General features: G+C 43.5%; 3 protein-coding genes across 5 annotated transcripts; 2 read left to right on the top strand and 1 right to left on the bottom strand.

The window, feature by feature from the left end:
• The first annotated feature begins 4,003 nt into the window (after nt 1-4,003).
• Nucleotides 4,004-64,200, top strand: LOC117361040 (alpha-1,4-N-acetylglucosaminyltransferase-like). Its single transcript, XM_033945873.1, has 3 exons — nt 4,004-4,118; nt 51,229-51,679; nt 63,238-64,200. The coding sequence occupies exons 2-3, from the start codon at nt 51,260-51,262 to the stop codon at nt 63,820-63,822; spliced, it is 1,005 nt and encodes a 334-aa protein (XP_033801764.1). The 5' UTR covers nt 4,004-4,118; nt 51,229-51,259; the 3' UTR covers nt 63,823-64,200.
• A 65,180-nt stretch (nt 64,201-129,380) lies between these two features.
• On the top strand, nt 129,381-281,467 carry LOC117346482 (alpha-1,4-N-acetylglucosaminyltransferase-like). Of its 3 annotated transcripts, none has more exons than XM_033916143.1 (3): nt 129,381-129,496; nt 236,412-236,841; nt 280,625-281,467. In XM_033916143.1, exons 2-3 carry the CDS (start codon nt 236,443-236,445, stop codon nt 281,207-281,209), a joined length of 984 nt encoding a protein of 327 aa, XP_033772034.1. In that variant the 5' UTR covers nt 129,381-129,496; nt 236,412-236,442; the 3' UTR covers nt 281,210-281,467. The 3 variants fall into 3 exon arrangements, with proteins under 3 accessions (XP_033772034.1, XP_033772043.1, XP_033772025.1); XM_033916152.1 differs by lacking the exon at nt 129,381-129,496 and adding an exon at nt 174,154-174,561; XM_033916134.1 differs by lacking the exon at nt 129,381-129,496 and adding an exon at nt 197,413-197,515.
• Nucleotides 134,500-137,162, bottom strand: LOC117367824. The gene has a single exon (XM_033960798.1). The coding sequence runs from the start codon at nt 137,160-137,162 to the stop codon at nt 134,598-134,600; it is 2,565 nt and encodes an 854-aa protein (XP_033816689.1). The 3' UTR covers nt 134,500-134,597.
• Nucleotides 281,468-282,761: the final 1,294 nt, after the last annotated feature.

The following is a 282,761-nucleotide window of genomic DNA, read 5'->3' as shown; positions in this document are numbered from 1 at the left end:
CTTAGACGTTGTGTCATTATATACACAGATCCCTCAAGATGAAGCTTTGGGTGTGATCAGAGAGTCCCTCCAAACACGTGAACCCCACCGGATCCCAACCGAATTCCTGATGCAGTTAGCCACTTGGGTCATCAAGAACAACTACTTTAAACATCAACAGGCGTTTTACCAACAGATACAGGGGGTGGCTATGGGCGCAACCCTCGCCCCTTCTGTGGCAGCCCTATACATGGCTAGATTTGAGGAGACTTGGGTCTATACATCACCATGGATGACATATATAGAGTCTTGGGGTAGATTTCTAGACGACATCTTTTTCATTTGGCGAAGTACCGCACACGACCTACATTTATTTGTAGAATTTTTGAACTCAGTAGACCCCAACATAAAATTTACGATGACTTACCATAGAACTAAAATTGATTTTCTAGACATCACAGTACGAATACAGGGGGATAAAATCCATACGTCTCTATATCGTAAACCAGTCACACGAAACACGATTCTACATTTTAGCAGCTTCCACCCATTTAAATTGCGTTTCAACCTACCCGTGGGGCAGTTCTTGCGGTTACGTAGGGTTTCCTCTACTATAGAAGAATACCATCAACAAGCCAAAGATCTGAAAACACGCCTCTTAAACAGGGGCTATCCTTTACGCTCTATAAAGCAGGCCTTTTACAGGGGCAAGTATGCCCAAAGAGAACTTTTACTGCAAGAACCCACCACCATTCAAGAGGAAGTTGATAGGCTTACCTGCGTTTTACCTTTCTCCAGAGTGGTAAAAGCGGTAATAAAAATATTCAAGAAATATTGGTTTATAGTTCAACCTCACATAGAGCTGAGTTCTTTTCCAAGAATTGCTTACACCCGTGGGAGCACGCTAGGACAACAATGTAATTTTCAGAAATATGGTACACGTTTTGAAGAAGAAGACAGGATAGGTCACCACGGCACATGTGGAAGATGCCAGTGGTGCCCTTCTGCCATCCAGGGCACATCCTGGCAAGTTCCGGGGCGCCCTGTCACTTTAAAAGCTTCTAGCATTACTAACTGTGACTCCCAAGGGGTGATATATGTTATAACATGCCCGTGCGACCTTATATATGTGGGGCGCACAAGTAGGAAAATTAAGATTAGGTTAACAGAGCATAAATCAAGAATTTTAAACAAGATCGCACAAGCACCGCTGGTTGAACATTGGGGAAGATTTAATCACACTGTGACAGATTTACGATGGCGGGTCATCAGGAAAGTAGGAGGGCGGGAGGGGGAGGGGGAGGTTGATCGGTTGAAACTAAATGAGATAGAGCAGAGATTCATTTTTTCTTTAGACACGGTACAGCCTCAAGGATTGAATGCAGAGATTGAATGGGGCACGATGTAAACTCAGTAATGACCAATAGGAAGCAGGGGGCGGAGTTTTTGAAATCAATGACAGGGGATTTAAATTCCACTCCGAGGACGCCGCCGCCATCTTTCCTCATGAATAGAGTGGAGTCGGATGACAGCGGCGCCCTTGGTGAGCATATTACAAAAATGAATGTGAAGCTTGAAACGTATTAGATATGGGAGGGAGAGGTTATATACCCATAACTGATTATTTTCTCTTTCTCTATACTCGACAGGGAGACCCTTGATAAAACACATTCGTGTGAAACATGTCGGGTCTGACTCCCTGGGTGGACACGGAGATGAGTATATAAAGAACTCTTAAAGTTCACACTATGAGCTTAAAGATGAGTATATAAATAACTCTTAAAGTTCACACTATGAGCTTAAACTGAAGGTTTAAAACACTGATTCTTTATAAACGTATAGTAAAATAAACGAACAGCAAAAAACAAAAATAGCAAGTAAAACTGTAGCAAACCAGACAGCCGATGATGAAGCTCCCACATTAAAACTTCCCGCTTTTTTGAATTAAACAACGCGGAGGAGTGGTGGGGCTGAGGCGTCAGGTTTTTAGGAAACTTAACATTCAAACACATCTGGACATATTCTGGCGACATTATATATTATCGGTCCGGGTTATACCATACATTTATCTTCAGCCACTTGATTTAGAAACGACAATAGAGGTAAGCCATGAGGATGTCATCAAACAGATAGATAGTTTGAAAAGCGACAAATCACCAGGCCCGGACAGAATCCACCCAAAGGTATTAAAAGAATTAAGAAACGAAATAGCGGAAATACTCCAACGAGTTTTCAACCTATCCTTGAAAACTGGGGAGATCCCGGAGGACTGGAAAATAGCAAATGTTACACCTATCTTTAAAAAGGGATCGAGAGGTGATCCTGAGAACTACAGGCCGGTAAGCTTGACTTCAGTTCCAGGCAAGATGGTAGAAGCACTGATAAAAGACAGCATCTGTGAGCACATAGAAAAAAATGGACTAATGAAAGCGAGCCAACATGGCTTTTGCAAAGGAAGATTGTGCCAAACGAACTTACTGCACTTCTTTGAAGGGATAAACAACCAGATGGACAAAGGGGAACCCATAGACATCATTTATCTCGACTTCCAAAAAGCCTTCGACAAGGTACACCATGAGCAGCTACTTAGAAAGCTGTGAAACCACGGGGTGGGAGGGGACGTATACAGATGGGTTAAACACTGGTTGGCAGGCAGAAAGCAAAGGGTTGGAATGAAGGGCTACTATTCGGACTGAAGGAGAGTCACGAGCGGTGTTCTGCAGGGGTCGATACTCGGACTGCTGCTGTTCAATGTATTTATTAATGACCTAGAAACAGGGACAAAGTGTGAAGTTATAAAATTTACGGATTACACTAAACTCTGTAGCACGGTTAGGACGGCGGAGGAGTGTGAAGACCTAAAAGGGACCTGACCAAACTGGAGGAGTGGGCAAATAAATGGCAGATGAACTTCAATATAGAGAAATGCAAAGTCATGCAAATAGGGAAAAAGAACCCGATGTTCAGATACCAAATGGGGGGATTAGTACTAGGGGAAAGTAACATTGAAAAAGACTTGGGTGTGCTGGTGGATATAACAATGAAGTGAACGGCACAATGTGCAGCAGCCTCAAAGAAAGCAAACAGAATGCTGGGCATTATTAAGAAGGGTATTACAACCAGAACAAAGGAAGTCATCATGCGATGGTGCGCCCGAATCTGGAATACTGTGTCCAATATTGGTCGCCATACCTTAAGAAGGACATGGCGATACTTGAGAGGGTTCAGAGAAGAGCGACGAAAATGATAATAGGTATAGAAAACCTTTCATATGCAGACAGGTTAGAAAGGCTGGGGCTCTTCTCCCTGGAAAAGCGGAGACGCAGAGGAGACATGATAGAGACTTACAAGATCATAAAGGGCATAGAGAAGGTGGAGGGGGCAGATTCTTCAACCTATCGGGAACCACAAGAACAAGGGGGCACTAGGAGAAATTGAAAGGGGACAGGTTTAGAACCAATGCTAGGAAATTCTTTTTCACTCAGAGGATGGTGGACACCTGGAATGCGCTTCCGGGGGCTGTGATAGGACAGAGTACATTACGGGGTTTCAAAGAAGGATTGGATAAATTCCTGATGGATGCGGGGATTGATGGATACAGATAGAGGTATAGATAGGATTATGTAAGGGTATAGACAGAGGGATAAAGGGGATTGGAGGGTTTTAGGCAAAGGATCACCTTACAGGTCATGGACCTGATGGGCCGCCGCGGGAGCAGACTGCTGGGCATGATGGACCTATGGTCTGACCCAGCAGAGGAAACTTCTTATGTTCTTAAATGTGGTTAACAAGACATCAGCACATAATAAAATTACCAATCTTCTTGAATATTTAACCATACAAATCTAATAAAAACAGAATCTTCCAGAGTCTAATTGAAAGCCTTAACAAACAAGTGAGTTTTCAATAATGTTTTAAAAGATTTCAAATATTGACATAACCTTAATGAACCTGTTAGGCATAACTTTTTTTTTTTTTTTTTTAAAGGAACGCCTCTCTTTTGTGATAGGAGTTAGACAAATAGGTAGGGCAGGTAGAAAACATGCCAACGTTGAATCACATTTTAGTATTTGAGTGGAAGTGCCCAGATGAAGAGAGGACTTTGGATGAAACTGCACAAAAGACTTTGAACCCAACAGGTAAGACAATTTTTATAATGTATGCAAAGATTTTCAAATTTACACAAAACCTCAGATCAAATACACATAATGGGTTATTTTAGAAGCCTCGTGGTGCTTTTCCATGTGTAAGTGTTGACCATTCCTTTTCTCAATCTACACTTGCTCACTTGGAACGCTGATCTCTTCTCATGGCTTCCAGTATCACCTCTATGCTGACAACTCCCAGATCTACCTCTCTGCACCAAATATCTGTACTGAAACCCAGATCACAGTCTTAGCCTGCCTGTCCGAGATTGCCGCCTGGATGTCTCACCACCATCTAAAATTAAATATGGCTAAAACAGAGCTGCTCATCTTCCCACCTACACCCACCTCTCCGCTCCCCTCATTCTCCGTCTCTGTGGACAACACTGTCATCCTTCCTGTTTTGTCTGCTCACAATCATGGCGTCCCATCCATTTCCGAATACAATTCAAACTCCTCTTACTGATCTACAAATGCACTCACTCAACTGCCCCTCACTATCTCTCTTCGCTTATCTCCCTCTGTGCCAGTGGCATACCTAGCATATGTGACACCTGGGGCTCATCATTTTTTTTTAATCCCCCCTTTCTGTATGAAAAACATGATATTTAGAAACAATCCACACATTGCACAAGAGTGTACCTAGGGAAAGGCAATATCTTACATACTGCAGTGAGCAGTAGAACATCAATACACTCATTGTAAAACTAAACAAGCCAGGCTAGTACAGATCAATCCTCCACAGTCAATCCTAATAGAAAACCATGTCTTTTGAACACACAGAACACAGAAAACACCTTTGCCTAGTATGGAACATGTAATCACAAATTAAATCCTCCTCCTTTTACAAAACTGTAGTGCGGTTTTTAGCCATGGTGGTAACAACTCAGATGCTTTTAGAATTCTGAGCATCAGAGCTGTTACCATCACGGCCAGTGCTAAAAAATGCTCTACAGTTTTGTAAAGGGGGAATAAAATAGAAATATGTAGACAAAGGTTAAACTGAACCACCAAGAAGCTGGATTCTGCATACACTGCAACACCACAGAAACAGTGACGCACGTCCCCTAAAACAAAATTTTTTAAAAAAGTTTTTTTCCACCTTTGTCTTCTCTGGTTTCTGCTTTCCTCGTCTTCTTCTTACTCTCTTCCTTTCGTCCCCTAGGGCGTGCACCCGGGGCAGTCCACCCACCCCCACCCTGCCCTTGGTACACCACTGCCCTGTGCCCCCCCATGAGCTCCACTTAGCTGATAAGTCTCTTCTAGTTGTGCTTTTCTTTTCAACTGCTATCTCTAGACTCTGATCCTTCTGCCTTGCTGCACTGTATGCTTGGAAAAAGCTGCCTGAATCCCTACGGCGGGCTCAGTCTCTGGCAGTGTTTAAGACCCAGTTAAGTGCCTGACTCCTAACTCCTCTCACCTTGGGTTCTGCATCCCCAACCTATATGTCATGTCTATCAGTCCAAGTTAGACTGTAAGCTCTTCCAATCTGGGACCATAAATGTCAAAATGTACAGTGCTGTGCGCTAAGTGATACTTCATAGTGGTAGTTCTTGATACTATGCTTTTTTGTGTGTTTCTTATTGAAATGGCTGTTCTCAGTGGATGTGTCCTCCCACACATCCTTATGTGTATTTTAAAAAATACTGTACCCAGAAAACTGTGAGTATTGCAAGTAGGCAAAATGGGGCTTCACAGCAGATATTTTCCCTTCTTTTATTTTTCAAATTTAGCAATCCTAATGGATTTAGTATGCAGTAACAATGACCATGTGCTAAATGCTCTGAAGCCCATTTTATACCTATGGGTTTCATAGCATTAAGGGCTCTTTATACAAAGGTGCGCCAGCATTTTTAGCACATGCACCGGATTAGCGCGGGCTATAGCGTGCGCTAGCTGAAAAACTACCACCTGCTCAAGAGGAGGTGGGAGCGGCTAGCACGTGCGGCATTTTAGCGCGTGCTATTCCACGCATTAAGGCCCTAACGCGCTTTCTTAAAAGGAGCCCTAAGTGCATGCTAATTATTGGTGCACCTTAATAAAAAGATGCCTTAATACATTGAATGAGTGCATATAACACATAGAGAGATAGATATTATCCATGCTATACACATACTAAATATGTATATAAAAAAAATTCTAGTCTTTAAGTCGAGAAACTAATATTTTCCGAAGAGGTAGACATTTGCTTTTATCCAGAAGAGAGCAGATCCCAACTAGATGTGTGATCAGAATTCTTTATTTAAAACTTCAAAACTTTTAAGGACCATAGGTATTTTTAAGGACAGTTCAGACATTTTAAATAATGAATTCTGATCACACATCTAGTTGGGATTTGCTCTCTTATTTTATATTTGCTTTGTTGCAAATCTGCATAGCCTGTTTATGGACTTCTGATATTTGCTTTAATATATTAAATTAAAAGCACTGTAGATCAAATTTTTAAAATAACTGATGGCAGCCATTCAGGGAGCGGCACCAGATCAGGCAGGAACGTAAACAGCTCGCACCTGCCTTCTGTGCCACTCTGCCTGAACAGAAGAACAGCTGTCCAGCGAGGAAGACAGGCATGAGCACAAAAAGCTCCAACAGGCTTTAAAAAAGGTACCGGAAAGGAGCTGCCTGTGCTGCCTACAGGGGGAGGGGGGATGGGGGGGTGCCTATACTGCCTATGGGTTTTTTGCTCTATAAGACCCTGTCACAGATTACCACTAGACCACCAGAGGGGGTACAGAGCAGGGTGGTGGGAATTTTTTTTTCTTGGGTTTTCCTCTACAGATGGGTGCGTATTATGGTCGGTGCATCTTATAGAGTAAAAAATATGTTAACTAGTGCTTACTACTTATATAATACAATAACAAATATAATATTTACTATTTATTTATATCTCTATTACACAACTTTCCTGTAGATAGAACTCATCAACTATACAACAGAAGTAAATAATATAGTTCCCATCCCCTAATGACTTTTCTTCAGAATGCAGTTGTCCATGCTGTCTGCAGAAGCAGCTATCAGTGTTGTCTTCAGGTGATTTCTGAAAACAGAGACTGATAAACGCATATTACCCATACGGTTTCAACTGAATGATGCGTTTCCAGCACTGCTGGTTGTCTGGCACAGTGGCGTACCTAGGGTATGTGGCACCCGGGGCCCATCATTTTTTGACACCCCCCCCCCCCCCCCATGGAAAAATTTTTTTTTTTTTTTTTTTTTTTTGCAATAACCATGAAATGGAATAAATGGTCAGAATAGAAACAGGCAGTGAAAATTTTCTTTTATTGAACCTCATATATGTAACCATTATTCCAAACATAACAAAGCATAAATTATGTCTAAATTGTCATGACATTAGAAGTACATATGGAGTAGTTACAGGCAGTGGCGTACTTAGGGTATGTGGCACCCAGGGCCCATCATTTTTTGACACCCCCCCCATCTATATGAAAAATATGATTTTTAGTACCAATCTACATATCGCACCACAAGAGTGTACCTAGGAAAAGGCTGCATCTTAAACACTGCAGTGAGCACTAGAACACCAACACATACATTGTAAAACTAAACAAGCCAGATCCCGCACAGTCAATTGGTCCTGTAGTCAATGCCAACTGAAAACTATGTCTTTTTCATACACACAGAACAGAGATACACCCTCGCCCAAAATGGAATAATCACAAACTAAAAATAGAAATATGTAGACAAAAGTTAAACTGATCCGCCAAGAAACCAGACCCTGGATACAATGCAACACCACAAAAAACAGTAACACATGTCCTCTAATACAGTGCAAAATATAAAGACAGTAGATGTAAATTTGAAAAAACTGATACATAACAATCACCACTTTATAAATTAACAAATAAAAATAAAACAAATAATGAGATATAAAAAAATACAATTTTATTGGACTAATCCCCGTAAGCTCGGTCCCCATCCCCGCAAACCACCTGATTCCATCCACACAAGCCTTGAATTGTTTATATTAAAGTATAAAAAGAAACAATATTCTGTACAATTGTCAATTTATAAATCAGCGTCTTCTCCCCACTCTCTTCCCCATTTCCCTTCAGCATCCTCAGCCCACTCTCTCTCCACTTTCCTTCAGCGCACGCACATAAAAACAAGCAAGTAATTTTATATCATTTTCATTCTATTCATTCATAGAAATTAAAGTCTAGATAATGCCAGTCACATAACAAAACATGATTTTACAAAAATAATTCCCTGCAGTCAAGCCTGCAAGGATTATTAGATGTCTTTCAGCAGTTCCCCTCCCTCCCTCCCCCTTACCTTTGTGGCCAAGTCAAAATGATTTACCAACAATAAAATTTTAAAAACACAAAGCACGCTGTACGCAGAGAAAATGTTAATTATCATTTATATTCCGCGGGTTTTCAAAGAGGTCAAGGCAGATGACTTTATGCAATGTCACCTCAGTAACAACTATACAAAAATAGACAAATATTCCCCCCTCCCTTTTTACTAAACTGCGATAGCGGTTTTTAGCGTAGGGAGCTGCGCTGAATGCCCCACGCTGCTCTCGACGCTCATAGGCTCCCTGCGCTAAAAAACTCTATTGCGGTTTAGTAAAAGGGGGCCATAGTGCAAAATATAGACAGCAGATATAAATTTTCAAAACGGACACATTTTGATCACTAAGTTGAAAATAAAATCATTTTTCCTACTTTTTTGTCTGGTGATTTCATGAGTCTCTGGTCCTTCTTCTGATCCTTCTTCTTTCTCTCTCCCCCTGGCTCCCCTCTTTATTTCTGCCTTTCTTTCTCTCTCCTCCTGGCCCCCCTCTTTCTTTCTGCCTTTCTTTCTCTCCCCCTTGACCCCCCTCTTTATTTCTACCTTTCTTTCTCTCCCCTTGGTCCCCCTCTTTCTTTCTGCCTTTCTTTCTCTCTCCCCCTGGCCCTCCTCTTTCTTTCTGCCTTTCTTTCTCTCCCCCTTGACCCCCTCTTTATTTCTGCCTTTCTTTCTCTCCCCTTGGTCCCCCTCTTTATTTCTGCCTTTCTTTCTGTCCCCTTGGTCCCCCTCTTTCTTTCTGCCTTTCTTTCTCTCTCCCCCTGGCCCCCCCTCTTTATTTTATCCTTTCTTTCTCTCTCCCCCTAGCCTGCACAAAGCCATCGTGCCGATTTCTCCACTTCCACGATTCTTTCCCTACCCTCACCCCCAAGCCAGCAGCCGATTTCTCCCTGCTCCTTCCCCGATGTCCTGAACTTCATCGGGCAGCAGCAGCATTCACAATTCACTGATGTTGCCCGCTTCAGGCCTTCCTCTCTGTCGGGTCCTGTCTTCATGAAAACTGGAAGTAGGCAGGACCCGGCAGAGAACAAGGCCTGAAGCCGGCAACAGCAGCGAATTGTAAACGCTGCTGCTGCCCGAAGAAGGTAATGGAGCACCGAGGCAGTCCGCTTCTCCCCCCTCCCAGCCGAACCCCCGCTGCCCCTCCTATCTCCCCCCCCCCCCCGTGAACCTTTCCGACCTTCCCAGCGAGAGCAGCAAACCTCTTTCGCGGCTTTCTCCTCCCTCTGCCGCGTTACTGATGACGTCATCAGTGATGCGGCAGAGGGAGGATAAAGCCGACGCTACTGGAGGGAGGTTTGCTGCTTTCGCTGGGAGGGTCAGAAAGGTTCACTTGGGGGGGGAGAGAGATAGGATGGTCAGCGGGGTTTCGGCTGGGAGGGGGGAGAGAAGCGGTCTGCCTTGGTGCTCCAAGGCCTGGCGCCATTACCTTTTTCGATAATGGCGCCGATGCTGCTTTCGCTGGGAGGGTAGGAGCGCGATAGGGACCGGGCCAGCTGTGCACCCCCCCCTAAGGCGGCACCCGGGATGGACCTCCCCCTCGCCTCCCTTGGTACGCTACTGCCCTGGGGAAACAGCCTGCAACAAGATCGCGCGATGCCAGAGATTTTTGCCTGCTTCGGCTGTTTCCTCCGCCGCGGTCCCGCCCCTCCTCTGACATCAGAGGAGGGGCAGGACCGTGGCGGAGGAAACAGTCGAAGCAGGCAAAGATCTCTGGCATCGCGATCTTGCTGCAGGCTGTTTCCAGACGCGACACCCGGCGCAGGGGGGGGTAACTGGACCGGACCGGGAGCACCCCCTCAGGGCTTGGTACCCGGGGCGGACCGTCCCCCCCGCCCCCCCCCCCCCCCCCCCTTGGTACGCCACTGGTCTGGCATTAGGATTTGGTAAAGGCTTGAGCCTAGAACATTAGTTACTAAGTACGGTCCATCCCACTTTGCTGTTCCAAAGGGGACATTTGGTCTGGGGTTCAACAGCATGATTTTATGCCTAACTTTGAGGCGCATGGGAGGGACCTTAAACAACTTAGGCCAATAAGAGCCTCAGGCTCCTCCCTGGTGCATCCCAAGATACACCGGGGATGGGAAGACCCATTTTGGATGATGCAGGCCAGCTGGGAGGAGGGAATCCACATCCCTCAGGTCATCTACTAAAGGTAAGGGTGAAGGGGCATCAGAGGTGGGGGGAAGGTGTTGTACGGAGGGAGGGTCACTTGGCAGTGGGAGAGAGTAGGCATTTCTCTCACTGCGAGGGGTGCGCATGGCCGGGTGGTATCAGGCGTTTCTTGGCAGTGGGAGAGAATCAGAATCACTCCTGCTGCAGGTGGGGGTGTTGCCACTGATAAAGGTGGGGGTGTTCACCAACGCCGAAGGGGAGGGGTGTTGTGATGCAAGGGGAGAAAATGAGCATCTCGGCTTTCTAGTAGTCTCTGACACTTTTATGCCTGTACCAGCACCCCTGGATCAGTTGTTTATTTTTGTTGCCAAAAGCCAACGCTGCTTTTCGAAAATAATAATAATAATAACAGTTTATATACCGCAGGACCGTGAAGTTCTATATGGTTTACAATTATTAAAAGATGCTACAGATTGAGTAAAATTAACAGAGTTAAGAGCTAGTGGTAAAGAGCTCTAGAGATCAGTTATTGTGTTCTAAGATTTTACAGGTCAGTAACCTAAATTCCCCATAAGTAGTAGGCATAAGCAGTTGTTCCAGGTCTTTACCCTATAATGCTGCCTGATGTGCAAGAAGATGTTGATGATGTCTTTTAAATTTACATCCTCTAACCGATGGAGAAACAAAATTCAAGTATGAACTTCTCTTATGTCTACTGGTTGTGAAAGAGAAAAGGTCAGTCATATATTTAGGGGCTAATCCGAATAGTACCTTAAAGCAAAAACATCCAAACTTGAACTTCATATGGGCTTGGCATTTTTTAAGAATCCACCAGAGGGCTCATGTCATTGTTGGAGACTGCTAGAAAGCTCACTATTGACAGATAATCTGTTTTGATAATCCGCCGCTAAAATGCATACAGGCTAAACCATCGGTAAACAGTTTAGAGACGATGTTAAAGTTTTGAGAATCTGGGCTTAAGTATCAAAAGGGGTTGCTTTAGGGTCCTAAGCAAAAAAACAGGAAGTATTTAGTAATCTCAAGGGATAATAATTCTAATAGAAATTACTTATGCTGTCTCTGACCATAATCTTCTGTACTGGTTCAATGCTCATGTTCTTTAAATACTACATCTAGTACCCACACTCTCTATGCAAATTGCTCTAGGATGTCATTTGGCAAAAGAGAAAGAATTCTAAGTACTTGCAAGGGGGTGCAGCAAAATAGTTGTTCAATACCTCTCTTTACAAACTGGTATGGGTGAGTGAGAGAGCCAAATTTATAATAGTGTGGTCCCAAGACCCAAGGCATAAGCTTATCAAAATCTGAATTTTGTCTCTTATACTTCCCTAGATGCCAGTGAATCAGAATATCAGTAGCCCATTTGCACCATTCATTTATGTTAAAAGGCATTGGGCCAACTTTGTCCACTATCCTTTCAATGTCACTATCTTTCATTGAGTCCTGCAGCTCAGCTTTTACTGATGTTCTAAATTCATTTGCAGGGGCTACAGTAACTTCACTGTCACGCTGGATATTGCTCTGACATGGCTGTCAAATTTCCTCCTCTGTGTTAGTCTGATTCTCCTCCTCTGATTCTGTGGCCTGTATACCTTTTTCCTGCCCAGTTACAAATGCTTCTGTGTGGTTTTGTTCCTTTATTAATTGACTGCATGGCTTATATCAGCGGTCTCAAACATGCGGGCCGCGGGCCACATGTGGCTCTCCAGGTGTTATTTGCGGCCCGCGGTCTGGACGCAATCAACAGCATTTCTCTTCCCCTTTCCCTTCCTTTTGGAGCAGCAGCGTGTCTGGCTGGCTCGTTCCGTTCAAAGCCGTGGGTTGGCGGCTCCTCGCGCTATCCACTCCTGCATCGGAAGCCTCTCTGATGTCACAACATCAGAGAGGCTTCAGACGCAGGCGCGGATCTCGCAAGGAGATGCCACCCGCGGCTTTGAACAGAACGAGCGGGCCAGATACGCTGCTGCTCCACAAGGAAGAGAATGGAAGGGGAGGGGAAAGAGAAATGCTTCTGCTACATAGGAAAGGGGGACCCTAGGGAAATGCTGCTGCTGTTGTACAGGGAAAGGGAGAGGGAGGTAAAGGGGAAGAGAAATGCCTCTCCTGCACAGATTTTTTGCTTGGTGTTCCACCCGTCACCTGCAGCCACTGTCTTCCTCTTTGGCTTCTGTTTTGGAATATTTGCTTCATTTGTCACACTCTGGACTTCAATCTACATCTGTTCTAGTCCATCTCAGTGCTATTGCTGCCTTTCATCAACCTCTTGATGGGAAACCTCTCTCTGCACATCCTATGGTCTCCCGCTTTATGAAAGGACTTTTTAATGTTCATTCACCACTTAGACCGCCTCCAGTGGTCTGGGATCTCAATGTTTTGGCTCAACTGATGAAACCTCCATTTGAACCAATTGATCAAGCTCATCTCAAGTATCTCACTTGGAAAACAGTGTTCCTGATTGCTCTCACATCTGCTCATAGGGTCAGTGAGTTACAAGCTTTGGTTGCAGACACACCTTTCACAGTTTTTCATTATGACAAGGTGGTTCTCCATACTCATCCTAAATTCTTACCTAAAGTGGTTTAAGAATTTCACATCAATCAATCTATTGTTCTGCCAGTGTTTTTTCCAAAACCTCATTCTCATCCTGGAGAAGTGGCACTTCATACTTTGGACTGCAAACTGCCTTGGCTTTCTACCTTCAGCGCACACAAGCGGCTTGACACAAAAGTTAGGTACATTTAATGATACAGAGCCCCATGCCTTGATAAAGATCGGCGAAACGCGTTGGCAGAGGGGAGCGTTCTATTTTGAACGCTGGAGAAAGCATATCCAAAACAACATGACCTAAATAACTAATTGAAAAAAGCTAAGTTACCTTTTACTATATAACTTATTTTGAATAGTTGAAAAGTGCATTTAAGTATAAAAGTATATATAAAAAAATGAACGCAAAAAAAGTATAAAAAATATTACTATGATAAAGATATAGGGGACGAATGAAGATTTGACAGACCTTTGAGGTGGTTTTCACTTCAAGTGGTCAATCTGACATCCCATATTCAGCATATTCCATATCACTGGAATTTTGTTATTTTGTTGATTTTGTCCTTGTTTACATCTAAGATCTGTGAGAATGTCCTGGGATAAAGCACAGTTACTTAGCGTAACAGTTGTTATCCAGGGACAGCAGGCAGATATTCTCACAACCCTCCCACCTCCCCTGGTTGGCTTCTTAGCTAGGTATCTGAACTGAGGATCCTCACAGGAGACGTGCTCCCTAGTTTGGGCGGGAAGGCACGCGCGCATGCGCGGTGCAGCACTCGAAGGCTCAAAGATTTTCAAGCAAGTTTGCTTTCGAGGCTGTCCACTGCGGGGCTCCGTCGGTGACGTCACCCATGTGTGAGAATATCTGCCTGCTGTCCCTGGATAACAACTGTTATGGTAAGTAACTGTCCTTTCTGGCTGTTGAGATTTTGTTTTTGAAGAATTAAGCCAGTTGGTTTGCTGTGGGGGGAGGGGCGGTTTTGGTGGCTAGGTAGGGTTTGGTGTCTGTGAGTTCCTTTAGTAGTTTGAAAAGTTTTTTTGGTGTCTTGTATTTTTGTACATATTTGACGGATGTAGTATGATTTTCTTTTTTCTTTTAGCTTTTGTTTATATTATTTGTTCAGTATTCTCCAGGTTGTTTTTGTGTGTTCTTGGTTGTCTTTTCTCCATTCTCTTTCAAGACGTCTACAGTGTCATTTGAATTGCAGTAGTTTGTTTTCAAACCATTTGTCTGAACTTCTGTTTTTTATTTGTGGTTGTGTCATGTGGTTTAGGTTGTGTCAGTGGTTTAGGAAATCCTAGGGGTTTTCCATCTTGGATCATGGTGTCTACTTTGTTCCAGAATTTAAGTGGGTCGATCTTTTTGTGTGTTTCATATGTTAATCTTTGGTTATTTTGTTTAGTTTTGCCCTGTGTCCAATTGATTTTGAAGGTGTATCTGTAGTGGTCTGACCAGAGGGTGCGAGACCATGCTCCGTTTGTGGTGTATATTTCTTGTGTAGTAGGTATTTGGGACATGAAATAAGCTCTGTTGAGTTGGTGGCTCTTTTCGCGTGTGGTTTGTGGGTCCAGGATTCTGTAGGCGAGGAGGTTTTCTGTATGATTAGAAGATTTCATCTTCTAGGTGCAGGTTAAGATCGCCCAGGATTAGGTTGTATGTTGATGTGAGGGAGTTTCTGAGTATAAATTCTTCGAATTCTGATTTTGCTATGTTCCATTTTCCTAGTGTTATGTAGCAAAGTAGGCATGTTAAGGTTCCTTTGAGTGTGGGGCTCGATAGTTGGCAAGGGAGTAGATGTAAATGCACAATGTACATATAAAAATTTAAATACATGCAAAATGTGAAGCATATGAAATACATAAAAGTAAACCAATTAAAAATATAGCAATTAAAAATGTGTATAAATATATCAAGCAGAAAAATTAACTTAAAACATATGCAACATCATAATAAACATATAAACATGGGCATGTTGAAAATATATGTGAAAACACTAGAGCAGGGGTGCCCAACAGGTCGATCGTGATCGACCAGTAAATTGCAAAGGCAACATGAGTTGATCACGGATCCTATCCCAGGCTCCATGATAGACTCATGTTGCCTTTGCGTTTTGTTCTCCCTGCTTCTCTGACGCTAGGCCAGGTGCGTACAAGCGCCAGGCCCAAAGCCTCCCCCCGACATCAATTCTGACATCGGAGAGGAAGTTCCGGGCTGATGTCAGAATTGACGTCGTTGGGGGGGGAGGCTTGTGGGCCCAGCGCTTGTATGCACCTTGCCTAGCAGCAGGGCAGTAGGGAGAAATTGGTGGTGGTAGATTTGGGGGGGGAGAGAAAGAAAGACAGACAGACAGAAAGAAAGAAAGAAAGGGGGCATGGAGAGAAAAAGAAAGGGGGCAGAGAGAGAGAGAGAGAAAGAAAGAGAGAAAGAGGAGGGGCAGGAAGAGAGGAAGAAAAAGTTGGACTCATGGAGATGTTGGTTGGGGAATGGAATGAGGTCTGGATGAGAGGAAGCAAGCAGGAGGCAAAAAGAAAGAAATACTGTATTGGATTTACAGTCAGAAGAAGGAAGTACAATCAGAGATTCAGGAAATCACCAGACAGCAAAGGTAGGAAAAATGATTTTATTTTAAATTTAGTGATCAAAATGTGTCAAATTTAGTGATCAAAATTTGAGAATTTATATCTGCTATCTATATTTTGCATTATGACCCCCTTTTACTAAACCGCAATAGTGGTTTTTAGTGCAGGGAACCTAAGAGCATCGGGAGCAGTGCGGGCCATTCAGCGCAGTTCCCTGTGCTATAAACCGCTATCGTGGAGGGGAGGGGGTATATTTGTCTGTTTTTGTATAGTTGTTACTGAATTGACTGAGGTGACATTGCATATTTTAAAGTCATTTTGACTTGGTCATTTTAAAAGTAACTCGCAAGCCAAAAATGTGTGGGCACCCCTGCACTAGAGCAATGAACAACTGAAAATGAACCAAGTAAAGATATATGTATAAAGTGGTCTGGCAGAAGAAATAAAATAAACATATGTAACATCATAAAATACATATGGATATGAGTATATTAAAAGTATGAAAACACTGAAACAATGAACAACTAAAATCATATGCTGCAATCTCTAAAAGACAAAGACCTTGCAGAAGACAATATAAAAGCACCATGTTAAATAAACAAATGTAAGGTACATCTGTGAATCCGTGGCAAGCCAATATTAAAGAGCAGGTGCGTAAACAAGCAGATGGAGCAAAACAAACAAATGTAATAGACCAACATGTAGCAAGCTGAAGAAAGCCGGATTAGATGGCAATCAAGCAGATATAACAAAGTGAAAGACACCGAATAACACAAGAAAGGAGGGCGGAGGAGTACCCTATGACAGCCTATACTAAAGGGAGGATGATAGGTCAGTTGTTGAAAAAATCATGGGTTTCCATCCAAAAGAAGGACGTTCACACAAAATGTTCACACTGTCAATGGTTTGAAAACACCATTGAAGGGGGATCTTGGCAAGACCCTCAAACTGGGCGAACCATCCAGGCCCGAAAAGACACAAATTGTAAGACGGACTGGGTAATCTACATTATAATTTGCCCCTGCCCCCTTGTATATGTAGGCCGTACTAAACGTTCTGTTCAGTTAAGACTGAACGAACACAAATCTCGGATCTCCACAGAAACGTTGTCAGCCCCACTTGTACAACAACATTGGATTTCCAAAAAACATACAGTGGATCAGATCAAGTGGCGGATTATTGACAGCTTGACAATACAGGGGGCAGAGGGGAACATGGAAGCTAGATTAAATTATCTGGAGCAGAGGTGGATTTACTGCCTCAATACAATTATTCCTTTCGGCCTCAATCTGGAACTAGAGTAGTTGTCTCTCCTATGAGGTCTCCCTGGGGTGAGCGTTCCCGTTTCTTTTTGAATTAACAAAGTTTGGAGTGATTAATCATTCTTTATTACTTGGAGTTTAATAGATATACCCCCGGCTGGTGGTCAGTGCCGGTCTTGTGACGTAACCTGTGGATGACGTTGCTTGCAGTGGCAAGCTGCACCTGCGGCTAGAGAATGACACGGGGAAAAAATTTGTCCCCGTCACCGCCCCGTCCCCGGCTGACTATCCTCTGCACCGCCCCGTCACCGCCATTCCCTTCACCGCCCCGTCACCGTCACCGCCATCCCTTTCACCGCCCCGTCACCGCCACTGCCATCCCATTCACCGCCCCGTCACCGTCACCGCAGCATGCATAAAAGCCTCAAACAGGTATGATTTTATATACTTATCTTTATTAACGTATAAAATAAACATTCTTTACAACTTTACAACTTAGTTAACTATACAAAAACAAAACACAACCTGTACTTTTAATTGTCCTTATTTTTTAACCCGTGGATGAACAACAAATCATCTACAATCTTTGGATTCAGTCTAGTTCTCCTTTCTTCCACAGTCCTTCCTGCAATAGAGAATGCCCTCTCTGAAGATGTGCTGGTAGCTGGAATTCACACACCTGACCCCCATCCCCTTCATAATAGTAAATAGTACTAATTGTAATGCAATTTCTTCCATTCATTTTTCATGTACACTACTGTATATAATATTAATTCATTATGGTAACCACAAAATTAAAAGAAACACAAAGCACACTGTATGCAGAGAAAATATTAATTAATATTTGTTTCATTTTTCAAAGAGGTCAAGACAGATGATTTTATGCAATGTCACCCCAGGAACAACTATACAAAAATAGACAAATATACCCCCTCCCCTTTTACTAAATCGCAATAGCGGTTTTTAGCACAGGGAGATGCGCTGAATGCCCTGCACTGCTTTCGATGCTCATAGGCTCCCTGTGCTAAAAACCGCTATTGCGATTTAGTAAAAGGGGGCCATCGTGCAAAATATAGACAGCAGATATAAATTCTCAAAACAGACACATTTTGATCACTAATCTGAAAATAAAATCATTTCTCCCACAAGTGGACATGCTTAGTTACGTCAGCTCTATGGCTGCTTTAACTGTAAGGTGCCTGAATCTAAGGCTATATCCTACCATTCTGTAATGGAACCTGGGAGCCCATTCACTGCTATAGAATAGATGTTCCCTGTACAGTCTCAGGGTGCCTACGAGGAAGAACCCACTTGGAGAATTGCCCCTTATTTTTTTTAAGGATTATAAAAACAGAAGCAATAATGTGAAAAACAAAATCCAGCCTTAAAACAGGCTGAATTAATTTGTGAACCATTATTTAAAGGATACTCAGAAAAAATATTGTTTTCCCTTAACTTAAATGAAATAAACATATTTCTATCCATCATTTGACTATAGCTAAGGGCAAAAGAACCTCATAGAGCTGCAGTGAAATAGAAAAGTGATTTTGTTTTACTGTAATCTCTGCATTAAGTAGATTTGCACACCCCAAGCTCCTTAAATCTTGATGCACTTCTAGCTTTTCCTGTGTCAGACTTTGCAAGATTAATAAATGGAGCATTCTTCTGCCTGCCAGTTAAAGGATGAAAAAAAAAAGCCTATAAAATTCAAATCACAGCTTGACTAAACTCGAACTTTTTTGATTTCATTCTTCCTGGCTGACCACAATAAGCACCAAGGTTGGGGAAGGGGTAAAACGCGGACCTCACGGACCTGACGGACCTCGCGGATCTAAACCTGTACCGCCTTAAAAATCTGAGGTCCATGTCGGTCCGTGTCCGTGGCGAGAGCAAGCAGAATCAGGTCCGACATCCGTGCGTTTTTTTTTTTCTCAAATGGTATACCACTACACTTGCTGCTTTTACTTGCTTCGGGCCTTCCTCGTTGCCGGGACCTGCCTACTTTCTGTTTCCGCGAAGGCAGGACCCGGCAGCGAGGAAGGCCCGAAGCAAGTAAAAGCAGCAAGTTGTAAGCTTCCCTCCGGGGCTCTATTGTGTGCGTGCTGGCTTTCCTTCTCTTCCCTCCGAAACCAGAAGTAGCGTCCCGGGGGGGGGGGGGGAAGAGAAGGGAAGCCAGCACGCACACGATAGAGCCCCGGCCCGGAGGGAAGCTTACAACTTGCTGCTTTTACTTGCTTCGGACCTTCCTCGCTGCCGGGTCCTGCCTTCGCGGAAACAGAAAGTAGGCAGGTCCCGGCAACGAGGAAGGCCCGAAGCAAGTAAAAGCATGCTGGCAAAAAAAAAATAGGCAGGCGTCAAACAAAATTTTCGGCGCGAGTCAGCCCGGGAAGGAGCAGGATTAGCTGGGCGGTCATCTAAATCAGCTGGGGAGAACACTTACTTGTACCTGACGAAGTTTTCAGGCTTTCAGCTCCTCCCAGTGAAATGAGTGAAAAGTGAATCCAATCCAGCAAAAAGAACTGACCAATGAAGAGCCTGTATATTAGGGGGCAGAGTCAATGCGGCAACGTGCAAGTCGGGTAGAGAGAGAGTTGGAGGAGACAGACCACATGGCGGAGACAAACATGGCTGCCGGAAAAAATCTGACACCCGGTCCCGAACCAAAGACACACGGTGAAGACAAGGTAAATAGCGGTACATAGAAGGGGGTACATTTGCCTGCGGGGACAAATCTTTTCACCGTTTTTGCGGGCGGTGAAAACTTTTGTCCCCGTGTCTGTGGCGATTTGGCTATGGAGTCTCCATAACCCGCAGCCACGCCGCGGCTCCCTGCGGGGATCGCTCCCCGTGTCATTCTCTACCTGCGGCGTCACTGGCAGCCGAGCCGGGTAGTATTTAATGAGATTAGTAGCACGCCACGGCCATCTTGATAATAGTTATTGGATGGTCACATCGCGTGGAAAAATCTCTAGTTAAGGTAAGAATTAAAATAAGTAGGATTGGTTGGACTTTCAATAGGAGCATGTTTTACTATTATTAAGATCGGTTTCTTTGTTGTAGGGATTGTAGCCCTGAGGAAGCCCCCTAAGGGTGAAACATGTCGGCATACTTATCCCTTACCATTTACCACCTAAATTAAGTATTACTATAGCTGGTATATTATACAAATTTGTAAGCAGAAAGTTTAAACGCATTCTATTTAATCTAAGTTAAGAAAATTATGGTTAAAAGTGACCCGGTGAAGACTCAATGCATAAAGCCAGGTGTTATGAAATGTTGTTGAACATCTGGGGCATTTCTGAGGGCCTGAAGATTAACATTCAATAGAAGGTAATCAAGAGGTGACTGAAGGGAGATCATCTCTTAACATTGGTTCGATATATACCTTCTATCATATTATATATTTTGAAACGCAAAATATTAATTTATTATTGTAAGATGTTTTTTAAGCATAAAGTTGTTTCATTTTTGACCAATATAATAAGAATGTATCCTGATGTATCTCATTCAGCCCAGAGAAGAAGAAAGCAGTTTTTTATATTGAGACCTCAGGCTGTACAGTTAGGGCCAACCTTTGTCCTAAGATATCCTTGTAAGTGTGTTATGATATTTAGAGGTAATAGTTATGTGTTCTATGAACCACAGCAGTTATCTAAGTTTATTTCTGATAGAGAGTCTGCATGAGCTTCTCTGCTCTCAAGTTAGCTCTGAAAAGAAATGTTCATGAGCAGTCAGATCGCTTCTTTAGTTTGCCTGATACTTATTTTCTTGGATGCATTATATCAGTTTTTTCTTCGTTACCTCTCCGAATATTGTAGACTAACTATACATTGTATAAGCTGAAATCCTTTAAGCAATTTGGAATGTTAATTTTATTTTCAGTTTACATTGTATTTTTCCTTTATTGACTGGCAATTATTCTCAATTGTTAAAATTTATAAATAAAGAATTAAGCAGAAATCATTGGAGTTATTATTTAGGGAGAAAACCATTCCTGTTGATTTTTGTGGATTAAGAAATAGCATGTTATTGAGGAGCCACTGATTAATTGTCTCAAGTTTTAGGTTGATGCCATGTATTTCTTGCTTGTTGGTTAAGTTAATTGGATAGAATAATTGGAAATCATCTGCATAGGAATATACGGTGAATCCAAGAGATTGAGCTATTGTAAGGAGGGGAGAGGTAAAGATGTTGAAGAGAAGAGGGGAAAGTATAGATCCTTGTGGAATACCAAATTTTTGTTTCTGGTTGTCAGATGAAGATTGTCCTATTATAATTTTAGAGGTTCTGTTAGAAAAGAAAGAAGCAAACCAATTATAAGCGTTGGCGATTCCTATAGAGTTGAGTCTATTAAGCAAAAGGGTGTGATCAACCGTATCAAAATCCGTCAAGAGGTTGAGAGATATGAGAAGAACAATTTTCCTTTGATTTGAGGATGGAAGTAGTAAGGCCTATCTGTTGAGTGATTTTTCCTGAACCCAGTTTGATTTGGATGGAGAATGTTTGGGCCTCTTCTACTAAACCGCGCTAGTGGTTTTATCATGGGGAGCCACACTGAATGGCTCGCGCTGCTCCCGATGCTCATAGAGTTCTTATGTGCGTCAGGAGCAGCACGGGCCATTCAGTGCAGCTCTCTGCGCTAAAACCGCTAGCACAGTTTAGTAGAAGAGGGGGGGTTAGATTTGAGATTGGGAAGTAATTTGAACAGTTTGCAACAGAGGCTTTGTAATCTTTGATTTTTGGGAAGATTATTGCTGATTTCCATGAATCAGGGAGGGTTCCACTCTCCAAGTTGTTTTTTATCATACTATGGATAAATTGTCCAAAGGTGGCAAAGTAACGTTTTAAAAGTGTTGGGGGAATGCTTTCATATATTGTTCCTTTTAGATTTATGTTATGCATTTGATGGTTTGAATGCTGAATGGGGCATTGTGGGGGGATTGTTTAGTATGTTCTCTATTGCCTGATGTTATGTTGATTGTGTGCTGTGATTTCTATACTAAATAAAGAATTTTATTTTATTTTATTTTTTAAAAGAAGGGATGGTATAGTAAAAGTAGTAAGTTTGCTTGCTGGTAAGTGTTGAAAATCTTCAGTGGGCTCAGAAGATATGTTGGAGATATTGATGGAAAGTTCTGTGCAAAGTTTATCTATTTTCTCATTGAAGTATTGAGCTAATTCTGTGGCTTGAAGAGTGTCTTTATTGTTTGTCTATTGAGGTTCAGGAGCAAAGAATAGCATATAATGTAGATGTGTTTTGGGCCTTGTTAATCTTTTTAGAATACTATTTCCTTTTAGCATCGATGATTAGTGATTTGTAGTGGTTCTTATTATATTTTCCTTTCTTCAAAACTCTTGTAAACCGTGCCAAGCTCTATCCTTATAGAGAAGATGTGATATATAAGCTTAAGGTTTAGTTTAGTTTTGCATTTTTGTAATGTAGGTAAGGATTTGTCATGCTTCCATTTTCTTTCTTCTGTTCTAAGTTGTTTTTTGAGGAGTTTTAGTTCGGATGTTTACCATGGGGTTCCTTTAGCGTTGTTATATGTAGTGATTTGTTTCAATGGGGCAATTTCTTCCAAAAGTGATCAGACTGATCTAAATTTAATTTAAATGAATTTTGTATTTAGTTTTCTTTAATGTCATTAAAATCCCGATAGTTAAAGGTTTTTTGTTTTATTGGTCTTTGGGGGGTAGGCATGATTGCTTGAATGTAAATGTTGCCAGTGTATGGTCAGTCCAAGGTAGTAAAGTATTATTATTGAGATTAAATAAATCAGAGGATGAATTAGGAATAAGAATCATGTCTACAGTATGGTCGGTGGAGTGAGTTGGCTCTTGTATAAGGGTAATTAAAAGTAAGTCTTCAATCCATGTTATTATGTCAGATGTAAGAAAGTGATTTTGTCATCAATATGTATATTAAATCTCCAAGTATAACAGGATTAGTGCTTGAAGTGCTGTACAGAAAAGTAAGTGTCTTTGGTAACTGGGGGCGGTAAGTAAATAAGTAAGAAATTTAAGAGAGGATACAGCTTTAAGTCAAATTGTATCATTTCAAAAGATTGACTAATCGAAGAGGGTCCTTTTTGAAGGGTAAGTAAGTTATGGTAAATTATAGCCAGTCCCCGCCTTTTTTTCCATTACAGTTGATATGAAAGAAGGAGAATCCAGATGGACAGGCTTGAATTAGATAAGCTTCTTCACCGTCTGTGATCCAAGTCTCTGTCAAACAAACAAGGGAGAGTTTATTTTCTATAATGATGTCTCTGATAAGGTGATGTTTGTTTCTAAGAGATCTGGTATTAATAAGTCTAAAGAAGAGAGTTTTAGGGGTTGCAGCTCAAGAATGATCTACAGAGGTTGATGTGGAAAGAATTTGTAGATTAGAGAGATCTCGGGTTTTAAATGGGTGATTTTGAGGAAAGGCAGATGGTTGGAATGTAAGTGTATGGAGCAGAAATGGTATTCCTCCTGATATTGCTTCTGTGTTAGATGATATGAGTTTTGATCAACAAAAAAGGAAGGAGGGGTCCAACCTTATCTGCAGAAAAAACCAACCAGGAACAAATAAAAACCAACTGCAGATGTGTACAAGATGCAGGCAGAATTTATTGTGACAAATATAAATTTATAAAAACCTTTTTCCCAAACAAGGGACCCGACACGGTCCGTGTTTCGGACAAACCTTCGTCAGGGGTCCAATATGCAAAAAGGTTTAAAAAATATGCCACAAAAAATATGGAATAAAAAATCATAAACCAAAAGGTCCAATGTGCCGAGGTTTTTATAAATTTATATTTGTCACAATAAATTCTGCCTGCATCTTGTACACATCTGCAGTTGGTTTTTGTTTGTTCATGAGTTTTGATCAACCTTTGTCTTCCCAACATAAAGCATATGACATGGACATAAAATAATGTAAATCACAAAGCTGGTGTTGCAGTTGGAGGAATGACATAGATTGTAGATTCGTTTTGTAACAGGAAGGATGAATTTGCCAATTTCAACACACTATTACAGATAGAACAGAGAACTATACATTGCTTTCATATGTACACAGCTGTATTACACAACATGCCTTAGTATGCCTTTTTTAGCATTTTATTTTCGTCAGACCCCTATATTTCCCCAGCACTTTGGTCTATCACATTTGTTTGTCTTCCTCCATCTGCTTGTTTACTCACCTGCTCTTTAATATTGGCTTGCCACAGATTCACAGATGTGCCTTACATTTGTTTACTTAACATGGTGCTTTTATATTTTCTTCTGCAAGGTCTTTGTCTATACATATGGTTTTAGAGATTGCAGCATATGATTTTAGTCGTTAATTGTTTCAGTGTTTTCATACTTTTAATATACTCGTATCCATATGTATTTTATGATGTTACATATGTTTATTTTATTTCTTCTGCCAGACCACTTTATATATATAAGAACATAAGAATTGCCACTGCTGGCTCAGACCAGTGGTCCATCGTGCCCAGCAGTCCACTCCCGATGTGGCCCTTAGGTCAAATACCAGTGCCCTAACTGAGACTAGCCTTGCCTGCATACGTTCTGGTTCAGCAGGAACTTGTCTAACTTTGTCTTGAATCCCTGGAGGGTATTTTCCCCTATAACTCCCTATAGAGTGTTCCAGTTTTCTACCACATTCTGGGTGAAGAAGAACTTCCTTACGTTTGTACAGAAACCTTTTAACTTTAGAGAATGCCCTCTCATTCTCTACCTTGGAGAGGGTGAACAACCTATCTTTATCTACTAAGTTTATTCCCTTTATTATCTTGAATATTTCTATCATGTCCCCTCTCAGTCTCCTCTTTTCAAGGGAGAAGAGGCCCAGTTTCTCTAATCTCTCACTGTACAGCAACTCCTCCAGCCCCTTTACCATTTTAATCAATCTTCTCTGAACCCTTTTGATAAGTACTGTGTCCTTCTTCATGTACGGCGACTAGTGCTGGTGGGGGGCGTACCATGGCCCGGTACAGTGGCGTGATAACCTTCTCTGATCTGTTTGTGATCCTCTTCTTAATCATTCCTAGCATTCTTTTTGCCCTTTTCACTACTGCTGCGCATTCCGTGGACTGTTTTATTGACTTATTGACCAGTACTCCCAAGTCTCTTTCCTGGGGGGTCTCTCCAAGTACTGCAACAGACATCCTGTATTCATGTATAAAATTTTCGTTACCGACATGCATCACCCTACACTTATCCATGTTAAACCTCATTTGCCATGTCGTGGTCCATTTCTTGAGCGTGTTTATTCCACATTGCAGGTCTTCGCAATCCTTCTGTGTCTTCACTACTCTGAATAACTTCATATCATCTGCAAATTTAGTCACCTTGCTCATCATACCAATTTCCAGGTCATTTATAAATATGTTGAAGAGAACGGGTCCAAGCACTGAACCCTGCGGCCCTCCACTCGTGACGCTTTTCCAGTCTGAGTATTGTCCATTTACCCCCAATCTCTGTTTCCTATCCGCCAGCCAGTTTTTAATCACATGAGTATTTCACCCTCGATTCCATGACTTTCAATTTTTCAAAGTAGTCGTTCATGCAGGACCTTGTCGAACACCTTCTGATAATCCAGATATACAATGTCGGGTCACCGGTCATGTCCAGCCAGGCATGTGAGCTCCTCCCCCTATATCCCGTTTAAGAGATCAATCTACCTGCTTTAAATATCAGCAGCAGTAGAAAAACAACTGCTTTTACATACAAGCAGCAGCGAGACCTACCGCAACCACTAAGAGCCCACAGACCCGATCCTGCCAGGAGTATGAACTCCTCCCCCTGCAGTCCATTGGAGAGATCAATCTGCCTGCTTTTAAATATCAGCAGCAGTGGAGATCAACTGCTTTTACACCTAAGCAGCAACGAGACCAACCACAACCACCGAGAGCACACAGACCCGATACTACCAAGAGTGTGAACTCTTCCCCCCCTGCAATCCGCTAAGAAGATCGACTGTCGGCTCCGGGCGGCTTTCCCGCAGAGGAGAGAATCCTGCATTCACCGTGGGCCTCATCTGGGGCAGCCTCCTTGGAGCGGCTGGGGCACGGGCAGTGTGTCTGGGAGGGAATGCATGGATGGAAGAACATCTCAGGGGAGGAGACATAGGCATCCTGGGACTGTCGGCCAAGTCTCTTCCCTGAAGAAGCCCTTTCTGGAAACGTCAATCGCTCCTCCTACACTTACTTGCTCCACTTCATCACTTCATCATGCTTCTATTCCTTTCTCTCCTCTCTTCTACCTTCCAAAGTATTTAGATCAATGCTGTCTTGTTAAAATGTTTATTTTATTTTTATTTTTCCTCTAACTCTACTTTTCACTTCTCTATTACCCTCCAGGTACTTTAGTTAGATTGTGAGCCTTCGGGACAGTAAGGGAATTTTTCAAGTACCTTTCTTATTTCTAATCTTAATGTATATTTTCTGTAAACCGCTTAGAACCTAACGGATGTAGCGGTATATAAGAAATAAATAACATAACATAACATAACATAACCCTTGTCTATCTGCCTGTTTACTCTCTCAAAGAAGTGCAGCCTCATCAGATTGTGTCCGTCAAGGTTATCAATGATGCGGTCCTTTATCAGTGCCTCTACCATCTTTACTTGGTTCATTTTCTGTTGTTCATTGCTCTAGTGTTTTCATATACAGTGGTACCTCGGTTTACGAGTGCACCGGTTTGCGAGTGTTTTGCAAGACGAGCAAAACATTTGCAAACTTGGTGCCTCGTAAACCGAGTGCGCCTCGATTTGCGAGGGCCCCCCCCCCCCGGTGCCCGAAGATCTGCCTCCTGTGCTGGGCCTTGAGTAAGTGCGCATGCTCAAGGCCTGAGAGTTCACGTCGAACGTGAACTCTCACGTTCGACGTGCCGGTGCCAGTGCCAGTGCAGAGGCTACATCAAAGTAAGAAGAGGGTTCGGGTGGATTGGGGGGACCTCAGGCGGCGGATGGGGGTGGATTGGGGGATTGGGGGGACCTCAGGCGGGTGGATTGGGGGGTTCCCGATGGCGGCGGGGGGTGCCCGATGGCGGCAGGGGGGTGCCGGTTCACGGGGGGGAGGGTGCCGGTTCACGGGGGGCCTTCAGGGGGAGTAATGCTGGTTCTCGGGGGGGGGGGAAGAAGCGCTGCTGGCCTCAGGGGGGGGTGGAGAGTGGGAATCTATCAAAGCGAGTTTCCATTATTTCCTATGGGGAAACTCACTTTGATAAACGAGCATTTGGGATTACGAGCATGCTCCTGGAACGGATTATGCTCGTAATCCAAGATACTACTGTATATTTTTAACATGCTCATGTTTATATGTTTATTATGATGTTGCATATGTTTTAAGTTATTTTTTTCTGCTTGATATATTTATATACATATTTTTAATTGTTATATTTTTAATTGGTTTACTTTTATGTGTTTCATAAGCTTCACATTTTGCATGTATTTAATTTTTTGTATGTATATTGTGTATTTTATTTTATGCCTGTATTCCGAATTTTTCATGTATTTACATGCTCTGTCTATTTTGCTATGTTTTATTACCTACATGCTCATCCATATTAATTTTTTTATTCTTCTAAATTTGTTATTTGTTTTAATTTATTTAGTGTCCTTCATCCCCCTGATGAAGGCATCTACAGATTGTGACCAGGCACGGCCAAGCTGGACTCAGCAAGTGGCCTTACCCAGTGCACATAAACCTCAGCCGAACGGTTATGCAAGATTCTAATGGTAGCTTGGTATTGGAATAAAGGAAAAGCAACCAGTTCAGATTCAGAGGTGCAATTTCTCAAGAATACTTTATTGAACACAAATCAAAACAAAACCTTCAATAGGCTCCTTCAGGTTTGTAACACCTGGTATCCTGGCAGCATTTAGAACACAAACAATAGTCAGTTCTCAGTTTACTATCTCCAAAAGAGAAAAAAAACAAAACTGGTTCTTAATGTAAAGCTTTCTTCAAACACAAAAACTTTCCAGCCTTGTCTTAAGGTAGTACACATTCCATGTTTTCCTCCCAGCTTCCTTAACAAGAAAAAGATCAGCTTGTTTCAATGGGCTACTCTGTTTCCTCTATCTCCATATCATGTGCAAAGTCTTCATCAGCTAATTCAATGTCCTGCCCAAACACAGTTTCACTACTCTGTGACTTCTATATCACCCCTTCTGCCTGGACTGGTAGCCAGGAGGTAGACTGTAGCTTCTTAATTCCTTGGGCTGGCAATCTGTGACTTGCAACTGGTTGACTGGCTCTGGCTTGCTGGGTTGAGAGCCGGTGTGTACTCTGAGGCTGATGCTCCCACTGATTCTGGAGCTGGCTCCCCTGCTTTAAGAAATTTACTCCCTTTTCTCTCACTACAGGAAGCTGATTAATCCTCCCTGCAGGTGTGTTGGAGTAGCCTGCTCTCACAGAGCTCCTCACCTGGCTTAAACCAATTTGGAACTGTTTGGAAGTGGATATAAGGGAGGAGGAGATAAGGGGAGCGGAGAAGGCAGCTAGCCTCTCTTCGTACTCTCTTTTGGCTTTTCGAACCACACGGTGACATTCTTTTTGATTTTTCCTGTGCTCTTTCCAATTCTCCTCGGAAAAAGGACAAAACTGAGGAGAATTGGAAAGAGCACAGGAAAAATCAAAAAGAATGTCACCGTGTGGTTCGAAAAGCCAAAAGAGAGTACGAAGAGAGGCTAGCTAAGGAAGCACGAAACTTCAAACCATTCTTTAAATATGTTAAAGGGAAGGAGCCGGCTAGGGAGGAGGTAGGACCGCTGGATGACGAAGACAGGAAGGGAGCTGTGAAAGAGGAGAAAGAAGTGGCAGAAAGGCTAAACATGTTTTTTTTCGTCTGTATTTACAAATGAGGACACTTCAAACATACCGGAACCTGAGCAATTCTTTCATGGAAGTCAAACAGAAAAATTAACATCCATAGAAGTGAGCCTTGAAGACGTACGCAGGCAGATAGGAAAACTAAAACCTGACAAATCCCCGGGTCCGGACGGAATACATCCAAGGGTTCTGAAAGAATTAAAGGAGGAGATAGCGGAACTACTACAGCAAATTTGCAACCTGTCCCTAAAAACAGGCGTGATCCCGGAGGATTGGAAGATAGCCAACGTTACGCCCATCTTTAAAAAGGGATCAAGAGGAGACCCTGGAAATTACAGACCAGTGAGTCTGACCTCGGTTCCGGGAAAAATGGCAGAAGCTCTGATAAAAGAAAACATCGATGAACATTTCGAAAGGAACGAACTACTGATAACCAGTCAACATGGTTTCTGCAAGGGTAGATCGTGCCTAACGAACTTACTGCACTTCTTCGAGGGAGTTAACAAACAAATGGACAGAGGAGACCCCATAGACATCATATATCTAGATTTCCAAAAAGCCTTTGACAAGGTGCCCCATGAACGTCTACTCCAGAAGCTGAAGAACCATGGGGTGGAAGGAGATGTACATAGATGGATCAGAAACTGGTTGGAAGGTAGAAAGCAAAGGGTAGGAGTGAAAGGCCACTACTCTGACTGGAGGAGGGTCACGAGTGGTGTACCGCAGGGCTCGGTGCTCGGGCCACTGCTATTTAATATATTCATAAATGATCTAGAAACAGGGACAAAGTGTGAGATAATAAAATTTGCAGACGACACCAAACTTTTTAGTGGTGCTCGGACTATAGAAGACTGCGAAGAATTGCAAAGGGACTTGAACAAGCTAGGGGAATGGGCGACGAGGTGGCAGATGAAGTTCAACGTTGAGAAATGTAAGGTATTACATATGGGAAGCAGAAACTTGAGGTACAACTATACGATGGGAGGGATATTATTGAAGGAGAGTATACAGGAAAGGGACTTGGGGGTAATGGTGGACACAACAATGAAGCCGATGGCACAGTGTGCAGCGGCCGCTAAGAAAGCGAATAGAATGCTTGGTATAATCAAGAAGGGTATTGCGACCAGAACGAAAGAAGTTATTCTGCCGTTGTATCGGGCGATGGTGCGCCCGCATCTGGAGTACTGCGTCCAATTTTGGTCACCATACCTTAAGAAGGATATGGCGTTACTCGAGAGGGTCCAGAGGAGAGCGACACGTCTGATAAAAGGTATGGAAAACCTTTCATACACTGAGAGATTGGAGAAATTGGGTCTCTTTTCTCTGGAGAAGAGGAGACTTAGGGGGGATTTGATAGAAACTTACAAGATCATAAAGGGCATAGAGAAAGTAGAGAGAGACAGATTCTTCAAACTTTCAAAAAATAAAAGAACAAGAGGGCACTCGGAAAAGATAGAAGGGGACAGATTCAAAACGAATGCTAGGAAGTTCTTCTTTACCCAATGTGTGGTGGACACCTGGAATGCGCTTCCAGAGGACGTGATAGGGCAGAGTACAGTAATGGGGTTTAAGAAAGGATTAGACAATTACCTACTGGAAAAGGGGATAGAGGGGTATAGATAGAGGATTACTGCACAGGTACTGGACCTGTTGGGCCGCCGCGAGAGCGGACTGCTGGGCACGATGGACCTCTGGTCTGACCCAGCAGAGGCACTGCTTATGTTCTTTATGTTCTTATGTTCAGAAGAGGCGAGCAGAGGGGGCGGAGAAAGCCATCGGAGGAGGGGATTGAAAGAGGCAGTCGGGTCAGAGAGAAGAGAAAAGACGGGTGGTAGCTCCGCCCACTGCCGACGTCACACCCGATCTCGATCTCTCTCCCCCCATAAAAGGGGACGTGCCAACGGAGGATAGTCAGCACTGGGCCAGCCTAAAGGGGAGCAAGCACGTGGTGGAGCAGATCGGAGGATCCGCAAGCAGGAGATTGTGCTGATTTCTTTTTCAGGTTAGGTGCAGCAGACTGACACAAGCTGTGAGGGCGGGTGGAATAGCAGCAGGAGCGGAGGAAAACCGGAGGAGGAGATAAGGGGAGCGGAGAAAGCAGGAGAGGCGAGCAGAGGGGGCGGAGAAAGCCATCGGAGGAGGGGATTGAAAGAGGCAGTCGGGTCAGAGAGAAGAGAAAAGGCGGGTGGTAGCTCCGCCCACTGCCGACGTCACACCCGATCTCGATCTCTCTCCTCCCATAAAAGGGGACGTGCCAACGGAGGATAGTCAGCACTGGGCCAGCCTAAAGGGGAGCAAGTACGTGGTGGAGCAGATCGGAGGATCCGCAAGCAGGAGATTGTGCTGATTTCTTTTTCAGGTTAGGTGCAGCAGACTGACACAAGCTGTGAGGGCGGGTGGAATAGCAGCAGGAGCGGAGGAAAACCGGAGGAGGAGATAAGGGGAGTGGAGAAGGCAGGAGAGGCGAGCAGAGGGGGCGGAGAAAGCCATCGGAGGAGGGGATTGAAAGAGGCAGTCGGGTCAGAGAGAAGAGAAAAGGCGGGTGGTAGCTCCGCCCACTGCCGACGTCACACCCGATCTCGATCTCTCTCCCCCCATAAAAGGGGACGTGCCAACGGCGCGCGGCCGTTTGGCGCGCGGCGAAGGCGAGCGGCAAAGGCGCTCGCCTTAGCGAGATCGCCTTCGCGAAGAGCCTTAAGAAGAGCCAGAGGGCAGACTACAGGACACCTTAGGGCAGAAAGAGGTCCCCTCTTACCCACTAACAAGCAGGCTAAACACACTAACAAGCAGGCCAAACACACTCACAAGCAGGCTAAACACACTAACAAGCAGGCCAAACACACTCACAAGCAGGCCAAACACACTCACAAGCAGGCTCATTCTCAAGCAGGCAAAAACACTAACTAGCAGGCCAAACACTCTAACAAGCAGGCTCACTCTCAAGCAGGCTATAAAAAACTAACAAACAGGATCATTTAGAAGCAGGCAACACACACTCACAAGCAGGTTCACTTACAAGTAGGCAAAAATACTCCGGCAAACAGGCAGACCTCTCTAACTATATAGAAGGCAGCCCGACATAGTCACTCTCACACTGACCTTAGGCAGACTTTTCTAATTTCTCTTTTTATTTATCCAACTTGGATATGGCAGGGAGAACAAGAAGCGTTAAGACTACCATCAAGAACAGCATTCCTGTCACCGAGGGGTTGAAGGGGGTGGTCACGGCCTGCGCTCAGACAGAGGAGGACCCGAGACGGTGGACAGAGGTCGCTGTGCAGACCGAGGCCTTCCCCCAGCAGTATACCACAGTCTCTACGCAGACAGAGGAGGTGGAACAGCTGGACGGTGACATCTTGCAGGAACTATGGAACCTGAGGGAGGAGGTGAAACGCTTGCGGAGCATCCGAGAGGATGAGGCATTCATCGATGAGGTCGTCCAGGAGCTGTCCCACATCACCGTGCCGGCGCACGACGACTCCATCCTCGAGACGCCCAAACCTTCAGCTTTGAGACCAATGATTGGGGTGCAGGAGGTGGCCGGAGACGCCGAGTCCTGGCAGCTAGTAACCTCCTCCACAGGCAAGCGCAGAAGACCCCCACCTTATTTAGCTTCATCTTCTTGTCTTTCTCGTACATAGGGTAGCTTCACATCAACCCCACAACTCACCCTGAGGAACAGATTCCAGATCTTACAGGAAGGAACGGCCGACGAGAATCAGGAAGACGCCCAACACACGACTCCAGTTCCGGGGACATCTGATCGACATCCCCAAAGGAAGCGCAGAGTAATAGTCATCGGGGACTCCATGTTGAGGGGCACCGAGGGACCAATATGCAGACCAGATATGCAGTCGAGGGAGGTCTGCTGTCTGCCTGGAGCCAGAATACGAGATGTGACAGCCTGTCTTGATAGGCTTCTCAGGCCCAAGGACCACTTCCTAATGCTGCTCATCCACGTCGGAACGAATGACACTGCCAAGAACACTCTGGAGGGCATAGCTAGAGACTTCGGAGCTCTGGGGGAGAGGCTGAAGCAGACAGGAGCACAGGTAGTATTCTCTTCAATTCTTCCTGTTAGGGGCAAGGGAAGAGACAGGGACGAACGTATTCTGAAGACAAATGAGTGGCTACAACGATGGTGCTGGGAAATGAACTTCGGATTCCTGAATCACGGGGAGGCACTACAGGGACTTCAGGGATCAGACGGACTCCACCTGACCAACAGAGGTAAGAACGTCTTCGGACACCGAGTAGCCCGCCTGCTTCGAAGGGCTTTAAACTAGGTAAGTTGGGGGAGGGTACCCATTTATATACCGGAGCAGTAAGTAACAATCCTAATAAGGTGAACCAAAACTCCACTTCTAAGTCAGAGGTAAGTACCCTTGCTGCAAAAGATTCGCTAGGAGACACTCTAATTCAGATGGGTAACTCTCTAAAGGAGTTTAGACACAAAGAGTGGAGAGCTATGTATGTAAATGCACACAGCCTAGGGAATAAATTTCTAGAACTAGAAACAGAAATAGTAAATGCAGACCTAGACGTGGTAGCAATATCCGAAACATGGTTCACTGACTCTCATGGGTGGGATATAACTATACCAGGATATAACCTGCTTCGCCAAGATAGAGAGGGTAAGTTGGGAGGTGGGGTAGCACTTTACATCAAAGAGAACATCAAGACAACTAGGATCACAGATGTCAAGTACACTGGGGAATCCATCTGGGTAAACCTGGCCAGAGGTGGAGAGAAATGCCTATACCTCGGTGTGGTATACAAACCTCCAAGACAATCGGAGGACAAAGACAATGAATTAATTGAAGACATTGAGAATATCACCTTACGGGGGGACGTTGTCCTGTTAGGGGACTTCAACATGCCTGATGTAGACTGGAACACATTCTCAGCAACAACTTGTAGTAGCAAGAGGATATTAACATCCATGAAGGGAGTACAGCTCAAACAAATGGTACTAGAGCCCACTAGGGCCCAGGCCATCCTGGACCTGATACTTACGAACGGGGAAAGCGTCACTGAAGTCTTGGTGGGAGAAACGCTGGCAACCAGTGACCATAACATGGTATGGTTCAACCTTACAAAGGGCTTCCCTAGATCACAAACAAAAACGAAGGTACTCAATTTCCGGGGCACTGACTTCGCAAGCATGGGTGATTTCGTCCATCAGACGCTACAGGCTCAAGAAACAACGGATGATGTGGAAGCTATGCGGTCAACACTGAAAAGGACACTACACGAAGCAACTATCCGCTACATAAAATCGGTAAATAAACAACAAAGAAAGAAGAAACCCCGTTGGTTCACTGATGAGATCTCACACCTAGTCAAGGACAAGAAAAGAGCATTTCTTTCATACAAACACACCGGGGAGAAAGAAGCTAAAATTGAATACAAGACAAGGTCTGCAGCGGTCAAAACAGCAGTCAGGGAGGCCAAACTTCGAGTGGAAGAAACTCTAGCAAAGAACATTAAGAAAGGGGACAAATCCTTCTTCAGGTATATTAGTGACAGGCAGAAGAATACAAATGGGATAGTACGTCTTAGAACAGCAGATGGGATTTATGTGGAAACAGATTCCGAAAAAGCCAAACTACTGAACGATTACTTCTGCTCAGTCTTTACCTGCGAGGCACCTGGACACGGGCCACAGCTGGAAGCAAAGCCAAGCAAGGAAGACCCATTTCAGAATCTTGGGTTCTCACCAGCTGATGTTTACAGCGAACTGTCAAGACTCAAGGTAAGCAAAGCCATGGGACCAGACAAATTGCACCCACGAGTTCTCAGGGAGCTGTGCGATGTCCTGGCGGAACCATTAACCATGCTCTTCAATCTCTCCCTAAGTACAGGGAGAGTCCCCCTGGACTGGAAAACAGCTAACGTCGTTCCTCTGCACAAAAAGGGTTGCAGAGCGGAGGCTGCAAATTACAGACCAGTGAGTCTCACATCAATAGTGTGTAAACTCATGGAAACACTACTTAAATGTAAATTAGACACGATTTTGGATGAGGGGAATCTAAGGGATCCTAGTCAACATGGATTCACTAAGGGTAGGTCATGCCAATCCAATCTTATCAGCTTCTTTGATTGGGTAACAGGAAAGCTGGACTCGGGAGAGTCTCTGGACATAGTGTACTTAGACTTCAGTAAAGCTTTCGACAGCGTCCCACACCGTAGACTATTAAACAAGATGAAATCAATGGGGTTAGGCGAGACACTAATTGCATGGGTCAAAGATTGGCTGAGTGGAAGACGTCAGAGGGTGATGGTCAACGGCACCCTCTCTGAGACATCGGAGGTGACCAGCGGAGTGCCACAGGGCTCGGTCCTGGGTCCACTCCTTTTTAACATATTCATAAGAGACTTGACCCAAGGGCTTCAGGGTAAAGTAACTCTATTCGCTGATGACGCCAAACTATGTAATATAGTAAGTGAAAGCAATCTGCAGGATAGTATGACGCAGGATCTGCTTACGTTGGAAAACTGGTCCTCGACATGGCAGCTGGGCTTCAACGCTAAGAAATGTAAGGTTATGCATCTCGGTAGCAGAAATCCATGCAAACCTTACACCTTAAATGGAGAAACACTAGCTAGGACTTCAGAAGAAAGAGACTTGGGAATAATCATCAGTGCAGACATGAAGGCCGCCAAACAAGTAGAGAAGGCTTCATCCAAAGCAAGGCAACTTATGGGATGTATCAATAGAAGCTTCGTTTGCCGCAAATCTGAAGTCATAATGCCACTGTACAGAACCATGGTGAGACCTCATCTGGAATACTGTGTGCAATTCTGGAGGCCACATTACCGTAAAGACGTGCTTAGAGTTGAGTCGGTTCAGCGGATGGCCACTAGGATGATCTCGGGGCTCAAGGGTCTCTCGTACGAAGAAAGACTAAACAAATTGCAGCTCTACACTCTAGAGGAGCGCAGGGAGAGGGGGGACATGATTGAGACATTTAAATACATCACGGGACGTGTCGAGGTGGAAGAAGACATCTTCTTTCTCAGGGGACCCTCGGTCACAAGGGGACATCCATTCAAACTCAGAGGAGGGAAATTCGATAGTGACATAAGGAAGTATTTCTTCACAGAAAGGGTTGTAGATCACTGGAACAAGCTTCCAGAGCAGGTGATCAAGGCCACCAGCGTTATTGACTTTAAGAATAAATGGGATGCCCTAGTAGGATCCTTACGAGGGTCGAGTTAAGGAACTAGGTCATTAGTACTCAGACTTAATGGGGTGGGTCAGTAGAGTGGGCAGACTTGATGGGCTATAGCCCTTTTCTGCCGTCATCTTTCTATGTTTCTATGTTTCTATGTTTCCTGCCCCTGGCTCTAAGCCTGCTGGGAAATGTAGTCTTTCCACTTCTTTCTTTATACTTGGCTTAGGAAAAGCTAAAGACCTTAGAGTAATATCTTTATATAAAGTTTCATAGACCTAAGTGGTGTGACTGTGTGAAAATCAAGTTGATTTTCACACAGTTACACCACTTTGGTCTATGAAGCTTTATATAAAGATGTTACTCTAAGGTCTTCTTCTTTGAATAAATGTGAATGCTGTGTTGACCTTAGCAAAGAACATATTAGCCTAATTACTGCTGTTAGGAAAAGCTAAACCAGATCTGCCTGCTTTAGGCAGGGCTTTAGGAGGTTTCAGTATTGGAAGACTTGGCTTATAAGTATTCCTAGAGGCTGCTTTGGGATTCTCCCTAACCAGTTTAGGAATACTATTTCCTTTCTCTGGCAAGGCTTCATCACTAGGAATGACCTACAGAGACCCCCTGCTTCGTGTCCTTCCTCAGGGGCCGGACGTCCGGCCAACTTGTGGTCACAGAAATCTAGAGATAGCGGTTCTCTGATGGTAGCGGGTTGAACTTCTGAGCTTGCCCCTGAGGAAGGACACGAAACAGGGGTCTCTGTAGGGCATTCAGCAAAGGCACCCGGAATGGATTGAACGGCTGCTACTGTAGGGGTGTTTCCTTATTCACACCTGAAGGTTAGGCCTCTCTGACGTCATAAAGCCTGAACCATGCAAGAAGAGAAAGAAGAAAACATCTTTGCTGTTTATGATGCCTGATGCATTCTGGGTATGTACCAGAACTGTATTCTAGTCAAGGACATCCAGCTATGCCTACATGCTCAGCCTGTGTGAATATTGGGGGAGGCATTGCTCCTGTGCTGTTCTTATCTAACGAAGGCACCTCTGTTTCACGGCCTGTGCGAGACTCTTTACAAAAAGGCTATTCATCTAAGTTATGTTTCTGGATTGGTCCGAAGAGGTCATCTGACGAGAACCAAGTGGAAGAAATCTAATTATTAATTAGTCTGTGCTAGGATGTGAGTGAACTTGCATCTTATCATAGGTTTCTCTATGCATCTTCTATAATAATGAAGACCTGATAAGTTACCTCTTGTGACTCTCTGCCTGAGAGAGAGAAACTGGACTTTATACAAATCTGGATTCCATCACATAAAGGAAACCTTTGCTGCCAACCTAATTTACAGCTTTTCTAGTGGCTGATAGACTGTTCCTAATCAGAAGAATTTCCATATCTGCTAAGCGGAGGAAAGACACTGATTCCTTCTCCCCGATTTTGCTGAGGCCTGATCTATGTGGTGAGAATAAGGAAATCTATTGTCTTTTCAGCTGGGTTAGAGAGAGAGAATTCAATTGTCTTTGGGACAAGGAAGTAAAGTTACCCTTGGTGATAAACTGTAATAAATTGCTGCTAATCAGGAATTATTATTATAAGGAATTATTTGGAGTTAGTTTTACTCATTTGTCTAGCAAGTGTGGTGTGATAATTATGTACTGAGTTTCATATATGTATTCGGATATTTTGTGAACAATAATTAGTTATTGCTGCTGGCTTATGAACTATATTTTTCTATTTTCATAATAAAAGTATTTCATAATGCCTGGGTCTCTATTCTTAGTATAAACTGGCAAAATAACGATTATGGTTTCTCCTAGAAAACTAAGACAGGCATGTAACTTGTTTATGTAACTGATTAGTCATCCATAAATCTTACTATACTACCTTCTCCAAGATAAGTTAAAACAACATTTTTTTGATTGGCGTTGTGACTTGATTTATATTTTTAAAGAATCACAGTGACACTGATATTAAATGTTTTGAAAGTTTTATTGCACAGTACACTTAAGCACTAATGGGTTACAGGATCCGAGGAAACATGGCTTTACAAAAGGTAAATCGTGCCAAACAAACCTGATTGAATTTTTTGATTGGGTGACCAGAGAGCTGGATCGAGGACATATGCTAGATGTAATTTACTTGGATTTCAGCAAAGCCTTTGATACAGTTCCTCATAGGAGGCTGTTGAACAAACTTGAAGGGCTGAAGTTAGGACTCAAAGTGGTGAACTGGGTCAGAAACTGGCTGTCGGACAGATGCCAGAGGGTGGTGGTTAATGGAAGTCGCTTGAAGGAAGGAAAGGTGAGTAGTGGAGTCCCTCAGGGATCAGTGCTGGGGCCAATCCTGTTCAATATGTTTGTGAGTGACATTGCTGAAGGGTTAGAAGGAAAAGTGTACCTTTTTGCAGATGATACCAAGATTTGTAACAGAGTAGACACCGAAGAGGGAGTGGAAAATATGAAATAGGATCTGCAAAAGTTAGAGGAATGGTCTAATGCCTGGCAACTAAAATTCAATGCAAAGAAATGCAGAGTAATGCATTTGGGGATTAATAATAGGAAGGAACCGTATATGCTGGGAGGAGAGAAGCTGATATGCACAGACGGGGAGAGGGACCTTGGGGTGATAGTGTCCGAAGATCTAAAGGTGAAAAAACAGTGTGACAAGGCAGTGGCTGCTGCCAGAAGGATGCTGGGCTGCATAAAGAGAGGTGTAGTCAGTAGAAGGAAGAAGGTGTTGATGCCCCTGTACAGGTCATTGGTAAGGCCCCACTTGGAGTATTGTGTTCAATTTTGGAGACCGTATCTGGCGAAGGACGTAAGAAGACTTGAGGCGGTCCAGAGAAGGGTGACGAAAATGATAGGAGGCTTGCGCCAGAAGACATATGAGGAGAGACTGGAAGCTCTGAATATGTATACCCTAGAGGAAAGGAGAAACAGGGGAGATATGATTCAGACGTTCAAATACTTGAAGGGTATTAACATAGAACAAAATCTTTTTCAGAGAAAGGAAAATGGTAAAACCAGAGGACATAATTTGAGGTTGAGGGGTGGTAGTTTCAAAGGCAATGTTAGGAAATTCTACTTTACGGAGAGGGTGGTGGATGCCTGGAATGCGCTCCTGAGAGAGGTGGTGGAGAGTAAAACTGTGACTGAGTTCAAAGAAGCGTGGGAGGAACACAAAGGATCTAGAATCAGAAAATAAGATTAAATATTGAACTAAGGCCAGTACAGGGCAGACTTGCACGGTCTGTGTCTGCATATGGCCGTTTGGTGGAGGATGGGCTGGGGAGGGCTTCAATGGCTGGGAGGATGTAGATGGGCTGGAGTAAGTCTTAACAGAGATTTCGGCAGTTGGAACCCAAGCACAGTACTGGGTAAAGCTAAGAAGAAAAAATTTAAAAATTTAAATTGAATCAGATTGGGCAGACTGGATGGATCATTCGGGTCTTTATCTGCCGTCATCTACTATGTTACTATGTTATTAAAATATGTGGTGATTTAAATGATGTTTTTGGGTAGGACCCACAGTGCGTCTTACGATGCACGTTGCCTGTAGTATATACCCAGGTGAAAGTTTTTTCAGCATTATCATTTTGGACCATTTTCTTCCGAATATGATGTCTCATTTCTTTCAGAGTTTCTTAACTCTGGGTCGTTTCAACAAAGGTACTGCACAACAGTATCATTTTGACTGTCTGCTTCATTTCTAGGTTTTCTTAGTTATAATCACTGCTCTTTTTACTCTTTAATACTTGTTTCGTTAGTATTTTGGTTCTATTTTTGGGCTTTGCCACTTTTAACCTGGCTTTTCCGGTCATTATACCCTTTCTTTCCAAATTGCATACCATCTTGCACTATATATTTTAGTCTGACATCAATTGAATTCATTATGCTTTATGATTTATTTGAGTTTCACATTTGGTATTTGCGTTTGTTGCATGTTTGATTGTTTTTACATGCATTTGCTTTTTATGCTCTTTGGGGCTCATAATCGAAAGAGAAAAACATCCAAAAAACGGCCTAAGTCAGCACTTGGATGATCATAAACAAAAGACATCCTAGTGCTGATAATCAAACTGGGTTTCGGACATATTTCTAAATGACCTAGGCCTTCATATGAAGGAATGCAATTCTGATACAAGGCAAGCTCAGCACACTGACCTTTAGCCCTTGTGAAAGAATTATGAATCATTCCTCATTCCCTCTCCCCTCTTGCCACGTAGCCATTCTAAAGCAAGGGAAAATGTTAGCACCTTGTGACAGAATGCTGAGGAATTCCCCCCTCCCCTCTTGTCACAAGACCCCTGTCACACATTTACCCTTATCTTATTCCTTATCTTGTTTAAGTATTCCTTATATGGGCAGCAAACAGACAGTGCCTACGTGCCAAATGCAAGCCTCTGTCACGCGCTAAGCTTAAGAAGCATGCATTATAACCTTTGGAATGTCACATGCTATAGTAAGCCTTTAGACATATTAGATGTGTACACAAGGGAATCACTTTATTGTAACCGTTATAATGTATTCAGATGTCACGTGAGATAGTAGCTTTGAGAATCACATTAGATATGTATACAAGGGAGTTACCTTGGTATAATCCGCACTGTACATGCATGATGAAACTGTAACCTTGCAAAGCATTAGCTAAGTAATTAAGGGAGTTAAGATACTCAATAAAAGGGTTAGAAGGCTCCCCTTTAGGGTCACCTCAACCCAATCTGAGTCCTATGTGAAGCCTCATTCCTACATTCAAAGTGCCGCTGAATGACCATAGCTAAACGGGGCATTTCAGAAGGAGTGTCAAGGGCAGGATTTGGGTGGGACATGGGCAGGCTTAGACTTAGTCGTACTGCATGTATAACCGGAAGTTATACAGCACAGGATCGACGGAACTTGGACGTTGTGACTTAGACCAAATGGTATAAGTCATAAAAACCCACCTAAAGTCACCAGATAAGCACTGCAGACATATAATACAGACCACCACACACTACCCCAGTGATCACCTACCCCCCTCCAACCCCATAAAAATCATAATCACATCTTTAAAATTCAGCCTCCAGACCATCATCACCTGGCAGCCTGGCATAGGAAAGCCTAGTTGTCCTGCACAGAGACATCTTAAGCCGTCTTGCTGGTAGGTTAGGGACCCATGGAGAGGAGGCCCCATGCCCATAAGCCCCTGTAATCCCTGCAAACATGTGCACTCCCCTATATACCCCCAAAACCCTTTTGTACTGGCATATAAGTGGCTCCTGCAGCCATAAGGGCTATTAGGGTGCTAGATAAGTGTGGGTCTAGGGGATTCTGGAGATGGTTTGGGGGATTCACCGTGACCAATATGGGAGCTGTAGTGAGATGATGACATGGCACCCTTTTTGTGAAGTTCACAGCAGTGCCCTGTAAGGTACCCCACTATTTAGATGCCATGTCTGGGTGTTCAATCCATCACTTTGCAGATCCCTCCCACGTCTAACAGGGCTTGTTCTAGGAGTTTTTGATTTGGACGAAAAGTTAGACGAAAATGTGGTATAAAGATGGACGATTTAGCGACTTGGATGATCAGATCGGCAGATATACTTAGACAATTTTTGAAAGGGAAAAATATGTTTCCTAAGTTGTTTTTTACTTTGGACGACTTGTGACTTAAATGAAAACGGACTTAGACGTTCCTTTCGATTATGCCCCTCCACATATATATTTGGTTATATATGTTTTACTGGGTTGTTTTTTTTATTTTTTTTTTACTTCATTTGAATACATGCATTGTTTTATGATTTTAAATGCTTTTTTATATGTTGCAATTCTTTTTATAATGTACCCTGATATTTTTATTTTATTTAGATTCATGCAATGTTTTATGATTTTAAATGCTTTTTCATATGTTACAACTCTTTTTATAGTGTCCCTTGAAGACGGCTTCTTTTACTCGCCGAATCTGGGATCCTTGTTGGGACCTACTGTTTCTGATAAAGACTTTATTTTTAGTTGTAAAGACATCCCCCTTGCCTTTTCTTGTTGTTCTGTTTATATCTCAAGGCGAGGGGCTCTTCTGTCTGCTTGCTTATAGAAGAGACAAGCTCAGATCTTTAATAGCAAAGCCATACAACGTGTTTTCCAGCCTGGGGACAGAGTACAAGTTCTCCTACCTTCCGTGGCCAGCAAGTTGTTATACAAATGGAAAGACCCCTATGAAATCATTACAAAAACTGGCCCTGTAAATTACATGGTAGAACAGCCCGGGGAAAAAAAACATTCCAAGATATTTCCTATCAACTTGCTGAAAAAATGGGTACCTGAGACTGCAGCGCTGGTTCAAAAGGATGGCTTTGGACCAGAAAGTAGTCTGGATGTGGGACCCATCCATGTGTCCATAGCGGAGCACCTCACACTGATGCAAAAGCAGACTGTCCTACTTCTGGACTTTGCTACTGAAAAAAATCATTTCCCAAGAAAACAGACTGTGTACCATCTTGGTTAAGGTATGCAAACCCAATTAATTCTACAACTAGCCAGAAAATCTGCTTCCTTAGAGAGGGGCAATGAATCAACATTTTTAGATGGAGCAGGCCAACCAGTTAGCCCTAACCTCTCTAATTGCAGATGTTTGTTGGACAAAATATTGTTAATAAGACTCTGGTCCCACTGCATCATTCCATTATGTTTGTCCTTATGGCCTTACAATACAAAGAACACAAATTATGATATTCCTTGATTAAAATCCTGAGCTAGATTGGAAAAGACAATAATTCAAAGATGTGAAAAATCTCCAGCATTCTTAGGAGTCATTTTACAAAGGCGCGGTAGCGGTTTAACGCACGGAATACCGTGCGTTAAACCGCTTGCTGCACTAGTACCTAACGCCTCCATTGATGAGGCGTTAAGATTTTAGGCTGCTGCGGAGGTTAGCATGTGATGAAATGTCTGACGCGCTAACACCCGTAGCGCGCCTTGCTAAAAGGAGTCCTTAGTGCGCATCACTAGTGATGACTTACTCGGCAAAGTTAAAGTTCATTTAGAAGGGGAGAGTGTGGCACAGTGGTTAGAGCTACAGCCTCAGCACCCTGAGATTGTGGGTTCAAATTCTATGCTGTTCCTTGTGACCCTGGCAAGTCACTTAATCCTCCATTGCCACATCTACATTAGATAGAGTGTGAGCCCATCAGAACAGAGAGGGGGGGGGGGGTCACATGATGCCGGGCACTTGAACGGACGTGCTCCTCCACGGCTCCGGGCCATGCCACTGTAAATCTGCACAATACCTTCCGTATTTTTGTGCTATCTAGCTATCTTAGGGATTTTTGCACATCTCCTGCTTTGCTGATCAAATAGAGTATTCCTCTGGTGTGCTTGCCACGCGTGATGACTTCTAAAACGCAACGCGGCACTCGGGACAAAGCGAAGCAACAGGAACCTAAAATGGCAGACAACCACGAGGTCCCCATGTTTACCTTACAAGAGGCAGCGGTGCAAGAACTGACTCGATCTTTGACGTTAGTGATGGAAGACAAGCTCGCTAAAATACATACCTTTATGGAAAATATCAAGGAGAGTTTGGACTCACATGCGGGTCGTTTGCAGCGAGCGGAAGATCGAGTGGCACGCCAGGAAGATCAGGCCGCTGACTTCGAGGAACGGCTGCGGGCTCTGGAGACCTCCAATAAAACCCTGCAGGAGCGCGTAGATGACCATGAAAATCGAGGGAGGAGAAAGAACCTGAGATTTATAGGGTTCCCTACGGCCGTCCGAGATGTTGACCTTCGAAAGTGCCTGGAGAGTTGGTTATCACAAATCCTGACCAATCCGGATCCGGGCCTACCTATCCAAATCGAGCGGGCGCACCGCGTGGGTCAAAAGAAGGACGAGGAGACTCGACCGCGCCCAGTGCTCGCCCGATTCCTCAACTTCGCGGTCAAGGAACGGATTCTGGCTCATTACTGCAAAGGGGAAGATTTCCTTTATGAAGGTCGTAAAATCCTAATTTTTCAAGATTTCTCCCCCATTATTTCATCTCGACGCAAAGCGATGGCTCCACATTGCAACACCCTGTATCACCGTAACATTCGGGTGTCTCTCCTCTATCCAGCTCGGGCTCGAGTTTTTTACAACAACAAGGTTCATTACTTTGAAACACCGAGAGAGCTGGAACAGTTCGTATCACAGCTGCCAGCACCGGTACACCCTGTGCCTGTCCCCAACTGACTCTCTGCAATGGGGACCGAGATCTCTATTTGGCGGCTTGACCGCATATGTGTCCTCTTGACCCGCCGTTCCTGCCTGCACGATGGCGGGCATCGGACGGTTCTACTCCTGCACATCCTTCAATTGAGCTAAAGCTTGCCATACTGGATGCCTTTGGAACATTTGATCTGCTCACTGGCAGGCTTATTGGGGTTTGATTCCCCATGTTTTGATTTGTTGTGACTATTACAATTTAATTTTAGCTGAATACCTGGCGTTATGCTATTCTCTTGCCCTGGGCATTTTTTCACTATATGATGGCGTGATACTATTTTATGTTACCCTACTAGTGCGCTTTGTTTAGTTTGCTTTTTGCACTTCCTGTGGGGCATGGCCTGGGGCTGTTCATCGTTATCTGTTCTGAGTTTTCTGTTCTCTACTCTTCGATACCTCCTGCTGGGGATATGGGAAGAGTATATGGTTCTGGGGGGAGGGGGGTTTGGTATGCTTGTGGGAAGGGGAGTGAATGGGGGTTTTGTATGAGAATGTTTGTGTGGGTGCTACTCGTGGTGTGGGATTATGGATGTCGGGCTCTTGTGGTCTGCTGCTGCTGTCAGACATGTGTGGAGGGGGGATGTGGCTGGGACATCCCCCGCTCCATGTTACTATATACCATTGCACGTTTCGAACATGCTATTATATATGTATTGCAATGACTTCTTTGAATGTATTATCTCTCAATGTGGATGGGATCCACTCTCCCATTAAACGAGCCAAGCTTCTCACTTACCTCCGCAGGGAACGAGCGGACGTTGCGTTTCTTCAAGAAACACACTTCACAGATGACGAACACCGCAAGTTGAGACGGGATTGGGTGGGACAGATTGGTTTCGCCTCTTACAGCTCTCGACAGCGAGGGGTGGCCATCCTCATACACAAACGGATACCATTTACTGTTCAGCAGAATATCTCTGATCCTGAAGGGAGGTATGTTTTGCTGGTGGGGGACCTATGGGGACAACCAACTGTTTTTTGTAATATCTATGCCCCCAATGTCTATTCTCACGCTTATTTTTCTCGCTTGGTCACCCTCTTGACCCCATACACTTCCAGTTTACTTGTGTTGGGGGGTGATTTTAATGTAACTGCTAATCCTGCTCTGGATTGCCACCCAGCAAAGAATGCCCCTAGAGAACATTTCAGTAAAGGAGTGAATTACCTTATGAGGGAATTGGGATTGCTAGATGTGTGGCGGACTCTTCACCCTGAAGAGCGGGATTTTTCCTTCTATTCTCACCCCCATATGTCCTATTCCCGTCTCGACTATTTTCTCATATCCGAATCTTGGTTTCCCAAGTTTGCCTCGGCCACCATGCTTGCCCCAACTCTATCCGACCATTCCTTACTTCATATCACTCTTCAGTTTTTGCGGTCCTCGGGTGAACGCATCTGGCGTATGTCCCCACAACTGTACACCGATAAACACTTTCACGAATTTTTTTCAAAAAAATGGGAAGACTTCCTCCTCACAAACTCTGTCTTAGATGCCGGACCTGTTGTTTACTGGGAGGCCGCAAAGTCTGTCATGCGGGGCCATATTTTAGCTTATTCCTCTGCTCTGAAGAAGCGACGCGAAGGTGAACTTCTCGCTCTCACGCGAGAGCTGCAGGAACTTCGGCGGGTTCACATTTCTCAGCTTACTCCTTCAATCAGGACCTCATTGAAACAATTGAAAGATAAGATTAATAATCTTCTCGATGCAAGGGCCCAACGCAGCATATACTATTACAAATATAAACTGCACGTCTGGGGTAATAAAACGGGACGCATGTTGGCAAATCTAGTCCGGCCACCCAAAGCTAAACATGTCATCACCGGTATTAAAGATAAAACGGGTCGCCTACACACTAACCCCAAAGACATTTCGGATCAATTCATCAGATTCTATAGGGATCTCTACAGGGCATCATCGGCCGATTCGCTCGCTCGGGAGGAATTTTTCAAGGATCTCCCGCTACCATCTTTATCGGAAGAGCAACAGCGCACTCTGAGTTCCCCTATTTCTGGACAGGAGCTCCAAGCGGCTATTGGCAAACTCACTCTTGCAAAAACTCCGGGCCCTGATGGAATGGGACCAGAGTTTTATAAATTGTTACCCCCCACGGTTTTGCCGGCTTTGCAATCCTACTACACTGGTCTTTTGACTGACCTCCCGCCTGGAGATACACACAACCGAGCACATGTTATTCTTCTCCCTAAGCCGGGCCGTCCTCAGGACCAATTGGGATCATATCGACCAATATCTCTTCTCAACCAGGATGTTAAAATCTTGGGTAGCATACTGGCAGCCCGGCTAAATTCTTATTTGCCAGAGCTGATTCACGAAGACCAGGTTGGCTTTGTCCCTGGTCGCCACGCCTCGTTAAACCTTTTGAAGGTTTTATCAGTTTTGCAGGCCTCCCACGCAACAGAGGCCAGGGCTCTCATCGCCAGCCTTGACGTTGAGAAGGCATTCGATATGGTCTCCTGGGAACACCTTTTTTGGGTCATGGGACGGTTTGGCATCACCGGGGATTTTGTTAGGTGGATAGCAGCTCTTTACTCTCGACCTTCCTCGCAGCTTTTGGTAAACGGGGACCTCTCTGCTTCCTTCCCTTTGGGACGCGGCACTCGGCAGGGATGCCCCTTATCCCCTCTCCTTTTCCTGCTGTCGTTGGAGCCCTTAGCACAACGGATTCGGCAAGATACGCACCTCGAGGGTCTTCGAGTGGGGCATCACGAATTCCGTATTAGTTTGTTTGCGGACGACATGCTTCTTTACATCAATCACGCGGACACTAATTTGCCACGTCTTATGACACTAATACAACTATATGGGCGCTTCTCCGGTCTCAAGATTAATTTTGACAAAACGGAGGTCCTGTTGCTCGGGACGTCCGGTACGCCACGATGGACGACCACCTTGGGCGTGAGAGTGGCCTCTGGGAAACTTAAATATCTGGGCATCATGTTGTACTGTGACCCAAAGCGCTTATACGCAGCTAACATCTCTGCTGCAATTGGTAAGATTAAAAACTTGTGCCACCGCTGGCGAGCTCTGCCGTTGTCTCTTATGGGCAGAGTGGCATTGGTTAAAATGGTACTCTTCCCCAAACTTTTATACCCTCTTCAGACCATTCCTGTATGGGTGTCTTCCTCCGACGAGCGTTCCTACCTCGCAACTGTTCGATCTTTTATTTGGAGCGAGAGGACGCCCAGAATTCGCCTTTCTAAACTTCTCCGAGCCAAACAGCATGGCGGCCTAAACATCCCTGACCTACGCGCATATAACGTGGCAGCTTTATTTCGTTGGATACACGCACATCTGGCACCTGACTTCCAATCCTCCTTTTCGTCTACGAGTCTTCTGGAAACCTGCTGTCTCCCCATATCTTTTTCCTCCTTTCTCCATGGCTGTTCCGGGGGGTGCTCTGGTACCATCTCCTCTCCTTTTTCTGCGTCTTTTCTCCCCTTACTTCACCCCTTCCGGAAGGCATGGGCATGGTGGCGAGGGAAGCAAAACCGGCTGGCCGGTTTCTCCCCCTTTCTTTCACTACTTCGCAATCCTGATTTCCCTCCTGGTATGACACGTTTATGGGGTCTGGCTGACAGGGGAGAGCGAGATATCACCGTGGGAGCGATTTTAGACATTGGGGGGGGGACCTTTCCTTCCTTTTCTCAGGTCCAGGATTGCTGGGGTCTAACCTCCCAACACATACACACGTATTTACAACTTCAACACTATATTTCCCCTCAGATAGTTCGCTCTGCTGGCAAATGGGAGAGTGGATCCCTTGATAATATTTTTATGGAGACTCCATCCTCCATGAACACTATTTCCCGCTGGTACTCTGCATGTCAAGACCATCACCCAGAGTTGGCTTTGGTGGCACTAGCCGAGGAATGGTCCTCTGATATGGAAGGAACTGTCACTGTACAGGACTTGCATAAGTTTTTCCAGAACAATGACCTTATGGTAAAGGCAGTATCCCTTCGGGAGATACAGTTCAAGATTCTCCATAGAGTGTACATAACCAGAACACGTGGAGTACGTATGCATTTGTGGGCTGACGCTAAGTGCGTCCGGTGTGCTAAGGATCCAGGTACACTTCTTCATACCTTCTTAGATTGTCCAACTCTTACATTTTGGGGCCAGGCCCATCACTACCTTGAACGGGTACTTCAATGTACTTTTGAGTGGAATAGTGCAGCGCTTTTACTAGGGGACGTTCAGAACTTCATACAATAGGGATTGGACTTCCCAACTCAGAAGTTTCTTCTGCATGCTGTCCTGTTGGGCAAATCTCTTGTGCTGCAGCAGTGGTCCACCGCAGAAGCGCCTGGCTTCAATCTATGGCTAGTTAAAATGCGGCTGCAGGCCAGATTTGAGCTTGACTCTTATGCCCACAGACCTCAAGTCATGTGGATTACTTATTGTACCCTGTGGGAGCGCCTTTTAACTATGTCTTCCTCCGCTGCTGCACCGTCCTGATTTCTGTCTTTTGCTTTGGTGGGCGGGGTTCCTATATGATGTTTGCTGATTGTATACTGTACATGTGTCATCCTGCATTTAGTCCTCTCTTGGGGTGCTATGTTTCTGTTTTTGTACTTACAGCAGTGGCGATATCAACAAACGTGATTCCTGTAGACTACCTGCCCGAGTGGATGTGCGTATGTGACGGTTTGATTGAGAGTGTGTTTGTTGGTTTGAATGACTGATGGAAGAATCGTTTGGGGATTCTTGTTTTCTTTATAATTCATCCTACTTATATAGAAAATGGGCACGTGTGTACCATGTTCTTATTCCGTTATTGTCATTGTTTGTATACACAGAACTGCATGTTCTTCTGATGCTTTAGTTCTTTTATTGTATGCAACTCTGTAATATCAGCTTGTTGTACATGGTTTTTGTGGCCTAATAAACATGATATTACAAAAAAAAAAAAAAGAACAGAGAGGGGAAAAATGCTTGAGTACCTGAATGTAAACCACTTAGACTATAATTGGTATATACAGTAAATACTACAAATAAATAAAGGGTGAAAGCATAATTTTCTCCTCAGCAAAAGACTCCATCAGTATTTGAGGCTTCATGTCCAGATCACCTTCTCTTCACTGTACAGCCATGAAAGACAGGAAATCATAATCAAGATATGTAACAGGACAACCTGAATTTATATATATAAAAAAAATAAAAAGCAATAGCATCATTTCCTCCATTATTCAGCTAATGACAATTAGTGTTTTTTAACCACTAAGGCCCAGAATCTATAAATGGCGTCCCAATTGTAGGCAGCAGTAGGTGTCCTACCACTGTCTAACCAGCCCCAAAAAAGCGCCTAAGCTCGCCTAAGGCTAGGCGCGGGCATAGTTTGGCCTGGAAGTAGCCTTAGGCGGACCTAGACGGAATCTTAGGTTGGTGGAATCTTAGGTTGGCCCATGTGCCTAAGGACCCTCCTATGGGCGGGGCCTTAGGGGCCTGTGTTAATCAGGCCCTTAGGTCCCTCCCCAGTGCATCCTACAATATACCGGGAAGGGGCAGGTCCGCCTCATTCAGACAGAGGCAGGCCTGCTGTATGAACGGAGGGAAGACACATCCAGCCGGCCTTCCTACAAGGTTAGAGGGGGGGTCTGGAGGTGTTTGTTTGGTGTGGGTGGTCCGGGTGGGGAAGGGGGTGGCACGATCTACAGGAGAGTGGGTGGGGGGGTTCCAGCAGGAGGGATTGGGCATCCCTCCTGCCACTTTTGTTTGGAGGGGTGTTCCAGGCAGGAGGGACTGGGCATCCCTCCTGCCGCTTCATTTAGGGCGGGTTACTGGCAGGAGGAACTGGGCATCCCTCCTGCCGCTTTTGTTTGGGGGGTTCCGGGCAAGAGGGACTAGGCATCCCTCCTGCCACTTTCATACGGGGAGGGTGTTCCGGGCAGGAGGGACTGGTTATGCCTCCTGCCACATTCATTCAAGATGGGAATGGGCAGCTGCAAGCCCAGCCACTAAACTTACTGTAGCAGGAAAATCCCTCTCCACGATAAGCTCAGCGGCCACATCTACTTACAACCCAATTCTCTAACCAGCGTCTGTAACATGGACGTTGGTTAGAGAATCGGGTTCACTTTAGGTGTGATTCTGTTTAGGACACGCATCAGCTTCTGAAACTGGGTGTCCTATACACAATTCAGGCCTAACTATTGCTGGAAGATCTAACCCCCGATATTTAGTGCCGGTCTATGTACAGGCACCGGCAATGAATATTGGGGGCTATGTCTGGGGCCTACATAAATACTATTCTTTTAAAAAATAATCTAACATGACCCCCCCCCAAGAGGTCAAAGCAGCCATTTTGAAAGGCCACCACCAGGGGGAAGGAACAAGATTTGATTTGCTTTTTTGGCTTCTGCCACTCACTGAACAGCAGTTATTTATGCTCCTAACTTTGGGGCCCTTTTACTATGTCTTAGTGTGTGCTAATGGAATTGGGCCCAGATTCTATAAAGTCCACCTAAAGTTAAGCACTGACAGTGCCTTAATCGAAAGTTAGGTGCCTAACTCGAAAAACTCAATTCGATAAAAGGTAGGTGCCTAGCCCAAACACTTACATTAAAAGTATGCATGGTTAGGGTCAGATCATGGGCATGTTTTCAAGTTAGGTAATTCTATGAATTAGGCAAAGAAAACCCTGGCATAACTATAGTGTACCTAAATTTTATAATGCTTAGTGCTGTCTAAAGCATACTTAGCCGGTGCTAAGTGTGATTCTATAATGGGTGCCTAACTTTTATAGAATCACGCTTAGTACCACACTAATCCATGGTGATATCGGTGCCTAACTTTAGCTAAGAAGCCTATAGGTATAAAAGGGGCTTCTTAGCAATTAGTGTGTGCTAGGTTTCAGTAAAAGGGCCCCGTTGAGAGCTACTGCAGGCTCAAAAATTGGCCTCTGTAAATTTACTAGGGCTGAGTGTGTTACTGTTTACTAATAATTTGACTAAACTCCTTTTAATGGATATTTTTAATGTTTGGTCATTTTCTTTATCTCTTATTACTTAAACAGGTGCCACTGTGGTCACTCCAAAGAATCGGTCATGAAATCAAGCATAATATGTTCACTTTCCCTTGTCTTCGTGCTTATTTGTTCTACACTCTACTGGATTAATATAGAGCCTTTATGGACATTGCACAAATTCATGAATAAGCAGTTCATGACTAAGCAGTTTATAGCTGAAGGTATTATTAAACCTGATCATGGAATCTTTTTTGTTGAGACTACAGAGAAACTGGAACCCTCCTCTTTAGCAGTATGTGCTGTAGAATCAGCATCTCAAACGTACCCCAACAGAACTATTTATTTCTTCATGAAAGGACTGGCCAAAGGTGAGAAGATCAAAAAGAGTTCCTTCTTCAAGGCCATTCCACTGCTGTTATCTATTAAAAATATCCACATCCTTCCATTAGACTTTGAAGAAGTTTTTAACAACACTCCTCTATATTCTTGGTACCAAAAGGTAACATTTTTTCATTATATTTAACTTGAAATAGAATATCCATGAAAATCTGAAGCATATTTTTATTCATAATAGCATTGTTCCATTTAGTTTAACTTTTCTTAGCTTCAGTTTCTTTTCTTTCCAATTTTTTAATTTTTTTCTCTTTGTAATTTGCTCTATAATAGTCCTGTAATGTTAGTGTAGCAGGTCACCATCATCTGCTTCAGAGGTGTTGAGGTAATGGATGAGGAGCCAGCTTATCCATCAAAGCCTCAGGATGTATCCTCCATTCCTCTGGGAGGGAAATAAACATGCAGCACAAAGCCCTGTCTCTACAGGCCAGGATGCCATGGAGCCAGGTAAGACAAGCCACACACACTCAGCAAGTTACAGAGAAAGCAAATAATATATATTAAAATATATATTGTAAGGGCTTCTGTACACTTCACAGGAAGGAAGGAATCAAAACTCAAAACTAATTCTGTAAACTTAGCAGTGTCCTTGGGCGGCCTGCTCTTGCAGGGCCATAGCAGACATGAATGTCTCTCAACTCAGCATCAACTCTTACTGGTCTCTGGCCTGGTCCCTAGATCCAGAGTTACCAGCACAGTCTCTAGTGAGAACATGAAGCTGGCCCTCAATGGACCAGGCCAAAACACAGACTCTTCATGGTTCCAAGTTCAACTTGGTCTACCTGAACATAATGGTTATAGTTTCTCAGGTTCAGGTGGAGGGATCAGCAGTGGGCATCGCTGATTTCCTCTGGGCCTCTTTAATGTAGCTATGGTTTGACCTTCCTTGAGGGGAAGTGTCAGAGCCAACATAAAACTCCATAATCCTGCCCAAGGGGGAAGTGATACAGAAGGAGTGGAACCAGGAGGGCATGGTCCAGGAGTATGTGAAAGGAGAGATGTTGAGGAAATCTAGGGGAATCAGAAGGCAGCCAAGGAAGAAGGTTTCCCCTCCCCCCATACCAGCTAGGGAGAGGTATTGCCCCATACGCCAGCTAGGTTAACATTAAAGGTGTTTTTCTAAGAGTGAGAAGACTGGGGGGAGGGAGGTCTAGACTAGAAAAGAAGCCAAGAAGAATGTCCAGGAGAAGCTAAGGTAGAAATAACTCGCTTAGGAGCATTCCAGGATCCAACTGTCATGGTAACTGTTCATCCTCAGTAAGGTGGGTAGGATGGAAGAGGCTCATCTCATTTCCACCACTTAAAGACCTACTGGTGACATGCAAATATGGCCATTCTGGTACATACCCAACCCTCAGACGGAAGAATTTTTGAAATTGTTGTTTGCAAGGAATTTCTGACTTTTAATATTTTGATAGAAGAGTGCTTTTGTGCAGAAGAAAGTTAATCACATAATTTTGGAGAGCCACCAGGTGCTTTACTTATCTTTTCAGCTTTTGTTGCTTATATGTGCTTTACTTCAGCAAAAGCCTTAGGCAATTGCCTCCTCCATACCACTTAGACTGTTATGAGTCAATATTCAAATGCTGCCAAAATATGGCCCGGTGTTTCCAGGGGTCCATCATAAAGGAGCCAGAGGTAAGGTATGTGGTGTACATAGCCCCCCCCCCCTCTTACTCATCAAAGGTCTCTCTAATTTCCCTGTACCTCCAACAAAGAGCCCCAACCCTCCTAAAGACACCCTCAGCATAAGCCCCGATGTCTAACGATAGGGAACAGGAACAGTCCTAAGTTGCTTCTCTCTTGTAGGCTACCAGTACCAAAAAGCCACTGCTCACTCATAGCAGTAGTCTCATGTACTATCCTTAGGGGTCAAGTTGGAGAAAAAACAACCAACAGATGATATTATAGAAATTTATGACACCATGATTGGGAGGGGAGCTTGGCTGGGATCATGACTGGACATATGGAGTGAATGTTCCTATTGCAAAAAATTTATTTTAGATAAGTGAGCCATCCCAAGTCATTAAATCTTCACTCCCAGCCTCTATTAATAATCATGGCAATGTCCGGTGTCAAAGAAAGCAAGATTGATAGCAATTTTACCATTACATCAGGCCTAAAGCACCACAAAATAGATCCACAGGAACTGAAGGCACTGTAGGCAATAATGTTGGAGCTTACCCTTGTAAGTGGTATTGTGAAGTACACACAAATTAAGTATGTATTCTTTCTTCCAGATCAGTTCAAATCCTTTTAGGTAGCAAACTTTGAGTTATAGTGTTATAGCCTTACTTTTTTTTAACTTATATACATTGTGAATGAGAATTTTACTTCTCCTATATACAGGCCGTACTCCCCTTATTATCATGGTCTAAGGAAGGATATACAATTATTCTGTCTTTTTATTTGTTAATGCCTTATATTAACTTTATCCTACTGTATTTCTTTAACAAGAAGTTGTTTTTCTTGTAAATTTAGTTGAAAATATAAATAAAGGAATAATGCTAGAGCAAGTATAAACTACCCAGAGTATCTGCCAAGAATTGGAATCCCTTAATGCCCATTTTATTGCTTCTAAGCTTCATTTAGACATCTTGGAAAAGCATACCCATAAACTGGAGACCTGGCTGAAATACATACCTGAGCTGATAAAGCAATTTTACAATTACAAAAGAGACTTAGAAGACATGGCAAATCAGAGTTGATGGAGTAACATTAGCAGTTTTAGTCTGTTGGAAGGCTCCAAGGAGACCAATATGCTGAGTTACCTCACTGATCTACTTCTGAAGTTACTTAGATGCTATTGGAAGCAAAAGTAATTGCATCACACTGGTTTTGAATGTGAAAATTGTGAGTTGCTATTGACCAACTGTTCATATATGAATATAAGTATGATACTGTGAGTACTGCAGTTGGTTCTGATCCTTCCAGTCACTCTGGTTCTTCCAGTCACTCTGGCGATGCTCTGGCCAATTGGGTTACTCTGGCCAATTAGCTTAGGCTTACTGGGAGTAAGGCGTATGCCAGCATTCCTCCCCCTGAGAGTCGCCTGAGAGCTCAAAATAGCTCAGCTCCCTAATGGAAAAGTCCTGAAGTCTTCTTTGTTCTCATCCTGGATCATCAGGATAAGACCCCAGCCCAGTCATTGAAAGTGCTAGTTCTCTTATCTTTGGGCTGTCTTTCTAAATATTTGGATGGAAATCATTGTCCATTTCCTCCCTTGTCCTCATATCAAAAAGTCCTCATTTTTTCAGACAATTAACTTCCCTGTAGCATATCCATATGCAAATTAGGTCAACCGAATAGGATCCTGGTTACTTCCTGGTTTTCTCATAAGATGTCTTAGCTGGTCTTCAAGTGGTGGGTCAGAGGACATACACCCCCTCAGCTCAACCCCCTTGGGCTGAGCTTCTTGTTTCTTCGGATTTTCTATTTGTAATTTAAAAAAAATCAGCATGTAAGTGTGCTTTTCCTGCTCTATGAACAACCCTGTTCTATGAACAACCCTGTGGAGGGGCATAATCGAAAGGGACGTCTAAATCCGTTTTCGTCTAAGTCGCAAGTCGTCCAAAGTAAAAAAAAAACAGCCTAGGACACATTTTCGAAAAATATGTCCAAAATTTTTCGTTTCGAAAATTGTCTAACTATACGTCCTGCGGATCTGATCGGCCAAGTCGCTACATCGTCCATCTTTATACCACATTTTCATCCAACTTTTTGTCCAAGCCAAAAATGTTTAGAACAAGCCCTGTTGGATGTGGGAGGGATCTGCAAAGTGATGGACTGAACATTCAGACATGCCACCTAAATAGTGGGGTACCTTACAGGGCACTGCTGTGAACTTCACAAAAAGGGTGCCATGTCTTCTCCTCACTACAGCTCCCTTATAGGTCATGGTGAGCCCCCCAAGCCACCTCCAGAATCCCCTAGGCCCACTTATCTACCACCCTAATAGCCATTATGGCTGCAGGAGCTACTTATATGCCAGTAAAAAAGGGTTTGGGGGGTGTATAGGGGAGTGCATATGTTTAAGTATCAATGCAGTGATTACTGGGGCTTATGGGCATGGGTCCTCCTCTCCATGAGTCCCTAACTCACCCCCAAAATGGCTTAACCCGCCTCTGTGCTGGACGACTAAGCTTTCCTATGCCAGGCTGCCAGGTGATGATGGTCTGGAGGCTAAATTTTAAAGGTGTGATTAATATTTTTATGGGGGTGGGGGGGTCGGTGATCACTGGGGTACTGCGTGGGAGTCTGTGTTATGTGTTTGCAGTGCTTATCTTGTGACTTTAAATGGATTTTTTGTAACTTAGACCATGGTCTAAGTCACAACGTCCAAATTGGCTGTACAACTTTCAGTTATATATGCTGTACGACTAAGTCTAAGCCAGCCCATGTCCCGCCCAACTCCCGCCCTCGACACTCCTCCTGAAACACCCCGTTTAGCTTTGGTCGTTCAGCGGCACTAAGAAGGCCTAGGTTGTTTAGAAATACGTCCTAAACCTGTTTTTCTTATTGGCACTTGGATGTATTTGGGCAATGTTCGTCCAAGTGCCGACTTAGGCCAGTTTTGGGAGGTTTTTCTCTTTCGATTATGAGCCCCGTAGGCTTGCAACATTAAAAACCATTGTATAAACCGGACATTAGTATTTTTTCATAAGATGAAGCCATTTTAGAGGCGCGAGATCCATAACAAGGGTAAATTGTCTGCCTAGGGGAGAATACTGCAGTTTCCACAGCCCATTGTACTGCAAGGCACTCCTTTTCAGTAGTAGAATATTGTTGTTTTGCCCCAGTCAGATTTTGGCTAAGAAACATCATGGGGTGTTCCTCCTCTCCCATCCCCTGACTCAGGACCACTCCGAATCCAAACCCCAAGGCATCGATCTGCAATATAAACTCCTGACTAAAGTCAATATTTTTTCAAAACTGGATCTTTTCAGAGAACATTTCAAGTGCTGTAAAGCCTGATTGGTTTCTCTACTCCATGGTATCTTAATAGGGCAATTATTATATAATAAATCAGTGAGGCTAAATTGGGAATAAACTGTCAGTAATAACCAATCATCCCTAGGAACTGACACAACTATCTTTGGTTTTCATAAGAACATATGCCCATATGCCCTTGCTGGGTCAGACCAGTGGTCTATCGTGCCCAGCAGTCTGCTCCCGCAGCTGCCCCCAGGTCAAAGACCAGTGCCCTACCTGCGTATTTTCTGGTTCAGCAGGAACTTGTTTAACTTTGTCTTCAATCCTTGGAGGGTGTTTTCTCCTATAACAGCCTCCGGAACTGCATTCCAGTTCTCCACCACCCTCTGGATGAAGAAGAACTTCCCTACGTTTGTACGGAATCTATCCTCTTTTAACTTTAGAGAGTGTCCTCTCATTCTCCCTACCTTGGATAGGGTGAACAACCTATCTTTATTTACTAAGTCTATTCTCTTCAGTATCTTGGGAATGTTTCTATCATGTCCCCGCCCAGTTTCATCTTTTCAAGGGAGAAGAGGCCCAGATTCTCTAATCTCTCGCTGTACGGCAACTCCCTTTACCATTTTAGTCACTCTTCTTTGGACACTTTTGAGTAGTGCCGTGTCTTTCTTCATGTATGGCGACCAGTGCTGGATGCAGTATTCCAGGTGAGGGCGTACCATGGCCTGGTACAGCGGCATGATAACCTTCTCCGATCTGTTCATGATCCCAGCCAGTTTTTAATCCATGTGAGTATTTCACCCTCGATTCCATGGCTCGCAATTTTTTGAAGTAGAAGTTCATGCGGAACCTTGTTAAACGCCTTCTGAAAATCCAAATATACACTGTTGACCAAGTCATCCTTGTCTATCTACCTGTTTACTCCCTCGAAGAAGTGTAGCAAGTTCGTCAAGCAAGAAGCCGTGCTAGCTGGTCCTCATCAGATCGTGTCCGTCAAGGTGATCAATGATGCGGTCTTTTATCAGTGCCTCTACCATCTTTCCGGGTACCAACATCAGACTCACCAGTCTGTAGTTTCCCTTGAACCTTTCTTGAAGATCGGCATAACATTCGCCACTTTCTAGTCTTCCAGAATCCTTCCCGATTTGATCAACAGATTGGTTATTAGTTGAAGCAGTTCAGCTATAGCCCCTTTCAGTTCCTTGATTACCCTCAGATGGATGCCATCCGGTCCTGGGGATTTATCATTTTTAAGCCTATCAATCTGCCTGCATACCTCTTCTAGACTGACCATCAGCCCAGTCAGTTTCCCATCTTCGTTTCCCGCATATAGCCTGTCGGCTTCCGGTATGTTGTGTATATCCTCTTCGGTAAATATAGACGCAAAAAATGTGTTCAGTTTATTGGCGATAGCTTTGTCTTCCTTTAGCACTCCCTTTATTCCATGGTCATCCAACGACCCCACCGTTTCCTTCGCGGGTCATATCCCCTTGATATATCGAAAGAACAGCTTGAAGTTTTTCGCCTCCTTGGCTATTTTTTCCTCGTAGTCTCTTTTGGCCCCTCTTACCGAGTTATGGCACCTGCTTTGATGCTGTTTATGCTTTGATGCCTGCATACCTCTTCTAGACTGACCATCAGCCCAGTCAGTTTCCCATCTTCGTTTCCCGCATATAGCCTGTCGGCTTCCGGTATGTTGTGTATATCCTCTTCGGTAAATATAGACGCAAAAAATGTGTTCAGTTTATTGGCGATAGCTTTGTCTTCCTTTAGCACTCCCTTTATTCCATGGTCATCCAACGACCCCACCGTTTCCTTCGCGGGTCATATCCCCTTGATATATCGAAAGAACAGCTTGAAGTTTTTCGCCTCCTTGGCTATTTTTTCCTCGTAGTCTCTTTTGGCCCCTCTTACCGCGTTATGGCACCTGCTTTGATGCTGTTTATGCTTTTTCCAGTTTTTGTCCATTTTTAACCTTTTCTATTTCTTAAATGAAGTCTTCTTGTCTCTGATCGCTTCCTTCACCGCTACAGTGAGCCACACCGGTTCCTTGTTCTTTTTCCTCTTGGATCCCTTGTTGATACACGGTATATATAGATTTTGCGCCTCGGTGACTGTGTCCTTAAAAAGGGGCCATGCTTGCTCTAGGGTTTTTACAGTGCTTATCCTCTTCTTAATCTTTTTTCCCACCATGAGTCTCATCCCTTCATAATTCCCTTTTTGGAAGTTCAGTGCCGTGGCCGTTGTTCTGGATTGATGTTTTGCCCCTGTGTCCAGATTGAAGAGGATCATATTGTGATCACTGCTTCCCAGCATCCCTTCTACTTCTTCTCCTTGTGCTGGTCCTTGTAGTCCATTTAGAATTAAGTCCAGAATCGCATTTCCTCTCGTATTTTTCTTGACAAGTTGTTCCAGGAAGAAATTGCCTACAGCATCCAGAAACATGAAACCGGAGGTGCCTAGGTTCCAGTCTTTCCCTGGATAATTGAAGTCACCCACAATAATGTCTCCCTTGTAGTTGCATTTAATTTCATTCGTCATTTCTCCATCAATTTATTTGGACTGCCCTGGGGGTTGGTAGTAGATGCTGATCTTCGTTTCTGTTCCATTTGTTCCCAGAACTTCGACCCATATAGACTCTAACTTATTTTTAATTTCCAGTGTGTTCTCTCCGATAGAATTAATTCCCTCTTTAACATATAGGGCAATATTCCCACCTTTTTGACCCACTCTGTCTCTGCAGTATAGCTTGAATCCCGGTAGCACAGTGTCCCAGACGTTTTCCTTGTTTCACCATGTTTCCGTGATGCCGATGATGTCAAGGTTACCTTTTTGTGCTATATCTTCCAATTCCCCCATCTTATTCCTCAGGCTTCTTGGATTCGTGTACATACACTTGAGTTTGTGGCCTGTTACTTTCTTGCATTTCCTTCCCTCTTGTGTCCTTGTCAATCTGTTAGGATATCTATCCTGCCTATGATCCCGTGAGTCTTCCCCGCTATTTTCCTGCATGATTTCCCCTGGGAATACTGATTTCCGAACCATCGACTCTCAGTTGACTGTCGGCTTTCCCCTTCTTCCTAGTTTAAAAACTTATCAATTTATCTCTTGTTGCTTGCAAGTAGCCTTGTTCCATCTCCGCTGAGGTGGAGTCCATCCTTCCTGAATAACTTGCTCTTCCCCCAGAACATCGTCCAGTTGCACATGAAGTGGAATCTTCTTCCTCACACCAGCGCCTCATCCACGCATTGACTGCTTACAGCTCCATCTGCCTCTTCTCGTCGGCCCTGGGTACCGGTAGGATCTCCGAGAACTCTACCCTCGGCATTCTGATCTTCAGTTTCCTTCATAGCATCCGGAACTAGTCCTTTAGTACTTTACTGCTGTAGTTCCTGTTGCTCACATTGTTTGTTCCCACATGAATCACCACCGCCGTATCTTCCTCTTCCACGCTGTCGATGATCCTGTCGATGTGGCTCACTATGTCTTCTATTTTGGCTCCTGGTAGGCAGGTCACCAGATGATCCTGTCTTCCTCCCACTATGTGGCTTTCGACTTGTCTGATGATGGAGTCCCCCACGATGATCACTGTCCTCTCTGTCTTCTCTAGTCTCTCCAGCCGCAGGTCCGTGTCCCTGGTGTATGTCCATCTCTCCAGCCATAGGTCCGTATCCTCTGTGTACTTCCATCTTCCCTCAACCTGGTGGTGGCTTGCACCAGACTCATCTTCCTTTGGGTTCCTTTTGCTGTTTCCAGGTGTCACTGCTGTGTCACCCATTTCTTCCTTGTGGTTGTCCTCCAGGTAGTCCTCACTCACTGTGAGTGTGTCTCGATAGTTCCATTGTTGCTGGTGATTTTCCACGGCCTCTCTGTATGCCTCTTCGATGAACTTCTCTAACTCCCGGACTTCTTCCTCGATGGTTTCCTCCATCTTGAAGTTGTCTGCCTCTCTGTCCTCCTCCTCCATTGCTCGAAGTGCCTCTAGTTCAAGTATTCTGCCTTCCAGGAGTCTAACTTGTTTCTTCAGGCGCTCCCACTATATGGTGTTTCAAGAGAGAGATGAGGATAAAGGGTTTCAGAAACCTACTTGGATAGGGACATTTTGCCCAATATCAAGACTAAACGGTTCATAGTTTCAATCACTGACACTAGTGACCTCCTCCTCCTATTAGTGCTTAACTTATTTCTTACTGCACCTTATATATTTTTTTACTTTTATAACAACAGCAAGAAGTCCTACTTATCTTAAGTGGGCAGAGTTTCTGACCAGCCCGATGGGGACCCATTTCGCCACAAGAGTGGCTTTCTCAAGGTTTCTCAGGATGCTCTGCAAATATCTAAAAGATACACACAACTGATCAGAGGTTAGCATGCTCTCTAAATACACCCTAAAACTGTGCTTAAACTCCTGTTCTTAAATTAGTGTATAAACTATCATTTAAAATGTAGTTGGGGCCTTGTCCTGATGCACCCATTTATACAACATGGAAATGTATCCTCTGCGCACTGGTGAGCCCAACAACTCCTCAAAGTCAGAACAGCTATAAACTGCGGCATCAGCCTGTTTAGCCATTTGCAAATAACTTTTCACTTGAAGATATGGGAAAAGGTCCTTAGAATCTAACTTATAAAGGGCCTGGAGCTCAGGAAAAGCACGGATGGTCTCCCCCTCCAGAAATTGGCCAAAGTACTGCAACCCTTTCCTTGCCCACCTCACAAAGATCCCCCATCTCTACCTGGCATGAAATCAGATGTCTGTTCAGGGTACAGCATTATGCTGGAGGGGCTGTGGGCAGCGGGGAACCTTTTTCATATGTGGTAGAGCTGCCCTTCAATTCAAGACTTTTGGAGACAAGTGTTTAAGTATGTGGGGGCTCTCCTTCAGGTGCCCCTCCAAGTCAGAGCGGAGGTGGTCTTATTGGGATTTCCTATGGGAGGGGCAGATGATACCCAAGATAGACTGGTACGGTTGGCTTTCACAGCGGCTAGGCTGACTGTGGCTCGCCATTGGCGAAGCACTACTATACCTACGCTGACTCTAATAAGAGAAAAATTGAGGTAGGTATGTGAAAGATACAGGCTTTCGGCCCTGTTGACTAGGCAATGGCAGCAATATTACGATATTTGGGGGGAGATACCTGGTAGTGGAGAGATTGGATGTGGGGAGTTCTGCTGTCAGTTGAATTGATGGAACTGGAATGGTCTGGGGCATTGGGGGTTTGTCTTATTCTGGTTATGTGCTTCTATTTTTTCAATTCTGCTCTTTCTTCTCCTTCATGGGGGGTGAAGGTTGTTATATGCTGTTACCGGGGGTGGGGATGGGGATGACATCAGTGGGTCTTGCTGTTCTGTGGATTGACTGAATGTACTGTTTTTTTATTGTACTGATGTGTCGCTGTGAGGTTATTTGTTATAAATAAACAATTACAAAAAAAAAAATGTAGTTGGGGTGAATCGCATAACAAGTGCTTCAAAATATGTGTTGTTAGCATCACATAATTAAACATTGAAACATTCACCCCCTAATCAAAGGCTACCAGATCATATTCAGCGGCACATAACTGATTAGTGTCATTGAAAATGTCTTCTCAGTGCTCAATGTGAAACCAACTATTTTGGGGACGTTCCAAAGGTGGAGACAGCGCTTGGCTGGTTAAGTGCCAAGATTCAGCATAAATAGGGCGACATAAAAGTTAGTCCTATATGTATACAATTAACATTTTAGAGGCACAAAAAGAATCCAATGTAGTCTGCAGTGAAGCAAGCTTGTCCACATTCATTTCTCATAGGCGTTCGTTTGATATCTTTTGTGCAATTTGCTTCATACCTTAACCACCATGGACCCCTGAGGAAGGCGTGTTGTCTGAAACACGGACCGTGTCGGGTTCCTTGGTTGGTAATAAGGTTGTATATTTTGCTGCATTTTTATTGATTTAATAAACAAAGCCTGCATCTTGTACATCATCTGCAGTTTGTTTGTTGTCTTTTGCTTACAATTCACATTTTATCTGCTATGTTTTTGCCAGCTACTTATACCTAGAAATTAAATAACAGAGCCTGGATAAGGCCCAGCATTGGATTTTCGAGGATAACACCAACAACAATCAGCAAAAGATGATTTCTACTGGCTGAATATTGGGCCCCCCCCTTGAGTGTTTTCATATCACAAGTGCATTGCTATATTCCTTGTTCTGTGGAATCAAATATATACATTTGTGCAGTTGAGAAGTAGTCAGTATGGAAAGGCATAGAAACAATACAGTAAATGTAATGCAAGCAAGCAGAGGGGTGAGAGTACTAGGGAAAGTTGGATTTTTCCACAGTTTATCCAATAAACACTTGTTTTACTTTTTTTTATGAATCTAGGTGTTTTCCCAGTATTTAATTGGTCAAAATCTAAAATCTTAAGCTCTAATTATAACTAAGATGCATTATATTAAGATTCTACTGACAATCTTAAGCTACAGACAAAAGAGTTCACAATGCACCAATAGACATATTAAAAAGAAAAACCCTAATATATGTTTCCTGTTGATATTAGCAATATAGTGAAGTAATCACTTTTACGTACATGTTAATCTATCCTTGATTTTATACTCAATATAACAACTGGGTCAAATTCAAACAGAAAAAGTTCCCAAAAGACTATGAACTAACAATTGTTACTTGATTTTATACTGACAATGAAACAAAAGAAGTGAAAGGAAAAATAACCCTCTGTATACTTTACAGGTAAACCCAGCCTGGGAGACATTCTGGACTCATGTCAGCGCTGATGGCTTCAGATTAGCAATGATTTGGAAATATGGTGGGATTTACATGGATACAGATATTATATCCCTGAAGCCTGTCCCAGAAGTAGATTTCCTGGCATTTGAAAATTTTGAGACAATCAACAATGCAGCATTTGGTTTCCAAAGGCACGATGAATTTCTCTGGGACTGCATGGAGGACTTTGTGAAGAACTACAGAGGAAACCTATGGGGTCAACAAGGTCCTAGACTACTTACTAGAGTGATAAAAAGTCAATGTGAGATATCGGGTTTCAAGGATATAGGAGACATAACGTGTAGAAATATTTCCATTATGAATACAAAACGATTCTATCCACTTCTCTATTCTGCATGGGAACGGTATTTTCAGGTCTGGAATCCCCATGACACTTTTAATAACTCATATGGCTTGCATTTGTGGAATTACATGAACAAGAGTTTCAAGAAGGTGATTGCTGGAAGCAATTCATTGGCTGAGAATCTCTTTATGAAGCATTGTCCACTTACTTATAAATTCATTGTAAAACATACATCAAGGAAATAAATACAGGAGGACAATGTTAGCTTCTTAATATTTTCCATAATCATAGAGATAGTCAATGAGGACTGCATAAAAGTGTTCAGACCTTCATCTTTCCTCCTTGTTTATTTGCTTTAATTTTAATTGTTTTCCTTGATTTATTTTTAATGTAAAGTTTCCTTGATTTATATTTAATGTAAAGTTTAAAAATGTAAAACAAACATTTTAATTGATAAACAATATTAATATCACATAGACAAAACTCCATAAATGCATCAGGGTCCAGAGGAGAGCGACACGAATGATTAAGGGCATGGAAAACCTTTCATACACTGAAAGATTGGAGAGACTGGGGCTCTTCTCCCTGGAAAAGCGGAGACTCAGAGGAGACATGATAGAGACCTACAAGATCATGAAGGGCATAGAGAGAGTAGAGAAGGACAGATTCTTCAAACTTTCAAAACATAAAAGAACAAGAGGGCATTCGGAAAAGTTGGAAGGGGACAGATTCAAAACGAATGCTAGGAAGTTCTTCTTTACCCAGCGTGTGGTGGACACCTGGAATGCGCTTCCAGAGGGCGTAATAGGACAGAGTACGGTACTGGAGTTCAAGAAAGGATTGGACAATTTCCTGCTGGAAAAAGGGATAGAGGGGTATAGATAGAGGGCTACTGCACAGGTCCTGGACCTGTTGGGCTGCTGCGTGAGCGGACTGCTGGGCACGATGGACCTCGGGTCTGACCCAGTGGAGGCATTGCTTATGTTCTTAATTCCTTGATTTAGCTCTTCAGAGTTAATCATTCAGGTTTATTGTGCCTTTAATGCTGAATGCCATAAGACAGTAAATTTCAGTCATTTTATGAAAATTAGCTGTCTTAAAACCACCCTTATTCAACTTCTAAAGAGATGTGTTTGAGGTTAAGAGAGGAAATGTACATACCACATATATTCTACAATAAGTCAAGAAATTTTGGCCCCAAAAGGCACTGGCAAAACCAGGGTTGTCTTATAAATGTGACTCTATCTGGGCCAGCACCTCTCTCTCTCCCTCCCTTTCACCTCTGCTGGAAAGCTGATCCCTATCTCCCTCCTCCCCTGCCCCCTTCCTTCCTCACCAGCCTAGGAATCACCACCTGTGTAGAGTAGCTGCTAAAAATATCTTCAGTGTCATAGCAGGGATCCTCAGATACTGCTTGTAGCCCGCCCTGAAGCACTTTCTGATTCTCTCCCAACAAACAGAGGTCAGGTATCAATAGGGTTACCAGATGTCTTGGAAAATCTGGACATATCCAATTTTTGAGGACTGTCTCAGTGCCCAAATGGACCTTCAGTCTATCCCTGTATGGCAATTCTTATGTTCTTATCATAGATCAATTAAGCATCTACTGCCCAATATCCTTACTGAACCAGGATATGAAAGTATTAGTTAATATCCTGACAACCAGACTCAACAGGTTCCTGCCAACCCTTATCCATGATGATCAAGTGGGATTTGTTCTAGGATGATGTGCATCCACAAACCTTTTGAAAGTCTTTTTTTTATATATCTTTATTCATTTTAAAGCCAAAAATAAGTGCAACAAAAGCTACAGCCATTTTACACTTTAACAGCATTTAAATTCTATCAAATTATATTTATGACAAATACATATATCATCCCCCCCTTTATACATATACAGCAATTGCACTTTAATTAAAAGTATCTCCCCCACCCACCCTGGATGTGTATGATCAAAGGGCAAAATCAACAATCACTTCTTACAGAATTCTGTCAATGGATCCCAAACATCCATAAATTTCTTATAATATCCCTGTTGTATGGCCATCATATGCTCCATTTTAAAAATGTGGCATAGAGATTTCCATCAGAAAGTATAATTTAACCGATCCCAGTTTTTCTAATTCCTCAAAATAAGTTGTATGGCAACCCCTGTCATAATACAGAGAAGTTTATTATTATGGGAAGATATTTGGCATTTGGCCCTCATTAACGTGCCAAATAGCATGGTATCGTACATCAATGCCACTGGATTTTCCAATAATTTATTCACTTGATCCCAAATGAATCTCCAAAATTTAAGTTTCAATGGACAACAGAACAGTAAATGATCCAATGTCCCTACATCAAGATGACAGTGCCACCATCTATTAGACTTAGAACTATCCAACTTCTGTAAACGAACAGGGGTCCAAAAAGCTCTATGTAACAAGAAAAAACATGTTTGTCTCATAGATGCAGACGCCATACATCTCATCCTCCAAGTCCAAATTCATGGCCATTGAGGCACAGAAATCTGCTGCTTTATCTCAATGCTCCAAATGTCACGAAGATCAGTCTTTGGTTTCTTATTCAAAAATTCAGATATTAATTTATACCACTGAACAGCCTGATGTGGAAATCTGTCTGGAAGCATAGGACCTGCAGCTATAATGATTTTTAAAATTACGCCAATCAAGGAACCCTTTCTGAATGGCTTGCTTCAACTGAAACCACTTATAAATTTGAGACTTTGAAATACCAAGATTGTTGCAGTCTTAAAAAAAATCAAGCATTTTCCTATTTGAAATAACATAATTTAGTGTATATATGCCCGCCTTCATCCAATGCTTCCAGATGACCTTAAACCCGTCAATTTGAATCTTGGAGTTTAGCCAAAGGGAGTGACACGTGGATTTATGAATCGGAATAAGTGTTAAATTATTAATAAATTTTAATGTCTGCCATGTGTCTAATAAAATTCTATTGTCCTTATACAGCATAAGTAACTTGATTCTCAAGATGTGACCCAATCTCAATGGAGGCAGGCCAGCCGGGTCCAGAATGGGGCCGAGTTGGCCCAGGCGGAAGAAACCATGCCCACAGGTGGGGCCTGAGGCGCCTGGGCCAATCAGAATAGGCCCGGGAGCCTTAGGCCCTTCCTGTGGGCGGAGCCTTAGGCACATGGGCTGGGTCGGGCCAACGTACAGGTACGGGGAAGGGGTGGGGGTGGGGGAGGAGGGGTCTTGGAGTCGGCCGGGGGGGTCGCGGGTCGGCGGGGGGGTCCAATCAGGGGTTCTGGTGGGGCAGTCATTAGGGGGAGGGGGTTGTGTCGAGGGCAGGAGGGCCTGAGATCCATCCTGCCCGTATTGTAGTGGGGGGTGGAGGGTAGAGGGTTGCCGGGGCCAGGAGGGCTTGGGATCTCTCCTGGCCTGTTACTTTCGGAGTGGGGTCGCCGGGGCCAGTAGAGCTTGGGCTCTCTCCTGGCCCATTACTTTTGGAGGAGGGGTCACCGGGGCCAGGAGGGCTTGGGCTCCCTCCTGGCCAGATCGAGTCAGGGTTTGCCACGGCTGCCGCGGGGCAAGACGGCTTGGATACCCTCCTGCCTGGATCGTTGTGGGGGGAGGTTCTATAACCGGTGTTGTTTTTGACAGACACTGGTTACAGAATCTAGCTTTTAGGAGAAGGACTGGCTCCTCCTTCGCCTAAAAGCCCTTCTGTTGGACGTTTGGGGCTTAGGCGTTTTTTTGGTTCATTATTGCCAAAAAGTGTAGACGTCGTGGGGGTGTATTTTTAGACGTAGTGGTGATCTGGGCGTTTAGTAGAGGCAGGCCATAATCAAAACAAGGACGTTTGTTTTGGTTATGGACACTTTCCCTGCTTCTGCTTTGAACGTTTAAGGACTTAGGCCAAAAGGGGACTTACATTTTTTTTTGATTATGCCCCTCTGTACATTTAGTTGAAGAACCTCTGATTTACTCCAATTTATTTTATAGCCAGAAAATTTGCTAAACCGGAAATGATGGGTGACTGCTTCCTAGAACAAATGGTAGGAGAACCAACAAGAGGAAACGCCACCTTGGACTTGGTCCTAAATGGCATAACTGGGCAAACAAAAGAAGTAGAAGTCACGGTCCCGCTGGGGATGAGCGATCACAGTATGATCTACTTTAAACTTGACATTGGGAAGGGGAAGGGAACCAAGACCCTAACCACGACCTTTAACTTTAAAAAAGGAAGATACGATAACATGAGAGCCATGGTAAGAAAACGGATCAAAAAATGGATAGCCGAAATTGAAACGGTAGAGCAAGCATGGTCCCTAATAAAAAATACTATCACCGAAGCACAGAATCTATACATTCCGCAGATAATAATAATAATAATTTTATTCTTGTATACTGCCATACCTAATAAGTTCTAAGCGGTTCACATCCGTTAATTAAGATCCGCGATGACACACGGATTTACAAAATTTTAACGAAGTTATAGGCAACGAAGAGGGGAGCGTGGGAACGCTTTAACAGAGATTAAACAGAGGTACAAGCAATAAAGAAGGTAGGGTTGGAAGGTATGAGATAACGAGAGAGACCAAGTGGGGGGAGGGGGTAAGAGGGGGAGAAGAAGGAGCGGGGTGAGAGTGGGAAAGGGGAGAAGCAGGGGGAAGGGGGGTTCAAGGACCTATTTGCGGAAAAGTGCGTTTTGAGAAGTTTTCTGAAGCTAAGGTAAGTGGGGGCCTCGAGTATCATTTGGGCCTCGAGTATCATTTGGGCAAGCCAAGGGTTCAGCTTAGCCGCCGGGTAAGTAAAGGTTTTGTCAAAGAATCTTTTGAGATGACATAATTTTAGTGATGGGAAGACGAACAGCTGGATTCTGCGGGATTTCTTGTTGGTGAGATTCAGAGTGAAATGGTGGTTGAGGTATCTAGGTAATAGGCCAAAAACTGTTTTGTAGCAGAAGCAGGCGAATTTGAATAAGACTCTGGATTCGAAAGGCAGCCAATGCAGTTGGTGGTAGAAAGGCGTGATGTGGTCCCATTTGTTCAGGCCGAATATGAGGCGGACGGCAGTGTTCTGGATCAATTTTAGTCTCCTAGTGGTTTTCTTCGTGGAGCTCAAATAAATGACATTGCAATAGTCTAGTACGCTGAGAACGGAGGACTGTACCAGAAGGCGGAAAGAGGAATCGTTAAAGTATTTTTTTATGGTGCGCAGTTTCCAGAGCACCGAGAAGCATTTTTTGACAGTAAGATCGGTGTGATTTTCTAGAGATAGGTGTTTGTCTAGAGTGACTCCCAATATTTTTAATGTTTGTTCGAGGGGGAAAACCAATCCTTTCACTTGGATTGTGGAGTCTTTGATTTTGTCATTGGGGGTGGCTAGGAAGAATTTTGTTTTGTCCGGAAGGAAAACTAAAGCCAAAAGAGAACCAGCTTGGCTAACCAAAGAGGTAAAGGATGCAGTTAGGGAAAAGAAGGACTCATTTAAAAAATGGCAACTCGAGAAAACAACCGAGGCTTGGAACAGTCACAAAGACGACCAGAAGAAGTGCCACAAGGCGGTGAGAGAAGCCAAAAGGGCCTATGAGGAAAAGATAGCCCAAGAGGCCAAAAACTTCAAACCTTTTTTTAGATACGTTAAAGGGAAGAAACCTGTAAAGGAAACAGTGGGCCCTCTCGACAACCAAGGAAGTAAAGGATACATCAAAGAGGACAAACAGATTGCAGACAGATTAAATTCCTTCTTTGCATCTGTCTTTACCAAGGAAGACGCCACATCAATACCCGAAATAGTGAAAGTTTTCAAGGGGGAAATAGAAGAGAGCCGCACCACAGTGAAGGTGAATCTGGACCAGATATACTATCAGATTGACAAACTAAAAAGTGACAAATCCCCTGGCCCAGATGGAATTCACCCGAGAGTATTAAAGGAATTAAAGGTGGAAATTGGAGAACTACTGCAATCCCTCGCTAAAATGTCAATTAGAACCGGACAGATATCAGAAGACTGGAAGATAGCGAACGTCATCCCAATCTTCAAAAAAGTATCAAGGGGAGAACCGGGAAACTATAAACCTATGAGTCTCACATCGGTCCCTGGGAAAATGGTTGAGGCTTTGATTAAAGACAACATAGTACAGCATCTGGATAACCATGACCTGCTGAGAAGTAGTCAGCATGGCTTCAGGAAAGGGAAGTCGTGCTTGACAAACTTACTTCAGTTTTTCGAGGGGGTGAACAAACATGTCGATAGTGGAGAACCGGTGGACATAATATACTTGGACTTCTAGAAAGCGTTCGACAAAGTATTTCATGAGAGACTTCTCAAAAAACTACAAAGTCATGGAATAGAAGGGGATATACTAAGATGGATAGGAAAATGGCTAGAAAACAGAAGACAGAGAGTGGGCATAAATGGGAAGTACTCAGACTGGAAAAAAGTAACTAGCGGTGTACCTCAGGGCTCGGTTCTTGGGCCTATCTTATTCAATATCTTCGTAAATGGCCTGGAAGAAGAAACGACCAGTGTTATCATCAAGTTTGCAGATGACACAAAGCTATGCCGGGCAATCAGGTCACAAAAAGACAGCGAGGAACTCCAGAGAGATTTGAAACAACTTGAGAGATGAGCAGAAAATTGGCAGATGAATTTTAATGTAGAAAAATGCAAAGTGATGCACCTGGGCAGCAAAAACAAGGAGCATGAGTATAAATTGTTAGGTATAACATTGGGGAAGAGCGAACAAGAAAAAGACCTGGGGGTACTGATAGACAGGACCCTGAAGCCATCGGCTCAATGCGCAGCGCCGCCAAAGAAAGCTAACAGGATGTTAGGCATGATAAAGAAGGGAATCACGAGTAGATCAAGGGAGGTCATAATGCCGCTTTATAGAGCAATGGTCAGACCACACTTGGAATACTGTGTCCAACACTGGTCTCCATACCTGAAGAAGGATATAACACTGCTGGAGAGGGTGCAGTGGTGAGTGACGAAGCTGGTAAAAGGTATAGAGAACTTGAACTACAAAGATCGCCTCAGAAAACTGTGATTATTCACCCTGGAGAAGAGAAGACTGAGAGGGGATCTGATAGAGACTTTTAAAATACTAAAAGGAATCGATAAAATGGAGCAAACTCACTCACCAGCAGGGGGAAAGGATGGTGAGCAAGTAACAATGTTATTCACATTGGCAAATGTGACTCGGACAAGAGGTCATGGCCTGAAGCTGAGAGGGGACACGGCCAGGACAAATGTCAGAAAGTTCTGCTTCACACAGCGAGTGGTGAATGCCTGGAACTCTCTCCAGGAAGAGATGGTGGAGGAAACCACCATTCTAGGATTTAAGAGAAAATTGGACGCACATCTTCTTGCAGAACATATTGAGGGATACGAGTGAATAAGGTATTCGCCAGGGTACACCTGGCTGAGCCTCCGCGTGTGCGGATCACCGGACTGGATGGACCCCCAGGTCTGATCTGGTGCAGGCATTTCTTATGTTCTTATGTTCTTATCAAATCCAGTAAAAGCGGGATAGAAGTTTCAGGATTCCTCAAATAAAGCAAAATATCATCGGCATATGCAGAGACTTTATATTCCTGACCTGCATAAGGAATATCCTGTATCTCCTTTGCCTGTTGAATAGCCAATAGCAAAGGTTCCAGTACAATGTCAAAAAGCAAAAGAGATAACGGACACCCTTGTCTAACTCCTCTCTCCAGACGAAAACATTCTGAAAAAGTGTTATTAATATATAATCTGGCAGAAGGGGAACTATACAAGGTTTGAATCATTTGTACAAATCCAGAACCAATACCAAACCAATCCATTGCTTGATACATGAAGGTCCACTTTACACGATCAAAGGCCTTCTCTGCATCCAAGGATACAGAGAAAGCCAGATCATCCATGGCTTTTGTTAAATTTAACATGTGAAAAGCCAATCTTGTGTTGTTTGAAGAATGTCTTTGAGCAACGAACCCCGTTTGGTGCATACCAATAATATAAGGGAGAGCCTTGCCCAGGCATAAAGCCAATAACTTAGCCAGAAGTTTTCCATCTACATTAATCAAAGAAATAGGCTTGTAATTTGAAACCAACATAGGATCTTTATTTGGCTTTGGCAAAACTATAGTTAAAGATTCTGCCATAGTACCTGTAATGCAACCTTTAGTCAGTTGAGCCTGATATAAATTTAATAGCTGAGGCAATAGGGTAATTTGAAAAGATTTGTAAAACTCTACAGTGAACCCATCACCACCTGGAGCGGATCTAACTCTAAGGGACTTCAGCGCTGCTTGTAGTTCTTTCAATGATATAGGTGCATCAAGAGTTCCTTTTATATGCCCGGGAATTTTAGGCCCCTTAATTAACGTTAAGAACTCTAAACCATCAAGTTCTTTATTTGAACAAAGCTCAGGAGAATATAAAGCTTTATAATATTTCAAAAATTGTTTTAAGATATTTCCAATTTGAGAATGAGTTTCTCCATTCTCATCTGTGATAGCTACAATTTTTACTTTCCTTTTTTTAGCTTTAAGTTAATTAGCTAATACTCTTCCCGCTTTATTCGAGTTTCCATAATACAGAGCCTGTTGAGAAAACAACTCTTTCCTAGCCATTTGAGAGGAAATCTCATTGTATTTGTATTTAGCTTTTAAGAGGGCCTGCAAAATATTTTGTTCCCATTTCAAGGCCAATTGTGACTCTGAGTCCTTAATATTTTGTTCCAAATTAGAGAATTCCAATTTAAGTTGTTTCTTAACATGTGCCAAATATGAGATAATTTTCCCTCTCATGATAGCTTTGAAAGCATCCCATAGTGTTTCTAAAGAGATTTCCTCTGAGGCATTAATTTGAAAATGAATGCCTCTGAGGCATTAATTTGAAATATTCATTCATTTTTAATTGAAATTCTTCAATAAAGTTTGAATCTGCAAGCAATGTATCATTGAACCTCCACACAGGTCTATTACAATCTTGTTCCTCAAATTTTAATTCAGTCCAAACTCCAGCATGATCTGATAAAACAATTGGGTCTATGCCAGCTTTGGTTACCTGTTAAACTAATTGATCTGATACAAATACATAATCTATTCTTGAAAATGATTTATGAACATGGGAGCAAAAAGAAAACTCCCAAGCATTATAATGGAGAATCTGCCAGATATCTTTTAATCCACAGGATTGAACTAAATTACCCAATCCCATTGATTTCAAAAGCTTACTGGGTTGTTTATCCAGCAATGGATCCATAACAGCATTGAAGTCCCCAGCTAAATTAGAGGCAGCCAGCTGCAGAAGTACCTGTTGAAGAGTTTTAAAAAAATTCTGCTTGATTTGAATTAGGGGCATAGATATTAAACAGCATCAGAGCATGTTTCTCCAAGATCATATTCACCTGAACCCACCCTCCTGAAGGATCTGCAGAAATAAAATTAAATACTGTTGAACATTTCATATGCAATAAAATAGCTACCCCTGCTTTCTTTCCCATAGCCGGCGCAAAGAAACACTGCTTGACCTACCCCTCTTCCAACTTCATCAATTCCCCAGCAGACAAATGAGTTTCCTGTATCATATATATATCCGCATCTTGCTGCTTTAGAAAATTGAGTGTTTATGCTCCAGCTATAGGTATGAGAAAATGAAAGTTGACATGTTGGGGCATAACAATTTATTTAAGCTGGTTTGGAGCCCATTGACATCTTTTGTTTCTTCATTATAGTTGTCCTCCGCTCAGCCATCATCCTTTCTTACTTATACGCGGTACACACAGTTACCCACCAAAAAGTAAAATTAATCCTATCATGGTTTTTCCAGTTATGAGTAATCAGTTGAACCCCTATTCCTGACAAGATCAAGAAAAGGCGACTTTTATACTTATCTAAAGTAGGTTTAACGTAAAGTAGCATATCACATATTATCACCTCATATGACAAGGGGATAGATGATTCAAGAATGAGATTAATTTGTCCCCAAATTGACTTCCAGTAACCAAGAATCAATGGACAAAATTATAACAGATGATCTAAAGTCTCTATATTAATATGACAATGCCAGAATCTATTAGATTTAGAATTGTCTATTTTTTATAATCGAACTGGGGTCCAAAAAATCCTATGTAATAAAAATAACCAAGTTTGTCTCATGGATGCTGACGCTGTACATTTCAACCTCCAAGTCCAAATTCGTGGCCAACAAGATACAGAAATATACTGTTTTATCTTGATGCTCCAAATATCTCTGACTATTTTTTGGTTTTTTATTTAAAAATTCAGAAATCAATTTGTACCACTGGGCAGCCTGATGTCCTACTAGATCTGTCTGGTAGCAAAGGATTTGCAAGCTGTAATAAGTTTTTAAGTTTTTCTATTCAGGGAACCCACTCTGAATAGCCTACTTCAACTGCAACCAGCTATTGTTGAGACTTTAAAATGCCAAATAATTGTTGCAGCTGTGAAAAATCAAGCAGTTTTCCATTAGACATAACATCATCTAATGTCTGAATACCTGCCTGCATCCAATTCTTCTAGGCGATCCCAGCACCGCCTATTTGAATCTTGGAGTTTAACCATAAGGACTGCAAAGTAGATTTCATTATAGGAACATCTGTAAGTTTATCAATAAATATAATTGTTTTCCATGTATCCAATAAAATTATATTGTCCTTAGCATACCTAGGTAATCTGATACTTAGTACATGAGAAAATCGCCTAGGGGACATAATTTTCCATTCAAGATATAGCCAATCCGGCTGATGTTCCATGAGCTCAGGGAGGAACCAATACATACCTTGATGCAATATATAGGCTTGATGATACCTATAAAAATTTGGAAAATTTACCCCACCCTCCACAATTGGTTTTTGCAAAGATACTAAAGCAATTCTTGCATTTTTCCCAAGCCAAATAAATTTTGTCAGAATACTATTTAGCTTTTTGTAAAAGGACCCTTGAAAATAAACTGGCAACATGCCCAGTTGGTAGCAAACTACAGGCAAAATCATCATTTTGACCGTTTGAACTCTCCCCCACCAAGACAAATGTAGAGGGTTCCATTGCTCACACATTTCTGTGACCTTTAACAGTAAGGATTTTTCATTTACTTTCATCATTTCTTCCAATGTACTTTTTATCCAAATCCCTAAATATTTTATATCATCCTCCTTCCAGATAAAAGGAAACGCATCAAATAATCCTGGAATGATTGGCTGGGTAACATCATCCCGCACTCCTCATCCTACTTCAAGTTCAGAAAATCAGTAAAAATGAATTTGTTTAATCGATTCGTAACCTAAGAATTTTATAGTTTTTCTCTTCTTCCATTTTGTAAGCTTGTATTCGATGACTTTGTATGGTGACCTGCAGAGACAATGATTTGAAACCCAAGAATTCTACAGTCTTTCTCTTCTTCCATCCTGTAAGCTTGTATTCGATGACTTTGTATGGTGACCACTTCACTGTTTGTCCAGCACCTCTTGTTGTAAACCACCTCGAACTATCATGGTTTTGGCGGTATATAAGAATAAAATTATTATTATTATTATTTTACACAATGTACATTTAATGGAAGAACCTCTGATTTACTCCAATTTATTTTATAACCAGAGAATTTTCCAAATCTATCTATTAAATCCAATAAATGTGGAATAGTCGACTAAGGATTCCTCAAGTGAATCAAAATATCATCTGCATACACAGAGACTTTATATTCCCAACCTGCATAAGGAATACCTCGTATCTCCTCCGCTTGTTGAATAGCCAAAAGTAAAGGTTACAGAACAATAGCAAATAGCAAAGGAGATAACGGACACCCTTGTCTTACTCCCCTCTCCAGAGAAAACCGCTCTGAAAAAGTATTATTTATATACAATCTGGTGGAAGGGGAACTATACAAGGTTTGAATCATTTGTATGAATCCAGAACCAATACCAAACCAATCCATTGCCTGATACATAAAGGTCCATTCTACTCAATCAAAGGCCTTCTCTGCATCCAAGGATACAGAGAAAGCCGGATCATCCATTTCTTTTGTCAAGTTTAACATATGAAAGACCAATCTGGTATTATTTGAAGAATGTCTTTGAGCAACGAATCCTGTTTGGTGCATACCAATAATATAAGGGAGAGCCTTAGCTAGACATAAAGCCAATAACTTAGCTAACAATTTTCCATCCACATTAATCAAAGAAATAGGCCTATAGTTTGAAACAACGCAGGATCTTTATTTGGCTTTGGCAAAACTATTAAAGATTCTGCCATAGTACCTGTAATACATCCTTTATTCAGTTGAGCCTGATATAAATTGAATAGATGAGGTAACAAGGTCATTTGAAAGGCTTTGTAAAACTCTACCGTATATTCATCACCACCTGGAGTGGATCCAACTCTAAGGGACTTCAAGGCTATCTGAATTTCTTTTTGTGAAATTGGAGCTTCGAGATTATCTTTCATATGATCAGGAATTTTAGGCCCCTTAATCAATTGCAGAAACTCTAAACCCTCTTTCTCTTTAGTTGAATAATGCTCAGAAGAATACAAGCTTTTGTAAAATTTCAAAAATTGTTTTAAAATACAGTGGTACCTCGATTTACGAGTGTACCGGTTTGCGAGTGTTTCGCAAGACAAGCAAAACATTCGCAAAATCGGCACCTCGGAAACCGAGCGTGGCTCGATTTATGAGCACCCCCCCTGTGATCCGGCACCCTCCCGCCGTGATCCGGCACCCTCCCCCCATGATCCGGCACCCCCCAATGCGATCAGACACCCCCCAACACGATTGGGCACCCCCCACCAAGATTGGGCACCCCCCGATGCGATTGGGCACCCCCCCTGCCGCTTCTTACTGTCATCTGGGCACCGGCACCAGCATGTCCTATGCGTTAGTCCCGGTGCCCAAAGATCGGCCTCTTCTGCTGGGCCTTGAGCATTTACGCATGCTCAAGGCCTATGAGTTCACGTTCTATCTTGGAGAGAACGTGAACTCGCAGGCCTTGAGCATGCGGAGATCCTCAAGGCCCAGCAGAAGAGGAGGCCGATCTTCGGGCACCGGCATCAACGCACAGGACATGCCGGTGCCGGTGCCCAGATGATGGTAAGAAGCGGCAGGGGGGTGCCCAATCACGGGGGGTGCCGGATTGTGGCGGGGTGCCGAATCGCGGAGAGGGTGCCAAATCGCGGGGGGGTGCCAGATCACAGGGGGAGGGTGCCGGATCGCAAGGGGAGCCTTCAGGAGGAGCCAGTTCTCGTGGGGGAGGGGAATATATCAAAACGAGTTTCCATTATTTCCTATGGGGAAACTCGCTTTGATAAATGAGCATTTTGGATTACGAGCATGCTCCTGGAAAGGATTATGCTCGTAATCCAAGGTACCACTCCAATCTCATCTGTAATAGCCACTATGTTAACTTTCCTTTTTTTTTTTTAAAGATAATTAGCCAGTAATCTTCCCGCTTTATTCGAGTTTCCATAATACAAAGCTTTATAAGAAACGAACTCTTTCCTGATCAACTGGGAAGAAATCTCATTATATCTATATTTTGCTTTTAGAAGAGCCTGAAAAGTATTTTGTTCCCAATTTAATTTCAACTTTAACTCCAGATCTTTAATATTTTGTTCCAAGACAAGAAAATCTTTATTTAGTTGTTTTCTAATATATGCTGAATACGAGATTATATGTCCTCTCATGGTAGCCTTGAAGGCATCCCATATAACGTTTCTATAGAGATTTCTTCCGAGGCATTGATCTGAAAAAATTCATTCATTTTTAACTGGAATTCCTCTATAAAGTTGGAATCTGCCAGCATTGCATTATCAAATCTCCAAACAGGCCTATTAATTTCATGTCCATCTATATCACATTCAATCCAAACACCCCCATGATCCGATAAGATGATTGGATCTATGGTTGCCTTTTTTACCTGTTGAACTAAATCATCTGATATAAACACATAATCAATTCTTGACTTATGAACATGGGAGCAAAATGAAAATTCCCGATCATTGAAATGAAGAATCTTCCAAATGTCTTTTAAACCACAAGATTTTATCAAATTGTCCAGACCTAAAGATTTTAATATTTTACTAGGTCTTTTATCCAGTAATGGATCTATTACAGCATTAAAGTCCCCCGCCAATATTAAATTGGAGGCAGATGAAGGTAAAACAAATGTTTTAGATTCTTAAAGAACTCCACCTGATTCGAATTAGGTGCATATATATTGAACAACGATAAGGTATCTTTCCCTGAGCTCATTTTCACATGAATCCATCTTCGCAAGGGATCCATATAAATCATCTCAAATGTGGCCAAACACTTTTTATGTACCAAGATAGCAACTCCAGCTTTTTTCCCTACAACAGGGGCATAAAAACACTGTTTGACCCAATCCCCTTCTAATTTCCTTGATTCTATTGCAGATAAATGAGTTTCTTGAATAAAATAAATATCCGCCCCTGTCTTTTTAGAAAAGATAATGTTTTCTTTTTCTTAATAGGGTGATTGAGACCATTGACATTTAATGAATATATTTTCAAAGACATTGTATTATTGTAACTATATAGTACCATCTTAACAGTCTTAAAATAAAATTCATCCAAATTAATCCATCCATTCTATTACATATCCATTCCCTCCTCCATTATATACCCCACCCTTCCCCCCATAGATCACACATATATGTCCAATATCCCACACAAAGAAAATCCCTCCCCCTCTCCCATCCTCCCCTTTACACAAAATGCCTGCTTGGAAGCACTCATGCAGATTTACAATACAACTCCCCCTCAGATGTTCATATTAAATAAATTCCCTTTTATAACTTATTTTATCATAAGGATCATACATAGTATACTTTCTAAAAATTATGATAATAAACCTATATATATTCAACTATATTTTTAGGAGAGTCCTATTATCAAGTGTTATCTTTAAAAGGACAAAATTATATACTGTAATAAAATCATTTATATAATTAATATACGAAAGAAATATCATTCCTTAAAAGATCAACTTTACCTTAAAATATAATTCCCTCTATCAACCAACCCTTCCTCTCACTCTTATATCCCACTTATTCATCTTTTATTAAATAAATAGATAGATAATTATATAACCCTCTTTGACTATGGCAATAAAACCACAAGTGATGTGGTACCAGAATCATCAAATTATTATTATTTTAAAATAAAACTTAGCACACTCATATTATAAGACCCAATATAACAGACTAAACATCTATTTATTATCCATTAAGTGTCAAATCTCTAGGATTGAAAATACGTCCCATAAAAAAAAAACCCAAAACAAACAAACAATTCTAATATTCTATGATTTAGAACCATCCAATAACTATGTATTAATAAGATTATGCAATTAATAAAATTCATTCTTCCGAGGTGAAATTCATGTAATCATGTAAACAAAACATTTTCCCTTTATAACCTCAAAGAATTGTAAAATTGAAGAGAATCCTGTATATAATTCTATGAACTTTCTTCAAGTACACCATGGCACTATTTCCCCTTTCATTTTCTGTCTTCTTACTTCTTTCTTCTTTCTTTACTTCTTATTCCAATCGAGTCAATAAATACTTATTCTTTGCAATTTTGTTTAAATAAATTTTTCAAGATCTATATAGGCATAGGTTCTTTCTGTTGATCCAAGAACTCTACCAGCCTTGCTGGGTCTTCAAACTGTGTTGTTTTATTATCAAGTGTAACCCACATCACAGCTGGGTACAAGAGGCCATAGCCCCCAATTCCCTAAGCTTTGGTCAAAATTGTAGAAATTGTTTGTGCTTGTAAGCTGTATTTTTTTTATTTTGCAAAATCTGGGACAATATGTAATTTTGACTCTTTATAGGATAACTCTCTGGAAACTTTAGCAAGGTTCAAGATTTCAAATGCCTGTTGGAAACACAAAACTCTAAATATCAAAGGATGTGGATATCCTTTTCCAGTTGATTTTGCAGGAATTCTGTAGGCCCATTCGATTTCTAGAGGAAATTTGGGGTTTAAAGGTATTAGTTTTGGCACCAATCCTTCAAGAGAAGCCACTGCATTTTTCCCCTTCATCCCCTCTGGTAGCCCCAGAATTCTCAGATTATTCTGTCTGGATCTTTTCTCCAGATCTTCAATCTGGCTCACCAGACCTTGTACTATATTATGGTCCTTTTGACATTGTTGAAGTGTTACTTCTACTTTATCCACCCTTTGTTCAAGCTGAACAGCTCTAGCATTTGCCACTTCCATTTGTTTGGCCAAATTAGCCATTTCCTCTCTCACTTTCAACATGATGTCTCTCAACTCTACAATTATATCTGTATCTTCCAATAAATCATCTCTTGGAAGTGGAACGCTGGAAGGAGTATGAGGATCAGCCTTCTTCCTCTTTGCATGGCCACTAGTACTTGCTGTTTCTATTTTAGCTTGACGAGATGTAGATGCTTTCATACTTTTACCATTAACTACCATTTTTCTTTCTTTTTTCCTTCTCTTCTTTCTTTCCTTCTCCTTTACTTTTAAGAGAAAACATTTTCCTCTTTTCTTTCTCTTTCTTTTTCTCTTTCTTCCTTTTCTTTCTAGATGTAGAAGTATATGTAGATTCTCTGTTTTTGTTTGACTCTTAAAGCTGATAACTGATTCTGTCTTTTTGATTAATATCTGTGTGACAGATTAATAATAACAATAATAATAACAGTTTATATTCTGCAGGACCGTGAAGTTCAATGTGGTTTACAATGATTAGAAATGTTACAGATAGTGAATAAACAAAGTATAGACTTAGTGATTGATAGTTCTTGCGATCGTTTGTTGAGGACTAGGATTGAATAGGTTGGTTTCCTAAGTATTTCCTAGTATTACTGTACTATTATTTTTCCCTTTCCTTTTCTTTATTGTATCAATTATTTCCATTATGTTTCTCCATATAATAAGCACAGTAGAAACTATTACAGCAAAATATATTAAAACTTCAGTGCTAAGAAGGATTGATAACAGGAATTACTTTCCAACTGTCACAATCTTCAATTCATTCCGCTGTATACCAAGAAACCAAACATAAACCTATCAGAAGTGACAAACAAAAAGTTTTATGAACTATTATTATACTTCAGGTAAATTCTTTTTATTGGCAATTGACTGTAAACTGACTTCAAGCTGTTTAACTCATGTGATTGTAACGCCTCTCCTCTAAAGAGTTTCTAAGCCCATCATATATTTAAACTGATGAGGAGATCAGACTTGCAAAGTAATATTTTAGCAACAGAAAGGTGAGGCTAAATTTAAACAATAACAGGAAAAAATAGTGAATGTGGGAGTAGAAGTGGCTAACTTTGATACTTTACAGCAGTGCAGGATCTTGTTCAAGCTTTAAACTGCCATAACCGTCACTTGCATTCACTCCTACTGCTGCACTTCCTAACTGTATTACAAGCCACTTCACCCAATCCGTATCCTCTTGCCTCGATAAAACCACCTCCTCTCAAGCTCCAAACCCAATCAAGAGCAAGTTGTGTAGGAAACAGGAACCAAGAATCTTGGTTCCTGTTTTCCTTTGACACCGCAGCACCCGCTACAGATGCCAGGTAATTTCCTTGTTCTTAGGATATAGCATCTTTTCTATATTATTTCTTCTACTTTCTTTTGTACTTCTTTAGTACTTTAGTACTTCTTCCGATCAGGATATGTGGGAAATAAACCAATCAATCTTTACCTCAGTCATTCACCGAGTTCTCCACATCTTGTTTCCCTCCCTACTGTTCATCTAGCTTAATGAAACACAAACAAGGAATTAAAAAAGGTTTTCCATCTTCTTTTTACTTCGTTCTCTATCCATATCAGTTTCCAACAGAAAAAAGGAAATCGCTACACTTTTATCTGAAAAAGACACCTGAAGTAGATGCTGCTAATTGGCCTTAACTAATTGGCAGTTGGCACTAATTAGCAGTTACCCTTGTAACTGCCCTTAGTTGGCAATCTGTAAGTTGCACATTCAAATTCCAGAGTGTGCAACATCAAGGGGGTGTGGACCTGGGTAGGACATTGGAGGGGGGAGGGGTCATGTACGTGTCGGGTAGTTATGCATGCTAGTTATAGAATACTAGAATTTCTGAATATAATTTGTGCAAATGCTTGTCCTTGTGTGCACTTATGTAGTCTTCTTTAATGGCAGTTGTACACACAACTGTTATTAGAACATAAGAACACCCATACTGGGTCAGACCAATGGTCCATCAAGCCCAGTAGCCCATTCTCATGGTGGCCAATCCAGGTCACTAGTACCAGGCCAAAACCCTAGGTGTAACAATATTCCATGCTACCAATACAGGGCAAGCAGTGGCTTCCCCCATGTCTTTCTCAATAACAGACTATGGACTTTTCCTCCAGGAACTTGTCCAAACCTTTCTTAAAACCAGCTACGCTATCCGCTCTTACCACATCCTCTGGCAACGCGTTCCAGAGCTTAACTATTCTCTGAGTGAAAAAAAAAAAAATTTCCTCCTATTGGTTTTAAAAGTATTTCCCTGTAACTTCATCGAGTGTCTTTGTAATTTGTGATGGAGCAAAAATCAATCCACTTGTACCCGTTCTACTTCACTCAGGATTTTGTAGATTTCAATCATATCTCTCCTCAGCTGTCTATTTTCCAAGCTGAAGAGCCCTAACCGTTTTAGTCTTTCCTCATACGAGAGAAGTTTCATCCCATTTACCATCTTGGTCGCTCTTCTTTTCTAGCACCACTATATCTTTCTTGAGATAAGGAGACCAGAATTGAACGCAATACTCCAAATGAGGTTGCACCATAGAGCAATACAGGGGCTTTATGACATTCTTAGTCTGGTTAACCATCCCTTTTTTAATAATTCCCAGCATCCTGTTTGCTTTTATGGCCGCCGCCACCGCACATTGGACGGAAGATTTAATCGTATTGTCTACAATGATACCCAGATCCTTTTCTTGGGCGCTAACCTCCCCAAGGTGGACCCTAGCATCCAGTAACTGTGATTCATGCATGCATTATCCTAGCACATAACTTTAGGCATTCTATAGAGAATTACCCTTCCCCCTCTCCCCTCCCCCCAGTGCATACTTCAGGTTGCGTTACAGCTCTAAAATCTGTGTTTGTGTGTTTGTGTGGGGGGGTGGGGTACAGTTCTGGGAGCATTGAGTTTCATAGTGTGGCTCGATGCTTCTGGACCATATCTAACACAGTGATCACACCAAGACCTCATGCCCATATGCTCCCCATCATACCTGCACCCCTAAATGATTTTTCGGCCCATATCCAGGTGTCCACTACACGTTGGGTGGGGAGGAACTTCCTAGCATTCGTTTAGAAAAGTTGAAAGGGGACAGATTCAAAACGAATGCTACGGGGTTTTTCTTTGCCCAACGTGTGGTGGACACCTGGAATGCGCTTCCATAGAGCGTAATAGGGCAGAGTACCGTACTGGGGTTCAAGAAAGGATTGGACAATTTCCTGCTGGAAAAGGGGATAGAGGGGTATAGATAGAGGATTACTGCACAGGTCCTGGATCTGTTGGGGCCGCCGCGTGAGTGGACTGCTGGGCACGATGGACCTCAGGTCTGACCCAGCAGAGGCATTGCTTATGAGAGAAATGACTATTTGTCCGACATGTTGAGCTGCCAAGCCACACCCCTTTTTATGTTTTTATTGATTTTTATTGATTAATCATTGGGTGGGTGGGTGGGAAAAATGGTTGTTCATGTATATTTGTACGATGAATGTGTTTTTATTGACATATTATAAGTATACATATTTATGGTTTGCACTTTTGATGTTTGAAAAATCAATAAAGAATTTAAAAAAAGAAAATTGAGCGTTTTTTCCTCTTAACCAGATGATTCAGGCCATTGACATTTAAAGAAAACATTTTAAAATTCATTGCCAATTTTCAAAGAAGAAAACCCACACAAATATACCAAAAATCCTTTTTCCCCCCAAAACACCCTTTGCTCAATACATGTCCTAAACCCCTTAATGAAAATCCCCTGTTCTCCACCTAATTCCCTATCCCCCTCATCATATGATTGCTTGAAGACAAACATTTAGGGCTCCTTTTACAAAGGCGCGCTAGCGGGGTTAACGTGTGCGACTTTTCATCACACGCTAACCCCCGCGCTGGTCAAAAACTACTGCTTGCTTAAAAGGAGGTGGTAGCGGCTAGCGCATCCGATGGTTTAGCGTGCAGTATTACATGTGTTAAACCGCTAGCGCGCCTTTGTAAAAGGAGCCTCCCCCAGGCAATATAATTAATTATTTCCCCTTATAATTTAAAATTAATCAACCCCTATAGACTAAAACATTCTCATAATACCTGAATAAATAATTAAATACTCCTAAAAGTGAACAGATAAATAATAAGATATAATAATAAAATAAGGTACCTTCCTTATATATGTGGAAATTCACTAAATTAATGAGATTATTTAAACAAATATAACAAGGTGACAGCCTCCTCCCCCAATAATAAGAAAATAAGAGTGATCATTGCCACATCAGCACTTGCTTTTTCTGAGAGCTTTCTTAAAGTGAAAGAAATGTGTGGCTCAGGACATCAACGAAATCCAACATGCCTCTCATGCAGCTGCATTTCCCATTGAGTGCCGTGCCTTCCTCCAAAGGATTAAAATGTCTAAAGCCCATGGTTCCTGTCATATCAGAAGCTAAAGAATTCCAATAACCTATCTATTTTGACATGCCAGATTATTTCACAAAGCAATGTATGATACTGTGAAATGTTATAGATTGCTAACCTCAAAGGCTAAAAATAAATAATATGATAGATATTTTTGTATGATAGGGAGACTGTTTGCTATTCTCTTGTGCTGTGCAATTCTCCTGGGCTTTAATTCCTCCAGCATAAATGTGCTTAATATTGTACAATGCTTCCCCCCCCTCCTCATGCACCAAGATTGCCCTATTGTACTCATTTGCAGCTTGCTTCATCTTATGAGACCTTCTCTTTTACTTTAAGCTTGTTTTCTAGTGAGTTTAGTTCTTATGAAAAATTCCGGGTTAACAACCTTAGACCCAAAAGAAGACCTCCATTTATTCATAGAACAGTCATAGCATAAACAGTAGCAGTTCCAACCTGTTCCACATCGTGCCCTTGAGTATGCTCTGGGAGATTGCCTCTAATGCAAGCAGCAATTAGGTTTCTTGACTGGAGCAATGTTTGCCTTCTCTGCTGTTCCTGCCAACTATGGCAACATCACTTCCACCCAGCAGCACAGATACAGCCTATCAATCAATGGTGGCCTCGACCGCTGCTGCCACTTCTGAAGCCCGGGCTGAGCCACGCCCACTCCACCTCACGTCTCCCCTCACGAGACCATATCAAAGGGCACAGGATGAAAAGCAGTGGCAGAGGGCCTGTACATGAGGCTGCAAAAGTGGACACCAAGACTCGCAGCACTTACAACGGACTGGCAGAAGGAAGCACTTCAAATCCTAAGTCCGATACTCAGAATCACAGGCAATTGTGAAATTGGAAGCTAAAATGGAAGCATCACCATTTTCTGGCTGTCCAGGGCACATACTACAGCATGGAGTAAGTCATATCCTTTGTTTTCTTTTTCTCGGGACGAAGGTGGGTGAAGGGGTGGCAGCCACATGCGCAGACTGGGCGAAGAGTAACCCTGATCCTTACTGCTCCTTAAACACATAGTTCTGATCCTAATAGCACTGAGAGGATTCACTGCTTACCGTAGGTCGCGCTGCCAGCTCCTCCCACTTCCCCCACTGTCATTAACTCTCCTCTGATTTCCAGTACGCATCAGCTTCCTGATTGATCTATTGGGCTAGAATTTCCTGTTCTCTCCTATCAGAAGGCTTATTTGAAAAACAAAAACCAAAACTGTCCTCGTGGTTCTGTGAGTTAAAAATCCGGAGACAGTTGAAATATCCAATTCCATATATTAAAATAAATAGTTCAAAAAGGTTAAACATTAAAATTCATCTTTAACTCTCCAAAATCCCGAGAAAATCAATAAATAAAGACTCAATTACAGATGACAGGATTTTCCATTCAGTTCATCTGTGTCTCTTGTTGAGACAAAAACTCCTTCAGCTTTTCAGGGGCTTCAAACTGATAAAATTTTTCTTTATAAGTAGCCCTCATTAGGGCAGGATAGTAAAGCCCACATTTTGCCCCAAGCTCCTTTAAATGTTGCGTCAATTGTAAAAATTGCTTGCAAAGACTCACTATTGCACTCGCAAAATCCGGGACAAACATAATCTTTGAGTCTTTATAAGTCAGATTTTTTTTGTCTCCTTTGACACTCTTAGAATTTCCATAACATGCTGGAAACATAACAGGTGAAATATTATTGGGCTAGGTCTCGACTTCCTGGGATCCTATGTGCCCTTTCAATTTCCAATGGCACATTTAAGGTAAGGGAGAGTAATTTTGGTATGACTTCTTCTAGAAAAGATATAATATTCTTTCGCTCCACCCTTTCCTCTAATCCCAGTATTCTCACATTGTTTCTTCTTGCCTGATTTTCTTTTTTCTTTAAATCTTTATTAAATTTTCAGATCTTACAAAAAGTGCATCATAACATGCATGTTATAAACATAACAATTAAGCATTTATAAACATTCAGAATCAGTTTATCAATACCCAAAAATACAAATACCCCCTCCCTTCCCAACCATTAAAGAAAAGAGCAAGGAATCATATAAAGATATACCCACCCTCCCACCCCTGGATGTGTAAATACTATATCAGCAAAAATAAAACTACAACAATTCTACAAAATCTGTCATCCATTTTTCCATTTCTTGAAGAGCCTTGTGATCTTTTTTTTACTTTGCAGCTGCTCATTTTCCACTTTCTCCATTCTGGTTTCTAGCTGATCTATTCTGGTATGGACAATTTCCATTTTTTCCTTGCCCCGACACCAACTACCACCAGATCTGCCCACAGACATAAACTATCCTTCCCCTCTCTACACGGCATCCTCCACGCAGGTAAACTGGGTAGATCCCTCCTCTCCAAAATCACCGGCCTCTGGAACGACCTCATTGTCCCGCTGCGGAACCTGGACTCCCTCCAACTATTCCGAAAACAACTGAAAACCTGGCTTTTCTCTAGCATATAATAATCTCTTCTCCTGATTACATCCCCTCTTTTTATGCTTTGTAAACTCTTTCTCTTCTCTCTTCCCATATTTTTTAAACTCTGTAAACCGTGTCGAGCTCCACTTCAGTGGAGAAGATGCGGTATATAAACCTAAGGCTTAGTTTAGTTTAGTATTACTGCTTTACAATTTTTTATTAGTTGGGTAAATTTAAGTACTCAAATTTTAGGTGATATAGCACCACAGAAGAAAATGTTTAGGAGAGAAAGAGAACATAATATTTGGTTTGATGCAGAGTTACTAGAACAAAAAAGGGCACTTAGAAGGATACAGAAGGTTTGGATAAAATCAGGTAAAGCAGGAGATAGAATTAATTGGAGAATGAAGCTTAAGGAGTATAAAATTATGATTTCAGAGAAACATAGAGCTTATTATAAGGAAAAGATTGGAAATGTAAAGACTAATAGTAAAGAACTTTTTAATTGGGTCATGGATTATTTGAGATCGATTTAAAAAAAAAAAAATGATCAAATAAGGAAACTATTCCACCTGCTGATAAATTGGTGGAATTTTTAAAAAATAAAATTAGTGGCTTGCAAACTGCTTTTAATGATCAAGATAACGATTTTACAGATTTGGACACAGTTTTTAATGATTAAGCTAACGTTTTAATAGATTTTTTTAATTATTATTTATTTATTAATTTTCAAATATAATAATCAAGTATAAACTTGTACAGAAAGCATGATTAAAGAAAGATAAGAAATACATTCAAACATATATGCAAAAAATCAAGAAATAAATTCTAGCTTAAATCTCGCTCAAGTCCTCATATAAGATCCAAGATTAAATTTAAACGGAATTTAAGCTTTCAATTAATGAAGAAAATATAGGTAAAACTGTGTTGGGCCATCATCTATCCATCATGAGCTTTCTCCAGCCTTGACAGTGATAGGAATGTTGTCAGTTGTGAAGGTTGAGAGAAAATAAATTTATGCGACTTATAATGGACTATACATTTGCAAGGATACCTAAGAAAAAAGGTAGCACCCAGGTCTTAATAACAAAAATTCTTTTCTCCGCCTCTGTGTGTCCCTTGCCAAATCAGGAAACATTTGAACTTTCAGTCCCAAAAATTCTTTATGTTTATTTTTAAAGTGTAATTTCAATAACCATGTTTTATCCATTGTGAGAGCAACTGAAAGAAGCAAAGTTGCCAGAGTGGCTACTTCCCTATCTGAGGATTCTAATAAGGCAGTCACATCCAAAGGTTCTTGAGGTTCTTGAGTTACTTCTTGTAAATTCTTTTGATCTTTAGTTTCTTTGAAAGGAAGATAATAAACCCGAGTAAAAGGTGAAATAGATGATTCAGGAATTTCCAATATTTCTTTTAAATAACGATTAACCATTTCTCTAGGAGTTATTGTTGTAATCTTAGGAAAATTAATTAATCTAAGATTGTTACTTCTTGAAAAATTTTCAAGTGATTCAAGTTTTCTTCTTAGATTTGTGTTATCTTTAATTAATGCCTCCTGTACTACTTTAGAAGAGTTTATATTCTGTTGTTGGTTTTCCATCTGTAATTTTATATCAGTGGTAATTTTTTGTAATCCTGAAATATCCTTATCATACTCTTTAAAATGTTCTTCAACTTGGTTAAATTGAGAAGTTATGGTCTTGGGAATAGTAGCAACCAAGTCCCACAGGGCATCCAACGTTACTTCCTGGGGTTTATTTAACTGAGGAAATTGTAAATGTATAGTCTTATGCTCACCCACTGGCAAGTCTTCCACAAACTGTTCAGGCTGGGCCAATCCATCTTCCGCAGCTGTTGAAGCCTCCAACTCCATATTCAGGCTCCCCGAAGAAAACTGGGAACCCAAATCTCCTTCCCCCAAACTGATCTCTACTGCCTCCAGGAGGGGAAGCACTCCAACTCCCAGAAGCTCCCCCTCCCTCGGGGAACTGGCCGTTCAAGGAGTTTTAATAGATTTTACAGGACAATTAGAGGATGTTAGGACAGATATGATCTGGGAACAATTTGCTATCCCAGATTGGGATTTTTTTTCTGTAACTTATATTCAAAGTATGCAAAAAAAATATTGCCGTTTAGATATCTGCTCAAGAAATGTATTGAGGAATGCATTGTTTACTTTTAGAACCCATCTTTATAAAAGGATTATTCTTCAGTTGCAGATGGGACAATTTGAGCAAAGTTTAGGAAGAATCATAATTACACCTATTGTAAAAAATCCTAAGGAATCACTTAAGAGTGAAAATAATTACAGACTAGTAGCTAGCATTCCACTCTTTGAAAAAATAATGGAGGGATTGGTAAATGCCGAGTTGGTAAATTATCTGGAGAAATTTAATATTTTACATGATAATCAATCTGGGTTTCGCTCTGAATACAGAAACAGTAAAAGCATTATTACTGAATCAGCTTACTATTTTGTTTAGCACTGGTACTAGAGCCCTGATCCTGCAGTTGGACATGAGCAGCGCTTTTGATCTTGTGGATCATGATCTACTGTTAAGCTGTTAAGCTGCAAATCGCCGGGCCCGGACGGGATCCACCCAAGGGTTCTAAAGGAACTAAGACAAGAAATAGCGGGCACAATCCAGCATGTTTGCAACCTATCCTTGAAAACTGGAGAGGTACCAGAGGACTGGAAATTGGCGAATGTCACCCCTATCTTCAAGAAGGGATCGAGGGGTGACCCCGGGAACTACAGGCCGGTGAGCCTGACTTCAATTATAGGGAAGATGGTGGAAGCTATGATCAAGGACAATATTTGCGAGCACATCGAGAGAAATGGCCTACTGAGAACAAGCCAGCATGGATTCTGTAAGGGAAGGTCATGCTTAACGAACCTTCTGTACTTCTTCGAGGGAATAAGCAGTCGGGTGGACAATGGGGAACCTATAGACATCATTTACCTCGATTTTCAAAAGGCTTTCGACAAGGTGCCACATGAAAGGCTGCTTAGGAAGCTGTGGAACCACGGGGTGGGAGGGGATGTACACAGATGGATCGAGCACTGGTTGTCGGGTAGACTGCAGAGGGTCGGAGTGAAGGGCCAATATTCTGACTGGCGGGGAGTCACGAGCGGTGTGCCACAGGGATCGGTGCTGGGGCCGTTACTCTTCAACATATTTATCAATGACCTGGAAAAGGAGGCAAAGTGCGAGGTTATAAAATTTGCAGATGATACCAAACTGTGCGGCAGAGTTAGGTCCAGGGAGGAGTGTGAGGACCTACAAAGGGACCTGGACAAACTGGAAGACTGGGCAAACAAATGGCAAATGCGCTTTAACGTGGAAAAATGCAAGGTCATGCATATAGGGAAAAAGAACCCGTTGTTCAACTACAAATTGGGGGGGGCATTGTTGGGAGACAGCAGTCTTGAGAGAGACTTGGGTGTGCTGGTGGATGCATCACTGAAGCCATCTGCACAGTGCGCAGCAGCCTCGAAAAAAGCCAACAGGATGCTGGGCATCATAAAGAGGGGCATAACAACCAGGACGCGGGAAGTCATCATGCCATTGTATCGAGCGATGGTGCGTCCACATCTGGAATACTGCGTTCAATATTGGTCGCCGTACCTCAAGAAGGACATGGCAGTACTTGAGAGAGTCCAAAGGAGAGCAACGAAACTGGTAAGAGGGCTGGAACACTGCCCATACGCCGAGAGGTTGGATAGGCTGGGGCTCTTCTCTCTGGAAAAAAGGAGGCTCAGGGGAGATATGATAGAGACCTTCAAGATCATGAGGGGCATAGAGAGGGTGGATAGGGACAGATTCTTCAGACTGAAGGGGACAACAAGTACGAGGGGGCCGAAGGCAAAGGCGCGCGCCGACAACTGAGCGCAAGATGGAAGCATGCGCCGAAGAAAAAGAGTGTTTTTAGGGGCTCTGACAGGGGGTTTTGTTGGGGAACCCCCCCAGTTCACTTAATACAGATCGCGGTGGCGTTGTGAGGGGTTTGGGGGGTTGTAACCTCCCTCATTATACTGGAAACTTAACTGTTTCCTTGTTTTTTAGGGGAAAAGTGAAGTTTTCAGTAAAATGTGGGGTGTTACAACCCCCCAAACCCCCCCCAACGCCCCCACAACGCGGCGCGATCTGTATAAAGTAAAGTGGGGGGTTCCCCCCCACACCCCCTGTCGGAGCCCTTTAAAACAGTCATTTTCTTTGGCGCGCACCTCCTCACTGTGTTCAGTTGTCTGCACGCGGCCTTTGTCCCCGCGCGCTTTTGACCTGACACCGTTAAAACAGAGCTGATAGGAATGGGACAGGGACAAGGACAGCAACATAACTCACAGGGACAGGATGGGGAAATTTAGTTCCTGTGTCATTGTGTCATTCTCTATTTGGAAAAAGAGTTTAATAAATCAAAGTAACAGGGTGGCCAGGTTACCCAGTTCCAGGCTGCAGATTTTGGGATAGTTCTCAATTTTTGACCCAGGTGTTTTTGTCCCGTTACCAGACATATTCATTAGGGACTGTGAGACCTGTAATAGTGGAAGGTAAATGGGCATAGTGGGTGTTTGCAATGGGGTCATAATGAAATGCCCATAGTCTGATGCCTGCAGTGTCTATTCATCTGATCCATCTGTCAAATGCTAAGTTTCATTATTTGTGTTTGTCTTGCATGATATGTTTGTTGTATGAATTGTCAAATTTTGTAAAGCTGAATTCGCTTAATGATCTTTACATGACAGAATATATGTTTTAACTGTTTATGAAGATCATTATCTCGTTTTCTTTGTTTGTTTAAATCGTTATTCATGTTCAAACTTACAAGTGTCTTTACGCTCTGTCGTCTTCACGCTCAGTTGTCTTCAGGCCCAACAGATTCCAAAGATTAAAGACAAGCTTCACTGCACCCACACCCTCCACCCCCTCCCCCCCCGAATAAAAACCAAACAAAACTGTTCACAATTTGTTTGCTGCCTTCTAGTTATTGATTTTATGAAGTGTCTTAATATGTTAAAAGATAATAATAACCAATTTGTTAAATGGCAATCTTAGTCATTATAAGTCACTAGCTGATGCCCCGGCGTTGCACGGGTATTTAATTATAGCAATAACACTGTAAATGGATTCAAATAAAGATACTTTATAGTGGTGAATGAAATTATTTTTTTACAGCTTTATAAAAAGTACAATATTCAAATTATAATGTGAAATATTTGACAAAATGAATACAATACAACTAACACAAAACTTGATTATAAACAACATTTTTAGTTTCACCTCCAGGAGCAAGAACATATACATTCTTGGGTGAACCCACCCTTGAGCAAGCAACATAGAGTTGTCCATGGGAAAAACAGGGGGATCTTAAATCCACTCCACAGTATGTAATAGTCTGTCCTTGTGATTTGTTGATTGTGATAGAGAATGCAAGTCTCACTGGAATTTGCAATCTCTTAAACTGAAAAGGAAGATCTGTTGGAATAAGTGGTATCTGCGGGATAAAAACGGTTTCACCTTGTCCCTTTCCGGTTAAGATAGTCGCTTCAATTACATTGGACAGTAACCTCTTTACACAAAGCCTTGTGCCATTGCAAAGTTTTGATGGGTCAAGGTTGCTAAGTAAAATAACTGGAGATCCCACAGCTTTTTCCATTTTTTCCATTGACATGAATGGGTGAAATATGATTTTCTGTTTGTAGCTCCGTCCACGTGTGCAGGTGAGCCGCGAGACCCCCAGAACATATCACCCCAGGTAGTGAGGGATCTGCATACCAAGTTTCGTTCAAATCGGTCCCACAGCTTTTTACATTTTTTCCATTGACTTGAATGGGTGAAATCTGATTTTCTGTTTGTAGCTCCGCCCATGTGTGCAGGTGGGCCGCGAGACCCCCAGAACATATCACCCCAGGTAGTGAGGGATCTGCATACCAAGTTTCGTTCAAATCGGTCCCACAGCTTTTTACATTTTTTCCATTGACTTGAATGGGTGAAATCTGATTTTCTGTTTGTAGCTCCGCCCACGTGTGCAGGTGGGCCGCAAGACCCCCAGAACATATCACCCCAGGTAGTGAGGGATTTGCATACCAAGTTTCGTTCAAATCGGTCCCACAGCTTTTTACATTTTTTCCATTGACTTGAATGGGTGAAATCTGATTTTCTGTTTGTAGCTCCGCCCACGTGTGCAGGTGGGCTGCGAGACCCCCAGAACATATCACCCCAGGTAGTGAGGGATCTGCATACCAAGTTTCGTTCAAATCGGTCAAGCCGTTTTTGCGTGATCGCGGCACATACACACACACATACATACACACATACCTACGATTTTATATATATAGAAGATAGATTATAAATTCATAATCTCATTGGAGTTTGTGAGGCTAAAATAAATTCTGGACTCAATAGTTGTATTATAATGTTTTTATTTCTGTGTTATTGAAGAAAGCATAATACAGTGAACATATAGAATGGATAACATAGGTCCCCCAGGGCAAAGTTAAATGCAAAGTAAGTATTATTGAACACAAGTAAACATGATGTGAACAGCAAATAAAAACATTGAATGATAAAAACCATTATAAGGAGTTTGAAATTGAAAAGACAATTACATGGTCAAAAAAATAGGATGATGATGAGGGCAAAATCCTAAATTCACAGAAAGAGAAATATTCTGTATGCTTGAGCTTCAGTGTTTGAACTGGAGGATGTAAAAGATTATATACATAAGTATAGTACATATACACATATAGAGTGCTTCTCTGTCAATGAGAAAGTATTCTTCCTCATCAAGGGCAGGAATATTGGAGAATTGAACATTAAAAGCAGTTGTAAATTGAAAAGACAATTATTGTTCCCCATCCTCACTCTCATCTGAAGAAATAAATGCATGTTGTGTCAGAAGTATATGAAGAACTGTTAATGCTTAAAAAAGTTATTAGTCAACAGAGATATTATGACTGCAAGGGTAAGCACAGGACCATTGTAGAAATTGACAGGGAGTGGATGAAACTCCAGTGTGAAAGCCTAAATTCACAGAAAGAGAAGTATTCTGTATGCTTGAGCTTCAGTGTTTGAACTGGAGGATGTAAAAGATTATATACATAAGTATAGTACATATACACATATAGAGTGCTTCTCTGTCAATGAGAAAGTATTCTTCCTCATCAAGGGCAGGAATATTGGAGAATTGAACATTAAAAGCAGTTGTAAATTGAAAAGACAATTATTGTTCCCCATCCTCACTCTCATCTGAAGAAATAAATGCATGTTGTGTCAGAAGTATATGAAGAACTGTTAATGCTTAAAAAAGTTATTAGTCAACAGAGATATTATGACTGCAAGGGTAAGCACAGGACCATTGTAGAAATTGACAGGGAGTGGATGAAACTCCAGTGTGAAAGCCTAAATTCACAGAAAGAGAAGTATTCTGTATGCTTGAGCTTCAGTGTTTGAACTGGAGGATGTAAAAGATTATATACATAAGTATAGTACATATACACATATAGAGTGCTTCTCTGTCAATGAGAAAGTATTCTTCCTCATCAAGGGCAGGAATATTGGAGAATTGAACATTAAAAGCAGTTGTAAATTGAAAAGACAATTATTGTTCCCCATCCTCACTCTCATCTGAAGAAATAAATGCATGTTGTGTCAGAAGTATATGAAGAACTGTTAATGCTTAAAAAAGTTATTAGTCAACAGAGATATTATGACTGCAAGGGTAAGCACAGGACCATTGTAGAAATTGACAGGGAGTGGATGAAACTCCAGTGTGAAAGCCTAAATTCACAGAAAGAGAAGTATTCTGTATGCTTGAGCTTCAGTGTTTGAACTGGAGGATGTAAAAGATTATATACATAAGTATAGTACATATACACATATAGAGTGCTTCTCTGTCAATGAGAAAGTATTCTTCCTCATCAAGGGCAGGAATATTGGAGAATTGAACATTAAAAGCAGTTGTAAATTGAAAAGACAATTATTGTTCCCCATCCTCACTCTCATCTGAAGAAATAAATGCATGTTGTGTCAGAAGTATATGAAGAACTGTTAATGCTTAAAAAAGTTATTAGTCAACAGAGATATTATGACTGCAAGGGTAAGCACAGGACCATTGTAGAAATTGACAGGGAGTGGATGAAACTCCAGTGTGAAAGCCTAAATTCACAGAAAGAGAAGTATTCTGTATGCTTGAGCTTCAGTGTTTGAACTGGAGGATGTAAAAGATTATATACATAAGTATAGTACATATACACATATAGAGTGCTTCTCTGTCAATGAGAAAGTATTCTTCCTCATCAAGGGCAGGAATATTGGAGAATTGAACATTAAAAGCAGTTGTAAATTGAAAAGACAATTATTGTTCCCCATCCTCACTCTCATCTGAAGAAATAAATGCATGTTGTGTCAGAAGTATATGAAGAACTGTTAATGCTTAAAAAAGTTATTAGTCAACAGAGATATTATGACTGCAAGGGTAAGCACAGGACCATTGTAGAAATTGACAGGGAGTGGATGAAACTCCAGTGTGAAAGCCTAAATTCACAGAAAGAGAAGTATTCTGTATGCTTGAGCTTCAGTGTTTGAACTGGAGGATGTAAAAGATTATATACATAAGTATAGTACATATACACATATAGAGTGCTTCTCTGTCAATGAGAAAGTATTCTTCCTCATCAAGGGCAGGAATATTGGAGAATTGAACATTAAAAGCAGTTGTAAATTGAAAAGACAATTATTGTTCCCCATCCTCACTCTCATCTGAAGAAATAAATGCATGTTGTGTCAGAAGTATATGAAGAACTGTTAATGCTTAAAAAAGTTATTAGTCAACAGAGATATTATGACTGCAAGGGTAAGCACAGGACCATTGTAGAAATTGACAGGGAGTGGATGAAACTCCAGTGTGAAAGCCTAAATTCACAGAAAGAGAAGTATTCTGTATGCTTGAGCTTCAGTGTTTGAACTGGAGGATGTAAAAGATTATATACATAAGTATAGTACATATACACATATAGAGTGCTTCTCTGTCAATGAGAAAGTATTCTTCCTCATCAAGGGCAGGAATATTGGAGAATTGAACATTAAAAGCAGTTGTAAATTGAAAAGACAATTATTGTTCCCCATCCTCACTCTCATCTGAAGAAATAAATGCATGTTGTGTCAGAAGTATATGAAGAACTGTTAATGCTTAAAAAAGTTATTAGTCAACAGAGATATTATGACTGCAAGGGTAAGCACAGGACCATTGTAGAAATTGACAGGGAGTGGATGAAACTCCAGTGTGAAAGCCTAAATTCACAGAAAGAGAAGTATTCTGTATGCTTGAGCTTCAGTGTTTGAACTGGAGGATGTAAAAGATTATATACATAAGTATAGTACATATACACATATAGAGTGCTTCTCTGTCAATGAGAAAGTATTCTTCCTCATCAAGGGCAGGAATATTGGAGAATTGAACATTAAAAGCAGTTGTAAATTGAAAAGACAATTATTGTTCCCCATCCTCACTCTCATCTGAAGAAATAAATGCATGTTGTGTCAGAAGTATATGAAGAACTGTTAATGCTTAAAAAAGTTATTAGTCAACAGAGATATTATGACTGCAAGGGTAAGCACAGGACCATTGTAGAAATTGACAGGGAGTGGATGAAACTCCAGTGTGAAAGCCTAAATTCACAGAAAGAGAAGTATTCTGTATGCTTTAGGTATAAAATAGTTAAGCCTTGAGCTTCAGTGTTTGAACTGGAGGATGTAAAAGACTATGAACCGTAAAAGATACATACATAAATCTAGTCCATATATACATATTGAATACTTCTTGTTCAATGCTAAAGTATTGTTCCCCATCAAGCACAGGAACATTGGAGAAATGGACAGAGTGTGGAGAAAACTGACTCTTTGGCTCTCATTCAGTCAGAGTGCGTGTGCAGCGGGAGCCACAGCGTGAGCCACAATAGTGGTCGCTGAAACAGGGGTGGTTGGTGGTGAGGTACTTAGATTAACTGAGTACTTTGCAAAAAGTCATAGATTCACAGAGAAGATGACTTCCTATCATGGATGTTGTGTGCACAAGCCCAAATTCTCCGAATTAACTGAGTACTTGTCACTCAATGCAAAGCTGCTGTTCCCCATCAAGGGGAAACGTAGAAATATCGGACAAATGGACAGGGCATGGAGCAAACTCGTGTACCTGTTCAATGCTAGTGCCTTGACGCTGCGCTCAGGAAGTACGTATTAAATACATGCGCGGTTTATATATATATGTTTGTTGCACGGAAGTATTTTGTTTAACAGAGTACTTCTTATTCAATGAGAAAGTATTGTTCCCAAACCTCACTGTCATCTGAAGAAAGAAAAAGATAAAGGCATGTAGTGTCTGAAATATATGTATTGAATGAAGAACTGTTAATGCTAAAAAAAAGTTATTAGTCAACAGAGATATTATGACTGCAAGGGCAAGCACAGGAATATTGTAGAAATGGACAGGGAAATGGAAATGTTCACCGCCAGTGTTTTGACCCCTTGCTCAGTAAGTACCGATTACATTTACATAGTAAAAAATATAGAAGTGGGAACACATACCACGCTCCACTGTGGGGTCTTTGAATCTCTTCATTATTGGTGATCTTGTAGTGCATTTGAGGAGTGGGATTTTATACCTCCTGAAGAAGATTATTCTCATGCTATTACTTCAGGAAACCAGTGTCCATGTTTTATTAATGGTAAGTAGTTCTGGAATTTAAAGCAAACTAGATGCACATCTCCTTACAAGAGGCATACAGGGATATGGGTGACTAAAATTACGCCAAGTGTACACCTTATACAGCAATCACATTGTGTGTGCACGAAAGGAAAGATGTTAACATATCACCTCTATACATTTCATCTAATTTATACTTAAATGATTAAGAACGATAAGTGTTCTACTCTATCAAAAAGATTTTTAAATAAGATAAGCTATCAATCTTGTAGCTTTACAAATTCTACCTAGTTGACCCAGCCATGTAAATTAATACTTATGTTTGATAAGGTTTTGCATTTATCCTGTACGCAGTTGTGTCTTATGTTCAATAAACTGTATATTAAAATGTCTTTTTAAAAGTATCATAGATATGATGTCACATTTTTCTGCACATCAAAGGAGAGCTGGCAAGCCAAGTCCAGACGTGGGAGCTGATGCAGGTGGGATGCAGGCGAGTCCTCATGCTGGAGACTTGATTGTTCATGGAACTAGTTGGTAGCGGCATCAATGCTGCAGCAACACAGGAGGCTGGAGGGCAAAGAAAACACTGTTGTCAGGGATAGGAAGCAACAGTCTGGGAGAGAGAGGGAGAGAGAGAGAGAGCCACTCACAGGAGGATAGCAGATCCCACGAGACAGTAGGAGGCAGGCGAGTCATGATGCTGGAGACTTGAATTGTGAAGTTGTAGTCACAGCTGCTGCAACACAGGAGGCTGGAGGGCAAAGAAAACACTGTTGTCAGGGATAGGAAGCAACAGTCTGGGAGAGAGAGAGAGCCACTCACAGGAGGATAGCAGATCCCACGAGACAGTAGGAGGCAGGTGAGTCATGATGCTGGAGACTTGAATTGTGAAGTTGTAGTCACAGCTGCTGCAACACAGGAGGCTGGAGGGCAAAGAAAACACTGTTGTCAGGGATAGGAAGCAACAGTCTGGGAGAGAGAGGGAGAGAGAGAGAAAGAGAGCCACTCACAGGAGGATAGCAGATCCCACAAGACGGTAGGAGGCAGGCGAGTCATGATGCTGGAGACTTGAATTGTGAAGTTGTAGTCACAGCTGCTGCAACACAGGAGGCTGGAGGGCAAAGAAAACACTGTTGTCAGGGATAGGAAGCAACAGTCTGGGAGAGAGAAAGCGCCACTCACAGGAGGATAGCAGATCCCATGAGACGGTAGGAGGCAGGCGAGTCATGATGCTGGAGACTTGAATTGTGAAGTTGTAGTCACAGCTGCTGCAACACAGGAGGCTGGAGGGCAAAGAAAACACTGTTGTCAGGGATAGGAAGCAACAGTCTGGGAGAGAGAGAGAGCCACTCACAGGAGGATAGCAGATCCCACGAGACAGTAGGAGGCAGGTGAGTCATGATGCTGGAGACTTGAATTGTGAAGTTGTAGTCACAGCTGCTGCAACACAGGAGGCTGGAGGGCAAAGAAAACACTGTTGTCAGGGATAGGAAGCAACAGTCTGGGAGAGAGAGGGAGAGAGAGAGAAAGAGAGCCACTCACAGGAGGATAGCAGATCCCACAAGACGGTAGGAGGCAGGCGAGTCATGATGCTGGAGACTTGAATTGTGAAGTTGTAGTCACAGCTGCTGCAACACAGGAGGCTGGAGGGCAAAGAAAACACTGTTGTCAGGGATAGGAAGCAACAGTCTGGGAGAGAGAAAGCACCACTCACAGGAGGATAGCAGATCCCATGAGACGGTAGGAGGCAGGCGAGTCATGATGCTGGAGACTTGAATTGTGAAGTTGTAGTCACAGCTGCTGCAACACAGGAGGCTGGAGGGCAAAGAAAACACTGTTGTCAGGGATAGGAAGCAACAGTCTGGGAGAGAGAAAGCGCCACTCACAGGAGGATAGCAGATCCCACGAGACGGTAGGAGGCAGGCGAGTCATGATGCTGGAGACTTGAATTGTGAAGTTGTAGTCACAGCTGCTGCAACACAGGAGGCTGGAGGGCAAAGAAAACAGGGATAGGGATAGGGATAGGGATAGGAACAGTTGTCAGGGATAGGAAGCAACAGTCTGGGAGAGAGAGGGTGAGGGTGAGGGAGAGAGAGAGCCACTCACAGGAGGATAGCAGATCCCACGAGACGGTAGGAGGCAGGTGAGTCATGATGCTGGAGACTGTAGGTGGAGTGGGGTGGGAAAGTGGGGAATGGATGTGGAGGGGGTGGGAGTGTGGAGGGGTAGTTGAATAGGGGAGGAAGAAGGGGTGGGAAGTCTTTTTTACTTTTTTTGTGTTTTTTTTCAAGGAGGGCTAAGGGCAGGAGGGAGAGGGAGTGAGGCAGGGGGAGGAAGAAGGGATGGGAAGTTTTTTTTAACTTTTTTGATTTTTTCAAGGAGGGCTAAGGGCAGGAGGGGGAGGGAGTGAGGCAGGGGGAGGAAGTAGGGGTGGGAAGTTTTTTTTACTTTTTTTGTTTTTTCAAGGAGGGCTAAGGGCAGGAGGGGGAGGGAGTGAGGCAGGGGGAGGAAGAAGGGGTGAGAGGAGTGGTGACAAGAGGGTGCAGTTGCCTCGGTAACAGCGGGAGCCATTCATGGTGTGGGTGGGGTGGGAGGGGCACCACCAAGTACTGCTAGCAAGCTCTGTAGTGCCCCTGTCACATCACGGATGGTTCTGATGGACTCCTCTGCAAAGTCTTGCATGTGCTGCACCCCTGCTAAGATGGTTGCCACCACCACCGTATGAATGTCCTCCGCTGTTACTGTACTGGGCGGAGGATCTGTGTTGGTGGCAGCATGAGCCACAATAGTGGTCACTGCAACAGGGGTGGATGGCGGTGCGGGGTTGGTCCCACAATCTCGGGTGAGCAGCGGAGGGGGGTACAACAGGTGGGACAACGGGTGGGGCTTTGAATGGGGAGGGGGGATTTTGACATAGGCGGGGAGGAGGCGGGGATGTCAATATATCTGCAATGAAAAAGAGCATTAAAAGCAGTTGGACATTGAAAAGACAATTACATAGTCAGCATCTCAATGGCCAAGAATTTGGTCTTGGCAGATAAAGTGTACAGTGGCAGCATCTATGAGACAAACTTTGTTCTTTTTGTTACATAGGAAGGGAATAAACCTATGCATTTGATATTATATTAAGAAAATTCAAGTGATGTATTTAATCTTAAATGTGTTTATTAATTGTACACTTGATGTAAGTTTAAAAATGAATAAAATATTTTAAAATAAAAAATTACAGAATCAAAATATCGTAACACTTACCGGACTGGACAGAGAGGTCGCTGAATCTGTCCAGGATGGGGGTTGAGGGAGGACTTATGGAGGTACGTGGGAGGGCTGGGGGAGAGGTGATGACAGAGGGATGATGTTGGGGGAAAAGTTGAACACAGAACTTGGGTTTAGGGTGTGGGAAGGAGGGGGAAATGGGCATTGGGAATGAAGGGGCAGGGCTGGGTTTGGGGCATTTTCGGAGGGGGATCTTGGAAAAGGGTGGTTGAGGGCGTCGGTGGGGGAAGTGGGATGGGACAGGGCGGAGGTGGAAGGGGGTTGGGAAGTGGGGCGTTGGTGTGGGATAAGGAAGGGACGGTCAGGGATAGGGGCATCTTCCTCTTCCTTCTCTTCCTCCTCCTCTTCCTGATCCTCCTCCTCCTCTTCCTCCTCACTCACATCTGAAGACATAAATACATGTAGTGTCAGAAGTATATGAAAAACTGTTAATGTTTAAAAAACATTATTAGTCAACAAAGATATTATGAATGCACACCTTATACCCAACCGATATTTTACTGTAACATACCTGGGGTGTTATCCAGATTACGCCTCACTGTGCGCACCCATGCAGGATGGTGTAGGCGAATCTCCCTGGCTTTTTTCTTCAAATCCTCCACCTATTATATAATGGAAAGACATGAGTGAGGCATGATATATATATATGGCATATGTTAAAGCAAGGGTAAGCATCTTCAGTCCTCGAGCCCCGTATTCCAGTCCAGGTTTCAGGATTTCACCAATGAATATGCATTGAAAGCAGTGAATGGAAATAGATTCCAAGCATATTCATTGTGGAAATTCAGAAAACACGACTGGAATACAGCTATTTAACTCAAACAAGTAAATGAGGGACACCATTATCAACTGCGCAATTTTGCAGCGGATGCATGATGATGCAGTGCGCGATTTCATGAGATGCGTACGAAATACGCATCCATTATTGGCTTCCGCACAAAAAACAAACAGGCATATTTTACATGTATTTAATAAGTACTTACGGAGCGCGGTATTATAGCGCTGGCATTGAAGAGGTGCGCCAGTTTCCCCCACGCCCTATCCATCTCACAGATGTTGCGCTTTTTCCCCTTGATGGGGAATAGCAGCTTGGCGTTGAACGAGAAGTACTCAGTTAATCTCAAAGAAGTTTGGCTTGCGGCCACGAAATCCTTGGTAGGATGCCATCTTCTCTGTGAATCTATGATGTTTTTGTAAAGCTTATATACCAGTCACATGACCGATGGAGTGTGAATATCGTGAGATTTCCCCTTTCTGCGCTGCTATTGGTTATCTAAAACACGTGTTAAATGGTTAATTGTCAAACACAGATTTTATTACATTGTACTGATGAAATGCGCATATTTATTGAGTATGTGTGAATTGTATAGTATATAGTTTTGTAGTACTTTATTGAAACACAATTAGCGTTAGCATGGCGCGCATATGTGTTGAAACGCATGATGATATCAGCATGTCTCCATTAGTGCATAATGATGACGTGTGACATCATGTTAAAGTTATAGTACTTTTGCGCGCAATTGATGGGTTCGTTTCCCTGAGCGCAATTGATGGGTTTTAGTCCAATGAGCGCAAGTCAAATCCGTGTGGACGAACAGAGTTACTGGGAATTTGGACTAAATGGTGACAGGTGTAAATGCAGGTGGGGGGTCTAATTGCGCACGCGCACATGTTGTTCAATGTATGTATATGCTGACCTATTGATCCTAAAGATTCAGATGTGAGTCGCGCCGATATGAAGGTGCAGCGTACATGTGCAAAGGGTTTATCAAATACTGGCAATAATCTTTTATTTATTGTATACGCTAAATAAAAGGGAGCAGAATGGGTTCAAATCAAATGTGTGAGAGATTGACGCATCTGCACATGCGCAGCTATAACAGTGTTTGCATATGGGAAACACATAAGAACATTAAAAGTATATGAATTTTAAAAAGATCTGGGAGTCATGAGCAAATTATTTTAATAATTACACATCATTTTCCACTCATAATATATTAATACATTCATACATCAAATATTTTAGGGAAGGGGGATGCGGAGGGAATAAATTAATGCTCAATGCAGTAAGTAAGATGCTGCCTTTTCTATTTACAGTTTTGCTGATTACTAAACATCATGTTTTCCATAATGATGGGTGTTGTCAATAAATGGATAGAGGTTTAATGGGATGTGCACAGTGTTATGGGATGCATTTATTTAACTGGTCTTTTTATAAATAATTGAATTAAAGTATCTGGACAAAAACCAATTACAGAGGATGGGGTATATTTTACAAACTTATATAGGTATCATCAAGCCTATATTTTACACTAAGGTATGTATTGGGTCGTTCTTTAATTCTCAGCTTTGTCCTGAAGTTAGCTGACCTGATGTTAACTGAAAATTGAATCTAAGTCACTCTGCACTGATAATAAGCCACCAGGTAAATTGTACTGGAGATGATTTAACATGCATAAAGCAGGGAAATAAAAATTCTTTTTTTTCTATTGGAATTGTGAACTTATTTTCTCTGCTAATGTCTTTGAAGTTTCAAGCATCAAATAGCATATTCCTTTTCTGCCGTCTGATGCATTCCATTGTACTTTAAACTTGAGTTTGTTCTGGCCTAATGGTTAGAGCTACACTGCTCCTTTAGACCCTGGGCAAGTCACTCAATCCTCCATTGACCCAGATAGATTGTGAGCCTACCGGAACAGATAGGGAAAATTCATGAGTATCCATTTGTAAACCACTTAGATAACTTTGAAAGGCGGTATATAAATACCTAATACATTTTGTTTTTAAAGAATACTTTATTGTTGCTCCTAAGCTTGTGGATCCTTACAGAGTGCTGGCTTTTCTCAAAGAAGACCCAAATGCACACCTCAAGGGTAATGCCATTAGTACATATAATCTACATCTCTTAGGGTTCAGGGAGCAGACTGACTGTGTGTTAATCTGTAAAAAAGTAGCCTAAAACTGGTCTTAGGGATACTTGGAGCATTGAGTTTCAGCATCTCAATGGCCACGAATTTGTTCTTGGATGAAGAGATGATCAATGTCTGCAACTATGAGACAAACTTGGGTTTTTATTTAGCATAGAAAATTTTGGACACCAGTTATATATTATTATTCATTGTAGGATAAAATAGCAGTTGGAATGATTGGAAGGGAAGGGAGGTAATTCTATGTATCATAAAATAAAATGGAAAGATTGCCCAATGATGTATTTAATGATGTAAGAATAAATATGATTAGAAGAATTGTTATTCATTTTATAATCTTACATCAAGTGTTCCAATAATAAAATATTTTAAATTAAATGCATCACTTGCAATTCTTTCTAATAGTTCATTGTTTCAATTGTGTACCTTACTTGTTAGTTATGTAGGGGTGTTTCTGTATTTGCACCTACAGGTTAGGCCTCTCTGAGAAGCAAAGCCTGAACCATTGTCTGCAAGAAATCTTTCTTAACCATTGTCTGCAAGAAACTTTCCAGCATGAATTTTGCAAGAAGAAAGAAGTACACAGCTTTGCTGTTTCTTCCTGATGCATTATGGGTATGTACCAGAATGTTATTCTACTCAAGGACATCCATCTGTGCCTTCATAATGGGACTGTGTGATTCTTGGAGAAGTTATCCTGTTCTTATCTGTCTAACGGCCCTGGGCCTACCAGCCTATATGATACTTTACACAGAAAGGCTATTCATCTAAGTTCTGTTCCTGGATTGGTCCGAGGAAGTCATCTGATGAGATCCAAGTGAGAAGGTGCTAATTAATAATTAGTCTGTGTTGGGATGGGAGGAAGCTCACATCTTACCACAGGTGTTCTGCACGCGATCTTTTTCTTTTAATAATTAGACCTGTGAAGTTACCTCGGGTGACTCTCTGCCTCAGAGAGAGAAATTCAGACTTTAAACAGCTCTGAATTCAGCACTAAAAGGAAACTTGTCTGCTGATGAATTATAGCCTTACCCAGGACTGACGAACACGTGTACCTTTAACAAAAGAATTTCTGACATCTCCTGAAGCTAACAAGAAAGTTTCCCTTCCACCTAATTTCACCAGAGAGGCTGATCAAAAGGTGAGAATACGGAATTTACACTCTTATCAGCTGGGTTAGATAAGGATCCGATTGTGATAGGACAAGGTTTGTGAAGTACCTGTGTGATACTGTGATCATTTGCTAATCAGGGATTATTATTATTATAAGGAATTGTGTAGTGTGTGTAACAAGTAGTTTTACTTAGTTGCTAACAAGTGTAGTGTGATAATTATGTACTGAGTTTCATTTGTGTAATCAGATATTTTGTGAACAATATTTAGATATTTCAGCTGGCTTGTGAATTATATTTTTCTATTTTCATAATAAAAATATTTCTCATTGGCCTGGGTTTTGTGTCGTATAAATAGACCAAGAAATTTGGACCTGGATCAGAGTTTATGGTTTTCTCTAGACAACATTATCAGAGACGTAATTTGTTATGTAACTGATTAGTATCTACCATAAATCTTCCTACAGTTAGTGGGATAGTACAATAAAAACTAACATTTAATGGCATGGTTATTGATGTCATACTAACATAAAGAAAACAACAAAACATTTTAAACATTGGTAAATGTTTATTAACATATAGCATATGTGATAAACATGTAACATAGTAACATAGTAACATAGTAGATGACGGCAGATAAAGATCCGAATGGTCCATCCAGTCTGCTTTGTCCATCTTCAGTTTTTCAAGTTGCTCATAAACACCCTCCTCCATGAACGGCGCAGAATTTACTCCATTTTCTCGTGTAACTTTGCCAGACAATCTCGGTCCTTCTCCAGGATTCTCTTCTGTGAACACATTTGCTTTCTCCTCATCACTCTCCACATATTGGTTCTCAGCATCTTTTAGCCTAGCAATTCCATTTTTTATCATCCTCCTTTCACTAATATATCTGAAAAAATTTTTATCTCCCTTTTTTACATTTTTAGCCATTTGTTCTTCCGCCTGTGCCTTCGCCAAACATATCTCTCTCTTGGCTTCTTTCAGTTTCACCCTGTAGTCCTTTCTGTTCAAATGTAGTGTCAAGACCACAAAATATTTCAGCTCACCATTCATGATCTATTATGTACAACATGCTGAATTGTAAAACAATGTATTATTCTAAATCTTATGTTTTCTGAGACTGACTGACATTCCTACTTAGGGACTCTGCTTGTGTGTTCTAGAAAGACCAACTGCAACCATCACGTTTGCACCTTTGTTAACTTAGATGTGTTATAGCAGAAAAACACACATGGTGGTGTTGAACCTATAAATAGTATAGCATTGCTTAAAATCATGTATGGTTGAACAACAACAGAGTGTGTGAGAGCTGGGGTTGTTACAACAGTTAACCAACATCAGTGAGAGTGAGTGAGAAAGATGTTGGCAGAGCAGTTAACCAACATCTGTGGGTCTGAGAGCAACTGTTGGCAGAGCAGTTAACCAACATCAGTGGGAGTGAGTGAGAAAGATATTGGCAGAGCAAGTAGCCAACATCTGTGGGTCTGAGAGCAACTGTTGGCAGAGCAAGTAACCAACATCAGTGGGAGTGAGTGAGAAAGATATTGGCAGAGCAAGTAACCAACATCTGTGGGTCTGAGAGCAACTGTTGGCAGAGCAAGTAACCAACATCAGTGGGTCTGAGAGCAACTGTTGGCAGAGCAAGTAACCAACATCAGTGGGAGTGAGTGAGAAAGATATTGGCAGAGCTAGTAACCAACATCTGTGGGTCTGAGAGCAACTGTTGGCAGAGCAAGTAACCAACATCTATGGGTCTGAGAGCAACTGTTGGCAGAGCAAGTAACCAACATCAGTGGGAGTGAGTGAGAAAGATATTGGCAAAGCAAGTAACCAACATCTGTGGGTCTGAGAGCAACTGTTGGCAGAGCAAGTAACCAACATCAGTGGGAGTGAGTGAGAAAGATATTGGCAGAGCTAGTAACCAACATCTGTGGGTCTGAGAGCAACTGTTGGCAGAGCAAGTAACCAACATCTATGGGTCTGAGAGCAACTGTTGGCAGAGCAAGTAACCAACATCAGTGGGAGTGAGTGAGAAAGATATTGGCAAAGCAAGTAACCAACATCTGTGGGTCTGAGAGCAACTGTTGGCAGAGCAAGTAACCAACATCAGTGGGAGAGAGTAAGTGAGGAGGATGTTGTTACAGCAGTTAAACAACATCAGGAGCAAATTAACAGAGAGTTTAAGTGAAGCAGTTGAAACAACAGTTAGCAGGCCTCTGGCTTTCTGGGCCACCAAAAGGAGTGGGGGACATAGACAATTTAAAGTGTCTCATCTGTTCATGCAGCATGTGTGGAAAACAAACATTTTGCTATCAGACCTTTCAAAAAGAAAGACAACACACCCTTCAAATTAAATCAGCAACATTTAAAGGGTAGAAAGAGGGAAGGAGCTTAACACTGGCTATCCCTGAAGCCGCTCCATCCAAGACACCATCTGACCTGCCCTACGTGAAGGAAAAAGCCTTTGAACACCACCCACAACACCTTGAATATGTCAAAGCAAGTACAGTATGCTTGAGTGGGTTACCTTGGTCGGCATAAAAAACTTTCACGCTTGGCACATGTCAGAGCAGTGGATACTGGGATAGGTAGGGGCCAGAGGAGGGCTTCAGGGAAACTCCTGGGGGAGAGATCCTGAGCGCAACAGTTAGCAAGCCTCTGGCAGTCTGGCCCACCAAAAGGAGAGGGGGACATAGACATTTCCAAGTGTCTCATCTGTTCCTGCACCATGTGTGCTTGGGAAGACATTCCTGCTTGAGGGACTCTGCTTCTGGGTTCTAGAAAGGTCAACACCTAACTGCCACCATCACGTTTGCACCCTTGTCAACCCATTCTGGGTCCTGCAAAGGCCAACACATGACTGCCAACATCAGGTTTGCACCCTTGCTAACCCATACTAGGTCCTGCAAAGGCAAACACATGACTGCCACCATCCGGTTTGCACCTCTATTATGTACAACATGCTGAATTCTAAAGCCATGTCTAATTCTACATCTCATGCTTTCTGAGACTGCACCTGACTGACATTCCTGCTTGTGTACTTTCTGGGCCACCAAAAACAAGGGAGGAAATGGACATTTTCAAGTGTCTCCAATTTTCCTTAACACTGGCTATCCCTGAAGCCGCTCCATCCAAGACACCATCTGACCTACCCTAAGTGAAGGAAAAAGCCTTTGAACACCACCCACAACACCTTGAAAATGTCAAAGCGAGTACAGTATGCTTGAGTGGGTTACCTTGGTCAGCATAAAAAACCTTCACGCTTGGCACATGTCAGAGCAGTGGATACTAGGATAGGTAAGGGCCAGAGGAGGGCTTCAGGGAAACTCCTGTGGGAGAGATCCTGAGCGCAAGTTAGCAGGCCTCTGGCTTTCTGGGCCACCAAAAGGAGAGGGGGGACAAAGACAATTTAAAGTGTCTCATCTGTGCATTTGTGCTTGGGAAGACCGTATGGACATGTCAAAGCAAAGTTCATGTCACTGAGTGAACACAATTGTAGCACAGCAACAGGAAAACCTGAACTTCAATAACAAACTCTAAAGTTCCAGATTATGTGCTATACCACAGAGATATTGAAAGAGAGGTCTTTGTCCATATGTTGGCAGCAGCGTGGTTAGTCTTTGAGTCACTCTCACATACGTGCTCTTACTGCTGGGTGCTGCGCGGTTACCAGCCTGGAATCGAGCTCACGCTGTATATGCTCAAGGAGTTTAAATATGGTTGGATGATGGCATGAAATAGAGGATTGAAATAAATGGTGCCAACCTTCCACTGAATTAGTGGTCCGAGGTAGTCCATCTTCCATACGGGAGCGCATATTCCACAGAGGAATAGAAAAAGGTGGGTCACGTCTCCCATTATGCCGCATTCTACCGATGTAATTGTCTTCCCAATAGTCATACACCGGGGTCAGTTCATCTGGTTGACTCTCCTCCAAGGTCTCGAAACACTCAGCAACATCTTCCACAGGAACAAAACTTAATGCTAACAGCATTTTGGTGAACAATCTTACTCTCTCCTCATCTCTATAGTTGGCGGTCAATCCTTCATGTTGAATTCTGCGCCATAATGATTGACCCAGATGGAACAGGCAGCCAGAAACTGTAGCATTCAGAAATACTGTGTGGGCAGCTTGCAGACTTGCTCTCTCAAAGTCCATCAAGATAGTCAATGGTGCCAACGTGTTTCTGGTTTCTACCAGTTTCCTTAACACATGTTCATAGTCCTCCTCCCTTTTACTGTTCAACACGTACACCATGGGAAGTGCATGATTGTCTACAAATGCATGGATGGTAAACACTTGTACAAACAAATGGGGGGCAACTTTGAATGTCCCATCCATGAACCAATGTCCATGTTGCTCCAACACCTCAAGATTTGATTGTGTTGTAAAAATGAAAATGCGTCTTTCATCATTTTCACCAGAATCCCACAACAGTAATTGTTCACCACGTGTGCTTCTTTGGAGCTGCTCAGGAATTTGTATCTCTCTTATCGACCTGTGATTACCCATTGCTAGATGGCCTGCATTTCTCTTTCTATTAATTGTTCTCTGCATGGAGGTGTATGCAGGCAATAATGTAGCTGCTTCTAAACTTGAACCCACTGTTGTCCCATGAATGATCTGTCGTGGCTTTTCAACCGTGGCCACAGCTCTTTCGCGTATCTCTCCTATCATTCGTTCAGCTTCAATTCTGGCGTTGTTGGGTGCATGCACATGCGCTGTTATCTCCTCAGAAGATCCATCGACGTGCCTCTTTCTTCTTCCGACACAGTCACGGCGCACACACCTCCAGGACGTGGAACCGTCTGCCATGACTCGGTCACAACGATAACGATAGCCCTCACGAACCCAGTGCTCTTTCCCACGCTGTGAAGTTATTACTTCCATGTCTATGGTAAATCACTCCTGAAACCATACAATTAATAACATTATCCTATTTTGACTTCCAATTGATATACAATTCCCTATATCATGAGTGCACTACTCAAAAGAACATCATACCTGTAAGACTGGAAGTATATCAATGAAACCCTCAGGAACTGTAGTCAACCTTCGACCCTGAACCAGTACCTGCAAGAGTTATAACATGCATGTAAACTTCATGTTCGCCCCCACCAACCTCCAGCACACAAAAAACCTGCAAAGGTAAATAGGTGAGGTTAGGCCATACATATGTAGAGTTCAGCGCTATGGCACAACATATACCTGCAAGGGTGCGATCCCTGGCAGAAAAAGACTGAAGATGTCTGTCGTCTGTTGATTGTAGTCTGTTGATTGTAGTCACCTTAAATAGTAGAATATATGAAGTTATTACATACATATGACATACAAATCCCTATATGTAGAGATCAGCACTATGGCATAACACATTATACCTGCAAGGGTGCGATCCCTGACAGGAAAAGACTGAAGATGTCTGTCGTCTGTTGATTGTAGTCTGTTGATTGTAGTCTGTTGATTGTAGTCAGCTTCAATAGTAGACTATATGAAGTTATTACATTCATATGAAATACAAATCCCTATACCTCTGTACTTACCTTGCATATTATACCTCCAAGATTGAACTTCTTGACAACACTGGGGTTTCAGCAAATTCATATCCTTCAGCACATCACTGCAAGACTAGAATTTATAACGTTAGCACACAGATATAACAAACAGGACCCACTATGTCTGTACTTACCTTTGCAATCATACCTCTAATAGTGGAAATCTGGCTTGACAACCATCATGGATTAAGAATGTCATTATACCTAAGCACTGACAGAAGGAAGGCAGAGAGGCCCAAAAAGAGGACCCACTACAATGGTATACAATCACCCTCACTACACAACCAAGGCAAAAAATTTACACCAATAAGCCCCACCATCAGACTACTGATCCTATCCTATTGTTCTGATTTAGCAAAACCAAAAAATGAAGCTATACATATACCTGTAGATGTGAATATCCTCTTATGTAAATAACTGCAAAAGAAAATGGTACCCAATGCCTTTATAAAACTATAAACCATGAGCACACTCTTATTTTTTTTTTTAATCTTTATTCATTTTCAATGACACATCAAGTGTACAAGAATCAAAACATTAAAATGAAATACATCATGTTCATCTGTCTATATTATCACATAATAGATATAAGTACCTCCCTTCCCACCCCACTTCACCGCTCTTACTTTTCCCAATATGAATGATAATAGTATAATAAAGACCCCACTCCCAACTATAAGACGGTATATCTTTCAATAGAAAATAGTGTCTATTCATTACAGTAAGATGTTAATGGCTCCCAAATTTAATTAAAATTATTACAACTTCCCTTTTTTATTATTACTGTTCTTTCTATTTTGTAAATGTGACATAATGACTTGCACCCGAAACTATATACTCGAGTCTACTATGATCTTTCAAATTATTACTTATATGTTGAATGGCGACTCCAGTGCTGATATTTGACTTTTTTTTTTCTCTTGGACTTACCAAATAATATTGTATCATTAGATAATGCAACACTCAAATTAAACATATTCAGATACTAGTCTTGCTGGCATAAGAGTTTTTACCTCATGCCAACATGTTTCTTTACATCTTTATTACTTTTCAATTCTATAACTGCATTCAATTATACATCCAATTAATATCATAACTCAGCCTTCTCACTCTTTTACCATGCGGGAAAACTAAGTGCAAGACGGGTGCAAGAATGACTATTGATGCGCGCATGCGCGCTGAGCGTTCCATGATATATCAACATACCCATATAAATATCAATATACCCAATATAAACAGTTCATAGTCAATTGCGCTGAGTTTTATGATTATACCCTCGCTTTTCTTGCGATTGTGTAGCACGCATCTTGTATCGCTTGCAAAGGGAGCGACATTAACAAACACGGTCCGCATGCGTGTGCGAACTGGAAATATAAATATCAACATACCCAATATAAACAGTTCATAGTCAATTGCGCTGAGTTTTATGATTATACCCTTGCTTTTCTTGCAATTGTGTAGCACGCATCTTGTATTGCTTGCAAAGGGAGCAACATTAACAAACACGGTCTGCGTGCGCATGCGAACCGAAAATATAAACATACCTGTAAATGAAGAAATGTGGAAGTACGTTCGCTCTCACCAGAGGCGAGAAAAATCCGCGCAAGACAAATATTCGTTATAGATCAAGTACTAGCAAAACCAGATCTTTACCTATAACGGACATGGTCAGGCAGCGAAAGGAAGGCAGGCTGTTCGGAGGACATATACGAGGCAACGTAACCATAATAACGAAAATGCATTCACGTGACTTATATTGAAACGCTGTTCGGAGGACATATATAATGAGGAAACGTAACCATAGTAACGAAAATGCATTCACGTGACTTATATTGAAAACGCAGAGTCAAGGGAATCATACTGAAAACGCGTTGATGTTATCACATGTTAACGTGCTCTACGTGTGCGTGTCCTTCGTTCGCCAAGCAGCATCTAGGGGCGCGCTGATTTGTCATTGCACTCAGTTATCTTGCGCTAAATTGTCTTGCGCTCAGTTATCGCTGGGCTCAATTGTCTTGCGCAGAGATATAGTTGCACGCAATTGTCTTTAGCGTAATTGTCTGTGAGCGCCATTGTCATTGTGCTGAGTTGTCTGCGCGTTTTTGTCCGCGCGCAATTGTCTTGCGCACTTTTGACCTGTCACCATGGTTTGCTAACAAATGGATATGATGCCATTTTATTTTCCAGGGTCCTTTAAAAGAAATTGAATAGACAAATTTATTTGACTGGGTAAAACTGCAAGAATTGCTTTAGTATCTACAAAAACCAATTGCAGTGGGTGGAGTAAATTTCCCAAACTTTTATAGGTGCCTTCAGGCCTATATACTGCGACAGGGTATGTATGGATCCTTCCTGAAGTCTTGGATCATCTTCCAGACTGGATTTACTTGGAATGGCAACTCCTGTTCCCATTGCGTCATATTTTAAGTATCAAATTACCCAGAATTCATAAGGACAACAGTATCTTATTTACCACATGGAGCTCCTTACAATTTATTAACAACTTAACAGAGATTCCTTTTTTTTTTTCCTCTTGAAAATTTATTGAAAATTTTATCAAAATACAAAAAAAGGAGAGAAACAAACAATCAATATCAATACCATAATCGTGGAACAATAAATGAGTAAAAACAATTATTCAAGCACAACAAAAATCGTTAGATACATACAATCAAAGGTAAAAATATTCTATGGTGTTGTGATAAGTAGCGGGAAGATATTCAAGGAAAGAAAAAAAAGAAAAAAAGTCAGAAGAGAAGAGGGAAAAGAAAGAAAAAGAAGGGTGATGACGGAGGGCGAAAGGTAAGTAAGAAAGCAACAAGGGGTGAGAAAGAGAAGAGAGAGTCCCCCAGAGGCCAGAAAAAGAGAGAGAGGAAGAAGTTGGAAAGAGAGATATAAGATATAAAAGACGTTAGGCATTAACTTATGAGCGGTAAGGCATTAGAGAGAATTCAGATATTCGGTGAACTTAGCCCATTTAATATGGACTTTAGCGTTCAGGGGGATAGCAGCAGAGATCAGCATTTCACGCTTGTGTTGCAGTAGGACAGACTGGTACCAAAAGTGCACGTTTAAGGAATCAAACGATTTCCAGTTAGATAATATGAGTCGCAGAGCGACAATGAGAAGCGTGTTAAATAAGGCATAATGTGGTGCAGTTAAGTCGAGCAAAGGAATCTCAGATTTCAATATGACCACTATAGGAGAAAAATTGAAAGTAAAATTAAAAATTTTTTGAATAATTGACCAGACATCCGTCCAGAAGTTTTGTAAGCAGGGGCATTCCACAAGCATATGCAGTAAAGTACCTGGATGCAATTTACAGTTCCAGCATTTGTTAGCAGACAGCAGACCTGAGACGTGTAGTTTTTGAGGCGTCCAAGTGGCTTTGTGATGTAGAAAGAACATGGATTGCATAGAGTTGGCAGATGGAATAGTTCGGATAGTTTTAGACCAAAAAACTTCCCATTGTTTATCTTGTAGATGGCAATTTAAATCTAATTCCCAGGAGTTTTGTACGGGGATATGAACATCAGTTCGGGAGTTCAGAAGTATTTTATAGAGATGTGAAGCAACATGGCCTATTACTAGGAGTTTGGGAAACAGCGTAAGTATAGTAGGAGTTCTTAAGGTTTTCAGCTGTAAGACTTTAGATTTTTTTATCATGGAAGTGAGTTGAAGCCATTGATAGAACGATGAGGCCGGAAGGGCGAATTTGGCTTGCAACTCCGAGAAGGTCAAAAGTTGTAGAGAGGGGGTACAGATGTCTGTCAAGTATTGTATCCCAAGTCTGGACCATTGAGGCCAGATTATTGGTTTTTTATTTATTAGAAAAGACGAGTTATACCAAATGGAGATATATGCTGAAGTTCTAACGGGTATTTCTAACAGCTCATCGAATTCAAGGAGACAGGTAGCAGATTGGAATATGATGGGGTTTACAGATGAAAGTAAAGCATCAGAAGTTAATAGCGGGGCCAACGTCAGATATGCCGGGTAGAGAGCACGTTCAAGTTGGAGCCATAAGGGGACGTAAGCATTTGAGGTGGAAAACCAGTGGGTGGTCTGTTATACTATAAATGCCTTATGATAAGTTAGAAAATCTGGAAGAAAAACCCCTGCTTTGGTCTTTGGAGCTTTAAGTTTTTTAAGAGCTATTTTAGGCGGTTTGTTATTCCATATAAAGGTATTTATGTGTTTATCAATCAGTTTGTAAAAGTGAGGCGAGAATATGTGGGGGATCATGCTGAGTACGAAGTTAACTTTAGGTACATAAGTACATAAGTACATAAGTAGTCGCCTCCGCCGGGGCAGACCAGAGGTCCATCCAGCCCAGCGGTCCGCTCACGCGGCGGCCCATCAGGCATATTGCCTGGTCAGCGGTCCCTGACTAATTTTATTGCCTACCTCTACAGTTATCTCTAAACCTTCCACTGCTCTTATCTGTACCCCTCAATCCCTTTGTCTTCCAGGAACCTATCCAGGTCATCCTTGAAACCCTGTACTGTGCTATTTCTTATCACGGCCTCCGGAAGGGTGTTCCATGTGTCCACCACCCTCTGTGTGAAAAAGTACTTCCTTGCGTTTGTTTTAAACCTGTCCCCCTTCAATTTCATCGAGTGACCCCTTGTTCTTGTGGTTTCTTTCAAATTGAAAAATCTGTCTTTGTCAACCTTTTCGATGCCCCTCAGGATCTTGAAGGTCTCTATCATATCTCCTCTGAGTCTCCGCTTTTCCAGGGAGAACAGCCCCAGCTTCTTCAGTCTGTCAGTGTATGTAAGGTTTTCCATACCCTTAATCAGTTTAGTTGCTCTTCTCTGGACTCCCTCAAGCATTGCCATGTCCTTTTTGAGGTACGGTGACCAGTACTGTACACAGTATTCCAGATGCGGGCGCACCATAGCCCGGTACAGTGGCAGGATGACTTCCTTCGTTCTGGTCGAGATACCCTTCTTAATGATACCTAACATTTGGTTTGCTTTCCTCGAGGCTGTGGCGCATTGTGCCGACGCCTTCAATGTCGTGTCTACCATCACTCCCAAGTCTCTTTCCAGATTACTGACCCCTAGCATTGATCCCCCCATTTTGTAAGTGAACATCGGGTTCCTTCTCCCTATATGCATGACCTTGCATTTCCCTACATTGAAGCTCATTTGCCACTTTTTCGCCCATTCTTCCAATGTCGTAAGATCCCTTTGGAGATTCTCGCAGTCAACCGTGGTTTCAACCTTGCTGAATAGTTTGGTGTCATCTGCAAATTTGATGACCTCGCATTTTGTTCCCGCCTCCAGGTCGTCAATGAATATGTTAAACAGGAGCGGTCCCAGCACCGATCCTTGAGGAACCCCGCTCGTGACCCCTTGCCAGTCCGAGTAATGGCCCTTTACACCAACCCTCTGCTTCCTGTCTGCCAGCCAGTTTTTGATCCATCGGTGGACCTCCCCGTGCACCCCATGGTTCCATAGCTTCCTGAGCAACCGCTCATGTGGTACCTTATCGAAGGCTTTCTGGAAGTCTAGGTAAATTATGTCTATGGGTTCTCCTTTGTCCACCTGGTTGTTTACCCCCTCAAAGAAGTACAACAAGTTTGTGAGGCACGACCTACCCTTGCAGAACCCATGCTGGCTCGACCTTAGCTGTCCATTTTTTTCGATATGGTCACAGATGCTGTCCTTAATCAGTGCCTCCATCATCTTTCCCGGGACCGATGTGAGGCTTACCGGCCTATAGTTTCCCGGGTCGCCCCTCGAACCCTTCTTGAAGATGGGCGTGACATTAGCTATTTTCCAGTCCTCCGGGATCTCTCCAGTTTTTAGGGATAGGTTGCATATTTGCTGAAGTGTCTCTGCTATTTCATTCCTTAATTCCTTGAGCACCCTTGGGTGAATGCTATCCGGACCTGGCGACTTGTCGCTCTTTAGCTTGTCTATCTACCTGAGGACATCCTCCTGGCTCACCTCTAATTTGACCAGCTTGTTATCTTGATCTCCATTTTCTATTTCCTCTGGTTCCGGAATGCTGGATGTGTCCTCCCTCGTGAAGACCGACGTAAAGAAGTCATTTAACTTGTCAGCTATTTCTTTTTCCTCCCTCACTACTCCCTTTCTATCCCCATCATCCAAGGGCCCCACTTCCTCCCTCGCTGGTTGCTTCCCCTTTACGTACCTGAAGAATGATTTGAAATTTTTTGCCTCTCCCGCTAGTCTCTCTTCATATTCCCTCTTTGCTCTCCTAACCACTCGGTGGCACTCCTTCTGGCTTTCCTTGTGTTCCTTTTGGTTGGCCTGCGTTTGATCCTGTTTCCATTTTTTGAACGATGCTTTCTTGTTACTGATCGCCTTTTTTACAACTGCCGTTATCCATGCTGGGTTCTTTATTCGATTTTTCTTGCACTCTTTTCTGAACCTGGGGACGTACAGGTTCTGTGCTTCGTGCACCGTACGCTTGAGCAGGGTCCAGGCGCTTTCTACGGACTCTACCTTCCTTGTGCTGCCGTTGAGTTTCTTCCCCACCATTTTCCTCATTGCATCATAATTCCCTTTTCTGAAGTTGAGCGCTGTTGTTGTGGTTCTTTTCACCCTGGATGATCCCAGTTCTAGTCTGCACTGGATCATGTTGTGATCGCTGTTTCCCAGTGGGTCTAATACCGCTACTTCCTTTGCAGGTCCCCCCAGTCCACTGAAGATTAGATCAAGAGTAGCTTCTCCTCGTGTAGGTTCCATGACCAGCTGTTCCAGGAAGCAGTCCCTCGTGGCTTCCAGGAATTTGGTCTCTCTCTCGCAACTTGAGTGCCCGATACTCCAGTCTATCCCAGGGTAGTTGAAGTCTCCCATCACCACCACACTTCCATTCTTGCATACCTGCCGCAGTTCCGTCTCCAGGTCCCGGTCGATTTCTTCCGATTGGCCAGGCGGACGATAGTATAGACCCAATTTGATGTCTGCTCCAGATCTTCCTGGTAGCTTAACCCATATTGATTCCAAGCCTTCCGACCTTACTGCTGTTTCCATTTTGGTTGAGGGTATGGAGTCTTTTATGTATAGCGCTATTCCTCCACCCTTCTTGTGTGTCCTGTCTCTCCTGTAAAGTTTGTACCCTGGTATGACCACATCCCATTTATTATCATCAGCCCACCACGTTTCTGTGATTCCAATTATGTCCAGGGCTTTTTGACTGGCTATAATTTCCAGCTCTCCCATTTTGGCCCTGAGGCTCCTCGCATTTGTGTAGAGGCAATATAGGTCCTGATTTGTCGCCCGCCCTGCTGTTTTCTTTCCATGGCTCGGCGCTCCCACCTGGCTTGCCTTTACTCGGTCATCCACCTCCCGTGGCGTGTCCGTTTTGCCCCCATCCAGTATCTCCTTTTTTGGATGGTCCTCTTGCTCCCATTGTTCTCTTTCAACCATGCCTGTTAGGCTCGTTTGTGCACTGGGCCATCTTGATTGTCTCTATGCTACCCCACCAGGAAAGGTGAAGGGGATGCCAAGATTGTATTAATGATTTAAGAATAGCTATGAGATTATCACTATTATGTTTAATAGTACAGGAAGGGATGTATAGAGGTTAATTCCCAAATATTTTATATGTGACGGAGACCAAAGAAGGTCAAATGATTGGATCAATTCAGGACGTGAATACTTGTTAAGAGGTAGTACTTCCATCTTCTGCTTATTGATTTTGTAACCAGAAAATGAAGAGAAGACCTGAATTAGATTAAAGAGAGTAGGTAGGGATTTGTCTGGTTGGGTGAGATATAGTAAGACATCATCAGCATATGCTGAAAGTTTATATTCTGTTTTATTAAGCAGGATACCAGAGATATCTTTATGAGAGTTAATGGCTAAAAGAAGGGGTTCGAGGGCCAAATTGAAAAGATATGGAGAGAGGGGACATCCTTGATGAGTACCTCGCTGTAGGGTAAAAAAAGGCGACAGTATGTTATTTGTAATAACAGAGGTTCTAGGATTAGAATAAAGGATTTTAACATATTCTAAGAATTTAGGAGGAAAACCAAACCATTGCATTGTTTGAAATAAGTGAGACCACTCTACTCTATCAAATGCTTTTTCAGCATCTAAAGAAAGAGCTATACAAGGTTCATGAGAAGAGTTAGCGATGGAATTTAAATGAAAAAACAGATGAGAATTATCAGTAATGAGTCTGCCTGGCATAAAACAAACCTGATGTGGGGAAATAATTTTACTAATATAATGTTGCAGCCTAGAAGAGAGGATTGTAGCAAAGATTTTGTAGTCAACATTTAAAAGCGATATAGGTCTATAATTGGGGATTTGCTGGGGGTCTTTGTTGGGTTTAGGGAGAACTGTGATAACAGCATCTAAAAAGTGACTGTTAGAGATCCTCTGGGGATTAAGAGAATTAAATAGAGACGTGAGTATAGGGGATAGTTTTTGTTGGAAGGTTTTGTAGAACTCTACCGTAAGCCCATCTAAGCCAGGTGATTTCCCAGAAGACAGATGTTTTATAGATAGCACTATTTCAGAAACATCAAATGATCTTTGTAGAGATTCACAATCCGATACGGTAAGTTTAGTAGAGTTCAAAGAAGTCAAAAATTGATTAATAATATCCGATTGATCAGGGGTATCTGAGGAATAGAGTTGAGAGTAGAAAGAATGAAAAGCCACCGAAATAGAAGAATGAGAAGAAAGAAGTTGTCCAGTAGAGGTTTTTATCGTCGGGATCTGTACTTTAACTCTTTTTCTCTTATGGTAATTAGCCAGCATTTTACTGCTTTTATTCATTTCTACGTAATATTTGGTAGAAGTAAGAAAGATATCTTGCTGTGCAGCAAGGCTAACTAACTTATTGTATGCATATTTCAACTTGTATATTTCAGGTAGAAGAGTTTTATCATTAGAAGCAAAGAAGAGTCGTTCTTGAATTATAATTTGAGATTCAATGTTAAGAAGTTCCTGCTTTTGTTGTTTTGTTTCATATGCTTGAATAGAAATTAACTCACCTCTAAGAGAGACTTTAAAAGCCTCCCATATAGTTAGTGGGTCCATTGATTCAGTCATGTTGAATAAAAAGAATTCCTCTATAAATTTAGTTAATCTTTGTTTAGTAGCGTCATCCATTAGCAGGGAATTAGACAACTTCCAAATAGGAGATTTGGTCGTATTAATGGAAGACCATTGCAGTGTGATAGATATTGGGGCATGATCTGAGACAACTCTAGTATTAATCTTAGAGGCAGTTAGACATGGGATCAGCGAGGAAGAGATAAGAAAGTAATCAATTCTCGAATAACTACAATGAGGCGCGGAGAAGTATGTATAGTCTCTGTCGTCTGGGTGTTGTAATCTCCATGGTTCAGTAAGATTATAATGTTTAATAAGGGAATGTAGAGCAGAGGAAGCTTTAGTTGGGGTGATAGAGGAAGGAGAGTGTCTATCTAACCATATATCCAGAGGTAGGTTAAAGTCACCAGCAATAATAATAGGAAGAGGGTCGAAGTCTGAAACAGACTGAAAAAGTTGTGTAAAGAACTCAGGAGAGTCAATGTTTGGAGCGTATACGTTAACAAGAAGTACTTCTTGCGAATAAATTTGTGCTTTAACTATTAACCATCTACCCTCTAAATCATGTTTAGATTCTAGGAGTTGGAGAGAGACATTTTTATGAGGTAAGATTACAACACCATGTTTTCTGCCAGTTGCTGGAGATTCAGCAATGTAGTTTAGTCCATCTTTGGGGTTCAAAAAGTGGGAAGTATTGGAAATATGGGTCTCTTGTAAAAAAACAATTGAAGGTTTCAATTTTTTAAGATGAGTGAAAATTTTTTTCCGTTTAATTGGGTGTCGCAAACTGTTTACATTCCAGGATACATAATTGAGCATGGCTAAGGCATTAGAGGTAGACATAATGCAAATAGGATATGTTTGAGCCTATACAATCATGACAATTAGAAGGAGGAGAGAAAGAGAGAGAAGAAAAGGTAGGCCTCCAGGGGACTATATCAGAAGTAGGCATAGTGAGCAAGAAGAACTCAGCCAGGCGAGAATAATTGAGATATCAGGGGGAAGCAACAGAACAAGAGACGCTCAAAAACAGAAACATCCTCCAATAGGTATAACTAAGTATTCAAGAAAGCCAGACAGAGGAGAAAAGGGAAGACATAGAAAGAAGATTGGGAGTGGTGGGAACTAGTGATAAGATAGTTCCAGTAGAAAATTAGTGTTGAGAAGTCGTAAGTTAGAAATGATTGTGAAAGCAATCTATTATGATAAGTATTGAAGAAGTGCGAGGTGGACAGAGCGTGATAATGAAAATAATCAGACAAGAAGATGTTAAGGAAGAAGCGTGGATTAATAATATCATCAAGTAAATAAAGTACCAGGAGATCAACAAAGAAAAGTATGAGCTAGTATGTAAGGACAGGAATGTTTAAGAGTTGCAGAGAACCTACAGCATGAGAAGTTAAGAGATAAATTCAAAGAAATGTGCAATGTAAAAGAGTCACATATAATTAAGTAGCGAAATGTTCAAACAATAATGAAAAGGTATATAATCATATTTTGTAGCAAGGAATATCATATATTAAGATTCACATATTATAGACCAATAAACAACAGAAAGGAATGGAGAGAAAAAACAGAACATAGCAATCCCCCTTTTTTTTTTTTTTGTTGAAATCTGAAACCGATTTTTAAATCTATGAGTCAGTATATTATGAAGAAGGAAAAATAATATATAGGAAGTATTAGCAATTCATTTCGTAGGATGAGTTCAATAAAAGACAATTACAGAAAGTATATAATTGAGTAAGTAATCAACAAATGCAGGTTATATTCAGTAGTGTGGTGACAGGAAGCCAGTAAAGGGGCTTAAAAGAAAAACTGCACAGATTAATAACATAAGCAATTACAGTGTGATTTCTGAGAGTAGGAGAACAGAAGTGTAATTAATACAGAAAGACAGTAGTTGATAAGTTATACAAAAATATAAGCCATAGGGGACTAAGGAGGAAAATTCATTGAGATGCAAATAAATAAAGATCACAGAGAGTTAAGCAACAAGATGATTAGACATCAAATAAAAGGTATGAATTCATTTAACCAATTTGTGATTACACAAAATTATAGTACAATTAACATTGCAAACTGAGAGGGAAATCTATTCAGTATATAGTATCAAGCAATAGAGGGAGGTAGGAAAAAACGTATTTCAGTTGAGGAACAGTACATTACAGTTTAAAAGTATGAAAGATGCTACAAAATTCATAAATTAGCATATTATGAAGGAGAAAATGATAAATAAGAAGCATTAATAATGTATTGTATAAGCTGCATACAGCAAGTATAGGACAATGGGAAAACAAGCATGAGAGATAACTGACAATAAAGAGGACATATGGGAGATTCAAAGGACAAATTGAATACTATTAAACACATTAGAGAGAGAGCACGATATACAGAATTCATGCAATTTTGGACCGTAGTTAATGAGACGTAACAAATTCTTTAGGAACATGGGGATGCTAGGGAATTATCCAAAGGTATTGAGGATATATATGTGCACATGTAGTAACAAGATAGGGAAAATAAAGAATGCAGTACATTAATTCACAGTTGTATTCGTAAACCATAGAATACAAAAGGAGACTTAAAAACCAATATTAAAGAGTGAGATTATAAATGGGGATGAACAACTTATAAATTAAAACAATCAAGGGAAATGCAGTAACCTGAAATATAGAGAAATTAAAGGAAAAAGTTGGGTTTACTTATAGCACCATCGTAATCTCACAGTAGACTGGGGGGGAGAATCTACCAGTCAGGATAGAACAGCAATACGAACATTAGCAACTAGGAAATCAAAAAGTACGAGGTTAGTCAATGCAGTAATTCAATACAGGGTTAATAGCCCTTAAGTTGGAGATAAAGAAAGGCAGGAGTATTGTGCATTATAAGTGGAAGCAGTAAGGGCGCTAGCGAGCCGGTGAAGAGATGGCAGCATAACTTTAGAGCTCCAGCTGCACCATTACAGAATCGATAATTAACTGATTTTCTGGTAAAAATTTTTGGTGAATTCTTCCAGCACTGCTCTTTACTAAAGCTATGGCAACTTCTAAAGTTGGAAAACGGCACAAGCCTGACCCACCGTCTCCCAAAAAGTCGGCAGAAGATACTAAAGACGAAGAAGGCTCCCAGAACATCATGGCGGAGCTTAAAGCACTGAGATCCATGCTGGCTGACGTGGGAATAGATGTTACAGAGATCAAATCTGAACTAGCAGACATGCGAGAGGATGTTACTCAATTCCAACAACGTTTGCAGGCTGTTGAGGATAAACAATCAGCTCAGCAAACTACTATCAAAGAAATTCAGGTTCATGTAAAGAAAATTGCCAATCTGGAGCGCGAGCTTGAAGACGCGAATCTCCGCTCCCGGCGAAACAACTTAAGAATTATGGGAGTACCGGAGGGGACAGAATCAACAGATATGGTGAAGTACCTTGAAAGCTTTATTCCAAAAATACTAGATCTTACTTTTGATAGGCCACTAGAAATTGATAGAGCGCACCGGGTTCCCTTGCATAAGTTAACCAACGCTTGCTATCCTCGCCCGATTGTGTTCCGTCTGCTCCGCTATAGTCAAATTCCGGAAATAATGGCACAAGCGAGGGTGAAATCGCCTCTGAAACTTGACGGGTATACTATATTATTTGTCCCGGATTTAAGCAAAAAAACTGCACAGGTCCAGGAAGCAGATGTTAGCCTACAGACCTAAATTGAAGGAGATGAACGCAAGATACGGGATGATGTACCCAGCGAGGATGAGGGTAACCCTTAATAACAACACTAAGGATTTTACGGAGCCGTCTGCACTAGCAGATTTCATAGAAGAAATGAGCCCATCCTCTATAGATGCAGTGTGATTGGAATAATGGAAGTTGCTCTCTACTTACAAGTTAACTGTTAGTCACGGAGCGAGTGTCACTTAAAGACAACGGTGGAGCATGATATATAACACACTGTTTCCAATAATAAGGAGATTAACTGGCTGAAAGACTGAGCATATTTTAGGTATTTGGGGATCTAAATACCGTTTTCTACTGCTACAATCAGATTTTCTCCGAATTGCTATCAATATTCATTTCAAACAATATGGCATTACCTCCTTCTTCTTGTAGATGAACCACGTGTCAACAAGCGCGAAAATTTCACGCCTTACAGGGGTGGCGTCATTACGACACCACACGAGTTTGCAGTAAAGAGCCGCATGTTTCAGTGATTAAGCCTTCGATCGCAAGTTCTGAATATATCAATTGACATATTGTTATGGGATATGCTGTGTGATTGTCGACTCTGCTAACGTTTCATAATAACTACATTTACTCATGTCTTTGGTTTCAGCACTCGATAAGACTACATTACTATGTTTGGGTTTTCGTATTCTCTATTCCCTAAATATTATAATGGCTAGTAGTGGCCTGGCATAGTTCTAGATATTTTTCTTTTAAGTATAATTTACATTTTATTGGCGATCAGAACTTTTCAGAATCTACTAGAGGATTACTTGCAATGTTTCCACGTTGCTGAGCTCTCATTTTCTGGGCAGTCACTATTAGTTTCCTCTAATACATTCTTGATGTTTTTATATATCAGCTTATTATGTAATCCCATTGATGATACTATTGTTTTATGTTATATTTCGTACTTTACTTTCCTGCACATTATTTATCACTGTCTCATATGTTTGCTATTTATTTAAAGTGTTATATATCATTACCACATCATTCCATTACATAGAACCTACTATTTTACATTTAATGTTAAGTATTATTTTATGGCTCAAAGCTATGCTATGCTTACAACCATATACACATGCACTGAGCTGATGTTATAGGTTTATTCAGCTCAGGTAATGCTGTTTTGTCAATTACCATTTCTGTTTCATACCTCTACCGTTACACCTCTTTCTCTGATTTCCTGCACTACCTAATGCATTACCAAGACCAATTGCAGTAACCCGCGGGTATTAGGCAAGTCTTTTGTGCTGGACTGTCCTGTGACATGTCAGTACATTCCAATACAACCATTAGCATACAGCACTTAAATCAATATCACATACAATACTATATATATTTGCCTGGTTAGGATGTTATGGAATTATTATGTTTATGTGCAGGTGATATGAGTTGTTTTGGGACATTTTGTTACATACAAGGTTATATATACTCTATTGCATTTGCTGCAATGATAAACCCATTGCCATACTCACTCGCATTATACAACTGTTTCGGTAAATTCTGCTAGGACTACTATACAACCTAACATATCCATACCTTGATTCAATCAATGATTGGCACCTTCCACATGCAATCCCATGACCTGATGTTATAGGTTTATTTAGGTCATGGCATACTGTTCTGGATTGCTGCAGCTCATACTTGCATGCACAGAGTTATACATCACTCCCTGATTAATGCACTGCTATACTCATTACCAAGTACAATTTTGCTGAACAGAAATTATGGTTTACGTTGTTTATGCTGTAGTGATAGGAATGTTGTAGAAATTCTTATTACATAACATATCAGAGACAACTCCTTTGTTCCAATCATAGTTACTCACTCTCTCATATACACTTACATAGAATGAATACTATAGCTTAATTTGTTCAGGTTATACTCTTCTAGTATATTACAGTCCACATCAATATATACACGGGTATACTTCACTCTTAGGAAGTCGTATTGATACACACACTCTTACATACTTATACACGAGCAGTTATTATTGGTTTATTCTGTTCGTGCCGTTTTGTGAGGGAATGTTACGGTTCATATCATTATATATTATATTGCACATGACTCTCCTTTTCAATTTTTCGATATACATACATTGCCATGTGCACATGTTTCAAACAGATGTTATTAGTTTATTCTGTTCTTGCCATGTGGCCCTGGATTGTCACAGCCTTTCTCATTACATATAATAGCATATATCACTCTCATGTTTAAATTTTTACATCTTGGATATATACACTATTATACACAATTGCATAGGACTGTTATTATAGGTTTAATTTGTTCATGCATTATGGTTTTGTAATAATACCGCTCATATTAGTATATATGAGGGTATATATTACTTTTGTGCTTCCTGCATGGTCATATACACTTCCACAAACATTACAGTGTACAGTTATTATTGATTTATTTTGTTTATGTTTAAGGAGTTGGAATGTTATAGTGCACATAATTGTGCATAATACTATACATTACTCCCTTATTTAAATCATTACAATTCATGATACCATATACAAAGGCATTGAACTGATGTTATAGGTTTCTTTGGTTCATGCTATGCTGATCTGGACTATTGCAGTGCATATCAGTAGGCCTATTGATATATATCCATGTATCGTTCCCAATATTGTCACATTTACTTTCACAATCTACTACTGTGTATTGCTGTTATTAGTTTATATTGTTCAAGATTTATGGGCCTGGAATCTTACAACCCAGCTTACTACACATAATGGTATACATCACTACTTTGGTTAAGTCACTATTATTATATACTCCACCATATATTTTACTTTGTTCAGATATTGTTGTGCCTTCCACTCATACTATATGGCACTTGATTGTCACTGATCATTTCAACAAATGTATGGCAATACTTTACACATTCATTTGCAATATTGACATATACCCTACTGCAATACTAATACTGCATAGATGTTATTGGTTTATTCTGTGCATAGTGTAATGCCCTGGTATAATACAAGACATTAACTACATATGCTATTACCAGATGCAACGGCATGATGATAAGATCTCACTGTTTTTCTAATTCACGTCAATATTAATTTCCTAATAATTTCCATACTATATTACTTACACAATCACTGCACATAGTATTAGTAGAGCATCCGGTTATAGGTTGTGGAGATGCTCTAGTCACTCTGGTCAATAGATATAGGATTAAACTCTAGATGAACAACAAATAAACTATTGCTTTTGTTATCTGATAACATGTAGTGCCCCAAATGTATTTTGGCAATCTGAAAGGTGACATATTAGAGTATAGAATGGCATATCCTTATTCGTTTACTTTTCTGGCTTTGGTTCATACTATTGACACTAATTTACATGAGTGCTCTTAAAAGATATAGTTATTTAAAGGGTAAATGCAGTGGTTCGTTCTCCACCTTATGTCTTCACCTTCTTCTTATAGTATTGACATCGCTCTCATTTTATTATTGGTTAATTTTAAGGTTAATGATAGACTCTTATATTTCAATTAGCAGCTGGTGCGAGTTGTGCTGCTTCTCACTTGTTCGTTTCCCATAGATATATATACCATATTTTCATCTGATCCTTGATTTATATGGAGACGCAAATATGGTATTTCGGTACAGACGTGAAATGGTCATGTGATTCACATTACCTGGAATTGGGGTTTGGTCAGGTTCACAGGGGCTACAGCAGATTGACTCATCATGTACTATTAACCATATGTCTTTGAAGTTACTCTCCTTAAATGTAAAGGGGTTTAATAATCCAATTAAGAGAAAGAAAATACTTACCTATGCTTCTCGTAAATCTCCTGATGTCCTTTTATTCCAAGAAACACATTTAACAGATATTGAAAGTCAAAAATTAAAAGTTACTTGGGCCAAGGATGTTTATTATTCACCAGCGATAAACAAGAAGAATGGTACTGCAATGTTAATTAGGACTTGTCAGAATCTAAAAGTTATTACACATAAAAATGATTTGGAGGGCAGATGGAATATGGTAAAGATACAGGTGGTAAATTATGTTATTGCTATATTCAATATTTATGCACCTAATATTGATGATCCGTTATTCTTCGATAACCTTGCATCAATAGCTCTGGCAGAGAATGCACAAGCATACATTATAGCTGGAGACTTCAATCTGGCCTTAGAACCCTCTCTTGATAGAAAATCTATGGTATCATACAGAATTACAAAAGCATGGCATAGTTTGCATAATATGCTATCCCATTTAAATTTAATAGATTCTTGGAGATTCTTACATCCTATGGACTTACAATACTCCTTCTATTCATCCCCCCATAACTCCTACTCTCGAATAGATTATTTCTTCATAAGTAAATCCTTAGTACCTTGTTTATTGCATGCATTGATTAATGAGATATCGATATCGGACCATGCTGCCATAGAAATACATTTGGAGAATCTTTTACCCAGAAGTACTACTTGTTCATGGAGATTTAATAATACACTACTGGATGATCCAAAATTCATCTCATACATAAGAACTGCCCTAATAGAATATTTCGAGTTGAACACTAGTGATCAAGTAAATAGAGCTACATTATGGGATGCATGCAAAGCATATATTAGAGGACGTATAATTGCTTATCAAGCAAAAATTAAAAAAGATACTCAACAATCTCTAACTGATCTAATATCAGATATTAGAAATTTAGAGATATCACATCAATCGAATCCAACAAATATGCAGCTTTTGCAACAACTTAGAGAACGAAGAATGAAATATAATTTAATATTAAGTACTCAAGCGGGAAACACGTTATTTATGCAGGCTGTATCTTATCATAGCTCGAATAATAGAAGTGGACATCTATTAGCTCAATATTTGAAGATGCGGGAAGAGAAATCCTATATATATGCTATAACGGATGACTCTGGCAACACACATATTGAATCCAAAGGAATTATTCAGCAGTTTAAAGTGTTCTATGACTCGTTATATTCTACTGAATTATCACATGTAGATTCGAACGAATTTTTGAAGCCCCTAGTCCAAAGACCACAATTGAATTCGGAAGATAACACACCTCTAGAAGAAGAGATTACGGCCCATGACATTATAACGTCTCTATCATTAATGGCTAAGAAAAAATCCCCGGGACCGGATGGATATACGGTCGAATACTACTCTACATTTCAAGATATTTTAGCTCCTCAATTATGCCACCTGTATAATTATTACTCCACCGCTGAGGACATTAGAGGAACGTTTACTGAAGCGTCCATAATTGTCCTACCTAAGCCGGGTAAGGATCCGTTGAAAATACAGAATTATAGACCACTTTCCCTAATTAATGTTGACGCAAAGATCTATGCCAAGATATTGGCTAACAGAATTCAAAAAGTACTACCTATACTGATAGGTAAGGAACAGAATGGCTTTATGCAAGGTAGGCTTGCATGCGATAATACTAGACTGTTCACCTCAATCATCCAAATTGCCCAGCATTCATCTCATCCTTACCTGACTTTAGCGCTAGAAGCTGAAAAAGCTTTCGATCGAGTTGAGTGGGACTTTCTATTTCAGACAATGTCATGGTTTGGGTTTTCTGACAGATTCATATCTATGGTCCGGCTGTTGTACACTAGGCCTTCTACTACTGTCAGAATCAATGGATTACACTCTAAAATGTTTTATCCCACCCGTGGTACCCGACAGGGTTGCCCATTATCTCCGCTATTATTTAACTTGGCGCTAGAGCCTCTTCTCCTCTACATATGTCAATCTCCTGGAATAGCAGGTATTCGCTACGGTTCAGTTGAACTTAAACTTTCTGCGTATGCGGATGATGTGTTAATTTATACTGATCCTGCCTCATTGTCAACTCTTTTACAATTGATTAAGTCTTATTCCCAATATTCTGGATACAAGCTCAATACCGATAAAACAGAATTACTTCCTCTTAATAAATACGTATTGCAACATACCATTGCGGACTATAATTTTCAGTGGACTCAAACGAAACTTAAATACTTAGGTATTCATTTTGGAGCCACAATAGAAGATACAATAAAGTTTACCATTGAAGACATCATAAACATGATAAAATACACTAACGGTTAGATGGAGTCCCTTAAATTTAACATGGTGGGGAAGGATGGAAACTATTAAGATGATGATAGCTCCAAAAGCTTTTTAGTAATTAACAGTACTTGCGCAGGAAGTCCTCAGGCAGGGCAGGAGCCATTTTGTGTAATGAAAACACGAGGACAGGGAGTAAAGCAAAATAAAGGGAAAGAGTTCTCAGCACGTTAAACAGATCTCGCAGTAGTTCAATATGTGGAAACCGAAACCAAATGTCTGCTTCAAACAGAGTTAACCATTAATCAGAAGAACAGTAAACAGTTTCAAATCGGAGTCAGGAGACATCGAGGTGTCTGCAGTGGCAAGAAACACTGACACTTGCAGAAAACAGGGATCCAGTGAGAGAGGAGAAAGCAGGCACTTTCAGGAGTTTTTTGACTGAGTCTGATCCAGGTAGGCTTGCAGGAGTTTGGGTGAATCAAAGACTTTAGTGGAATTATTTAAGGTAACAACCATCCGTGCCGGATACTGGAGACCATAACGTGCGTTGAGGGATTTCAGTTGTGGTCTTAATGCAAGGAAAGATTTTCTTTTTCTAGCAGTGGTTTTTGCAAGATCAGGCACAATTAGTATCTTCCGTCCGTCGATGTTCAGTCCAGGGTGATTCTTGGCCGCATTGAGGATTTGTAGAGCCCGTGGAAAGCGAAGGAATTTGGCTACCACCGGGCGTGGGGAAGACTGATTGAGGCGCATATGAGAGGGAACACGGTGAGAGCGCTCGATGTCCAGCTCGCAGTCAGGGTCCATGTTTAATACCTTAGGTAGCCATTTCTTAAGGAATTCAGTCATATCAGACCCTTCAATATGTTCCTTTAAGCCAATGATTCTTAAATTATTACGTCTGCTTCGGTTAGTAATATCCTCGAGGTCTTGTTCAAGCTTTTTTATACGCTTGTCAGTGAGATCTTGAAATTGAGCTGACTCCAAGGCAGCAGAGTCTGCACGGGATTCAAGCTTTTCAATTCTCAGTTGAAATTGTGTCAGAGAGGAGTTGATCTCAGCAAGATCATCCTTTAACTCTTTTGTAGTTTCAAAATGTTTTGTGGTCAATTCCCTAAGGGCTCTGATTTCTTCCAGCATAACATCATTTGAGGTGGCAGACTTTTCCTCAGGAGCCATTTTCTCCAGTGTCAGAGGATCCTGTTTGGTCCTTTTCAAACTAGCAGTGGAGCTAGGAGAGGTATCCATTTTACATGGTTTAGAAGCTGACATGTTTATCTTTTGAAAAAAGTAGATGAGAAGTCCCAAAAAAAAGAGAAAAGACGTCAGGCAGTCAATAATCTAAGTAGAGAGGGAGGAGAGAGAGATTCAAGCATCCATCTTGTCTATGGCTCAGACACCCCCCCCCCTTAACAGAGATTCCAGTAGGAAAGTCCACGTGTCAATCCTTATGGGTGAACTCCAAGATTCAAATTGGCGGGTCTAAGATCCTCTGGAAGCATTGGATGCAGGCAGGCATATGTATGTTAGATGATGTGATATCTAATTGGAAAATGCTTGATTTTTCACAACTGCAACAATCATTCGGTATTTCAAAGTCTCAAATTTATAAGTAGTTGCAATTGAAGCAAGCCATTCAGAAGGGGGTTCCCTGATTGGTGAAATCTAAAAAGTCAGTATAGCTTGCCAGTCCTATGCTTCCAGACAGATTTCCTAGGGCATCACTCCACCCAGTGGTATAAATTAATATCTAGTTATATGAATAAGAAATAATAATAATAATAATTTTATTTCTTGTATACTGTGAGGTTCAAAGCGGTTTACAGTATAGATACCATAAATATGCAATAAAAATTGAAATAAATGAAAAAAGGTACTTAGAAATTCCCTAACTGTCCCGAAGGCTCACAATCTAGCTAAAGTACCCAAGAAAAATAATTATTAGATAAAGCAGATAGAATAGATAAAGACATAGATACAATATATCAGAGATTGTTTCTGGTTATGTTACATAGGAAATTATTTCTGATTACATTTCATAAGAAAAAACGTTACATAGGAATGTCATAACATATTAAATTACATTTCGTGGGAAAATTAATTCTGGTTACATTGCATAAAAGCTTATCTGATTTTCATAAAATGTTAAGAAGAAGGTTATAGTGGAAGATAATATGGATTAAGTTGATTATTTGAAAAACCTGTTGCTTATTAGGATATAGAGAGGATGATACCAGGGTATCAGGACTATACATGGTAAAGTTATAAAGAGAGTAGGCGAAGGAGGAGATTAAGTAGGTTGAATATACTTTAAGAATAGGAAAGTTTTGATTTCTTTACGGAAAACTTTAATGTCAGATGTTGTAGATAACAATTTGGAGATAGAGGATTCTAGTTTTGCTGCATATGTAGCTAGGAGGTTATCATATTGCTTTTTGCACTGAGTGCCTTTTAGTGATGGATAGGACAATATGTTCTGTGATCTTATTCTTGTTGGAAGAAGACGATTTAGGCGATTGTAGAGATAGGTGGGTGCCGTACCATAAATTACTTTGAAGAATATACAGTATAGTTTGAATTGAATTCTGTCTCTAATCGGTAGCCAATGTGAGTCTAAGTAGGCATTGGTGATGTGGTCAAATTTTCTGAGTGAGTAAATTAACCTGAGAGCTGTATTCTGAACTGTCTGTAACTGTTTGATCAAATTAATGGGGCATGGTAGATAGAGAATATTGCAATAATCTAGAAGACCTAATACAAGAGATTGAACTATAATACTATATTGATCCTTATCAGATAATTTTTTAATTTTTCTTAGGTTGCGCATTGAAACCAAAAACAAGTTTGAGAGATATTTGGAGCATTGAGATTAAGCAGCAGATTTCTGCGACTCAATGGCCACGGATTTGGTTTTGGAGGATGAGATGTACAGTGTCAGCATCTATGAGACATATGGGTTTTTTTTTTTTTGCATAGAAGTTTTTGGACCCCTGTTAGATTACAAAAATTAGATAGTTCTAAGTCAAATAGATGCTGGCACTGTCATATTGATATAGGGACACTGGATCATCTGCTCTTCTTATGTTCCTTGATACTTAACTTTTGGCAATTCATTTGGGGTCAAATAAATAGAATTCTGGAAGTTCCATTGACATATGAAGTAGTGCTGTTTGGTATGTTATTGATGGCCAAGAGTCCAATAACTCCATATAACAATAGACTACTTTTCATCATGACGGGAGTTGCTATATAGCTTATTTTGAAAAATTGGGACAGGTTAAACTATAGTTTTTGGTGGGAATCCATGTGCCAAACTTATAAATTTGAATGTATGAGTGCAATACAATTGGGACATTATAAGAAATTCAAGGAGGTTTGGGACCCATTGACAAAATTTTGTAAAGATTGATTATTAGTTTTGCCCGTTGATATACACATCCAGGAAGGGTGGGGGGGGGGGGGAAATGTACTTAATTTATTATTCAATTGTAAATTGCTTATCTTGGTCATTTGTATTACTCTTGATTGTCTTTATATTGTATGAAAGGATGGGTAGGGGAAAGGGATATGTACTTATTAAATCAATTGATGGAATTAAGTGCTGCTTTATTTTGTAAATTGTTTGATAATATGTTGCACTTGATGTTGGTTTTTAAAATAAATAAAGATTTGGGAATGTTTAGCTTTTCTTAGTTCTGCTTGGCTATTCGGCAGACTGGTTCATAGAGGGAATGTTGTGCCTATGGCCAGGGTATAGCGTACGTAACAACCTGCATGAATCTTCATGTCTGCTTCAACTCTGTTTTTAACTCTGCTTCAACTTTGTTACTGAGAGCATACTGCAGGCACATCCTGTGCTGTTTCATGCCTGTTTTCAACTTTGTTGCAACTTCATTATCAAGAGCATATCCTGCTATAGTTGAAACTAAGGGCACAGAACCTGAAAACCATCTGTGTGTGAGACATACTTGCAAAACAACTTATAACTGTGAATTCAGCATTTTCTGTGCTATATAAGACTGAGAGTCACATCCTAGAATCCAGAATCCATCGTTGCAACCAAGGGGAGACCATGGACTGTAACGACCCATCAATCAAAAGGATTCCCGATTGTGAGGGACGGACATGGCAGACATGGTGATGTTTATATTGTGACAGGGCCGGTACCTGTATTCTCCAGAACCCGGTCCCTGCTCACCCGAGCGCAACTCCGGCGTGCTTCCGATGAAGGAAGGAAGTCCTGTTGGTATATCTTTACTGGTCAGGAATCAAATATCAAAAATAAAACAAATCAGCTTTACTTGTTCAAAGTCACTTTATTCAGTGAAACGATGATGGGAGCAACGTCTCCCTTAAGCATTCAAAGAAAAAATCAAAGTCCAAGTAGAATGCTTTATCCAAATATCAAAATAAAGTATGGAGTGGACCCACCGGAATGGGTTTACCACTGCTACCTTCAATCAGGCAATTCAGTTAAGTAACAGTTCAGTATTGAAATCACTAACAGAACTCTAGAGGGGTTGTCTTTACCTTAAGAAGGCAAAGGAACCTTTTTCCCTCACACAAGTTCTGGGCCTCCAAGCTCAGCAAGTCTTAAAGCTTGGCTGTAACCAACAGAGAAGTTGTTGGTGGGGGAGGGGAGTAAAGGAATTCACTTATCACTTTTCTGATACCTCAGAATGCCAATAATGGCCCCACTATCCCAACCTGGATCTTAAGTGAATTCTCCCCAAAATCACACCATTTACTTCCCTCACATTCACATACATGAGTCCCCAATTCAGGCCAATTGAATTAACTAAAAAAAAAAACGTGTTTTTTTTCTTAGCACAAGTCTATGCAGTTTCCCACACGCAGCACTACTGCACAACGATACTCTATCAAACAGAGAAAAGCTCCTGCCTGCACAAACCTCCAGACCTGCCACTTATCCTCACTCCAGGAGCATGTCTTCAGGCAGTCCAAGGTTTTCTCCCCAATCCATGGGTTCAGGCAGAGCTGGCTGGTTGGCAATAGGGTCAGTGTCAGCTTCCTGCATTATCACATCCTCACAGTCAGGAACATAATCAGGAGAGACCCTTCCCTGAGCTGGCTCAGGGCCAACTAACTTTCCTCTCCTCAGAGCAGCCTCTATATTGTTCAACCGAACACACCCTGCTCTCTGAGGGGGAGGAGTTACCTGCACTGTTTGCTTAGCTTGTCTTGGGTTTTTCATTATGAGTCTCAGCTGAGAGTGAACAGGAGGAGGGAGGTTCCTCTGGAGCTCTTCTGAGCTGTTCTGCTCCCCTTCCTCTACTCCCTGCAGTTCAGCCTGCTTTAAGTTAAAGGGAAATACACATTTTCCCTTGGGACTAGTCACAATCCTATCCCCGTGGTTAGCTCGCTGTATGACTGGATAGGGTTTAGTCACCGGCAGCTCTGGGATGAGCGGAGCCACAGGGGACATACCCTCCCCCTTAAGGATTGATTGTCCCTATTTTCCAGGGGCAACTCACTATCCTCTTGCATTCGAGACAGAGTGTCAACATTCACACTTAACTTGCCAGGGCGATGCTCAATATCGTTTCCGGGGTCTATTTGCCCTTTTCCCTTGACTTAGGGGTGGTGGATCAGAGTCCTCAAAATCCTCCGGCCATCTCAACAGGGGTGTCTCATAAGGTCCTGCTAAGGCCCCTTTATCCTGTTCCTGAGGACTTTCCAACCCTTCTACTCTCTGTGCAAGGGCAGCTACCACCTGAGTTATATCCCCTAAGTCTTCCTTTTTTACTTGGGCAATCTGAACCCTCACTTCCTCCAGGTCCTGTTCCATTCCCCTAAAGGTATCCAGTACCTTTTCAAAATGCTGGGCATGTTGTTCCAGTTGTTCTTCCTGTGCCCGTTGTTTAGCTACCCAACTCTCTGCTTTCCCAGTTTGGTTTGTTAGTTCCCCGCAAGTGTTCTTTATTTCCATAACGCTACGTTGAATCGCTTGCTGTTGGACTTCATTTTCCCTTATTTGTCCCTGTACTACCTTCAGTTGCGCAGTAATTTGCGCCATAAGATCGGTCAGCTTCCCTGACTCCCGTTGACACTGGGCAGACATTTCCTCCCTGGACCGTTGATTATCTCGGTCTAGGGGATCCTTCCAAGCTTGGAATTTGGCTTCGGTTTGGGTTCTTAAGTTAGCTTCCCAATCCCTTCGTGCTAGTGTCAATTCTTCTCTCAGTTTCAGTATCTCGGCATCTAGTGCGGCTATTTTAGCGGCCTCTATATTTCCCCTCAGCTCAGATCCTAATTCAGGGCGAGACCTCCTTTCTATAGTTCCTACCCCTGTGGACCCGAACCCTTGCTCTCCTCTGCTGGTGTCCGGGAGACGGGACCACTGTACCAGGTTGGGGTGCCAAATTCTCTCACAAATGAGCTGAGCTATACGATCCCCGATTTGCACCTTGTACTCGCTATCACCCTGATTGACCAGGAGTACTGCGACATTACCCCTAAAATCTGGGTCAATGACCCCAGCGGCCACATCAATTGACTGCTTTAACGCCAATCCTGACCTTGGAGCTATCCGCAGATAGGCACCTGGCGGGGGAGATACCTGTATATCAGTGTTTATCAGGGACCTTCCCTTAGCAGGGATAGTTTGTTCACAGGCGGCATATAGGTCATAGCCTGCAGCCTTAGAGTAAACCCGTGTGGGTGCTTTGGCTCTATCGGACAGCGGAGCCCACCGAATTGTAGGCTTCCCATACTTAGGTTTTAACCCCTTAGCCCGTCGTCTTCCCTCCAGTGAGGCAACTAAGCTCTCTTCTACCCGACTACCCAACACACATTTACTCGGACTCCCCTTTCCCTCAGGCACTCCTATCCGTGCCCGATTCAGCCAATCTCTTCCCAGGATTAATGGGTAAGGTGTTGTCTTTAAAACTGCCACTGATATGCGGGTTTTTTTACCCCTATGTTGTATGGTCAGGGCTCTGAGAGGGTATTCCTGTGTCTTTCCGTGAATGCAGGTGATGGGTACTTGCTTCGCCCCCATCTCCTGATCTCGGCCCAATTCTCCCCATAGTTGCTCCGATACGACCGACTGCTCAGCCCCAGTATCGACGAGAGCCGAGACCTCCCTGTCGGCCACTGAGACTATTACCTGATATTCTTCGGGAATCTGGGCCCCAGGCCTCTGAGTTATTATTAAATCCCTCGTCGCCCTACAGTACCTCTGGGTATGCCCTATTTTCCCACAACGATAACACCTCGGGGGTTTCTCAGGGACAGGCTCCTTCGCCCTAGGATACCCTGTAGTTTTCCTAGGCGAGTCCTGACCTAGGCTGCCCTTAGCTTTTCCCAGGCCTAGTAGGGTGGTTGTCTTTTCCTCCTCATAGGCGCCTTGAGCGTCCAAATAGGCTTCTGCCACCTCTAAGGTCTGGGCTAGGGTTTTGCAGCCCTGTTTCTGCACCCAGCCCCTCAAATTCTTTGGAGCGGATTGCAGAAACTGCTCCCTGATCAACTCCAATACAATAGCCCGGGCATCCCCAATCCATGGACTAAGCCACCGCTCAGCCAGTTTAGACAGTTTTTGAGCAAGTGCCTTAGGCCTTTCCTTATCCTGCATAAGGGTTGCTCTAAACCGCTGGCGGTAATGTTCCTGGGTGTAGCCTAAGTACTCTAGGATATGTGTTTTCACCATTTGGTAATTGTTAGCTACCTCAGGGGCTAGTGTCTGATAAGCAGACAGGGTTTCTCCTGCAAGGCATGGGAGTAGCCTTACCGCCCACTGACCCCGAGGCCAACCAGCAGCAGTAGCTACCCTCTCGAATGCGGATAGGAACTCATCCGGAGCATCCGCTGGTGTGATCTTGCACAGATTCAGCGTGGCTAGAGGGTTAGCTGCTCCTGAGGGTTGTGGTAAACTACTATGTCCAGGCTCACTGCCTGCAGATGTCGATGGGTTCTGCAAAATTCTAGACAGTACTTGCGTTTGCTCCCCCATCGCCAGCACCATCTCGTCGTGTTGCCGCCGAGATAGCTCCTGGGACCGATACCATAACTCTTGGTTGGTTTTTAACACTGCTTGTAAGTCCTCGCTTTGCTTCTGTCGCTCCGCCGTCAGGAACGCTATCAGCTGTTGCTGGTCCATCGTGCCGGATAACCTACAAGAAACAAAGAGAGAGACCAACCCAAGTGCGGTACCACTATATAAGGGTAGTCAACCTCCCTCACCCCCCTGGTTAAGCCTCTTACCAGAGCGTAAGGTGAGTCTTTGCCTTTTGTTTGTAGGCCTCCTTGGCCCCCAGTCGTATAGCTGCGTTTCTGTCCTCTTATCTTAGCTTCCAGCTCCCCTTGGTCCTCTTCCGACACCGGTTCACCGTGAGCTAAACAGGATCCCTCTGGTCACCAGCTTCTTCGGCACTTCCGGCAGAAGACTCAGGAAGCAGGCACTCAAGGACAGGAACACACACAACAAACTAAAACAATAAGCTAAAACAACAAATTAGCTCCAAAGTCCAAAACTTTTTTTTTTTTCCAACTATAAACAAACAAAAAAAATTTTTTATTTTTTTTTTCCAAAAGTTCCACTAGTGTCCAACAGGAGGCGCTCTATCCCACTCCTGGTACCATATGTGACAGGGCCGGTACCTGTATTCTCCAGAACCCGGTCCCTGCTCACCCGAGTGCAACTCCGGCGTGCTTCCGATGAAGGAAGGAAGTCCTGTTGGTATATCTTTACTGGTCAGGAATCAAATATCAAAAATAAAACAAATCAGCTTTACTTGTTCAAAGTCACTTTATTCAGTGAAACGATGATGGGAGCAACGTCTCCCTTAAGCATTCAAAGAAAAAATCAAAGTCCAAGTAGAATGCTTTATCCAAATATCAAAATAAAGTATGGAGTGGACCCACCGGAATGGGTTTACCACTGCTACCTTCAATCAGGCAATTCAGTTAAGTAACAGTTCAGTATTGAAATCACTAACAGAACTCTAGAGGGGTTGTCTTTACCTTAAGAAGGCAAAGGAACCTTTTTCCCTCACACAAGTTCTGGGCCTCCAAGCTCAGCAAGTCTTAAAGCTTGGCTGTAACCAACAGAGAAGCTGTTGGTGGGGGAGGGGAGTAAAGGAATTCACTTATCACTTTTCTGATACCTCAGAATGCCAATAATGGCCCCACTATCCCAACCTGGATCTTAAGTGAATTCTCCCCAAAATCACACCATTTACCTCCCTCACATTCACATACATCAGTCCCCAATTCAGGCCAATTGAATTAACTAAAAAAAAACGTTTTTTTTTTCTTAGCACAAGTCTATGCAGTTTCCCACACGCAGCACTACTGCACAACGATACTCTATCAAACAGAGAAAAGCTCCTGCCTGCACAAACCTCCAGACCTGCCACTTATCCTCACTCCAGGAGCATGTCTTCAGGCAGTCCAAGGTTTTCTCCCCAATCCATGGGTTCAGGCAGAGCTGGCTGGTTGGCAATAGGGTCAGTGTCAGCTTCCTGCATTATCACATCCTCACAGTCAGGAACATAATCAGGAGAGACCCTTCCCTGAGCTGGCTCAGGGCCAACTAACTTTCCTCTCCTCAGAGCAGCCTCTATATTGTTCAACCGAACACACCCTGCTCTCTGAGGGGGAGGAGTTACCTGCACTGTTTGCTTAGCTTGTCTTGGGTTTTTCATTATGAGTCTCAGCTGAGAGTGAACAGGAGGAGGGAGGTTCCTCTGGAGCTCTTCTGAGCTGTTCTGCTCCCCTTCCTCTACTCCCTGCAGTTCAGCCTGCTTTAAGTTAAAGGGAAATACACATTTTCCCTTGGGACTAGTCACAATCCTATCCCCGTGGTTAGCTCGCTGTATGACTGGATAGGGTTTAGTCACCGGCAGCTCTGGGATGAGCGGAGCCACAGGGGACGGATTGTGACAATATATATATATATATATATATATATATATATGTATATATATATATATATATATATATATATATATATATATTGTGGCGGAGCCGGTACCTGTGGTTGCAGTAGGTGCGGCCCACGCTCACGTTCGCGCTGCTCTGACGTGCTTCCCTAGGTAGAGGGAAGTCCTGCTGGATAACATTCACTGCTTTGTCAGGAAATCAAAAGACAAAAGAGTCACTTTACTGGTCCTGAAATCTCCACTTTATTTAGTGGTGGGTTAAAGAGAGTTGGCCAACAGTCAGTCCCAAACTCTCTGCCATAAAGAAAACAATTTATGTCAGGAAACCAAAAGTTAGAGCTGCCCAAAGGCAAAGAGGACAGCTCTGCCCTCTAATCAGGTAAGTAAACAAAATAAATCACAAAAGCAAAAAGGCTGTTAACTTTATAGGCAAAACAACACCCATATTCACAGCACTGCTCAAAAGCTCTCGTGTACAAGCCTTAAGGTATTCTGGCTTGTCCCCAACCAACTCTAAAGGAGATGGTGGGGGGAGGGGAGTAAACGAATCTACTAATTACTTTCTGATTCACAGAATGCCAATAATGGCCCCACTAACCCAACCTGGAATGGTAAGTAGATTCTCCCCACATTACTTCCCTCTCTGTCATTCAAACCATGGCAGTCCCAGCCAGCTTAACTTTAGCCAGCAAATTAAACTTGCAAAAGAAAAAACATTTTTTTTCCCCCTTTTTTTTCTTCCTGCTTTACTCAAACAGGGACAGCCTCAACCAGCACAAGTCCTCCAGGGGCTTTCCAACAAAAACACCTTTTCCCAAACAGTTCAAACACAAACACAGTAGGTTAATAAACCTTACACCTCTCAGCCCTGCCACTTAGCTGTCTTCCATTAGTACGTCTTCAGGCAGACTGGAAGTTTCACCTAGATCCATAGGTTCCTCAGTAGCTAGCTGGTTGGCCAAAGGGTCAGTGTCAGGCTCTTGCATTTCCCAGTCCTGGGACTCAAGAGCACATTCGGGAGGGACCCTTCCCTGGGCTGGTTCAGGATAGACTGCCTTCCTCCTCTTTAGAGCAGCCTCTAAAGTACTCAGACGAACCTGCCCTGCTCTCTGAGGGGGCGGAGTTGCCTGCAGAATTTGCCTGGTTTGTCTTGGCTTCCTCATTAACTGTTTCAGCTGGGAGTTCGCAGGGGGAGGGAGGTCCCTCTCAAGCTGTTGTGAGCTGTTCTGCTTCAACTCCTCTCCTCCCTGGAGATCAGCCAAGTCTGAGCTAAAGGGAAAGGTAGGCTTCTCCCTATGACTGGTCACAACCCTATCGCATTGATTAGCCCTTCTGATGGCAGGGCTAGGTTTAGACCGAGCCACAGCTGGCAAACGCTGAGCTACGGGCCTAGGGTTGTGACATACCCCTACCCTAAGATGTTGACTGTCCCCAGTCTGTAAAGGCCTTCCCTCATCCTCCTGAACCCTTGACAAGGTGTCTACATTTGTACTTAGCTTGCCGGGGCGATGCAACACCTTAAACCTGAATGTCTGCAGGGCCAAATACCACCGGGTTAACCTTGCGTTGTTATTTCTCATGGTATTTAGCCATTTTAACGCGGCATGGTCAGTGACCAGAGAAAATTCGCGTTCCTGCAGATAGTGCTCAAGTGTCTGCATGGCCCACTTGGCTGCCAAGCATTCTAATTCTACTGTTGCGTAGTTTCGCTCATTAGGGTGTAGTTTGCGACTAAGGAACAGAATTGGGTGCTCCATTCCTTGCACCTCTTGACTTAGTATGGCTCCCAATCCTGTTCCTGAGGCATCGGTCTGCAAGATTAAGGGTTTTGCAAAATCAATAGCTGTGAGCACCGGATTGGTGCATAAGGCTTCTTTTAGATCCTCTACAGCCCGTTCGCCCTCCGCTGCCCACCGTAAGCTGTCAGGCTTATCCTTTTTGAGCATATCAGTGAGAACAGCAGCTCTAGCAGAGAACTGAGGAATGAACCGCCTATAGTAACCAAGCAGCCCTAGGAATCCCCTTAACTGCTTCTTGGAAGATGGAAGTGGAAACTCCTTTACACATCGCACTTTGTCCACTATAGGCCTGACCTTCCCTCGGCCCACTACATACCCCAAATATTTTACCTCACGCTGTCCTAAATAGCACTTTTTAGGGTTAACTGTGAAACCCGCATCTTTGAGGGAGTCCAGCACTGCCCTTACGTGCTTCAGGTGCTGCGCCCAGTCCGAGGAAAAAATTACTATATCATCTAAGTACGCTTCAGCATACTGATGATGTCCCCTTAGTACTTCAGTGATTCCGCGTTGGCAGGTAGCAGCAGCACCGTGAAGTCCGAAGGGCATGCGTTTGAACTGGTAGAGTCCATGAGGGGTGCTAAAGGCCGTCTTTGGCCTAGCGCTCTGAGCCAATGGAATTTGCCAATAACCTTTCGTTAAATCAAGTGTAGAGAGAAATTGTGCTTGCCCCACACGGTCTAATAGGTCGTCTACCCGGGGCATAGGGAAGGCGTCAAATTGGGACACTTCATTAAGCTGGCGAAAATCAATACAGAATCTGGGCGTGCCATCGGCTTTAGGAACGATGACAATGGGGCTGCACCAGGGGCTTTGTGATGGTTCAATAACCCCTAGTGACAGCATCTCCTGCACCAGACTCTGTACTAATTCCTTCTTCCCCTCTGTTAACCTATAAGGTTTCACTCTAACCACTTTCCCTGGAGTAGTTATTATGTCGTGCCTCACTACCTCCGTACGCCCCGGTATCGGAGAGAACACATCTCCGAACGCCTGAACTAGGGTTTCTAATTGTCTCGCTTGGCCATCGGTTAACTCCACTCCTACGTTGACCCCCTCTTCCTGACTCATCTCCGCTATTTGCGGTCCAAAGTCCTCCTCGGATTTTTGCTCTACAATCATGGCCAGTGTTTCCCGATCTCGCCATGGTTTCAAGAGATTAATATGGTAAGTTTGGGTCCTATTCTTCTCGTCCTTGACCCGGTAATTTACTTGGTTCAATTTCTCTATAATGGTGGCCGGGCCTTTCCATTCAGCCATGAATTTGTGCGGATCAGTGGGCACTAGTATTAGTACCCTATCTCCTACCTTTAAGTGGCGAGTTTGGTTTTTTTTGTCATAATACTGTTTTTGTCTTTGCTGACCCCATTCCAGATTACATTTTCCAAGCTGCGCCACTTGCTCTAGCCTTCTCCTCAACTGGGTAACATAGGAGATCACATTGGTCTCCTCCCTTTCTTGTGAACCCCAGTGATCCTTAACTACATCCAGTATTCCCCTAGGGGTTCTCCCAAACAGCATTTCAAAGGGACTTATTCCTAGTGAATCCTGTATTTTCTCACGAGCCGCAAATAACACAAACGGGATAAGAAGGTCCCACTGATGCTTCTCCCCAATCCCTACCTTTTTTAACATCTGCTTTAATGTTTGATTAAACCTCTCTACCATTCCATTAGCCTGTGGATGGTAAGCAGATGTTCTCAGGTGACGGATACCAAATCCCTGCCAGAAATCCTCCATCTCCCTAGACATGAAATTGGTTCCTTGGTCAGTTAGGACCTCCCGAGGGAACCCAATCATACAAAAAAGCCCCATGATTTCCTTCATTAGAGCTATCGAGGTGGCTTTACGTAGAGGATAAGCCCAGGGAAATCTTGTGGCCACATCCATAATAACTAAGATGAAACTATACCCATGAGGGGTTTTTTCTAACGGGCCTACGATATCCATGGCCAGTCTGGCCAACGGTTCACCTACCTTCGGTATAGGTATGAGTGGGGCCCTAGCTGGCTTACTTAAGGACAGCTTCTGGCAGGTTGGACAGGATTTACAAAAATCTGCCACGTCCTGAATCATCCCCGGCCAAAAGAACCTACGGGCTATTTGAACCCCCGTGGCTTCCGATCCTTTATGCCCTGAGAGCGGATAGTCATGAGCCACTTGTAAAATAGTCCTCCGAAACCCCTGGGGAATAACCAATTGCTCTTGGCTATTGTCCCTCCCATTCTTCGTCGTATACCTATACAATAACCCCTGTTTCATTTTAAAGGACCCTGGTTTATTAGACGATAGAGATGCTTGTCTCCAGGCTTCCTGGAGGGAAGCATCAGCCTTCTGCTCCGCCTGGAAGGTGGGGAATAATTGTGTCACCTCCCTAGGGAGCCAGGGAATTTCCTTAGCGGCGTGAACCCGCTCCAAGGCTTTACTTCTCTGTTGCTTTTGTTTCCGACTCTGGGCTCGCGACCGTAGGCCCTGATCCCGGGAACATTCTCCTATCACATCCCCCTTGAAGGGAAATATGCTTCCCAATTCCTCTTCCCTCGGAGGGATCGCAGGGCCTTGGGACCGAGTGCCCACTAACCCCTGTCTTGGCTGGAGATACTGCTCTAACCCTTCCCAGTCCCGACCAAGTATCAGGTCATAAGGAGCTCCAGGCACTATCGCCACTTTCACCTTATACACTTTATCCCTACTCAAAATAATTGTGGGCCTAAGAGGGTATCTTACCCTATCCCCATGCACACACTTGATCTTGACGGAGTCTCCTTTCCCTGGTACCTTCTCCCGAAGAAACAATTGGTTAAAACAGTGTGAAGATATCATTGACTGATCCGCCCCAGTATCGACCAGGGCTGACACCTTCCTTCCTGCCACCGATACCACCGCGAGGTATGCCTCCGGAATCCGGGTGTTTACCCCTTGTGTTACCATTAAATCCCTCTTTCCCGCACAGAACCTCTGAGTGTGCCCTGTTTTACCACAGTGATAACATCTAATGGGTTCTTTCGGGGTAGACTCCTTAGACTTGGGAAACCCCGCAGTCTTGCCGGATTGATCCTGACCTCTGCTGGCTTTACCCTTTTCCAGCCTCTGTCGGGAGGTTGCCTTTTCCTCCTCATAGATGCCCTGAGCATCCACATAGGCCTCTGCCACTTCTAATGTCTGGGCCAGGGTTTTGCAACCCTGTTTCTGCACCCAGCCCCGCAGATTCTTTGGAGCGGATTGCAGAAACTGCTCCCTGATCACCTCCAGAACTAAGGCCCTGGCATCCCCCAGCCAAGGACTAAGCCACCGCTCAGCCAACTTGGATAGCTTTTGAGCCAGTGCCTTAGGCCTTTCCCTTTCCTGCATAACCGTTGCCCTAAACCTCTGACGATAATGCTCAGGGGTGTAGCCTAGATATTCCAGTATATGTGTTTTCACAACCTGATAATTATTAGCTACCTCTGGAGCTAAGGTTTGGAACGCGGACAAGGTTTCACCTGCAAGGCATGGGAGAAGCCTTACGGCCCACTGACCCTGAGGCCAACCAGCAGCAGTAGCCACCCTCTCAAATGCGGACAAGAACTCGTCCTGTGCATCCGCTGGCGTAATTTTGCACAGGTTCAGCATAGCGAGAGGGTTAGCTGCCCCTGTGGTTTGCGGTGTGCCACTGAGTCCTGGTTCACCGCCTGCGACTGGCGAGGGGTACTGCAAAATTTTTGACAGTACTTGCGTTTGCTCCCCCATTGCCAGCACCATCTCATCGTGTTGTCGCCGAGACAGCTCCTGGGACCGATACCACAGCTCTTGGTTGGTCTTCAGTACGGCCTGTAAATCCTCGCTCTGCTTTTGCCTCTCAGCAGTCAGAAAAGCGATGAGCTGTTGCTGGTCCATCTTGACCCGACACCTGGAAGAAAACAAAAAGAGAGACCAACCCAAGTGCGGTACAAACAACAGGGTAGCCAATCTCCCTCACCAATCCCCTGGTCAGGTACCTTACCCGAACGATTGGTGAGTCAGAGCCTTTGGTTTGTAGGCCTCCTTGGCCCCCAGTCGCTTGTCTGCGTTTTTGTCCTCTTATTGCGGCTTCCAGTCCTCCTCGATCCTCTTCCAACTCAGGTTCGCCGTGGGCTAAGCAGGATCCCTCCGGTCTCGTGCTTCTTCGGCGCTCCTGGCAGAAGACTCCGGAAGCAGGCACTCAAGGACAGGAACCAATACAACAAACTAAAATAACAAGCTAAAACAACAAATTAGTTGAAAGTCCCAAAACTTTTTTTTTTTCCCAAATATATTATATATATATTTTTTTTTTCCCAAAAAAAATTCACCGTATGTCCAGCAGGAGGCGCACTATCCCACTTCTGACACCAATTGTGGCGGGGCCGGTACCTGTAGTTGCAGTAGGTATGGCCCACGCTCACGTTCGCGCTGCTCTGACGTGCTTCCCTAGGTAGAGGGAAGTCCTGCTGGATAACATTCACTGCTTTGTCAGGAAATCAAAAGACAAAAGAGTCACTTTACTGGTCCTGAAATCTCCACTTTATTTAGTGGTGGGTTAAAGAGAGTTGGCCAACAGTCAGTCCCAAACTCTCTGCCATAAAGAAAACAATTTATGTCAGGAAACCAAAAGTTAGAGCTGCCCAAAGGCAAAGAGGACAGCTCTGCCCTCTAATCAGGTAAGTAAACAAAATAAATCACAAAAGCAAAAAGGCTGTTAACTTTATAGGCAAAACAACACCCATATTCACAGCACTGCTCAAAAGCTCTCGTGTACAAGCCTTAAGGTATTCTGGCTTGTCCCCAACCAACTCTAAAGGAGATGGTGGGGGGAGGGGAGTAAACGAATCTACTAATTACTTTCTGATTCACAGAATGCCAATAATGGCCCCACTAACCCAACCTGGAATGGTAAGTAGATTCTCCCCACATTACTTCCCTCTCTGTCATTCAAACCATGGCAGTCCCAGCCAGCTTAACTTTAGCTAGCAAATTAAACTTGCAAAAGAAAAAACATTTTTTTCCCCCCTTTTTTTTCTTCCTGCTTTACTCAAACAGGGACAGCCTCAACCAGCACAAGTCCTCCAGGGGCTTTCCAACAAAAACACCTTTTCCCAAACAGTTCAAACACAAACACAGTAGGTTAATAAACCTTACACCTCTCAGCCCTGCCACTTAGCTGTCTTCCATTAGTACGTCTTCAGGCAGACTGGAAGTTTCACCTAGATCCATAGGTTCCTCAGTAGCTAGCTGGTTGGCCAAAGGGTCAGTGTCAGGCTCTTGCATTTCCCAGTCCTGGGACTCAAGAGCACATTCGGGAGGGACCCTTCCCTGGGCTGGTTCAGGATAGACTGCCTTCCTCCTCTTTAGAGCAGCCTCTAAAGTACTCAGACGAACCTGCCCTGCTCTCTGAGGGGGCGGAGTTGCCTGCAGAATTTGCCTGGTTTGTCTTGGCTTCCTCATTAACTGTTTCAGCTGGGAGTTCGCAGGGGGAGGGAGGTCCCTCTCAAGCTGTTGTGAGCTGTTCTGCTCCAACTCCTCTCCTCCCTGGAGATCAGCCAAGTCTGAGCTAAAGGGAAAGGTAGGCTTCTCCCTATGACTGGTCACAACCCTATCGCATTGATTAGCCCTTCTGATGGCAGGGCTAGGTTTAGACCGAGCCACAGCTGGCAAACGCTGAGCTACGGGCCTAGGGTTGTGACAATATATATATATATATATATATATATATATAATCTGTTTTATCTGATGTTTATGCAATAAAATATCATATTCCTCTGATGCTTTCTTCGAGTGTTACTAAGCACCCTTATTAAATAGATATGTGGCATTACAAATTGGTACCAGAAGTGGGGTGCATCATGTGGTCAAAGAAGCAGCAGAAAAAAGTGGGAAATCTGGAGCAGGCTCCAGAACCTTCTATACCGGGATGGGATAACAATATAATAGCCTGGAGAGGATTACATGAGTTGAAGGATGAATTGGAACAGAAGGTAGGAAGATTGGAGAGGAGTATATGTGATCAACAGAATGTGTTAACAATGTTATAAGGTCAGAATAAATTGTAAATGGATAAGGTGGATACGTATCAGAATGTAGCTGAGAAGGCAGTGGTAAGGTGTGCAAAATATAAATATAAAAATGAGGGGAAGGTGGATTGTCTTAGCTGCATATTTGTGTTAAAAATTGTGATCCCGGGGGGCACGGAGGCTAAAATTGTAGCGTAGGGGTGTCCTGTACGGTGAAGGTATATTTTATGGAAGGCCAGCCAACTGTAAGTATAAAATCTTTAGATAAACATTCTTTACGTTAATTAAATAATATTCATGTGCTATCTGTAAAATTATATAAGGAATAATATTATCTAATGATAGTATAATCTGTTTTTGTATGAGACCTGTATATATATGCCTTAGCAAGAGTTATAAAGTTACAGCATTAGTGCACGTGCCATTATGTATGCTAATGTAAAAGGAAAATTAGATTTGGACAAAGGGATAGATTACTTTTTCCTGGGTATAGATTTTAGAGTTAACGCAAGGACGGTGCAGGAGGTTCACTCTCAGTTGTGGTGAGCAGGGAGGGGAGGGGCTGATATGATATTTTTCCAACTATATTAGCCAGTTGAGGAGTTTTAAAATATAATTTATAAGGGTAGATAGTGAAATCTAAATAAAATTAAGATACTGAAGAGTACAGGGAGTTGATTTACCAATCATTGTAGGCTAGAGGGGTGTGGAGAGCAACAGGAGCCAGGGAAAATTGTTTTATTTCAGGTATAATTTTCCATTAAGCTGCCTGTTAAAGGGACTTATTAACCCCATCCTTTCAGGCATTCAATGTATTTCATGGTTCTGAGAGTTTGCATGAGTCAAATTCTAGAGGTGTTTACCTTAGAAATAGCCTGTTTAAACTAAAGGTGTAGAGTAGAGAGTTGCGCGGGGACAGAAATCCCACCCATCCCCACCTGTCCCCGCCAGGATCCTCTCCGTCCCCACCCATCCCTGAAAGGAATTATCTCCATCCCCGCCCGACCCCATAAAAAACAGCAATTACTTCTGACAGGATCATCAATTCCACAGTTTCTTTTGTGTTTGCGCTGCTGTTTTCCTTGTGGAATCTCTTTGGTGGAACCCTTTTTTTGTTTTCTGTTCAGGTAATTAACTTATAAACCCCCTCTTTTACTAAGACTGACGTGTCCATTATATGGATGAACCCTGCTTCCAAAGCCTTCCATCCCCGTGGGAGTCCCGTGGGTTAGGGGGGATTTCCGCAGGACCCCCGCAGGAACTGCGGGATTCCCGCAATCCCCGTTCCCGTGCAGACCTCTAGTGTAGAGATCTTCACAATTCAATGTTTTAATGAGTGAAATAGAGCTCAGCGTAATCAGAAACAAGATTTAAATGTTTTTGTGTGTGTGACCGTGTGTGCAAGTTCTATTTATTTGCCTATGTCATAAATCCTTAGGAGTCTTATCTTGCTTCCTACTTAAACATAGAGAATGTGAGAGAGAGATGGGGGAGAGAGGGAAAAAGTTCACTCATTCCAGTATTTAATTTATATGCTTGAGCCGAAGTACCAAACATAAAATCAAAGGGGTTGTGCTGAATATTTTGAAATAGGTGATTATAACTATGATAGAATATTCCACGTCTATAAATGACATGGTATTTTAAATTCTGCTATTCACTCATTCACAGTTACATTGTGAATCAGTGCCTTCATCTTGCTTTCAGTGAGAAGGAAAAACCAAACAAACCCCTAACAGATGAAAATTGTTGTATTGATAAATAAAAGAGGGAATTTGGGAAAAGAATTGAAAACAGTGGTATATGATATAGTTTTATTTTACTTCTGTGGATTAGCAGAGGTGGAAGAGAGGAACAGAATGGAGAATTATAAAAAAATAATGGTCTCCCTTGCTTTCCAGTATTGTGTCTCTATCCCGGTGTTCTTTATTAGGTCTGTCTGTCTAGCATGTTATGTTTTGGAATATGAATTTTTGTTCCCCTGCACGTCTGTATAAAGTGTTTTTAGAATTGGGTATTGTCTTGAATGTATGATTAAAACATAGTAACATAGAAGATGACGGCAGAAAAGGGCCACGGCCCAACAAGCCTGCCCACTCTAATGACCCACTCCCTAATTTCTTCCTTGAAGTGATCTCACGGGGGAAGCATCTCCTGGAGGGCGCAGTGAGAGGAGACCAGGGAGTTGTTTGTGAGCTGTTTTATCTTCTGTTCCCCCGGAGTGTCTCTCCCGATATTGCAGTGCCTATTGCTAACAGGCACTGAAACTGGACACCCACAACATCGGGTCCTGCAGCCCGGGAGATAAGAAGTGCCTCCTCCTGTGGCATATCGGGGAAGCATCTCCTGGAGGGCGCAGTGAGAGGAGACCAGGGAGTTGTTTGTGAGCTGTTTTACCTTCTGTTCCCCCGGAGTATCTCTCCCGATATTGCAGTGCCTATTGCTAACAGGCACTGAAACTGGACACCCACAACATCGGGTCCTGCAGCCCGGGAGATAAGAAGTGCCTCCTCCTGTGGCATATCGGGGAAGCATCTCCTGGAGGGCACAGTGAGAGGAGACCAGGGAGTTGTTTGTGAGCTGTTTTACCTTCTGTTCCCCCGGAGTGTCTCTCCCGATATTGCAGTGCCTATTGCTAACAGGTACTGAAACTGGACACCCACAACATCGGGTCCTGCAGCCCGGGAGATAAGAAGTGCCTCCTCCTGTGGCATATCGGGGAAGCATCTCCTGGAGGGCGCAGTGAGAGGAGACCAGGGAGTTGTTTGTGAGCTGTTTTACCTTCTGTTCCCCCGGAGTGTCTCTCCCGATATTGCAGTGCCTATTGCTAACAGGCACTGAAACTGGACACCCACAACATCGGGTCCTGCAGCCCGGGAGATAAGAAGTGCCTCCTCCTGTGGTGCAGCCACAGGGCGTGGCCGGAGGGGCGTGCCCTGAGGGGCAGGTCATGCCCCTTACGAGCCCCTTGAGAGCCACTGGAGCCTCTGGAGTATGAACAGCTTTAAGTTAAGTTGAATTTATTACCTAATTGTGCTATATGTTTGTTTCCTGATTGATATGGGGAAACGCAAGGGGAAACTTCGGGTCTCAACACCAGTTAGTGTTGGACCTATGGATAAACACTTGTTGTTACCAGGTTCCATGAGGTCAGTAGATAAACCTGACTCATTTTCAGGAGCTTCCCTGAGTTCTCCAGAGCGCACCCCTCCCCTCCCTCCTGATCTTCCCAGGAACTTGGAACCTACGGGTTTGCAAGGGGCTTCTTTTGAAGCCTCCTACCTCCAACAAACTGCGGAGATTGTTTTTTCGCAGATGCCTCAAGTTTTTCCTGGAATAATTAATCAGTCAGAGGGGTTGGAAGAAAATCCAGAGGAAGTTACCTTAAAAGACTTGTGGACTTTGAATACGAGGATGGAGGTGATGTTAAGGAAAGTTACTAATCATGTTCAAGTTTTCTCCAATGAAGTTGTTGATAAATTGGGAAATGTAGATGCTAACATCGGGAATCTAGATCAACGTACGCTTTCTCTTGGAAAGCAGATAAAGAACTTACAGTCATCTATGGTTGCAGTAACAAAAGACTCCTTGAATATTCACTATAAGCTGGAAATGAGTGAGAATCAGGTTAGATCAAGGAATCTGAGATTAGTTAATTTCCCAGTGACTCACTTATTATCTCCTGAGATACTATTGAGAAAGTATCTCAAGGAGATATTAGGGGTCACTAATTCTGACACCATGATGTTCTCTAACTTCTTTTATATACCTCAAAAGAAAAAATTTCCAATAGAAGGGGGAATGGATCAATTGAGTACTGTAGAAGTAGATTTAACAAAATTTCTCAAAGATTCCCAAGATTTGATCCAAACCCGGGCTACTCTTTTAATTACCTGTGTTAATGAACTAGATAAAACTTTAATGTTGAAGCTATATTTCCAGAATAGAGAGGCTAAATTCTGTGGAGATAAGGTCTTAATGTTTCCTGATGTGGCAAGGGCTACTCAATATAGGAGGAAAGCTTTTTTGGCTTTATGTCCTAAAGTTCTTGAATTGGGTGCAACGTTTTTTCTTAAATTTCCCTGTAAATGTATTTTGCATCTTCAAGATAAAGATTATGTGTTTTGGGAACCTTCCCAATTAGAACTTTTTCTTAAAGGAAGGAAACAAGACTAATTACTAGCTTTCTTTAGTGGGGGGTTTATATAAATAGCGTCCTAAGAGGTATATAGGTTACTGAAGGGGGGTAAGTCTGTTCTTTTTTCTTCCTCCCTCCATACCTATTTTGTATTTCCTGTTAAGTTTATATGAATAATGAGATGTCTTCTTCCATTAGTGGGCTAGATGGATATGTGCCTAAGGGCGTAAAATTTGGTATTTGGACAGTGTATAATTTCTTTATAATCCATATCTTATTATGTTTTGAATGAATGTAATAATGTTGAAAATACTCAATAAAAAAAAAAAAAAAAAAAGAAGTGATCTCACATGCTTATCCCATTTTCTCTTAAAATCCAGCACACTGCTGGCCTCAATTACCTGCAGTGGGAGACTATTCCAATGATCAATCACCCTTTCAGTGAAGAAATACTTCCTGGTGTCACTATGAAATCTCCCACCACTGAGTTTCAACGGATGTCCTCTTGTCGCCGTAGATCCTTTAAGAAAAAAGATATCCTCTTCTACTTCAATATGGCCCATGACATATTTGAACGTCTCGATCATGTCTCCCCTCTCTCTACGTTCCTTGAGTGAGTACAGCTGCAACTTACCCAGCCGTTCCTCATACAGGAGATCCTTGAGTCCTGAGACCATCCTGGTGGCCATTCGCTGAACCGACTCAATTCTCCGCGCATTTGTGGTCTCTATCGTGTGGCAGGAGCTGCACAGGAGTGAGTGCTCTATTTCACCACCTGGCTTAATCCCTGGGGGGAGGGGGGTGTCGGGTGACTGCCTGGCTGGGGCCTGTTTAGACTCTAATGAGCTCTGCTTTCTTTGGCCGGTGGTAGTGGCCTGCACCTCTGTGGGCAATAGAAGGACTCAATGCATTGATTGTGGTGGAAATCCTTCTGCAGGAAGAGGAGCGGGAGCATGAGAGGCGCCATCACTGAGCCCACTGCAGGAGGGTCTTTAGACCTCGCTCTTGCTTCCTTGACCTGACAGACCAGCAGTGCCTGGAGTGATACCGCTTCGACAAGGCCACCATACAGGATCTCTGCCTCTAATTGCACCCCCCCCCCCCCCTGCTACAGGCCCGCACTCAGTGCAATTACCCAATCCCAGTGCATTTCAAAGTAACAGCAGCCCTCACTTTCCTGGCAACTGGGGCTTCCAGTCTGTCCTGGCAGCCAACACTGGGCTCACTCAGCCTGCCATTTCAAACTGCCTCGCCCAATTTCTTCGTGCCTTCCTAACCATACCCATGACTACATCTCCCTCCCCACCACTTCCCAGGCCCTACAGGGCAGTATGAGGCATGTCCTGATAAATTATTTGAATACTTTTTTAAGACAGATGTAAAAACACCTTTTATCAGACATCAAACATCATAAAAAATTTTTAGATAGTGCACATATTCAAACAAAGCACTTATCTTTGAAACAGTGCTGACATCTCATAAAGATAAGTGCTTTGTTTGAATATATGCACTATCTAAAAAATTTTTATGATGTTTGATGTCTGATAAAAGGTGTTTTTACATCTGTCTTAAAAAAGTATTCAAATAATTTATTTAAAAATATAAAGTCATTACCTGACTTATACTTCTTTAGTATTTGATTTTTGGTTTTAGAATTAGCAGGTTCTCATCCCCATTGGCAGGCTCCTGTGTTTGGGTGTCCTGGGACTCGTCAGGCTCCTGCTGGCTGAGTGTTGCAGCTGTCTGCACAGTTAGTGCATCGATGGCACTACATTTTGGCTGATCTCTTCGGAGCTGCCATCTGCATAGGGAAAAGCACACATGGAAGTCACAGCATACCACAGTTTGTCCTACTCCCTCCAGGTGTGCTACCTCTGTCTAGATGAGATGAGTTGGCAGTAACATGCATCCCAAAGGTGTGTGACTACATACCCAGCTACCATAGGGCAGTGTGTTGATGACATTATGAAGGGGATGGAAGGAGTGTATGTGCAGACACCTTGCCTGAGCACACCTGCTGATCATAGCAAATGTTCCAGACTGTTAGTATAAGGGTGTAAGAAACTAATTCCATGCTCTGGCACCAGCACATGGAGCAGTATCAAACAGGTCTTATGTAAAGGTTTGAACAGCAGGTGTACTCTCTGCCCCATTAGAGGAGTAGGAGAAGAAGGATGAAAGAGAGGTCTCTCAGAATATGGGACATAGCTGTGAGATTGGGGATTAAGACAAGTACATACCAGAAGGCTGCGCAGGTGTGGCAGCTGATGTGTCCTGTGTGCCCACACCAGTGGCGTACCAAGGGGGGGGCGGGAGGGGCGTTCCGCCCCGGGTGCCAGCCCTGAAGGGGTGCTCCCGGCCTTGCCGTTCAGTCCCCCCACACCCCTGAAGGACCGCTCGCCCCACTGACCTTCCTGCACCACCTGTGAAGCAGCAAGCAGCAGGATCGCGAGGTCAGCTATCCCTGAGCTGCTTGGGCGCTGCTTCCTGCGCCGCGGTCCCGCCCCTCCTCTGACGTCAGAGGAGGGGCGGGAACGTGGCGCAGGAAGCAGTGCCTAAGCAGCGCAGGGATAGCTGACGTCGCGATCCTGCTGCGGCTGCTTCATAGGTGGTGCAGGAAGGTCAGTGGGGCGAGCGGTCCTTCGGGGGTGGTGGGGACTGAACGGCAAGGCCGGGAGCATAGGTAGTGCTGCTTCATAGGTGGTGCGGGGAGGCCAGGGGGGCGAGCGGTCCTTCAGGGTGGGGCGGGTGGGCAGGCAGGCAGGCATTCAAGGGGGAGGGGGGGTGACAGGCAGGCAGGCCTTCAAGGGGGGGGGACAGGCCTTCGGGGGGTATGCAGACCTTCAAGGGCGGGGGCAGGCAGGCCTTCAAGGGGGGACAGGTCTACAAGGGGGGACAGGTCTACAAGGGGGGACAGGTCTACAAGGGGGTGGGCAGGCCTACAAGGGGGTGGGACAGGCCTTCAGGGGGGGTGCAGGCCTTCAGGGGGGTTCAGGACTTCAGGGGGGGTGCAGGCCTTCAAGGGAGGGACAGGCCTTCAAGGGGGGGACAGGCAGGCAGGCCTACAAGGGGGGGGACAGGCCTACAAGGGGGGGGGACAGGCCTTCAAGGGGGGACAGGCCTTCAGGGGGGTGCAGGCCTTTGGGGGGTGCAGACCTTCAAGGGAGGGGACAGGCCTTCAAGGGGAGGACAGGCAGGCAGGTCTTCAAGGTGGGGGGACAGGCCTACAAGGGGGAGGGACAGGCCTTCAAGGGGGGGACAGGCCTACAAGGGGGTGGGACAGGCCTTCAAGGGGGGTGCAGGCCTTCAAGGGGGGACAGGCAGACCTTTAAGGGGGGACAGGCCTTTGGGGGGGGACCCTGGTTTAGAAGTACACGGAGGGAAGGGGGTGTTCAAAGAGACGTGCATATGCCAAACTTTGGGGGGGGGGATGAAGAAATAATGGGTCTGAAAATAGAGGAGAGGGAGAGAAATGATGGACCATGAGATTTAGGGAGGGAAGGAACTGAAAGGGAGAGAAATTGGACACAAGGGATGGTGTGGAGGAGGGATAGAGATACTGGATAGGAGGGTAATTGGGAAAAGAAAGGAAGAGATGGTGGACTCTGGGGTGGTGGGGAAGGAGGGAGAGATGCCGGATGAAAGGGTAGTTAAGAAAAGGTGGATCTGTGGAGGGAGATGAAAAAAAGGAAAGATACCAGACTTCCTGGGGAGGGAAGGGAAATGGAAAGGAAGGACAGAGTTGGCAGATGGATGGTTAGCACGCAGAAAGAAGAAAGAAGGAGACCCTGGCAAGCAAGTTATCAGAAGAAAACCAGAGCCTTGGACCAACAAGATTTGAAATATAACCAGACAACAAAAGGTAGAAAAATTAATTTTATTTTCTGTTTTGTGATTATAATATGTCAGATTTGAAATGTGTATCCTGATAGAGCTGGTGTTGGACTGCAAACGTGAGCTAGGATTTAACAGAGAGAGGAAAAGTCCTTTTTGTTTCTTTATTTTATTTACACCACAGCGCCAGTGTGGTTAGGAGAAGCCAAAGGGGGTGAAAAAGCTATAAAACCCACCAGGAGTTTTGAAAAAAATCACCCAACTGGGCAGGAAAATCGAATTGAAAAACCAATTCAATAGGCTGAATCGAATCGAAATTTTTTTTCCTGAATCTGGCAGCATTAGTTTGCGCTACTGTCTTAGACTTTAGGACCTGGGATTGGGGAGAGATGGCATCCTCAGTACTTTATAATGCAAGTGAAACGAGGATTTGGTCAGACTTTTGAAGGGTCTGCAGAAAAAAAATATTGTATAGGCCGGGGACATGAAACAGCAGGAAATGGGAACTTTTCTTCCTTCTATTTTTGTGAATGGAAAGGCTGAGGATGTCAGAGAGTTCAGTTAAAATATGTGCTTTATAAGAAAATATAATAATGTGTTTTATAAAGTTTATAGCATAGCTGGCCTACCCAGTGAGTTGTTTCTAGTGGTGGTGGTGGTGGCAGCGTGTCAATGTGTTGAGAGGAAGAGGTGGTCTGGGAAATTCTGCTGAGCAAACTCCGGGCCCATTTCCACCCCCCAGTTAGTCCACTCCACTCAATTGGTTCACACACTGAGTGGGTCTTTGGGTGTTGTGTTGGGATCTCTTCCAGTGGTTTATCAGTATCTCCTTCTGGTCCAAGGAAGGAAACTTTGTTATCCTTAGCATTGACCTACAGAATATGTTTGTAACAGCGCTGCTTGTGTGGCATTAGGCTATGTAGTGATCGAAAGAAAAAAACAGACCTTTGCACATTTTTGCACTATATGGTGGGTGTATGAGGAGATTCACATTTCCTGCACAGCTAAGTCCATGTGAAGTTACCTTGTGCTGTATTTGACATCTAGCAAGGTCTCTGTTTGAAAGGAAAGATCTAAACTTAAAAATGAAGTGGCCAGAAGTTATGGTAAAAGCAGATAGTGTAGCTGGTTTTAAGAAAGATTTGGACAAATTCATGGAGGAAAAATCCTTAATTTGTTATTAAGACGGGGAAGAGTCTGCTTGCCCTGGATCGGTAGCATGGAATGTTGCTACTCTTTGGGTTTTGACCAGGTATTAGTGTCCTGGATTGGCTATCATGAGAATGGGCTACTGGGCATGATGGACCATTGGTCTGACCCAGTTAGGCTATTCTTATGTTATGTTCTCATCTGTAGGGGCCTTTGTTTTCACTTCTTATTTTAATGTATTTTTTTTCTGGGAACTTATCAGTGTTTTTTATAATGGGAACAAAAATGGAAGAGAATTAATGTGTGTGGGATGAGGGAGTAACTAATTTCTTCAGCTAAATAATTCAATCCACTTCAAACAGACATAGGAGAACTCACGCACCATTCACACACCCTCCAACCAAAAACGTCAAAAGAAAAAAACTGTTCGACAACCTCCTAGCCATTCGAGCTGCAACACTCGACCCCCAACTCTACAATCAATTGACATCGACCACAGACTGCAAAACCTTCAAAAAGAAATAAAAACCCTTCTATTCAAAAAACACATAAAACCGAACTAACACAATCAGAACTGTCCCAAGCATCACCTGCAACTACTCCATATGTACTTCTGATGTCATGACAATTCAGACATAATTTATGTTATGTTATGTTTGGAATATAAGAAAATTTTCACTGCCTGTTTCTATTCTGACCATTTATTCCGTTTCATGGTCATTACAAAAAAATATTTTTTTACATGGGGGGGGGGTGTCAAAAAATGATGGGCCCCGGGTGCCACATACCCTAGGTACGCCACTGGCCCACACCATAGGTTGGTGGCACAAAGGTGAGCACCAGTTGCTCCATGGGGCTGAGGTCTGCCATGTCAGCATCTGGAGGCCGGTTGCTCACCTTAGCTCGGACCTCCCTTTTGATGGTTCTCCATTTTTTCTTGCAGTCCTCCGCATCTCAGTTATGGCGGTGGACAGCATTTAGGCGCTCAACTATTCCCGCCCAGACTTTGTTCTTGGAATATGCCCCAAGTCTTTCTCCTTGGGGCAAGAAGAGCTGCTGGTGGTATATGTGTACCTCCTGCACCACATTTCTGTCTCAGCCTGGGAGAAGTTTGGCTTTCAGGACAGAGGTTTGACTGGTTTGAGAGCCATGGTGTCAAAATACCTACACATTTGATAATATGAGGTTAGACATTTTTATTGACAATTAAGCTCATCCAAGAAGTCGTCCACTGGACGACTTTACGTAAGACGTCCATGTGGTCGATTATGGACAAATCAGAAATACGTCTAGGCAATTTTCTGCCATCTAAGCCACATTTTGGGTTGGTTTATTGGTACGTTTAAATCCAGGGGGGCGGGATACATCTACATCAGCACTAACTTCTGTCTCCTATCTGTTCTGAGACACCTTCCTATCTACTGCTGTATTCCTAACTCATTTGCTGGCTCTTACAGATTACATGGTCTGCCTTTTCAAGCCTGTTGCTGTATTCAGATAAGCAACTATTCCTGCTTCATCTGTGATGTTTTAAATGCTTATAGAAATGTCTGGGGCTCAGGTTGGTTACCCTCGGAAAAATCTTTTTGAAACAGCGTTTAGAATAGCAGGGGGGGGGGGAAGCATTCTGTATAGGGGCCATAACAGGGTAAGGGCAAAGACTATGAGAGGTTCCTGGAAAAAAAGTACTGTGTCCACAGTTCACAGTCATGGTGGGAAGCCACTGCATTTCCTGGATAGGCAGCATGGAATGCTGTTACCGTTGGTTTTTTTTTTCCAGGTACCTATCACTTCTATTGACTTCTGGGATAATAGCATGGACCATTGCTGTGATGCAGTATTGTTATGGGGCTCTTGTACTGTGTAGATCCCTCTTACACACACACACCCTGTAATATTGCACATGCAGCTGTAAGATGTCCCAGCAACTGAAAATCTTTCTCTTTTGAAGGACCTGGCTATTGTATTGCAGATACTCCAGACACTTGCTACAGAGGAACACCTGCACATCATTCCTGGGGAACACACCTCTTCACTCTCCCCTTCTTCCATTCCTGCCTATGGGGGGGGGCCTCCTTATCCCATGATCCCACCTCCTTCCTCTAATGATTGCCTCACCTTACCCCCTCCCTCTTTCCTGGGATTATTTCCTTATACATCCTTGATCCTGGCCACATGTGTATGTGTGGCCTTGTTGTTGGCTCCACTGCTATTGCAGGGTGCTTGTGCACACTGAATTGTCTTGGGGTGGGGGGGACTACCCTCTCAGTTGACACTGGTCTGCTTCCTGGTACCTGACCTTGCACATGTGTAGCTCCTATGGGATCTAACTGATTGCATATAATAGGCAGGATTATATAGCAGTCACAGGTCTGGCTCTGCTTTACATGAGCCCTCAATCATAATATGTCCCTTCAGTCTAGGGTTAGCAGAGGGCTCTAGAAAGAGGAGGAGCTATTCAGACAGTCAGATGTTACATCCATTGCAAATCATGGAACTCACAAGCCCACATGTCTACATCTCTCCCTTTTTTTCTTGAACTGTGACTAACACAACCTCTGTCTCAGGTCCTGTATGTGACATGGTCCTGTTCTCAACCAGATCTTACTTATAAGATGGCCACGTTCCCACTTTCAGTTGGTTGCCTGCCTGCCCTTTTGTTAAGTGCAGGTCAGTGAAATGACATAAAGGGATCAAACATGACACCCAGTTTAGAGGTAGATATTTGATATTTATTTTATTCTTTTTTGTAGTCAAGAATCAAATATAAATGCATACACCTTTGCTGAGGTAGACATGAATGGTAGAACACCTGGTCACAAAAGACTGTCATAGAACAATAGCCATACAAATATGTATTCTTTATGAGAAAATGCAATATCATACTTATGGTAACAACATGCCTAACACTGTTCCAACCTGTGCAAAGTAAGCGAGCAGTTCTGAGCCTCACATACTTTTTCATTTCTAAGGGTCAGCAAATTTCTGTGAGGGCTGTCCTACTGCAGCTGCCTCTGTCTCCAGAGGTTGTGGTTTCTAATCTCAATGGTGCTCCCTGTTCCCCTGGCCTGGTTACATCATCATCCATTGGCCCATAGGTTATAGAAGGTATTTGTGACCTCATAAATGCAGCCTAGCATTCCTACTGCCTCAAAGTGTCAATCTTTATGGCCTCCTCACCACATTCCATATGATGGTAGGGTCTTTTCATTTCACTGGAGAATCAGTCCCCCTCCCCCGATACCTATTTTACACTGATATGGGGAGGGTACCCTTTATTGCGTTTAACACTGTCCCTCCATATGCATGTCTTCCTACCCTAGTCATGGGATTAGAACACACCTTTAGTGCAACTATTGCACACCTTAACCATCACTGTACAGTTTGCATCTATCTCTACATCACATCTAAACACTTGCAATCATTTACAGAGAATATGGTGATAGCATTATACACAACAGCCAGTAACATCAAGTAGGTTGATAACGTCCAAGTATGTCCCAATGAGATGCAGTAGATAAAGTCTCCTGAATATGTGAAGGAGAGGCCGTGTGATGTCCTTTCAGTCATTGGGTTTCTGCCAGCTACTTGTGAGCTGTCAGGGACACTGTTGGTAACATGATTGGGGCCTTAATGGCCCATTGGCAGTTTGGCCTTCAGTTTAGCCCCTTCACCTCCTATACTGGCTCCTTAAAAATGGCAACCAGCTGCTGCAGAAGGCTGACAATCTCCTGCAGGGTCTGCATTGTTTCCCGCCTCCCCTCCTGCAGTTCACTGCGCATTTGCCCCATAATGTTGAGCAGCTCTCCATATGCCTCGAGGGGGGAGGAACTATTGGGGCCTCTGGCTGCACATCAGGGCGTGGGGCCTGGGCTGCTGCCTCCATGAGCACCTCCTCATCCCCTTCAAGAGGGGGCATGTCCTGATATAGATCAGGGACCTCCTATGCTCCCTGCTCCACAACCACATGCTCATGGTCCACCTCTGCCACCATCAGTGCCGCATCCTCCACCACCTGGGCCTCCACCTCCACCACCACCTGTGCTGCATTCTCCACCTCTGCCTCCTGGGCCTTGTCCTCCACATCCGACACCTCTACAACATCCTCAGGTGGCAAACTTTCCTCTGATGCAAAGTACCTTTCCACCTCCTGTTCAGCCTCTGCCATTTCCTCCCTGGCTGCCTGTTGGCACATTTCCTGGACCACCTCCTGGGCCAGGCCCTCAGCAGCATGCTGTGTGCGACCTGTGTGCAGTAAGAATATGAAGTTAGGGTTACCATAGCGTGCATTGGTTGCATACTACATACACAATTACGTATCAACCCCTCACCCAACCCATTGAGAGCAAGTGGGTGTAGGGACACAAGTCAGGCCACTGTGTGAACAAATACATAAACTAATTTCTGTGTACAGTTACACTGGTATACATCTAAACAAAAGGTGGCAGGCATATGCAGGTGACACTGAATGGGCTTGATGTATTTGTTGGGCTTGATGTATTTGATGAGACACAGTGGGCTGACCAGTGTCTCATCACCCACATTTTGGGTGGCAATAGGTTGCATACTAGAACAGCTGCCAAGGAAAATACACCTCTGAAACAGCAGGGCTGACATTGGTCTGGAGCTATGAAGGTGAGCTCCAGACCAATGTCTGCCCGGCAGCTTCTGAGGCGTATTTCCCTTGTTCAGTTATGCCTCCTTGAAAATGCAGTTGATTGCAGATAAGGGGGTTCAGAGAATGAGCACTCAGTATGCTACCAGCGCAAATGTCAACTGGAGAGATATTCATTAATCTGAAGATTACCTCCGGTTCCTCCATTATAGCTTTTTAGCATCTGATAATCACATACATGTTTCAGGGTTTCTGGTATGTCTTACAAGGCAGCTGCCAAACCTGTGCTACTGACTGAGTTGGGGGGGGCTGCCACTTATGTCCGGCTCTGAGGCAGTGTCTGGTGCACTGGATGAGGCCTGGATTGTCCCGGTTCACCCTGCGATACTTGCGCCTCAGGGACTCAAGGTCACAGTACACGCCATAATGCCTGCAAGAACATGGTGGAGAATGGGGTCAGGTGACAGTCCTTAGCATCCCCCCTTTTCAAACATATGCAGGATTATGAGGGCACTGAGCACATCACATCTGTCATGCATATTCCGATGAGGTAGGGACATATCCAGAGATGAAACATCTGCCTGCCAAGATATTGTTATCCTACTTTATCTATCTATTGATATATAGATATAGATATATATAGATATATATACAGTGGTGCCTCACACAACGAACTTAATTCGTTCCAGGAGCAAGTTTGTTATGCAAAAAGTTCGTTATGTGAAACGCGTTAAGCGCAGTGACTAACGACTGCCTGCAGTGCCTGCGCGGAAGGATGCAATACATCGGCAGCGATCGTGGAAGCTCGGGCGACTTCGTTGTGTGAAACGAAGTTCGTTGTATGAATCATGACATGAAGTTCGTTGTGTGCAGCGTTCGCTGTGCGAGGCGTTCTTTATGCGAGGCACCACTGTATATACATACAAACTCCTATGTTTCTTTTATATCTGTGATATATATATGTTTTTATAGAACACACAATAAGCAAGAAGTTCCTTGAGAGAAGGGGTGGAGGCAATATGTGACAGGTTTTGAGACTAGGACACACTGGCTACATGTGTGGCCTTACATACTGATAGGTACCGGTGATTTTCACCTATGCAGGGTATCACGTATTCTTGACCAGGCCCTCATCGCAATGCTGCGGGGTGATCTGCCATTGTGACCAAATACCCTGGCCTCGTACTGGAAGCACAGCTCCACCAGGGACTCCATCTCCCCTAGGGAGTAATTAGATTCCATTCTTTCCACCATCACACCCCACCCACTCATACAAGCTCTCACACACACACACTCAAATACCATCTCACACACTCACCCTGGTGGCCACACACTCTTCCTAGCACACCCTTCCTCACTACACGATCTCTCACTCCCACAATCACTCACACTGTCTCTCCTGTCTGTCACCCTTACATTCTCTCTCACTTGCTCTCACACTGCTACTCACAGAATCACTCTCCAATCACTCAATCCCACTCAGAAATCGATATAACTAAACTCTCCACCAACTAACTCCTCCAACCCTCCTAACTCCTCACACGCCTACTGGTTATGAGTTCTTTAAATTATCTTGATGGATGATGAATATTGCTGCTCATATGCAGATGATATTTTCATTTTGGTGCCAGTGTGAAAAGATATGATTTATACTCAGGCCAAGACACTAGTGTGTATAGGAAAGGTGAAACAGTTGGCTTTAACATTTAAGCTAAAGTTAAATACATCCAAAATTAAGATCCTATGGTTTTCCAATCAATTGGAATTTATACCCAAGGCTATACCACTCAATCAGAATGACAATCTAAAGGTAATAAGGCCATCTAAGGTATTGGGGATTATTTTAAGATTCCTCGCTGTCTTTTGAGGCTTAGATAGATTATCTGTTTTAAAAAGTGTTATACCCCAGCATATTACTGATAATTTTGTTTACTAATATGTATTCTCAAGTCTGCTGACCTGAACTCCTGAACCTTAGTGTTACCTTGACAACATCAAATGCTTTACTAAGAACCCAGCAGCTTTTCCCTGACTTCAGTTGCCTGTGTACCGCTCAAATAACATCAGTAAGGACAGACCTGGGTGTTATCAAAACAGAGAACAAAAGAGCAAGACCAGCCGTTTACCAGTCCCTGCAACACTATTGCAGAATATGGCTGCTCGAATGACATTTAGACAGGGTAAATTCACTGAAATGTCACCTTTGTTCAGAAAGCTTCATTGGTTATCATTCCAAGCATGAATAGCGTTTAAAACTTGTTTTAATTTTAAGATTTTTTATGGACTGACCTTACCATAGGTTTTTCAACTAATATCTTTTCTAATTATATCTAATTTCAGTCGAATATCTCATAGACTAGGGCTCCTTTTACTAAGCTTTGCTAGTGGTTTTAGCGCGCGTGCTAGATGGGAATGCCAGCATTGAGCTGGCATTAGTTCTTAGCGCGTAACATAGGGTTACCACGCACGGCAATGCAGCGCACGCTAAAAACGCTAGCGTACCTTAGTAAAAGGAGCCCATAGTTGCACCTTTGTTTAAAGGGATTAGAGTTAACTAGGTTTTTTTTTTTAGTCTTTCTCTTATCAGTCTGCAAATTGGAATGTTTTATCTCAGTCATTGAAAAATCAGTCTTCATATATGATTTAGAAATTATATGTTTGTGATGAATTTTAGAGAACAAAAACCAAAAAAAGACTGTGGAGAACGATGTTCTTGATGCTACTTTAATTATTTATTAAAAAATTTATATACCACATACTACTATGCAGTTTCCATATCACATACATAAAATCTTGTTTCCCTACGATTATCACATATAACATAGACATGTGTAAATAACATCATTAATCATCCCTGTTATAAACAGGGATAAAGTGCAAATTCAATCAATTCAGAAATACAATCAAGCTTTAAATCATACATTGCTGTCAAAAAAATTCTAAAAGGCGATTATCAACCGAAATATACCTTAGCATAAGAAGGCACTGGCAAATAATTGGCAAAACAATGGTAAGAAAATCTGTCAGGCAAGTCCCTGGCGTCTCATCACCAGCAACCAGCCACAATCTTAGTCAAGCCATTTCCCCCCTGGTGGCTGGATTTTTCTCCCCAGGATCACTCCTGCATAAATATTTCCAGTTGAGTACCTTCCCAGACAAAAATATTTCCAGATGTACTTTCCCAGACAAAAAACACTTCCATATTCAGATCCCCGTGGCCACCCCTTTAACTTGAAGGAAAAACCGCTCCGTAAGATGAAATAATTGTGATAAATAACAATCTCAACTAGTTTCATTATCATTTGCTGTTTTAAAAACAGAGATATTCAATTTCTGTAAATAATTCTGAATCAGAGATACAAATATCCTGCGGGATATTTGTGTATAAAGCTGTAACATCAGCCATTACCATCACCCACTTATTCCCCTGCATCTGATGTTGAGTTTGTTGCAAAATCTTAAGGAAATGGTAGGAGTCCTTTACATATGATTTAGCCTGGGCCAAAAATCTCTTCACAGATTGATCCACATAACTGGACAAGGGTTCCAAAATAGAGCCTATTCCTGCTACAATAGGGAGACCAGGGGGGTGAGTCATGGACTTATGGATTTTTGGGAAAAGTATATCTACGGAACACAATGCCGAGACTTGAAACTATCCCATCATATTTTGCTTGAGACACAATGCTCTCCATAATAGTGTAATATTCACTCATAGGATCATTTGACATTCCATATAATATTGTTCGTTCAATAATTGACTCAAAGCTTCTGCTCTGTAAGCACTCCAGTCTTGGACCACAATCCCACCCCCCTTGTCCACTATGATTTACTATGTTGGTGTCAGCTCGGAGAGATGAAATCAACTGGAACTGACGTCTAGATAAAATTATAAAACACTTTGTCCTTATGATGTTCAGTTTTTTCCAATTCCTGAAGAACAATCTTCTCAAGCACAGCCACAGACACAGGGGGGGCCAGGAGGCATCCACTTTGATTTACATCTCAGTCTCTCAACCTCCAATGGATTATCAGCAGGCTTATCCTTACAAAAGGTTTTAAGATGCAAACTTTGGACAAATCTGTGCGAATGAGCTCTTATATTAAATCCATCATAATGCTCCATAGGGACAAAAAGATAGCCCCTTAAACAATAAATCTTCCTCTTCAGCTGACAACCATCGAGAAGAGAGATTGAATATACCACTCCTCATTTCCATGTCTGCTTCTTGGTTATGGGTGCTTTCCAGCTTCTTGGCCTTGCCCCTCTCCAGTCTGTACTCCCTGCAGCTGTATCCGTCAAAAAGAGCTTGATAACTCAGCCTATAAGTCTGTAAGAAGTGTCCTCCACTTTTTTATTATTATTATTTTCCTCCCCCTCACTGGAAGTGTCACTCGATGACATCTTAAACAAAACTATTTTCCCCTGCTGACGACTCTTCTTATGTTTGGTCCCTGCAGATTCCGTTGGATCCTTTTTTTTTTGTGGTCCCTCTACTCATCCGTGGGTAGACATAGCCTTTAATATAATCTAATTTGTTCTGGCAGAACTTTTTAATTTTCAACGTTTTCTGTTCCACTTGATATTTATCCATCTGGGTTTCATAATCTCGTAAATGCTGCTCGAATACATGACGCTGCTCAATCGATCGCTTACTCTGCAGATCTTTTTGCTGCTCTTCTATTATAGGAGCCAAAGCATCAATGGTAAGTATCATCAAGTCCAGAGTAGAGAGTTGCGTGGAGAAAGAAATCCCACCCGTCCCCACGAGGAATCCCCTCCGTCCCCATACGTCCTCCCATAAAAGTTACCTGTCCCCCTAAAAAGCAGCAATTACTTCAGAAAGTTTTGATTTTTTTTTTTTTAAGTCTTAGGGCTCCTTTTACAAAGTTTTGCTAGCGGTTTTAGCACGAGCTTAGTGCGTGCTACAATGCCGCACACGCTAAACACTAACACCTCCATAGAGCTTGCATTAGTATTTTTCACTTAGCGTGCGATAAACACGCTAGCGCACTTTAGTAAAAGGAGCCCTTAGTTTATTTAAACCAACAATAAAATACAATATAAACAAATAATAGTGAATAAAAATAGATGCATACATCACCGGAAAGAATTAGAATAGACAGTGACTAAAAAATCAAACAATACAGCATCAAAATCATTTAAAGAAGAACTGAGAGAGGTACTTTTAAGGACAATGAATGCATAAGAAAAATGTGCAGTAAGTTTAAACTTTAAATGATTTTGAATATTGACCCATATTGCCTGAAAAATAATCATGTTGATTGTACATATACAGTGGAACCTTGGTCTATGAGCATAATTTGCTCCAGAAGCATGCTCGTAAACCAAATTGCTCGTATATCAAAGCGAGTTTCTCCATAAGAAGTAAGGGAAACTCGCTTGATTCATCGTCATCCCCCGAGGCCACCGGTGCTGCTACCCCCCTGAGAACCAACTTCATTCCCCCTCCAGCCCACTAATGCCTCCCCCTCCCTGAGAGCCAGCATTGCACTCCACTCGCGAACGCCCCCCATCCCGCGCAAATCGGCATTCCCTGCCCAAACAGAAGCCTTACCCCATCTGGCACCGACACGCAGCCCACAGGATGTGCCAGTGCCAGTGAACGAAGATCCTTCCTCTTGCCTGGACCTTGAGCAGCTGCACATGCTCGAGGCCTTCTGCCTCTCTCTCTCTCTCTCTCTCTCTCTCTCTCTCTCTGAGCTTCTTATTAACTATTTTCCTAGTTACCCTTTTGAAAATTAAATGCCTCTGCAGTAGATTTCTTTTGTAATGTCACTCCTGGTATCAGCTCAGATTTGATCACTCTTTCCCCGTGGACCCAACAGTTAACTCCTATACTATGCCTTGCATCCCACTAAGGACCAAATCTAAAATAGCTCCCCCTCATGTCGGTTCCCGGACCAGTTGCTCCAAGAAGCAGTCATTTATGACGTCTAGGAATTTAAGCTCCCTAGCTCTCCCTGATGTAACATTTAACCAGACAATGTTGGGGGAATTGAAATTACATATACAAAAATATTATATATGCATAGACAGGAGATTCAGGCTAATTAGATAAAGAAGACCCAAATATCAAACAAAAATATGGAGAAAAAAAGTAGGAACCTCAGTTAAAGGGCTTCATGGGTCCTCAAAAAAATCTCCAATTTTAGTGCTACAACTCCAAAACAATTAATTCAGCACAGTCACTTTTAGCTGCTTAAAAGGTCCACTTTTGGCAGATTAGCTAGATTTTCAAAATGGATCCGTTTTTGGCATACTCAATACATTCAAAAGGTATGCTATCAATTCAAGCTAATCCAAACAGCAGCACTCCTTGTTACCAACTGCTTGTTACTGTTTGTTACCCTAGTAAGTGAAATCAACCATTATTATATTGTTGCCCAATTCTCCAGCTTTCCTAATCTCTGAAAACATTTCTTCATCTGTCTGTTCATTTTGTCCTGAAGGACAGTAATATAACCCTACCTTTATATTCCTTCCCTTCACACATGAAATTTCTATCCATTTGGATTCCACTTTGCTATCTATGTTATGCAGAACATTTATTTGATTTGATTCATTTCCCTCTTTAACATATAGCACAGCCTCCCCCCCCCTCCAATTTGATCTACTCTATCCTCGCAATATAATTTGTACCTAGGTAATACAGTGTCCCATTGATTGTCATCCTTCCACCCAACAATACTAGAGTATGGACTTTTATGCCTTTACTTGACTCCAAGCTGAACCAGGGAGGAACTGGAGAGAAGGCTGATAACTACATACAGGGTAGGATTAACCAATAGACCAAGTAGGCACGTGCCTAGGGCCCGAAATGGTCAGGGGGGCCTGATGAAGGAGGGCATCAACATTGATTTTTCCAAACGGTGATGGACCCCTCCAGCATCGATGGGCAACGGGGGTCCCCCCCCCAATAGGCAACGCAGGCCCCATCCCGATCGTCAACATGGCCCCCCCCCATCAATGGAAAGTAAGACAAGCAAGCAACGCAGGTAAGAAAGGCAATAGGAAATGTAATTGTGCAAGCAGTGCTGCTTGCCCAAAGCTTCCCTCTGACGCAGCTTCCTGTTTCCGTCTGGGTGCATGGTGGGGTGGGGCAGGGGGGTCCCAGTGTACTTGTGTGCCTAGGGGCCCTCGACGAATTAATCCTGCCCTGACTACATGTGGAGCTGAACTGAGGAGAAACAGGCCAAGACTTTGTTAACAGAAGAACTAGAGTAATACTCAGGAAACAGCAGGATCTCTTTGTTCCCTTTTTTATTTTAGGAATGACTGAGTCATAACCGTTCCATCCGAGCAATATATAAACATTTATAGTATGTTAGAAGTCAGCTTCAAATGTGATTGGTGCTTTTAGGTTCAAATATTTACAATGTAAATGTATAATCAAATGTTGCTCTATACTCAGTGGGATTTTTTTTTTCCTTTTGCACCACATGCTCTGTTCTCTAACAGGGCTGCTGAACGAGATAAACAAGTTAGACCACTGCCCTAGCTGCTATCAAGTTTAGGGAGGACACATGACAGCCTTTTGAATGAGTTTGTGAATTTGCAGAAAAGAGAAATGCCTTGCCTCAAAATGCAAACAGTACAGCAAATGAGGCAAGGGAGGGGTCCTCCTGACAACCAAGGCAAATATATTTTTGAATAAAGGATATTAAGGATATTTGCCTTGGCTGTCAGAACGCCTCCCTTGCCTCTTTGTGAGTTTGCAAATACTTAAGCCCTGAATGGAAGGGGGTGCCACTGAAAGCAAAGTTTGCCCTGGGTGCAGTTTTGTTGCACAACTGTCTTGCCTTAAAATGAAGATTATTTATGTTCTGTGAAAAAGAGTAGTTTTACCAAGAGATTTCTCCCTCTAAATCCCTATAATGCAAAAGCTTAATTGCCAACAAAAATAAATAAGAGATATCTCCGTGTCTTGCAAAATACCTTATGTACTAGAAAAAAAACCAGAACTAAAGAAGGCAATCACCGAACTAATTGAGCCTGTACACAAAAATAGCAACCTGACTAGTCCAAATATTGTACATGGACAAAGTCTAAGTGATTTGGTATGTCCCTTTGCTTTAAAGAAATCCCTAAACTGCTTAGTTTAAAACAAGCAAATAAGTTTTTGATAGTTTCTAGTGATATTGTATCAAAAGTATTTGGTGAGAGACATCACAAGTGGGGAGAGACCAATAGAAAACTTAGGACAGTTATTGCTCCATTACATCACAGCATATAGATTTCCTTTACAAGAGCATTAACATTCTCCAGGCTCTCAGGCCGCCCTAGATTTTGGCAGAGGCAATTGCAAAGAGGTTCCTAGAGGCATCACTATAGCACTCTGACCCAACATCCCCATTCTTGCTTTTCCAATCTCCAGAGGACCCACTTTATTTCTTCAAACTATGAGGAAGGATTTCCACTCTTAGTCACTCGGTCTCCCACTTTCCTCCTCAGCTTGGGTCTACTCAGTCTCGACTCGCCACAGGTCTCAAACAGGCTTTCGGTCTCCACATTGGCTCGGGGCTCAGGTCCTCCTTGGCTTGAGTCCTTGTCTCAAAAGACTTCGTGTCCAGTCACAGTGTCCAGTCTCCTCCTCGAGTCGCTCAGTTAGGGTCTTTAGGGGAATCGGGCGGCTCACTAAATTTATACAGGCTGTCTTCCCGCTCTAACCTTGCATGTGACACCTCCCAACCAATCAGCAACAAGACTCCCTGTCTGTGATGTGTGAGTTTGTGCTGAGATCACTCAGCGTGGCTGTTCCTGCCACGGCGCCAGACCCAGACCGGTCTCTTCATTAAATTTCAAGTGGCTCAACATAGCATTAGGTAGGCCTCGGGAACCCCGGTTCCATCCCCGTGGGAGTCCCGTGGGCCTGGGGGGCCCTGTGGAAGTCCTGTGGACCTTGGGGAGGATTCCTATGGTAGTCCCATTGACTGGGGGGGTCCCCATGGGAGTCCTGTATAGCCGAGGGTGGGGGGGATCCCCATTCCCCGTTCAGACCTCTAGTTCAGAGAGCATTGTCCAGGAATCTAGGTTCCTTTTTAATATGTAACCCCCATGGGACTCGATGCACATCACAATATTCTACCAAAGTTGCAGAATGTAACTGAGCTCTAATGAGGGCTTTGCGTGTGGTAATAATATCATCCCAGGAGTTTAATAGTCTTCTGCTCTCCTGTAAACAGTCTGTCACCAGCTAATAAGACGGCAATCTGATCCTCTGTTAGACCTGACTTGGAAGTCCATCCCATAACAGCCATACCTCCTACAGTGCTATTACCAAATAAGCCAAAATAGGGAGAAATATGGTACAAAAACCCCTCTGTGTAAGAAAATATTTCTCTAACAATTTATCATGGAGTGTACATTACAAAACACAACCATCAAATATATAAAAACTTTTTTTTAAAAATCTTTATTCATTTTTAAAACTTATAATAAGTGTGACAGCAAATAATAACATTTTAACTTAAATACAACACTTAATATTCTCCAATAATCCACCTTAAAACTTATCTCCCCCCTCCCATTCCATAACAATTGTTAACACACATAAAAGCATACAATAAATTCCCTTCTTAACATTCCTTATAATTATACAAAAACCTAAATCTACCCTTCCTCCCCCCCAACCTTGGACATAAATTAAAGGGAAAAAAGGTTTTTACTCATTACAATGTTTTGTTACTCATTACAATAATTTGTTAAAGGCTCCCAAACATCCAGAATTTTTTTTAAATACCCCTGCTGTGTAGCTATTACTCTTTCCATTTTATATATATGACACAGAGAATTCCACCAGAAACTATAGTTTAGTCTTCCAATTATTCGTAATTTGTTGTATGGCAACCCCTGTCATAATAAGTAAAAGCTTATTATTATTCGATGATATTTGACTCTTAGCCCTCATTGACATGCCAAATAATACAGTATCACAGTGTTTTTCAACCGCTGTTCCGCGGCACACTAGTGTGCCATCAGGGCAGTACTACCAGTCCTGCATTCAGGGGCCCGGAGCTGACAGGGGGCCCGAAGCAGGGGCGCCAGTAGCTCGCCAAGGCAAAGTGAGTCGATCACCCAGGACTCACTTTGTCTTGGCGATCTAATCTATCGAGCCGATAAGTCTTCTTCTCCCCGACGTCAATTCTGCAGTCGGAGAGGAAGTTCGGGCCAGCCAATCGCTGCCTGGCTGGGCGGAACTTCCTCTCCGATTGCAGAATTGACGTCAGGGAGAGCATGCGTCGGCGTCGGCTTTGGGGCCTGTTATCCATTGGAGGGTCCTGTTCCCCGATGGCAGCGGCAGTGGCAGTGGCTTGGGGAACGGCAGGGAGAAAGAAAGAAAGGGGGCAGGCAGGGAAACAGAAGGAAAGAAGAGAAACAGAAAAAAAGAAAGAAAGGTCAGGGAGAGAGGAAGAAAAAGTTGGGGGAGGGAATGAGGTGTGGAGGAGAAAAAGCATACAGGCTGATAGAAGGGAAGAAAGATTGGATGCACAGTCAGAAGAAGAAAGTGCAACCAGAAATCACCAGACAAGGTAGGAAAAATGATTTTATTTTAAATTTAGCAAAGTGGAGGCAGTATTACCACAGTTTTCAAAGGAATTTGCCCAAATAACTTAATAGTTAACTGGGTAAATTCCCAGAGATGAAAACTTCCCATCACTTACTATGCACAGTTCTGAATTTATATCTGCTGTCTATATTTTACAATATGGTCACCTTTTACTAAACCGCAATAGTGGTTTTTAGCGCAGGGAGCCTATGAGCGTCAAGAGCAGCGCTGGGCATTCAGCGCAGCTCCCTGCGCTAAAAACTGCTATTGTGGTTTAATAAAAAGGATGGAGGGTATATTTGTCTATTTTTGTATGCTATAAAAACCAAATACAGAAAGAGACTGAGAGCTGTTGACGAAGAGCTACGTGTGTGTCTTTCTTCGATTCCAGCCAGAATATCAGCTTTGTGTTCAGCCAAACAGGCCCAGGTTTCGCACTGAATAAAGTATTTTTTAATTTTTCACTATTCTGTTTACTTAATTTTCATAATAAAGTAATTATAAAATACTTTCTTTGTGTTTATTTGATTCCTATTCAAGAGAATTACTTTATATATAGTCAATATAGGCACAGAGTTAAATTTTTTAACATTTTCTAATGGTGGTGTGCCTCGTGATTTTTTTCATGAAACAAGTGTGCCTTTGCCCAAAAAAGGTTGAAAAACACTGCAGTATCATACGACAATGCCACCGGATTTTCTAATAAACAATTTATTTGACCCCAATTTGATTTCCAAAATGCCAAAATGAATGGACAATAGAATAATAAATGATCTAAAGTCCCTGCTTCGAGATGAAAATGGCAACATCTATTAGACTTAGAGCTATCCAACTTTTGTAACTGAACTGGGGTCCAGAAATCTCTATGTAATATTATGTTTTTTAAAAAATGAATAAAGATTTTTTTAAAAAAACATTTTTAATTTTTTATGAAGTGCTCAGACCAATCGATAGTGGCACATGGGACCATCACAGCCCTTCAGAATGTCCCATACTGCCCAGAAACTTCAAATAAAGCAAAGGTTTGACACAATGACAAAATTCATCACCGTTCCCGTCCCCGAGGATAACCGCGGGAAATAATTCCATGTCATTTTCTAGTGTCTATTTCAATCTCAATCCTTCTACACCAGCATTCTTCAAAGCAAAGCTTGTGGGTCAGTGGTTGTGGCCATTCATACTCTGATTCTTCCCTCTCTCCTTAAAGAATGACATGAAGATGGTTATCCGCGGGGACGGGAATGGTGATGAATTTTGTCGCCGTGTCATTCTCTAGCCACAATATTTTGTAATAAAAAGTCATGCAAGACAAGTGAGCTGCTCAAATACAGAGTAGTCTTGGGAAGGCAATTGAGGTTGTGGCCCATATATGGCAAAATGCCTGTCATATGTGATAAAACACTACAATGCCTACTACTGTTTATCATTTCTATAGTGCTGAGAAGTATATGCAGTGCTGTACATATAGAGGGGTATAATCAAAAAAAGCGTCTAAGTCCCCTTTTGGCCTAAGTCCTTAAACGTTCAACCCAGAAGCAGGGAAAGTGTCCATAACCAAAACAAACATCCTTGTTTTGATTATGGCCTTCCTCTGCCTAAACACCCAATCATCACTACGTCTAAAAGTACACCCACACCACGTCTACACGTTTCAGCCATAATGAAATAAAAAAACGCCTAAGCCACAAACGTCCAACAGAAGGGCTTTTAGGCAAAGGAGGAGCCAGTCCGGGTCGGCCGGGGGGGGTCGCAGGTCGGCTGGGGGGGCCGATCGGGGGTTCTGGGGGGGCGGACATTGGGGGGAGGGGGGTTCGTCGAGGGCAGGAGGGCCTGGGATCCCTCCTACCCGTAATGTAGTGGGGGGTGAGGGTAGGGGGTCGCCGGGGCCAGGAGGGTTTGGCCTCCCTCCTGGCCCAATCGAGTAGCAGCGGGGGGGGGGGGGCGCCAGGGCCAGGAGGATTTGGGCTCCCTCCTGGCCCAATCGAGTAGCGGCGGGGGGGGTCGCCAGGGCCAGGAGGGCTTCGGCTCCCTCCTGGCCTGCTTGTTCTCGGCGGGGGTGGGGCACGATCGCCTTGGGGCAAGTGGGCTTGGGCTCCCTCATGCCCCGATATCGGCGGGGAGTTGGGGAGTCGGCGTGGCAAGAGGGCTTGGGCTCCCTCTTGCCCCGATGTTGTATGTGTGTGGGGGGTGATGCATCGCGGCAGGAGAGACGCCTCATCTCCCCTACCGCGAGGCCATCACTCCTCTACCGGAACTGCTGCGACCCGCGGCAGGAGAGATAGGGCATCTCTCCTGCCGCGGGTCGCGGCAGTTCGGGTAGACGAGTGATGGCATCGCGGTAGGGGAGATGAGGCATCTCTCCTGCCGCGATGGTTGCGGTAGGTCGGTTGCTGGGCCACTGAACTGATCGCGTCAGCGGCCCCTTTTTCGGCACTTAGACCTGGTTTGACTACGTCTAAGGCAAAAGTTCTAAGTGCCGACTAGGCAACCTGTAACTGTTTTGGTTATACCTGTTGTACGCCTAGGTGTAGGTCGGCCCACCTCCCGCCCACTGCCCGCCCTTTCCCCTCCTCTAAACACACCTCTTTTCTCTCTGTGCGTCTAGAGGCAGGGGAAAGGCCTAAGCTGTTTTTAGATACGTCTAAAAACCAGCTTTGGTTGGGTACTTGGATGATCAGGCTTTTTGATCGTCCAAGTAGTCATTTAGGACACTTTTTAGACGTTTTTTTTGTTTGTTTTTTTTATTACCCCCATAACATTTAAAAGGTGGTCCCTGCTCAGAAGAGCTTACCATGTAATTTGGACACACAGACAGGACCTGATATCATATTGAAGGGCATTATATCAAGTGAAATAGGAAAAAAGTCTTACAAAGATCCCCTCTCCTTGAGCATGCATTCAGAGAATACATTAATGAGATCAATAGATGCACAGAGTTGTGTCTGTCAGTGTCAGCAACATATTTGTAAGCCAACATATTTGTAAGCAGGGTGTGTTGTACAAGCACTCCCACCACCAATGATGATATCTTTCAGGATGTATCACATACGTATATTAATACCAGACCCTCAACTTTTCTGTTGTGTACTTACAGCCACCAGAACACAGCAGCCTCAGCAAGGAGAGGCAAGTGGGCCAGCAGCAGGAGCAGGGCCATCAAGCTCACACCTCCCTCCCACCACCACAAGCAGCACCAATACCACCAGTACCAGTCCCACCTGCACCACCACCACCACCACAGCAACAGCAGCTGTGGTGGTAGCAGCCAGCCCCATCTGCCTGAGTCCACTCAGTCCCCTCTACAGGAGCAAGTTTTCAAGTTTCAAGTTTTATTTCAAATTTGATTTACATGCTTATCAAATATTTCTAAGCGATTACAACTCTAAAATAGGGGGACAATAACATACATGGACAAATTCAAAGAGACATACAAAACTGGACTGGTACGAAATAGGAGAGGGGAAGAACTACAAAACTAATAGTGAAGAAAGGAACATATAGGGTAAGAACAACCAAGTGGAGAAAAAGTAAAAATAGAAGTGTGAAAAAAGGCTGTCAAAACAGCACCCCCATCTGGAGGGGGAAGCCCATCCTGCCCCTCAGAACCTACCTACTACAGTCCAGCAAGCCTCCAGAGAGTCTGCTTAAGGGACAACCCCTCCTTGAGAGACCTCTGAGGAAGGCTCTGTTGATGCTGGACTGGAGGAGGTAGGTGGGATGGAAAGCTGGTTCCATAGACTTCAGACCCAGATTTCTGGGCTCTAGGCGGCCACCCAGGGTGAGCTAACAGTTCACCGATAAGCTGTAGAGGGACACTTGGTGACCCTGGAGGGCTACCTGATCATGGTGGAAGGGAGCCTGCATCACATACACTATACTCTAGAGCAGTGTTCTTAAACCTTTTTACACCTATGGACCAGCGGAAATAAAAGAATTATTTTGTGGACCGGCAAACTACTAAGACTGAAATTTAATAAAACATTTTCACCCCATCTCCGCGAGTTCGGTCCCCGCAAACCATCTGATCCCATCTGCACAAGCCTCAGTTATGATTTTATATTGAACATATTTTATTAAAGTATAAAAAGAAACAATATTCTGTACAATTGTCATTTTATAAATACAAATATACAGAGCAAGGACCAACAAAACCCTTGTTTCCCTTTCCCTCCTCTTCACATATATCCCCTCCACTATCAAGAAAACTGAACAAGCCAAATTATTACAGAATGTTACACAGAAATATCATGCTAACAGAATACTGCAGTCATACATGACAGGAATAGTGTTAGGGGAGTGCTGGAAGCTAAAGAATCACTGCCTGGGCTTTGCAGTCCCCAGTTATGTCTCTAGCAGGATATATAGTTCAAATCTGATATATTCTAATGACAAAATAGAAATAAAATTATTTTTTTCTATCTTTATTATCTGCCCATTTTGTTCTGCTTTCTTCTGTCTTTTCTTAAATTTATTTCCAAGGTCTTCAATCTATCTGCCACTTCTGTCCCTTCCTGTCTTCTACCTATTATTCCAATATCCAGAACCTCCTTTTTCTTCTTACTGTATCCACCCTGTGTCCAGCATGTCCCACCTACTCCGTCAAGTCCTACTCAGTCAAGTCTGCTTCTTTCCTTCACCCTACAACCTCCATGTCCAGCATCTTCCTGTGTTCTTTTTATCTTCCCGTTGCTGAGCCATCCAGCCAACCCACCATCTTTCCCCATCCAGTGCCTCCCCTCTTTTCCCCATCTTAATCCAGCAGATACCTTCCATCACCCTACTCCCTCCATTCCTTATTCAGCATCTTCTCCTTGTCTCCCTATTCCCCCTTCACCATGTCCAGCATATCTCCTCTGTCTCCCTACTCCCTCTACCCAGTGGTGTACCTAGGGTATGTGGCACCCGGGGCCCATCATTTTTTGACACCCTCCCCCCATGTAAAAAAATATTTTTTGTAATAACCATGAAAAATAAATGGTCATAATAGAAACAGGCACTGAAAATTTTCTTTTATTGAACCTCATATAAGTAACCATTAATCCAAACATAACATAAATTATGTCTGAATTGTCATGACATCAGAAGTACATATGGAGTAGTTGCAGGTGATGCTTGGGACAGTTCTGATTGTGTTAGTTCAGTTTTATGTGTTTTTGAATAGAAGGGTTTTTATTTCTTTTTTGAAGGTTTTGTAGTCTGTGGTCGAGGTCAATAGGTTGTAGAGTCGAGTGTTAGGAGGTTGTCGAACAGTTTTTTTTTCTTTTGATGATTTTGGTTGGAGGGTGTGTGAATGGTGCGTGAGTTCTCCTATGTCTGGTTGAGGTGGATTGAATTATTTAGCTGAAGAAATTAGTTACCCCCCCCATTCCCCACACACATTAATTCTCTTCCATTTTTGTTCCCATTATAAAAAATACTGATAAGTTCCCAGAAAAAAAATACATTAAAATAAGAAGTGAAAACAAAGGCCCCTACAGATGAGAACATAACATAAGAATAGCCTAACTGGGTCAGACCAATGGTCCATCATGCCCAGTAGCCCATTCTCATGGTAACCAATCCAGGTCATTAGTACCTGGTCAAAACCCAAAGAGTAGCAACATTCCATGCCACCGATCCAGGGCAAGCAGACACTTCCTCCATGTCTTAATAACAGACTATGGACTTTTCCTCTAGGAATTTGTCCAAACCTTTCTTAAAATCAGCAATGCTATCTGCTTTTACCATAACTTCTGGCCACTTCATTTTTAAGCTTAGTTCTTTCCTTCCAAACAGAGACCTTGCTAGATGTCAAATACAGAAAGAACAAGGTAACTTCACAAGGACTTAGCTGTGCAGGAAATGTGAATCTCCTCATACACCCACCATATAGTACAAAAATGTGCAAAGGTCTGTTTTTTTCTTTCGATCACTACATAGTCTAATGCCACACAAGCAGCGCTGTTACAAACATATTCTGAAGGTCAATGCTAAGGTTAACAAAGTTTCCTTCCTTGGATCACAAGGAGATACTGATAAACCACTGGAAGAGATCCCAAAACAACTACCTAGGCACAACACCCAAAGACCCACTCAGTGTGTGAACCAGTTGAGTGGAGTGGACTAACTGTGGGGTGGAAATGGGCCCAGAGTTTGCTCAGCAGAATTTCCCAGACCACCTCTTCCTCTCAACACATTGACACGCTGCCGCCACCACCACCACCATTAGGAACACCTCAACGGGTAGGCCAGCAATGCTTATAAACTTTATAAAACACATTATTATATTTTCTTATAAAGCACATATTTTAATTGAACTCTCTGACATCCTCAGCCTTGCCATTCACAAAAATAGAAGGAAGAAAAGTTCCCGTTTCCTGCTGTCTCATGTCCCCGGCCTTTACAATATTTTTCTTCTGCAGACCCTTCAAAAGTCTGACCAAATCCTCGTTTCACTTGCATTATAAAGTACCGAGGATGCCATCTCTCTCCAATCCCAGGTCCTAAAGTCTAAGACAGTAGTGCAAACTAGTGCTACCCAATTCAAGAAAAAAAAAAATTTTCGATTCGATTCAGCCTATTGAATTGGTTTTTCGATTCAACTTTCCTGCCCAATTGGGTGTTTGTTTGTTTTTTTTAAAACATCCTGGTTGGTTTATTGTATAGCTTTTTCACCCCCCTTTGGCTTCTCCTAACCACACTGGCGCTGTGGTGTAAATAAAATAAAGAAACAAAAAGGACTTTTCCTCTCTGTTAAATCCTAGCTCACTTTTGCGGTCTAACACCAGCTCTGGCAGGATACACATTTCAAATCTGACATATTGTAATCACAAAACAGAAAATAAAATTCGTTTTTCTACCTTTTGTTGTCTGGTTATTTATCAAATCTTGTTGGTCCAAGGCTCTGGTTGTCTTCTGATAACTTGCTTGCCAGGGTCTCCTTCTTCCTTCTTTCTGCATGCTAACCATCCATCTGCCATCTCTGTCCTCTCCGTTTCCCTTCCCTCCCCAGGAGGTCTGGCATCTATCCTTTTTTGTCTCCCTCCACCGATCTATCTTTTCTTAACTACACTTTCATCCAGCATCTCTCCCTCCTTCCCCACCACCCCAGGGTCCACCATCTCTCCCTTTCTTTTCCCAACTACCCTCCTATCCAGTATCTCTATCCCCCCTCCACACCATCCCTTGTGTCCAACTTCTCTCCCTTTCTGTTCCTTCCCTCTCTAAAAATTATGGTCCATCATCTCTCCCTCTTCTCTATTTTCAGACCCATTATTTCTTCCCACCCAAAGTTCGGCATATGCGCGTCTCTTTGAACCCCCTCATTCCCTCTGTGTATTTCTACACCAGGGCCCCCCTCCCTGAAGGCCTGTCCCCCCTTAAAGGTCTGCATCCCACCCCTGAAGGCCTGCACTCCCCCCCGAAGGCCTGCACTCCCCCCGAAGGCCTGCACCCCCCCTCCGAAGGCCTGCACCCCCCCTCCGAAGGCCTGCACCCCCCTTGAAGGCCTGCCTGCCTGCCTGTCCCCCCCTGAAGGCCTGCCTGCCTGATCCCCTTGAAGGCCTATCCCCTCCTTGAAGGCCTGTCCCCCCCTTAAAGATCTGCATCCCACCCCTGAAGGCCTGCACTCCCCCCCGAAGGCCTGCAGCCCCCCACGAAGGCCTGCACCCCCCTCCGAAGGCCTGCACCCCCTTGAATGCTTGCACCCTCTTTGAAGGCCTGCCTGTCTGCCTGTCCCCCCCTGAAGGCCTGCCTGCCTGTCACCGCTCCCTCCCCCTTGAAGGCCTGCCTGCCTGCCCCCACCCCGAAGGACCGCTCGCCCCCCCTGGCCTCCCTGCACCATCTGAATCAGGCCCTGAGGGGGTGCTCCCGGCCTTGAGTTCAGTCCCCCCTCCCGAAGGACCGCTCGCCCCCCCTGGCTTCCCTGCACCACCTGAATCAGCCCGCAGTGGGATCGCGATGTCAGCGATCCCTTCGCTGTTTCGGAGCTGCTTCCTCCTCCGCGGTCCCGCCCCTTCTCTGACGTCAGAGGAGGGGAGGGGCAGGACCGCGGTGCAGGAAGCAGCGCCGAAGCAGCTCAGGGATTGCCGACATCGCGATCCCGCTGTGGGCTGCTTCATAGGTGGTGCAGAGAGGCCAGGGGGGCGAGCGGTCCTTCGGGGGTGGGGGGCACTGAACGGTAAGGCCGGGAACACCCCCCTCAGGGCTGGCATCCGGGGCGGACCGCTCCCCCCCGCCCCCCCTTAGTACGCTACTGCCTCTACCCATGTCCAATATCTGACTTCTGTCTTTATACTCCATCCTCATGTTCAGCATTTTCCATGTCTCTCTGCCCCCTGCAAGGTCCAGCATCTATCTTTGTGTCCCTATTCTTCCAATTCCCACCTAGTTCCAATAACTATCCTCCCCCAAGGGGATCCACCATCTTCCTTCTGTCACACCAATCCCCCCTCCTGGGTCTACCATCCCCTTCCAACAACACCTATATCACATTTTTCCCTCTCCTCATAATCCAGCATCTCTTATTTCCTCCCTTGGCTGCTGGCCCCAATCCACTCTTCCAGCACTCGATTGCTATTAGCCCTGCCTTCGACCCCGGTCCTGCTAAACTTGGCAGCAAAAACAAAGACAAACCCTACCCTACCTTCAATTATGGTCCCGCTACATCAGACAGCTAGAATGAAGTCAGAAGCCGCGGGACCTTTCCTCTTGCCTGAATTGCTATTCGCTACAAGCTCTGCCGGTCTCAATCCTGCCCCTCAAAAACAGGAAGTCACTTCAGAAGGGGGCGGGATCAAGTTCAGCAGAGCCTATAGCGATGCAGGCAAGAGCAAAAGTCCCGCGGCTTCTGTCTTTCTTCTTGCCGGCCGTTTGTAGCAGTACCACAGCTGATCTTAACGCTGGCCCTGGAAGGGAAAGGGGAACAGATGCCCGACAGGAAATTTAATTTGTAGATCTCGCTGGCCCTACGCGGACCGGCAGAAATTTTCTGCGGACCGGCAGTTGAAGAACTGTGCTCTAGAGCAGTGGTCTCAAACTCAAACCCTTTGCAGGGCCACATTTTGTATTTGTAGGTAACATAGAAACATAGAAAGTGACGGCAGAAAAAGGCCAAAGCCCATCGACTCTGCCCACACCATTGACCCACCCCCCTATTTAATCGCTCTCTAATGACCTTTCCCTCGTAGAGATCCGACATGAGCATCCCATCTGTTCTTAAAATCCGGCACGCTGCTGGCCTCGATCACCTGCACTGGGAGCTTATTCCAGCTGTCAACCACTCTTTCGGTGAAGAAGTATTTCCTGGTGTCGCCATGAAACTTCCCGCCCTTTATTTTCAGCGGGTGTCCTCTTGTGGCCGAGGGTCCTTTAAGAAGGAAAATATCATCTTCTACCTCGATACGACCAGTGACATACTTAAACGTCTCAATCGTGTCTCTTCTATCCCTATGTTCTTCAAAAGAGTATAGATCTTTGAGCCCCGAGACCATCCTGGTGGCCATTCGCTGTACTGACTCGACTCTCAGCACATCTTTACGGTAATGTGGCCTCTAGAATTGTACGCAGTACTCCAGATGAGGCCTCACCATGGTTCTGTACAAGGGCATTAGGACGTCGGGCTTCCGACTAACAAAGCTTCTCCGGATACAACCCAGCATTTGCCTAGCCCTGGATGAAGCCTTCTCCACTTGATTGGCCGTTTTCATGTCTTCACTGATGATCACCCCCAAATCCCGTTCTGCTGTAGTCCTTGCTAAGGTTTCACCATTTAATGTGTACGTTTTGCACGGATTATTGTTGCCCAGGTGCATGACCTTGCATTTGTTAGCGTTGAAGTTAAGCTGGCAGGTCGAGGACCAAAGTTCCAATAAAAGCAGGTCTTGCGTCATGCTGTCGGACAGACTGCTGTTACTCACAATGTTACATAGTTTGGCATCATTGGCGAATAATGCTATTTTACCTTGAAGCCCCTGAGTCATGTCTCTTATGAATATGTTGAAAAGGATCGGGCCCAAGACCGAGCCCTGCGGCACCTCACTGGTCACCTCCGACGTTTGAGAGATGGTACCATTAACCACCACCCTCTGAAGTCTACCACTCAGCCAATCGTGGACCCATTCTGTAAGTGTTTCACCTAATCCCATCGATTTCATCTTGCTCAATAGCCTGCGGTGGGGGACGCTATCAAAGGCTTTGCTGAAGTCCAAGTACACGACGTCCAGGGATTCTCCCATATCTAGTTTCCTTGTTACCCAGTCAAAGAAACTGATGAGATTGGATTGACAGGACCTACCCTTGGTGAATCCATGTTGGTGGGGATTGCGTAGTTCCTCTTCGTCTAGTATCATGTCTAATTTGCGTTTGATGAGTGTTTCTATGAGTTTACTCACTACCGATGTGAGACTCACCGGTCTGTAATTCGCAGCCTCTGTCCTGCAACCCTTTTTTGTGCAGAGGAACGACGTTAGCTGTTTTCCAGTCCAAGGGCACTATTCCCGTGCTCAGGGACAGATTGAAGAGTACTGATAACGGTTCCGCTAGGACGTCCCTGAGCTCACTGAGCACCCTGGGATGTAGATTGTCCAGCCCCATTGCTTTGTTCACCTTGAGTCTTGATAATTCGTCGTAGACGTCTCCGGAAGTAAACTCAAAATCCCGAAACAGGTCTTCTGAACTTTGCTTTGCCTGAAACTGTGGACCGGACCCCGGTGCCTCGCAGGTGAAGACCGAGCAGAAATATTCATTTAGTAGTTCGGCTTTGTCTGAATCTGATTCTACATACTTCCCATCTGATTTCCTAAGGCGCACTATCCCATCAATGTTTCTTTTTCTGTCACTAATATACCTGAAGAAGGATTTGTCGCCCTTCTTGATGTTCCTTGCTAGGTTTACCTCAGCTTGATGCTTGGCCTCTCTGACTGCCGCTTTCACTGCTGTAGATTTGGCCATGTATTCCAATTTAGCCTCCCTTGTCTCTGAATGTTTGTAGGAAATGAATGCTAATTTCTTTTCTTTAACGAGATCTGAGATCTCTGCGGTGAACCATTGGGGTCTATTGTTTCTTCGCCGTTTGCTTGCTGATTTTATGTATCGGTTCGTTGCTACATGTAAGGTAGATTTCAAGGTTGACCACATATCCTCAACATTATTGGCCACAGCTTGGATTTGTAGTGCGTGATGGACGAAATCTCCCATGCGTTTGAAGTCAGCGCCTCGAAAGTTGAGTACTCTTGTTGTCATGCTTGATCTAGTGAAATCTTTCTTGAGGTTGAACCATACCATGTTGTAGTCACTGGAGGCTAACTTATCGCCTACCGAGACCTCCGATACGCTTTCTCCGTTGGTGAGTACCAGGTCCAATATCGCCTGTGCCCTAGTGGGCTCCAATACCAGTTGTTTGAGTTGTGCTCCTTTAATGGTGGATAATAGCCTTCTGCTGGCGCTGGTTGTCGCTGTGAGCGTGTTCCAATCTGCATCTTGAAAAGGATTCAGGTCCCAATTCCTGCCCCATACTTTCTCTGTCTCTGTCATATGTAAGTCAGGTACCTGGGGACACATCTTAAAGACCAGAAACCATCTTTCAAATATGTCCGTCTTTTATTATGAGTTTCACATATTTATACGAATCAGGTTTGCCAGCATGTGTCAGCATGTGACGTAATGTCACATGAAACTTTAAACACATCAGCATTTTTCCTATCTAGAGATTGAAGTCCACAGAGGGTCAGAAAAAGCCTTGACCAGCAGAGCTTCTTAACTAAAGCTGTCTGTAAATACGGCTTAACAAAACAATTGAATTCACTTCACATTATCTCTGTTTAAACATTACCTGTCTTCAAAGAAGGGAAAGATAAACAGGGCCTACCTTTGCATCTTTAAACAACATATGCCTAAGGACACTTACTAAAGTTCTGATACGTGTCCGTTCAATTCCCCTCTTACGTCATGTAAATGACGTCACAAATACACAGCATGAGCTGGAAGGGAGTGATACCCTAGGTATGTCTCTCAAGGAGGGGTCTTTTAGGAGCTGTAATACGAATAACACAGTACATGAGCAGTCAAGACAAGAGTGCAAATAATAAGAGATTATGCATTCAACTAAAGTGCTGATCCCAAGAATTAGATAAATCAGAGTTACATTTGAACTCAGCAAAGAGGTCTGCTAATTTCTGAATGTCCATAGGAGGACCTATATTGTCAAAAAGAAAAGTACAACAGCTTAAAGTACTGAGGAGAATTTTTCAGAATTCTCAGCTAGAATCATATCTAGGGCCATATGATTTTGAGAACCATCTGAGAAGTGGAGCCTAATTGATCAGTAATACTTTGCAAGGCGTTCCTAGAATAGTTCACAAAGCGTTGCTGATTATAATAATTTTAACTAATCCGATCAACATTCTTATTAATAGTAATAAAGGGAATAAGGAACTCAAACCCAGCCTTAACCTGAGCTCGGGCCTTAAATTCATCTGGGACCCCTCTTGGGACCCCTATAGCATCTATGTATACATGTGATCAGATTTATATCAAGACAAATAAAAGGAAAAACCATGTGAATAGGAAGGATGCCTTTCAGAAACAATATGCAGAAGCATAGTAACCTTAACTAAAGTGCACTGGCCTATCCACTGGCTGGGTAGCTTAACAGGGAGCCAAAAGTCTCCATAAAGCCAGTAAATATCAAATCTGATGCAGCAACAATGGGGCATACCTATGAGCCAAGACAGAACAATAACCTGGGGGTAAATTACCTACAAAACTACTCTGTGTCAGATTAGAAACATGACATATGTAATTGCCCTTATAGATGATAACGGCAATATCAAGCTTTTGCTGTCCTGGCAACAAAGGGTATTTAGAACACTGCAGTGCACAAAGAGGATAGGTAAAATTAGAGGAGATACTGGTAAATGGTAAATAACCCAAAAAGGCATGGTTGGATACCAGGAGGGAGGTCCAGATGTACGGTTCCTAGATGGGGTCTAGCTTGAGCACATATGTAACAATTACTCTTATTATGTTGATCAGCAGTGAATTTCATCCATTCTAACCAAAGGTTACGTTCTGAAAACCCTACCTTAACAGCCACAATATCTTCAAAAGTGGGATTGGCAATAGCCATCATGTCAGTAAGTTTATTGAATGTAGGGGCCAGTGGGTTAGTATTTTTTGGGGCCCCCACAAAATGGCGGGAGAGGATGAGTGGAGGTAGATAGATCCCGTAAGAAAACTGATGATAGCTAGACCCACCCTTAAACCACATGTCCATAATGTACATACCTTCATCAGTAGGTCTAGGGTTGTCAATAGTAAGAGAAAGCTTAATAATTTGTACAGGAACACTTTTCCTATAACAGTGTCCAACCTTATGAAGGGTCATACAAGTAAGCAGTGATTTACCATTTTGGTCCACTGTTTTTCAGGGTATTTTCTAGTTTATAAGCCCAGTCAGTATTAATATTCCACCCTACCACTCCCCAGAATGCACACTTAACCCCTCAACGTGAGTCAGTAACATATACATATATATGTCCTTAGTTTTAGGAATCTCTGAGGACCAATGGCACAGCTTTGGGATATCAATTGATGAACAGTCCACAATGTCACAATACTCAAAGGAGAAGGTGGCAACTTGCACACTGCTGGAATTATACCAAAGGGTAGCATACTATCGGTCTTTTCTGGATTCCAATTGAAGGACAGCCTTTGCGAGGGAGTAGTCCAGCTTGACGTCATGTTCGCAAAGAGGTGTCGGGGGTGCTGTTTACAGTAGGAGTGCCATTTACAGATGGGTATGGGCAGAAAGTGTCGTGGACCCAGAACACATCATCCCTGTAGACCCAGTTAGAAATGATCCATACAGGGAGAAAAACTAGCAGCAGCGGTGCCAGTAAGAGAATGATAAAGTTGGTAGAATGCTGCAATGAGATCATTATGTTGTTCCACTGGAGGAGGTGAAATCTGCGCAGGGAAGACTTGCTTCTGGGGTTTTAGGTTAACCCTCTTCAAGCGACTTGCGTGGATCCAAACAGGAAACTCCTCAGTGAGTGCAGCGGGCCTGGTCACAGCGATCACAGTAGTGGGAAGGCCAAAGGGGAAATCCGTCTGCTTCCGATCCTTGGAAAGCTGCTGGATAATCACCAGGCTGGAAAAAATGGGTAGGAATCTGTGGAGAGAAAGGAGAAGTGCAAGACACGTTTCTTTGAACAAGCCCTAATATTTCAATTAGCTTTTGGACGTATTCCTCCTGTATCAAGGGAAAATCTACCCATGGGGCGGGGAAAGGTCATCCCGTGAGAACCTCAAAGGGAGAACAGCCAGATGTCTGTGCATACAGAAAGAGATACTTGAAAAGAAATGCTTGAAAAGCATTCCAAATATCATTCAGCAGCTGTACTCCAATGTGATCCAAATAAGAGATAGAAAACAAGAGAAACCATGTTGCCTGCACTGAACGTGGCAACATGCAACAATACCAATTCATTCACTTAGCATAGCCATGGCAAAAGAGAGACAATACTCACTTACTTAAGGTTCTTAATTGAACAAGCCAAAAAGATATGTTTTTGTGTGCTGCATATAACTTATTATGCACCTCAGAGAGACCATACTGATGTACTGAATGTATTCAGAAATGTATGGATCATATGTAGGGAACACCACGAAATAAACGCTGCATAAAATAAAGCTTTTTCTTATAACCCCTAACTAAACTATATTCAGAATATAAAAGCTAAAAGTAAAAGAACATTGCGCAGTTAGGCTAGTAAGAAGTGGAAAAAGAGCTCTAGAAATGGCCAATATTATGTATCCTGGGGCACCCACTAAACTAAGACAAGTAGACATGACACAGACAAAACATAAAGTTTTAAGCGTGGAGCTATTTCTCCATCTGTCAAGTGTGCAGGGCTGAATTTAACTCTGCAAATAAACACATTGATATAAAAAAAAACCAAAACAACAAATAATGTATATCATAACCATCTCATATTTGAAAAAAGGCATAAAGCTAATGTCTCTTTGGAGCGTCTCTATCTCTGCAGTGATAAAGAGGACCCGTGGAAAACATTAGAAATATCTGTGCCAAAATGGATCTGGGATGGCTATGTATAAATCCGGAAAAAACATTTTAAATTAGCAACATCCTAATTTCAGCTAAAACACTAGAAAGGAATTGTATTTTCCAATTTATTTTCAATTCACAACCGTGCCAGCTGTAATTATCGAGCTATATATATATGTATCAAGGAGCAAAAGGTCAAGAATGAAGATGTCACTAGCAAGAAGTTAAAATGTCGAGCGAGCACTACGATAACCAATACCATGATATTGGGCAATGAATAAGGGAGAGCTAGCAGCTGGTATCCAGGGTTTCCCCTCTTTGCACCAAAGTCCGTCCAAAAGGGCGGCTTTGGGCACCTGCCAAACGCCAGGCATCAAATTCAGAGGAAGCTGTGAAAAAAGAGAGGAAGAGAATCCTGTTCACCCTTGAGACCCAGAAGCCTATTTAAAAGAAGGGCTTGGACATCGTGAAAAGTGTGAAGGGTAATGGGGTGACCTAGGGTCAGAGAAGTAACCATCTCTACCACCATAGCACAAGCAGCCAGGGAACTTGAACAGGAGTGACTATAAAAAAAGGCAACAGAGCGTAATTTACCGCCATGTTCTCCCTTCATGGTGTTACAATAGTCCCAAACAAAGAGATAAAACATGTGGGCATAAGCAGGGAAACCCAAACTTGAGCTAGAAACCAAAGCACATCTTAAATGTCCAACATTTCATAAGTCCATCTGATAAGAGCAGTCATTTCAGAAACCAGGGTCTGTCTCAAAATCTGGTCATAGAAGGAACAAGCAGAGATCCATTGGCGGCAGTGACCAATCATAGCAAGAAAAGTAAGCATGTCTTTCTTGTTAGCTGGGCGGGGGCAGACCCAGAACAGCAGCAATGCAGAAAGTGCAGATTTTCCTCTGACCATGAGACAGGACAAAACCCAGGTATTTCACTTCAGATGTACACCAGTGCAGTTTATTTCATGACACCTTGTGACCACACACAGACAATCATTATAAAAGGTACAACCTATCAGCCTGACAGGTCTCCTGAATTATGGAACACAAAAAGTTGTACAAAATAAGAATAGGACCATGAGGGGCAGTGCATGACTTTGTAGAATAGCCCGAAGGACATTCCACACTAGGTATACTGTTGCTTAAAGGTGAAGGCAGCCTCACCAAAGGGACTAAAAATAAAACATTCTTTAGGACAATGACAGAAAAAAATCATTGGCTGCCGGTGGAATGGTGGAAGAAACATAAGGGCAATGAGAATTACCAAAACATTAACAGCCCGAAAATCTAGGACGAAACAGGGAATGCCATCAGCTTTGGCAACAAGAGCGATGGGCGTATTATAAGAAGAGATGGTGGTTTTGATAATGCCGGAGAAAAGTCAAGAGACGAGCAGTGGAATCTCACCTTACTGCTTTATAAAACCAAGAATGAGTAACTTCAAAGAAGCACTATAGGGGGTCAGTGGAAGCCCAAACAGAGAAGTCTGGGGGAAGGGACAAAAACATTCATGCACAGACCCTGATAATGAAAGCAAAGAACAGATTAGCTTTGCTCTGCACAAGAAAGAAAACCTCTAAAACGGAATTTTTTCTTTTTCTTTTTTCTTTTTTTAACTACAAGGGAAAGATCTTAGACTGGTTCAAACAGCGCATTCAATTCATTCCACATAACAGCATGTCCTACCTCAGTAGTAAACATTGGTGACACAGAAAGATGGGAGCTGAAGGAAAAATGTCATACACACACACAGCCGTACAAGTCTCATTTGTCTAGGAGTAAGTGCCTTTATGACTCATTACAAAACCCATATAACAATGCAAAAATATTCGCTTATCTTACCTTATAAGCGAGGTACAGTAATAAGAGACAATAAAATCTTATACTCTATAAAAGTTTTAACCTTACAAATGACAGAGTGGGCAGGGGGGTTCTATAAATAATTTCATTCTTTCCGAAAGAATGGCAGCTGCTTATATATATGAGGGGTGCTTACCGAAAGTACCCCGAGATTTTTCCCAAAAAAACTCCATAAGAGAACCCAAAGCTTGAACTTAAAATAAGGGGTTGGGTACAGGTCACCACTACCCAGTGAGTATTAAAGAACAGAAAAAATTCAGAAATACTCACAAAATATTGGTGATATCATCTGCCCATCGCGGACGTGCCCCCAACTGAAAAGGATTCAGGTCCCAATTCCTGCCCCATACTTTCTCTGTCTCTGTCATATGTAAGTCAGGTACCTGGGGACACATCTTAAAGACCAGAAACCATCTTTCAAATATGTCCGTCTTTTATTATGAGTTTCACATATTTATACGAATCAGGTTTGCCAGCATGTGTCAGCATGTGACGTAAGGTCACATGAAACTTTAAACACATCAGCATTTTTCCTATCTAGAGATTGAAGTCCACAGAGGGTCAGAAAAAGCCTTGACCAGCAGAGCTTCTTAACTAAAGCTGTCTGTAAATACGGCTTAACAAAACAATTGAATTCACTTCACATTATCTCTGTTTAAACATTACCTGTCTTCAAAGAAGGGAAAGATAAACAGGGCCTACCTTTGCATCTTTAAACAACATATGCCTAAGGACACTTACTAAAGTTCTGATACGTGTCCGTTCACATCTGGCATGTTGAAGTCCCCTAGCAGTACAGTGTCCCCCCTTAAAGTGATATTCTCTATGTCATGGATTAATTCTATGTCTTTGTTTTCCAGCTGTCTTGGTGGTCTGTATATTACTCCAAGATATAGACACTTTTCTTTGCCTCTGGCTAGGTTTACCTAGAGGGATTCCCCGGAGTACTTGACCTCCGTGATTCTCGTAGTTTTAATGTCCTCCCTAGTGTATAGCGCTACCCCTCCTCCTAACTTGCCCTCTCTGTCTTGACGAAGTAAGTTGTAAACCGGTATAGCCGGTACAGTGGTACCTTGGATTACGAGCATAATCCGTTCCAAGAGCATGCTCATAATCCAAAATGCTTGTTTATCAAAGTGAGTTTCCCCATAGGAAATAATGGAAACTCGCTTAGATAGGTTCCCCCCTCCCCCCCCCGAGGCCAGCAGCGCTGCTCCCCCCCACCCCCCCACAAGAACCAGCATTGCTCCCCCCGAAGGCCCCCCCGCGAACCGGCCCTCCCCCCCCCCCCCCCCGCGATCCGGCATTCCCCCCCGCCGCCATCGGGCACCCCCCCCCGCCGTGACCTGAAGTTCCCCAACCCACCCGAACCCTCTTCTTACTTCAGTGTAGCCTCCGCATCGGCACCAGCATGTCCTGCCGGTGCCCGAAGATCTGCTTCCTGTGCTGGGCCTTGAGCATGTGCGCATGCTCAAGGCCTGAGAGTTCACGTTCTCTCGAGAGAACGTGAACTCTCTATTAAATGCCAATGTAAAGTGCTGCATAAGCCTTTCAGCACTACAGAAGTGATAAAAAGTATAGCAAAATGCAGCACGGAGTATCATTCAAGTAACCTAGGGGGGGGAGACAGGCAGCAAAAGTTTTTCTTCCCCCATTGCAACTTAGATGTCTTCTACAAAAAACAGTACATTAGAAAGAAAAACAAATAGTGACAGGGAGAAGAGAGAAGGCTTTTTGCAGCACTTACATGGACGCTGCTAAGCCAGGGAGATCGGCGGGGACGTGGCTCAGTCCCAGGTGGCTGCAACCCTTATGTGATGTCTGTCTGTCCAAGTGAGATTGTAAACTCTTCTGAGCAGGGACCCTCTATTAAATGCCAATGTAAAGTGCTGCGTAAGCCTTTCAGCGCTATTGCAGTAGTGGTTGTTACAAAATCCCCAGCCTGGAACAGGGTAACTTATCATGTAAGCTCTTCTGAGCAGGGACCCTCTATTAATGTCAATGTACAGTGCTGCATAAGCCTTTCAGCACTACAGAAGTGATAAATAGTAGTAGTGGTTGTTCCTAAATCCCTAGCCTGGAACAGGGTAACTTATCATGCAAGCTCTTCTGAGCATGGACCCTCTATTAAATGCCAATGTACAGTGCTGTGTAAACCTTTCAGCGCTATAGTAGTAGTGGTTGTTACAAAATCCCCAGCCTGGTACAGGGTATCTTATCATTGATGAGAGGCACTTTTCAGGACAATGGCTGCATAAGAAAACTGTTCCAAAATTGAACTGGAAACCCCAAAACAAACTCAGCAAGTACTTCATTTTGTACTAAACACATTTGGTGGCATAACCATGAGAGAGGTCTGGGCCTCCCACTTTGAGCTCAGCCCCTCTCAAAATAAACATCTCCCTTGCTGTAGCTGGTGGGACATTTTGTTTTTCCATCATCTTGGTCCCAGTTTCTGCTTTTGTCTATCTTCTACTAATTCGCTTACCAGGCCTCGGGAACCCCAGTTCCATCCCGGTGGGAGTCCCGTGAGCATGGGGGGAACCCCGTGGGTGTCCCGTAGACCTGAGGGGATCCCCGTGGAAATTCCATAGACCTGAACACTAAAGATTGAAGCACAGGGAAAGGAAATGAAGACAACAAAATACCAGGATCTAAATTGCATATATACTAATGCAAGGAGCCTAAGAAACAAAATGGGGGAATTAGAAGCCATGGCCAATGCAGAAGACATAGACATCATTGGAATCTCTGAAACATGGTGGAATGAGGAAAGCAAATGGGATACAGTACTACCGGGGTACAAGCTCTATCACCAGGATAGGTCAGGACAGAAAGAAGGTGGAATAGCCCTATACATAAAAGAAAGCATACAATCGACAAGAATGGACACAGCAGAGACGACCAACAAGCTGGAATTGCTATGGGTTAAAATACCGGGTAGGAAAGGTCCTGAAATAAATATGGGCCTATACTGTCGTTCACCCGGGCAAACCGGAGATATCGATGAAGAAATGGAAGCCGAGATGAAGCACGAATGCAAAAGCGGTAACACGGTTATTATGGGAGACTTCAACTACCCCGGGATAGACTGGAGTCTTGGAAGCTCAAGATGCGCTAGGGAGACAGAATTCCTGGAGGCTACACAAGATTGCTTCATGAGCAGCTTGTTAGAGAACCGACAAGAGGAAATGCCACTCTGGATCTAATTCTAAATGGGTTAAGGGGACCTGTAAAGGAAGTGGAAGTAGTAGGACCATTGGGAAACAGTGATCATAATATGATCAAGTTCAAGGTTGAGGTAGGAAAACCAAAAGGAAAGAGAACCATAGCGACAACTTTTAACTTCAGGAAAGGAAACTATGAAACAATGAGGGAAATGGTAAGTAAGAAACTTAGGAACACTTCCAAAAAATGTCAAAACGATACAACATGCCTGGTGTTTTTTCAAGGACACGGTGAGCGAGGCGCAAAATCTGTATATCCCCAGATTCAGAAAGAGGTGCAAAAAGAGTCGAACAAAAGACCCGGCATGGATAACTAAAATAGTGAAGGAAGTGATAGGCAATAAGAAAAATTCATTCAGGAAATGGAAAAAGGACAAAACTGAGGGGACCTGGAAAGAGCACAGGAAGTATCAAAAAGAATGTCACTGTGTGGTTCGAAAAGCCAAAAGAGAGTATGAAGAAAGGCTAGCCAGGGAAGCACGAAATTTCAAACCGTTCTTTAGATATGTTAAAGGGAAGCAGCTGGCTAGGGAGGAGATGGGACCGCTGGACGATGGAGACAGGAAGGGAGTGGTTAAGGAGGAGAAAGAAGTCGCGGAAAGACTTAATATGTTCTTTTCGTCTGTATTTACAAACGAAGACACAACCAACATACTGGAACCTGAGCAATTCTTCAATGAAAATCAAGCAGAAAAATTAACATCCACGGAAGTGAGCCTTGAAGATGTGCGCAGGCAGATAGAAAAACTAAAAACTGACAAATCCCCGAGTCCGGACGGAATCCATCCAAGGGTTCTAAAGGAATTAAAGGAGGAGATAGCGGGACTACTGCAGCAAATTTGCAACCTATCTCTGAAAACAGGCGTGATCCCGGAGGATTAGAAGATAGCCAACGTTACGCCATCTTTAAAAAGGGATCAAGAGGTGACCCGGGAAACTACAGACCGGTGAGTCTGACCTCGGTTCCGGGGAAAATGGCGGAAGTACTGATAAAAGAAAACATTGATAAACATTTTGAAAGAAACAAACTTCTGATAACCAGCCAACATGGTTTCTGCAGGGGGAGATCGTGCCTAACTAACTTATTGCACTTCTTCGAAGGAATTAACAAACGGATGGACAGAGGAGACCCCATAGACATCATATACCTAGATTTCCAAAAAGCCTTTGACAAGGTGCCTCATGAATGTTTACTCCGGAAACTGAAGAACCATGGGGTGGACGAAGACATACATAGATGGATCAGAAACTGGTTGGCGAGTAGGAAACAGAGGGTAGGAGTGAAGGGCCACTGCTCGGACTGGAGGAGGGTCACGAGTGGTGTTCCGCAGGGCTCGGTGCTCGGGCCGCTGCTATTTAATATATTCATAAATGATCTAGAAACAGGAACGAAGTGTGAGATAAAATTTGCAGACGCACCAAACTATTTAGTGGAGCTCGGACTAAAGAAGACAGCGAAGAATTGCAAAGGGACTTGAACAAACTAGGGGAATGGGCGACGAGATGGTAGATGAAGTTCAGCATTGAGAAATGCATGTGGGAAGCAGAAACCCGAGGTACAACTATACGATGGGAGGGATGTTATTGAATGAGAGTACCCAAGAAAGGGACTTGCGGGTAATGGTGGACATGACAATGAAGCCGATGGCACAGTGCGCAGCGGCTGCTAAGAGAGCGAATAGAATGCTAGGTATAATCAAGAAGGGTATTACAACTAGAACAAAAGAAGTTAACCTGCCGTTGTATCGGGCAATGGTGCGTCCGCATCTGGAGTACCTCATCCAATATTGGTCACCGTACCTTAAGAAGGATATGGTGTTACTCGAGAGGGTTCAGAGGAGAGTGACACGTCTGATAAAAGGGATGGAAAACCTTTCATACGCTGAGAGATTGGAGAAACTGGGTCTCTTTTCCCTGGAGAAGAGGAGACTTAGAAGGGATATGATAGAGACTTACAAGATCATGAAGGGCATAGAAAGAGTAGAGAGGGACAGATTCTTCAAACTTTCAAAAAAATAAAAGAACAAGAGGGCATTCGGAAAAGTTGAAAGGGGACAGATTCAAAACAAATGCTAGGAAGTTCTTCTTTTCCCATGTGGTGGACACCTGAAATGTGCTTCCAGAGGACATAATAGGGCAGAGTACGGTACTGGGGTTTAAGAAAGGATTGGACAATTTCCTGCTGGAAAAGGGGATAGAAGGGTATAGATAGAGGATTACTGCACAGGTCCTGGACCTGTTGGGCCGCCGCGTGAGCGGACTGCTGGGCACGATGGACCGCAGCGGAGGCATTGCTTATGTTCTTATGGAGGGGATCCCTGTGGGTTCCCACAGGATTCCTGCAATCTCTGTTCCTGTGCAGATCTCTACTCTGCACCCAGCCCCTCGCTCCCTCCCTCCCCTCCCCTGCCAGGCTCTTCATTCATCCCCGCCCTTGCCCTGTCAGGCTCTGCACCCTGTTCTCCTCCCTCCCTACCAGTCTCTGCACCGAGCCCCCTCCCTCACTCCCTCCCCTGCCCTGCCAGGCTCTGCATTCATCTCCACTCTTGCCCTGTCAGGCTCTGCACCCTGTTCTCCTCCCTCCCTGCCAATCGCTGCACCCAGCCTCCCTCCCTCCATGCCCTGTCAGGCTATGCACCCAGCCCCTCCCTTACTCCCTCCCCTGTCCTGCCTGTCCTTGCACTCAGCCCCCCTTCCTGCCTGCCCAGCCAGGCTTTGCACTCTGTCCCCTCTCCTTCCAGCCCTGCCAGTCTCTGGACCCTGTCCCTCCTCCCCCCCCAGTGCAGGCCTCCACTGGGCTAGCTGTAAAACCTGATGGTCCACCGTAAGGTTACCAGACATCTGGGTTTCCCCAGACATGTACTCTTTTTCAAGAACATGTCCAGGGGTCTGGACCGCTTTTCAAAATCCAGCACTTTGTCTGGATTTTGAAAAGCTTCCTTGAAATCGCATGTGCGGATGCCCTCCTGCCTGACGAGAGCGGGGTGGGGTACTTGGGCGGGGATAGGGTGGGATTCGGGTTAGGATTGGAAGGGACTAGGGCATAATGGAGCGGGGATGGGTGGAACTGGGTGGGCCTGTTGGCAGATCTAGGGCTTTGGATTTTACTAAAGTAAAATCTAGTAACCCTAGTCCAGCAGTGGGCCAAGACAGGAGGGATTCCTCTGGTCTCATGTACCGACTGACGCATACAATTCTCACCTCCCTCCTGCCTCCCCGATTGTAAAAATTATACCTTTTAAAATCCCTGATGGTCCAGAGGTGAACCGCGGCAGGAGCGATCTTCCTACACTCCTACCCCATGCAAAGCCACTATCTGAATGCCTGGCACGAGTTCTTGCAGCAACCATGACATCATGGGAACTTGCGAGGTTGCCGTGAGAACTTTCGGCAGCCATTGAGATAGCAGCTCTATACATGGTAGGAAAGTGGAAAGATTGTTTTTGCCCCAATTCACCGCTGGACAAACAGGAATTTTAAAAGGTACCATTTTTACAATTGGGGAGGTGGGAGGGAGGTGAGAATTGTTAGTCATCTGGGACAGGAGATGGGAGGGATCCCTTCTGTCCTGGCCCATCCATGGACCTTTGAAGAGAAAGCCCAAAAAGGCCTCAACGAAGACAGAAGCACGGCACAACGGAGGAGTTGTGAGGATAAGAATCTTATCATACGATGTCAATAATTCAGCCATGGGTATACAGTTCAAAGTACACTTTATTGGTAGTAGCAATGCGAAGACTCGACACTGACAGTGTTTCGGAATCAATATCTTTGTCAAGAATCTCGAAGGATGATTTCTCTATCGCATGAATAGTGCATTAAGCGCAGGTAAATGTTTGAAACGAGCAGAGCTAAAAACAGGTGTCCAAAGCAATGCTAATGGTCACGAGTAAGGGAGAGCAGTCATGGGGTGAGAACACTTGAAGAGAAGTTCTATAACGGCTCTGTTCAATTAAACCAACTTTATCTGTCATGAGTAAATACACACATAGTGTGTTTGAAATGAGCAGAGCCAAAAACAGGTGTCCAAAGCAATGCTAATGGTTACAAGTATACCCGTGGCTGAATTATTGACATCTTATCCAAACAATTCCTCCATTCTACAACCACTGGACCACCAAGTCTTACGACAGGCCTAGTGGAGGCCTGCAAAAGGTCCATGAGTGGGACGGGTAGGCGCTGACCCGAATATAAACCGAGATCCCTATTTTTGGGGCTATTTTAATGGCCCAAAAATCTCAGTTTATATTTGAGTATTTATGGTATATACTAAATGAATTGCAGTTGTTTGGACAAGTTGAAGCTTTTGAAGCTGATAGTGCAGAAGACCTATTAGGTTGGCGTTGCAGTAATCAAATTTTGAGAGAACTAGTGAATGTAAAACTGTTATGATTGAGAAAGGAATGAACTGATCGAAGTTGACGTAATGTATAAAAGAAGAAGAAATCACCCTGGAAATATGAGACCGAAATGATAAGGTGGATTAGGATTTGTATGCCTCCTTTTTGTACAAAGCAGTTTACGTACAGGTACTTCAAGCGTTTTCCCTATCTGTTCCGGTGGGCTCATAATCTATCTAATGTACCTGGGGCAGTGGAGGAATAAGTGACTTGCCCGGAGTCAAAATGATAGTGTGTTATCTATAGTTACACCTAAAAGTTTTATTGATGTAAAATAAGAAAGAGCACTTTCTTTCATACTAAAGCATGGTGGATTTGAAGGAGGAGCACAAGGAGAAAAAGATGAGAGGAGGAAGAAAATATTAAGAGCTAAGGAGGGACTTAAAGAAATAGAGATGGTCTAAGACAGTGTATTGCAAACTGTGTGCCATGCCGCAGCAGATCCAGGTGTGCCCCGATGAGACACTGGTAAAGAGGAGATGCGCAGTACCAGCTGACTGCTTCTAGGTCCTGTAGGAAGTCAGCCAGCACACATGCACGTGATGTCATTGCGTCAATGTCAGCACACTTCTGGATTCCTTCCAGTCAGGGCACTGGTTTTAGCGTGCCACTGGCAGAAAAGTTTTTGGGTCTAAGAGAAAAGAAAATGTATGGTGTGCACAGGTTTGTTAGGGAAGAGGGACTATTGAAGACTGTCTGGGCATATAGACAGACCAAGGTGGACTGGAAGTATGAGTGTGGGGTAGATGAAATGGGAACAGGATGGTAAACTGTGGTGATAAGCTGGGGTTGAAGAGTAAAAGAGACGGGTGGGACTTTGAGGTGCTAACACTAGCATTCATTTTACCCACAAGTCTTCCCTACATGGCACCATCTGCTATGCTCTTCATTTAAAAACAGCCTGGCCAGTTGTGTTCACAATCCACCATGCCTTAATTTCTTGCATATGGACTTGGTAATTTGTGGCGAGTCGAGCACCCCCCAATCATTTTGAAAAGTTGGCTCCTATGGCACTTAGTCACCTGGGGGAATGGTACCTTTCATTTCAGTCCTAGCTGTTATCTGAGAGAGCAGACGCCCGAGCCAAGCTACATGCAGGGCACCAGGATTACAGAAATGAAGGGTAGCTAGGGCCAATGCCAGTGAGTCCTGCTAAAGTTCAGAGCAGGAGGTTGCCAGGTAAGGATCATGGTCTGTACCCCAGGAACACACAACCCAGTTACGCAAGCTATAGTCTATCGACAGTACTAGTCCAACCTCACCATCTGCTGCAGGTAGAGAAATATTGGAAGATTCTAGCAGGCACCAGTCTGTCTCTATCTGCTAGTCGGGGAAAGGACAAAATCCAGTGGTAAGGAGTGCTTTAGCTAGATGAAAGAAGTATTTTTTTTTTAAATCACTTTCAAGTTATCAGCTTAGAAGACAGAAAAACTGAGCGAAGGATATAAGAATCCAGGGAGAAAGTGTCAGGAAAAAGTTATTTGTTGCATCAGGATGTTGTATTGGTGTTTACTGATTAAAAATTATTGATTAAAAATGAAAATGAGAATCCCTAATTATAGGTAGGGTAGATATATTTGATGTCTATATTATTTGTTGCTGTATGTAGTCAAACTTTCCAGTTTTAATCCATGCCTTCTCAAATATTTAACCATACAAATCTAATAAAAATAAAATCTTCCAGTCTAATGGAAAGCCCTAACAAATAAGTGAGCTTCTAATATTGACATAACCTTAAAGAACCTGTTAGGGCACATGACTTTTTTTTTTTTAAGGGAACGCCTCGTTTGTAATAGGAGCTGGGCAAACAGGTAGAGAACATGCTAAAGTTGAATCAAATTTTAGTATTTGAGTGGAGTGAACAGATGAACAGAGGACTTTGGATGAAACTGCATAAAAGACTTTAAACCCAACAGGTAAGACAATTTTTATAATGTATGCAAAGATTTTCAAATTTACACAAAACCTCAGATCAAGCACGCATTGGGGGTCATTTTAGAAGCCTCGTGGTACTTTTGCATGTGTAAGTGTTGACATTTTATACGTAAGTTGCAAAATGGGCACTTATCTGGGCAAAACCACCTCTCTTTGTTTGTCTCCCCCTGTATCCCCCCCCCCATGAGCTCCGCATAGCTATGTCCTTTCTATCTGTGCCCTTCTCTTCAACTATTAATTCTAGACTCTGTCCCTTCTGCCTTACTGCACCGTATGCTTGGAACAAGCTGCCCGAATCCCTATAGTGAGCTCCATCTGTGACAGTGTTTAAAACCTAGTTAAAAGCCCACCTCTTCAAGAGTACTTTTGACTCCTAACTCCTCTCACCTTGGGTTCTGCATCCCCAACCCTATATGTCATGTCTATCTGTCTAAGTTAGATTGTAAGCTCTTCTGAGCAGGGACCATCTATAAATGTCAAAATGTACAGTGCTATGTACATCTTTCAGCACTATACTGTATAAGTGATAAGTAGTAGTAGTAGTTCTTGATACCATGCTTTTTTGTATGTGTTTCTTTTTTTTTTATTGGTTTTTCAAACAAGTTAAACATACCATACAACTCATAAAGAGCACAATCCGTACTGCTCGCAAAATCGAATGCCAACATAAAACAGTTTATGAACATAACAGCATCTACATTCACCCCCCAATAATACCCTCCTCCCCCATCTACAAAGGACATGCAACAGGATCAAGCACTCCTCCATCCCCCTAAATATTCAATTTCTGTATGTTTCTTATTGAAATGGCTGTTCTCAGTGGATGTGTGGTAATCTACATATGTCCTCCCACATATCCTTATGCATATTTTACAAAATACTGTACCCAGAAAACTGTGAGTATTGCAAGTAGGCAAAATGGGGCTTCACATCAGATATTCTCCCTTCTTTTATATTTCAAACTTAGCAATCCTAATGGATTTAGTATGCAGTAACAATGGCCATGCGCTAAATGCTCTGAAGCCCATTTTATACCTATGGGTTTCTTAGCATTAAGTGCATGCTAATTATTAGTGCACCTTAATAAAAAGATCTCTTAATACATTGAATGAGTACATATAAGAACATAACATAAGAACATAAGCAATGCCTCTACTGGGTCAGACCCCAGGTCCATCGTGCCCAGCAGTCCAGTCACGCGGCGGCCCAACAGGTCCAGGACCTGTGCAGTAGCCCTCTATCTATACCCCTCTATCCCTTTTTCCAGCAGGAAATTGTCCAATCCTTTCTTGAACTCCAGTACCGTACTCTGTCCTATTACGTCCTCTGGAAGCACATTCCAGGTGTCCACCACACGCTGGGTAAAGAAAAACTTCCTAGCATTCGTTTTGAATCTGTCTCCTTCCAACTTTTCCGAATGCCCTCTTGTTCTTTTATGTTTTGAAAGTTTGAAAAATCTGTCCCTCTCTACTCTCTCTATACCCTTCATGATCTTGTAGGTCTCTATCATGTCTCCTCTGAGTCTCCGCTTTTCCAGGGAGAAGAGCCCCAATCTCTCCAATCTTTCAGTGTATGAAAGGTTTTCCATGCCCTTAATCATTCGTGTCGCTCTCCTCTGGACCCTCTCAAGTATTGCCATATCCTTCTTAAGGTACAGTGACCAATACTGAACACAGTACTCCAGGTGCGGGCGCACCATTGCCCGATACAACGGCAGAATGACTTCTCTCGTTCTGGTCGTAATACTCTTCTTAATAATACCCAACATTCTGTTTGCCTTCTTCGTGGCTGCTGCACATTGTGCTGTTGACTTCATTATTGTGTCCACCAGTACACTCAAATCTCTTTCAAGGTTACTTCCCTCTAATACTAATCCCCCCATTTGGTAGCTGAACATTGGGTTCTTTCTCCCTATATGCATGGCCTTGCATTTCCCTACATTGAAGTCCATCTGCCATTTATTCACCCACTCCTCCAGTTTGTTTAGGTCCCTTTGTAGGTCCTCACACTCTTCCGCATTTCTAACCCTTCTACAGAGTTTAGTGTCATCCGCAAATTTGATAACTTCACCCTTCGTCCCCGTTTCCAGGTCATTTATAAATACATTGAACAGCAGCGGTCCGAGTACAGATCCCTGCGGAACTCCGCTCGTGACTTTCCTCCAGCTTGAGTAGTGACCCTTCACTCCAACCCTCTGTCTTCTGCCTGCCAACCAGTGTTTCACCCATCTGTGCACGTCCCCTTCCACCCCGTGGTTCCACAGCTTCCTAAGTAGCTGCTCATGGGGTACCTTGTCAAAGGCCTTTTTGAAGTCGAGGTAAATGATGTCTACGGGTTCCCCTTTGTCCAACTGACTGTTTACCCCCTCAAAGAAGTGCAGTAAATTTGTTTGGCACAATCTTCCCTTGCAGAAGCCATGTTGGCTCGCTTTCATCAGCCCATTTTTTTCGATGTGCTCACAGATGCTGTCCTTTATCAGTGCTTCTACCATCTTGCCCGGAACCGATGTCAAACTTACCGGCCTATAGATTGATATTTATCCATGCTATACACATAGAGGGGCATAATCAAAAGAAATGTCTGAGTCCCCTTTTGGTCTAAGTCCCTAGACACAGAAAGTAGGCAGCAGGGAAATGTCCATTCTCAAAAAAAAAAGTCCAAAATGAGGGGTTTTTTTGAGAATGGCCTACCTCTACATTCAGCAATGTAATCACCCAGACTGCCACTACGTCTATCCTTACCACACATTCACGACCCAAAAATCGCCCAAGTCCCAAACACCCAAAACAAGACCTTTTAGGTGAAGGAGCAGCCAATCCTTCACCTAAAAGCAGGATTCTCTAACCGGCGTCTGTCAAAAATAACACTGGTTACAGAATCCTGGAACCGTCCCCCCTCCCGCAATGATCTCAGCAGGAGAGATGCCTAATCTCTCCTGCTGAAGAACACCCCCCTCCCCGAACCCCTGCAATCATTAGCAGGATGGAGCCCAAGCCCTCCTGCCAGAAAGAACACCCACCCCCGAACCCCTGCGATCATCGGCAGGAGGGAGCCCAAGCCCTCCTGCTGGAAAGAACCCCCCACCGCCGCTCACTGACTGAGCTCCCCCTGCCACCCCCCCACTCCACTGGAACCCCCATACTAACCTTAATCAATTGCTGGACGGATGGGTCCTCTCGCCTTCCTCTGAATGGTGGGCCTGCCCCTTCCCAGTACATTGTGGGATGCACCAGGGAGGGGCCTAGGGCCTGATTGGCCCAGGTGCCAAAGGCCCTGCTTATAGGAGGGGCCCTAGGCACCTGGGCCAACCAGAATTGGGTCAGTTGCCTAATGACCCTCCTATGGGCGGGACCTTGGGCATATGGACCAACCTAAAATTCGGCAGGAGAGATTAGGTTGCAATCATTACCGGTGCGGGGGTGGACGGGTTGCCTGGGCTGCTGATCTGATCAAGGCAGCCGCGATCAGCTCAACGGCCTGATTCAGAACTTATGCCTGTTTTGACTTGGTCTAAGTAAAAATGTATAAATTATGTCTGGCAACCTGTCAAACATTTTTGGTTAAGACTGCCGGACGACTAAATCTAGGTCGGCCCACCTCCCGCCCTTTCCACTCCTTCAAAAATGTTCCTTTTTGCTCTAGGCATACAGAGGCAGGGTAAAGGCCTAAGCTGGTCTAAAACCAGTTTTGATTATCAGTACTTTTTGATCGTCCAAGTACCAACTTAGGCCACGTTTTGTACGTAGTTTTTTTAAAATATTATGAGCCCCATACTAAATATATAACAAAAGTCTAGTCTTTAAGTCTTAAGAAACTAACATTTTCCAAAGAGGTAGATATTTGCTTTTATCCAAAAGAGAGCAGATCCCAACTAGATGTGTGATCAGAATTCTTTATTTAAAACTTCAAAAGTGTCCTTAAAAGTACCCAAAGTACTTTTAAGGACCTTAGGTATTTTTAAGGACAGTTTGGAAGTTTTAAATAATGAATTCTGATCACACATCTAGTTGGGATCTGCTCTCTTATTTTATATCTGCTTTGTTGCAAATCTGCAAAGCCTGTGTTTGGATTTCTGACATTTGCTTTAATATACTAAAATTAAAAGCACTGTAGATCAAATTTTTAAAAAGACAAGAAAAACAAACCTTTACCTGAGCTGATCATACCAGTGATAAAGCAATGCATGAATTATCATGCTATGATTCTTAGACATAGGTATGTGGAGTGGGAGGGAAAGAGAGATGGTATACTATAGGAATGCCCCACAATAAACACACACGCAATCTTAGAGTCGAGAGGAGACGCCCCAAATGAGTGGTCTCACCCTCTTTTTATTGAGAATCATATCTCCATTATTAATTACTTAGTTAATGCTCTACAAGGTTATAATTTCATAATGCATTTACAGTGAGGATTAAACCATTGTTTATCTATATCATGTGTGTCATAAAGTTACTATCTCACGTGACATATGAATACATAATAACAGTTACACTAAAGCGATTCCCAATGTGTACCTTTCTGATATGTCTCAAATCTTACTATTTATAAATATAGCCAAAATAAATATAGCCAAAATTGAATGTTCTGGCACCTTGATAATAATTTCAATATTTGTGCGTGGATTTGATTCAAATCTTACTATGGCATGTGACAGTCCAAAGGTTATAATGCATGCTTCTTAAGCTCTCTTGATTAGCCTTGCTCAGGCAAAGTCTGATTGTTGCCCATATAAGGGATGCTTAAACAAGATAAGAGAAAAAGGGTAAATGTATGTCAGGTTAATATATAGCAAGAGTCAGGGAGGGGGGAATGCCTCAGCCTTCTGCTCAAGGTGCAACCCTTGTCCTTGCTTAGAATGTATACGTGGCAGGAGGGAGAGGGAGAGGAAATGAGAAACAGGGCCTCAGAACCAAACCCAGGCCTGGATCCACACATAGGCCTCGATCCGCACACAAGGGCCTAGGTCGGTGTGCTGACCTGACCTGCGCTCAGAACCGTCTGCGTGCGGACCCCGCCAGTGTTCTGATGCCCTGGATCAGAACTTAACAGATCTCCATCCCTACATTTCCCCTTACTTAACTATATTTAAGGGCTGAAAGAGGTGAGGCAAATCTGCTCGGGAGAATTTGGATAGCGACCATAAAGTGGACTTATGGGCAAGTTAAACAAGGCAGACAGGCATTGCAGAAAACAACAGAGGGCACTCAAAAGACCTAAGTCAAAGAGGAGATATTGCAGAATAACCTGGATCCACCGGCCAAATGGAAGCCATGCCCATAAAGCATTCCAGCACTTTGGTGAGTTATTGTGTTCTTGATTTAAAAAGCTAAGTGCTGTGTAAGATATGATCGATGTTCTTAGCTAAAGCACAAGCTAATTGTGATAAGGTTTTCTGATTAAATAATGCTAACCCAGGTACACCAACTAAAGAGACTGTCAAAGAGATCATTTCAGCTTTTGAGAGTAAGTTAACATTACTATCCCATTGATCAGTTAAAGCATAGCTATCGGAGCGTTTTGCTCTAGCAATCCTGTGATTAATCAATTGCTGTTTGTGTACCAATGCTGGGACTAATCTACTTAAGCAGCATTGGGTAGTGTGTGTTAAATTAGCAGGAATATAATTCCATGTCCACGTGCCACAGGTTCAAAACCAACCTGCAGGCAGGACAAGGTGAGTATTAATATATGAAATATTTACAAAATGCGAACAGTTCCATAACTACAATTCTTACCCTAGCACATGACAGATTTTTGTGATCTGCTACCATGGGGGAATAAATGGTCATGGCATCCCAGGGTAATTTTCTGACTACTTTTTCCCATGATGTAAACCTGGTACATGATACTTCAGCTTCAGTCATAAAATTGGTTAGTGGGGAAATCTTTCTTATTCCCCTTGGTGCTAACTTAATCATTTCCAAATAGTGCCTCTGGAAGCTGCAAAATCTAATGTTGGTAGTAGTGTTTTTGTTATTATATGCACATTTCAAATATAACGACACAATCAAAAGTGTGAGTCCCTATAACTTCCTAAGCCAGTCGGTAGGGTCTGGCATTAATTAGTGTTCCCTAGTAGATATGTGATGCATATCGAAAAATCCCTAAATGTCCCTAAAATAAGAGAACCTCAAGATTACTTTCCCTATACCCAGAAGTGCCGGGCATAGTAACCTAGAATTAAATGTATTAAGATGGAGAAGAAATGCCCAGGCAAACCTTTAAAAAACCCAAATATATGCATAATAGGTACAGTTAACTCATGTGAAGGTGATACAAACAATGAATATACATAAGACAGATTTTATCTTTTTAGAGTGTGGTGCAAGGGCCAAGTTCTCAAATTAAATGTAACTCGTAAAAAGAACTTGTGAAGTGTCAGCAAATAATCAAAAATGTAAATCACTGCCACCTGTGGGACAGGCCTATTACCTGTGACAGGTGTTACATTACATAAAAACATGGGATAAACAAATAGTTCTTTTCTGAGAAGAATGCATGAGACAATAATAAAGAAAATACAACAATAATAAAATATCAGAACAAAATATCATAACATAATGGGCCTATTAGATTCTGAAGATCTGCAGTGCTACTATAAATAGCTTGCATGGTGTGGGTGTATATTTTTTGGTAGAAAGGTAATAAACCATAGGACAGGTTTGTTAAATTTAAAAAAAGGAAAAAGCACAACAGTTGCACACTTAATGGGAAAATTATCAGTCTTTTTCCAGGGTGAAAATGGCTGTGTTACTCAAGCTTTTAATGTGTGCCCAAGTCACAGGATCAGTCTTAGAATAAGCTTTCTTTTCCGAGAATGGAAGCTTTTAATGTGTCTTAGAATAACCTTTCTTTTCCGGTCGTCTGGCTGTGGGTATGGGACTTTGTTGTTTTTCTTTAAGATGGAATCGAATTCAGGAATGAGGTTCTGCAGGAATTGATTCCACGACATTGTCTTCTGTGGTTCTTGCACTGGTGTCTACAGCTGCTTGCTTTTCTTCTGTAGGGGCAGCTCGATTTTCTTCTGTAGTTTCTGTTCATGCAGGCCAGACGTTTCTGCTTGGCACCAAAACCAAACCTGTAGGAGTTGAAACAGCGGCATAACCCCTTCTCCAGGTTATGAAGGAAGCAGGTGCATGCCAGACAGGATTAGGAGACAGTACTCTGAAAGATAGTTCAAATGGTTAATAGTGAACAAAATAGTGAACAAAGACATTTGAACTTGTCTCAAATTAGGAACGGCATATTTTACTGGTTTCTGTTATCATAAAGAAGATGTTAATATACAGTTTGCTGTGCTAAAAATGGCTTGTCCTGTAGAATCTTAAGGCAAACCGTGAATAAGCTGGATATCCCACTGTAAGCAAAACTCAGAAAAAGCATTGGAAGAATATGCAGAGCCATTGTCTGCTTTTTAAAGTTTTTTGGCTTTCCCAAAACAGCAATGCATTGTAACATATGAATAATTACTTGATGCGTTGTTTCTCCTGTTTGTGATGTTACCCAAAGATAACCAGAATAGGTGTCAATAGTAACGTGCAGATATTTCCATTTCTAGAAAGGGGGATATTGCGTGACATCTATTTGCCACACTTAATTTACTGTAAATCTCCTGGTTTTTACCGTACTCAGCAGCAGAATGCAGCTGTGAGCATATGAGAGCAGGATTGAACTAGTGTTGTAACTTGATTTAAAGGAATTTTTAACATTTTCACCAGAGCTTTGGCATTTTGGTGAAAGAATGCATGCCTATCTATGGAAGGGGTAAAGTGTGCAGCATCTGCAATATTATCTCCTGTAGAAATGACTCCAGGAAGATTTTGATGGATACGAATGTGAAACACATTAAGAGAGTGTTTACGTGTTGACAATAACGAGCGTAATTCAAGAAACAAGGATAGTAATTTGTCATCAATTGACGGTGTGACATAGGCACCAGGAAGCTGATAAACTAAATTACGCACGTACAGACTGTCAGTGATCAGGTTCAATGGACAGAGGGAAAAGATTTGCAGCGCAAGAATAACAGTGGCTACATCTGAGCGCTGAGCGGATTGTTGCGGGGGAGTGAATAAGACCTGAGAAGCATTTTCTTGAGTCTAGTGCATGACTCCACATGTCTTGCTGCCATCTGTATAGACAGTGAAAGCGTCAATTATAGCTTAGGGCAGAATGAAAATCCAAAACGCTTTCTGCCACTAGAATTAAGCGTCTATTTTTAGGATAATGAGGACAAATATGACCAATGTAATTTATTAATGTAATTTGCAATTCCTCATTATATTTAAAAAGAAATTCCCATTGCTCTTATGAAAGGGGAACGGTGATAGATATCAAATCCAGTCCCATAATGTTTAATGCTCTATTTCGTGCCTTACAAATCAGTGAAATATACATGTATTGAAGAGAACTGATATTCTTAGGAGGTGTTTGTGGTAAATATATCCATTCCACTATATGTAAACGATTATATGGTGTTAGCTGGCCTAAAACCGCACTAGATTGACATTTCTGTGGAAGGATTAATAAAGAATCTTGAATCCTATTAACCTGTTGAGTTAATAATAGCTGGTTAATAATCACTATCACCTTTTGAATGTCTGGTGTTATATAGATCAAATCTAAAAATTGTTTGCCTTAATTAAGTTTTTTAAAGTAATAATGATAGGAGCTGCAAATGATTGCAGTAATTTGTGACCCAAATAAATATAAGCTTTTGAACTTTTTCAGGTGCAATGCACAACCCGTAATGTTTTAAATGTGTGGTCAATTCAGAACTCCATTCAGTTTTAATTGTCGGAGCTACTTATTAAGATATTTGCTTTATAATCTGGATGTAGAGGAATGGTAAAAAAACAATGTTTAAGGTCTATTACCAAAACCTCCCTTTTTATCGGAATTATGTTAGGATTTGGAGTGCCACACTGTAAAGGACCCATAGGTTGTATGCACTGATTAATTTTCCTAAGATCATGCAGCAATCTCCATTTACCTGATTTTTTCTTGATTACAAACACTGGAGAGTTCCAGAAGCCAGCATTTTTCTGTATGAATCAGTAATTTGTTCTTCCATCAAATTACCAAAGTACAATTAATATCCAACTTTTAATTTGTGGCCACTCAATGAGGAGGCTATTAATTCTTGTAATAACATGACTCAGAAATAGCTTACCTTAATTGCAACAAACTGGGGTTCCATATCAGGGCACAATTCATTCACTGACGTAATCACTTACCCACTTTTTTCTGTAATAAACTTAGATTGCAAGTTGATTAATATGTAAACATTAATATCACCTTAGAAGGTTCTATCTTATAGAGATTACCTGTCAAAAAGTTTAAATTCACCTCTGAGTGAGTCCTGCCATTCAGTTAATGATTGTCTTACCCAGAGTGGCTAAATGCTATGGAAGGACACATCCTGCATATCTAATTTTGGACAAACCTAGATGACATCAGAGTCATCAGTACTGAAGAGTTGCAAACAAAAGAACCTGGGCTGTAGTCTGTGGACAAACGTGATAAGATGTGCAAAGGTCAGTTTGTGAAGAAATGACTCTAGTCACAGTGTCAGTGAATTTAGAATTTTAACAGTGACTCCAATTTATGACATCTTATTCACCAGTATTTCAACTAATTTACAAAAATATAACTTATTGTTGTTATTTCTGAACCAAGTCTCAACTTTACAAATATAAGAGGTTATAAAGATAAGAGGTTAAAGTCCCCATTCTCTCTCTAGAGCTAATTTCTCCGTAGACCCATCTTATCAGTAATACACACAAGAAAAAAAAACCTCTCAGGCAAGCAAGAAAAACACACCTTCTTACTGGCAGACAGTCCTATTTTCTCACACACAAAAGCAGTCTCTTCTCACACACACAAGCAGTCTCTATATCCACTCTGTATTTTAATATTTCTCGGTTCTATTAAACTAATTCCTGCGCCTACGACAAGTATCAGGCGGTCTCCCTAACCTGTTTATAAGTTCAGCTTTCTGTTTGATGCTTGCATAACTTTTAACTGGTGTTCCTGAGGCTAACTGGTCTGGGGTAAAAAGCCCTCCAGACTGTAAAGCTTTCCGTTGAGCTTCCTTATTATTTTCACTATCCCACATAACATATTGATCCATAGTCAATACCATGCGCATAACGTCTGGTATGAAAGTATGCGCTCTAGCCATGGATTCAAAGAACCCGGCTGTGAAATTACTTCTTAAACCTATCTCTGAGATATATTGCGCTAATGTTTCAGCCTTTTTTTTCCTGTAAAAGAGCTGGGGATACCTGTGCTGGAGGTATGATTTTTGGATATGTGTTCTGACTTGATGGGGGAACGGTTAATGAAACCATTGTGAGCCTGGAATGCGTCTCAGTCCCTACCAAATCCAAGCTATGCTCACATTGAGGCCATACCCATATGTCTGCCGAGGCCAGAGGCTCAGCATACAAAACTTTCCTGATTCTAAGCCAGTCTTCTAATGTTAATAATCCCTTGTCCGAATACTGGGAGCAGTGCTCTCCTATCTCTTGTACTAAACAGTTTAACTGTGAATCAGAGGCCTCTCTATCTGTATGTCTCAGAATATTCTTCAATTCTGACACATGAGCATGCTGTAAATCTGACAGGGAATTGCCCATACTTACTCGAAGAGATCCCGGAGGATGAAGTGCACCAAGTCTAATCGTCAGACGGAGCAAGCAGGGCGAGGTTTGGCGAAGGTCCCTGTTCGGGCGCCACTAATAGGAATGCCCCACAATAAACACATACGCAATCTTAGAGTCGAGAGGAGATGCCCCAAATGAATGGTCTCTCCCTCTTTTTATTGAGAATCATATCTCCATTAATTACTTATTTAATGCTCTAGAAGGTTATAATTTCATAATGCATTTACAGTGAGGATTAAACCATTGTTTATCTATATCATGTGTGTCATAAAGTTACTATCTCACGTGACATATGAATACATAATAACAGTTACACTAAAGCGATTCCCAATGTGTACCTTTCTGATATGTCTCAAATCTTACTATCACAAATCAATGTCTTTTGACAACTGGACCAAAAAGGCTTAGAATCACTCAAGTGATTCTAAGCCTTTTTGGTCCAGTTGTCAAAAGACATTGATTTGTGATTTAGTTATACTGGACTTAAGTGTCTTTACAAAAAAAGCCAGCGTTATCAATACTAGCTTCAAATCTTACTATGGCATGTGACAGTCCAAAGGTTATAATACATGCTTCTTAAGCTCTCTTGATTAGCCTTGCTCAGGCAAAGTCTGATTGTTGCCCATATAAGGGATGCTTAAACAAGATAAGAGAAAAAGGGTAAATGTATGTCAGGTTAATATATAGCAAGAGTCAGGGAGGGGGGAATGCCTCAGCCTTCTGCTCAAGGTGCAACCCTTGTCTTTGCTTAGAATGTATACGTGGCAGGAGGGAGAGGGAGAGGAAATGAGAAACAGGGCCTCAGAACCAAACCCAGGCTTGGATCCACACATAGGCCTCGATCCTCACACAGGGCCTAGGACCTGTGCTCAGAACCGCCTGCGTGCGGACCCCGCCAGTGTTCTGATGCCCTGGATCAGAACTTAACAGATCTCCATCCCTACAGTATACATGGGGAAGAGGGAGGATTGTTGGACATGATAGTGGTAGAGATGAAGGAGGGAGAAATGTTACACTGGGAGGGAGGAGAGTTTAGCATACAGTTTATGGAAGGGGCATAGAAGGAGAGAAGATGCCATATAGAAGGGGCAGAGAGAGGGCAGATAGTGGATAGAAGGAAGAGAGTGACAAGAAGATGAGGAAAGCAGAAACCAGAGAAGAAAAAGGTAGAAAAAAAATTTTCTATTTTTTTTTTTTGCTTTAGGATTGTAGTATTGTAGTTGTACTGATAATAGAAAATGGAAATAAGGTGTAGTTGTATTGATAATAGAAAATGGAAATAAGGTGATTCTCTTTTGGACTAATTATAATACATTTTTAACTACGGTAATTCAGAGAGCAAAACCCCGTTCCTCAGGTTAGGACAGGATACTGTAACAGCAATACACTTTACTGACCTGATAAAGCACAATTACTTACCTTAACAGGTGTTATCCAGGGATAGCAGGCAGATATTCTCACATATGGGTGATGTCATCCACGGAGCCACGGTACAGACGCTTCAAAAGTGCATCGCCACTTTAAGATTTCAGAAATGTCGCAATAGCCCGCACCACGCATGCACGAGTGCCTTCCCGCCTGACATAGGCAAGTGGACCCTCAGTTCAGTAAGTCAGCTAAGAAGCCAACTTGGGGAGTGAAAAGGATTCAGGTCCCAATTCCTGCCCCATACTTTCTCTGTCTCTGTCATATGTAAGTCAGGTACCTGGGGACACATCTTAAAGACCAGAAACCATCTTTCAAATATGTCCGTCCTTTATTATGAGTTTCACATATTTATACGAATCAGGTTTGTCAGCATGTGACGGCATGTGACGTAAATACAAACCATATATGGACATAGGTCACATGAAACTTTAAACACATCAGCATTTTTCCTAGCTAGAGATTGAAGTCCACAGAGGGTCAGAAAAAGCCTTAACCAGCAGAGCTTCTAATCTAAATCTGTCTGTAAATACGGCTTAACAAAACAATTGAATTCACTTCACATTATCTCTGTTTAAACATTACCTGTCCTTATACCGTCTTCAAAGAAGGGAAAGATAAACAGGGCCTACCTTTGCATCTTTAAACAACATATGCCTAAGGACACTTACTAAAGTTCTGATACGTGTCCGTTCAATTCCCCTCTTACGTCATGTAAATGACGTCACAAATACACAGCATGAGCTGGAAGGGAGTGATACCCTAGGTATGTCTCTCAAGGAGGGGTCTTTTAGGAGCTGTAGTACGAATAACACAGTACATGAGCAGTCAAGACAAGAGTGCAAATAATAAGAGATTATGCATTCAACTAAAGTGCTGATCCCAAAAATTAGATAAATAAGAGTTACATTTGAACTCAGCAAAGAGGTCTGCTAATTTCTGAATGTCCATAGTAGCACCTATATTGTCAGAAAGAAAAGTACAACAGCTTAAAGTACTGAGGAGAATTTTTCAGCTAGAATCCTAGCTAGGGCCATACGATTTTGAGAACCATCTGAGAAGTGGAGCCTAATTGATCAGTAATACCTTGCAAGGCGTCCCTAGAATAGTTCAAAAAGCGTTGCTGATTATAATAATTTTAACTAATCCGATCAACATTCTTATTAATAGTAATAAAGGGAATAAGGAACTCAAACCCAGCCTTAACCTGAGCTCGGGCCTTAAATTCATCTGGGACCCCTCTTGGGACCCCTATAACATCTATGTATACATGTGATCAGATTTATATCAAGACAAATAAAAGGAAAAACCATGTGAATAGGAAGGATGCCTTTCAGAAACAATATGCAGAAGCATAGTAACCTTAACTAAAGTGCACTGGCCTATCCACTGGCTGGGTAGCTTAACAGGGAGCCAAAAGTCTCCATAAAGCCAGTAAATATCAAATCTAATGCAGCAACAATGGGGCATACCTATGAGCCAAGACAGAACAATAACCTGGGGGTAAATTACCTACAAAACAACTCTGTGTCAGATTAGAAACATGACATGTGTAATTGCCCTTATAGATGGTAACGGCAATATCAAGCTTTTGCTGTCCTGGCAACAAAGGGTATTTAGAACACTGCAGTGCACAAAGAGGATAGGTAAAATTAGAGGAGATATTGGTAAATAACCCAAAAAGGCATGGTTGGATACCAGGAGGGAGGTCCAGAGGTACGGTTCCTAGATGGGGTCTAGCTTGAGCACATATGTAACAATTACTCTTATTATGTTGATCAGCAGTGAATTTCATCCATTCTAACCAAAGGTTACGTTCTGAAAACCCTACCTCAACAGCCACAATATCTTCAAAAGTGGGATTGGCAATAGCCATCATGTCAGTAAGTTTATTGAATGTAGGGGCCAGTGGGTTAGTATTTTTTGGGGCCCCCACAAAATGGCGGGAGAAGATGAGTGGAGGTAGATAGATCCCGTAAGAAAACTGATGGGTCGGATAGCTAGACCCACCCTTAAACCACATGTCCATAATGTACATACCTTCATCAGTAGGTCTAGGGTTGTCAATAGTAAGAGAAAGCTTAATAATTTGTACAGGAACACTTTTCCTATAACAGTGTCCAACCTTATGAAGGGTCATACAAGTAAGCAGTGATTTACCATTTTGGTCCACTGTTTTTCAGGGTATTTTCTAGTTTATAAGCCCAGTCAGTATTAATATTCCACCCTACCACTCCCCAGAATGCACACTTAACCCCCCAACGTGAGTTAGTAACATATATATATATATGTCCTTAGTTTTAGGAATCTCTGAGGACCAATGGCACAGCCTTGGGATATCAATTGATGAACAGTCCACAATGTCACAATACTCAAAGGAGAAGGTGGCAACTTGCACACTGCTGGAATTATACCAAAGGGTAGCATACTATCGGTCTTTTCTGGATTCCAATTGAAGGACAGCCTTTGCGAGGGAGTAGTCCAGCTTAACGTCATGTTCGCAAAGAGGTGTCGGGGGTGCTGTTTACAGCAGGAATGTCATTTACAGATGGGTATGGGCAGAAAGTGTCGTGAACCCAGAACACATCATCCCTGTAGACCCAGTTAGAAATGATCCATACAGGGAGAAAAACTAGCAGCAGCAGTGCCAGTAAGAGAATGATAAAGTTGGTAGAATGCTGCAATGAGATCATCATGTTGTTCCACTGGAGGAGGTGAAATCTGCGCAGGGAAGACTTGCTTCTGGGGTTTTAGGTTAACCCTCTTCAAGCGACTTGCGTGGATCCAAACAGGAAACTCCTCAGTGAGTGCAGCGGGCCTGGGCACAGCGATCACAGTAGTGGGAAGGCCAAAGGGGAAATCCGTCTGCTTCCGATCCTTGGAAAGCTTCTGGACAATCACCAGGCTGGAAAAAATGGGTAGGAATCTGTGGAGAGAAAGGAGAAGTGCAAGACACGTTTCTTTGAACAAGCCCTAATATTTCAATTAGCTTTTGGACGTATTCCTCCTGTATCAAGGGAAAATCTACCCATGGGGCGGGGAAAGGTCATCCCGTGAGAACCTCAAAGGGAGAACAGCCAGATGTCTGTGCATACAGAAAGAGATACTTGAAAAGAAATGCTTGGAAAGCATTCCAAATATCATTCAGCAGCTGTACTCCAATGTGATCCAAATAAGAGATAGAAAACAAGAGAAACCATGTTGCCTGTACTGAATGTGGCAACATGCAACAATACCAATTCATTCACTTAGCATAGCCATGGCAAAAGAGCGACAATACTCACTTACTTAAGGTTCTTAATTGAACAATCCAAAAAGATATGTTTTTGTGTGCTGCATATAACTATTATGCACCTCAGAGAGACCATACTGATGTACTGAATGTATTCAGAAATGTATACTGAATGGATCATATGTAGGGAACACCACGAAATAAATGCTGTATAAAATAAAGCTTTTTCTTATAACCCCTAACTAAACTATATTCAGAATATAAAAGCTAAAAGTAAAAGAACATTGCGCAGTTAGGCTAGTAAGAAGTGGAAAAAGAGCTCTAAAAATGGCCAATATTATGTATCCTGGGGTACCCACTAAACTAAAACAAGTAGACATGACACAGACAAAACATAAAGTTTTAAGCGTGGAGCTATTTCTTCATCTGTCAAGTGTGCAGGGCTGAATTTAACTCTGCAAATAAACACATTGATATAAAAAAACCAAAACAACAAATAATGTATATCATAACCATCTCATATTTGAAAAAAGGCATAAAGCTAATGTCTCTTTGGAGCGTCTCTATCTCTGCAGTGATAAAGAGGACCCGTGGAAAACATTAGAAATATCTGTGCCAAAACGGATCTGGGATGGCTATGTATAAATCCGGAAAAAACATTTTAAATTAGCAACATCCTAATTTCAGCTAAAACAATAGAAAGGATTTGTATTTTCCAATTTATTTTCAATTCACAACCGTGCCAGCTGTAATTATTGAGCTATATATCTCTGTATCAAGGAGCAAAAGGTCAAGAATGAAAATATCACTAGCAAGAAGTTAAAATGTCGAGCGAGCACTACGATAACCAATACCATGATATTGGGCAATGAATAAGGGAGAGCTAGCAGCTGGTATCCAGGGTTTCCCCTCTTTGCACCAAAGTCCATCCAAAAGGGCGGCTTTGGGCACCTGCCAAACGCCAGGCATCAAATTCAGAGGAGGGGGTGGTAACAAAGGACTGAAGCTGTGAAAAAAGAGAGGAAGAGAATCCTGTTCACCCTTGAGACCCAGAAGCCTATTTAAAAGAAGGGCTTGGACATCGTGAAAAGTATGAAGGGTAATGGGGTGACCTAGGATCAGAAAAGTAACCATCTCTACCACCATAGCACAAGCAGCCAGGGAACTTGAACAGGAGTGACTATAAAAAAAGGCAACAGAGCGTAATTTACCGCCATGTTCTCCCTTCATGGTGTTACAATAGTCCCAAACAAAGAGATAAAACATGTGGGCATAAGCAGGAAAACCCAAACTTGAGCTAGAAACCAAAGCACATCTTAAATGTCCAACATTTCATAAGTCCATCTGATAAGAGCAGTCATTTCAGAAACCAGGGTCTGTCTCAAAATCTGGTCATAGAAGGAACAAGCAGAGATCCATTGGCGGCAGTGACCAATCATAGCAAGAAAAGTAAGCATGTCTTTCTTGGTAACTGGGAGGGGCAGACCCAGAATAGCAGCAATGCAGAAAGTGCAGATTTTCCTTTGACCATGAGACAGGACAAAACCCAGGTATTTCACTTCAGATGTACACCAGTGCAGTTTATTTCATGACACCTTGTGACCACACACAGACAATCATTATAAAAGGTACAAACTATCAGCCTGACAGGTCTCCTGAATTATGGAACACAAAAAGTTGTACAAAATGAGAATAGGACCATGAGGGGCAGTGCATGACTTGTAGAATAGCCCGAAGGACATTCCACACTAGGTATACTGTTGCTTAAAGGTGAAGGCAAAAAAAGAGCTGAAAAGCCTCACCAAAGGGACTAAAAATAAAACATTCTTTAGGACAATGACAGAAAAAAATCATTGGCTGCCGGTGGAATGGTGGAAGAAACATAAGTGCAATGAGAATTACCAAACCTCTAACAGCCCTAATAATGCCATCAGCTTTGGCAACAAGAGCGATGGGCGTATTATAAGAAGAGATGGTGGTTTTGATAATGCCGGAGAAAAGTCAAGAGACAAGCAGTGGAATCTCACCTTACTGCTTTATAAAACCAAGAATGAGTAACTTCAAAGAAGCACTATAGGGGGTCAGTGGAAGCCCAAACAGAGAAGTCTGGGGGAAGGGACAAAAACATTCATGCACAGACCCTGATAATGAAAGCAAAGAACAGATTAGCTTTGCTCTGCACAAGAAAGAAAACCTTTAAAACGGAATTTTTTCTTTTTCTTGTTTCTTTTTTTAACTACAAGGGAAAGATCTTAGACTGATTCAAACAGCGCATTCAATTCATTCCACATAACAGCATGTCCTACCTCAGTATTAAACATTGGTGACACAGAAAGATGGGAGCTGAAGGAAAAATGTCATACATACACACAGCCGTACAAGTCTCATTTGTCTAGGAGTAAGTGCCTTTATGACTCATTACAAAGCCCAATATAACAATGCAAAAATATTCGCTTATCTTACCTTATAAGCGAGGTACAGTAATAAGAGACAATAAAATCTTATACTCTATAAAAGTTTTAACCTTACAAATGACAGAGTGGGCAGGGGGGTTCTATAAATAATTTCATTCTTTCCGAAAGAATGGCAGCTGCGTATATATATGAGGGGCGCTTACCGAAAGTACCCCGAGATTTTTCCCAAAAAAACTCCATAATAGAACCCAAAGCTTGAACTTAAAATAAAGGGTGGGTACAGGTCACCACTACCCAGTGAGTATTAAAGAACAGAAAAAATTCAGAAATACTCACAAAATATTGGTGATATCATCTGCCCATCGCGGACAAGCCCCCAACTGAAAAGGATTCAGGTCCCAATTCCTGCCCCATACTTTCTCTGTCTCTGTCATATGTAAGTCAGGTACCTGGGGACACATCTTAAAGACCAGAAACCATCTTTCAAATATGTCCGTCCTTTATTATGAGTTTCACATATTTATACGAATCAGGTTTGTCAGCATGTGACGGCATGTGACGTAAATACAAACCATATATGGACATAGGTCACATGAAACTTTAAACACATCAGCATTTTTCCTAGCTAGAGATTGAAGTCCACAGAGGGTCAGAAAAAGCCTTAACCAGCAGAGCTTCTAATCTAAATCTGTCTGTAAATACGGCTTAACAAAACAATTGAATTCACTTCACATTATCTCTGTTTAAACATTACCTGTCCTTATACCGTCTTCAAAGAAGGGAAAGATAAACAGGGCCTACCTTTGCATCTTTAAACAACATATGCCTAAGGACACTTACTAAAGTTCTGATACGTGTCCGTTCAGGGAGGTGGATGGTTTGTGAGAATATCTACCTGCTGTCCCTGGATAACACCTGTTACGGTAAGTAACTGTGCTTTATTTCAGGACAAGCAGGCAGCATATTTTCACATATGGGTGACCTCTAAGCTAACCAGAATGGGATGGTGGGAGAGTTGGCCTTTTAGGAAAATAAATTTTGTAATACTGACTGGGTGAAGTGCCCATCCCATCTGGAAAAAGATTCCAGGCAGTAATGTGAAATGAATGTAAGCACCGAGGACCATGTAGCAGCTTTACAAATTTCCTCAATAGGGGTAGATTGGAGGAAAACTACTGAAACTGCCATAACTCTAACTTTATGGGCTGTGACATGACTCTCCGGTTGCAGCCCAGCCTAAGTATAACAGAATGAAATGCATGCAGCCCACCAGTTGGATATCGTTCTCTTGGAAACAGAATGCCCCAACTTGTTAGGATCAAAGGAGACAAAAAGTTGAGGAGATGTTCTGTGAGGCTTTGTTCTGTTGAGATAATAAGCCAAAGCTTGTTTGCAATCCACAGTGTGAAGTGCCATTTCTCCTGCATGAAAATGAGGCTTAGGGAAAAGAACTGGAAGCACAATCAATTGATTGAAATGAAATTCCATGACAGCTTTCGGCGAAGAACTACTTTGTCACGGTGGAATACTATAAAAGATGTATCTGCCACTAATGCTTGAAGTTCACTAACTCTTCTTATTTTCTTCATACGGATCCTTTTCCCATTCTTTAAAAGATGGGTTTTGTTGGGTTTTTTTACTCTAATAGCCTCTTTCACTTCACCTTTTAAACATGCTGGTTCTTGTTTCATCTTCTTTCTACCTTTGCTGATACATGGAGAACATCTGGTCTGCGGTTGTTAAATAACATCCACGCCTGGTTACAGTCCTAACTTTTGCAACTGATAATTTTAGCTTCTTTTTAACTATTTTCCTAGTTACCCTTTCAAAAATTAAATAGCTCTACAATAGATTTCTTTTGTAATGTCGCTCCTGGTATCAGCTCAAATTTGATCACTCTTTCCCAGTGGACCCAACAGTTAACTCCTGTACTATGCCTTGCATTCCACTAAAGACCAAATCTAAAATAGCTCCCCCTCATGTCGGTTCCTGGACCAGTTGCTCCAAGAAGCAGTCATTTATGACGTCTAGGAATTTTAGCTCCCTAGCACTCCCTGATGTAACATTTAACCAGTCAATGTTGGGGGAATTGAAATTACATATACAAAAATATTATATATGCCTAGACAGGAGATTCAGGCTAACCAGATAAAGAAGACCCAAATATCAAACAAAATTATGGAGAAAAAAGAGGAACCTCAGTTAAAGGGCTTCATGGGTCCTCAAAAAAAATCTCCAATTTTAGTGCTACAACTCCAAAACAATTAATTCAGCACAGTCACTTTCCACTGCTTAAAAGGTCGACTTTTGACAGATTAACTAGATTTTCAATATGGATCCATTTTTGGCATACTCAATACATTCAAAAGGTATGCTATCAATTCAAGCTAATCCAAACAACAGCACTCCTTGTTACCTTTGTTACCAACTGCTTGTTATTCTAATAATTGAATTCACCCATTATTATACTGTTGCCCAATTCTCCAGCTTTCCTAATCTCTGAAAACATTTCTTCATCTGTCTGCTCATTTTGTCCTGGGGAACAGTAATATAACCCTATCTTTATATTCCTTCCCTTCACACATGGAATTTCTAGTGTGACCAGTCAGGCTCCGTGCCTGCCTTGGTCCCTGTGGTTTCCCTAGTGTTCACCAGGGGAGCCAGACGGAAGCCCGGGTGAGAGCAGGCTCAATTAGAGCAGGATGTGGCTCCTCCTATGAAAAGCCAGTAGTTGGCACTTGGTAGAGGAGGTGAGAGGGAATACACAGTCTCTTCCCAAGTAGAGCATTGCTGGCTCAAGCTAGGGTAATGCCGTAGACCTGGGTGTGGAAGAGGCTGGATCCATACCATCATTTGCAGCACAGGTCAGCGTATGTTGTGGAGCTGCAAGGAAAGGCAAGAGGCTTGGCAACCATTTGCAAAGACTGAACAAAGAATTTTGAGTTTTTTCTTCTGTTTGCTGTGCTGGCTGAGATTGGCTTTCTTTTTTCTCTGTCAGTTGCATGGACTTCCTAAACTGTGGGATTGTTTTTCTAGTTTGATTATGTGCACAGTTTGTTAAGTTGGGAGTGCTTTTGTGGGGAGAAGTTTGCCAACAACTGGGAGGGATTTTGTAAGCTGTTTTTGAGCTTTTTGTCAGGCAAACTTGAGGCACTCCCCTAGACTCAGCTGAAGGCTTTGCTAATTATGACTGATTGAGTAATAGTGTATCATAGCTGGGAACTGACCTTTCTTGAACCTGCTAGGAGCAGGCTTTGAAAGCCTTATTGCAAGAAGTTCTGTAGAGAATATAATCACAGAGAAGATTATTGGATTTTGTGAGGAGAAATCCTGAACTCACCCAGAGTTTCCCTTTGTGGTTTTATTTTTCCTGTTGTGTTTTGCAAGTTACACTGATTTTGGGATTTTGCCATTCTGTTTCATTCTGACATTAAATTTTTTTGGAAACCGAACCAGGAACTTTGTGCTTTAGTTCTGTTTTTATTTTACTCATACTAATGCAGTTCTTGCAGGCTGACTCCATACTGGATCACACGCTGGTGCAATTTTAGCTGCAGCCACTAGGAGCACTGAGGAGTCCCGTTGGAAGGCTCTGGTGCCAGTTACAGTGTTTTGGTATCAGGAGTGGAATATAGCATCTCCTCCAGGTGACACTGTTGAACTGCAAAAAAGGAAACAAAAAAGGTTTGAACATATAGCACAGCCTCCCCTCCCTCCAATTTGACCTACTCTATCCTTGCAATATAATTTGTACCTAGGTAATACATTGTCCCATTGATTGTCCTCCTCCTACCCAACAATGCTAGAGTATGGACTTTTATGCCTTTACTTGACTCCAAGCTGAACCAGGGAGGAACTGGAGAGAAGGCTGATAACTACATGTGGAGCTGAACTGAGGAAAAACAGGACAAGATTTTGTTAACCAAAAGCCTTCTCTATGTGGGATGAGTTGATAGAACTGTGACAATGTGCTAAGCCTGTGGAGCAACAAATTGAGCTGTAAGAAAATAATCCTTCTTTTGTATTCGCTGCAGTTATGGTTTGACTGTGGGTGCATGTGTGGGTATACTGAACCCCTAAGAGGAGCCTATCCAGTCTGGTACATATGGAAGCACCACTGAAAGTCAAGCGACTGTGAAAAGAAGCTGACCCACAAACTGCTGGTCAGAGGAAAAGCTGAAGAAAAAAAAAAAAAAAAAGAGGGACTGTGAATTGTTTTGTTTGCTCTGTAAGAGGCTAATAAGGATAGCTTCACCCCAGCTAGGAATAGCTGAGTTAGTTAGAGCTAACTAGACAGGAGTTATTTTGATTTTGGTTTCTTTTATACTCCTTAAGACAGTAGGGAAAATGTGGTCTGGAGTAGATATTTCAAGAAATGCTGGAAAACCACCAGCAGTGGCAACAATTCATGAATGCCTATTTGGACCAGCAGCAACAGAAGCTGGTTAAACTACCCCAGGCCCTACAAGCTCAGGCGGCAGCTGCACCCCAGCCACCCTCATCCCAGGCTACATCACCAATATAAGTATTAAAGAAAATTACTCCCGAGGATGATCTGGCCTAATTTATTTAAAAAGAATTGCTTGATTGGCAGAAACAGATCTGGACAGCATATTTGGGGAACCTGCTGGTGGGCAGCAGCCAAATTACATTTCAGGATGTTAACTGTATGGGGTTGGCCACCTATACACAAGTAAAAAAATGTTATCCTAGAGAGAGCTGGCTTCACCCCAGAGGTCTATCAATAGCGGTTCCAGAACACCACCTTACAAGGGAAGGATAATCTACAAAGCTTTTTCTTCAGACTAAAGGAAGTAGCATGGCAATTGTTGCAACCCGAAGGGAAGACTGGTCTAGAGGCAGCAAGACTAGTCCTCCTTGATGGGTTACTTCTATCAGACAATGGGTCTGCAGATACCCTGACTTGACCAGGAGTCATCAAGGCAGCAGAAGCTACCAAATTCAACCTAAAGGGGAAGTACAAAAGAAGAGTGGAAACCCCAGCTGGAGATATTGGCAAGGGATGCTGGACAATTGAAAGATCCACTCCTAAGTACTGGCCTGGGGTCTCAAAAGGGGGACCTCAGATAGGGGGTGGCCAGGGCCTTCTTGAATTACAGCCCAACCTGGTCACGCTAAACCCAGATCGATGGGGTTTCCCATACCTCCACAACCACAGACCTACCCAGGCCAGGACTGGGACCCTTAGGTTTGTTTCGCCTGTGGCCAAAGAGGCCATCTAGCAAGAGAATGTCCAGGAAGGAACTGTAGAGGAAGGCATGGAGATCAGCTTAACAGACTCCTACTCCTGTAATATGCTAATGACCTTGCAAGTGGAGGCAGAAGCTGTGTGATAGAAGTACAGCTGAACAGGAAACCCTACCCAGTTCTTATAGACTCTGGAACAATGTTCCCTCTAAGGATTGATGAGGTGTGTGCAAAAAAAAAAATATGCATGAGCGACAAGTTACATACTCCACAAATTTATGAGCAGGCACAGAGGACACATTTTTAAACAAATGTAGTTTATCCTTGTACTCCTTATGTATTTTTAATCATCTATGGATATGTTTGTATGTTTATTGTTCAAATGGTTTTATTTATTTCCCCAAATTTATTTTTGTTATACGCATTGAAAATATTTGATATTGCGTTTAAATCAAAATCTCAATAAACTTGAAACTTGAAATGAGTGCCCATGAGATTGTGGGAGGGTTAAATACTCAAAACTTAGAAGAATAACAATTTACTTAAAGTTTTTGCTTCACCAGCTTTCTGGTATCTTTACATACAGTGGCATACCTAGCATAAGTAACACCTGGGGCCCATCATTTTTTGGCACCCCTCCTCCCCCATCTGTATGAAAAACATGATTTTTAGTAACAAGCCACACGTCACACATGAGTACCTAGGAAAAGGCAACATCTTACATATTGCAGTGAGCAGTACATCAATACACCTATTGTAAAACTAAACAAGCCAGACCAGCACAGATCAATCCTACACCGTCAATCCTAACAGAAAACTATGTCTTTCAAACACACAGAACACAGAAAACACCTTCGCCTAGTATGAAATATGTCATCACAAACAAACCCCTCCCCCTTTTACAAAACTGTAGTGTGGATTTTAGCCACGGTGGTAACAGCTCTGACGCTCATAGAATTCTGAGCATCAGCGCTGCTACCACCACGGCTGGCGCTAAAAAACGCTCCACAGTTTTGTAAAAGGGGGGATAAAATAGAAATACACAGCTTCAACGCTCTAGCTCAGGGGTGCCCAAACATTTTGGGCTTGCGAGCTACTTTAAAATGACCAAGTCAAAATGATCTACCAACAATAAAATTAAAAAACACAAAGCACACTATACGCTGAGAAAGCACAGTTACTTACCGTAACAGGTGTTATCCAGGGACAGCAGGCAGATATTCTTGACTGATGGGTGACGGCACCGACGGAGCCCCGGTACGGACACTTTTAGAGTGATTGCACTCTAAGAACTTAGAAAGTTCTAGAGGCCGACACAGGCGCGCGGTCCCCAGTTAAGATAAGCCAGCTAAGAAGCCAACCCGGGGAGGTGGGTGGGACGCAAGAATATCTGCCTGCTGTCCCTGGATAACACCTGTTACGGTAAGTAACTGTGCTTTATCCCAGGACAAGCAGGCAGCATATTCTTGACTGATGGGTGACCTCCAAGCTAACAAAAAGAGGGATGGAGGGAAGGTTGGCCATTAGGAAAACAAATTTTGCAAAACAGATTGGCCGAAGTGTCCATCTTGTCTGGAGAATGCATCCAGACAATAATGAGATGTAAAAGTATGAACTGAGGACCAAGTGGCAGCTTTGCAGATTTCCTCAATAGGAGTGGAACGGAGGAAAGCTACAGATGCTGCCATAGCTCGGACTCTATGGGCCGTGACAGAACCTTCCAGTGTCAGTCCGGTCTGAGCATAACAGAATGAAATGCACGCTGCCAGCCAATTAGACAACGTACGTTTAGAAACAGGATGTCCCAATTTATTCGGATCACAGGACAGAAAGAGTTGGGGAGATGATCTGTGGGGCTTAGTACGGTCTAAATAGTAAGCCAGAGCCCGCTTACAGTCCAAAGTATGCAGAGCCTGTTCTCCAGAATGCGAATGAGGTTTCGGAAAGAAGACAGGCAGAACAATGGATTGGTTGAGATGGAATTCAGAGACAACCTTAGGGAGAAACTTTGGATGTGTACGCAAAACCACCTTGTCATGATGAAAGACTGTAAAAGGTGGATCCACAACTAGTGCATGTAGCTCACTGACCCTCCTGGCAGAGGTGAGAGCAATAAGGAAAAGTACCTTCCAAGTGAGAAACTTGAAAGAAGCGGTAGCCAAAGGTTCAAATGGAGGCTTCATCAAGGCGGAAAGAACCACATTGAGATCCCAGATCACAGGAGGTGCTTTAAGAGGTGGTTTCACATTAAAAAGACCCCGCATGAACCTGGACACCAAGGGATGAGCTGAGAGGAGTTTTCCATGGACTGGCTCATGAAAAGCCGAAATAGCACTGAGGTGGACTCTGACTGAAGTAGACTTGAGACCAGAGTCAGATAAAGAAAGAAGATAATCCAACAATGTCTCTACTGCAAGGGAAGTGGGATCATGATGATGGAGAAGACACCAGGAAGAAAAACGTGTCCACTTCTGATGGTAACAGTGCAGAGTGGCCGGTTTCCTGGAGGCATCCAGAATTGAACGAACAGGCTGGGACAAAAGAGTATCATGAGAAGTTAGGCCGAGAGAAACCAAGCTGTCAGGTGCAGAGACTGGAGGTTGGGATGTAGAAGGGTCTCCTGATGCTGTGTAAGCAGAGAAGGAAACAGTGGAAGAAGAAAAGGTTCTCTGGAACTGAGTTGAAGTAGAAGGGAGAACCAATGTTGCCTGGGCCACCTCGGAGCAATCAGAATCATGATGGCTCGTTCCCTCTTGAGCTTGAACAAGGTTCTTAACATGAGAGGCAGAGGAGGGAAAGCGTACAGGAACCGATTGGACCAATCGAGGAGAAATGCATCTGCTGCTAGACGGTGAGGAGAGTAGAGTCTGGAGCAGAATAGGGGCAGCTGGTGATTGAGAAGAGCTGCAAAAAGGTCTATCTGAGGAGTGCCCCACTGAGTGAAGATGGACTGCAGAGTGAAAGGATCGAGTGTCCACTCGTGAGGCTGGAGAACTCTGCTGAGCTTGTCCGCCAAGGAATTCTGTTCTCCCTGAATGTAGATAGCTTTCAGGAATAGATGGTGATCTGTGGCCGAAGCCCAAATCTTCTGGGCTTCCTGGCACAAGCTGCGAGAGCCCATCCCTCCCTGCTTGTTGATGTAGTACATTGCAACTTGATTGTCTGTGCATAGCAGGAGGACTTGAGGAAAGAGAAGATGTTGGAAGGCCTTGAGGCCATAAAACATCGCTCTGAGTTCGAGGAAATTGATATGATGTTTCATCTTCTGGGCCGTCCAAAGTCCTTGAGTTTGGAACTCATTCAAATGAGCTCCCCAGGCATAAGGGGAGGCGTCGGTGGTGATGACAAGTTGATGAGGAGGTAGATGGAACAGAAGACCTCTGGATAGATTTGAGGATGTCAACCACCATTGTAGAGACTGACGAAGAGATGATGTTACAGATATGTGACGTGAGCAAGGATCCAGTGCTTGGGACCACTGGGTAGCTAGGGTCCATTGAGGAGTGCGCAGGTGCAGACGGGCAAGTGGTGTGACATGAACTGTGGAGGCCATGTGACCCAAGAGTATCATCATTTGCTTGGCAGAGATGGAACGTTGTGGAAGCACCTGCTGACATAGAGACTGTAGCGTTTGAAGACGGTTGGATGGCAGAAACGCTCTCATGAGGACTGTGTCTAAGACTGCTCCAATGAATTGAAGTCTCTGCATGGGGATGAGATGAGATTTGGGTAGATTGATCTCGAACCCCAGCAAACGTAGAAATAGGATGGTCTGGTTGGTGGCCTGAAGAACTGTTTGAGATGAATTGGCCTTTATCAACCAATCGTCCAGGTAAGGAAACACCTGAAGGTGGTGGGAACGTAGAAAAGCAGCCACCACAATCAGACATTTGGTGAACACTCTTGGAGAGGAGGCTAGGCCGAAGGGTAGCACCTTGTACTGGTAATGAGACTGATTGATCATGAAGCGTAGGTACTGTCTGGAGGCCAGATTGATTGGTATGTGAGTGTATGCTTCTTTGAGATCGAGGGAACATAGCCAGTCGCCTTGATTGAGAAGAGGGTAAAGAGTGGCTAAAGAGAGCATCTTGAACTTCTCTTTGACTAAGCATTTGTTGAGATCGCGAAGATCTAGGATAGGCCTGAGATCTCCTGTTTTTTTGGGGACTAGGAAATAACGGGAGTAAAAACCCTGCCCCTTTTGCTCCGGAGGAACTTCCTCTACAGCCTCACCACAGTTGAAGTGAACTTAGATCAGATATACTACCAGATCGACAAACTTAAAAGTGGACCGGATGAAATTCACCCGAGAGTCTTGAAGGAATTGAAGGTCGAAATCGGAGAGTTACTGCAAAAACTTGCAAACCTATCAATCAGAACTGGTCAGATACCAGACGACTGGAGGAAAGCGAACGTCACGCCAATTTTCAAAAAAGGATCGAGAGGAGAACCGGGCAACTATAGACCTGTGAGTCTTACATCTGTCCCCGGCAAGATGATTGAATCACTGATCAAGGATAGCATAGTTCAGCACTTGGACACACACGACTTGATGAAACCCAGTCAACATGGATTCAGGAAAGGGAAATCGTGTTTGACGAATTTACTCCAATTCTTTGAGACCGTGAACGAGCAAATTGATACTGGAAAGCCGGTGGACATAATATACTTGGACTTCCAGAAAGCATTTGACAAAGTTCCACACAAAAGACTTCTTAGGAAACTACAAAGCCATGGCATAGAGGGAGATATACAAAGATGGATAGGCAAATGGCTGGAAAACAGGAAGCAGAGAGTGGGCATAAATGGGAAGTTCTCCGACTGGGAGAAAGTGACTAGTGGTGTACCCCAGGGCTCGGTACTTGGGCCGATCCTTTTTAATATTTATATCAATGACCTGGAAAACGGAACATCCAGTGAGATCATCAAGTTTGCAGACGACACAAAACTCTGCCGGGCAATCAGATCGCAGGAGGACAGTGAGGAACTCCAGAGCGATTTGTGTCGGTTAGAAAAATGGGCGGAGAAATGGCAGATGAAGTTCAACGTGGAGAAATGCAAGGTAATGCATTTAGGCAGTAAAAATAAGGAATACGAGTACAGAATGTCAGGTGCAACTCTGGGAAAAAGTGAACAAGAAAGGGATCTGGGTGTACTGATAGATAGGACCCTGAAGCCGTCGGCACAATGCGCAGCAGCGGCAAATAAGGCAAATAGAATGTTGGGCATGATAAAGAAAGGAATCTCGAGTAGATCGGAGAAAGTTATAATGCCGCTTTATAGGGCAATGGTCAGACCCCACTTGGAATACTGCGTCCAACATTGGTCTCCCTACTTAAAGAAGGATATAAAACTGCTGGAGAGGGTGCAGAGACGAGCAACTAAACTAGTGAAGGGTATGGAGAAACTGGAATATGAGGATCGACTTAAAACACTGGGATTGTTCTCCCTTGAGAAAAGGAGACTGCGTGGGGATATGATCGAAACCTTCAAAATACTGAAAGGAATCGACAAAATAGAGCAGAAAAAACTATTTACATTGTCCAATTTGACACGGACAAGAGGACATGAAATGAAGCTAAGGGGGGGCAAGTTCAGGACTAATATCAGGAAGTTCTGCTTCACACAGAGAGTGGTTGACATCTGGAATACTCTCCCAGGGGAGATTATTGCGGAATCGACAGTCCTAGGCTTCAAAATCAAACTAGATGCATATCTCCTTGAGAGAGGCATATAAAGATATGGTTGGCTATAAAATAAGCCAGGTGTATACCTAGCAGGGCCTCCGCGTGTGCGGATCGCCGGACTTGATGGACCGAAGGTCTGATCCGGAGATGGCGCTTCTTATGTTCTTATGTTCTTAGAAGGAGGAGGGATTGAACTTCCTGAAGGAGGAGGGAAGATTGGGGAGTGTGCAAAGCAGACTCTTTTGGTAGACTTGTGCTCGGGAGGGTTTGAAAGTTGAGAGAGTAGCCGTGGTGGATGATGTTGAGGACCCATTGGTCCGAAGTGATAACTTCCCACCGGCTGAGGAACAAAGAAAGACGACCTCCTATGGGTTGAGGCAGAAGTGGAGAAGGTTGGATGCTGGCTATGCCCTGGAGAATCAAGTCAAAAGGGCTGAGTCGGTTTTTGTTGCGGAGGCTGCTTGACAGGTTGCTGCTGCTGTTGTCTAGGTGTTTGCCTCTGCTGCTGACGTTGCCGCCTAGGTTGTTGCGGGGCAGACTGGAGGAGACGAGCCACATAACGTCGTTGGTAAGACGATTGCTGTCTGAACGGACGTGCTGGTGGAGGTTTCTTCTTGGTTTTAAGAAGCATATCCCAGCGTGTTTCATGAGCGGAGAGCTTTTGGGTAGTTGAGTCCATGGATTCTCCAAACAGCTCATCCCCTAAACATGGTGCATTAGCTAACCGGTCTTGATGGTTAACATCAAGCTCGGATACTCTTAACCAGGCTAAGCGGCGCATGGCCACAGACATAGCCATTGCTCTAGAGGTAAGTTCAAATGTGTCGTATATAGATCTTACCATGAATTTTCTGAGCTGAAAAAGAGAAGAAGAGCATTGGTGAAAGGCCAAACGTTTTCTCTCAGGTAGGTACTGCTCAAAGGAAGCCATGGTGGTAAGGAGATGCTTTAAATAAAAAGAGAAATAAAAAAGCATAGTTGCCAGATCGATTAGCGAGCATCGCATTCTGATATAGACGCTTACCAAATTTGTCCATGGCTTTACCTTCTCTACCAGAAGGGACAGAAGCATACACACTAGCTCCCGAGGACTTTTTAAGTGTGGATTCCACCAGGAGAGACTCATGTGGTAGCTGGGGTTTATCGAATCCTGGAATGGGGATAACCTTATACAGGGAATCCAATTTGCGGGGAGCTCCCGGGACAGTAAGAGGAGTCTCTAAATTTTTGTAAAAAGTCTCCCTCAAGATGTCATGAAGAGGGAGTTTGAGAAATTCCTTTGGAGGCTGGTCAAAATCAAGAGCATCTAGAAAGGCTTTAGACTTCTTAGACTCAGCCTCCAAAGGAATGGACAGAGATTCACACATGTCTTTTAAAAAGGACGAAAAAGACGTGGAATCATGTTTGGAGGAAGGGTCAGGAATATCAGGCTCATCCTCCCCCGAAGAACACTCACCTTCTGAAAGAAAAGGCTCTTCGGAATCATCCCACAGATCAGGGTCTCGAATATGGGAAGTACGGTCCCGAGACTCAGGGGTGGATGGTTCGAGGTGTCGGGACTTGCGTACCGATTTACCCGACCTCATCGAAGCGGTACCGGGAGATGTTACCGGTTGCATCGGAGCCGAGGTCTGCACCGACTGGTGTTGAGTTGTCGGCTCCGGTGCAAGGATCGGTATCGACACCGATGAGGCCGAGTGCAGCGGTACCGAAAGAGAGGAAGTAGATAATATAGGACGTTCCACTCTCGGTACCGGCGGCTCAGTCGAGACCGGCACCGGAAGGTTCGGTGTCAGGATAGCTGGAAGGAGTTGTTGGAGCTGCTCCTTAAGCTGTACCTGTAAGATGGCCGCAATGCGATCATCAAGGGAGGGCACCGGTACCGCCTTTTTCTTTTGAGGTACCTGCGGTGCCGCTCTACACCCTGGAGATGAGGAGCCCGATGTCGAGGGACTCACCTCAATAGGGGCGGAGCGCTTCCGCTGGCGCCTCACGGTCGGCAGGACTGGACTCGCTGCAATGGAGACCGGAGGGCGTTCCAGCGGGGAAGGCTTCTTAGCCAGCTTACCTGGGTGCTGCGACGCCGGCGCGGTGTCACGCGGCGTCGACGAGGAAGGTGCCGACTGGGTAGGCGCCGATGCCGGTGCCGATGTTGCGGTGTCGGACATCTCGGTACCAAAAAGCAAGCGCTGCTGTATCTGGCGATTTTTCAATGTCCTTTTTTTCAGTGTGGCACAGCGGGTGCAGGTGGAAGCCTGATGCTCCGGACCCAGGCACTGTAAGCACCAGTTGTATGGGTCCGTAAGGGAGATAGGCCGAGCACACCGCTGGCACTTTTTGAACCCCGGCTGAGGGGGCATGAAGGGAAAGACTGCTTCTGCCAAATCGAAGGCCGAGGCCTCGATGGTGGCAGTAGGCCCCGCCGTGGCAGACCGAAAAACAACAAAAAAAAAAATAACTCGATGTAAAATGGGTTTTTTTTTTTTTTTTTTTTTTAACAACAGAAAGGAATAGAAGGGCAAAAAGACCCGAAAAAATTTTCGCGAGCGGGAAGGCGAAAGGAAAAAATTTCAACAGCCGCTGAAACTGCGACTTCTTAGCTCCGCGGAAACTAAGAAACTGGGGACCGCGCGCCTGTGTCGGGCGGGATGGCACTCGCGCATGCGCGGTGCGGCCTTTAGAACTTTCTAAGTTCTTAGAGTGCAATCACTCTAAAAGTGTCCGTACCGGGGCTCCGTCGGTGCCGTCACCCATCAGTCAAGAATATGCTGCCTGCTTGTCCTGGGATAAAATGTTAATTATCATTCCTATTCTGGGTTTGTTTCAAAGAGATCAAGGCAGATGACTCTATGCATTGTCACCTCAGTAACAACCATACAAAAATAGACAAATATACCCCCTCCCTTTTTATTAAACCACAATAGCAGTTTTTAGCACAGGGAACTGCGCTAAATGCCCAGCGCTGCTCTCGACGCTCATAGGCTCCCTGCGCTAAAAAACACTATTGCGGTTTAGTAAAAGGGGGCCATAATGCAAAATATAGACAGCATATATAAATTCAGACACATTTTGATCACTAAATTTAAAATAAAATCATTTTTCCTACCTTGTCTGGTGATTTCATGAGTCTCTGGTTGCACTTTCATCTTCTGACTGTGCATCCAATCTTTCTTCCCTTCTTTCAGCCTGTATACTTCCTCTCCTCCAGACCTCATTCCCTCCCCCAACTTTTTCTTCCACTCTCCCTGCTCTTTCTTTCTTTTTTCTCTCTTGATGCCCCCTTTCTTTTTTTCTGTTTCCCTTCTGTCTCCCTGCCTGTCCCCTTTCTTTCTCCCTACCCTCCACAAAGCTACTGCTGCCACCATCGGGGGAAACAGGCCCCATAGCCACCACCGCAACCATCGGGGAAAACAGGCCCCAAAGCCACCGCCGCGGCTGCCCCAAGCTCTCTCTGCTTCCCACCGGGCCGACCAGCAATCCCCCGACGTCAATTACTGCCGTCGGAGAGGAAGTTCCGCCCAGCCAGGCAGCGATTGGCTGGCCCGAACTTCCTCTCCGACTGCAACATTAGGGTGGGTGCACAACCGGGGCGGACTGCCCCCCCCCCCTCCTTGGTACGACACTGAAGACATGGCAGCGGTTCCTCTCATGAATACCAACCTGTGTCGGAAGTCCGATGCAGTAGGGGATCTTGAGAGGAGCCGCCGCTGCATCTTTCAATTTTAAAATACAGGCCGCCGCCGCTTCCTCTCACCTCCGCCCACCCTCGAGTGAGCGACAGGAGAAAGCGTATGAGCGATGCCACTGAAAATAGTGAGCGATCGCTCATACGCTCACCTTAGAGGGAACACTGCTCTGGAAGTGTAAAAACTTTGGTGAGGAAGGAATCTCTAGACCACTCAAAGACAAATTATGCCTGGGTGGTAGATTTATCCTGTGTGCATGGAGACCACCGAGAGTACCCCACCGCATGAATAATATTAAATTCCAGAGGCCTGAGTCCAGATGGAAGTAGTAGTCATGCCATGGATTCTATACCCAGTTGTCTTGAGAAGCTATGGGACACCTGGGACCGGAACACCGAGCTATCTCTCAGCAGCATTGAAGATGTTTTTTTCAGGATATTCCCCTGAGAAGACCCTGACCTCTTTGGAGCAAACCAGGAAAGGGTGATATCACCCCAGCCATCTCAGGAGGGAAAAATAGCAGGACTAGAGAATTTAGAAGCCACAGTAGAGATGGATCGACCACCAGGAGACTGGGAATCTTCCATCCAGAGAAGGAGGATAGTCTCTCTGAGTAGATGGTATTGGAACCCCCAGGTGAATTTAAGAGAACCCAAGCTGAAGATGAGTCTCTCTGGGAAGCACAGGCTAGGGTTGTGACTATTGATGGGAAGAAGCCCAAGGGTGGTCAAGACCCTAGTTGATTAACCACCCCGTACTTCATAATTAAGAATGATGTAGTGTACCAAGTGGATAAGGGGTCCTTGGAAGGAGAAGTGGTAGAATGGCTGCTAGTGCTCCAGACCTTCCAAAGGAAAGTTATATAGTTAGCACACACTCACTTACTAGGGGGGTCACCTAGGCAAGGAGAAAACATGGGAACAAATTTTGGCCCAAGCTGTATAAACAAGTAGAGCTGTATTGCCAATTTTGCCCAACCTGCCAGGTGAGCAATCCTGCCGGGTCCACAAGTCCCTCTTGTACCAGTGCCATTGGTCGACACCCCCTTTGAACAAATAGCCATGGACTTTGTCAGACCTCTTGAATGTACATCCTAGTTATGTTGGATTAGGCTACTCCTTATCCAGAGGCAATTGCGCTATGCACTATGAAGATCACCATCATAGTAATGGCCTTGGGGGAAGTGTTTGCCCACATGGGAATACAGACCAACTTATCACTTTCATGTCATGAATCATGAAGCAAGCATGTGCTCTATAGAAGGTCAAGATGCTTCACACCTCGATATACCATCCTCAAACAGATGGCCTGGTGGAGCAGTTTAATAAAACCTTCAAACAAATGCTCCAAAAGGTCATATCCAATGATGGTAAAAAGTGTGATTCCCTTCTACCCTATGTGATGTTCGCCATTAGAGACATTTTATTTATTTATTTAAAACATTTATATCCGCTCATCTCAAATGTGAGCGGGTTACATAAAAACATAATTTATTCACATCAAATGGATTTACAACAGTGGTCCCCAAACTTTTTGACACCAAGGACCGCTTTTATAGAAGCAAATTTTTCCAGGGATGGTAATTGCGGGGGAGAGGAAGAGGATTCGGGGAGGGTTCATAGGGAGTTTTATACACAATATATATTACATTTCTATTATTATTAAGTTATAATTTTGTATTAGAAATTATACAACTTATCATAATGCAGAATCAGTGGGAGCCCTGAGCTTGCAGAACCCCAATGACCCCGTGAACCCATCCCCCTGCGCAGCATCTTTCCATCTCTCCCTCCCATCCCCCATGTGCAGCAGAACCCCGATGACCCCACCAACCCATCCCCCTGGGCAGCATCTTTCCATCTCTCTCCCAGCCCCTGAGCAGAAGAACCCTTACGACCTCACTAACCCATCCCCCTATGCAGCACCTTTCCATCTCTCCCTCCCATCCCCCACATGCAGCAGAATCCTGATAACCCCGTCAACCCATTCCCATGTGCAGCATCTTTCCATTTCTTACTCCATCCCACCCTGCACAGGAGAACCCCGCCAACCCTCCCACTGCAAGGTCGACATTCCTCTGTTCCAAATAACAGCGGTGGCAGCACTGAACAGGTTGCTTTGCTGCCTTCCCCACTGGGGTCTTTTCTGTGCCGCTGCATCATTGATGAAGAATGGGAAAAGTAGCTTGGCTGTGCCTGGAACAGGCACAGAAGAGACAAGCTCAGACCTTTAATAGCAAAACAATACAACGTGTTATCCAGCCTGGGAACAGAGTACTAGTTATACAACCTTTCGTGGACAACAAGTTGTTATACAAATGGCAAGGCTCCTATGAAATCATTGCAAAAACTGGCCCTGTAAATTGCATGGTAGAACAGCCCAGGAAAAGAAACCAATCCAAGATATTTCCTGTCAATTTGCTGAAAAAATGGGTGCCCGAGACTGCAGCACTGGTTCAAAAGGATGGCTTTGGACCAGAAAGTAGTCTGGATGTGGGACCCGTCCATGTGTCCATAACGGAGCACCTCACCCCAATGCAAAAGCAGGCTGTCCTACTTCAGGACTTTGCTGCTGAAAAAAATCATTTCCCAAGAAAGCAGACTGCACCATCTTGTTTAAGATATGCATAACCAACTAATTCTACAACTAGCCAGAAAATCTGCTTCCTTAGAGAGGGGCAATGAATCAACATTTTTAGATGGAGCAGGCCAACCAGTTAGCCCTAAGCTCTCTAATTGCAGATGTTTGTTAGACAAACTATTGTTAATAGGACTCTGGTCCCACTGTATCACTCCATTCTGTTTGTCCTTGTGACCTTGCAATACAAAGAACCCAAATTATGATATTCCTTGATTAGAATCCTGAGCTAGATTGGAAAAGACAACAATTCAATGATGTGAAAAATCTACAGCACTCTTGTGCATCACTAGTGATGATTTACTCAGCAAAGTTAAAGATCACTTAGAAGGGTGAAAGCACAATTTTCTCCTCAATTAAAGACTTCATCAATATTTGAGGCTTCATGTCCAGATCGCCTTCTCCTCTTTACAGCCATGAAAGACAGGAAATCATAATGAAGATATGCAACAGAAGGGCAGGGTACAACCTAAATTTATCAAAAAAGCAATAGCATCATTCCCCCCAATATTCAGCCGATGGCAACTGATGCTGGCAGATCTAGTGCCTGATATTCAGTGCAGGGCAATGAATATTGGGGGCTACTCTGGACATACAAAAATACTTTTCTCTTAAAAAAAAAATCTAACACGACCCCTACCAAGAGCTACTGGAAGAGGTCACAGCAGCTATTTTGAAAGGCCACCATGAGGGGGCAGGTGCGAGGTTTGATTTGCTTTTTTTGGTTTCCACCACTCACTGAACAGAAGTTATTTATGCTCCTAACTTTGAGGCCCTTTTACTAAATCATAGCGTGTGCTAATGGAATTGGGCCCTGATTCTATAATGTCCGCCTTAAGTTAAGAACTGACATCAGTGCCTAAATTAATTGAGCAATAGGCTTAATCAATTCCTGTTTTGGCACTCTGCACCTAACAATCAGCTTTAATTAGACTTAATTGAAAGTTAGGTGCCTACTTTAGATCAATTGTTATTCTACTGTCCATCTATTATGACCTTTTGGAAATCAATTTGGGACCAAATTAATTGTTTATTACACAACCCTGTGGCATTATCATATGATACTGTGCTGTTTGGTATGGCAATGAGAGCAAAAAGTCAGATTTCTTCAAACAATAACAAATTATTACTTATAATGACTGGGGTTGCCATTCAACAAATTACTTATAATTGGAAGAACTGAAGTAGACTAAATTATAATTTTTGGTGGAATTCCTTATGTCACATATAAAATGGAAAGATTTATTGCAATACAGCGAGGGTGTTTTAGGAAATTTCAAGATGTGTGGGAGCCATTAACAAAATATTGTACTGATTAGATGACATTTTTTCCCTTAATTTTACAGGTTCAATTATGAGGGGGTGGGGGGATAATTTTATTATTATATTATTATATATTGTACAAGGTATTTGATTATATAATAGAAAGGGGTGGGAAGGGTGGAACATAATAGCAAATTATTTGTACTATTGATGATTATTAAGTGATGTATTTATGATTATTTGTTTGAACATATTGATACACTTAGGGCTCCTTTTATCAAGCTGCGGCAGGCGGTTAACGTGCCGAATACCGCGCGTTCAACCGCCTGCCGCACTATTCACTAATGCCTCCATTGACGAGACGTTAGTTTTTTGGTGTGCCACGGGGGTTAGCATGTGATGAAATGTCCGACGCGCTAACCCCCGTAGCGCACCTTGATAAAAGGAGCCCTTATTGTATGTTTGAAAATGAATAAAGATTAAAAAATTTTTTAAAAAAGAAAGTTAGGTGCCTAACTCGAAAAACTCAGTTCTATAAAAATGTACCGTATTTTCACGGATATAACGCGCACCCGTGTAAAACGCGCACATGGGTATAGCGCGCAGAAACCACAATATTATGTATAAAAACTTTTGTATATCGCGCTCACTGGTATAACGCGCATGCTGCCCGACTGTCCTTTCGCCCGCCCCGACTCTCCTCTGGCCACCCCGACTCTCCTTTCGCCCGCCCCGACTCTCCTCTGGCCACCCCGACTCTCCTTTCGCCCGCCCCGACTCTCCTCTGGCCACCCCGACTCTCCTTTCGCCCTCCCCGACTCTCCGTGCGCTGTCCCGACTCTCCGTTTACCCGCCCTGCCCTGCCCCCCCCCCCGGCAGGACCACTCACACCCCCACCCCGAAGGACCGCCGACTCCCCGACAATATCGGGCCAGAAGGGAGCCCAAACCCTCCTGGCCACGGCGACCCCCTACCCCCACCACGCCCGACGCCCGATTCACCCCCCCCAGCAGGACCGCTCGCACCCCCACCCCGAACGACCGCTCGCACGCGCTCCCACCCGCACCCGCGATCAGAGCAAGAGGGAGCCCAAGCCCTCTTGCCCGGCCGACTCCCCGACAATATCGGGCCAAGAGGGAGCCCAAACCCTCCTGGCCACGGTGACCCCCTACCCCCACCCCGCACTACATTACGGGCAGGAGGGATCCCAGGCCCTCCTGCCCTCGACGCAAACCCCCCTCCCTCCCTCCAACGACCGCCCCCCCCAAGAACCTCTGACCGCCCCCCCAGCCGACCCGCGACCCCCCTGGCCGACCCCCACGACACCCCCACCCCCCTTCCCTGTACCTTTGCTAGTTGGCCGGACAGACGGGAGCCAAACCCGCCTGTCCAGCAGGCAGCCAACGACGGAATGAGGCCGGATTGGCCCATCCGTCCCAAAGCTCCGCCTACTGGTGGGGCCTAAGGCGCGTGGGCCAATCAGAATAGGCCCTGGAGCCTTAGGTCCCACCTGGGGGCGCGGCCTGAGGCACATGGTCGGGTTGGGCCCATGTGCCTCAGGCCACGCCCCCAGGTGGGACCTAAGGCTCCAGGGCCTATTCTGATTGGCCCACGCGCCTTAGGCCCCACCAGTAGGCGGAGCTTTGGGACGGATGGGCCAATCCGGCCTCATTCCGTCGTTGGCTGCCTGCCGGACAGGCGGGTTTGGCTCCCGTCTGTCCGGCCAACTAGCAAAGGTACGGGGAAGGGGGGTGGGGGTGTCGTGCGGGTCGGCCAGGGGGGTCGCGGGTCGGCTGGGGGGGCGGTCGGAGGTTCTTGGGGGGGCGGTCGTTGGAGGGAGGGAGGGGGGTTTGCGTCGAGGGCAGGAGGGCCTGGGATCCCTCCTGCCCGTAATGTAGTGCGGGGTGGGGGTAGGGGGTCGCCGTGGCCAGGAGGGTTTGGGCTCCCTCCTGGCCCGATATTGTCGGGGAGTCGGCCGGGCAAGAGGGCTTGGGCTCCCTCTTGCTCCGATCGCGGGTGCGGGTGGGAGCGCGTGCGAGCGGTCGTTCGGGGTGGGGGTGCGAGCGGTCCTGCTGGGGGGGGGGGGTGAATCGGGCGTCGGGCGGGGTGGGAACTATGTGGAAAAACTTTTGTATACCGCGCTCACACGTATAACGCGCGAGGGGTATGCGCGGTAGGTAAAAACGCGTATAACGCGCGCGTTATATCCGCGAAAATACGGTAGGTACCTAGCCCAAAGCACCTACACTGGAAGTGGGCATGGTTAGGGGCTGATCATGGGCATGTTTTCAAGTTAGGCACCTCTGTGAATTAGGCAAAGAAAACCCTGGCATAACTATAGTGTACCTAAATTTTATAATGCTTAGCGCTGTGTAAAGCATACTTAGGCAGTGCTACATGTGATTCTATAATGGGTGCCTAACTTTAGCTAAGAAGCCTATAGGTATAAAATGGGCTTCTTAGCAATTAGTGTGTGCTAGGTTTTAGTAAAAGGGACCCATTGAGAGCTACTGTAGGCTCAAAAATTGAGCTCTGTAAATTTACTAGGGCTGAGTGTGTTACTGTTTACTAATAATTTGACTTAAACTCCTTTTAATGGATATTTTTATATTTTTAATGTTTGGTCATTTTCTTTATCTCTTATTACTTAAATAGGTGCCACTGTGGTCACTCCAAAGAATCGGTCATGAAATCAAGAATACTATGTTCACTTTTATTCGTGTTTATTTGTTCTACTATCTACTGGATGAATATGGAGCCTTTATGGACATTGTACAAATCCATGACTAAGCAGTTAACAGCTGAAGGTACTATTAAACCTGATCATGGAATCTTTTTTGTTGAGACTACAGAGAAACTGGAACCCTCCTCTTTAGTAGTATGTGCTGTAGAATCAGCATCTCAAATGTACCCCAAAAGAACTATTTATTTCTTCATGAAAGGACTGGCCAAAGGTGAGACTATCAACAAGAATTCCTTCTACAAGGCCATTCAACTGCTATCATCTATTAAAAATATCCAAATCCTTCCCTTAGACTTTGAAGAAGTTTTTAACAACACTCCTCTCTATTCTTGGTACCAAAAGGTAACATTTTTCATTATATTTAACTTGAAATTGAAGATCCATGAAAATCTGAAGCATATTTTTATTCATAATAGCATTGTTCCATTTAGTTTAACTTTTCTTAGTTTCAGTTTCTTTTCTTTCCAATTTTTAAATTTTTTTCTCTTTGTAATCTATATATATAAAATCGGAGGTATGTATGTGTGTATGTATGTATGTGTGTGTGTATGTGCCGCGATCACGCAAAAACGGCTTGACCGATTTGAACAAAACTTGGTATGCAGATCCCTCACTACCTGGGATGATATGTTCTGGGGGTCTCGCGGCCCACCTGCACACGTGGGCGGAGCTACAAACAGAAAATCAGATTTCACCCATTCATGTCAATGGAAAATATGTAAAAAGCTGCCATTCTCACAGTAATTCAAAAACGGCTTGCCCGATTTGAACGAAACTTGGTATGTAGATCTCTCACTACCTGGGGTGATATGTTCTGGGGGGTCTCGCGGCCCACCTGCACACGTGGGTGGAGCTACAAACAGAAAATCAGATTTCACCCATTCATGTCAATGGAAAATATGTAAAAAGCTGCCATTCTCACTGTAATTCAAAAACGGCTTGACCGATTTGAACGAAACTTGGTATGCAGATCCCTCACTACCTGGGGTGATATGTTCTGGGGGTCTCGCGGCCCACAACTCTATGTTGCTTGCTCAAGGGTGGGTTCACCCAAGAATTTATATGTTCTTGCTCCTGGAGGTGAAACTAAAAATGTTGTTTATAATCAAGTTTTGCGTTAATTGTATTGTATTCATTTTGTCAAATATTTCACATTATAATTTGAATATATGTGTGTGTGTGTGTGTGTATGTATGTATGTTCCAGCATAACTCTTCAATGCATGGACAGATTTCAACCAAACTTGACATACACATTACTTACTATCTGAGGACAAACACTGTGGGGGTGGAAAGGGGGGGGATATGTAAAAATGATTGAAAATGACAGATTTTAGTATCTACCCCATAGTGTTTTCGGGCTCACAGATGAATACTCAGCATAACTCTGAAACGCATGGAGAGATTTTAACCAAACTTGGTACACATATGACTTACTATCTGGGGAAAAATATTGTGCAGGTGGGACGGGGTAAAATACTGTGGGGGTGGGAAAGGGGTGATATGTTAAAATTATCAAAAGCGACAGATATTTATGTCCAACCCATAGTTTTCGGGCTCGCAGAGATGAATACCGACACTCCCGATGCCATTTAAGTCTAAGTTCAGCCCCATAGAGAGGGACATTCCTTTGGGACATGTGGAGGATAGGGGGTTGGGACATGGGGGTGGGGCATATGGGACATGTGGGGGGGTAACGTGGGGGGTGGGACATGTGGGACATAGTGGGGTGGGACATGTAGGGGGTTGGACATTTTGGGATAAATAAATATCCGGGCAACGCCGGGTAATCAGCTAGTTTACTCTAAAATAATCTTGTAATGTTAGTGTAGTAGTTCACCATCATCTTCTCTCTGGAGTTCCCAATGATGAACATTCTGGCATCTCTGCTTCAGAGGTGTTGAGGTAAAGGATGAGGAGCCAGCTTGTCCATTAAAGCCACAGGATGTATCCTCCATTCCTCTGGGAGGGAAATAAACATGCAGTAAAAAGCCCTGTCTCTACAGGCCAGGATGCCATGGAGCCAGGTAAGACAAGCCACACACACTCAGCAAGTTACAGAGAAAGCAAATAATATATATTGAAAATATATTGTAAGGGCTTCTGTTCACTTCACAGGAAGGGAGGAATCAAAACTCAAAGCTAATTCTGTAAACTTAGCAGTGTCCTTGGGCGGCCTGTTCTTGCAGGGCCTCAGCAGACATGAATGTTTCTCAACTCAGCAGCAACTCAGGTCCCTAGATCTAGAGTTACCAGCACAGTCTCTAGTGAGAACATGAAGCTGTCCTGCAACAGACTAGGCCAAAAAACAGACTCTTCAAGGTTCCAAGTTCAACTTGGTCTACCTGAACATAAGGGTTACAGTTTCTTAGGTTCAGGGTGGAGGCATCTGCAGTGGGCATTGCTGATTCCCTCTGGGTCTCTTTAAAGTAGCTCTGTTTCGACCTTTTATACTCCTGGACCATACCCTCCTAGCTCTACTCCTTCTGTATCATTTCCCCCTTGGGCAGGATTAAGGGGTTTAAAGGTGGCTCTGATACTGTAAGGGAGTGTCATTGAGGAGAAGTGATAGCATCCTATAGACTCCCTCACAAGGAATATTTGAGAGGAGAGATGTTACAGAAGCCTAGGGGAATTAGAAAGTAGCCAGGGGAGAAAGTTCCCCCCCCCCCCCCCACACATACACCTGATGGCCAGCTAAGTCATCCAGATAGGGAGAGGTATTACCCCTAAGTTAGCTAGGTAAATAAAGGAGGTGTTTTGCTTAGAGTGAGAAGACGACTCAGGGGGGGGGTGTTGTCTAGACCACAGTTCTTCAACCGCCGGTCCGCAAAAAAATCTTGCCGGTCCGCAAAGGATTCGGTCCCCGCCGCAACGAAGGCCGGCATCAGCTGATTTGCAACTTCCTGTTGCAGTCGCTGTGCCGGGACTCCTGCCTTCATCGGGACTCCTGCCTCCTGCCTTTTCTCCGCACCTCCAGACCAGCAGCGGCAGCTCTGTGTGCTTTTAACTTCAGCACAGAGCTGCCCCTAAGCAGTAGTTTAGCGCGGTTTCATGAGGCAGCCTCGGGGCCTTTGCTAGGCCGGCCCACATCGCATCATCGAGGCTGCCTCATGAAACCGCGCTAAACTACTGCTTATGGGGCAGCTCTGTGCCGAAGTTAAAAGTACACAGAGCTGCCGCTGTTGGTCTGAACTCTTGGGCCGCTGAAAGAGGGCAAAGAGCAGCTGTCCTGGAGGTTTCCCTTCCTCTCGCCTTTGCAGGTCCCTTTTTTTTTTTCTTTCAAACGGCAACGGGCCCCAGCATCGACATCAATCAAGTAAGTTCCACTGTTCCTTGCAAGCGGTTCTGCTCGGCCAAAGCTTCCCCTCTGACATGAGCCACCCTCAGGGGAAAGAAAGTGACCCGCAAAGGTGAGGGGAAGGGGGCAGATGATGGAAGTTGGGGGGGAGAGAGAGAGAGAAGGGGCAGATGATGGAATGGAGGAGATGAGAGAGAGAAGGGGCAGATGATGGAATGGAGGAGATGAGAGAGAGAAGGGGACAGATGATGGAAGTGAGAAGAAGGGAGAGAGAGCAGAAGGCAGATGGATGTCAGTTGAGAGGGGAGAGCAGATGCTGAATGAAAGTGGGGAAAGAGGGGAAAGTGGGGAAAGTGGGGAAGGAGGAGATAAATAAAGGGGGAAGAAAATAGTAAGATAATGGAGGGGTGAGGGAAAGGGGTGACAAGCTGTGGGTAGACACAGTGAAAAGAGGGAAACGGGACTAAATAGTAAGAAATAATTTAATTTAGATGGAGGCAGAAAATAGAGAAGGAAGACCAGAGAAGAAAAGGGAAGAGAGAGCAGAGAATGATATCGGATCTGGGTGGAGGAAATGAGAAGAGAGAGATGCTAAAAACCACAGGCAGGAGGGAAGGACAGAGATGCAAGACCATGAGGGGAACAGAAGGAAGATGATGGATGCCAGACTAAATTGTGGGGGGGGGGGAGGCAGGAGGAGAGATGGCAGGGAAAGACAGACAGTGAATGGAAGGGGCAGATGCTGGACTGAAGAGACAGAGAAGGTTATCATGCCGCTGTACTGGGCCATGGTACGCCCTCACCTGGAGTACTGCGTCCAGCACTGGTCACAGTACATGAAGAAGGACACGGTACTACTCGAAAGGGTCCAGAGAAGAGCAACTAAAATGGTTAAGGGGCTGGAGGAGTTGCCGTACAGCGAAAGATTAGAGAAACTGGGCCTCTTCTCCCTTGAGCAGAGGAGATTGAGAGGGGACATGATAGAAACATTCAAGGTACTGAAGGGAATAGACTTAGTAGCTAAGGACAGGTTGTTCACCCTCTGCAAGGCAGGGAAAATGAGAGGGCACTCTCTAAAGTTGAAAGGGGATAGATTCCGTACAAACGTAAGGAAGTTCTGTGGTAGAAAGCTGGAACGCTCTTCCAGAGGCTGTTATAGGGGAAAACACCCTCCAAGGATTCAAGACAAAGTTAGACAAGTTCTTGCTGAACAAAAATGTGCGCTGGTAGGGCTAGTCTCAGTTAGGGTGCTGGTCTTAGACCAGAGGGCTGCCGCGTGAGCGGACTGCTGGTCATGATGGACCTCTGGTCTGACCCAGCAGTGGCAATTCTTATGTTCTTATGTTCTTAGGGCAGACACTGGCTGGAAGAGAGTGAAAAGGCAATGAAAGCAGAAACCAGAGACGACAAAAGGTAGAAAAAAATAATTTTATTTCTATCTTGTGATTCAAATATATCAGATTTGAAATATGTATCTTGCTAGACATAACTGGGGAGTGCAAAGCCCAGGCAGTGCTTCTTTAGCTTCCAGCTGGCTTAGGGCTCTCTCTGACCAGGGGGCAGTTGCCCTAGTTCCACTCCCCTAACACCATTCCTGTCATGTGTGACTGTGGTATTCTGTTACTTGATATTTGTGTAGCATTCTGTAATAATTTGGCTTATTCAGTTTTCTTGATAGTAGAGGGGATATATGTGAAGGGGAGGGGAGACAGGGTTTTTGTTGATCTTTGCCCTGTATTATTTGTATTTATAAAATGACAATTGTATATAATATTGTTTCATTTTATACTTTAATAAAATATGTTCAATATAAAATCATAACTATTTGAGGCTTGTGCAGATGGGATCAGATGGTTTGTGGGACCGAGCTCGCGGGGACGGGGCGGCAATGGGTTTTTAAAAAAAAAAAATTTCAGTCTTAGTAGTTTGCCGGTCCACGAAATAATTATTTTATTTCCACCGGTCCATAGGTGTAAAAAGGTTGAAGAACACTGGTCTAGACTAGAAAAGCAGCGAAAAAGAATATCCAGAAGCCAAAGTAGAAAGGACTCGCTTAGGAGCACCCTAAGATCCAACTGTCATGGAAACTGTTCATCCTCAGTATGGTGGGTAGGATGGAAGAGACTCATCTCATTTCCATCACTTAGAGACCTACTGATGACATGAAAAAATGGCCATCCTGGTACATACCCAACAGTCAGACAGAAGAAACACAGAAAATTGATAGCAGATAAAGGCCAAATGGCCCATCCACAATAACTATTGTCTCTTCCTCTCTCTAAGAGATCCTACATGACTATCCCAGGCTTTTCTGAAATCAGTCTCTGTCTCCACCTCCTCTACCTGGAGACTGTAAAAAAGTATTTACTTAGATTACTCCTGAGCCTATCACTACTTAACTTCATCCTATGCCCTGTCATTCCAGAATTTACTTTCAAATGAAAGAGACTCGACTCTTGCGCATTTACATTACTTAGGTATTTAAATGTCTCCATCATTTCTCCCCTCTCCTGCCTTTCCTCCAAAGTATACGCACCATTTTAGTAGCTTTCCTCTGGACCCACTCCATCCTTTTTATATCTTTTTGTCTTGAAATTTTATTAAAAGTTTTTAGTGTAATACAAAGAAAAAAGTGAATAACAAAGTAATTTTTAACAATATTAAGTTCAATGAACAATAAAGTGGCAGAAAGACTTACATGTTCTTTTTGTCTGTATTTACAAACGAAGACACAACCAACATACCGGAACCTGAGCAATTCTTCAATGAAAATCAAGCTGAAAAATTAACATCCATGGAAGTGAGCCTTGAAGATGTGCGCAGGCAGATAGAAAAACTAAAAACTGACAAATCCCCTGGTCCGGACGGAATCCATCCAAGGGTTCTGAAGGAATTAAAAGAAGAGATAGCGGAACTACTGCAGCAAATTTGCATTCTATCCCTGAAAATAGGCATGATCCCGAGGACTGGAAGATAGCCAACGTTAAGCCCATCTTTAAAAAGGGATCAAGAGGTGACCCGGGAAACTACAGATCGGTGAGTCTGACCTCTGTTCCAGGGAAAATGGCGGAAGCACTGATAAAAGAAAACATCGATGTACATTTTGAAAGAAACGAACTTCTGATAACCAGCCAACATGATTTCTGCAAGGGGAGATCGTGCCTAACAAACTTATTGTACTTCTTCGAAGGAATTATCAAACGGATGGACAAAGGAGACCCCATAGACATCATATATCTAGATTTCCAAAAAGCCTTTGACAAGGTGCCCCATGAACACCTACTCCGGAAACTGAAGAACCATGGGGTGGAAGGAGACGTACATAGATGGATCAGAAACTGGTTGGCCGGTAGGAAACAGAGGGTAGGAGTGAAGGGCTACTACTCAGACTGGAGGAAGGTCACGAGTGGGGTCCCGCAGGGCTTGGTGCTCAGGCACTGCTATTTAATATATTCATAAATGATCTAGAAACAGGGATGAAGTGCGAAATAATAAAATTTGCGGACGACACTAAACTATTTAGTGGAGCTCGGACTAAAGAGGACTGCGAAGAATTGCAAAGGGACTTGAACAAACTAGGGGAATGGGCGACGAGATGGCAGATGAAGTTCAGCGTTAAGAAATGTAAAGTATTACATGTGGGAAACAGAAACCCGAGGAACAACTATAAGATGGGAGGGATGTTATTAAATGAGAGTATCCAAGAAAGGGACTTGGGGGTAATGGTGGACATGACAATGAAGCCGACGGCACAGTGCGCAGCGGCCACTAAGAAGGCAAATACAATGCTAGGCATAATCAAGAAGGGTATTACAACCAGAACGAAAGAAGTTATCCTGCCATTGTATCGGGCAATGGTGCCTCCGCATCTGGAGTACTGCATCCAATATTGGTCGCCGTACCTTAAAAAGGATATGGTGTTACTCGAGAGGGTTCAAAGAGCAATGCGTCTGATAAAGGGGATGGAAAACCTTTCATATGCTGAGAAATTGGAGAAACTGGGTCTCTTTTCCCTGGAAAAGAGGAGACTTAGAGGGGATATGATAGAGACTTACATGATCATGAAGGGCATAGAGAGAGTAGAGAGGGACAGATTCTTCAAACTTTCGAATAATAAAAGAACAAGAGGACATTCAGAAAAGTTGAAAGGGGACAGATTCAAAACGAATGCTAAGAAGTTCTTCTTTACCCAAGTGTGGTGGACAACTGGAATGCGCTTCCAGAGAGCATAATAAGGCAGAGTACGGTACTGGGGTTCAAGAAAGGATTGGACAATTTTCCTGCTGGAAAAGGGGATAGAGGGTTATAGATAGAGGATTACTGTACAGGTCCTAGGACATGTTGGGCCACCGCGTGAGCGGACTGCTGGGCACGATGGACCTCAGGTCTGACCCAGTAGAGGCATTGCTTATGTTCTTTACAAAATTGTTTGCACAACAAGAAAAGAAGAAATATATACGATGGAAATAAATTCCAGTTGTTGTATAAAATCAGAAAACTGGGAAAAATAGGAAGGAAGGAGAGGAAAAAAAAGGGGAGAAGGAAGGGCGGGGAGGGAATTAAAGCAAGAGGAGAGGGGAGAGAAGAGAGAGTCCCCTGGAGGCCTAAGGGGAAAAAGAAGAGAAGAGAAAGAAGAGTGAGAAAAGGGGCATATAAAAAATAAAAAATAATAATATAGTAAAGATATATAATAAAGATATAAAAAATAATAATAAGGTTAAAATATTAGAGAGAATCTAGGTAATCGTTAAAGATAGCCCATTTTGAACGAAATTTGGTGGAAAGAGGCGTGGTAACAGATATCAATAGCTCACGTTTGTGTTGTAATAAGACGGATTGAAACCAGAAGTGTTCGTTGAGTGAATCTAGTGATTTCCAGTTAGTTAGTATAAGTCGCAAAGCTATAATAAGAAGTGTGTTTAATAGTGCATGATGGGATGTCGGTATATTAAGTCTAGGAGTCTCTGATTTAAATATAACTATGATAGGGGAGAAAACCGAAACCAAATTAAAAATTTTCTGTATAATGGACCAAATCTTGACCCAAAAATCTTGTGTATATGTGGACAATCAATGAGCATATGCAGTAGGGTACCCGGATGTATTTTACAGTGCCAGCATTTGTTTGAGGGTAGTAGACCTGCAACATGCAATTTTTGCGGAGTCCAATTGGATTTGTGGAGGAAGAACATAGATTGCATTGAATTAGCTGAAGAGATGGTTCGAATTGTTTTGAACCATAAAACTTCCCATTGACGATCCAGGAGTTGGCAATTCAAATCCGATTCCCAAGATTTTTGTAGGGGGATGTGGGTAGTAGTTTGTGAATTAATGAAAATTTTGTAAATTTTAGATGCAATATGTCCTATAGTGGAGAGTATAGGAAGAAGATGAAGTACGGTAGGGGTTCCTGTCTTGTTTCTTAAAAGAATTTTAGATTTTTTGATCACAGAGGAAAGTTGAAGCCATTGATAAAATGCTGAGGCCGGTAGGCCAAATTTATCCTGAAGTTCGGAGAAAGCCAGGAGTTGTGAGTACAAATGTCTGTTAAATAACGAATACCAAGGCCAGCCCACGTAAGCCAAAATATGGGCATTTTGTTTATAAAAAAAGATAGGTTATGCCAGAGGGATATGTGTGTTGAGTGTCTAAGGGGTGTATCTAGTATATTATCAAGTTCGATTAGACACTTAATAGATTGGGAAACAAGAGGGTCTAAATTATGATGTACGGCATTAGAGGTTATTAGTGGAACAAGCGAAGGGTAGTCTGGATATAGAGCATATTCAAATCTTAGCCAGAGAGGGAGATAGATATTAAAGGAGATAAACCAGAGACTGGTTTGTTGTAGAATAAAGGCTTTATGATAGGTTAGGAAATCTGGAATAAAGACTCCTGCTTTGTCTTTCGGAGCTCTAAGTTTCTTAAGAGCAATTTTTGGTGGTTTATGATTCCAAATAAAAGCAGAAATATGTTTGTCTATTTGTTTATAGAAAAGGGGTGGAAATAGGTGGGGGATCATGCTAAGTATAAAATTGATTTTGGGAGCTACTACCATTTTAATTGTTTCTATTCTACCCCATCAGGAAATATGAAGAGGATGCCAAGATTGTAACAGTGATTTAAGAGTACTAATCAAGTTATCACTATTATGTTTGATTGTTGCGGGTAAAGAGATATATAAGTTGATTCCTAGGTATTTGATGTGCCACGAGGACCATAGCAGGTCAAATTCTTGGATCGATTCAGGGTAAGAATGCGTATTAAGGGGTAATACTTCCGTTTTATGCTTTATTAATTTTGTAACCAGAGAATGAAGAAAAGGATTGGATCAGTTGAAAGAGGGCAAGAAGGGAGTGTTTGGGCTTGGTGAGATAACGGAGCACGTCATCTGCATAGGCCGATAATTTATATTCGGTGTTGTTGTGTAGAATACCCGAGATGTCTTCGTGGGAATTAATGGCTAATAGAAGAGGTTCCAGAGCTAAGTTAAAAAGATAAGTTGAGAGGGGGCAACCCTGTCGGGTGCCTCATTGTAAGGTAAAAAAGGGCGACATGACGTTATTAGTTATGATGGTGGCATTGGGATGAGAGTAGAGAATTTGGACATATTCCAAGAATTTAGGAGGAAAACCGAACCATTTCATTGTTTGGAACAAATGGGGCCATTCTACTCTATCGAACACTTTTTCTGCATCTAAGGAGAAGGCAAGACATGGATCTTTGAAAGAATTAGCAATGGAGGCCAAGTGAAAAAAGAGACGAGAGTTATCAATTATAAGTCTGCCCGGCATAAAGCCAATTTGATGTGTAGAGATAATATTGCTAATATGTTTTTGAAGTCTATGAGAAAGTCTATGAGAAATATACATGGTGTATATTTTGTAATCTACATTCAGAAGTGAAATTGGTCTATAATTGGGAATTTGTTGTGGATCTTTGTGTGGCTTAGGAATAACAGTAATTACAGCATCTAGGAAATGACTAGTGGAGATCTTTTGGGGTTTCAAAGAATTGAATAGAGATGTGAGTATAGGAGATAATTTATGTTGGAAGGATTTATAGAATTCTATTGTGATTCCATCTAAACCAGATTTCCCAGATGAGAGGTGTTTTATGAAGGACACTATTTCAATAATATCTAGTGGTTTTTGAAGGGAGTCACAATCAGTTTCAGTAAGTTTAGGAGATGTCAGAGAGGTTAAAAATTGATTAATATAATCATGATTATTCGCTGTATCTAAAGAATAAAGCTTAGAGTATAAGGAGTAAAAGGCATTGGAGATATCAGAATGTGAGGAGAGAAGTTTCCAATTAGAGGACTTTATGGTCGGAAACTGTATTTTAATCTGTTTCCTTTTAAGGTAGTTAGCCAGCAGTTTGCTGCTTTTATTCATTTCTATATAGTATTTAGTAGAGGTCAGGAAAATATCTTGTTGTCCAGCAAGACTAGACAATTTATTATAGGAATATTTTAATTTATATATTTCAGGTAAAAGGTTTTTATCATTAGAGGCATAGAAAGCCTGTTCTTGACTTTTAATTTGAGAATCAAGATTAAGAAGTTCCAGTCTATTTTGTTTCGTTTGGTAGGCTTGAATGGAGATTAATTTGCCTCTGAGGGAAACTTTAAAAGCCTTCCAGATTGTTAGTGTGTCCAAGGAGTCTGACTTATTAAATAGAAAAAAATTCATCTATAAATTTAGCAATTCTTTGTTTAGCAGTATCATCAAGAAGAATATTATTAGAAAGTCTCCAGATGGGAGATCTAGTAAATTGAGTAGAAGACCATTGCAATGTAATAGATATCGGAGCATGATCTGAGATAAGTATAGTGTTGATTTTGGTGGTCATTAAGTTAGGGACCAATGAGGAAGAGAGTAAAAAATAATCTATTCTAGAATAGCTATTATGTGGTGAAGAAAAATACATATAATCCCTGTCTTCTGGGTGTTGTAGTCTCCAGGGTTCAGTCAGATCATAATGCTTAATAAGGGAATGAAGAGTAATAGCAGCCTTAGAAGGGGTTTAGAAGGGGTAATGGAAGACGAGGAGTGCCTATCAAGCCATAAGTCTAGGGGCAGGTTAAAGTCACCAGCAAGTATAATAGGGAGTGGATCAAATTCTGAGATGGATTGAAAGAGTTGTGTGAAGAACTCGGGAGAGTCAGTATTGGGGGTGTATATGTTTATAAGGAGAACTTCTTGCGAATAAATCTGTGCTTTGACTATAAGCCATCTACCATCAGAATCATGTTTCGATTCCAAGAGTTGAAAAGAGACATTTTTATGGGATAAAATTGCAACTCCATGTTTTCTACCATTGGCTGGAGAGTCAGCAATATAGGTTAGCCAATCTTTGGGGCCCCAAAAATTGGATATGTTGGGGATATGAGTCTCTTGCAAAAATACAATTGATGGTCTCAGTTTTTTAAGATGAGTGAAAATTTTCTTTTATATCTTTTTGAAGGTACAGCCTCCAGAATTGTACACAATATTCTAAATGAGGTCTCACCAGACTCTTATATAGGGGCATCAATACCTCCTTTTACCTACTGGGCATACCTCTCCCTATGCACCCTAGCATCCTTCTAGCTTTCACAGTCACCTTTTCAACCTGTTTGGCCACCTTAAGATATTCACATACAATCACACCCAAGTCTTGCTCTTCTGTCGTGCACTTAAGTTCTTCACCCCCTAAACTGTACTGTTCCCTTGCATTTCTTAGCATTAAATTTTAGCTGCCAAATTTCAGACCTTTCTTTAAGCTTCACCAGATCTTTCTTCATGTTATTCACACCATCCTGGGTGTCTACTCTAGTGCAGATTTTGGCATCATCCACAAAGAGGCAAATCTTACCCAACAGTCCTGCAGCAATATAATTTATTAAAATGTTAAAAAGAGCAGGCCCACCTTGAGGCACACCACTGGTAACATTCAACTAGTTCTTTACCCAGCCCGTCACTTAGGGGCTATTGATCGGATCAAACGTAACTCGAGGCGGTGAGGAGAGTATATCCTAGAGCAGAACTGAGAACTGCTGCTACCACTACCAGGCACTTGGTGAACACTCTGGGAGACGAGACCAGGCCGAAGGGTAGTACTCTGTATTGATAATGCAGATTCCCCACCCAAAATCTGAGATATTGACGGGAGGCCAGATGAATGGGAATATGAGTGTAGGCCTCCTTGAGATCCAAAGAGCATAACCATTCGTTCTGCTCGAGAAGGGGATAAAGGGATGCCAGGGACAACATTTGAAACTTTTCTTTGACTAGAAATTTGTTGAGAGCCTTGAGATCCAGAATGGGCTGCAGATCGCCCATCTTCTTCGGAACAAGGAAGTAACGGGAATAAAATCACCTGTTCTGCTGTTCCAAGGGAACTGGTTCGATGGCATGGAGACGAAGCAGAGTTTGAGCTTCATGAAGAAGAAGGGCGGTCTGGGATGGATTGGAAGGATACTCTCTTGGAGGAAGCTCTGGTAGAACCTGAGTAAAATGAAGAGAGTATTCTTCCCTGATGATGGTAAGTACCCAGAGGTTTGATGTAATTGTCGTCCATCGATGGTAAAAAAGATGGAGACGATCTCCTATAGGGGGAAAAGAAGGCAGAGTCAGAATGGTGGAGGTTATGCTCTGTCAAAAACAGTCAAAAAGGCTGAGTAGCCTTAGGTGCAGCAGAAGGTTGAGGTTTTTGTTGCTTCGGAGGCTGCTGTTTCTTGAGAGGAGGGCTATTATAAGGAGCTGTCCTCGGAGCAAAACGCCACTGATAGATAGGATCAGGTTTGGCAGGAGCTGGCTTTGGCTTAGGTCTGACAATAGAAACAAAGGATTTTTCATGGTCAGACAATTTCTTGATAGCTGCCTCGATAGATTCATCAAAAAGGTCATTGCCTTCACAAGGAATATTATCTAAGTGGTCCTGAAGATTAGGGTCCATGTCAATGGTACGAAGCTAGGCAAGGCGACACATAGCTACAGAGCAAGCAGCTGCTCAGGCAGACAACTCGAAGGCATCATAAGATGACTGGAAGAGATGCAATCGGAGTTGAGATAAAGAAGCAAGGACTTCTTGAAATTCAAAGTGCTTTTGAGTATCCAAATAAGTCAAAAACTTTGGTAATAGAGAAATGAGGAACTCAAAATAAGTAATAAACTGAAAATTATAATTGAGGACTTTAGAAGACATCATGGCATTTTGATAGATGCGACGTACAAATTTGTCCATAGTTTTCCCTTCCCTGCCAGGAGGAATGGTGGCATAAACCTTGGAAGGATGGGACCTCTTCAAGGAGGACTCAACAAGCAGGGATTGATGAGATAACTGTGAGTTGTCAAATCCCTTACGATGCACAGTTTTATACCTAGAGTCCAATTTTCCTGGAACAGCTGGTATGGAAAAAGGTGTCTCCATGCATTGACCAAAAGTCTGATTCAAAAGCTTAAGAAGAGGAAGCTTAAGTGACTCTGCTGGAGGTTGAGGAAGATGCACAACTTCGAGATACTCCTTAGATTATTTGGAGCCAGTATCTAATTGAAGATCCAAGTCCACAGCCATCTGACGAAGAAAAGATGAGAAAGATAGCTGATCTGCCAATGCTTTGCCTCGAGAAGGACTCGAGGATGTCGAGGCAGCCTGGGTCGAAGATGAAGCTTCGGCAGGGAAAAAGGAATATGGTGACTTGGACCAGGCAATCGAAACTACTACATCCTCGAGGTTTGGTATTGGAGACCTCGAACGAGGAGTTGGTGTTCTAGTCGAAGTAGGGGTAGATCGAGGCTTAGTTGAAGAAGGTTGTTCTTTAGAAGAAGAACTATGCCTGGAAGGATGCCTCTATGAAAGCCACGATCATCGGTGAGAACTGTGCCTGGAAGCAGATCTCGAAGATCAAGGAGACTTCGCCTCGGAGACAGAAGTAGCCGATGCTATCAAAGAATGGATAGGACTGGAGGCTGTAGATCGAAGCTCCAGAGGCTTGATGGAGGAACCTCGATGCACTCCCAAAGACTCTGCTTCTTGTATAGAATGTGAGGATTCCTGCCGAAGCACTTGCAAAGATTCTGCTCCTTGCTTCACGTGCTTAGATGCCGGACCAGACACTCGCAGAGACTCTGCTCCCTGCAAAGAGTGTGTAAGCTCAGACTGAGGCAAAGGAAGCGGCTCGACCTCGCGGGAGTCTTCTGAATGCCCAGGCTGGATTAGAGGAAGAATCCATCCCGAAGAGCTTGTCCACCAAAATGCAACGACGGTTGAAGGCTCGAGGTTGAAGCGTAGCACAGCGCAGGCACGACTTCGGATGATGTTTCGGCCCAAGGCACTTGAGGCAGCGACGGTGTGGGTCCCTAAGAGAAATCGCACACTGGCACTTGCTACACTTCTTGAAGCCCATGACAGGCCGGGACATAGAAGTAAAAATAGCCGCCACAAGATTGAAGCCCTCGGGCTGCGGCCAAGCAGCCTGTCCCGGCAAACGGACGGAAGATGAAAAAAATATATATATTTTTTTTTTTTAGACTAAAAATGAAACAAATAATATAAGAACAGCGAATCGTGAGGAAAAAAATACAAACCACGGTTCAGAGAAGGCACAAAGTAAAGAAGTTAAACGCAGAGAGTCAAAGACGGACTTCTCGGTTCTGCAGAAAACTGAGAATTGAGGAGACACGCCCTACGCTGGGCGGGAAGGCACTCGTGCATTGGTGGTGCGGTTGACTCGAAACTTAAAGTTTCTTCAAGCAAGTCTGCTTGTGAGGCGTCCGCATCCGGGCTCCGTCGATGATGTCACCCATATGTGAGAATAGGCTGCCTGCTTGTCCTGGGATAATAGCTTGCACTACTAAGGAAAAGAAACTGTTTGAAGCCAATGTTTATGAATTCCTGAAATGTTTCTGTGTGCTGTTACTGCATGTGATTGCAGAGCAACGATCAGCTGAGCTGGCTGCTAGCAGTTGCTACAGTAACCTAAGTGAGTGCGTGGAGCCTGCCCTTGTTCAGTTAACCCTTTGGACTCTTAGGCTCTCTCTTTGCTCAGGGAACACTGGTGTGCAATAATTTTGCTGAACTGTTTATCTGTTCAATAGAGCTTTAAAGAAACCAGGCAATACAAAGGTATTTCTCTCTACCTTAAAGAGGCTGTTATTATAGTGCTGGACAGGAACCTGTACTGCCCAGCTGTGCTAAGATTTGGATCAAGCCGTAAAGTGCCAGAGACTGTCTTTTGATTCTTTGTTATACTGCAGATGGGACACACAGGACTCTATCCTTTGACAAAAGAATTGAAACATCTTTATCAACTACTGCATTGATTTTTGGCTGGTGTTACTTTTGAAAGCCTCATGATTTCCTTTGTGCTGTTTCATATATTTTTGTTTGAATGATGTTCTGTATGTTGAAATTCAGACTACCAGAAGGCTGAGCTGAGCTGGCAAGTTGCACTAAGTCAGTTGAGTTTGATAAAAGACCAGGGTTTGAAGTACTGACCAAAGTTTATTAAGGATATTTGCTGATGATCATGCCTAACGTGACCATTTATTTTTTTCATCAAAAGGGGACATCTATTAATTGTCAGTCCCGCCCCCAATCTTGCCCTAGCCCTGCCTTAGCCCCACCCCAATCCCGCTCCAATTTCATCCATTCATTTTTCATGTACACATATCTTATTAATTCATAATGGTAACCATAAAATTTAAAAAAAAAACTACAAAGCTCACTATATGCAGAGAAAATGTTAATTATTATTTATATTTGAGGGATTTCAAAGATGTCAAGGCTGATAACTTTAAAATATGCAATGTCACCTCAGTAACTATAGAAAAATAGACAAATATAGTGCAAAATATAGACAGCAGATATAAATTCTCATAACTGACACATTTTGATCACTAAATTGAAAATAAAATCATTTTTCTTACTTTGCTATCTGGTGATTTCATGAGTCTCTGATTGCGTTTCCTTCTGACTGTGTATCCTTTCTTTCATTTATTTTTTTCTGCACTCAGGCTCAACAATTGTCCCTTTCTATTCTCTCCCTCTTCCTTCCTATGTCCTTAGTGCCCCCAGCGCCTCCTTCCCATGTCCTTAGTGCCCCCAGTGCCTCCTTCCCATGTCCTTAGTGCCCCAGTGCCTCCTTCCTATGTCCGTCTCATTGCCTTCCAGACTTTTTCCCACCCCCACCCCCAAAGCCTGCCTGCCTACCTGCCTACCTCCCTGGCCAAAGCTAGCCTGCCTACATCCTTCCCTCCCTGCCGCGCAAAAAAAACCAAACAAACAAATCCAAAAAAACCCCATCCTTCCTTTCCCCCGGTCCGCTGCTATCTTACCTCCCTGCTGCTGCTAATCGCCAACATGAAGTCTTCTTTCTGACGTCAATTCTGACGTCGGACAGAACATTCTGGGCCAGCCAATCGCTGCCTGGCTGGCCCAGAACGTCCTCTCTAACGTCAGAATTGACGTCGGAAAGAAGACTTCATGTCGGCGATTAGCAGCAGCATTCGCAGCAGCAGGGAGATAAGATAGCAGCAGACCGTGGGAAAGGAAGGAGGGAGGCTTTTTTTTTTTGGCACGGCAGGTAGAGACAGGAAGTGATCGCCTGTCCCGTTGTCCCCGAGCATAGCTTCGGGACGCTGTCCCTGAAAACGGGACATTTTGGCGTCCCAAAGCTATGTATGGGGACAAGATAGGGGGTCTGAAAACGGGATGGCCCATTCAAAACAGGACGTATGGCCACCTTAATCATGCCTTTTGTTTGAGACATCTATGTTGTACTGCATTCACTGAGAACTGGTTACTACATTTGGCCGCTAGCTTAAAATAAAGCCACTAACTTTGATCTGCCTGACTGAGTCTTGTTATGAGAGGAAAAAAGACAACTACTTACCTGTATTTCCAGACCTAGGCAGTGGCCTGGGTGAAATCCAAGTCCTGAAGATTCCCCTGGTAGGAGGGGACATGCCAGGGCAGAAAATGGTCACTACCGAACAGCTCACTGCAGCTGGCAGAGATGTGGGTGTGACAGTTTCCAGATGGATTCTCAGGGTAATCTCATCATTTCACATTCTTTAATTTTCAGAATCATTCTAGTTACACCCAAACATTCAGATTTGCCCCCTAGCCAGCTCATTCACTCATCCATTACATTCTCTTCTGGTTTTAAGCACTAGTCCATAAATTCTAGGTTAAAATCAGGCTATACTACCACGTAATCCACTTTGCCCTGTCAGAGACCTCTCCTATTCTGTCCATTTATCTAGATGCAGAGAAGGCCTTTGATTGGGTACAGTGAACTTATTTACCGGTAAATGTTTTCTCATATTGATTTTCCAGACTCCTTTATGAAAATGATCCAATTATTGCTGTTAATGGAGATCTACTTACCTTGAACAGAGGAACTCAACGGGGCTGCCCTATTTCTCCAGTACTATTTCATTTAATGATGATTTTTGAGCATCTGGCCCTTAGTGCATGCGATCGGGCTGAGCAGTTATTACCTGTGACCTCTCCTCTGTCCCCAGGCTCTGCTGGAACAAACACAAATACTGTTAAACCCATTATTCATACAATCTTCATGCATTCTTAAAACTCACGACAAGGTTCCTCTAGACCTTCCTGGTCATCACCAGGTCCTCTGGGTCATCCCTGACCCTCACTTGCCCTCTGGGTTTTCTCTAGGTCTCCCCTGACCCTCTGAATTTTGGGCAGCTTCCAGTGCCATTACTGGTCTCTCCACCGGTCAACCCCGGTCCTGTCAATCCCTCTGTCAGTCACTCACCAGACCCTCGTCCACCTTGGACTTCTACTCTGCTGGCTTCCAGTGGGGCCACAGCCGGTCCCTATGCTCCCCGGCCTCTTGGATCCCCACGGGTCCTGGATTCTTCTTCACCAGTCCCTCTGCTGAGTCCTTCCCTGCACTCCAGGCTCTACTGGGCCCTCCGGCTACTCCTTCCAGGTCCTCTCACTGTCACTCAGTCATTGTATCCTGGACGTACGCACTGAGGACTCCTTCCCAGCCAGTCTCTCTCTGAGAGCTCTTACTACGGACTTACTTCCTGCCTCTCAGCCTCTGTAAGAACAGCCCTGTTACTTCCCTGGTCACTACACACATTCACCCAGCTCCCTGCTGGTCATCAAACTTGGGATAACCTCCTGGTCACCTCAAGCTCTACCGAGCAGGTCAGTCAATCAAGTTTACCAAGGCCTAAGCCAGAGGCCAGCATTTCTCTTCTTGAGGTTAACCTGGGTTCTGAAGGAGCTTCTGCTTTTCCCAGCTCTCTGACCTGGAGCTGTTCTTTCCAGCTCTCTTCTCCACTCAGGGTGAGTGGACAGCTCTCAGGTGCCTTTGCAACTCTTATGCAAATCAGCTCCACACACTCGATGGCTCACGCTCCCTTTTTTAGCCAAAGACAGGAACTTCACCCTTTCACAGTACAATATTTATATAACAAGGCAGGCAAAAACATTCCCCTAGTAAATATTACACTACGTAAGTTTTATTTTCTCTGTCTCTTCCGTTGCCCTTAGGATGAACCCTATCTATTCCTCCCACTGTACCAGAAATGAAACAGACTAACAGAATATGGGGAAAAATCTTTTATATGTAAATCTACGACAAAGGCCACGAAGACAAAACAGAGGTTAGAAATGGACTGCTGAATAAGCCGTAATAGTCCTGTAGGGTCATGAAATGGTTAACTGTTGTTTAAAATATTGCTCTGGCCTACATAGCTGAAAACAGTGTACAATCTATTGACCTCATCTGCCTAAAATGTATGTCCCTACCTTACCACATTGTAAGCTAAATAGATAAGAGTTTGAGCCATAATGTACCCTGCCCTTCTGTACATGTAACATTTAGACCTGTAAGATTTAGATAAGCAGAGAAATGAGCTAGTTTCCTATAGGACTATAAGTTGTATCCCTGAACCTATCATAAATGCTGGCTTAGAACCAATAATAATTGTAGAAAAGTTATAGAAGTAACAAATGAAAATTGTAGTTTTTGCATATATTAAGTTTGCGTATGCTTAGTGAAAAGGGCATAGAAGTCCATGCATTTCCTGATTTTAACACTCTAGTAGGCAGGCTGTTAACTGCACTAGAGTCCGGTATGCTGTAATAAACCTCTTGTACTTTCTTCACGCCTCTGACTTTGTGTGTCCAAGTGACCTTTCATTTGGTGCCCGAACAGGGACTTGAAGGTCTCTTGACCACTGGTTACTCGATTGGTCACTTGTTTCTGGTCCTACGGCTGATGGTAGTCTGCTTAGCCGACTACCTTCTTTTTGGGGAGTTGGTAGACCTCAGGATGTTTGACCACTTCAACTGACTTATCTAGTCTCAGTTTAAAGTACAAGAATGTATCAGTTTAATTCTGTCCTGGAGTGGCCATCATCTGGTAAGTGGAAATTGATCATCCCTATCCTGTCTCTCGTCTCCTGCCTAGTAAGCCACTTGATCTGTCCTGAAGTCGTGGGGAGGGATTCTAGGAACTGTTATTTTCTGATTGAGTAACTAAACTGATGTTTGTTGTGTTTTGTGTGTTTGAGAGTGTCTGAGACGTCCTTGAGGATGAAGCGAGTGTGGACCTGTTAGTACTGCGTTTCCCTAGTCCAGAGACAGGCAAGGCCAGGAATACAGGGAAGTGTTTTTGTCCTTCATTGCACAATGGGGGGATGTCAGTCTACCTGTGGGGACCTCTTGATACAAAGTTAGCTAATTTTAAAAAGGGATTTGGCTCTGATTATACTTAACAAATCAACCCTTATTCGTCTGTGCCAAGTAGAATGGCCGACGTTTGGTGTGGGCTGGCCCCCTCTGGCTCCCTGGAAGGGGACATAACCCGTCAGATTTTTATGCATTCTTTTGCTGTCGGTTAGCCCCTTCCAGTCAGCCCATTTTGCATTCCAATGGGAAAACCCTTCCACTGGACAAACCTCCCAAGTAACCTGGACCCGTCTACCCCAGGGCTTTAGCCCCACTCTATTCAGCACCGCCCTCGCTTCAGACCTTGCCAATTACTTGCCTTCATCTGATTCCCAAGTCCTGCAGTATTCCGGGTTCTTTATGAGTTCTGTCTGTCCAAAGGTATCAGTGTATTTTCAAACTGTCAGTTGTTCAAAGCAGGAGGGGAGAGTACTCCTCCTCCTCCTCCTTTTGTGCTGATGAGGGCCATGAAGTGTTTAGCACTTCAAATGCAGTTTCTCCTGAAACAGATAAGTAGGGTTAGATTTAAAGTTTTTGGCTATGCTATAAAATGTTTATGTATATTCAGAAATGAATGTAAACAAAAATTATGATTTCTGGTACTTATATTCATGCTAAAAAGAAGTGATTTGTCCAAATTTAAGGACTGCCTCTTTTTTAAACCTAAGGAACTAATTCTGAAAAGACTATATCTGTAATTTAATCTCTTTGATCTTTAAGCAACTCTCTCTCCTTTGTGAAATTCTGTAGGAAGGAGGAGTAAGTCTCTACTGAGACGTATGTTAATTGTAAAAAAAAAAGGTCTAAAGTTGTGTGTATGGATTATCTTTTGTGAGTACAATAAAACCTTGGTTTGGGAGCATAATTTGTTCCAAAAGCATGCTTGTAGTCCAGGGCACTCGTGTACAAAAATATACATACTTGTATTGCAAGCCCTTGCTCGTTTGCAACAGTCACTGTACTTCTGCAGCGTCATATAGAGAGGAACCATTGGCTCAGTGATGCTTGTATACTGTATGTATGTGTATTGCAAGATGTTGCTGGTATAGCAAGTTAAAATTTAATCATTGCTTGTCTTATAGAACACTTGCAAACCAAGTTATTTGCAATCCAAAGTTTTACTGTATATTCCAATCTCTGTTTTGAAATCATGTAAGTTTAGGTATAAGAATATAATTTTTAGCAATGCTTTTGTATGGAAGTAAATATTTTTGCCAATCAGATGATAGTGAAGGGACTGAAGCTGAATTTTAGCTTAATTTTACAAGTCAGCTCTTTGGGGTAGGAAGTGGAACCTGATACAGATAGTGGGTCTGCCTTTTAAATTTTCCTGTGGCCATATTTCCACTGATTCCAAGTATGCCTTCCTCGTGTCACCTACCTTGGCTTTCAAATCTCCCAGGGTACAAGGTCCCTTCCTACACCTGTGTCCAGACTGTCTGTAGTCTTCCTGTTTCTGACAATCGCACCTGCACCTTCCTTGGTATTGCCGGATTCTGTTGTATCTGGATCCCTGATTTCTCTATTATTGCCCACCCTCTGTATGATGCCTCCAAAACTTCTGACTCAGGCCCCTGCCCTTCTGCCCAAGCAGCTGAGCTGTATGCCCTCACTTCTGACCTGCGCCATTCTGCCTCTCAGTCTTGCAACATCTACACTGACTCCAAATATGCTTTCTTTACCTTGCATTCCCATAGGGCTATCTGGAAATATTGAGGTTTCATTACAGCCTCCGGCCGCCTGATCCATCATGCTCCCCTCATTCTTGACCTCCTTGAGGCCGTACAACTACCCTCACGTGTTTCTGTTATGCACTGCCATGCTTACAGACGCGTGACGGACCTTGTCTCTCGTGGCAATGCCCTTGCCGACCGCACAGCCTGAGCTGCCAGTCTCTGCCCCCTCTTTCGGCTCCTCTGTATACAATCATTCCTTTTCTGGACACCCTTACACCCAGTACACTTCTCAGGAACAGACTTGGGCACGCACTATTATGGGCTAGTTTGTCCTGAAAGGGGGGTGGACACACTGATACTTCAAATGCAAGCACAGCGGGTACCCTCATATTCATTCCTCAACACCTGGCCCTCACGATTATCAAAAGATGCCATGATCTGGCACACTCTGGAGAACCCGCTATGAAAATGACTCTCAAGAGACATTTCTTTATCAATCACCTTGACCAGCTAGTCCGGAATATGGTCCGACAGTGTGTTGTCGGTTCTAAAATAAAATCCCCAATCAGATGACTGCCACCTCTTGGAAACCAACCCATTGGAACATATCCGATGCAGGTTCTGTCTGTAGATTTTACCCACATGCTCATTTCCCGTTCCCTCAGTCACCTCCTAGTCTTCACAGACACCCTGACTAGATGGGTTGAAGCCTTCCCGACTCGCACTGAACGCGCCAGGGAAGTAACCAAACACCTCCTGAATGATATAATTCCGTGCTTTGATCTCCCTGTTTCTATAGGCGGTGACTGAGGGAGGTGACTGAGGGAACGGGAAATGGGCATGTGGGTAAAATCTACAGACAGAACCTGCATCGGATATGTTCCAATGGGTTGGTGTCCAAGAGGTGGCAGTCATCTGATTGGGGATTTTATTTTAGAACCGACAACACACTGTCGGACCATATTCCGGACTAGCTGGTCAAGGTGATTGATAAAGAAATGTCTCTTGAGAGTCATTTTCATAGCGGGTTCTCCAGAGTGTGCCAGATCATGGCATCTTTTGATAATCGTGAGGGCCAGGTGTTGAGGAATGAATATGAGGGTACCCACTGTGCTTGCGTTTGAAGTATCAGTGTGTCCACCCCCCTTTCAGGACAAACTGGCCCACAATAGTGCGTGCCCAAGTCTGTTCCTGAGAAGTGTACTGGGGTGTAAGGGTGTCCAGAAAAGGAATGATTGTATACAGAGAAGCCGAAAGAGGGGGCAGAGACTGGCAGCTCAGGCTGTGCGGTTGGCAAGGGCATTGCCACGAGAGACAAGGTCCGTCACGCGTCTGTAAGCATGGCAGTGCATAACAGAAACACGTGAGGGTAGTTGTACGGCCTCAAGGAGGTCAAGAATGAGGGGAGCATGAAACCTCAATATTTCCAGATAGCCCTATGGGAATGCAAGGTAAAGAAAACATATTTGGAGTCAGTGTAGATGTTGCAAGACTGAGAGGCAGAGTGGCGCAGGTCAGAAGTGAGGGCATACAGCTCAGCTGCTTGGGCAGAAGGGCAGGGGCCTGAGTCAGAAGTTTTGGAGGCATCATACAGAGGGTGGGCAATAATAGAGAAATCAGGGATCCAGATACAACAGAATCCGGCAATACCAAGGAAGGTGCAGGTGCGATTGTCAGAAACAGGAAGACTACAGACAGTCTGGACACGGGTGTAGGAAGGGACCTGGTACCCTGGGAGATTTGAAAGCCAAGGTAGGTGACACGAGGAAGGCATACTTGGAATCAGTGGAAATATGGCCACAGGAAAATTTAAAAGGCAGACCCACTATGTATCAGGTTCCACTTCCTACCCCAAAGAGCTGACTTGTAAAATTAAGCTAAAATTCAGCTTCAGTCCCTTCACTATCATCTGATTGGCAAAAATATTTACTTCCAAACAAAAGCATTGCTAAATATTATATTCTTATACCTAAACTTACATGATTTCAAAACAGAGATTGGAATATACAGTAAAACTTTGGATTGCAAATAACTTGGTTTGCAAGTGTTCTATAAGACAAGCAATGATTAAATTTTAACTTGCTATACCAGCAACATCTTGCAATACACGTACATACAGTATACAAGCATCACTGAGCCAATGGTTCCTCTCTATATGACGCTGCAGAAGTATAGTGACTGTTGCAAACGAGCAAGGGCTTGCAATACAAGTATGTATATTTTTGTACACGAGTGCCCTGGACTACAAGCATGCTTTTGGAACAAATTATGCTCCCAAACCAAGGTTTTATTGTACTCACAAAAGATAATCCATACACACAACTTTAGACCTTTTTTTTTTTTACAATTAACATACGTCTCAGTAGAGACTTACTCCTCCTTCCTACAGAATTTCACAAAGGAGAGAGAGTTGCTTAAAGATCAAAGAGATTAAATTACAGATGTAGTCTTTTCAGAATTAGTTCCTTAGGTTTAAAAAAGAGGCAGTCCTTAAATTTGGACAAATCACTTCTTTTTAGCATGAATATAAGTACCAGAAATCATAATTTTTGTTTACATTCATTTCTGAATATACATAAACATTTTATAACATAGCCAAAAACTTTAAATCTAACCCTACTTATCTGTTTCAGGAGAAACTGCATTTGAAGTGCTAAACACTTCATGGCCCTCATCAGCACAAAAGGAGGAGGAGGAGGAGTACTCTCCCCTCCTGCTTTGAACAACTGACAGTTTGAAAATACACTGATACCTTTGGACAGACAGAACTCATAAAGAACCCTGAATACTGCAGGACTTGGGAATCAGATGAAGGCAAGTAATTGGCAAGGTCTGAAGCGAGGGCGGTGCTGAATAGAGTGGGGCTAAAGCCCTGGGGTAGACGGGTCCAGGTTACTTGGGAGGTTTGTCCATTGGAAGGGTCTGACGTCAGAGAAAGGGCGGGACCGCCGGAAGAGGAAGCAGCGTAGCGCAGGGCTCAGAGAAGGGGCGGAACCGCCGGCAGAGGAAGCAGCTGGGCTCACTAGCATCCGGAAATAAGGTAGACAGCTTCTCCATGGGGGAGGGGGGGGAGGCTGTGGGGATGCGAGAGGTCCATCGGGGTGGGAGTGCGAGCGGTCCTTCGGAGTGGGGGTGCGAGCGGACCTTCCGGATGATGAATCGGGCATCAGGGGGGCATCAGGCTTTCAGGAAGGGGACAGGACTTCAAGGGGGGACAGGACTTCAAGGGGGGACAGGCAGGACTTCAAGGGGGGACAGGACTTCAAGGGGGGACAGGCAGACCTTCAAGGGGGGACAGGACTTCAAGGGGGGACAGGCAGACCGAAGGGGTGAAAAAGCTATAAAATAAACCCACCAGCGTGTCAATGTGTTGAGAGGAAGAGGTGTTCTGGGAAATTCTGCTGAGTAAACTCCGGGTCCATTTCCACCTCCCAGTTACCCTAGTCCACTCCACTCAACTGGTTCATACACTGAGTGGTGTTGTGTCTGGGTAGTTGTTTTGGAATCTCTTCTAGTGGGTTGTCACTATCTCCTTGTGGTCCAAGGAAGGAAACTTTGTTAACCTTAGCATTGACCTTCAGAATATATTTGTGTGGCATTAGGCTATGTAGTGATCGAAAGAAAAAAACAGACCTTTGCACATTTTTGCACTAGGTATATGGTGGGTGTATGAGGAAATTCACATTTCCTGCACAGCTAAGTCCTTGTGAAGTTACCTTCTTCTTTCTGTATTTGACATCTAGCAAGGTCTCTGTTTAGAAGGAATGATTTAAGTTATGGTAAAAGCAGATAGCGTTGCTGGTTTTAAAAAGGTTTGGACAAATTCCTGGAGGAAAAGTCCATAGTCTGTTATTAAGACATGGGGGAAGCGTCTGCTTGCCCTGGATCCGTAGCATGGAATGTTTGCTATTCTTTGGGTTTTGACCAGGTATTAGTGACCTGGATTGGCTACCATGAGAATGGGCTACTGGGCATGATGGACCATTGGACTGACCCAGTTAGGCTATTCTTATGTTCTCATCTGTAGGGGCTTTTGTTTTCATTTCTTATTTTAATGTACTTTTTTCTGGGAACTTATCAGTGTTTTTTATAATGGGAACAAAAATGGAAGAGAATTACCGTAATGTGTGTGGAATGGGGGGGGGGGTGTTTAACTACCATAATTTCTTCAGCTAAATACCGGTAATTCAATCCACCTCAACCAGACATAGGAGAACTCACGCACCATTCACACACCCTCCAACCAAACACGTCAAAAGAAAAAAACTGTTCATTCTTATAAACAACCGTATAACTTTTAATCTAGAGTTAGTGAGTATGAATTCATCAACAAGAACAGAAATCACATGTTCATTCTTATAAACTATAACATTAACCGGTAGATCAAACGAAGTATCGAGGACAAAATAATCTAAATACAGTTACCTTAGTTACGGTAAAGTTGTAAATAAACAAAGTTTACAGGTTTATTCAGTCATCATCATCACAGTCATCTGAATCCTTGAATCCATCAAAATCCGAATTATCATCATCGTCATTAAATAAAGTGAGCACGGCCTGCAGACGATTCTCGTTTATTTCCGAAGTGATATCGTCATCATCGTCATCATCATCGCTGATATCCATGTTGTTGCCTCCTTCCGCTGCACTGGTAGTACCCGTAGTGTCATTGGTTTCATAAACAATGCTCGCTTTTCTAAATCTGTTTCGAATGGTATCTGGTGTTATTTTGTCCCATGCTGAAGCCACCCACTTGCAGACTTCTATGAAAGTTGCCCGCTTCAGCCGCCCCGCGGGTGTGTACTCGTGCATGCCGCTCTGCATCCACTCCTCCCACTCCTTTCTAATAAAAGTCTTGAATGGATGATTCACTGGGATGTCAAGTGGCTGCAGCTTACACGTCAGGCCTCCAGGTATCACAGCGATGTGGGCACGAGTAGAATTAATGTAGGCCTGAACATTTTTTTCTTTGTGGGCAGCCATGGCATCAAAAATTAACAAGGATTTTTTTGCAAAGAATCCACCCTGTCTTGCCCTAAAGCATTTATCTACCCACAATCTCATTACGTCGCAGTCCATCCATCCCTTCTTGTTGCAGTGCACAACCACACTGGTGGGCAGCTTTTCACGGGGCATAGTGACCCTTTTGAAAATGAGCATGGGCTTTAACTTAACCCCGCTAGCTGAGCAACCAAGAACGACTGTAAAACACGTTCTTTCATGCCCAGTTGTGGTGATGGCAACAGATTTAGTACCTGTGGGGGCTACGGTTCTTGTCGCTGGAAGTCGAATGCCATTGGAATTTCATCCATGTTGATGACGTCCTTTGCAGTGATGCCAAGTTCAGATATTTCTTTGGCGACAAAGTCACGGAAATCAATCAATTTTTGCTGCCAGTCATCCAGAAGTCGCTGGCCAACAGTTGTTCTCATTCTAACTGATAGTCCGTTCCTTTTCATAAATTTTGAGATCCATGTGAAGCCAGCTTTGAAGTCGGGTATTCCTCTTCCATTGGCAAGTAGTTTTGCCTTCATCTGAATCGCAACAGTAGAGACTGATTGATTTTGCTCCCTTCTCGCCAGAATCCACTGCTTCAAGTCATCCTCCAGCTGAGGCCATTTTGGTTTGACCCCACAACGTGCCCGTTTTCGCGGATTGCATTTCTCCAGTTCCTTCTTATCTTCGAACTCTCTCGCTGCGGCCCGGTTGCCTATTTCCTCAGCTTTCACAACGACTTGAAGCTTAAAGTCCGCTGTATATGACTTTCGTCTCATTCCTGCCATTATGGCGGTAAATTTAAATTTAATTGATAAACTCTACTACCGGGTAGATAAATGCAGAATACCAATCTGAAGAGATCAAATTACTAAAATGTGGGCTCTACATGCAGCATTAATCTTTTATAGGCTTACCCAAGGCTGAGATGCTGTTGTAAAGGCAAAATGGTATTCACTGGGCAAATTACTAGGCCAAATTGAGGGGGGACAAAGCCACGTGGTCATAAGCACGTCGCGACAAAGGCCCGCCTTGGTGACAGGTCAATAGCGCGCCCCGACAACCTGGCGCAGAAAACTGAGCGGCAAGCATGCTCAGACCATCTTCTTTGTCTGTAGATGGTCTGCGCATGCTTACAGAGCGGCAAGCAGGACAGGGCGGCGAAAGGAGCAGTCGGGACGAGAGGAGACTCGGGGCAGCGCTGGAAAGGAGAGTCGGGACGAGAGGAGACTCAGGGCAGGGCTGGAAAGGAGAGTCGGGACGAGAGGAGACTCGGGACAGGGCTAGAAACGTTTAGACGGGACCAGAGGAGACTCGGGGCAGAGTCGGGACGAGAGGAGACTCGGGCAGGGCTGGCAAGGTTTGGACGGGACCAGAGGAGACTCGGGGCAGAGTCGGGACCAGAGGAGACTCGGGGCAGGGCTGGAAAGGTTTGGATGGGACCAGAGGAGACTCGGGGCAGAGTCGGGACGAGAGGAGACTCGGGCAGGGCTGGCAAGGTTTGGACGGGACCAGAGGAGACTCGGGGCAGAGTCGGGACCAGAGGAGACTCGGGGCAGGGCTGGAAAGGTTTGGATGGGACCAGAGGAGACTCGGGGCAGAGTTGGGACCAGAGGAGACTCGGGCAGTGCTGGCAAGGTTTGGACGGGACCAGAGGAGACTCGGGGCAGAGTCGGGACCAGAGGAGACTCGGGGCAGGGCTAGAAAGGTTTGGACGGGACCAGAGGAGACTCGGGGCAGAGTCGGGATGAGAGGAGACTCGGGGCAGGGCTGGCAAGGTTTGGACGGGACCAGAGGAGACTCGGGCAGAGTCGGGATGAGAGGAGACTCGGGGCAGGGCTGGAAAGGTTTGGACGGGACCAGAGGAGACTCGGGGCAGAGTCGGGACCAGAGGAGACTCGGGGCAGGGCTGGAAAGGTTTGGACGGGACCAGAGGAGACTCGGGGCAGAGTCGGGACGAGAGGAGACTCGGGGCAGGGCTGGCAAGGTTTGGACGGGACCAGAGGAGACTCGGGGCAGAGTCGGGACCAGAGGAGACTCGGGGCAGGGCTGGCAAGGTTTGGACGGGACCAGAGGAGACTCGGGGCAGAGTCGGGACCAGAGGAGACTCGGGGCAGGGCTGGCAAGGTTTGGACGGGACCAGAGGAGACTCGGGGCAGAGTCGGGACCAGAGGAGACTCGGGGCAGGGCTGGCAAGGTTTGGACGGGACCAGAGGAGACTCGGGGCAGAGTCGGGACCAGAGGAGACTCTGGGCAGGGCTGGCAAGGTTTGGACGGGACCAGAGGAGACTCGGGCAGAGTCGGGACCAGAGGAGACTCTGGGCAGGGCTGGCAAGGTTTGGACGAGACCAGAGGAGACTCGGGGCAGGGCTGGAAAGGTTTGGATGGGACCAGAGGAGACTCAGGGCAGAGTCGGGACGAGAGGAGACTCGGGGCAGGGCTGGAAAGGTTTGCACGGGACCAGAGGAGACTCGGGGCAGAGTCGGGACGAGAGGAGACTCGGGGCAGGGCTGGCAAGGTTTGGATGGGACCAGAGGAGACTCAGGGCAGAGTCGGGACCAGAGGAGACTCGGGGCAGGGCTGGCAAGGTTTGGACGGGACCAGAGGAGACTCGGGGCAGAGTCGGGACCAGAGGAGACTTGGGGCAGGGCTGGAAAGGAGAGTCGGGGCGGCGACAGGAGAGTCGGGGCAGCAAGCAGCATGCGCGGTATACGTGTGTGTGCGCTATATAAAAAATTTTTTAAATCTATTTCGGTTTCCCGCGTGCTATACCCGTGTGCGCGTTTTACACGGGTGCGCATTATCTACGTGAAAATACGGTAATTCTTTATAAGTGTTTGAGTTTAATTGACTGCCTGTGGTTCACCACTGCCTTTAGCAAGTGCCTTGAGTATAACTGTTTAAAGTTTTCAAAGTTGTGCCTGAAAGAAAAATGAGCTTCCTATGTTAGTATATACAGTGGTACCTTGGATTACGAGCATAATCCGTTCCAGGAGCATGCTCTTAATCCAAAATGCTCGTATATCAAAGCAAGTTTCCCCATAGGAAGTAAGGGAAACTTGCTTTGATATGTTCCCACCCCAAACTTTCCCCCCCCCAAGAGAACCGGCATTGCTCCCCCCTAAGGCCCACCCCCCCCGAACGGGCACCCTCCCCCCCCGCGATCTGGCACCCCCCCGCCGCCATCATGCACGCCCCCCCGCCACCATCGGGCACCCCTTGCCGCCACCTGAGATCCCCCAACCCACCCGAACCCTCTTCTTACTTCCCTCCGCATCGGCATCGCCGGCATCAGCATGTCCTGTGCCCGAAAATCTACTTCCTGTGCCGGGCCTTGAGCATGTGCGCATGCTCAAGGCCTGAGAGTTCATGTTGAACTCTCAGGCCTTGAGCATGCGCACATGCTCAAGGCCCGGCACAGGAAGTAGATTTTCGGGCACAGGACATGTTGATGCCGGCGATGCCGATGCGGAGGGAAGTAAGAAGAGGGTTCAGGTGGGTTGGGGGATCTCAGGTGGCGGTGGAGGATGCCCGATGGCGGTGGGGGGTGCATGATGGCGGCGGGGGGGTGACGGATCACGGGGGTGGGTGCCGGTTCTGGGGGGGGCGCTCGTACAGCGAGGCAAGCTCGGTTTACGAGGCACCAAATTTGCGAATGTTTTGCTCGTCTTGCAAAACACTCGCAAACCGGTGCACTCATAAACCGAGGTACCACTGTATATATATATATATATATATATATATCTGATATTTGTATATATCTGATCTTATGTTTGTTTCTTCTGTATTTCTTTCCTATTGTACTTAACAAGTGCCATTAGCCCTTTTGCCTGATGTTTGTTTGCATGAAGGAGTTAAGTACAGAAAGTGTCAAACATCAGAGGGTATTTTCTGTTTCCAACCTACTGGTGATGAAGTTTAAAAGTGGGCGGAAATCTGCATTGATAATGTTGAGGGTCCACTTATCAACTAGACTCTTATTGTAGACCCCACTCGCCCGGTGTCTTTGTATTGTGATACATGTGTGCTATTTGATGTTGCCCAGGATCATGGTTTTGCCCCTAATACAGTTTTGTGTGGCTCCCTAGATTGATAGCGTTATTATACCAAATGTGCTAAGTATATATGTCTGTATAACGTGATGCCTTTAAGAACTGCCCCTATGAGGAAACCTTCACTAATGGAGCCTGTCCTTTATGAGAAAGTGTCTCGTGGGCTACCTACAATAACCCACACAAATATCCCCCTAATACCCCCTCTGCCTCCCTTACTTTAGGTCCTAGCTCCGGCCCCTTGTGTACTACAGGCCACTGTAATCCCATGGTTTTCACTATCACTGACCCTTATAACTGGAATGCCAATGTCCAAGTCCAGAAGGCCAGAGACCGCATGGCATTGTATATTGATTGTAAAAGGTGAGATCCAGGTACTGTTGTATATGTCCGAATTGTATTCCGCTCATGTGCTCCTGTCCATCACTCTGTGGTGTTTCCCCAGTTTTATGAAATTATGAAAGTAGATACTGATATCCTGTAATCACTAGAAATCTGTTCATATAGTTTGCTGAAACTATAGGTTAGACTCTTAATGTTAGCAATTGTTTTGTATGAGGAGGGACTCGTATGGGAAAACAGTGGTTATGGGCAGCTGGACATGTTAAACCTGACTTCACAGACCCTCACTTTTACGTCAGGTCCACGATCTTCACAATGGGCCTTGCGAACCTCCATTGTTGCTTCCCACTGTCTTCAGCGCCCTTCAGACACTGCTTAATGAAACTTCCTATGAATGATGGTCAGCTCCTGATAGTTGATATTGGCTCTGTGATCCGTTTGCCTACTCTTGGTTGCCTGCTAACTGGACTGGTACATGTGTACTTTGCATGATCCGTCCCAGCTTCTTCCTGTTACCGCTGGCCGATGGTGAACACCTGGGAGCCCCTGTATTCAACACCAGGGGTCGCCAAAAGCGGTCTACTTCCACCAATTCCCTTAAAATAGGTGAATGAGGTGATGACTGTCCTGCAGCATGGATCATTGCTGCTTATGGACCTGCCACATGGACCGAGGATGACACCTGGGGCTATCGGACCCCAATCTATATGCTGAACTGCATTATTCATCTACAAGCTGTACTCGAACTGATAACTAATGAGACCACCCGAGCTTTGAGTACCATTGGCAGAGCAAATGCTAAAATGCACACTGCTATCTATCAGAACTGCCTTGCTCTAGACAGAAGGCAGTGTCTGTGATAAATTCAACCTCTCCAACTGCTGCCTTGAACTTGAGTAAAGTGATTGAGGACGATGTGGATCGTATCACCAAACTGGCTCATGTTCCTGTCCAGACCTGGCGTGACCTTACTGCAGACTGGATCTCTGGTACCTTCGGCTCCTGGTTGCTCTCTGGTTCAGCAATGAAGACCATCTTGCTGGTTGCCGCCCTGTCTTCTCTGCTCCTTTGCTGCCTGCCCTGTGTGGTCCCCATAGCCATAAAGCTGCTCCACTGAACTATGGACTCTGCTGTCAACAGTTCCACTGCTGCATTGGCCCTTGCCCTCTCCCAGTATCGTCCCTTACCCACTGGGGACCCCGACTTTCCTGACCCCTAACTTTATTTTGTCAGGCTTGGCTCCTTAGGTACGCCAGCCTGAAAGGGGGGAATGTAGGGTCATGAAATGGTTAACTGTTGTTTAAAATATTGCTCTGGCCTACATAGCTGAAAACAGACCTCATCTGCCTAAAATGTATGTCCCTACCTTACCACATTGTAAGCTAAATAGATAAGAGTTTGAGCCATGATGTACCCTGCCCTTCTGTACATGTAACATTTAGACCTGTAAGATTTAGATAAGCAGAGAAATGAGCTAGTTTCCTATAGGACTATAAGTTGTATCCCTGAACCTATCATAAATGCTGGCTTAGGACCAATAATAATTGTAGAAAAGTTATAGAAGTAACAAATGAAAATTGTAGTTTTTGCATATATTAAGTTTGCGTATGCTTAGTGAAAAGGGCATAAAAGTCCATGCATTTCCTGATTTTAACACTCTAGTAGGCAGGCTGTTAACTGCACTAGATTCCAGTATGCTGTAATAAACCTCTTGTACTTTCTTCATGCCTCTGACTTTGTGTGTCCAAGTGACCTTTCAGTCCCAGAAAACCAAGCCCCCCCCCCCCCCCCTCAACAAATCTCAATGATTAGAGAACACATTAGGCAATGTTGTTTTTCATCACTCCACAAATTCAAAAGGGACTAACAGGGCAACTGCTTCACTTTATTGAGAAAGTGGGGAAGGAAAGACAAGCATCACATATTTCTTCTCATTCTGATCAATGTAATTAAGAGGGTTCTTTTCCCTGCTCCCCTCCCCACTCACACACACACATTTCTCCAGGATGCCCTCCTTCACTCAACAGCAGACTCAGCCCAGATAGAACAACATGCAGGTTCAGGAAAGAATAAGCCATGTTTACTGCAGCCAGGGCTTTGCTTTTGCTACATACATGTACGTGGGGATCTCTCCTTTCTCTCTCTGGTTCTTCTGGTTTTCCCCCTTACCCCCATCCCCTTCGTCCCTTCCTTCATCCGGCAGCTGGCTCAACCCAGATGAAGAAGCAAAAATTCCCCAGGAGTTTTTTTTACATAAACTGTGGCCTTCTTGCTCTGGTTGATAATGCTGCCTTGCTTGTTACTTCACACATGGAACTGAACTGGACCTCACTCAGCTACTCCTTGACTCCATTGCCATCCTCACTTGGCTTGTTCTCGATGCCTCTTCACTCAGCTCAGTAATGCTGACTTGCTTTCTGCTGCGCACATGGGACTGGACCAGACCTCACTGGGCTCCTCTTCAACTCTATCAAGTTGCCATCCTCACTTGGCTCATCCTCAATTCCTCCTTACTCAGCTGGCTCCCAGAAGAAAAAGGAATTGTGGGTAGCAAGCAAGAGCAATTGAAAATGGAGGTGAGCCAGGAAGCAGGGCTACAGGTCACGCTAACCAATCGCTAATTGCTATGTGCCTGATTGGCGAGTTCAATCTCTCAGTCCCACCTCTTGATCATTGAGAAAGGTCAGCTGAATGCAGCAGAAGAAAAAAACCACTGAGGCATGGGGCTACTGCAGTGTGAAGAGGTAAGTTCATGTGGTGTCTGTCGTCTATTCCCGCAGCATCCCCATGGACCCGAGGGGTTTCCCCATGTGAGTATCATGGAATTGAGGGGGATTCCCACACGGTTCCTGTGGATTCGAGGGGGATTCCTGTGGGTTTTCCGCAGTAACTGTAGGATTCCCACAAACTCCATTCGTGTGCAACTCTTTATTTATTGTTGTTGGTCTTCCATCTGAACCATAATTACCATATTTTTCACTCCATAAGATGCACCTTTTCCACCCCCTTTTTGGTGGAAATAAGGGTGTGTCTTATGGAGCGAATACCGGTCGTCGTCCCCCCCCCCCCCGGTACATTTATATAATCCTGGCGGTCCAGCACTGCATCGGCAGGCTCCCCTGCTGGACGGCCTCCCGAGTTTCCAGTTGCTGTGGCAGTGAGAGGCAGGAGCAAGCCCTGTGCGCGCCTGCCTGGTCCCACGCTGCTGCTGCCTGAATGGTGTTGTCAGTTCAGTCCAGCGCTGCATTGGCAGGCTCCCCCATCTGCCACGGAAGTGAATGGCATGCGCGAGCCCCGAGCACACCTGCCTGGTCCCACGCTGCTGCTGCCTGAATGGTGTTGTCAGTTCAGTCCAGCGCTGCATTGGCAGGCTCCCCCATCTGCCACGGAAGTGAATGGCATGCGCGAGCCCCGAGCACACCTGCCTGGTCCTGCGCTGCCGCCTAAATGGTGCCGTTGATTCTCGCGAGATTTACGGGATCTGACAGCACTATTATCCCAGGACAAGCAGGCAGGTATTCTCACTAGTGGGTGATGTCATCCGACAGAGCCCCGATACGGACATCTTGCAAGCATGTCTTGCTTGAAGAAACTCAGAAGTTTCGAGATGCCCGCACCGCGCATGCGCCAGTGCCTTCCCGCCCGATGTACCGGGCGTGTCTCCTCAGTTCTTTTCTTTCTGCGGAGCTGAGAAGTTATCTTCATTCTGCGCTGACTGAATTTCAGTTTTTTCTTTGCCTTCTTTACCCGCGTTTTAGTTTATTTCTTTGAATTTCTTTCATTTTTACTTTCTTTTAAAAAAAAAAAAAAAAAAGTTAAAATTATTTCTTCCAGCGGTTCGGCCGGGCCGGCCTCGTGGCTGCGGCCTACCGCTTTCGACCTTGCAGCGTCGATTTTCCGGCCTATGTCCCGGCCAATCACCGGTTTTAAAAAGTGCAGCAAGTGCCAGCGTGCGATTTCGTTGACGGACCCGCATCGACGCTGCCTGCAGTGTCTTGGTCCGGAACACGTTCCGAAATCGTGCCGGCCTTGTTCCACGCTCACTGCGCGCTCGTTTAAGAGGCGTTGCTTGCTTTGGGAGTCGATGTTCAAGATGGAGACTGCCAAGGATCTGTCTGCTTCTACGTCTGCTGAGGTTTCGCCGGTTCGCTCGAAACCTGCATCGACGACTCCTGCATCCAGCATCGTGAAGCCGGCATCGTTTACACCGGCTACGGCTTCAACTTCAGCATCGGTGCCTGGCCCCGTCTCTTCGGTTCAGGTACCGCCTTCCACCGTCCCTCCCGTGGTCATCAAAGTGCCTAAAGCTAACAAGCAGAAGCACTTGGCCACGAAGGAACGCGAAGACCGTGCAGGAGGACCCCCTTTCGGTGCGGATCCCTCCATATCGGCTTCGCTTCGATCCCTGCTAGAAGCTCAGTTTGTCGAGCTTATGCGGACCATGGGGCCCCGGCTTATCGCCAACATTCAAGGTGACCTCCCGGCACCGGTTTCAGGGGGCGGTCCGCCCCCTCCCCCTCCTCCTCATCGTTCGATCTCGCTGCTCGACGAGGGGGATCGGCGGAGGGCGGCAGAATCCTCCAGAAGGGCTTCCCTTCCTGATATGCCACCTTTAGAGCCCATCACACCTCCACGACAACAGGGGGCTGGGGCGGCCCCTGATAATCGGAGTCCTGGGCATACTGCATCGCAGGAGGAGTTCTTCCGCACTCCATACCAGACTTGGGTGGCCCTGCGTGAGTCCGCATCCTTACCACCTCTGCGATCCACCGCATCGAGCCCCATTCATTCTTTAGAGGCTTCAGGGGATCGTACGATGCACAGAAGATCTCGCTCCCCATCCCGTCACCGGGAGGGGCATCGATCTCGACACTCATCTCGACACTCCTCACGCCATTCAGAGGTGTCTCCGCAGAAAAAGATGCAGCGTTTGGGATACTCATCGTCGGATGTATCCCAGCCGGAGGGACCAGAGTATGAGGAACCATCTACCTCTTATTCTCCATGCCGGTCTCACCTCTCCCTGGACCCGGAGGCTTCCACTTCGTCTAGTCCGTCTCGTCGGCCGGCATTGGCAGACCAACTGTCTTTCTCATCTTTTCTCCGACAGATGGCGGATGACTTGGATGTGACTTTGGACACTGGGTCTAAATATTCTAAAGAGTATTTGGATACTATGCATTTGCCTCACCCTCCGGCGGAGACTCTTCGGCTTCCTTTGCATAAATTGCTGGACCAGACTTTCATGCGCTGTTTTGAGACACCGTATTCCATACCTGCGGTTCCCAGTAAGCTGGATGCTCGATACCGCATCATTCACCACAAGGGGTTTGAGGGGGCTCAACTTTCTCATCAGTCCCTTCTGGTCGAGTCTTCTCTCAAGCGTTCTCACCCTTCCCAGGTCTACGCTTCGGTGCCTCCGGGCAGGGAGGGGAGAACGATGGACAAGTTTGGTAGACGTGTCTACCAAAACTCGATGATGGCGACTCGAGTGCTCAATTACAATTTTTTCTTCTCATCATATTTGGATTTTTTCTTGCCGGTACTCCGCAAGTTCATCCCTTTCATCGATGCTCAGGCTCGTTTCCAGTTTGAGGAGGTGGTGGCGACCCTGTCCCAGTTGCGGCTGCAGCTGATGCAATCCTCCTACGATGCCTTCGAGCTCTCGGCACGTGCTGCGGCCTGTTCAGTCGCCATGCGTCGCCTGGCCTGGCTTCGCACTATTGATATGGATCCGAACCTCCAAGACAGACTGGCTAATGTGCCTTGTGCGGGAGCGGATCTGTTCGATGAGTCTATCGAGACTGTTACTAAAAAGCTTTCGGACCATGAGAAGTCTTTTCAGTCTATTCTGCGCCCTAAACCGAAGCCTCAGCAGTCTCGTCCCTCTAGACCGCCTCAAATCTACCAGAGGCGTTATCAACCGAGGCAGGCTCCCCAAGCGAGACAGCCTGTGAAGAGGCAGCCTCCACAGAAGACTCAACAGAAGCCTCAGATGCCGGCTGCACCCAAGGCTACTCAGCCTTTTTGACTCTCTTCCAGGGAGCATAACCGACGTTCTGTCTTCCCCTGTTTTTCCCATAGGGGGTCGACTCCACCATTTTTATCATCGATGGGAGTCGATCACCTCGGACCTTTGGGTCCTTACCATCGTAAGAGAGGGATACTCTCTTCATTTCCAACGGGTCCCCCCGGACCACCCGCCAAGAGAGTATCCTTCCAACTCGACGCAGACCACTCTTCTTCTACAGGAGGCGCAGGCTCTGATTCGGCTTCGAGCCGTCGAGCCGGTGCCAGTAGATCAGCAAAACCAGGGGTTCTACTCCCGGTACTTCTTGGTTCCGAAGAAGACGGGCGATCTGCGTCCCATTTTGGACCTTCGAGTCCTCAACAAGTTTTTGGTCAAGGAGCGGTTCCGCATGCTGACCCTTGCTTCTCTCTACCCCCTACTCGAGCAGAACGATTGGTTATGCTCTCTGGATCTCAAGGAGGCCTACACTCACATCCCGATACATCCGGCCTCCCGCAAGTTTCTCAGATTTCGGGTGGGACATTTACATCTGCAGTATCGAGTGCTTCCATTCGGCCTTTCCTCGTCTCCCAGAGTCTTCACGAAGTGTCTGGTGGTGGTGGCCGCTGCACTCCGGAACATGGGTCTCCAGGTGTTTCCATACCTCGACGACTGGCTCATCAAAGCGCCGTCGGCTCCAGAGGTCATTTCGGCGACCTTGACTACAATTTCTTTTCTGCAGAGTCTGGGCTTCGAGATCAACTTCCCCAAATCACATCTTCAGCCCACCCAGTCTCTCCCCTTTATCGGGGCTGTTCTGGATACCATTCAACTTCGAGCATTCCTTCCTCCTCAACGCATGGATGCTCTCCTTCTACTCTGCCAGTCGGTGTCTTCTCGCCCGTCCATCTCGGCGAGACACATGATGGTCCTCTTGGGCCACATGGCCTCTACAGTTCATGTGACGCCTTTTGCCAGACTACATCTCAGAATTCCTCAATGGACCCTGGCATCTCAATGGACTCAGGTGTCCGACCCGTTGTCCCGTCACATTGTCGTCACTCCTGCTCTACGGCAGTCTCTTCTCTGGTGGATGACCTCTTCGAATCTATCCAGAGGTTTGCTGTTTCACTCTCTTCCCCACCAGAAAGTTCTCACGACCGATTCATCGAACTATGCATGGGGGGCCCATCTGGATGGTCTACGAACTCAGGGGTTCTGGACCCCTGCGGAACGACTCCATCAAATCAATCTTCTGGAGCTCAGAGCCATCTTCAATGCTCTCCAAGCTTTTCAGCATCTGCTTCACGACATGGTGGTCCTTATTCGCACAGACAATCAGGTCGCCATGTATTATGTCAACAAGCAAGGGGGCACGGGCTCGGCCCCTCTTTGTCAGGAAGCTCTTCGAGTCTGGGATTGGGCGGTTCGCCACAACACCTTCCTCAGAGCTGTCTACATTCAGGGGAAAGACAACGTCTTGGCAGACAAATTGAGTCGTCTTCTCCAGCCTCACGAATGGACGCTCCATTCCAAACCCCTTCATCAGATCTTCGCTCAGTGGGGAACGCCTCAGATAGACCTCTTTGCAGCCCCCCACAACTTCAAACTGCCTCAGTTTTGTTCCAGGATCTACACTCCTCTCCACCTCGAGGCAGATGCCTTTCTACTGGAGTGGGGGAATCACTTCCTATATGCGTTTCCTCCCTTTCCTCTCATTCAGAAGACTCTGGTCAAGTTGAGATCAGACCATGCCACCATGATTCTGATTGCTCCTCGGTGGCCCAGACAACCTTGGTACTCCCTTCTACTTCAACTCAGCAGCAGGGAGCCAGTACTTCTTCCAGTGTTTCCTTCACTACTTACTCAACATCAAGGTTCACTACTTCATCCCAACCTGCAGTCTCTTCACCTGACAGCTTGGTTCCTTTCAACATAACTCCTCACCAGTTCTCTCAAGCAGTGAGGGAGGTCTTGGAGGCTTCCAGGAAGCCTGCCACTCGACAATGCTATTCCCAAAAATGGACTAGATTCTCTTCCTGGTGTATTTCCAATGCCACGGAACCTCAGCGAGCTTCCCTATCTTCTGTATTGGACTATCTTCTACACCTGTCCCAGTCTGGTCTCAAGTCTACCTCTATACGAGTCCACCTGAGTGCTATTGCGGCTTTTCATCAGCCTCTACAGGGGAAACCTTTGTCTGCTCATCCTGTGGTTTCCAAATTTATGAAAGGGCTTTTTTCATGTCAACCCTCCTATCAAACCTCCTCCTGTGGTTTGGGATCTCAATGTTGTCCTGTCTCATCTTATGAAGCCTCCGTTTGAACCTCTCAACACGGCTCCACTTAAGTATCTCACCTGGAAGGTGGTTTTTCTGGTGGCCCTCACGTCAGCTCGTCGGGTCAGTGAGCTTCAGGCCCTAGTGGCGGATCCACCGTTCACTGTATTCCATCATGACAAGGTGGTTCTCCGTACTCATCCAAAATTCTTGCCTAAAGTGGTCTCTGAATTTCACATCAACCAATCCATCGTGCTTCCAGTGTTTTTTCCAAAGCCTCATTCTCATCCTGGGGAATCTGCTTTGCACACTCTGGACTGTAAACGTGCTCTAGCTTTCTACTTGGATCGCACAAAGCCACACAGAACGGCTCCTCAACTTTTCGTCTCCTTTGATCCTAACAAGTTGGGACGACCTGTATCGAAGCGCACCATCTCTAACTGGATGGCGGCTTGTATCTCTTCCTGCTATGCCCAGGCTGGATTATCCCTCCCCCGTAGGGTCACAGCCCATAAGGTCAGAGCAATGGCAGCCTCTGTAGCCTTCCTCAGATCGACACTGATTGAGGAGATTTGTAAGGCTGCCACTTGGTCCTCGGTTCATACATTCACCTCTCATTATTGTCTGGATACTTTCTCCAGACGGGATGGACAGTTTGGCCAAACAGTGTTACAAAATTTGTTCTCTTAAGTTGCCAACTCTCCCACCATCCCATTGGGGTTAGCTTGGAGGTCACCCACTAGTGAGAATACCTGCCTGCTTGTCCTGGGATAAAGCAATGTTACTTACCGTAACAGTTGTTATCCAGGGACAGCAGGCAGCTATTCTCACGTCCCACCCACCTCCCCTGGGTTGGCTTCTCAGGCTAGCTACCTGAACTGAGGAGACACGCCTGGTACATCGGGCGGGAAGGCACTGGCGCATGCGCGGTGCGGGCATCTCGAAACTTCTGAGTTTCTTCAAGCAAGACATGCTTGCAAGATGTCCGTATCGGGGCTCTGTCGGATGACATCACCCACTAGTGAGAATAGCTGCCTGCTGTCCCTGGATAACAACTGTTACGGTAAGTAACATTGCTTTCAAGCGGTGGCGCAGAACCAGGCAGGTGAGCTCGGGGCTCGCGCCTGTCTTTCACTTCTGTCTGCCGATGCAGCGCCGGACCGAGCTGATAGCGCCATTCGGGCGGTGGCACGGGACCAGGCAGGCGTGCTCGGGGCTCATGCATGCCTCTCACTGGAGCAAAAAATACGGTATTTCTGTTCCTGGACTGCTCACAAAAAAAAGTAGTTAATGGTATTTTAACCTGGGTCCCTTGTTTTAGTCTACTGCACTAAACACCAGGCTGCCCTGCTCTGGAGGGACATCTATGTGGCTATTGTAAGAATGCTGTCAGACTTTCATTGTCTGCTTTTTTACTGTTTAATTTGCTGGAGGTTCAAGTTGTAAAATGGTTGTTCATACCAGACACCTGTTTTGGATGTTATGAGCTGGACTCTCTATTCTTATTTGACTGTCCTTTTGAAAATGCCCTCCACATGTAATATCTGTGTTGTTGTTCTTTAAGCCTTTGTGGCTGTTTTAAGAATGCTATACAAAAGGAAGTGGGAACGGATAATGAACACTCCACTGAAGATCACTGATGTAAAACCAACTTGTTTATTTCATAAAAGGACACAAGCAGAAGCTGTGGACCCGACACAGCACTGTGTTTCGGCGTCTGAGGAACGCCTGCATCAGGGGTCACTCTGGCAGGTCTGGGATAAAACAAAGCTCGGTCCAAATAACATACCAGAGTAACCAAAATCACTGAAAAGCTATGTTTTATCTCAGACCTGTCCTCTGTGAACATATACGCCACAGTGACCTCTGATGCAGGCGTTCCTCAGACGCCGAAACACAGAGCTGTGTTGGGTTCACAGCTTCTGCTTGTGTCCTTTTATGAAATAAACAAGTTGGTTTTACATCAGTGATCTTCAGTGGAGTGTTCATTGTCCGTTCCCACTTCCTTTTGTACTGTTTTATACCTGTGGGTTCTCTGTCCTGTTGGACTTTTTGATGTTTACTTGTTTTAAGAATACTGTCACTTTCATTGTCCCTGCCTGCCTGCCAGCCACCAGGCACTGCCCTGTGCCCCATCCCAGCCTACCACTAGATCACAAAGGGGGGACAGGGTGCAGAGCCTGGCAGGGAGAATTTGTTTCAGAATGGGTTTTTTTCTTGTTTTCCTCCTCTAAATCTAAGATGCGTCTTACGGAGTGAAAAATACGGTAGTAAAATTTGTAATGTAACGGAAGACTTTCAAAAGAAATATCTCTGCTTGAAATCTTTCTGTTTTCATTCTATGCTCTCGGAAGCAGAGTGTACTAGATAGCTTACTATCACTAGCAATGAAGCTAATTATAACACTTGGTGGAATACAGTTTGTCTTACTAATAGATATGAAGAATATTTGGCTAAGAAATCTGAATGCTGAAATGTCTGCTCTAAAAGTAAATACTTAAATACTCCTTCATAGTTTTTCTTGACCTTTTTGTACATCGCAAGATCGCATATGTATTTTATGATGAACATTATGTATGGGTAACACAATTGTTCTGTTCTTTGCTTCATGTTCTTATTCATATTTGATTATCTGTTTTGTTTACATAAAATATAATAATCATATTAAGACTTTTAAAAAAAGACGAGTTGCAGCATGACTTTTTGGGGCCAATATTCAAACAGCAGGAAGGAAGCCCTCATAAGCTCCGCAGTTGGTGCGATTCAGATATGTGCAGAGCCTTGATAGTGACAGGAGAAGCAGCCTCCTGTCACTGCTGTCAGGGCTTCTGCTTTTTTTTTTTAATGGGACAGATGTTCTACGTGATTTAAACGCGCACCATCTATCCCATTAAAAAAGCCGACAATCGAACCCCCCCTGAGCCACCGTTCTCCTGCCCACCTGAAAAAACCAACAGGAGGGATGCCCACTCCCTCTTGCCCCCAAAGGCACCCGCTCGCTCACTAAAAAAAAAAAATAACAGCAGAAGGGATGCCCGAAAATTCATCCCCCTCCCCCCCAAAAAACAGCAGGAGGGCTACCCCTGTCCCATACCTCTGACTTTGGGAGCAGGAGACACCTCTTGCTCCCCCTGACCACACTGACCGTTAGGTCCTTTTCCAGTGCATTATGTGATGCACAGGGAGGGGCCTAAGGCTCTGATTGGCCCAGGTACCTCGGGTTCCTCCCTTGGGAAGGGCCTGAGCGTCTGAGCCAATCAGGGACTTCCTTAGGGAGGAGCCTAAGGAAGTCCCTGATTGGCCATTGTTTTGACCAGTCAGGGATTGGCTCAGGCGCCTCAGGCTCCTCCCAAGGGAGAAGCCTGAGGCACCTGAGCTAATCATAGCCTTAGGCCCCTCCCCAGGCATCACAAATTTCAGGGAAGTACTGTATTTGATTCCACAGAACAAGGAAAACAGCAATGCACTTGTGATATGAAAACACTCAGCCGGTAGCAATCATGTTTTGCTGACTACTGCTGATGTTATCCTCAAAAATCCAATGCTGGGCCTTATCCAGGCTCTGTTATTTAATTTCCTGGTATAAGTAGCTGGCAAAATCATAGCAGGTTAAGTGTGAATTGTATAAATATAGGACTAACTTTTATGCTGTCTTATTTATGCTGAATCTTGGCACTTAACCAGCCAAGTGCTGTCTCCGCCCTTGGAACGTCCCCAAAATAGCTCGTTTCACATTGGGCACAGAGAAGACATTTTCAATGACACTAATAAGTTATGCGCCGCTGAATATGATCAATTATAGTTTATTATTTATATTCTGCCTTTATACAACACATACATAATTTAGAACAATACAAAAACCAACCATTATATATACATACTACGAAACAATCAATGTAACATACATCAATAAAACTTCATCACATTAAATATATCCAAAAGGAAAAGAAACTAATAGCCATAAAACCCAACGCCCATGTCATTGAGAAGCATAATTTCATCTGACAAAAAGATGTAATTTTCGCTGTTTCTTACATTGACACAGATCCTTCTGCTGTCAAAGATACACTGGGAGCTTATTTTACTCTCCATTGGCCCAGCACAGGAGAAAACACTTTTTCTTAAAGTTAACTCATAACAAGCAATTTAACTGAGCAGGAGATGATTTTGGTCGGTTAAATCACTTTGAATTTCACCACCAGATAGCATGTCAAAGCAGCTCCTGTTTGGTGTAGCCTAACTTTAGTACCAGGAAGAGGCAGTCGGAAAATACCGCAAGTTAGAGTCTGTGATTCGCAAACCGCAAAGTCGCAGGGGTTTACTGTTTTATTTGTGCAGTTGAGAAGTAGTCAGTGTGGAAAGGCATAGAAACAATACGGTAAATTTAATGCAAGCAAGCAGAGGAGTGAGAATACTAGGGAAAGTTGGATTTTTCCACTGTTTATCCAAGAAACACTGTTTTACTTTTTTTTTTTTTTTTTTTAATCTAGGTGTTTTCCCAGTATTTAATTGGTCAAAATCTAAAACCTTAAGCTCTAATTATAACTAAGATGCATTATATTAAGATTCTACTGACAATCTTAAGCTGCAGACAAGAGTTCACAATGCACCAGTAAACATAGTAAATAAAGCCCCTAATATATGTTTCCTGTTGATATTCGCAATATAGTGAAGTAATCACTTTTACGTATGTGTTAATCTGTCCTTGATTTTATACTGACATTGAAACAAAAGAAGTGAAAGGAAAACTAACCCTCTGTATACTTTACAGGTAAACCCGGCCACGGAGACATTCTGGCCCCATGTTAGCGCTGATGGCTTCAGATTAGCAATGATTTGGAAGTATGGCGGGATGTACATGGATACAGATATCATATCCCTGAAGCCTGTCCCAGAAGTAGATTTCCTGGCATTTGAGAACGTTGATATAATCAACAATGCAGTATTTGGTTTTCAAAGGCACGATCAATTTCTCTGGGACTGCATGGAGGACTTTGTGAAGAACTACAGAGGATATATGTGGGGTCACCAAGGTCCTAGACTACTTACTAGAGTGATAAAAAGACAATGTGAGATATCTGGTTTCAAGGATGTAGGAGACATAACGTGTAGAAATATTTCCATTCTGAATACACGACGATTCTATCCACTTCCTCATCCTGCATGGGAACGGTATTTTCAAGTCTGGAATCCCCATGACACTTTTAATAACTCATATGGCTTGCACTTGTGGAATTTCAAGAACAAGAATAACAAGCAGGTGATTCCTGGAAGCAATTCAGTGGCTGAGAACCTCTTTATGAAACATTGTCCACTTACTTATGAATTCATTGTAAAACATGCATCAAGGAAATAAATACAGGAGGATAATGTTATTTAACTGTTAGCTACTTAATATTTTCCATAAACATAGAGATGAGGACTGCATAAAAGTGTTCCGACCTTCATCTTTCTTCCTTGTTTATTTACTTTAATTTTCAAGTTTCAAGCTGATTAAAAATTTGATATACTGCCTATCATACTTCTATGCAGTTTAACATTCTAAAATAATTTATACAAGAAAATCATAAGAAAGAAAAGAAAAAAAAAAAAGTGACAAGAGACTAACAGGACCTACTGGAACAAAAGGGTTAGAAGTAGGAAATCCATCTTAAAATAGTAAAGTGATTCAAGAAAGGGAAAACCGGAGCATGGAGGAGTCAAAATGCTAAGATAAGAGAGAATTAAAGATTAAAGCTATCTTTAAAAAGGAATGTTTTAAGTTTACCTTTATTAGATAACCCAGTGGCATTATCCTATGATACTGTGATATTTGGTATGGAAATGAGAGCAAAAAGTCAGATTTCTGCGAATAACAATAAATTACTACTTATAATGACTGGTGTTGCCATTCAGCAAATTACATATAATTGGAAGGATTGGAGGAGATTAAATTACAACTTCTGGTGGAATTCTTTATGCCATATCTATAAAATGGAAAGGTTTATTGCATTACAACAGGGATATTTTAAGAAGTTTCAGGATGTGTGGAAACCATTGACAAAGTATTGTAAAGATTAATTTGAATTTGTTTCCCTTATATTTATCAACTTAAGGTATAGGGAGGGGGGAAGTTTATTATTATATGTTTTATATGATAATGGAATATATCGGAGGGAGGGATGGGAAAGGGGAAGGGATAAGAATTTATGAAATATATCAATGATCGTTTGTAAGTGATGTATTTATTGTTAATATGAATGAATATATTTAACACTGAATGTATTTTTGAAAATGAATAAAGAATAAAAAAAAAATTTTTCTAGCGTTTTCGATGCATACTTTAGTAGATAATGTTTACCTTGATTTATATTTAATGTAAAGTTTAAAAATGTTACAACAAACATTTTAAATGATAAACAATATTAATATCACAGAGACAAAACTCCATAAATGCACCAGGGATGCTTTCAATTTAATTCCCTGATTTAGCTCTTCAGAGTTAATCATTCAGGTTTATAGTGCCTTTAATGCTGAATGCCATAAGACAGTAAATTTCAGCCATTTTATGAAAATTAGCTGTCTTAAAACCACCCTTATTCAACTTCTAAAGAGATGTGTTTGAGGTTAAGAGAGGAAATGTACATACCACATATATTCTACAATAAGTCAAGAAATTTTGGCCCCAAATGGGCCGCCGCGGGAGCGGACCGCTGAGCAAGATGGACCTCTGGTCTGACTCAGCGGGGGCAACTTCTTATGTTCTTAAAAGGCACTGGCAAAACCAGGGTTGTCGTATCTATGTGACTCTAACTGGGCCAGTACCTCTCTCTTCCTCCCTTTCACCTCTGCTGGAAAGCTGATCCCTCTCTCCCTTCTCCCCTGCCCCCCTCCCTCCCCACCAGCCCAGGAATCCCCACCATGCTAAC

The sequence above is a fragment of the Geotrypetes seraphini genome, chromosome 1 (assembly GCF_902459505.1).
Source record: "Geotrypetes seraphini chromosome 1, aGeoSer1.1, whole genome shotgun sequence".
NCBI classification, from domain to species: Eukaryota; Metazoa; Chordata; class Amphibia; order Gymnophiona; family Dermophiidae; genus Geotrypetes; species Geotrypetes seraphini.
The sequence above is the reverse complement of the archived record's forward strand: the minus strand, read 5'-3'. Positions and strand labels throughout refer to the sequence as shown.

Excerpts from the sequence above, each read along its gene's own strand:
- LOC117346482 (XM_033916143.1), top strand. The coding sequence starts at position 236,443 with ATGAAATCAAGAATACTATGTTCACTTTTATTCGTGTTTATTTGTTCT. Across the intron at positions 236,842-280,624 it reads TCTATTCTTGGTACCAAAAG|GTAAACCCGGCCACGGAGAC; the intron begins GTAACATTTTTC and ends TATACTTTACAG.
- LOC117361040 (XM_033945873.1), top strand. The coding sequence starts at position 51,260 with ATGAAATCAAGCATAATATGTTCACTTTCCCTTGTCTTCGTGCTTATT. Across the intron at positions 51,680-63,237 it reads TATATTCTTGGTACCAAAAG|GTAAACCCAGCCTGGGAGAC; the intron begins GTAACATTTTTT and ends TATACTTTACAG.
- LOC117367824 (XM_033960798.1), bottom strand. The coding sequence starts at position 137,162 with ATGGACCAGCAACAGCTGATAGCGTTCCTGACGGCGGAGCGACAGAAG.